The sequence below is a fragment of the Artemia franciscana genome, chromosome 14 (genome assembly GCF_032884065.1).
Source record: "Artemia franciscana chromosome 14, ASM3288406v1, whole genome shotgun sequence".
NCBI lineage: Eukaryota > Metazoa > Arthropoda > Branchiopoda > Anostraca > Artemiidae > Artemia > Artemia franciscana.
Genome location: NC_088876.1, coordinates 33529989 through 33818346, shown reverse-complemented (window position 1 = coordinate 33818346; position 288358 = coordinate 33529989). Strand labels below are relative to the sequence as shown.

Sequence of the window (288358 nt, the reverse complement as noted above, 5' to 3'; positions counted from 1 at the left end):
GGACACAGGGACACAACTACATCAGGGACGCCGGGGGGCTCAGGGGGATATATAAATGACGATGGCGACACAGGGAATCGTCGATTAGCAATCACCATCAACAAAGCTCAAGGGCAATCATTAGAATAATGAGGTATAGATCTGAATACGGATTGTTTTCCCATGGACCATTATATGTTGCATGTTCAAGAGTCGTTAAACCTGACATTCTATTTGTATGCACAGACAATGGAACAGCAAAGAATGTTGTATATTCGCAAGTTTTACGTTGTTAAAAACATATATATATATATATATATATATATATATATATATATATATATATATATATATATATATATATATATATATATATATATATATATATATATATATATATATATATATATATATATATATATATAGTTGTCTGTCTGTGGATCTGTATGTCAGGTGACGTCATATTTCTGTGTCGACTGACGTCATGTTTTCGACTGACGAAATTACAGACCGGGACATCGGGACACAAATGACGACCGGGACACCGGCACATAGGGAATATAAATGACGACCGGGACACAAGGAATGTTCGATTAGCAATCACCATCAACAAAGCACCGGGACACAAATGACGACCGGGACACAGGGAGTATAAATGACGACCAGGACATAAGTAAAAAAAATAAAAACTAAGAAAAAGGTAAAAACTACAAAAAACTAAAAAGAAAGAAAAACTAAAATCTAATAAAAAACTAAAAAAGCTAAAAAGCTAAAAAAACACTAAAAATGAAAATAAAATGAAAACGGAAAAAAAAACGAAAATAAAGGAGAAAACAAAACTTAAAAAAAGAAAAAAAACTAAAAAAAGGTAAAAAACCAAAACCTAAAAAAAGACCAATTCAAAAGCGAATGTATATACAGACCGGGACACAAATGACGATCGGGACACCAGGACATGACGACCGGGACACAGGGACACAACTACAACAGGGACGCCGGGGGGCTCAGGGGGATATACAAATGACGATGGCGACTCAGGGAATCGTAGATTAGCAATCACCATCAACAAAGCTCAAGGGCAATCATTAGAATCATGAGGTATAGATCTGAATGCGGATTGTTTTCCCATGGACCATTATATTTTGCATGTTCAAGAGTCGTTAAACCTGACTTTCTATTTATATGCACAGACAAGGGGACAGCAAAGAATGTTGTATATTCGCAAGTTTTACGTAGTTAAAAACATATATATATATATATATATATATATATATATATATATATATATATATATATATATATATATATATATATATATAGCGTGCCGAGGAATCAAAAGAACAGCAAGGAAACAGGCTTGAGGCTAAAGAACGCAAAACTGCGCAGTTAGATGAAGATCCACCTGGACAGCGAGAGTCAAAACATATCAAAACTGAAAATGATAGCGATGATGATTGGGTTTGGGATCTTGACTTGGATAAGGTCATCAATGCCTACCAGATTTTAGTTAAAAAAACAAAGGTTCGGCGATATGTATTTCATAGTGAAGCTGAAAAATAAAGTAGAAAAAGAAAACTGAAAAAAGAAAAAATGTAAAAAACTAAAAAATACTAAAAAGAAAAAAACACTTAAAGAGAAATTACAGACCGGGACACAAATGACGACCGTGACAGAGGGAATATAAATAACGACCGGGACACTCAAGGAGAAATTACAGACTGGGATACCGGGACACAAATGACGACCGGGACACAGGCAATATAAATGACGACCAGGACACAGGTATTTAAGAATATCGTTCAAAGACAAATTTTTAATTGTAAGAAGACCGTTGAAAGAGAAATTTCTAATTGTAAAATGACTGAAGAACCTACAATGGCAAAACCCGAGGAAGCTGCTCAAAACGAATGTATTCACGCCGAAGTAGCTGAGTAGGTAAAGCGTTATGTTTCAGGTTCTAGGTCCGAGAGGCTCCAGGTATGAACCTTGGCTTTAGCATTAATACAAGAGAAGAAAAAAACTAAAAAAGGTAAAAACTACAAAAAAACTAAAAAGAAAATATATATATATATATATATATTTATATATATCATCTTTTCCACAAAAATAATAATCTAGTGCTTCTGCTTAAAAACAGCAATCGAATTGATGCCTCCTGATACGCAACTATCAACGAAGTGGCAATCGTTGTGGTCGGTGATCAGTTCTTACCTCGAGATAATATTCTTTATAGGCGAAACAATCAGTTGACAAGAATTGCTTAAACTCATCGATGCTACGATGCCCTACAATATCCTGACGTATATAAATGACGCCCGGAACACTCAAATAAAAATCACAGACTGGAACACCGGGACACAAATGACGACGGGGACACAGGGAATATAAATGACGACCCGGACACAGGGACACAACTACGACGGGTACGCCGGGGGGCACAGGGGGATATATAAATGACGACGGCAACAAAGGAAATGGTCGATTAGCAATCACCATCAACAAAGCTCAAGGGCAATCAATAGAATCATGAGGTATAGATCTGAATACGGATTGTTTTCCCATGGACCATTATGCGTTGCATGTTCAAGAGTCGGTAAACCTGACAATCTATTTATATGCACAGACGATGGGACAGCAAAGAATGTTGTATATTCGCAAGTTTTACGTAGTTAAAAACATATGTATATATATATATATATATATATATATATATATATATATATATATATATATATATATATATATATATGGCGCGTAACTAATATGGCGCGTAACGACTTACGCGCGCGGGGGGGCTTGGGGGGGGGGGGCGCGAAGCGCCCCCACCAACTAGGTGTTGGGGTGGCGCGAAGCGCCACCCCAACAGCTGGTATATATATATATATATATATATATATATATATATATATATATATATATATATATATATATATATATATATATATATATATATATATACTTACAGGTGGGACATAGGGACACAACTACAATGGCGCGTAACTAATATGGCGCGTAACGACTTACGCGCGCGGGGGGCTTGGGGGGGGCGCGAAGCGCCCCCTCCAACTAGGTATTGGGGTGGCGCGAAGCGCCATCCCAACAGCTAGTATATATATATAAAAATAAGTTGTCTGTGTGTGTGTGTGTGTCTGTCGAGTGACGTCATGTTTGTGAGTTGACTGACGTCATGAAGTTAGTTGTCGTCATTTTTGTTATGACGGTGACGTCACTAAGACATGCGTTCACGGAGAAATCTATTAATGTTTAACTGTAAAATGACTGATGAACTTACAATGGCAACAGCCGAGGAAAATGCTCAAAGAGTCTATGCCAAAAAACTTGCTGCTGATAGAGAAAGTAAGAAAAGAAAGCTTGCCGAGGAATCACAAGAACAGCAAGAAAACAGGCTTGAGGCTGATAGAGAAAGAAAGAACAGAAAGCGTGCCGAGGAACTACCAGAGCAATGCGAAACCAGACTTGCTGCTAAAAGAGAAAGTGAAAAAAGAAGGCGTGCCGAGGAACTACCAGAGCAACATGAAACCAGACTTGCTGCTAAAAGAGAAAGTGAAAAAAGAAGGCATGCCAAGGAACTACCAGAGCAACATGAAACCAGACTTGCTGCTAAAAGAGAAAGTGAAAAAAGAAGGTGTGCCGAGGAATCACAAGAACAGCAAGAAATCAGGCTTGCTGCTGATAGAGAAAGTAAGAAAAGAAAGCGTGCCGAGGAATCAGAGCAACCTGAAAGTTATCGCCTGGCATTCAGGTACAGCCCAGTCGATGATTATAGCTTGAGTAGATGTGTTCAAATCGGGACAATGTCTAAAATTTGTCCCTATTGCAAGGCCTTGAAATTCAATGGTGAAACAATGGGAATGTGTTGCGCCTCAGGAAAAGTTAAACTTCCTCTATTGGCTGCACCACCAGAGCCATTGAAGACTTTACTTACTGGAACTACGTCAGAATCTAAACGTTTTTTGTCAAAAATCAGAAAATACAACTCATCTTTCCAAATGACGTCGTTTGGAGCCCAAATCGAAAATCCAGATCAATTTATGTCTACCTTCAAAGTAAAAGGGCAAATTTATCATAGAGCAGGGTCCCTTCAACCATTCTCAGGCGAGAATCATAAATTTTTACAATTGTACTTCATCAGTGATAGACATTCTGAATTGAATGCACGTTGCGAAATTCCTCCCAACGTTGAAAGGACAATCGTTTCCCAATTACAACATCTTTTCCACGAAAATAATAATTTAGTGCGTAGTTAAAAAAGCCATCGATTTGATGCCTACTGATACGCATAAAATTGTTATTTCTGCTGACAAAACGCCTCCTTATGATTAAATAATGAAACAAATTTTTTCAAGCGGTAGTAAGAGGCAGCATTAAAACTCAAAATGAACGGAATCATTACGTATATGAGGGGGTTGCCCTCTCCTCGATACGTTGCTCTTCACAATAAAGTTTTTTATCAATTTGAAAAAGTCCCTTATTCTAGTTATCGGTCCTTGTGTTTCAGGATTCATTATTAGAAAATTGGGACAAACAATACAACTTTAGTGTAAGGAGCAAGTTCTCGTGGAGGGGTAAACATCTTATACAGAATAATTTCTGTTTGTTTTGACCTTTAATATCGCTCCCTACTCTCAGTTGAAACAAATTAATCTAAATTCTGATCATTTTTTTTAATAATGCTGTTAAATGAAAAATTCACTCCTCCCACTGAAAATTCGTCCTTGGAAAGTTCGTCCCTAGTAAAAAAATTCCCCTGTAAAATTCAATCCCTGCTGAAAATCCCCCCCCCTCCATAAAATTTCTTGCTGATGATTCCTCGTGAAAATTCTTCTTAGCATACTTTCATTTGAAAATGACTTTAAATCCTAATCGTTTTTAATCGGTCCAAAAATTCCGCTTCTGTTTCGACTTCTAAGTCTAAATTCCACTTCTAAGTTAAAATTCTCCCATGGAAATACTTTTGAACTATTTGTTTGTATTAATGTTTGTAAAAAGAAATCTGTATTTTGAAATTATTTTCAAATGATGTAATTATTTTCAATGATCATCTCAAATGATGTAGACATTTTGTGAAACTCTTTAAATCCTTTTTTATGATTTATTTCATATTTTATGATTTATTTCATATCTTTTAAATCATATTCGAAAATTTTTCAAAAGGTAGAAAGTTTTTTGAATAGTTTTGGCGAGAAAAAAAGTTCAACAAATTTTTATGATCAACAAATTTTTGTGGGAAAAAGATGTGGTGTACACTTTCAAGATTAGTAAGTAAGCAAATATGACGGCACTTGACCCTCGAGGTCCAAACCGGTGGTTATGATCTCCACATTGTGGCCCTTCAGCAAGGAATTGCAATGAGGGCTGGGGGCCAGCCGTCCTATTCAATCGCACACCATTCCTGCTTACTCTTCCAAGATTTTTCCACGTACCCATGTATAACTGGGTCGACTTTGGCTGAGATTACAGAGTCAAGCCGCTGGCTACTTTCCCCAACTAAATAGGTGGCCACGCTAGGGATTGAGCCGGTGCCCCTCAGACGAGGGATTCCAAGCCCAACATACTAACCACTTAGGGTTTACATTTTCAAGGGCTTATAAATAAAGTACTGACGACCAATGATTTCTTTTTCTTGAACCATTATTTTATAAAAGTTAAACTTCTATTAAAAGAGTTTTGTGACTCTTTTAAATTTAGTTACTATAGTGACTCTTAACAAACTGATTGTATTTACAAAAAAAAAGCTTCTGTGCAAGTAACCGAACGGTAAAACAAAATTAGATTTTAAATGCACGTAATTTGATTCATATTGAATCTAAAGCAAAATGGTACAATTGCAAAACTTTATAATTAATATTTGCAAAATATTAACTGTATAAAATATACAAAGTTATAAATTGCTGCAAATTGTACCTACTGAACTGTTAGAAAAGAAGTTAGCTTTTTAGTTTTAGAAAGAAAACTGAAATTTACAGACTACAAAAATATAAACAATGTAGCCATCTAGTTTTATGCCAAATTGTTTAGCTAAAAACAACAATTTTAAAGACTGATTTTTCTTTTCATTTTTGGCAAATAAATCCTCCTATTATTTCTAAAAGAAAACTATTAGATTGAAAACCCTAGAAACCTCATTATCCACCTTATAATGAAAAAGAAATCATAAATGCAACAGCACAAACACAGAAACAAACACATACCAACCAAACATAAGAAATATAAACTGTAAAAATAATAATAAATATTAAATAATAAATGATATATAATAAATAATATATAAAACACATAATTTTTTTTTCAAATAAAAAATGAAAACAGAAGGAGAAAGACTGCCCGACAACCGATTATCCACCCTCTAGTGCCCCTCGATATTCGTTGTAACACTATGACTAGCTGGTACCAACGAAGTACCATTTAAATGGATATCATATGCTATAAATATAAATGTTCGCAAAATTTGATTCTGAAGGGCGACCGGCGAACCTTAAAAAAAACGGTAAAAATAGCCATGTTAGAGATAAATTACGAGATTACAGAAATATCCCAAAAACTTGCAGATTCGAAGACGGGAAACACGCCACCTCCCCGACAAAGGCCTGACTGCAAAGCATATTGTAAACATGTAGTTAGGCAGCTAGAATTGTACCTTCAAAAACTGAACCTGTCTGAGGATTTTTCCCGGGAAGCAAGATAAAATATGAAAAGCTTATTTTCAGGCAATTTTTGATCTTTTAGGTTTTCCTGTTGAAGGGAGGGGGCATTGTGTTCTGATGTCAAAATAAACGGGTATTATCTAGTCAAAAACATTATCATAACAAAGTACTTTTCAGACCAGTTATTTGATCAACTAAAGACCGAATACTCAAGTCATGACCTTACCATCAACGTAGCCATGTCGAAGATAATTCGTTTCAACCCTCTTAAGCGGAATATAGATATGCCTCTATTCCCTTTCTCAATTCTGAACGAAATGAAAATCTTAGGAGTAACTTTAAATGGTGACTATAATTTCAGTGCCCATATTAATTCAACCGTCCACAAGGCTAATGCATGCCTTCAGACACTTACAAAATTAGGCATTTTTGGTGTGATACTGACAGCCTTCTCAATACCTACAGGTGTTATGTTCGCCCGTTGCTCGAGTACGTGTACCCGGTGTGAGGCTCATTTGCTATCCGCACGGCGTACCAATTACGTGACGTAGAGTCCGTCAAGAAAAGAGCAACAAGGATTATACTCTAAAGCCGCGACATACCGTATGATCAAGCCCTCGCAAAACTGGATTTATCTCCACTTAAAGTTCAGCTTAAACCAGTCAAATCGACGATAGTGCTCTCTGATCATTTCCTTGAGAAAGATGGAATACTGTATAAGAAAATATTTTAAAAGCATCTACTCATGGACTCTACATATTCTCTCCAATCAACAGCAAAGTAATCTTTAGCAAAATACTTTCGATAATTTTCGAAAAGCCACTTTACTAATAATTAAGAGACTGATGCCCATTCGGAGGAGTTTTCCATAAGCAATTATCCATAACAAAAAGAGAAAAAAAACAAGAAAAAATACAAAAATAAAACAAGGAGGATATCCGAAAGCAGAGGAACTATGAACCAGGAATCTTAATGATAGATGAAGTGATGTAGAAACAGTAACTTTATTTAACATTCTTACAGCATTGATTAAACAGCAAAAATTCACTTGAGAGCTATACTAAACGGAAGAAACTGAAGCTCTCAGCCTATTAGCAAATTAGATCTGACTTTTTATTCTAGCAATAGTTATTTCCAAAATTCCATTCTGTCTATATAGCAAGTGTAGACATACTGACGAATAGGAGGAACGGGGCTTGAACATAATCATATTTATACAGTGGGAGAGCATTTGTGAAAATGTCAAAATGGAATTGAAAAAGAGTTCAATGACTGGGACACCAATGATTGTGGAGGGAGCTATAAGTTTATTTCAGAGACAATCTCATGCATCAGTGGCTAAGTCATTGCTCAACTGGTGCCAACAATTTTTTTTTGCTTTGTTTGAATTAGTATTTTTAGATTGTCTCTTAATTCCAAACCAAAGTTTTACGATCTACATCGTCTTGACGTAGCGTATGATGACTTCACATATTCTTAGGAATTACCACGTTGCGTAAGTGATACCGGGTTGTGTCCGGATCTTCAAAATAACGAGACTCTGTATGTCAGATAATGAGCTAGTCTCCGGATTATGTGGTCCAAATTTAGAGCTGTTCACCTCAGTGTGGAAAACCCTCCACTACCCCTTTGAAAATGGCTTAGATAGTTGTGTATTGTATTCTTTCTTTTTTAATTTTTTTTCACCATTTCAGAGTTTTCATTCTTTATGAGTGGATTCAAATATAATATTGCATAGTATTCATACTGTCTACACTTATAGTTTTATACAGTTGCAAAAGTTTGGTAAAACCAAACACAGGGTCTTTGTGTCTAATATTACCATGGAAGCCGTTTCCGGAGAGAGCGGCATCAACTGTGCATGATATAGCCCAGGAATTGTTTAACCCCTTTCTAATGCTTCTTCCCATATTTATTTTAATACAGGCTTGTCAAGAGCCTATCTGCCCATAGCCTGTAACAGTTTCCCTGCACGCAATCACTTTACCATTTACAAATACAAAATTTACCTGACGCAAAGATTCATCGAAGCATTCTGCTAACGTCCTTTCAGTAATTTCTGTTTGGTAGTTCAGGTTTAGCCGTGAGTTTCTGTATTGCTGAAAGGCTGTCAGAACAGTCCTTTTCTTGGGTCCTTCTTCACCTTGCCGTGACTGCTTCGTTCCAGATCCTACAATTTCCGAAAAAAAATTAAATAAAATAAAAAAAATTACAAACAAAAAAATTACAGAAAATTTTCAAATTTGTAAAAAACAATTCACAAAAAAAAAATATTAACTACGGATGAAAAAGTTAATGAATAGAAATAATTAAAAGTTTTTTATTAATCAAAAATAAATTCTCATATATTTCATAACATATAGATTCTCCGAGAATTTCTTCGTGAATGCAGATTATAGTGCCTGGATAAACCGATCAACTTGAACTGCCAGCGATTATGGTGTCTTGGGAAATCAATCAATTTTAATTGATTGATTTAAAGAGGGAGACAGAGGTACAGTGTAAAGCACATATTAAGGGACGTGGCAGTTCAAATCCGGGACACTCAAAGAGAAAGCGACCGGGACACAAGGAATGTTCGATTAGCAATCACCATCAACAAAGCACCGCGACACAAATGACGACCGGGACACACGGAATATAAATGACGACCGAGACACTGAAAGAGAAATTACAGACCGGAACACAAATGACGACCGGGACAAAAATGACGACCGGGACACCGGAAAGCTAAAAAACTAAAAAAGGTAAAAAACTAAAAACTAAAAAAGAAAAAAAAACTAAAAAAACTAAATTTTATTAAGTTTATTTTGTAAAAACTGCAAAATAAACTAAAAAGAAAAGAAAACTAAAAACTAATAAAAAAAACTAAAAAAAAATAAAAACTGAAAAAGAAAAAAAACTAAAAAAAGGAAAAAAACTGAAAAATAAAGGAGAAAAAGAAAACTAAAAGCAGGGAATATAAATGACGACCGGGACACTCAAAGAGAAATTACAGACCAGGACAGCGGGACACAAATGACGACCGGGACACAGGGAATACAAATGACGACCGGGACGCTCAAAGAGAAATTACAGACTGGGACACTGGGACACAAAAGACGACCGGGATACTGGGAATATAAATGACGACCGGGACACAACTACAACGGGGATGCCGGGGGCACAGGGGGATATATAAATGACGACGGGGACACAGGGAATGTTCGATTAGCAATCACCATCAACAAAGCTCAAGGGCAATCATTAGAATAATGAGGTATAGATCTGAATACGGATTGTTTTTCCCATGGACAATTTTATGTTGCATGTTCAAGAGTCGGTAAACCTGACAATCTATTTGTATGCAGAGCCAATGGGACATCGAAGAATGTTGTATATTCGCAAGTTTTACGTAGTTAAAAACATATATATATATATATCTTTTTTCTTGTATCTATATTCACAGGTGGGACACAGGGACACAACTACAATGGCGCGTAACTAATATGGCGCGTAACGACTTACGAGAGCGGGGGGGCTTAGGAGGGGGGGGGGGGGGGCGCGAAGCCCCCCCCCCCCCCTACTAGGTGTTGGGGTGGCGCGAAGCGCCACTCCAACAGCTAGTTTTTATATATATAAGATAGATAAGTTGTCTGTCTGTCTGTCTGTCGAGTGACGTCATTATATGACGTCTGAATTATTTCATCATATACCAATTCAAAAACCACCAATTTGTACCATTTTGCTTTAGATTCAATATGAATCAAATTACGTGTATTTAAAATCTAATTTTGTTTTACCGTTCGGTTACTTGCACAGAAGCTTTTTTTTTGTAAATACAATCAGTTTGTTAAGAGTCACTATAGTAACTAAATTTAAAAGAGTCACAAAACTCTTTTAATAGAAGTTTAACTTTTATAAAATAATGGTTCAAGAAAAAGAAATCATTGGTCGTCAGTACTTTATTTATAAGCCCTTGAAAATGTAAACCCTAAGTGGTTAGTATGTTGGGCTTGGAATCCCTCGTCTGAGGGGCACCGGCTCAATCCCTAGCGTGGCCACCTATTTAGTTGGGGAAAGTAGCCAGCGGCTTGACTCTGTAATCTCAGCCAAAGTCGACCCAGTTATACATGGGTACGTGGAAAAATCTTGGAAGAGTAAGCAGGAATGGTGTGCGATTGAATAGGACGGCTGGCCCCCAGCCCTCATTGCAATTCCTTGCTGAAGGGCCACAATGTGGAGATCATAACCACCGGTTTGGACCTCGAGGGTCAAGTGCCGTCATATTTGCTTACTTACTAATCTTGAAAGTGTACACCACATCTTTTTCCCACAAAAATTTGTTGATCATAAAAATTTGTTGAACTTTTTTTCTCGCCAAAACTATTCAAAAAACTTTCTACCTTTTGAAAAATTTTCGAATATGATTTAAAAGATATGAAATAAATCATAAAATATGAAATAAATCATAAAAAAGGATTTAAAGAGTTTCACAAAATGTCTACATCATTTGAGATGATCATTGAAAATAATTACATCATTTGAAAATAATTTCAAAATACAGATTTCTTTTTACAAACATTAATACAAACAAATAGTTCAAAAGTATTTCCATGGGAGAATTTTAACTTAGAAGTGGAATTTAGACTCAGAAGTCGAAACAGAAGCGGAATTTTTGGACCGATTAAAAACGATTAGGATTTAAAGTCATTTTCAAATGAAAGTATGCTAAGAAGAATTTTCACGAGGAATCATCAGCAAGAAATTTTATGGAGGGGGGGGATTTTCAGCAGGGATTGAATTTTACAGGGGAATTTTTTTACTAGGGACGAACTTTTAGAAAACATCCAGCAGGATGTTTAGTTTTAGTATTCACTTCCATAGAGGAGCATAGATTTCACATTGCTATTCATGCTTCAAAGCTTTAAGCACAAGATCACAATATGCAGCATATTTCTATTAATTGGATTGTATGGCTTCCTTCTGTCGTTATATATATTTATAAGTATTTTTTAAAGTAGTATTTTCATCTACAACTGGCGTTTACAATACTTAGGCAGAGTGGGTTTCACAGGCCAGACAAGCATCAAACAGGAGCTTCTGTTCATGGTGACAAAAGATACTTTTAAATCAAAGTATTTTTCCTGGATTAAAGTATCATTTTAGTTGTTGGCCAATTTCAAAGGAAACATGCTAACAAAACAAAATAGTACACTTTTATTCCTCATAGTATGCTTTTTTTGAATAATAAGCTTGTTTTTTTTTATAAGGCACCCACCCCTATGACTGTCCTAAATATTCTACTACTACTACTACTACTACTACTACTAACAACAACTCACTGCAGCAACAAGCCAATTTAGGCAAACATAGCCACAGCAATAAACACCCCTTGTCCATCCCAGTTTGTTCAATCTTCCCAGTTTGTCCCTATTTACATAGTACAAACCAGTTTGTCCCTATTTATATCTTCCCAATAAGTTCTAATGTCATCTCAACCTATCCCTCATCGTAGCCCTAGATAGCAGGATAAAACCTTAGCTTTTGTACAGCTTTCTCACTGAAATTTGGTCAGTCAAATGGGTACCCAAACGAGTTCATAGACAAATCCTCTGGAAAACATCTAAACAAATACTGGTCCATTTTTTGGACTACCCATGTTTCAAAATCATACTTGATCACACTGAGCAAAGGTAAGAGACCAAAAGTGCTTTTCTTGTGCTTCATTTCAGCAGAAGACCTATTTTGCAAGGATTAATTTGTGTAATATGCAATTTGTTATTTGTCATCAAAGGTCAGTGACCTCAAGAGGTTGGGAAAGAGGATCAAGAGGCTTCAAAACATCATCTCAAGAGATCATTAAGGCTCTGGATGCTTTCATGGGACTTTTATTCACCTAACTCAACCACTTTCAAAGATGGCAAGATGGCCCTAAAATAGCATTTTACCTATTCTAATTCTTACATATTCCTAGGACTATATCTGCCACCATCGGGTAGGTTGGGATGTATAGTCAGAGATGCCCCCATATTTGGACAGATCATGAAATAAGGAACCTAATGGTAATAGACCTTCATTCTACATCTATTTCATTAGCACATTTCCTTTAGAAGTGACTTCACACTAAACTGACATTAAGGTTAGGGACTAACCAGGTGCTGGGCAGTGCTTCCACTTTTTGATTTCAATTTTTCTGATTTTTATATCAATTGTCCCTAAAATTCCCTATATATATAACATCTTTTGCACTGCCAAGACAACATAAAACACTTTAATTAAGTTTCATCTCCAGCACAAGCGTTTGTCTTCTTCTTGAAGCCAGCAATAGCTTTTTGTATGCTGACAGTTGATGAAGTTTTATCTTTGTTTTTCAACCAGTAATTGGCTTGAATAAGTGAAACTAGTGTAATATTCTCAATTCTATTTCAGATGTCTGTTTTGATTAGTTTCAGGAGACTAAACAATGGCTCAGCTGATACATTGCTAAAAGGTAAACAGAAGATCAGCAATATTCACTTCCACAATTCTGGTTACTTGATTTTGCCACTACAAGTCTTCAGACTAAATATCTTTATCCAATAATAATCAACTGACAGGTCTTCAACCTGGGCATCTCTCAAATGAAACCCTAAAGTTCTAAAGAACTGAATCAACTGGTGGTGTGGTGCCAAAGAAGATTTAGTTGCAAAATGTTTGTATTTTTCTGTTTACCCAGAGTGATGCCTGCTAGGGCCTGGTCTTTTAGAAACAATTTTCTTAGGAGAGGGACTAAACTGTGTGCTATACTTAATGGCATATTATACTCTGCCAAAAATATGCAGATGTGCATTCAATTTCTTTGGAATAACTGCCCACACAGTCAGAAGTTTTCAATGCTGCCACTGCCAACCTTTGCCTCAATTTCATTGCTTGCTTTTATATGCTGCTTGGTCAGAGCATGCCAAGTCAACTCTGATTTCCCACAGTATTTATACTTCATACTGAGCCTATTATGCAGGACATAATTATTTTTCTTTGACTGTTTGACACTCTTTTCTCAATCCAATTTTCCAATATTGGTAACTGAAGCCACTTTTCAACAGACTACGTTTTGTGTTCTTAAAATCCTTACTGTACCCAATACTTCCCTAAAAATAAGTGTCCATAAAAGAAGTGATTTCTCCCTAAAACAGGGTAATCTCCCTAGAAGTGGAGGCCCTGGTGCTGAGGTAGTTTATTATCCAAGAAATATACTGCATAATTACAAAGTAGACAATAAGTTTTCACTACATTAGTTGAATAGCTAAGACACTGATATATCTTTGGAACCAGAATTTTATTCAGAATCAAAAAATAATTTCCATTTGTGTCTGAGAAATTATCTTATTACAAAATTTACCAAACAGCCATGGCATGTCTAAGCATTTAATTATTTTTGTAAGTTTTGTATAGATCACAAGACTAGATTAGCCAAGTGGTTAGCACACTAGACCAGAAATCATGTATCAAGAAGAACAGGGTTTTGAGCCCTGACATTGCTGATTATTTGATTTGGAGCAGGGGGCAGCAGTTTGATCCAGCCAGAATCAACATAGCTCCAAATGGGCATATAAAGAAATCTAAAAGGGGAGGGGGGAAATGGGTGAATTTGTAGCTGAAAAAACAATTTAGCTAGGATGATAGCAAATACATCATTTCATGAGTTTTTATATACTCTTCCACAATACAATAATTACTTCTGAGCGAAATTATATTTGACTTCTTAAAAGGCCCAAAATGCCCTATAGCAGCCAATATTACAAAAATGCTAGGCTAATAAGTAATTTTCATTGGTCTTAATAGTCATATAGTGAAAAAAATTGAAGGATTCATTAAAGAGCTAGAAACCCTCAAAATTATATCAATTTTGCAGTGAAGTAATTTGCTATATTGTTTCCAACCATGTATAGCACTCCTAGCTGAACGAAGAGAATAAGGGGATTTGCACTTGTGCTATACAGACAGTTGGTCAGCATGCAATTTTTTTATATTTCATATATCTGAGAGCGTTTTTAGTTTTCTACAACTATTTTAAAACTACTAAAGTTTTCTTTAGTAGTGTCACTAATGTAAAATACTACTTGTAATTACAATAGTAGTGATTATCACAGTTTAAAAGACCAGTGAATTGGGAACTGAATAAAACAGACTTGTTTCTCCTTTTTTCCTGGCCTAAGGTATGGAATAATTTCTGGTAGGCTACTATCATTCAAGTAGCTCAACTAATTTCTAAGATAAAAAGAGCCTCTTAATCTGGATTTTTACGAATTTCTTTGATAAAGTAAAAATTTAATACTTTTTCTTGCTAATTTGAGGACATTCTCTTAGTCATGTATACTGTTTTTAAATTTTATTTCGGATCATTGCCATCTATACTTTGATTTTAAAGTTATGTATTGGTAGCATGACTGCTTCCCTGGCTAGAAAAATACTAGATTTCTGTAATTTCTTGATTAATTTAGATATTTGTTTCAATAATCTAGTGATTTAGGTGCTGATTTACAGATTTTTTGTCTGGGAAATTTGAAAAATCGCTAGAAATATTGATCAGTGATGGGCTGCGTAAGCCAAAGAGAATGGGAAACTTGTCCGTTAGCATTACAGCTTTTGAAAAGCAGATGCAGCATCATGTCAGTCAAGCATAAAATGGCTGCTTAAGACAATAATTTCAGGCTTTTAGAGAAAAAAAACTTAAAAGTTGTTTTAAATATTCACAGAACATCTAGCAGAAATAGCAACGATAATGTATTGCATATCCAGTTGGTTAGAACAGCGGTCTAGCTTTAGAAGAAAAAGATTCAAGTAAATAGTTCTCAAAATCGTTTCTTCTACTTTGCTACATAGCACTTAATCTTTACTATTCCCTAAATTCGAGCAAATCCACTTATTGCATAAATTACCCTTCCCCTTCCATTCAGTCTGATGAATTTCTAATTTATGCAAGGGGAAACTTATATAAATGTAAACATAACGGGATATCAACATACCTGTCTTCACACCTTGTTCGATTAGTCACTGGTATGATCAGAATCGCCTTTTTGGAACCCGTTTGAATACAAATTTTTTTTTTGGACATTTAGCTTCAATTCGAGATGCTAAAACAATCCATGTGCAAAATTTAGAGTTTCAGTTTTCTAGGTCTAAAATAAACACAAAGTTTGGCTAATTCATGTTTATTTTTAAGATTAAATTTAGTTTTGTAAACTTTCTATGCTTGCCGTTGCAAACTAGCTCTAGGAGAAATGATCAAAATTTGCTGTTGCTCTCAAAAACATATTGGAAAAGATATAGATAAAAACAAGAAAATATTCCAAAACTTCAAACATCTTGACGGACGTAATTATATGTATTGCTTAGGCGTTTTCATTTATTTTGGTCCCACAAGAATTGTATTCTACAATTCTTATGCAATTATTGTATTATGTATTCTTTTTTCGGGTGGGAGGTAGTTTATAGTTTTGAGTTGAGGAGCAGAACTTTTAAGGTGTATCACACATATCTACTGAAGTGGATTTAGAGGGTGGATAAATTAGTTTATATTAGATTGCTACTGAAATTTTGCATTTTTTAGATGAAGATCACAGACGCGTCTTTATTTTTTTGCTTTGTCTTTTTCTCGAGGGAATGGGGGATGGGGTTGCTTTGAACAAATATTCCCAGAAATCTGGAAGACGTATCATTAAAAAATTTATTTTTTTTAGTGCCCTTTAAATAAAAAAAAAAGAACAAAATTGCCATAGCAATGTGACTTTTCTGGCCATTTCATGACGAAACACTGCAGTTTTGACTGAAATACGGCCAAGTTACAATCAAGTTTAAATTCCAAAATATCAAATATGTTTAAAATTATCGAGTAGCTACATACTTTGAATGTCAGCCATATGAACTCCCACACATATAAGCACATAAGCACTTTCAACAGCCCATCAACAGCTAATTGAAAACTACTCGTTCGAATGGAAATTGAAAGGGCTAGTGCGCATTTTAATAGTCAATAGTGATTCAAGGGCAACATACCCTCTCTCACGCCTACCATATCCCCAAACATATGCAGTCAAAGCTTTAGAAGGCCATTTTGTTCAATGTATCTGAAAGGTCCGGAAATTATGTATTTGAGGATGATATCCCCCCCCCCACAGCCCTCGGGGTAAGTATTGTAAGTTATGCCCTGGGGAATATAAAGTTTCTATAGAAAGGGTGTTCGTAGGAACTTCGAAAAGGGCTTATTAGATTGGTATTCAGAAGCTCTAGTGCCCTTTTCAAGGTTCAAAGTGATTGGGGGGGGGAATGAATCTCCCCTTCCCCCATCTTGTATTTTCCCACAATACATCTGAGAGGAATTATGCGATGACCATTTTGTCGTATTAACTTCAAATAGGGCTAATTCAATTGGGAATTAAAAGGGCTAGTGCCATTTCCAATAGGAAGAAGTGATTTGACGGTAGATTACTCCCCTCCCATGCCTGCCATATCCTCACACACATCCAATCAAAATTTTGAGATAGCCATTTTTTTCAGCGTAGTTAAATGGCCCAGAAATTATGTCCTTCAGGATGAACCCCTCCCCCAAACCCTTAGAGCAAGGGTCGTAAGTTACACCCTCGGGACATATATGGTTTATTAGAAGGATGGTCATATAAACTTCGGAGGGGACTCATAGAATTGGAAATCTGAAGTTCTAGTGCGTAAGGGAAGTCAGCTTAAGGAAACGTCTTTATCCCTGAAAGGGAAATTCTGTATTTTTGGCAGCATAGTGGTTCCTGGAAAAGATTTAAATAACAAACGTCTCAATTCCTACAAAAGGGGAACTCTGCCTTTGTGGTGGCATAGTGGCGCCCGGAAAAGATTCGAATAACAAATATATCTATCCCTGAAACTGGAATTCTGCCTTTGTAGCAGCATAATGGCGCCTTGAAAAGAACAAACGTCTCTATCCCTGACAGGGGATTTCTTTGTTTGTGGAAGCATAGTGGTGCCTGGGAAAGATTTGAATAACAAACGTCTCACTCCCTGTATGGGGATCTCTGCCTGTGTGGCAGCTTAGTGGTGGCTGGAATAGATTCGAATAATGAACGTCTCTAAAACCTGAAAGGGGAACTTTGCCTTTGTGGCGGCAAAGTGGCGCCTGGAAAAGATTCGACTAACAAAAATATTTATCCCTGAAAGGGGAATTCTACCTCTGAGGCAGCATAGTGGCGGCTGGAATAGACTCGAATAACAAAAGTATCTATCCCTGAAAGCTGAACTCTGCCTTTGTGGTGGCATAGTGGTGCCTCAAAAAGATTTGAATAACAAACGTCTCACTCCCTGAGAAGGGAGCTCTGTCTTTGTGGAAGCATATTCGCGCCTGGAAAAGATTCGACTAGCAAACAGATCTATCCCTGAGAGGGGATATCTGCCATTTTGGCAGCACAGTGGCGCCTTGAAAAGATTCGAATAACAAACGTCTCACTCCCTGAAAGGGGAACTCTGCCTTTGTAGCGGCATAGTGGCACCTGGAAAAGATTCAAATAACAAACATCTATCCCTGAAAGGGGAATTCTGCCTTTGTAGCAGCATGATGGCGACTTGAAAAGAACAAACGTCTCTATCCCTGAAAGGGGCATTCTTTCTTTGTGGAAGCATAGTGTTACCTGGAAAGGATTTAAATAACAAACGTCTCACTTCCTGAAAGGGGAACTCTTCCTCTGTAGCAGCAGAGTGGCGCCTGGAAAAGATTCGAATAAAAACTTCTCTATCCCTGAAAGGGGAAGTCCGTCTTTGCGGCAGCATAGGTGTGCCTGGAAAGGATTTGAATAACAAACGTCTCACTCCCTGAAAGGGGAACTCTGCCTGTGTGGCAGCATAGTGGTTGTCTGGAATAGATTCGACTATCAAAAACATTTATCCCTAAAAGGGGAAATCTGCCACTGTGGTAGCATAGTGGCGCCTTGAAGAAATTCGAATGACAAACGTCTCAATCCCTGAAAAAGGAATTCCGTCTTTATGGCAGCATAGTTGTTCCTGGAAAAGATTTGAATAACAAACGTCTCACTCCCTGAAAGGGGAACTCTGCCTGTGTGGCAGTATAATGGCGCCTTGAAAAAATTCGAATAACAAACATATCTATCCCTGAAAGGGAAATTCAGCATTTGTGACAGCGTTGTGGTGCTTGGAAATGATTTGAATCACAAACGTCTCCCTCCCTGAAAGGGGAACTCTGCCTTTGTGGCCGCATAGTGGCGCATGGAAAAGATTCGAATAACGAATGTCTTTATCCCTGAAAAGGGAATTCTGTCTTTGTGGCAACCTAGTGGTGATTGGAAAAGATTTGAATAATAAACGTCTCACTCCCTGAAAGGGTAACTCTGCCTGTGTGGCAGCATAGTGGTGCCTGGAAAAGATTCGTATAAAAACTTCTCTATCTCTGAAAGGGAAAATCTGTCTTTGTGGCAGCATAGATGTGCCTAGAAAAGATTTGAATAGCAAATGTCTCTTTCCCTGAAAGGGGAACTCTGCCTGTGTGGCAGCATAGTGTTAGCCTGGGATAGATTCGACTAACAAAATTATTTATACCTGAGAGGGGAATTCTGCCACTGTGGTAGCATAGTGGCGCCTTGAAGAGATTCGAATGACAAACGTCTCAATCCCTGAAAGATGAATTCCGTCTTTGTGGCAGCATAGTTGTTCCTGGAAAAGATTTGAATAACAAACGTCTCACTCCCTGAAAGGGAAACTCTGCCTGTGTGACAGCATAGTGGCGGCTGGAATAGATTCGAATAACAAACGTCTCTATCCCTGAAAGGGAAACTCTGCCTTTGTGGTGGCATAGTGGCGCCTGGAAAAGATTCGACCAACAAAAATATCTATTGCTGAACGGGGAATTCTGCCTCTGTGGCAGTATAGTGGCGTCTTGAAAAGCTTCGAATAAAAAACGCCTATATCCCTGAAACAGGAATTCCGTCTTTGTGGCAGCATAGTTGTGCCTGTTAAGTATTTGAATAACAAACGTTTCCCTCCCTGAAAGGGGGACTCTGCCTGTGTGGCAGCATAGTGGTGCCTGGAAAAGATTCGAATAACAAACGTCTCTATCCCTGAAAGGGAAACTCTGTCTTTGTGGCAGCAAAGTGGTGCCTGGAAAAGATTTGAATAGCAAACGTCTCTTTCCCTGAAAGGGGAACTCTGCCTGTGTGGCAGCATAGTGGTGGCTGGAATAGATTCGACCAATAATAATATTTTTCCCTGAAAGGGGAATTCTGCCTCTGTGGCAGCATAGTGGTGTCTTGAAAAGATTCGAATTACAAACGTCTCTATCCCTGTAAAGGGAATTCTACCTTTGTGGCGGCATAGTGGCACCTGGAAAAGATTTGAATAACAAACGTCTCACTCCCTGAAAGGGGAAATCTGCCTGCGTGGCAGCAATGTGGCGCCTGAAAAAGATTTGAATAACAAATGTCTCCATTCCTGAAAGGGGAACTCTGCCTGTGTGACAGCCTAGTGGCGGCTGGAATAGATTCGAATAACAAACGTCTCTATCCCTGAAAGGGAAACTCTGCCTTTGTGGTGGCATAGTGGCACCTGGAAAAGATTCGACCAACTGAAATATCTATCGCTGAAAGGGGAATTCTGCCTCTGTGGCAGCATACTGGTGCCTTGAAAAGATTCGAATTAAAAACGCCTATATCCCTGAAAGGGGAATTCCGTCTTTGTGGCAGCAAAGTTGTCCCTGGAAAGTTTTTGAATAACAAACGTTTCTCTCCCTGAAAGGAGAACTCTGCCTGTATGGCAGCATAGTGGTGGATGGAATAGATTCGACTAATAAAAATATTTATCCCTGAAAGGGGAATTCTGCCTCTGTGGCAGCATAGTGGTGTCTTGAAAAGATTCGAATAACAAACGTCTCTATCCCTGAAAAGGGAATTCTGCCTTTGTGGCGGCATAGTGGCAACTGGAAAAGATTTAAATAACAAACGTCTCACTTCCTGAAAGGGGAACTCTGCCTGCGTGGCAGCATTGAGGCGCCTGAAAAAGATTTGAATAACAAACGTCTCTATCCCTGAAAGGGGAATTCTGCCTTTGTGGCGGCATAGTGGCACCTGGAAAAGATTCGAATAACAAACATCTATCCCTGAAAGAGGAATTCTGCCTTTGTAGCAGCATAATGGCGCCTTGAAAAGAACAAACGTCTTTATCCCTGAAAGGGGAATTCTTTCTTTGTGGCAGCAGAGTGGTGCTTGGAAAAGATTTGAATAATAAAAGCCTCATTCCCTGAAAGGGGAACCCTGCCTTTGTGGCGGCATAGTGGTGCCTGGAAAAGATTTGAATGATAAACGTCTCACTTCCTGAAAGGGGAACTCTGCCTGCGTGGCAGCATTGTGGCGCCTAAAAAAGATTTGAATAACAAAGGTCTCTATCCCTGAAAGGGGAATTCTGCCTTTGTGGCGGCATAGTGGCACCTGGAAAAGATTCGAATAACAAACATTTATCCCTGAAAGAGGAATTCTGCCTTTATAGCAGCATAATGGCGCCTTGAAAAGAACAAACGTCTTTATCCCTGAAAAGGGAATTCTTTTTTTGTGGCAGCAGAGTGGTGCTTGGAAAAGATTTGAATAATAAAAGTCTCATTCCCTGAAAGGGGAACCCTGTCTTTGTGACGGCATAGTGGTTCCTGGAAAAGATTTGAATAATAAACGTATCACTCCCTGAAAGAGTAACTCTGCCAGTGTGGCAGCATAGTGGCGCCTGGAAAAGATTCGTATAAAAACTTCTCTATCCCTGAAAGGGAAAATTGGTAGTCAAATAGATTCGTTAGTCGAATAGATTCGACTAACAAAAATATTTATCCCTGAAAGGGGAACTCTGCCTTTGTGGTAGCATAGTGGCGCCTGGAATAGATTCGAATAAAAAACGTCTCTATCCCTGAAAAAAGAACCTTGTCTTTGTGGCGGCATAGTGGTGCCTGGAAAAGATTTGAATAATAAACGTTATCACTCCCTGAAAGAGTAACTCTGCCAGTGTGGCAGCATAGTTGCGCCTGGAAAAGATTCGTATAAAAACTTCTCTATCCCTGAAAGGGAAAATCGGTAGTCGAATAGATTCGACTAACAAAAATATTTATCCCTGAAAGGGGAACTCTGCCTTTGTGGTAGCACAGTGGCGCCTGGAATAGATTCGAATAAAAAATGTCTCTATCCCTGAAAAGGGAATTCAGTTTTTGTGGCAGCCTTGTGATGCTTGGAAAAGATTTGAATAATAAACATCTCACTCCCTGAAAGGGTAACTCTGCCTGCGTGGCAGCATAGTGGCGCCTGGAAAATATTCTTATAACAACCTTCTCACTCCCTGAAAGGGGAACTCTGCATATGTCATATTCGGAGAAACAAACACACATATGCGGACAAACACAAAACATGGACAAACAACTTATTTTTATATTTCTTTTTCTTCTTTATTTTTCAGACGTCATATTTGGACAAACAAACATACATTTGCAGACAAATACAAAATATGGACAAAAAACTTACTTTTATTCCTTTTTTTTATTTTTTTTTGTTTTATTTTTCAGACGTCTTAGTCGGACAAACAAACACACATATGCGGACAAAAACCAAATATGGACAAAAAATTTATTTTTATGAATTTCCAAGGGAAGGAGCTTGGTCGCCCTGCTTGCAGCCATGTCAAGCTTTAAACCTACAAGAAAAAATGAACTAATTCATAAACAAAGCAATATTCTTTGAATTAATACAACCTCTTAAAATAATGACATCATTTACCCTGGTAGTGGTGTAGTGGATGAAGTTGCCCGATGAATTCGTCGGTGCTCAGGTTCAATCCCGCACCATGCTAGGGAAGTGCCATAGAAAAATTTTCTTTATCAATTTTTTTTTTCGTCTACTTCGACCAGTAATAGAAACTGGTAAATTCTACCTATAAAATAGGCAAGATGCTGATTACTGATAATTTTATCAGCATTAGCATCGCCAAGTTTTATATTTGTTGCGCCTTTTTTCTCCGTTTGTGCTTGAGCTGGAAGTAATAGAATATTTAAACCTACAACAGTTAGGAAAGCCTTATGAGATCCATCTTGTGGGTCTACCTATGATTTCTGGTCGTTGCAAGTTTTAATTATAAAGCAATTTATATCTGCTGAATTTATTTTTGGGTTGTTATATGTTCTTTGGACTATTTTAAACGAAATGGGTATTCCACAATTTTGATAAGAGATGATAAGATTTATTTCCAAAAGGCTATGAAAAGCTCTGATAGAGCCGAATTTGCTTCATATGTCCAAAAACAAATAGTAAAACAACAAAACAAATAACACAGTAAGACAAAAGCAAAAATAACACCAAACAAGCATAAATTATAGTCCAAGAACTAAAAGAACTTAATCCACATAATGGCAAAAACAGAAAAGGTGGAGAATAAAGAAAATATCTCATTCTAAAAGAAAAAACAATTCCAAACTTGTATTCTAAGTGATTTACAGTAAAATCAAATCAAACAGTTCGTGGTAACGAACTCGTAAAGAGCGACTCGGCTAAATAGTAACCGGAACTCTCAAAATAAAATTTTGGTCCAAATACTAATAAATAAATCAAATAGATACCTCAAAAGAATTTGATTTTTATGCTGGTTTTAAATATATAAGTTTCATCGAGTTTAGTCTTACCCATCAAAAGTTACGAACCTGAAAAAATTTGCCTTATTTTAGAAAATAGGGAGAAACACACCTTAAAAGTCATAGAATATCATCGAAAATGACACCATCAGATTCAGCCTATCAGAAAACACTTCTCTGTAGAAGTTTCAAACTCCTATCTACAAGTACGAATTAAGGTAAGGAAAGAGCTGCCTGTTCAGTCCCATGTGAGCAAAATTAAAAAAAAATCAACTTTGTTTAAAACAGTCAAAAGGTCTGGTGACAGTTCTCTGGGGGTCTAATACCTCAATCGTAAGACTTTCTTGGAAGAACAAGCTGAAGAGAAGAAAAAGAAAAGTGGTAACACGGTAATGCAATCCAGTGCTCCACAGGAAAAACAAGGTTGGTCGAACCATTTGTTATTTGAAGTATGTGCTCCCCCTAAAGAAGATCCTGGGTCTACCCCTGCCCCAGGAAAACTTTCCTCCCCATTAAAAATTTCCGTGTGGGAAATCCCCCATCAAAAAATTCACCGTACCCCCCCCCCCAAAAAAAAAGAAAGACCCCTATACCCCAAGGCAACAATTTTAAATTTTAGAATTTAAAAATCATCTAGGAAGGAAGGTATAACTGATTCTGCGTGTGATGGGAAAGACTGAGCGTATTAAGGTGAAACTTCGGGGAATGTTGAGGGATATGTTAAACAAAATCAAAATATACGATGTGCATCCAGTTTAACAAAATGGCGAATCTCGAGAATGCCTGGGGGCACTAAGTTTAAAGTTTAGAGTCTAGTTTGAAATATTTTCAAAAGTGATCAGAGGGAAACCAGTCCCCCTTCCATTCTCTTTTTAGCTGTCCTCCTTCCAAATATATCTGATTAAAAATTTGGAATAGCTGTCTTCCTAAGAAAAGATAAATAATTATGCCTCTAGGGTAAACATGAATTTCTTCATGAATGCAGATTATGGTGCCTGGATAAACCGATCAACTTGAACTGCCAGCGATTATGGTGTCTTTGGAAATCAATCAATTTTAATTGATTGATTGAAAGAGAGAGACAGAGGTACAGTATAAAGCACATATTAAGGAATGTGGCAGTTCAAATTTTTCTTCAAATGGCCCTATTTAAGGTCTCCGTTATTTTATATTACCAGAGTGAGACTTTAGCCTTTGAAATTACGAACCGTAATAATTATAAAATTATAACCAAAAACCAAACTTTCTATACTATCATGCTAGTTGGCAGTCAAACAGACAAAGCATAGTACTGGCAAATCCTCTCTACACTGTACATTGTAAGCCCCCCTCATCATATCGATCATATGTATCCAACTGTGCCTATCTTATCTACAGTATTTAGCCTACTTGTTTAGGGGATAAGTTACTTTACAGACTAGAACTATAGATTGTAAAAGAGACTGAAGATCCATCTCAAGGAGCTGACCTGTAAGGGGTTCATAGTCAACCCTTTACTCAGGGTTGTCACCAATCCCTATAAAGTAGGGGTTGGTGATAGATTATAGGCTATACTCAGGGTAGACTCACTAAACTAAAGTTACTTTACACAGCAAAATTGCATATTGTTAAAAATAAATGAATAAAGATGCTAAATTAATCGCATGTTTTTTCACCGCATATCTATATATATAAAAATAAGTTGTCTGTCTGTCTGTCGAGTGACGTCATTATATGACGTCTAAATTATTTCATCGTATACCAATTCAGAAACGAATGTATTCAAGGCGAAGTAGCTGAGTTGGTAAAGCGTTATGTACCAGGTTCCAGGTCCGAGAGGTTCCAGGTTCGAACCTTGTCTTTAGCATTAATACAAAAGAAGAAAAAAAACTAAAAAAGGTAAAAACTACAAAACAAAACTAAAAAGAAAATACTATAAAAACTAAAAAAGCTAAAAAACTAAAAAACATAAAAAAGGTAATAAACTAATAACTAAAAAAGAAAAATAACTAAAAAAAAGGGAAAAACTAAAAAAAAAAAAAAAACTAAAAACGAATAAAAAAAACTAAAAAAACTAAAAAGTGAAAAAGAAAAAAAAACTAAAAAAAGGAAAAAAACTGAGAAATAAAGGAGAAAAAGAAAACTAAAAACGCGGACACAGGGAATATAAATGACGACCAGGACACTCAAAGAGAAATTACAGACTGGGACACTGGGACACAAATAACGACCGGGAGATATAAATGACGACCGGAACACTCAAAGATAAATTACAGACCAGGACACCGGGACACAAAATGACGACCGAGACACCGAGAATATAAATGACGACCGTGACGCTCAAAGAGAAATTACAGACTGGGACACAACTACAAGGGGGATGCCAGGGGCACAGGGGGATATATAAATGACGACGGGGCACAGGGAATGTTCGATTAGCAATCACCATCAACAAAATTCCCTTTTCAGGGATAGAGACGTTTTTTATTCGAATCTATTCCAGGCGCCACTGTGCTACCACAAAGGCAGAGTTCCCCTTTCAGGGATAAATATTTTTGTTAGTCGAATCTATTCGACTACCGATTTTCCCTTTCAGGGATAGAGAAGTTTTTATACGAATCTTTTCCAGGCGCAACTATGCTGCCACACTGGCAGAGTTACTCTTTCAGGGAGTGATACGTTTATTATTCAAATCTTTTCCAGGCACCACTATGCCGCCACAAAGACAAGGTTCTTTTTTCAGGGATAGAGACGTTTTTTATTCGAATCTATTCCAGGCGCCACTATGCTACCACAAAGGCAGAGTTCCCCTTTCAGGGATAAATATTTTTGTTAGTCGAATCTATTCGACTAACGAATCTATTCGACTACCAATTTACCCTTTCAGGGATAGAGAAGTTTTTATACGAATCTTTTCCAGGCGCCACTATGCTGCCACACTGGCAGAGTTACTCTTTCAGGGAGTGATACGTTTATTATTCAAATCTTTTCCAGGAACCACTATGCCGCCACAAAGACAGGGTTCCCCTTTCAGGGAATGAGACTTTTATTATTCAAATCTTTTCCAAGCACCACTCTGCTGCCACAAAAAAAGAATTCCCTTTTCAGGGATAAAGACGTTTGTTCTTTTCAAGGCGCCATTATGCTGCTACAAAGGCAGAATTCCTCTTTCAGGGATAAATGTTTGTTATTCGAATCTTTTCCAGGTGCCACTATGCCGCCACAAAGGCAGAATTCCCCTTTCAGGGATAGAGACCTTTGTTATTCAAATCTTTTTTAGGCGCCACAATGCTGCCACGCAGGCAGAGTTCCCCTTTCAGGAAGTGAGACGTTTATCATTCAAATCTTTTCCAGGCACCACTATGCCGCCACAAAGGCAGGGTTCCCCTTTCAGGGAATGAGGCTTTTATTATTCAAATCTTTTCCAAGCACCACTCTGCTGCCACAAAGAAAGAATTCCCCTTTCAGGGATAAAGACGTTTGTTCTTTTCAAGGCGCCATTATGCTGCTACAAAGGCAGAATTCCTCTTTCAGGGATAGATGTTTGTTATTCGAATCTTTTCCAGGTGCCACTATGCCGCCACAAAGGCAGAATTCCCCTTTCAGGGATAGAGACGTTTGTTATTCAAATCTTTTTCAGGCGCCTCAATGCTGCCACGCAGGCAGAGTTCCCCTTTCAGGAAGTGAGACGTTTGTTATTTAAATCTTTTCCAGTTGCCACTATGCCGCCACAAAGGCAGAATTCCCTTTTCAGGGATAGAGACGTTTGTTATTCGAATCTTTTCAAGACACCACTATGCTGCCACAGAGGCAGAATTCCCCTTTCAGGGATAAATATTTTTATTAGTCGAATCTATTCCATCCACCACTATGCTGCCATACAGGCAGAGTTCTCCTTTCAGGGAGAGAAACGTTTGTTATTCAAAAACTTTCCAGGCACAACTTTGCTGCCACAAAGACGGAATTCCCCTTTCAGGGATATAGGCGTTTTTAATTCGAATCTTTTCAAGGCACCAGTATGCTGCCACAGAGGCAGAATTCCCCATTCAGCGATAGATATTTCTGTTGGTCGAATCTTTTCCAGGTGCCACTATGCCACCACAAAGGCAGAGTTTCCCTTTCAGGGATAGAGACGTTTGTTATTCGAATCTATTCCAGCCGCCACTAGGCTGTCACACAGGCAGAGTTCCCCTTTCAGGAATGGAGACATTTGTTATTCAAATCTTTTTCAGGCGCCACATTGCTGCCACGCAGGCAGATTTCCCCTTTCAGGGAGTGAGACGTTTGTTATTCAAATCTTTTCCAGGTGCCACTATGCCGCCACAAAGGTAGAATTCCCTTTACAGGGATAGAGACGTTTGTAATTCGAATCTTTTCAAGACACCACTATGCTGCCACAGAGGCAGAATTCCCCTTTCAGGGAAAAATATTTTTATTGGTCGAATCTATTCCAGCCACCACTATGCTGCCACACAGGCAGAGTTCACCTTTCAGGGAAAGAGACGTTTGCTATTCAAATCTTTTCCAGGCACCACTTTGCTGCCACAAAGACAGAGTTTCCCTTTCAGGGATAGAGACGTTTGTTATTCGAATCTTTTCCAGGCACCACTATGCTGCCACACAGGCAGAGTCCCCCTTTCAGGGAGGGAAACGTTTGTTATTCAAATACTTAACAGGCACAACTATGCTGCCACAAAGACGGAATTCCTGTTTCAGGGATATAGGCGTTTTTTATTCGAAGCTTTTCAAGACGCCACTATACTGCCACAGAGGCAGAATTCCCCGTTCAGCAATAGATATTTGTGTTGGTCGAATCTTTTCCAGGCGCCACTATGCCACCACAAAGGCAGAGTTTCCCTTTCAGGGATAGAGACGTTTGTTATTCGAATCTATTCCAGCCGCCACTATGCTGTCACACAGGCAGAGTTTCCCTTTCAGGGAGTGAGACGTTTGTTATTCAAATCTTTTCCAGGAACAACTATGCTGCCACAAAGACGGAATTCATCTTTCAGGGATTGAGACGTTTGTCATTCGAATCTCTTCAAGGCGCCACTATGCTACCACAGTGGCAGAATTCCCCTCTCAGGTATAAATAATTTTGTTAGTCGAATCTATTCCAGGCTAACACTATGCTGCCACACAGGCAGAGTTCCCCTTTCAGGGAAAGAGACATTTGCTATTCAAATCTTTTCTAGGCACATCTATGCTGCCACAAAGACAGATTTTCCCTTTCAGAGATAGAGAAGTTTTTATACGAATCTTTTCCAGGCACCACTATGCTGCCACACAGGCAGAGTTACCCTTTCAGGGAGTGAGACGTTTATTATTCAAATCTTTTCCAATCACCACTAGGTTGCCACAAAGACAGAATTCCCTTTTCAGGGATAAAGACATTCGTTATTCGAATCTTTTCCATGCGCCACTATGCGGCCACAAAGGCAGAGTTCCCCTTTCAGGGAGGGAGACGTTTGTGATTCAAATCATTTCCAAGCACCACAACGCTGTCACAAATGCTGAATTTCCCTTTCAGGGATAGATATGTTTGTTATTCGAATTTTTTCAAGGCGCCATTATACTGCCACACAGGCAGAGTTCCCCTTTCAGGGAGTGAGACGTTTGTTATTCAAATCTTTTCCAGGAACAACTATGCTGCCATAAAGACGGAATTCCTTTTTCAGGGATTGAGACGTTTGTCATTCGAATTTCTTCAAGGCGCCACTATGCTACCACAGTGGCAGATTTCCCCTTTTAGGGATAAATGTTTTTGATAGTCGAATCTATTCCAGACAACCACTATGCTGCCACACAGGCAGAGTTCCCCTTTCAGGGAGTGAGACGTTTGTTATTCAAATCCTTTCCAGGCACACCTATGCTGCCGCAAAGACGGACTTCCCCTTTCAGGGATAGAGAAGTTTTTATTCGAATCTTTTCCAGGCGCCACTCTGCTGCTACAGAGGAAGAGTTCCCCTTTCAGGAAGTGAGACGTTTGTTATTTAAATCCTTTCCAGGTAACACTATGCTTCCACAAAGAAAGAATGCCCCTTTCAGGGATAGAGACGTTTGTTCTTTTCAAGTCGCCATCATGCTGCTACAAAGGCAGAATTCCCCTTTCAGGGATAGATGTTTGTTATTTGAATCTTTTCCAGGTGCCACTATGCCGCTACAAAGGCAGAGTTCCCCTTTCAGGGAGTGAGACGTTTGTTATTCGAATCTTTTCAAGGCGCCACTGTGCTGCCAAAATGGCAGATATCCCCTCTCAGGGATAGATCTGTTTGCTAGTCGAATCTTTTCCAGGCGCGAATATGCTTCCACAAAGACAGAGCTCCCTTCTCAGGGAGTGAGACGTTTGTTATTCAAATCTTTTTGAGGCACCACTATGCCACCACAAAGGCAGAGTTCAGCTTTCAGGGATAGATACTTTTGTTATTCGAGTCTATTCCAGCCGCCACTATGCTGCCTCAGAGGTAGAATTCCCCTTTCAGGGATAAATATTTTTGTTAGTCGAATCTTTTCCAGGCGCCACTTTGCCGCCACAAAGGCAAAGTTCCCCTTTCAGGTTTTAGAGACGTTCATTATTCGAATCTATTCCAGCCACCACTAAGCTGCCACACAGGCAGAGATCCCCATACAGGGAGTGAGACGTTTGTTATTCAAATCTTTCCCAGGCACCACTATGCTTCCACAAACAAAGAAATCCCCTGTCAGGGATAGAGACGTTTGTTCTTTTCAAGGCGCCATTATGCTGCTACAAAGGCAGAATTCCAGTTTCAGGGATAGATATATTTGTTATTCGAATCTTTTCCGGGCGCCACTATGCCACCACAAAGGCAGAGTTCCCCTTTTGTAGGAATTGAGACGTTTGTTATTTAAATCTTTTCCAGGAACCACTATGCTGCCAAAAATACAGAATTTCCCTTTCAGGGATAAAGACGTTTCCTTAAGCTGACTTCCCTTACGCACTAGAACTTCAGATTTCCAATTCTATGAGTCCCCTCCGAAGTTTATATGACCATCCTTCTAATAAACCATATATGTCCCGAGGGTGTAACTTACGACCCTTGCTCTAAGGGTTGGGGGGAGGGGTTCATCCTGAAGGACATAATTTCTGGGCCATTTAACTACGCTGAAAAAAATGGCTATCTCAAAATTTTGATTGGATGTGTGTGAGGATATGGCAGGCATGGGAGGGGAGTAATCTACCGTCAAATCACTTCTTCCTATTGGAAATGGCACTAGCCCTTTTAATTCCCAATTGAATGAGCCCTATTTGAAGTTAATACGACAAAATGGTCATCGCATAATTCCTCTCAGATGTATTGTGGGAAAATACAAGATGGGGGAAGGGGAGATTCATTCCCCCCCCCCAATCACTTTGAACCTTGAAAAGGGCACTAGAGCTTCTGAATACCAATCTAATAAGCCCTTTTCGAAGTTCCTACGAACACCCTTTCTATAGAAACTTTATATTCCCCAGGGCATAACTTACAATACTTACCCCGAGGGCTGTGGGGGGGGGGATATCATCCTCAAAGACATAATTTCCGGACCTTTCAGATACATTGAACAAAATGGCCTTCTAAAGCTTTGACTGCATATGTTTGGGGATATGGTAGGCGTGAGAGAGGGTTTGTTGCCCTTGAATCACTATTGACTATTAAAATGCGCACTAGCCCTTTCAATTTCCATTCGAACGAGTAGTTTTCAATTAGCTGTTGATTGGCTGTTGAAAGTGCTTATGTGCTTATATGTGTGGGAGTTCATATGGCTGACATTCAAAGTATGTAGCTACTCGATAATTTTAAACATATTTGATATTTTGGAATTTAAACTTGATTGTAACTTGGCCGTATTTCAGTCAAAACTGTAGTGTTTCGTCATGAAATGGCCAGAAAAGTCACATTGCTATGGCAATTTTGTTCTTTTTTTTTATTTAAAGGGCACTAAAAAAAAAAAAATTTTTTAATGATACGTCTTCCAGATTTCTGGGAATATTTGTTCAAAGCAACCCCATCCCCCATTCCCTCGAGAAAAAGACAAAGCAAAAAAATAAAGACGCGTCTGTGATCTTCATCTAAAAAATGCAAAATTTCAGTAGCAATCTAATATAAACTAATTTATCCACCCTCTAAATCCACTTCAGTAGATATGTGTGATACACCTTAAAAGTTCTGCTCCTCAACTCAAAACTATAAACTACCTCCCACCCGAAAAAAGAATACATAATACAATAATTGCATAAGAATTGTAGAATACAATTCTTGTGGGACCAAAATAAATGAAAACGCCTAAGCAATACATATAATTACGTCCGTCAAGATGTTTGAAGTTTTGGAATATTTTCTTGTTTTTATCTATATCTTTTCCAATATGTTTTTGAGAGCAACAGCAAATTTTGATCATTTCTCCTAGAGCTAGCTTGCAACGGCAAGCATAGAAAGTTTACAAAACTGAATTTAATCTTAAAAATAAACATGAATTAGCCAAACTTTGTGTTTATTTTAGACCTAGAAAACTGAAACTCTAAATTTTGCACATGGATTGTTTTAGCATCTCGAATTGAAGCTAAATGTCCAAAAAAAAAATTTGTATTCAAACGGGTTCCAAAAAGGCGATTCTGATCATACCAGTGACTAATCGAACAAGGTGTGAAGACAGGTATGTTGATATCCCGTTATGTTTACATTTATATAAGTTTCCCCTTGCATAAATTAGAAATTCATCAGACTGAATGGAAGGGGAAGGGTAATTTATGCAATAAGTGGATTTGCTCGAATTTAGGGAATAGTAAAGATTAAGTGCTATGTAACAAAGTAGAAGAAACGATTTTGAGAACTATTTACTTGAATCTTTTTCTTCTAAAGCTAGACCGCTGTTCTAACCAACTGGATATGCAATACATTATCGTTGCTATTTCTGCTAGATGTTCTGTGAATATTTAAAACAACTTTTAAGTTTTTTTTCTCTAAAAGCCTGAAATTATTGTCTTAAGCAGCCATTTTATGCTTGACTGACATGATGCTGCATCTGCTTTTCAAAAGCTGTAATGCTAACGGACAAGTTTCCCATTCTCTTTGGCTTACGCAGCCCATCACTGATCAATATTTCTAGCGATTTTTCAAATTTCCCAGACAAAAAATCTGTAAATCAGCACCTAAATCACTAGATTATTGAAACAAATATCTAAATTAATCAAGAAATTACAGAAATCTAGTATTTTTCTAGCCAGGGAAGCAGTCATGCTACCAATACATAACTTTAAAATCAAAGTATAGATGGCAATGATCCGAAATAAAATTTAAAAACAGTATACATGACTAAGAGAATGTCCTCAAATTAGCAAGAAAAAGTATTAAATTTTTACTTTATCAAAGAAATTCGTAAAAATCCAGATTAAGAGGCTCTTTTTATCTTAGAAATTAGTTGAGCTACTTGAATGATAGTAGCCTACCAGAAATTATTCCATACCTTAGGCCAGGAAAAAAGGAGAAACAAGTCTGTTTTATTCAGTTCCCAATTCACTGGTCTTTTAAACTGTGATAATCACTACTATTGTAATTACAAGTAGTATTTTACATTAGTGACACTACTAAAGAAAACTTTAGTAGTTTTAAAATAGTTGTAGAAAACTAAAAACGCTCTCAGATATATGAAATATAAAAAAATTGCATGCTGACCAACTGTCTGTATAGCACAAGTGCAAATCCCCTTATTCTCTTCGTTCAGCTAGGAGTGCTATACATGGTTGGAAACAATATAGCAAATTACTTCACTGCAAAATTGATATAATTTTGAGGGTTTCTAGCTCTTTAATGAATCCTTCAATTTTTTTCACTATATGACTATTAAGACCAATGAAAATTACTTATTAGCCTAGCATTTTTGTAATATTGGCTGCTATAGGGCATTTTGGGCCTTTTAAGAAGTCAAATATAATTTCGCTCAGAAGTAATTATTGAATTGTGGAAGAGTATATAAAAACTCATGAAATGATGTATTTGCTATCATCCTAGCTAAATTGTTTTTTCAGCTACAAATTCACCCATATCCCCCCTCCCCTTTTAGATTTCTTTATATGCCCATTTGGAGCTATGTTGATTCTGGCTGGATCAAACTGCTGCCCCCTGCTCCAAATCAAATAATCAGCAATGTCAGGGCTCAAAACCCTGTTCTTCTTGATACATGATTTCTGGTCTAGTGTGCTAACCACTTGGCTAATCTAGTCTTGTGATCTATACAAAACTTACAAAAATAATTAAATGCTTAGACATGCCATGGCTGTTTGGTAAATTTTGTAATAAGATAATTTCTCAGACACAAATGGAAATTATTTTTTGATTCTGAATAAAATTCTGGTTCCAAAGATATATCAGTGTCTTAGCTATTCAACTAATGTAGTGACTTAATCTGAAAACTTATTGTCTACTTTGTAATTATGCAGTATATTTCTTGGATAATAAACTACCTCAGCACCAGGGCCTCCACTTCTAGGGAGATTACCCTGTTTTAGGGAGAAATCACTTCTTTTATGGACACTTATTTTTAGGGAAGTATAGGGTACAGTAAGGATTTTAAGAACACAAAACGTAGTCTGTTGAAAAGTGGCTTCAGTTACCAATATTGAAAAATTGGATTGAGAAAAGAGTGTCAAACAGTCAAAGAAAAATAATTATGTCCTGCATAGTAGGCTCAGTATGAAGTATAAATACTGTGGGAAATCAGAGTTGACTTGGCATGCTCTGACCAAGCAGCATATAAAAGCAAGCAATGAAATTGAGGCAAAGGTTGGCAGTGGCAGCATTGAAAACTTCTGACTGTGTGGGCAGTTATTCCAAAGAAATTGAATGCACATCTGCATATTTTTGGCAGAGTATAATATGCCATTAAGTATAGCACACAGTTTAGTCCCTCTCCTAAGAAAATTGTTTCTAAAAGACCAGGCCCTAGCAGGCATCACTCTGGGTAAACAGAAAAATACAAACATTTTGCAACTAAATCTTCTTTGGCACCACACCACCAGTTGATTCAGTTCTTTAGAACTTTAGGGTTTCATTTGAGAGATGCCCAGGCTGAAGACCTGTCAGTTGATTATTATTGGATAAAGATATTTAGTCTGAAGACTTGTAGTGGCAAAATCAAGTAACCAGAATTGTGGAAGTGAATATTGCTGATCTTCTGTTTACCTTTTAGCAATGTATCAGCTGAGCCATTGTTTAGTCTCCTGAAACTAATCAAAACAGACATCTGAAATAGAATTGAGAATATTACACTAGTTTCACTTATTCAAGCCAATTACTGGTTGAAAAACAAAGATAAAACTTCATCAACTGTCAGCATACAAAAAGCTGTTGCTGGCTTCAAGAAGAAGACAAACGCTTGTGCTGGAGATGAAACTTAATTAAAGTGTTTTATGTTGTCTTGGCAGTGCAAAAGATGTTATATATATAGGGAATTTTAGGGACAATTGATATAAAAATCAGAAAAATTGAAATCAAAAAGTGGAAGCACTGCCCAGCACCTGGTTAGTCCCTAACCTTAATGTCAGTTTAGTGTGAAGTCACTTCTAAAGGAAATGTGCTAATGAAATAGATGTAGAATGAAGGTCTATTACCATTAGGTTCCTTATTTCATGATCTGTCCAAATATGGGGGCATCTCTGACTATACATCCCAACCTACCTGATGGTGGCAGATATAGTCCTAGGAATATGTAAGAATTAGAATAGGTAAAATGCTATTTTAGGGCCATCTTGCCATCTTTGAAAGTGGTTGAGTTAGGTGAATAAAAGTCCCATGAAAGCATCCAGAGCCTTAATGATCTCTTGAGATGATGTTTTGAAGCCTCTTGATCCTCTTTCCCAACCTCTTGAGGTCACTGACCTTTGATGACAAATAACAAATTGCATATTACACAAATTAATCCTTGCAAAATAGGTCTTCTGCTGAAATGAAGCACAAGAAAAGCACTTTTGGTCTCTTACCTTTGCTCAGTGTGATCAAGTATGATTTTGAAACATGGGTAGTCCAAAAAATGGACCAGTATTTGTTTAGATGTTTTCCAGAGGATTTGTCTATGAACTCTTTTGGGTACCCATTTGACTGACCAAATTTCAGTGAGAAAGCTGTACAAAAGCTAAGGTTTTATCCTGCTATCTAGGGCTATGATGAGGGATAGGTTGAGATGACATTAGAACTTATTGGGAAGATATAAATAGGGACAAACTGGTTTGTACTATGTAAATAGGGACAAACTGGGAAGATTGAACAAACTGGGATGGACAAGGGGTGTTTATTGCTGTGGCTATGTTTGCCTAAATTGGCTTGTTGCTGCAGTGAGTTGTTGTTAGTAGTAGTAGTAGTAGTAGTAGTAGTAGAATATTTAGGACAGTCATAGGGGTGGGTGCCTTATAAAAAAAAACAAGCTTATTATTCAAAAAAAGCATACTATGAGGAATAAAAGTGTACTATTTTGTTTTGTTAGCATGTTTCCTTTGAAATTGGCCAACAACTAAAATGATACTTTAATCCAGGAAAAATACTTTGATTTAAAAGTATCTTTTGTCACCATGAACAGAAGCTCCTGTTTGATGCTTGTCTGGCCTGTGAAACCCACTCTGCCTAAGTATTGTAAACGCCAGTTGTAGATAAAAATACTACTTTAAAAAATACTTATAAATATATATAACGACAGAAGGAAGCCATACAATCCAATTAATAGAAATATGCTGCATATTGTGATCTTGTGCTTAAAGCTTTGAAGCATGAATAGCAATGTGAAATCTATGCTCCTCTATGGAAGTGAATACTAAAACTAAACATCCTGCTGGATGTTTTCTAGCCTTTGAAAACACATACTTCAAAGAATCCTGACCATATTGTGGCAGTTCACAAGTGAAATCATCAGCCATTGGTTATTGACCTGCTGAAACAAAGGAGATTTTTATTCCTTTACCATATTCTTACTCCAAGAAGCCTTTCTGGAAAAGGAAAAACTCACTCAAGGAGCCTTTATAGGAGAGAAAAAACTAGCAAAATATGGCTTTTCACTACATTGTTAAAAGAATTCTCCCTTTCCACATGTTTAAGAATCCTTTTTATTTTCTAAAGTTTGTAACTTTACAAAGGGTAGCTTCTTAGCCTATGGTCATTTACATGGGTTAAACTTGCTTTGTTTTGTATACCCCCAGCATTTTATGTAGACTTTGCTTATCATTTAAGCAGCTGTCTTGGAGTCAGTCTTAAAAAATACATAAACAATAGTTTTTATTAATCTTGTTTGGGTCAGTAATTTTTCTATTCTTCCAGAAATGCATTTTAATTCTTGAAAATGCAGGTCCTAAGAACGCACCCTAGCTCTCAAATAGGATAAATTCTTCTAATCAGATTTTATATTCACTCTGATATTGAAATAGTGATCAATAAGGCTTTGCTACTGCGCCCAAACTCCTTAACATCAGTGTCCATGTTCTCAATAATACAATACTGGTGTAGCCATTTGCAATTCATTCTCCTGGAAATTTTCTATTAGCTGTTGACTCTGCTGATGATGTAGCACCAGTCATCACTTTTGAAAATATGCCACAATAGGCTCTAAACTTTAAACTTAGTGCCCTCAGGCATTCTCGAGATTCGCTTTTTGTTAAATTGGATGCACATCGTATATTTTGATTTAGTTTAACATATCCCTCAACATTCCCCGAAGTTTCACCTTAATACGCTCAGACTTTCCCATCACACGCAGAATCAGTTATACCTTCCTTCCTAGATGATTTTAAATTCTAAAATTTAAAATTGTTGCCTTGGGGCATAGAGGGTATTAGAGCCCCAGAGAATTGTCACCAGACCGTTTGACTGATTTAAACGTAATTGATTTTTTTTTTTTAATTTTGCTGACATGGGACTGAACAGGCAGCTCTTACCTTACCTTAATTTGTACTTGTAGATAGGAGTTTGAAACTTCTACAGTAGTCTTCTCTGATAGGCTGAATCTAATGGTGTGATTTTTGTTAAGATTCTATGACTTTTAAGGTGTGTTTCTCCCTATTTTCTAAAATAAGGCAAATTTTCTCAGGTTCGTACTTTTGATGGGTAAGACTAAACTCGATGAAACTTATATATTTAAAACCAGCATAAAAATCAAATTCTTTTGAGGTATCTATTACATTTATTTATTTGTATTTGGATCAAAATTCCATTTTGAGAGTTCTGGTTACTTTTGAGCCGAGTCGCTCTTTACGAGTTCGTTACCGCGAACTGTTTGATTTGATTTTACCATAACTCACTTAGAATACAAGTTTGGAATTGTTTTTTTCTTTTAGCATTTGATATTTTCTTTATTCTCCACCTTTTCTGTTTTTGCCATTATTTGGATCAAGTTCTTTCCGTCCTTGGACCATAATTTATGCTTGTTTGGTGTTATTTTTGCTTTTGTCTTACTTGTGTTATTTGTTTTGTTGTTTTACTATCTCTTTTGGGACATATGAAGCAAACTCGGCTCTATTAGAGCTTTTCATAGCCTTTTGAAAATAAATCTTATCTTCTCTTATCAAAATTGTGGAATAGCCATTTCGTTTAAAATAGTCCAAAGAACATATAACAACCCAAAACTAAATTCAGCAGATATAAATTCCTTTATAATTAAAACTTGCAACGACCAGAAATCATAGGTAGACCCACAAGATGGATCTCATAAGGCTTTCCTCACTGTTGCAGGTTTAAATATTCCATTACTTCCAGCTCAAGCGCAAATGGAGAAAAAAGGCGGAACAAATATAAAACTTGGCGATGCTATTGCTGATAAAATTATCAGTAATCAGTATCTTGCCTATTTAATAGGTAGGATTTACCAGTTTCTATTACTGGTCGGCGTAGACGAAATGCTGCCACAAAAACAGAATTCCCTTAACAGGAAGAATAGAAAATTTTTCACTTTGCCATTAACAAGGATATCATTTTAATTTGATGTTAATGTCTCAAAGGCAGCATATTTGGAAAAATATTAATGTGGAACGTATTATGAAATTTAATAAAAAATATTTTTGTCGTTTTCTTTATGTTAAAAAGAGCATTTGGATCAATTTAAAAAAATTATTTGCTCAAAGTAAAGACCGAATTTGACACTTAAAATTAGCAACAGTTTTAAAGCTGCTGAATAAATTATAGTTATTTTTTCAAATCATTGGGGGGGGGGGGCAACTGCCCCCTCCCCCTTTTAGCAACGTCACTATTTAGGAACGTCAACGTCTGTAACTTTTCTTTCAGCGTCCCGGTCGTCATTTATATTCCCGGTGTCCCGGTCGTCATTTGTGTCCCAGTGTTCCGGTCTGTAATTTATCTTTGAGTGTCCTGGTCGTCATTTATATCTCCCGGTCGTTATTTGTGTCCCAGTGTCCCAGTTTGTAATTTCTCTTTGAGTGTCCTGGTCGTCATTTATATTCCCTGTGTCCCGGTTTCTAGTTTTCTTTTTCTCCTTTATTTTTCAGTTTTTTCCTTTTTTTTTAGTTTTTTTTTCTTTTTCAGTTTTTAGTTTTTTTTTATTAGTTTTAGTTTTTTTTTCTTTTTAGTTTATTTTGTAGTTTTTACAAAATAAACTTAATAAAATTTAGTTTTTTTAGTTTTTTTTTTCTTTTTTAGTTTTTAATTTTTTACCTTTTTTAGTGTTTTACCTTTCATTTGTGTTCCGGTTTCCCGGTCTGTAATTTCTCTTTCAGTGTCTCGGTCGTCATTTATATTCCGTGTGTCCCGGTCGTCATTTGTGTCCCGGTGCTTTGTTGATGGTGATTGCTAATCGAAAATTCCTTGTGTCCCGGTCGCTTTCTCTTTGAGTGTCCCGGTCGTCATTTATATTGCCTATGTCCCGGTGTCCCGGTCGTCATTTGTGTCCCAATGTCCCGGTCTGTAATTTCGTCAGTCGACAAACCTGACGTCAGTCGACACACAAACAAGACGTCACTCGACAGACACACAAACAAGACGTCACTCGACAGATACACACACACAGACAACTTATTTTTATATATATACTAGCTGTTGGGGTGGCGCTTCGCGCCACCCCAACACCTAGTTGGTGGGGGCGCTTCGCGCCCCCCCCCCCCAAGCCCCCCCGCGCGCGTAAGTCGTTACGCGCCATAATAGTTACGCGCCATTGTAGTTGTGTCCCTATGTCCCACCTGTGAATATAGATAGATATATATATATCTATATATATCTATATATATAAAAATAAGTTGTCTGTCTGTGGATGTGTGGATGGATGTGTGGATGGATGTGTCAGGTGACGTCACCTGAAAAAACTGGATTAGGTGACGTCAAAACTGAAAAAACTAAAAAAAGGCAAAAACTACAAAAAAAACTAAAAACTAATAAAAAAAATAAAAAAGCTAAAAAACTAAAAAAACTATAAAGGTAAAAACCAATAAAAAACTAAAAAAAAAACTGAAAAAACTAAAAAAAGGCAAAAACTACAAAAAAAAACTAAAAACTAATAAAAAAAAGTAAAAAAGCTAAAAAACTAAAAAAACTAAAAAAACTAAAAAAAGGTAAAAAACTAAAAAAAATAAAAAATAAAAAAAAACTAAAAAAAAGGAAAAAACTGAAAAATAAGCTAAAATAAAGGTAAAAACCAATAAAAAACTAAAAAAAAGGAAAAAACTAATAAATGACGACACTCAAAGAGAAAGCGACCAGGACAAAAAACTAAAAAAAAAGGCAAAAACTACAAAAAAACTAAAAACTAATAAAAAAATAAAAAAGCTAAAAAACTAAAAAAACTAAAAAAAGGTAAAAAACTAAAAAAACTAAAAACTAAAAAAAAACTAAAAAAGGTAAAAACTAAAAGAACTAAAAAAGAAAAAAATAAATGACGACACTCAAAGAGAAAGCGACCAGGACAAAAGGAATGTTCGATTAGCAATCAACAAAGCACCGGGACACAGGGAGTATAAATGACGACCAGGACACAAGTAAAAAAAAAAATTAACAAAACTAAAAAGAAGGTAAAAACTACAAAAAAACTAAAAAGAAAAAAAAACTAAAAACTAATAAAAAAACTAAAAAATCTAAAAATCTAAATAAACTAAAAAAGAAAAAAAAGGAAAAAAATAAAGGAGAAAAACAAAACTAAAAAACGAATGTATATACAGACCGGTACACCGGGATACAAATGACGACCGGGACACAGGGATTATAAATAACGACCGGGACACAGGGACACAACTACAACGGGGACACCGGGGGAAACAGGGGGATATAAATGACGACCGGGACAAAAAAACTAAAAAGAAATAAAAACTAAAAACTAATAAAAAAAACTAAAAAATCTAAAAATCTAAATAAGCTAAAAAAGAAAAAAAAAGGAAAAAAATAAAGGAGAAAAACAAAACTAAAAAACGAATGTATATACAGACCGGGACACCGGGATACAAATGATGACCGGGACCCGGGACACAGGGAATATAAATGACGACCGGGACACAGGGACACAACTACAACGGGGACACCGGGGGAAACAGGGGGATAACCTGACAATCTATTTATATGCAAAGACAATGGGACAGCAAAGAATGTTGTATATTCGCAAGTTTTACGTAGTTAAAACCATATATATATATATATATCTATATTCACAGGTGGGACATAGGGACACAACTACAATGGCGCGTAACTATTATGGCGCGTAACGACTTACGCGCGCGGGGGGGCTTGGGGGGGGCGCGAAGCGCCCCCACCAACTAGGTGTTGGGGTGAAGCGCCCACCCCAACAGCTAGTATATATATAAAAATAAGTTGTCTGTCTGTGGATGTGTGGATGGATGTGTCAGGTGACGTCATGTTTCGGCTGACGTCATGAAATTAGTTGCCGTCATTTTTGCTTTGAAGGTGACGTCATTCAAGTTATATAAGACATATGTTCGCCGTCATGTTTCGGCTGACGTCATGAAATTAGCTGCCATCATTTTTGCTTTGAAGGCATCATTTTTGCTTTGAAGGCGTGACGTCATTCAAGTTATATAAGACGGATGTTCGTGTAGAATTCTATTAATGCTTAAGTTTATAATGACTGATGAAGATGCTCAAAGAGTCTATGCCAGAAAACTTGCTGGTGATAGAGAAAGTCAGAAAAGAAAGCGTGCCGAGGAACTACCAGAGCAACGCGAAAGCAGACTTGCTGCTAAAAGAGAAAGTGAAAAAAGAAAGCATGCCGAGGAACTACCAGAGCAACGCAGAAGCAGACTTGCTGCTAAAAGAGAATGTGAAAAAAGAAAGCATGCCGAGGAACTACCAGAGCAACGCAGAAGCAGACTTGCTGCTAAAAGAGAATGTGAAAAAAGAAAGCATGCCGAGGAACTACCAGAGCAACGCGAAAGCAGACTTGCTGCTAAAAGAGAAAGTGAAAAAAGAAAGCATGCCGAGGAACTACCAGAGCAACGCAGAAGCAGACTTGCTGCTAAAAGAGAATGTGAAAAAAGAAGGCGGGCCGAGGAATTACAAGAACAGCAAGAAATCAGGCTTGCTGCTGATAGAGAAAGTAAGAAAAGAAAGCGTGCCGAGGAATCAAAAGACCAGCAGGAAATCAGGCTTGCTGCTGATAGAGAAAGTAAGAAAAGAAAGCGTGCCGAGGAATCAGAGCAATCTGAAAGTTATCGCCTGGCATTCAGGTACAACCCAGTCGATGATTATAGCTTGAGTAGCTGTGTTCAAATCGGGACAATGTCTAAAATTTGTCCCTATTGCAAGGCCTTGAAATTCAATGGTGAAACAATGGGAATGTGTTGCGCCTCAGGAAAAGTTAAACTTCCTCTATTGGCTGCACCACCAGAGCCATTGAAGACTTTCCTTACTGGAACTACGTCAGAATCTAAGCGTTTTTTGTCAAAAATCAGACAATACAACTCATGTTTCCAAATGACGTCGTTTGGAGCCCAAATCGAAAATCCAGATCAATTTATGTCTACTTTCAAAGTAAAAGGGCAAATTTATCATAAAGCAGGGTCCCTTCTACCATTATTAGGCGAGAATCATAAATTTTTACAATTGTACTTCATCAGTGATAGAAATTCTGAATTGAATGCACGTTGCGAAATTTCTCCCAACGTTGAAAGGACAATCGTTTCCCAATTGCAACATCTTTTCCACGAAAATAATAATTTAGTGCGTCTGTTCAAAACAGCCATCGATTTGATGCCTACTGATACTCATAAAATTGTTATTTCCGCTGACAAAACGCCTCCTGGCCAACATGTGCGTAGATACAATGCTCCGACTATCGACGAAGTGGCAATCGTTATGGTCGGTGATCAGTTTTTACCTCGAGATATTATTCTACATAAGCGAAACGCCCAGTTGTTAAGAATTGCTGAAACTCATCGATGCTACGATGCCCTACAATATCCTATCATTTTTTGGGATGGAGCCGACGGCTATCACTTTAATATTAAATTGATGAATCCAGCCACTAACAAAGAAATGAATAAGAAATGCAGTGCAATGCATTATTATTCCTATAGACTAATGATTCGGCAGGATGAAGAAAATTATATTTTAAAATGCCGTGAATTGTTTCACCAATTTGTCGTGGATATGTATGCAAAAATTGAATCAGAACGTTTGCTATATATCCGCCTGAATCAGACCAAGCTCCGCTCTGAACAATACATTCATTTGCGAGATGCAGTTATAAATGACGGTAATACCACAAACGTTGGAAGATTAACAATTTTACCTTCGTCATATGCTGGCAGTCCACGTCATATGCATGAATATGCTCAAGATGCTATTGCGTATGTTCGTCTCTATGGTCGTCCAGATTTATTTATTACATTTACATGTAATCAATCTTGGGACGAGATACTGCAGCTTTTACTTCAAGGACAATCGGCGGTTCATAGGCATGACATTACGGCACGTGTCTTCCGGCAAAAGTTGAAATCACTGATAAACTACCTTGTAAAACATGAAGTGTTTGGGTCAGTGCGATGCTGGATGTACTCAGTGGAATGGCAAAAACGAGGTTTGCCACACGCACATATACTAATCTGGCTACATAAAAAAATTACTTCAAACGAAATTGATGATGTGATTTCCGCTGAAATACCTGATAAAAATGTCGATAAGGGGTTACATGATATTATTGTAAAAAATATGATACATGGACCTTGCGGTGCACTGAACGAAAATTCACCATGCATGGCCAAAGGAAGGTGCACAAAGCAATATCCTCGACTTTTAGTACCCACAACAATTACTGGCAATGATGGTTACCCACAATATAGAAGAAGATCTACTGAAGATGGCGGTAAAACAGCAATAATAAAGAAGCGTAACGGTACCACCATCGAAGTAGATAACCAGTGGGTTGTTCCATATTCCCCTTTATTATCCAAAACATTTAATGCACATATAAACGTTGAATACTGTAACTCCGTAAAGGCAATAAAATATATATGTAAATACGTCAACAAAGGCAGTGACATGGCAGTTTTTGGCTTGCAGTCCGAAATCAAAGATTTCGATGAAATCGTAGAATATCAGGCTGGAAGATACATAAGCAGTAATGAAGCTGTTTGGCGAATTCTTTCATTTCCGATACATGAACGTAGTCCAGCTGTTGTTCACTTAGCGGTACATTTACAGAATGGTCAACGTGTTTATTTCACGGAAACCAACGTGCAACAAAGAGTCCTGAATCCACCGGATACAACATTAACAGCTTTTTTTTCGCTTTGCAAAAATGATTCTTTTGCGAAAAAACTGCTGTATACTGAAGTGCCTTCGTATTACACGTGGAATACTAAAAATAAAGTATTTGAACGTCGAAAACAGGGTAAGTCAGTCGACGGCCAACCTACCATCTTCAAAGATACCACGATAGGAAGACTCTACACCGTTCACCCCAATCAACATGAATGCTTCTTTCTACGCCTGCTTTTGGTGAATGTACCCGGTCCGACATCCTTTGAGTATTTGAGGACTGTAAATGGTACTATACATGACACTTACCGTAGTGCATGCCAAGCTCTGAATTTATTGGAGAATGACCAACACTGGGATAACTGCATCAATGACGCGTGCGAAACGTCAACCCCAAGTCAAATTCGTGCATTGTTTGGCATCATTTTAACAACTTGCTCTCCATCAGCTCCTACAGAGTTATGGGAAAAATATAAGTCAAAAATGTCCGAAGATATACTTCATCGAAAACAGTTAGAGACGTCAGACATGACTTTTGATTTTACACCAGAAATTTATAACTACACTTTAGTTGTTATAGAAGATATTTGCATAAGTATGGCAAACAAACCTCTTCAGGGTTTGGGAATGCCTTCACCTAACCGTATCGCTGCTGTTTCGACATGTGTAGAATTGGATCGTGAACAAAGTTACAGTACGAGTGATCTATTGTCGTATGTACAAAATAACATTTCCAAGTTAACGTCGGAACAAAAAGACAATACAATACAAATTAACTACGTAAAACTTGTGAATATACAACAGTCTTCGCTGTCCCATTGTCTGTGCGTATAAATAGATTGTCAGGTTTACCGACCCTCAAAGATGCAACATACAATTGTACATTGGTAAAGCAATCTGTATTAAGATCTATACCGCATTTTTCTAGTGATTGCCCTTGAGCTTTGTTGATGGTGGTTGCAAATGCTAATCGAATTGGGAATTGCAATCTTTTAAATTGAAAAAGCAGATCCGTTGGAATCATGGGAATGCGAGGAATAAGAACAGCCTCACCCTCATAAGGCCCTGTCAAGATTGTGGCATCTATTAGGTTTTCCATTGTTTTTTTTTACGGCAAGTCGCGTGCCATTGCAAAGCTTTGGTGGGTTGATATTTCTTAAAAGTATTATTGGTACACCTATTTTTAGTTGTAGCAGGTGTGGTGGACACCCTGAAGGATCTATGGAATTTAAAAATTCAGATGGATAATTAACCGCTTCATTTGGTTCCGAAATACAACTAACTTCGTAAAACTTGAGAATATACAACATTCTTCGCTGTCCAATTCTCGCTGCATATAAATAGATTGTCAGGTTTACCGACCCTCGAACATGCAACGTACAATTGTCCATGGGAAAAACAATCAGTATTAAGATCAATACCACATTTTTCTAATGATTGACCTTGAGCTTTGTTAATGGTGATTGCAAATGCTAATCGAATTGGGAATTGCAATCTTTTAAATTGAAAAGGCAGATCTGTTGGAATCATGGGAATGCGAGGAATAAGAACAGCCTCACCCTCAAAAGGCCCTGTCAGGATTGTGGCCTCTATTAGGTTTTCCATTGTTTTTTTTTACGGCAAGTCGAGTGCCATTGCAAAGCTTTGGTGGGTTTATGTTACGTAACAATATTATTGGTACGCCTATTTTTAGTTGTAGCACGTGTGGTGGAAACCCTGAAAGATCTATGGAATTTAAAAATTCAGATGGATAATTAACCGCTTCATTTGGTTCCAAAACTGTGTCGACTGACTTGTAAAGGACTGCCTGGTCTTGAATCTTGGTCAAAACAATATTGTTGATTTCGTGGACGTCTATATTCTTGGGTGCGAGAATCGCTCTTTCACTTAGCCATTTATTATTTTTATAATTTTTTAGAATATTCGGAAATATATTTTCAATCAATTCATTTTTGGACGTCACTAAATTACAGAAATCAGCAGGTAGTTGTATACGTCCTGAAATTGAGTCTACTGGGAGCTTTCCGTTTCCCATTGCTAGCAATTGATCTGAAAATGTGACAGAGGGAATATAAATAACGACCGGGACACTCAAGGAGAAATTACAGACTGGGATACCGGGACACAAATGACGACCGGGACACAGGCAATATAAATGACGACCAGGACACAGGTATTTAAGAATATCGTTCAAAGACAAATTTTTAATTGTAAGAAGACCGTTGAAAGAGAAATTTCTAATTGTAAAATGACTGAAGAACCTACAATGGCAAAACCCGAGGAAGATGCTCAAAACGAATGTATTCACGCCGAAGTAGCTGAGTAGGTAAAGCGTTATGTTTCAGGTTCTAGGTCCGAGAGGCTCCAGGTATGAACCTTGGCTTTAGCATTAATACAAAAGAAGAAAAAAACTAAAAAAGGTAAAAACTACAAAAAAACTAAAAAGAAAATATATATATATATATATTTATATATATCATCTTTTCCACAAAAATAATAATTTAGTGCTTCTGCTTAAAAACAGCAATCGAATTGATGCCTCCTGATACACAACAATCAACGAAGTGGCAATCGTTGTGGTCGGTGATCAGTTCTTACCTCGAGATAATATTCTTTATAGGCGAAACAATCAGTTGACAAGAATTGCTTAAACTCATCGATGCTAAGATGCCCTACAATATCCTGACGTATATAAATGACGCCCGGGACACTCAAATAAAAATCACAGACTGGGACACCGGGACACAAATGACGACGGGGACACAGGGAATATAAATGACGACCCGGACACAGGGACACAACTACGACGGGTACGCCGGGGGGCACAGGGGGATATATAAATGACGACGGCAACAAAGGAAATGGTCGATTAGCAATCACCATCAACAAAGCTCAAGGGCAATCAATAGAATCATGAGGTATAGATCTGAATACGGATTGTTTTCCCATGGACCATTATGCGTTGCATGTTCAAGAGTCGGTAAACCTGACAATCTATTTATATGCACAGACGATGGGACAGCAAAGAATGTTGTATATTCGCAAGTTTTACGTAGTTAAAAACATATGTATATATATATATATATATATATATATATATATATATATATATATATATATATATATATATATATATATATATATTCACAGGTGGGACATAGGGACACAACTACAATGGCGCGTAACTAATATGGCGCGTAACGACTTACGCGCGCGGGGGGGCTTGGGGGGGGGGGCGCGAAGCGCCCCCACCAACTAGGTGTTGGGGTGGCGCGAAGCGCCACCTCAACAGCTGGTATATATATATATATATATATATATATATATATATATATATATATATATATATATATATATATATACTTACAGGTGGGACATAGGGACACAACTACAATGACGCGTAACTAATATGGCGCGTAACGACTTACGCGCGCGGGGGAGCTTGGGGGGGGGCGAAGCGCCCCCACCAACTAGGTGTTGGGGTGGCGCGAAGCGCCACCCCAACACCTAGTATATATATATATATGTTATATATGGTGTATATATATATATATACACCATATATATATATATGGTATATATATATATATATATATATATATATATATATATATATATATATATATATATATATATATATATATATATATATATATATATATATATATATATATATATATATATATATATATATATATACTTACAGGTGGGACATAGGGACACAACTACAATGGCGCGTAACTAATATGGCGCGTAACGACTTACGCGCGCGGGGGGCTTGGGGGGGGGGCGCGAAGCGCCCCCTCCAACTAGGTATTGGGGTGGCGCGAAGCGCCACCCCAACAGCTAGTATCTATATATAAAATTAAGTTGTCTGTGTGTGTGTGTGTGTCTGTCGAGTGACGTCATGTTTGTGAGTTGACTGACGTCATGAAGTTAGTTGTCGTCATTTTTGTTATGACGGTGACGTCACTAAGACATGCGTTCACGGAGAAATCTATTAATGTTTAACTGTAAAATGACTGATGAACTTACAATGGCAACAGCCGAGGAAAATGCTCAAAGAGTCTATGCCAAAAAACTTGCTGCTGATAGAGAAAGTAAGAAAAGAAAGCTTGCCGAGGAATCACAAGAACAGCAAGAAAACAGGCTTGAGGCTGATAGAGAAAGAAAGAACAGAAAGCGTGCCGAGGAACTACCAGAGCAATGCGAAACCAGACTTGCTGCTAAAAGAGAAAGTGAAAAAAGAAGGCGTGCCGAGGAACTACCAGAGCAACATAAACCAGACTTGCTGCTAAAAGAGAAAGTGAAAAAAGAAGGCATGCCAAGGAACTACCAGAGCAACATGAAACCAGACTTGCTGCTAAAAGAGAAAGTGTAAAAAGAAGGTGTGCCGAGGAATCACAAGAACAGCAAGAAATCAGGCTTGCTGCTGATAGAGAAAGTAAGAAAAGAAAGCGTGCCGAGGAATCAGAGCAACCTGAAAGTTATCGCCTGGCATTCAGGTACAGCCCAGTCGATGATTATAGCTTGAGTAGATGTGTTCAAATCGGGACAATGTCTAAAATTTGTCCCTATTGCAAGGCCTTGAAATTCAATGGTGAAACAATGGGAATGTGTTGCGCCTCAGGAAAAGTTAAACTTCCTCTATTGGCTGCACCACCAGAGCCATTGAAGACTTTACTTACTGGAACTACGTCAGAATCTAAACGTTTTTTGTCAAAAATCAGAAAATACAACTCATCTTTCCAAATGACGTCGTTTGGAGCCCAAATCGAAAATCCAGATCAATTTATGTCTACCTTCAAAGTAAAAGGGCAAATTTATCATAGAGCAGGGTCCCTTCAACCATTCTCAGGCGAGAATCATAAATTTTTACAATTGTACTTCATCAGTGATAGACATTCTGAATTGAATGCACGTTGCGAAATTCCTCCCAACGTTGAAAGGACAATCGTTTCCCAATTACAACATCTTTCCCACGAAAATAATAATTTAGTGCGTAGTTAAAAAAAGCCATCGATTTGATGCCTACTGATACGCATAAAATTGTTATTTCTGCTGACAAAACGCCTCCTTATGATTAAATAATGAGACAAATTTTTTCAAGCGGTAGTAAGAGGCAGCATTAAAACTCAAAATGAACGGAATCATTACGTATATGAGGGGGTTGCCCTCTCCTCGATACGTTGCTCTTCACAATAAAGTTTTTTATCAATTTGAAAAAGTCCCTTATTCTAGTTATCGGTCCTTGTGTTTCAGGATTCATTATTAGAAAATTGGGACAAACAATACAACTTTAGTGTAAGGAGCAAGTTCTCGTGGAGGGGTAAACATCTTATACAGAATAATTTCTGTTTGTTTTGACCTTTAATATCGCTCCCTACTCTCAGTTGAAACAAATTAATCTAAATTCTGATCATTTTTTTTAATAATGCTGTTAAATGAAAAATTCACTCCTCCCACTGAAAATTCGTCCTTGGAAAGTTCGTCCCTAGTAAAAAAATTCCCCTGTAAAATTCAATCCCTGCTGAAAATCCCCCCCCCTCCATAAAATTTCTTGCTGATGATTCCTCGTGAAAATTCTTCTTAGCATACTTTCATTTGAAAATGACTTTAAATCCTAATCGTTTTTAATCGGTCCAAAAATTCCGCTTCTGTTTCGACTTCTAAGTCTAAATTCCACTTCTAAGTTAAAATTCTCCCATGGAAATACTTTTGAACTATTTGTTTGTATTAATGTTTGTAAAAACAAATCTGTATTTTGAAATTATTTTCAAATGATGTAATTATTTTCAATGATCATCTCAAATGATGTAGACATTTTGTGAAACTCTTTAAATCCTTTTTTATGATTTATTTCATATCTTTTAAATCATATTCGAAAATTTTTCAAAAGGTAGAAAGTTTTTTGAATAGTTTTGGCGAGAAAAAAAGTTCAACAAATTTTTATGATCAACAAATTTTTGTGGGAAAAAGATGTGGTGTACACTTTCAAGATTAGTAAGTAAGCAAATATGACGGCACTTGACCCTCGAGGTCCAAACCGGTGGTTATGATCTCCACATTGTGGCCCTTCAGCAAGGAATTGCAATGAGGGCTGGGGGCCAGCCGTCCTATTCAATCGCACACCATTCCTGCTTACTCTTCCAAGATTTTTCCACGTACCCATGTATAACTGGGTCGACTTTGGCTGAGATTACAGAGTCACGCCGCTGGCTACTTTCCCCTACTAAATAGGTGGCCGCGCTAGGGATTGAGCCGGTGCCCCTCAGACGAGGGATTCCAAGCCCAACATACTAACCACTTAGGGTTTACATTTTCAAGGGCTTATAAATAAAGTACTGACGACCAATGATTTCTTTTTCTTGAACCATTATTTTATAAAAGTTAAACTTCTATTAAAGGAGTTTTGTGACTCTTTTAAATTTAGTTACTATAGTGACTCTTAACAAACTGTTTGTATTTACAAAAAAAAGCTTCTGTGCAAGTAACCGAACGGTAAAACAAAATTAGATTTTAAATACACGTAATTTGATTCATATTGAATCTAAAGCAAAATGGTACAATTGCAAAACTTTATAATTAATATTTGCAAAATATTAACTGTATAAAATATACAAAGTTATAAATTGCTGCAAATTGTACCTACTGAACTGTTAGAAAAGAAGTTAGCTTTTTAGTTTTAGAAAGAAAACTGAAATTTACAGACTACAAAAATATAAACAATGTAGCCATCTAGTTTTATGCCAAATTGTATAGCTAAAAACAACAATTTTAAAGACTGATTTTTCTTTTCATTTTTGGCAAATAAATCCTCCTATTATTTCTAAAAGAAAACTATTAGATTGAAAACCCTAGAAACCTCATTATCCACCTTATAATGAAAAAGAAATCATAAATGCAATAGCACAAACACAGAAACAAACACATACCAACCAAACATAAGAAATATAAACTGTAAAAATAATAATAAATATTAAATAATAAATGATATATAATAAATAATATATAAAACACATAATTTTTTTTCAAATAAAAAATGAAAACAGAAGGAGAAAGACTGCCCGAGAAGACTGCCGGAGAAAGAAACAATTTTTTTTTGCAATATAATCAATATATCAATTAATATTGCATCTCCCCCATAAGGCTCCATGGCCGGGAAAGAACAGGGGAGAAAAAAATACCAACAACAAAAAAATATAAACAAAAACCAAAAAACAAAATTGAGTCGCCCACCATAATAGTCTCCAAAAAATGACAAGCTAGGCAGGGGGTAGCACATGATTTCACCAACTCAATTAAATATCCAACTCAATCCAGAGACATCAACTCTAAGGGAAACCGGAATAAAAAATAAAGAGACAAAAAAAACAACAAACAAACAAAATTATTTACTAGCTAGAAAATCTCTAACATAATTTTTGCAGTGTCGTACGAACTCTGGGAGCGTGTTCCAGATCCTGTTGCAAGCTGTCAGAGGGTTGAAGTGAGACCTCACTGACGGTGTGTGAAGAACCAGTAAATTGTTGGAAGTGCGGAGATGATAAGTCGATTGATCAGAAACAAAAGATATATTATTACATAGGACAGCAGGAAGATGGCTGTGCAACTGTAAAAAAACGAAAGAAGAACAAGAAAGAAAATAGAGAGATTTCAAATCAAGCAAGGGTTTAAGTGAAAAACGGTTAGTTTCCTGAATAAGAGTCCTTGCTTTATCATAAAGTTTTGAAAGTGGCTTCAGAGACGAGGGAAAAGTTGACATCCAAATAACAGAACAATATGAAACATAAGACTGAACTAGGCTGCAGAACAAGAGTCTAAGAATCGACTCTGGAAATATATATTTGAGCTTTCTAAGGATTCCGAGACTCCTGGAGACTTTCATTTTAATCAGGTCAATATGATGCTTGAACGAAAGATTTTCGTCAAGCAAGATGCCTAGGAATCGAACATAACGATCCTTAGGTCTACTTAGAGAACCTCTTGATAAATTTATTTCATTTAAATCAGGGCAAGCCTTTGAGACTCTGGAGAAAATGAGAAAACATGACTTTTCGACATTTAAGGCAAGATAATTTACATCAAACCACTGGATAACTCTTTCAAAAAGGGCTATCATCCTTGAACGAAGATCAGACTCAGTTCTACCAGTTGTGCCAAGAGTACTGTCATCAGCAAAAGCAATAAGTGTATCCGGTAAGGAGAAACTCTTGTCACAGCTAGTGACAGATACTGGTTGACAAAGACGACAGCAAATGGTAGGTTTTAAATTTTTAACCGCATTAATAAGGTCATTGACGTAGATTAAAAAGAGTATCGGCCCAATGACAGATCCTTGTGGACCACCAGACTCTATTCCAGAAGGATTAGAAAAGTCCGGATGAACCGAGATGACTCGACCAGATAAATATGATAGAAACCATGAATAAGCATTCCCTCTTATACCAATATGGGACATTTCAGAAGAAGAATCTTGTGTGTTAATGAGTCAAACGCTTTTCGAACATCAAGAAAAAGAGCAGCAGGTATCAAACCAGAGTCAAGAGCTGAATTTAAATAATTCAAGAGAGTTGCACATGCATGCTCAGTTGAATGTTTCGCCCTAAGACCAAACTGAAAATCATGAAAAAAGTGTTTAAAATTAAGAAAATCAAGAAGTCGAGAAAGCATAGCTTTTTCAAAAATTTTACTAAACACTGATAAAAGAGATATGGGACGATAATTTGCAGGATCATTCCTTGATCCACCTTTAAAAAGGATGATAACACGAGCACGCTTTAGAGCACTTGGGAAGACACCATTTTCAAAAGAAAGATTGACAAGTCTCGTGAGGGCACAAACAATGACAGGAAGAATGAACTTGACAACCTTAGTCGGAATACGGTCTGGGCCAGAAGATGAAGAACCCCTCAAACAATTGACAATTCTGGCTATTTCAGCTTCAGAGACAGGTTCCAATGCCATTGATTTAGGACAAGGTGGTCCTAGATAAGACCTAAAATCAGGTAGAAAAGAAGAAGGACTTACAGAAGAGGCTGTAGTTTTGCCAATATTAGCAAAATAGGAAGTAAACGCATCTTGAACTTTTAGCTCACCCTCTACATTTTTCCCGTCAATCACAACACTTGAAGGGGCAGAAGGAGGCAGAAAAGATGGCCTGATAACAGAATTGAGTACTTGCCATGTCTTCCTAATGTCTTTACCGCACGCAGAGAACTTTCTATGATAAAATAACGATTTAGCCCTTCGGCAAAGCGAATTGTAAACTCTTCTATAAGCTTTGAAAAGTTGAAGCCGAGAATCACGCGAAAATGGCTTAGAGCATCTGTAAGCCTTCCAAAGATAATTTTTCTTCCTCCAACTTTTAAGGAGTCCAGGGGTCATCCAAGGATTCAAAGGGGTTGTTCTTTTCGATGCTGGATTCGACTGGGGTGCATTACATGTATCAAAGATAACTTCTTTCAAAGAATCATAAAACGAATTAAACAAAGAATCTATGTCAGACCCATTTTCAGAAATACTCCACGAACGACCTGCCAACCGTGACCTAAGAATATGCAAGTCCTGATCATTAAATTTTAAAGAGGAAAAATTTTAAATTTTAAAGGTTGTGTCCGGATCTTAAAAATAACGAGACTCTGTATGTCAGATAATGAGCTAGTCTCCGGATTATGTGGTCCAATTTTAGAGCTGTTCACCTCAGTGTGGAAAACCCTCCACTACCCCTTTGAAAATGGCTTAGATAGTTGTGTATTGTATTCTTTCTTTTTTAATTTTTTTTCACTATTTCAGAGTTTTCATTCTTTATGAGTGGATTCAAATATAATATATCATATTATTCATACTGTCTACACTTATAGTTTTATACAGTTGCAAAAGTTTGGTAAAACCAAACACAGGGTCTTTGTGTCTAATATTACCATGGAAGCCGTTACCGGAGAGAGCGGCATCAACTGTGCATGATATAGCCCAGGAATTGTTTAACCCCTTTCTAATGCTTCTTCCCATATTTATTTTAATACAGGCTTTTCAAGAGCCTATCTGCCAATAGCCTGTAACAGTTTCCCTGCACGCAATCACTTTACCATTTACAAATAACAAATTTACCTGACGCAAACATTCATCGAAGCATTCTGCTAACGTCCTTTCAGTAATTTCTGTTTGGTAGTCCAGGTTTAGCCGTGAGTTTCTGTATTGCTGAAAGGCTGTCAGAACAGTCCTTTTCTTGGGTCCTTCTTCACCTTGCCGTGACTGCTTCGTTCCAGATCCTACAATTTCCAAAAAAAAATAAATAAAATAAAAAAAAAATTACAAATAAAAAAATTACAGAAAATTTTCAAATTTGTAAAAAACAATTCACAAAAAAAAATATTAACTACGGATGAAAAAGTTAATGAATAGAAATAATTAAAAGTTTTTTATTAGTAAAGTTGGCTATCCACGGAAATCAAAAATAAATTCTCATATATTTCATAACATATAGATTCTCCGAGAATTTCTTCGTGAATGCAGATTATGGTGCCTGGATAAACCGATCAACTTGAACTGCCAGCGATTATGGTGTCTTGGGAAATCAATCAATTTTAATTGATTGATTTAAAGAGGGAGACAGAGGTACAGTGTAAAGCACATATTAAGGGACGTGGCAGTTCAAATCGGGGACACTCAAAGAGAAAGCGACCGGGACACAAGGAATGTTCGATTAGCAATCACCATCAACAAAGCACCGGGACACAAATGACGACCGGGACACACGGAATATAAATGACGACCGAGACACTGAAAGAGAAATTACAGACCGGGACACCGGAACACAAATGACGACCGGGACACCGGAAAGCTAAAAAACTAGAAAAAAACTAAAAACTAAAAAAGAAAAAAAAACTAAATTTTATTAAGTTTATTTTGTAAAAACTGCAAAACAAACTAAAAAGAAAAGAAAACTAAAAACTAATAAAAAAAAACTAAAAAAAAAATAAAAACTGAAAAAGAAAAAAAAACTAAAAAAAGGAAAAAAACTGAAAAATAAAGGAGAAAAAGAAAACTAAAAGCAGGGAATATAAATGACGACCGGGACACTCAAAGAGAAATTACAGACCAGGACACCGGGACACAAATGACGACCGGGACACAGGGAATATAAATGACGACCGGGACGCTCAAAGAGAAATTACAGACTGGGACACTGGGACACAAATGACGACCGGGATACTGGGAATATAAATGACGACCGGGACACAACTACAACGGGGATGCCGGGGGCACAGGGGGATATATAAATGACGACGGGGACACAGGGAATGCTCGATTAGCAATCACCATCAACAAAGCTCAAGGGCAATCATTAGAATAATGAGGTATAGATCTGAATACGAATTGTTTTTCCCATGGACAATTTTATGTTGCATGTTCAAGAGTCGGTAAACCTGACAATCTATTTGTATGCAGAGCCAATGGGACATCGAAGAATGTTGTATATTCGCAAGTTTTACGTAGTTAAAAACATATATATATATATATATACTAGCTGTTGGGGTTGCAAGCTGTTGGGGTGGCGCGAAGCGCCACCCCAACAGCTAGTATATATATATATATCTATCTATCTATCTATATATATAAAAATAAGTTGTCTGTCTGTGGATGGATGGATGGATGGGTCAGGTGACGTCACCTGAAAAAACTGGATCAGGTGACGTCAAAACTGAAAAAACTAAAAAAAGGCAAAAACTACAAAAAAAACTAAAAACTAATAAAAAAATAAAAAAGCTAAAAAACTAAAAAAACTATAAAGGTAAAAACCAATAAAAAACTAAAAAAAAAACTGAAAAAACTAAAAAAAGGCAAAAACTACAAAAAAAAACTAAAAACTAATAAAAAAAGTAAAAAAGCTAAAAAACTAAAAAAACTAAAAAAACTAAAAAAGGTAAAAAACTAAAAAAAATAAAAAATAAAAAAAAACTAAAAAAAAGGAAAAAACCGAAAAATAAGCTAAAATAAAGGTAAAAACCAATAAAAAACTAAAAAGAAAAAAAGGAAAAAACTAATAAATGACGACACTCAAAGAGAAAGCGACCAGGACAAAAGGAATGTTCGATTAGCAATCAACAAAGCACCGGGACACAGGGAATATAAATGACGACCGGGACACAGGGACACAACTACAACGGGGACACCGGGGGAAACAGGGGGATGTAAATGACGACCGGGACACCGGGACAGGGAATGGTCGATTAGCAATCACCATCAACAAAGCTCAAGGGCAATCATTAGAATCATGAGGTATAGATCTGAATACAGATTGTTTTCCCATGGACCATTATATGTTGCATGTTCAAGAGTCGGTAAACCTGACAATCTATTTATATGCAAAGACAATGGGACAGTTAAAACCATATATATATATCTATCTATATTCACAGGTGGGACATAGGGACACAACTACAATGGCGCGTAACTATTATGGCGCGTAACGACTTACGCGCGCGGGGGGGGCTTGGGGGGGGGGGCGCGAAGCGCCCCCACCAACTAGGTGTTGGGGTGGCGCGAAGCGCCACCCCAACAGCTAGTCTATATATATAAAAATAAGTTGTCTGTGGATGGATGTGTCAGGTGACGTCACCTGAAAAAACTGGATCAGGTGACGTCAAAACTGAAAAAACTAAAAAAAAGCAAAAACTACAAAAAAAACTAAAAACTAATGAAAAAAATAAAAAAGCTAAAAAACTAAAAAAACTAAAAAAAGGCAAAAACTATAAAAAAAACTAAAAACTAATAAAAAAGCTAAAAAACTAAAAAACTAAAAAAAGGCAAAAACTACAAAAAAAACTAAAAACTAATAAAAAAAATAAAAAAGCTAAAAAACTAAAAAAAACTAAAAAAACTAAAAAAAAGGTAAAAAACTAAAAAAACTAAAAACTAAAAAAAACTAAAAAAAAAGGAAAAAACTGAAAAATAAGCTAAAATAAAGGTAAAAACCAATAAAAAACTAAAAAAAAACTGAAAAAACTAAAAAAAGGCAAAAACTACAAAAAAAACTAAAAACTAATAAAAAAAAGTAAAAAAGCTAAAAAACTAAAAAAACTAAAAAAACTAAAAAAAGGTAAAAAACTAAAAAAAATAAAAAATAAAAAAAAACTAAAAAAAGGAAAAAACTGAAAAATAAGCTAAAATAAAGGTAATAACCAATAAAAAACTAAAAAGAAAAAAAGGAAAAAACTAAAAAAAATTTTCATCTAAAAAACTAAAAAAAACTAAAAAAGGTAAAAACTAAAAGAACTAAAAAAGAAAAAAATAAATGACGAAACTCAAAGAGAAAGCGACCAGGACAAAAGGAATGTTCGATTAGCAATCAACAAAGCACCGGGACACAGGGAGTATAAATGACGACCAGGACATAAGTAAAAAAAAAAACTATCTATATATATTAAAATAAGTTGTCTGTGGATCTGTGGATCGTGGATCAGGTGACGTCACCTGAAAAAACTGGATCAGGTGACGTCAAAACTGAAAAAACTAAAAAAAGGCAAAAACGAGGTATAGGTCTGAATATGGATTGTTTTTCCCATGGACAATTATATGTTGCATGTTCAAGAGTCGGTAAACCTGACAATCTAAATAAATGACGACACTCAAAGAGAAAGCGACCGGGACAAAAGGAATGTTCGATTAGCAATCAATAAAGCACCGGGACACAGGGAGTATAAATGACGACCAGGACATAAGTAAAAAAAAAATAAAAAAACTAAAAAAAAGGTAAAAACTACAAAAAAACTAAAAAGAAAAAATATATAAAATAGTTATATATATAAGATAGATAAGTTGTCTGTCTGTCTGTCTGTCGAGTGACGTCATTATATGACGTCTGAATTATTTCATCATATACCAATTCAAAAACGAATGTATTCAAGCCGAAGTAGCTGAGTTGGTAAAGCGTTATGTTCCAGGTTCTAGGTCCGAGAGGTTCCAGGTTTGAACCTTGGCTTTAGCATTAATACAAAAGAAGAAAAAAAACTAAAAAAGGTAAAAACTACAGAAAAAACTAAAAAGAAAATACTAAAAACTAAAAAAGCTAAAAAAATAAAAAACATAAAAAAAATTAAAAAAATAAAAACTAAAAAAGAAAAAAACTAAAAAAAGGTAAAAACTTCAAAAAAACTAAAAAGAAAAAAAACTAAAAACTAACAATAAAAAAACAAAAAAAAACTAAAAACTGAAAAAGAAAAAAAACTAAAAGAGGAGAAAAATTAAAAGATAAAGAAGAAAAAGAAAACTAAAAACCGGGACACAGGGAATATAAATGTCGACCGGGACACTCAAAGAGAAATTACAGACTGGGACACTGGGACACAAATAACGACCGGGACGCTTAAAGAGAAATTACAGACTGGGACACAACTAATGACCGGGATACTGGGGATATAAATGACGACCGGGACACAGGGAGACAACTGCAAGGGGGATTCCGGGGGCACAGGGGGATATATAAATGACGACGGGGACACAGGGAATGTTCGATCAGCAATCACTATCAAAAAAGCTCAAGGGCAATCATTAGAATAATCAGGTATAGATCTGAATACGGATTGTTTTTCCCATGGACAATTTTATGTCGCATGTTCAAGAGTCGGTAAACCTGACAATCTATTTATATGCAGAGACAATGGGACATCGAAGAATGTTGTATATTCGTAAGTTTTACGTAATTAAAAACATATATATATATATATATATATATATATATATATATATATATATATATATATATATATATATATATATATATATTTCTATATTCACAGGTGGGACACAGGGACACAACTACAAGGGCGCGTAACTAATATGGTGCGTAACGACTTACGTGCGCGGGGGGGCGCGAAACACCCCCACCAACTAGGTGTTGGGGTGGCCCGAAGCGCCACCCCAGCAGCTAGTATGTGACAAAAAATGCATACTAGAATTTAGTCTCTTTGATAATACGATATCTTTGAATAAGGATACTACCTAGCCTGGTTAAAATTGACTATTACATGGAATGTAACATTGAAATATGAAACATTACCAATAAACATTAAAATTGACTAATGTTCTTGTTCATATGCACAGAGGCAACATCAAAATGATCAAGAAATCATAAAAAAATGACAACGGAAATGAATACTCAAGATAAATATCTTAAAAGACAACAGGAATCAATACCTAAAATCAAAACTGAAATAACACAAAAGCAATTTTTTAATGATACAGAAACTCATTTAAATTATTCAAAGAAAATAGTGGGATAATTTTGTACTGTGAAAAATTAGGGCGATACTAAATATTTGAGGTAACTGTACGACCAAGTTAAAAAGTCTATGAATAAACATTGCAAACAAAGTTATGGATGTTAATTAATTACTGTCTTTTAAATAAACAAAAGTTATATACCAAAAGAGAAGAAGAGCGCATCCGACGACAGACACAGGAAAACCATTACGCATACTCTCAGAAAACAACCAAGTAAAAAAAAACAACTGAAAATATAACTAATCTGTTTCAAAAGTATACCTACCGAGCAATTCCACACGTAAACCAGATTTAAACTGGTTGAAATTAACATTATCCTTAATATCTTTACTAAGTTATTTCCAAGGCTTGGAAGCTCTATAAACAAGAAAAAAAAGAAGACCTACTTAAAGCAAGTCGAGGAACCTCAATATTTCCTCGCGTCCGAGTATCATGTTGGTGAACATATGACCTCTCACAAAATATGCCTGCAAAACAATCTGGAATGCCCTCATTACGATACTTACATAAAAAATCAAAGTATAAAAATCACCCAATCCGACTGCAGGCACTATATTTATTTCACTATATACCGACCTCATGGATGCCACCTTTAAGACACCAGTTTTTCCTTTTTAGCTGAATTTTATGACACCTCCCATAAATTACAACTCAAGGTTTTAGCTAAAATCATAATGAACCCTGAGGATGTGTACCTATACAGTAAATATGGATGCTAAAAACAGTAGAAACATAATTAGATCTTCAAGAATATTAGATCTTTACTTCCAGCTCAAGCGCAAATGGAGAAAAAAGGCGCAACAAATATAAAACTTGGCGATGCTATTGCTGATAAAATTATCAGTAATCAGCATCTTGCCTATTTTATAGGTACGATTTACCAGTTCCTATTACTGGTCGGTGTAGACAAAAAAAAATCGATTCAGGCAACACAGGTTGACGATTTCCCTGGGATGGTGCGGGATTGAACCTGAGCACCGACCAATTCATCGTGCAAGTTCATCCACACACCACTACCAGGGTAAATGATATCATTATTTTAAGAGGTTGTGGTAATTCAAAGAATATTGCTTTGTTTATGAATTAGTTCTTTTTTTCTTGTAGGTTTAAAGCTTTACATGGCTGCAAGTAGGGCGATTTTGTGTTTGTCCGTATATGTGTGTTTGTTTGTCCGAATATGACGTCTGAAAAATAAAGAAGAAAAATAAAACTAAAAATAGAAAAAAAAGGAATAAAAATAAGTTGTTTGTCCATGTTTTGTGTTTATCTGCAAATGTGTGTTAGTTTGTCCGAACATGACGTCTGAAAAATAAAGAAGAAAAAGAAATATAAAAATAAGTTGTTTGTCCATGTTTTGTGTTTTTTTCCGAATATGTGTGTTTGTTTGTCCGAATATGACATATGCAGTTCCCCTTTCAGGGAGTGAGAAGTTTGTTATTCGAATATTTTCTAGGCGCCACTATGCTGCCACGCAGGCAGAATTACCCTTTCAGGGAGTGAGACGTTTATTATTCAAATCTTTTCCAAGCACCACAAGGCTCCCATAAAAACAGAATTCCCTTTTCAGGGATAGAGAAGTTTGTTATTCGAATATTTTCCAGGCGCCACTATGCTACCACAAAGGCAGAGTTCCCCTTTAAGGGATAAATATTTTTGTTAGTCGAATCTAATACAGCCACAACTATGCTGCCACAAAGGCAGAGTTCCCCTTTCAGGGAGTGAAACGTATGTTATTCAAATACTTTCCAGGCACAACTATGCTGCCACAAAGGCAGAATTCCCTTTTCAGGGATAGAGACGTTTGTTATTCGAATATTTTCCAAGCACCACTATGCTGCCACAAAGACAGAGTTCCCCTTTAAGGGATAAATATTTTTGTTAGTCGAATCTAATACAGCCACCACTATGCTGCCACATAGGCAGAGTTCCCCTTTCAAGGAAAGAGACGTTTGTTATTCGAATCTTTTCCAAGCACCACTATGCTGCCACAAAGGCAGAGTTCCCCTTTCAGGGAGTGAGACATTTGAAATTAAAATATTTTCCAAGCACCACAATACTGTCACAAATACTGAATTTCCCTTTCAGGGATAGATATGTTAGTTATTCGAATCTTTTGAAGGCACCACTATACTGCCACACATTCAGAGTTTCCCTTTTAGGGAGTGAGACGTTTGTTATTCAAATCTTTTCCCGGCACCACTATGTTGCCACAAAGAGAGAATTGCCCTTTCAGGGATAGAGATGTTTGTTATTCGAATCTTTTCCAGGCGCCACTATGCTGCCACACAGGCAGAGTTCTCTTTCAGGGAGTGAGACGTTTGTTATTCAAATCCTTTCCAGGTACCACTATGCTGCCAAAAAGAAAGAATTCCCCTTTCAGGGATAGAGACGTTTGTTCTTTTCAAGGCGCCATTCTGCTCCTGCAAAGGCAGAATTCCCCTTTCAGGGATGGATGTTTGTTATTCGAATCTTTTTCAAGTGCCACTATACCACCAAAAAGGCAGATTTCCTTTTTCAGGGAGTGAGACGTTTTTTATTCAAATCTTTTCCAGGCACCACTATGCTGCCACAAAGAAAGAATTCCCCTTTCAGGGATAGAGACGTTTGTTCTTTTCAAGGCGCCATTATGCTGCTACAAAGGCAGAATTCCCCTTTCAGGGATAGATGTTTGTTATTCTAATCTTTTTCAGGTGCCACTATGCCACCACAAAGGCAGAATCCCCCTTTCAGGGATAGAGACGTTTGTTATTCAAATCTTTTTCAGGTGCCACAATGCTGCCACACAGGCAGAGTTCCTCTTTCAGGGAGTGAGACGTTTGTTATTCGAATCTTTTCAAGACACCACTATGCTGAATTCCCCTTTCAGGGATAAATATTTTTGTTAGTCGAATCTATTCAAGCCACCACTATGCCACCACACAGGCAGAGTTCCCCTTTCAGGGAAAGAGACGTTTGTTATTCAAATCTTTTCCAGGCACCACTATGCTGCCACAAAGACAGATTTTCCCTTTCAGGGATAGAGACGTTTGTTATTCGAATCTTTTCCAAGCACCACAATGCTGCCACACAGGCAGAGTCCCCCTTTCAGGGAGTGAAACGTATGTTATTCAAATACTTTCCAGGCACAACTATGCTGCCACAAAGAAGGAAATCCCCTTTCAGGGATATAGGCGTTTTTTATTCGAATCTTTTCAAGGCGCCACTATGCTCCCACAGAGGCAGAATTCCCCTTTCAGCGATAGATATTTTTGTTGGTCGAACCTTTTCCAGGCGCCATTATGCCACCACAAAGGCAGATTTTCCCTTTCAGGGATAGAGACGTTTTTTATTCGAATCTATTCCAACCGCCACTATGCTGTCACACAGGCAGAGTTCCCCTTCCAGGGAGTGAGACGTTTGTTATTCAAATCTTTTCCAGGCACCACTATGCTGCCACAAACACAGAATTCCCCTTTGAGGGATAAAGACGTTTGTTATTCGAATCTTTTCAAGGCGTCACTATGCTGCCACAACGGCAGAATTCCCCTATCAGGGATAGCTATGTTTGTTATTCGAATCTTTTGCAGGCGCCACTATGCCACCACAAAGGCAGAGTTCCCCTTTCAGGGGGTTTGAAGTTTGTTATTTAAATCTTTTCCAGGCGCCACTATGCTGCCACAAAGACAGAATTCCCCTTTCAGGGATAGAGACGTTTGTTATTCAAATCTTTTTCAGGCGCCACTTGGCTGCCACAAAGGCAGAATTTCCCTGTCAGGGATAGATATGTTTGTTAGTCGAATCTTTTCCAGGCGCCACTATGCTGCCACAGAGGCAGAATTCTTCTTTCAGGGATAAATATTTTTCTTGGTCGAATCTTTTCCAGGCGCAACTATGCCACCACAAAGGCAGTGCTCCCCTTTCAGGGATCGACACGTTTGTTATTTGAATCTATTCCAGCTGCCACTATGCTGTCACACAGGCAGAGTTTCCCTTTCAGGGAGCGAGACCTTTCAGGGATAGAGACGTTTGTTATTCAAATCTATTCCAGCCGCCACTATGCTGTCACAAAGGCAGAGTTCCCCTTTCAGGGATAGAGAAGTTTGTTATTCAAATCGTTTGTTATTTGTCCCTTTCAGGGACGTTTGTTATTCGAATCTTTTCCAGGCACCACTATGCTGCCACAGAGGCAGAATTCTTCTTTCAGGGATAGATATTTTTGTTGGTCGAATCTTTTCCAGGCGCAACTATGCCGCCACAAAGGCGTTGGAGACGTTTGTTATTCGCATCTATTCCAGCCGCCACTATGCAGTCACACAGGAAGAGTTCCCCTTTCATGGAATGAAACGTTTGTTATTCAAATCTTTTCCAGGAACAACTATGCTGCCACAAAGACGGAATTCCTCTTTCAGGGATAGAAACGTTTGTCATTCGAATCTCTTCAAGGCGCCACTATGCTACCACAGTGGCAGAATTCCCCTTTCAGGGATAAATATTTTTGTTAGTCAAATCTATTCCAGCCACCACTATGCTGCCACACAGGCAGAGTTCCCCTTTCAGGGAAAGAGATGTTTGTTATTCAAATCTTTTCCAAACACCACTAGGGTGCCACAAAGACAGAATTCCCTTTTTATGGATAGAGACGTTTGTTATTCGAATCTTTTCCAGGCACCACTATGCCGCCACAAAGGCAGAGTTCCCACTTCAGGGAGTGAGACGTTTGTAATTCAAATCATTTCCAAGCACCACAATTCTGTCAGAAATATTGAATTTCCCTTTCAGGGATAGATATGTTTGTTATTCGAATCTTTCCCAGGTACCACTATGCCGCTACAAAGGCAGAGTTCCCCTCTCAGGTAATGAGACGTTTGTTATTCAAATCTTTTCCAGCCACCACTATGCTGCCACACAGGCAGAGTTCCCCGTTCAGGGAGTGAGATGTTTGCTATTAAAATATTTTCAGGCACCACTATGCAGCCACAAAGACAGAATTCCCCTTTCAGAGATAGAGACATTTGTTATTCGATGCTGCCACACAGGCAGAGTTCCCTCTTCAAGGAGTGAAATGTTTATTATTCAAATCTTTTCCAGGCACCACTATGCTGCCACAAAGACAGAGTTCCCCATTCAGGGATAGAGACGTTTGCTATTCGAATTTTTTCAAGGCACCACTGTGCTGCCGAAAAGGCAGATATCCCCTCTCAGGGATAGATCTGTTTGTTAGTCGAATCTTTTCCAGGTGCGAATATGCTCCCACACAGGCAGAGTTCCTCTTTCAGGGAGTGAGACGGTTGTTATTCAAATATTTTCGAGGCACCACTATGCCACCATAAAGGCAGAGTTCTTCTTTCAGGGATATATACTTTTGTTAATCGAGTCTATTCCAGCCGCCACTATGCTGCCACAGAGGTAGAATTCCCCTTTCAGGGATAAATTTTTTCAGGGATAAAACGACAAAACCATAGCGTTGGTCTCGCAACACAATTAAAAAGTGGAACTGAACCCTTGTGCAACTGAATCCTACGCTGCTTAACTTTATTTAACTGAACCCCTGTGTAACTGAACCCATGTAATCAGTTATTTGATATTCAACAAATACGAGGCAATATCAAGGGGTAAAACACAAGCTAGATTTTTTGCAAGTTCAACCTTTTTAAAATTGTTTGTTTTGTAAAGTCAATTCAATCGAACATATCACTAAAAGGTTTTACGACTTAAAGAAGAAAAAAGCTTTTAAAATTAGTGTAAAGCTGTAATGCCTTCAGATGTTTTCCAAATATCTCCGAATTTCGTGAATAGGTGCTACTGATTTTAGGATGCTGTTAATTAATCAGTAGCAACCCAGGTCCAATCGTATTTGACGAAATAGGACAATTTGTTGCCTGATGATGAGAATTTTGTTCATTTTTCTATATAAAAACTTATCCTCGACCGCAACTAGTAGAACAACTATGACTGTGTCTAATATGTATGCATTAATCTTTCAATCAAAAGCAATTATTAGTTTTTTTAATTAAACAGGCGCAACCTTTACTTTGTATTATATCCTAATAACAATAGCAAGTAAATTTGTAAAGAGAACATTATTATGCTCAGACAAAGCTCTGGTAACTCTTATAAAACATAGCTCCTAACATAATAAATTTCATATCAGACGTGGTTGCAGCATTACCCAACAAGCAACTATTTGGAAAGCAAATCAAATCGTAATAAGTATACACCTTTGGAATCTTTTGCATACACATAAAAGATAAAAATAAATAAAAAATAAACTTTCGGAATATTTTGCATACATCATGACAGTAACGTCAGAGTGACGTCATCTTAATTATGAAACCATAGTTATGTATTTAGCTACGTCCTTTTAGGCGTAACCTTTATTTTGTATTATATCCTAGTAACAAAAGCAAGTATCTTTGTAAAGACAACATTATTCTGCTCTACAAAAAGCCATGGTAACTCCTCTAAAACATGGTTCCTAACATAATAAATTTGATGTAAGGCATGGTTGCAACATTACCCCACGAGTAATTATTTTGAAAGCAAATCAGATTGAAATAATTATACACTTTTGAATTCTTTTCCATAAATATAAAAGATGAAAATAAATCAAAATACACTTTTGGAATCTTTTATATACATCATGGTAGAACCTTGATGTATAGTAAGGTTTGAACCTTGGCTTTAGCATTAATACAAAAGAAGAAAAAAACTAAAAAAGGTAAAAACTACAAAAAAAAACTAAAAAGAAAATATATATATATATATATATATATATATATATATATATATATATATATATATATATATATATATATATATATATATATATATATATATATATATATATATATATATATATATATATATATATATATATATATATATCTTCTATATATATAAAAATAAGTTGTCTGTCTGTGTAACGATGACTCTGGTCAAACATTTTCAGATCAATTGCTGGCAATTGGAAACGGAAAGCTCCCAGTAGTGGGAAAGCCAAGAATGTTGTATATTCGCAAATTTTACGTAGTTTGAAACACATATATAAATCTATCTATATTCACAGATGGGACACAGGGACACAACTACAATGGCGCGTAACTAATATGGCGCGTAACGACTTACGCGCGCGGGAGGGCTTGGGGGGGCGCGAAGCGCCCCACAATACATCACGGTAGTAACGTACGAGTGACGTCATCATAATTATAAAACCATAGCCACGTCCTTCAGTTAGCAACCTATCAAGTATCCAAAGCAACTCAATTTTTATATAAACGTCATGGCTGGGCAAGGATCTTGACGTCATTCTGTTAATAAAGAGGCATGAATCAGACAATGAAAATCATTTCAAAATGTTCAGCAAAACTAAAAGTGTGCCTATCATAATAGGCACTTCTGTTGCATTTGCATTTGTAGGAGCATCCATTTGGATATTTAAACAATTAAGTCCTGCAGATAAAGATTTGAGTACAAGTCACAAACTTGTTAACGATGATTTAGCGATTAAGAATACCGAAGTGGAAGAAAAAGAGCCCTCTAGGCATATCCGAAATCGATTGGATAATCTCGTCAGGCGAAAATTTTTCTACTGCAATTCTGCCGAAATCTACGGAGGTATAGCAGGCGTATTGGACTATGGCCCGATCGGTTGCGAAATAAAAGAAAACATAATTTCTTTGTTTCGCAAACACTTCATTCAAAAAGAAAAAATGGTCCAGGTGGAATGCGCTGCTCTAACACCAGAAAAAGTTTTGGTGGAGTCGGGTCACGTCGAAAAATTTTGTGACCTAATGGTCAAAGATAAAACTCAATACAAGAAAGTTGAGACAACGAAGGATCAAGGAGAATATAAAAAATTTAATCTCCTGTTTTCGACTTATGTTGGACCCGATCCAACATGCCAAACTAAGGCATATCTCCGGCCAGAGACAGCGCAAGGCATTTTCCTCAATTTTGCGCGCCTGTACGACTACGTACACAGGCAACTGCCTTTTGCCGCTGTTCAAATTGGACCTGCCTACAGAAATGAGATCTCTCCAAGAAATGGGCTTCTGCGAGCCAGGGAATTTCTCTTGGCTGAAATTCAACACTTTTATGACCCACAGGAGGGATGTCATAAATGTTTTTCCACAGTCGCAGGATTAAGCATTCCCTTGCTTCCAGCTCAGGCGCAAATGGAGAAAAAAGATGCAAAAAATATAAAACTTGGTGACGCTGTTGCTGATCATATTATCAGTAATCAGCATCTTGCCTATTTTATAGGCAAGATATACCAGTTTTTACTAATGGTCGGTGTAGACCAAAAAAAAATTCGATTTAGGCAACACCTGCCGAATGAAATGGCCTTCTATGCCCAAGATTGCTGGGATGCCGAATGCCATACCTCATATGGATGGATTGAATGCGTTGGTTGTGCTGATAGGTCAACCTATGATCTGACACGGCATTCGGAGGCAACTGGTGCTGATATGAGAGCTGATAGAAAGCTTTCTGAAGCTAAAATAAAGGAAATAACCCTTGCTCCTGTTTCATCTGCAATCATCCAAAAATATGGAAAAGAAGCAGCAAAAGCTCTGATCAAAGAGCTAAAAAAACATGAAAAAATCATAGCTGAAAAAATTGAAAAAGAAGATCAAGTTGAGTTGCCAGTAAATGGCACCAACTTCACCATCACTTCAAAGATGGTAAAAGTAAAAAAATGCACAAAACGAGTGGAAGAAGAAAAATTTGTGCCAGCTGTCATTGAGCCCTCCTTTGGGGTTGGGCGCATAATGTACGTTTTGTTGGAGCATAATTTTAAAATAAGAGAAGGAAGTTCCGATCGAACTTTCTTCTCATTTCCACCGATGGTTGCTCCATACAAGTGTTGTGTTCTTCCAATACGTAAAGATCCCGAAATCATGAATATGGTTGGTCGAATATGTGAAGATTTGGAGGCAGAAAATATAACGTTTACGACAGATGCTTCAGCTGCGTCAATTGGAAGACGCTATGCCCGTCAAGATGAACTTGGTGTACCGTTCATCTTGACAGTGGACGATATAACCCTAAGAAAACCTCATTCGGTGACTCTTAGGGACCGGGACTCTATGCTGCAGTATAGAGTTCCGGTCAGCAATGTCGTAAATATATTAAACGATTTGACTTCTGGAAAAGTTAAATGGGCTACTGCAAGATCCAAATATTCAAAAAACAAATTTTGGGAAATTTTAAGGGGCTGGTGGCCCTTTTGAATTTTAGCTTTTTACGTAAAATCAATTATCGTTTAGCATTTGACATGTGAGCATTGATATAATTTTGAATCAAGATTTAACTTTGGAATAAATTACATTTGGAATACAGTGACAGTCAGTGATTATTGAAGTTTCGCAATAAGTGAAATATATACGCAATAATGAAGGCTTGAAAATTACGGAACGACTTTTTCTGTTTGCGAATGATTGTGAAATTACACAGGCCGAGAAAATTGCTGGCAACGCTCTGAAAACCACTTTTGCAGAAAGCAATCAAAGAGGACCGTGAGGTGAAATTCAGGGGCCCTCGTTTATCTGTGGAAGGTGAATTGTTCAAGTACGAACATAAATCAGGAAAAGTTAGTAAAAAATGGAAGAAATAAAACAAAACTATTAGCACGATCTTAAGTGCAAGAATACGAACCAAAGTTAAACCAAGTATCTGTACTTGACATTACTGAGGGGTCTAGCAAAGAACCCGGAGGCAAGTCTTCTCTTCTTTACTCAATAGCGGTAAAAAATCCAACTGAGACATCATCTATGCCAGGAGTAAGAAAAAACATAATTGACTTCGTATTTGATGCAACTCAAGATAAGACTATCACCGAGGTCAGATGAATTAGATCTTATTTTCAGGTACTCTTAGACAACAAGCCTGTAGCTAAAAAGATCCTTGAAGGCAACCGACCAAGAAGCAGCTGTATGTATTAAGTTAAAAATACATGTTGGAATAATCAAGCACATCTGAAGTATAAAGAAATAGAGGGAGATGTGGACACTATACAGAGTAGTATAAGCAACTCTTTCAGTGATGATGGAAAGGAAGTTTTTAAACATAAAAAGAGACACAAAGACCAGGGTCTCTAATAAATATTAGAACTTTGATCCATGAAAGAAAAAGCCTGAAATAAAATTTAGTTTCAGCAGGGTTCCAGAACGATGCAGCAATAAAGCTGCGGGCATATAGAGATAAGGACAAATTCGTAAAGAAAAGTGCGAGATCTGACAAAAGGACCTTCCTGGAGAGCAAGGCACTGAAAGGAGAGACGGCATGAAAAAAAAGAGATTCCAAGACAGTCTAAAGGATCACTATAGAGGTGATCGGCAAGCGGTAAAAAATAATGGTCCTGTTAAAGACAAAAATGGAACAATAGCTACAGAAGAGAGGGAGATGGAAGAAGTTTGGGCCAACCACTGCGAAAGTTTTTTAAACCATCCAGAAGCGATAAATCCCCCAATATACCGGTCACTCCTTTGCTTATTCTTGAAATCAACACCGATACTCATAAAGAAACTCATATAGTTTCTGTATCAAACAAGCTGAAGAACGGAAGAGTTCGCATCGGACAAGCTAGTGGCTCGTTTACCAGGCTTCAGTGCCAATACTCCCAAAAAAATTCACATAGTTTCTGTGTCAAACAACCTTAAGAACGGAAGAACCAGGCTTAAACATGCGATGTCTTCGACATATAAAGGAGGAGGACAATGCTATTGAAATAGAAAAAATGTTGGCAAGATGTACGAAGGGCTGGAAAATCTTTCCAAAGTGTGTGATTTACGATCTTTAAGAAGTTCCAACTCCCTCAGAATTAGCTGGAGTGTATTTTGTGTAAAAAATTCAAGAAGTGTGTATGTAGTTGATAAGACCCTGGGTGAGTTAAACAAAGTGGCTGTACTTGGTATCCCTGAGGGATCTAGCAAAGGACCTGGAGGCAAGTCTGATCTTCTATGCTCAGTAGTGGTAAAAAAAAATCCAACTAAGACATTATCTATGACAGCGCCAATCAAAACATATTTGACTCCGTATGTGGTGCACCTTAGGATAAGAATACGACCGAGGTCAGATGAAATGGATCTGATTTTAAGGTATTCTTAAACAACAACCCCATAGCTGAAAAGATTATTCAAGGCATCCGATCAAGAAACAGATGTAAATATTAAGTCAAAACAAGATGTTTCAAGTCATCCGATCAAAAAGATGTTATAATAATTAAGCACATCAGAATTATAGAAATGAGAGGGCGATGTGGACACTATACAGAGTAGCATAAGCAACACTTTTAATGATGATGCAAAGGAAGTAATTGGAACTAAAAAGAGACACAAAGACTGATGGATCTGTGATAAAGCTTGGAACTTTGATCCATTTAATGATGATGCAAAGGAAGTAACTGGAACTAAAAGAGACACAAAGACTGATGGATCTGTGATAAAGCTTGGAACTTTGATCCATTTAATGACGATGCAAAGGAAGTAATTGGAACTAAAAGAGACACAAAGACTGATGGATCTGTGATAAAGCTTGGAACTTTGATCCATTTAATGATGATGCAAAGGAAGTAATTGGAACTAAAAGAGACACAAAGACTGATGGATCTGTGATAAAGCTTGGAACGTTCATCCATTTAATGATGATGCAAAGGAAGTAATTGGAACTAAAAGAGACACAAAGACTGATGGATCAGTGATAAAGCTTGGAACTTTGATCCATTTAATGATGATGCAAAGGAAGTAATTGGAACTAAAAGAGACACAAAGACTGATGGATCTGTGATAAAGCTTGGAACTTTCATCCATTTAATGATGATGCAAAGGAAGTAATTGGAACTAAAAGAGACACAAAGACTGATGGATCTGTGATAAAGCTTGGAGCTTTGATCCATTTAATGATGATGCAAAGGAAGTAATTGGAACTAAAAGAGACACAAAGACTGATGGATCTGTGATAAAGCTTGGAACTTTTATCCATTTAATGATGATGCAAAGGAAGTAATTGGAACTAAAAAGAGACACAAAGACTGATGGATCTGTGATAAAGCTTGGAACTTTGATACATGAAAGAAAAACTCTGGAACAACATGTAGTTTCAGCAGGGTTCCAGAAAGAATTAGTAATAAAGCTGCAGGCATATAGAGATAAAAAGAAGTTCGTAAAGAAAAGTGCGAGATCTGACAAAAGGACTTTTCTGGAGAGCAAAGTAGTGAATGAAGAAACGGCATAAAAAAAGGAGATTCCAAGACGGTCTAAAGGGTCACTATCGAGATGATCGGCAAGCGGTAAAAAACTGATTGACCTGTTAAAGACAAAAATAGAAAATAGTTACAGAAGAGATAGAAAGAAAAAGTCTTGGCCAACCACTGCGTAAGTTTTTTAAACCGTCCGGAACCAATAAATCCCCCAATATACCGCACACTCCTTTGTTTATTCTTGAAGTTAAAGCTTTTCCTCTTAAAGAAACTCAAACAGTTTCTGTGACAAAGAAGCTGACGAATGGAAGAGCTCAGGGAAACAACAGAATATCTGATGAAGTGCTAAAGATGTCTGTTAGATCCTGTGTTAAAGCCTAGATTATACTATTTAGCACAAAGTGGGTTGCCAAGGCTGTCCCGAAAGAGTGGATGCGAAGTACTTTTATAAAATCATTCGAAAAACTTGAGATCATACTGCACAACAACTGGAGAGGAATCAGTTTGTTCTCTATTCTGGGAAAGCTTCTTACCCTCACATCTCTGCACCGGATCCAGCCAATGATTGATAAGCATTAAGAGACAAACAACACGGTTTCTGCCCAAGCCGCTGCTGAGTGGATCTCATTTTTGTACTACAAATGATGTTTGAAGAGACAAACGAATGGAGACCAAAACCATATCTGATTTTTATAGACTTCAAGAGAGCATTCGGTTCTGTCAATTGAGATACACTCTGAAAAATCCTCAAGGACTATTTCGTCCCTGACAAACTCTTAAAGCTATTTTTGGCTCTATACGAGAGTACAGATATTTAGGTAAATCAAGATATTGCAGGATAATCTCCAGAATTAAACAAGGATGTGTCCTGTCCCATTTTCTCTTCATACTAGGGATAGACTACATCCTGCATCGATGCATAAATTACGGAATCCCAATCAAAAAAGAAAAGAGAATTGCAGATATAGAATTCACATACAACATCAGTCTATTCAAATCCGAGAAGCGGAAACTCACACAGTGATTAGATGTTGTGGGAGAAAAAGCACTGCGGTTTGGTCTGAAGATAAATGACTCAAAAACTAAAAGTGTATCTGTCACGGGATCTCCCCTCGGATATAGAATAGGTTTTTAAGTTTAAATATCTAGATAGCACAGTAAAGAAAACAGGGGTAATATACAAAGAGATCCATAGTCGGATCAGACAAGCTGGTGGCTCGTTTACCAGGCTTAAACATATTTGGCACTACAGAAGTTCTCAAACCAGCTAAAACTTCGAGTCTTCAATCAGTAGCAGGAGAAGAGACTTTAATTCTTAGAGAGCAATTGCAAAGAATCCTCAACATAAAATATTAATAACTAATTATTAATACTAATATTAACACTAATTAATACATACGAATATCAATCTAAGTGAAAATTAAATAAGGTTGCAACTAAACCTATACTCTGGACAAATAATATATGCACTGAAATGTTTTGATAAGGTGGTGATTCCAGCGAGGCGTATATGTTACAAAGAGTGAGGAATACAAATGGTCTAGTAGCCCTTTTCTAGTGCTGGCCTGTGCTGCAGCGAAGTTGATGTTGCGGCTCTGGAACGATTGCGAGACGTCAAGGACTAGGGTTGTGAATGTGATTGGGATTTATTCTATATTCTAAAGAAGCATCTAGTGGCAGTTAAGCTGGTTGCAGCCAAAAAGATTGTAAGTGCCGCAATTTACTTTGGGAGGTCTCATCCTCTTTCTGGGAAGCAGAACCATGAGGGAATTGATATCATCCCAGAGTCTGAGTGGGTTTCCCATTTCAAAATTCAGATTGTAAAACCCAAAATCAGTGTAGAAGATTCGATACTGAGATAGCTTCGCTGCTTAATTCTATTCAGAAACCAAATTCCATTGTGACAACACATTCTTAGAAAGAAGAAATTATTGACTGGAACTGAAAGCATTTGAGCTGAGTGCTTTATCACCACATGTTACCTCTTCTCCTTGCATTACTTTTCAAATGGTTTTCAACATTGGTGTGGTTCTGGACAATTTGTGCAAGCGAATGGTTGGCCCAATTCTGAAAAAGAGTAAATAAAAATTATCATGTTCATCATATGTGTGTCAAGCATTTTGCAAAGATGTTTGATCTTCTGATTATTCACCACTTAAAAGAAAAGTGTACTATGTCACCATTCCAGTTTGGGTTCCGGTCATTTTTAGGTTGCTTCCATACAAAGCACAACCTAACCTAATTTACTATTCAAAATAAGATCAGTTAGCCGGGTACCTAGAACAATCCGTAGGCAATTTCTATGGAAATCATAAAGCAAATCTTCGTCCGTTTTTCGGAGCACCCACACTTCAGAGCCATATTAGCCCACTGTCAACACTGTAGCTTCCTATATTTTATTCTTGTCTCGCAGAACTACCTTTCTATTCCTGGTAGATTTGAATTGTCTTTCCAAAAATGAAAAGACGGAAAGATTTCTGTAACGCCAATTTATGGGCTGGTTCCAATCACACAAGCATATTTAGTTCAGAGAATGGGGCAAGTTACATGCGGTCCATGGGGCATCTTGGTGGGCAATCTATGGAGCATCTTGGTGGGCAATTGTATGGTGCAAAAACCATTCAGTACCTCTTGCTCAAAGATTATTGAGCAGTATTTACAAAAAGCTTAGCAAATGGAGATTTTACCAAATGGAAAATTTGAAAATATCGTCTTACAAAACTTTTTATTTGTCCCATTTTCCAGAAGTAGTATAATGATATTGAAGTTGAAATGCTAGTTTTGGAAATAACTTTAAGGTATTTATGCCATATTTAGTTTTTCCAAAGTTAAAAAGATTCAGAAGCTTCATTTTTAAGCACTATCAGACGATCACACTAATTGAGTCCCTTTGAAGCATTTTAAGGGTTAAATATCGCAAACAATTTCAGAAACCTCCCCAAAATTAACAAATTGAAACAAGAGCCAAGAGTTCATATGGCACTTGTGACGAGGTCGGAAGAGCCAAGAGCTCATATGGCATGAGCTCTAGCAAAATCTTAAGAATCAATAGATTGCTTTAAAGGGAAAATCAGAGGCTTAATGCCGATCGGGATTAAAATAAGAGCTCTGAGTCACGAGATCCTTCTAAATGTCAAAAACCTTTAAGATCCGATCATCCACTCGTAAGTTAAAAATACCTCAAGTTTTCCTCTCCCTTCAGCCCTCCAGATGGTCGAATCAGGGAAAACGACTTTATCAAGTCAATTTGTGCAGCTCCCTGACAACCTACCAATTTTCATCGTCTTAGCACGTCCAGAAGCACCAAACTCGCCAAAGCGAAATAAGAGCTCTGAGACATGAGTTCCTTCTAAATATCAAATTTCATTAAGATCCAGTCACCCGTTCTTAAGTTAAAAATACCTCAATTTTTCTAATTTTTCCAAGTTAATAACCCGTAGTTCTCCCAAAGAGAACGGATCCGTTCCAATTATGTTAATCAAGTATCTATAACTTGTGCTTATTTTTCCCATCAAGTTTCATCCCAATTTCTCCACTCTAAGCGTTTTCCGAGATTTCCGGTTTCCCCCTCCAACTCCCCCCAATGTTGGGATTTGAAGTGAGAGTTCTAAAGCACAAGATCCTTCTAAATATCAAATTTCATAAGATCTGATCACCTTTTGGTAAGTTACAAATACCTCATTTTTTTCTAATTTTTTCGAATCACTCCCCCCCCCCCAAAAAAAGAGCAGATACGGCCCGGTTATGTCAGTCACTTACCTTGGACTTGTGCTTTTGTCTTCCCACTGAGTTTCATCCTGATCTCTCCGCTTTAAGCGTTTTCCAAGATTTCCGGTCACCCTCCCCCAATGGCACTGGATGCAGTCAGGATTTAAAATAAGAGATCTGAATTACGAGGTCCTTCTAAATATGAAATTTCATAAAGATCCGATCATTTCTTCGTAAGTTAAAATCCTCATTTTTTTACGTTTTAGAATTAACCCTTCTCCCCCCCCCCAATTCCCCCAAAGAGAGCGGATCCGTTCCGATTATTTCAATCACGTATCTAGGAGTTGTGCTTATTTTTCCCACCCTGTTCCATTCCGATCCCTCCACTCTAAGCGTTTTCCAAAATTTTAGGTCTACCCCCCAACTCCTCCAATGTCACCAGATCCAGTCGGGATTTAAAATAAGAGCTCTGCGACACGATTTCCTTCCAAACATCAAATTTCATTAAAATCTAATTACTCCTTCGTTGGTTAAAAACCTCTGTTTTTCTAATTTTTCAGAATTAACCCTCCCCCAAAGAGAGCAGATCTGTTCCAGTTATGTCAATCACATATCTAGGACTTGTGATCATTTTTCCCACCAAGTTTCATCCCAATCCCTTCACTCTAAGCGTTTTCAAAGATTTTAGCCCCCCCTCCCCCACCAACTCCCCGCAATGTCACTAGATCGAGTCGGGATTTAAAATAAGAGCTTTGGAACACGATATCCTTCCAAACATCAAACTTCATTACGATCCAATCACTCCTTCGTAAGTTAAAAATACCTTATTTTTCAAATTTTTCAGAATTAACAACCCCCCCCCCAACTACCTCAAAGAGAGCAGATCCGGTTATGTCAGTCATGTATTTAGGACTTGTGATTATTTTTCCCACCAAGTTTCATCCCCACTAATCCACTCTAAGCGTTTTCCAAGTTTTTAGGTCCCCCCCCAAATCCCTGCAATATCACCGGATCTGGTCGACATTTAAAATAAGAGCTCTGAGATACGACATCCTTCCAAACATCAAATTTCATCAAGATCCGATCACCCGTTAGTAAGTTAAAAATACCTCCTTTTTTCCTAATTTTCCGATTAAACCGTCCCCCACTCCCCCCCTCAGATGATAAAATCAGGAAACGACAATTTATAATTTAATCTGGTCTGGTTCCTGATGCGCCTGCCAAATTTCATCGTCCTAGTCTACCTGGAAGTGCCTAAAGTAGCAAAACCGGGACAGACCGACCGACAGAATTTGCAATCGCTATATGTCTACCAGGTGCCATAAAATAGAAATCTGATCTCTGGATAAAATGTTGGAAAGCCACAATTTACGATCTATATTGTTATGTTTTATGCATTCAGCCTAAAGCAAAGTTCCTCGTTCTTAGTCTTTGCTCCGCTGTAATTCCAAAGTTTAAATAATAACAGAAGCATTGAGGCATGCACAGGGGGTACAGGGTCTCCCCGTTAGCCTGCGAGTCCAGGGGACTTGTTGGTCATGTGTCGTCAATCCTAAAACATGGTAGCCTACTTGGTCAGGCTAGTCTGCCAGACACTTTAAGCAGGCGAGCCTATTAGGCTTAGGTCACTTGTCCACCTGTGAGACCAAGCAAATTTGGTCTGCCCCCCCACCTTTTGCAAACAGGTTCAGTCAACATTACCTGTCATTAAACAACCCAAAATGACATCATTTGCCAATTTCCAAGCGAATTTGATTTTGAGTCCATGCAAATTCAGTCCCTCCCCCTTTTTGCATACAAGCCCAGTTAATATTGTCCGTCTTGAATCAACCCAAAAATCCCGGTCTGTCCTAAGTTGTGTCTCAAGATGGATAGACAGATGATAGACTATCTATCGACAAGGAAAACTGACATTATTGCTATACAATCCTCAAAAGGGCTTACGCCAGCTATGCCTCTCACTCAGACTATCATGTGCCCTGCCTTTTCCTCCATTAAACCATGGATTGATGGTAACTTGATTTTAATTCAAAAATTACGAAAGATTTTCAAAGTTGTACAAAGATTTTTTTTTGGGGGGGGGGTCTACCAAAAAAAACTAAAAAGGCATCAAAAATTTATTTATATTCATTTTTGTTACATTTTTACGAGTCGGACGAACATTTCGGAGGTTCAAACCCCCTGCTCCTCCTCCCTCGGATGCGGCTTGGGTATCCATAAACAAGTTTGTCAAATCACAGAGAACCAAAGAGATGACTTCGTCATAATATAGTAGCAAAATATACTTTAATTTCCTCGGCTAGACTTTCCCCACATATACTCAAAAGCTGGTACGCCCGACGGGGGAAGGGATGTGTGGCCTTGCCCCACCCACTTCCGAAATCATACATTTCGTTGAATTTCTTGCCACCTCTTATTCAAATTACAAAAAAAAGATTTGTACTACCTCCCCTTCCCTCAAACAAAACCTAGGGACATTTGCCCCCCCCCCCAAAAAAAAGAATTAAGGTCATTTGTCCCTTCACCCCTCGAAAAAAAACCTAAGCACCTTCCTGTTCGAAAGCCTATCACTTTTTTGGGTGGAACGTATCAGCAGGGAAAGTAATCGACGTTTTTAACATTTGAAGAGATTTGATAAGCCCTGTAACCTGATTGACATGCTCAAGTGAAACTTAGAACAGTTAAAAGTTTTGCAAGTTTCGACTCAAAAATTTTGAAGTGGTGTTGTGTGGCAGTGGGTGGAATGACTCTATGGGAGTAAAGATTCTCCAGAGCATTAACGGCTTATGTGGAGTCAATAATTGCCACTGTTTCAGTTTTCAGGTATTTTTTGTAGGGACAAGTACCAAACCAGTAACCCAACTTTGCAATACCTAGAATTAAACCCTTTTGGACCCAAAAATGCCAAGCAGAGATTAATCCACTGTACTACCACAGAATACTGACTGAAAAGACCATCATAAACATCTACTCTTTATTAGCACACTTATTCTATGCACGGCGGCATCTTTTATCCCTGTTTGCATCATCACCAATATATAGCGTTAATTTGAGCCAATCAGAAAATCTGTGAAAAGTCTCATTGTGAATCGGCCTTAAACGCGACCTGGCCAATCCCAGGGGCAAAGGTATTTTCCTGGATATTAGGCTGCTAAATCTTTCCAATCACTTTCTAAGTACACCCAAGATCACATATGTCACAAACACTGGTTTACTAAAATGAAAAAGTCTGACATAAAATACACTTACAGTTATTTAATCCAAAACGAAAAATTGTTCAAAATTAAAATGTTATCTGCCATAAGGTAAGAAACAAAAAATAATCAAGAAAAAAAACAAAAAATATCTGAAGAGCTTAGAACCCCTAATGTGCTGTCCTCCTAATCGGCAAATAGCGGTAATAGATTCTTGTTTTGGGATCAAACCATGAATAAGATTAACAGCCCTTATAATGCTAGAGCAGACTCCTGTTGTATTTTTCCTTATCCATTTTAATATTAAAAAACCTGTTGTAGTAGAGTGGATTGATACTTTGCTTTGTAATACGGGGCATCCGGGTTCGATCCCCGCTGCAGCAAGGTTGGGCGACAAGCTTGCTAATTCTCCCTGTAAAAAAAAAAAAAAAAAAAAAAAAAAACACTCACCAACTGAAACGTCGACTCGATGCCCTATGCACCAGCAATGGCTCAGGAGGATCTTTATCCTTTTTTTTTTAGTATTGAAACAGTACTCTGTTACTGATTTAGAATTACTATTTGTCACAAAGACAAGTAAAGCATAGCCTCTTATGATCCTAATTATATCAACCAATAACAAGACTAAAAGAGGAAAGAAAGGAGTGGCCTCTTCTAATCGTTTTGTGAAATCTGCTCTTCAGGGTTGGTGTATAAGCTTTCTAAGGCTCACTGCACCGATTAAGACGCTTAACAGACACGGTTTATTAGCCAGCAGATAAGTGAGAGCATAAGAAACGCTGAATTTGGTGCAATTAACTGAAGGACCTAACTTAATATTTTAAGTTAAGACTTGCTTATGAAAAACCTATTCAACCACGGTACTCGAGCTGAATTAATGAAATCGGTTACTGAATAAATTACCTATTGAAAATTGCCAAATTCTTTTCAATTGCTATTAATTGTATATTTTAGTTCAATGTATCTATTTGCTAACTATTAGCCGTTATTCTTAAGCCTCGTTTTTATTGTAATCACTAGTTTTAATTGGCAAATAACAGCAATTAACATTCTTAATTTTACGAGAATCAAACCGAATAGCGCTAATAAGAATTCTTATTGGCGTATAAAGTAGTAAGAATTCACAATTCTTAGAAAGTTAAGATGAAAAACAATTGAATAGATACCGTTATTTTTTATTCATATTAGTTTGAATGAATACCCAGCAACAAGTTCCAGAATGAAAAGAGGGTGTGGTCTCTTCCAATCCTCTTATGTAGGAATTAAATTATTAGAATTAAGGAAAATATGAAATTATGTTTAATTTTAAAAATGGCTTGAAATCCTTAGGAAATGCCACGGAATTGAAATGAAACCATGAATGTGGTAAAAAAAAACATGAACCAACAGTTTCCAGTTCTCCGTTTGGAAGAACCGAGAATATCCTATTTTAGCCATTGTAGCGCTACTGAGGGTCATAAAAGGCAACGCTCAAATTTTCTTGATTTCCAGTAGTTTTTCCAAATTAGCTAGCGAGTATCCAGAATTTTTTTCGGGAAGAGGGTTTATTTTTTTCAAGGGAGGATTAGGGCCGAATATCAAGCTTCAACACTTCTAGGCCGAAGCATTTTTGTCGCTCTGATTTCGCATAATTTTCGAGGAAATTCCTGAAAATTTAGGGATAGTTGAAGCATTGAACAGACCCCAACTGACGAGCCGAAAGTAATGAAATACAGGGGTGATACTGAACTCTTAACTACCATTCTTGGGAGACCTATGACAGTTTATAAGTGGCCATGGAATTCCTGTGTTGTTTTAAATTTACTTTCAACTGCGCTGTTAAAATTCATTTCAACGATAAGTCATATCAGTAAATTTTTGGTAAAAAATAAAACTACCGTGGTAGCTTATTGCGCCTCTAGCCCCAAGCCTATTGGTAAATTTCGGCCTGAAGAGGGTTACAAAAAAAAATTAGAACGCATATGAAAAATTTATTTCTATGGATTTTTGTCACGTTTTTACGAGTTAGAAAATTTTTTTTGACGGTTAAGTACGCTAGCCTCTCCCGCTTGATACTGCCTTGCTAATGAGTAATGGAAACTTAATTCAAAACTAAAATGAACAGGGCTATTAGCCTTATTCATGTTATAGCCAAAAAAAACAAGAATCAATATTACCGTTTTCTGCCAATTATGACAAGCCACTACATTGATTAAGTGGAGTTTGTGAAGATTCAAAAAATAAAAAATCGAGTCCCTTCAATCCTCACCAATGCGCTCATTTACAAGTCTTCTGTACTTCTATATTGATAATGCAATACTCACACTTTTCCCTAGTCTTGAATTAAAAATAGACCGATCCACTTTCCATAATTTGAGGATATGGTTCTTAGGGTAGTGAATAATACCCTACCCGAAAAAAAAAATCGAGTCCCATAAATCCTCACCAATGCGCTCATTTACAAGTCTACTTTACCTCTATATTGATAATGCGATACTCACAGTTTTCCCTTGTGTTGAATGAAAAGTAGACCGATCCACTTTTCATAATATAAGTTTACGGGTCTTAGGGTGGTGAATTCTACCCGAAAAAAAAATCGAGTCCCATAAATCCTTATCAATTCACTCATTTACAAGTCTACTATATTGATAATGCGATACTCACAGTTTTCCCTAGTCTTGAACTAAAAGTAGACCGATCCGCTTTCCATAATTTAAGGATAAGGCTCTTAGGGTAGTGAATGCTTATGACCATTTTTAAACTAATTAGGACAAGGCTTAAGAGAATAAAAGCATACTAAATTTAAAATCAAGCGCTTTGACAGTTAAAGCTGACAAAAATTAAAAAGGGGTAATTGATTTGGCTCAAGAAGTGACCAATTATGATGTTCATCTCAATCCTCGATGCCAAGATTTTCATACAGATAAGCAATATGCGTAACTATTAACACCAGCTGTTCCCCAATTTGTTTTTATTTTTGCTTTAGAGCCCCTCATCAGTAATTTTGTTAAAAAGTAATTTTATTTTAATTTTAATAAAATTGAAACTAATGAAGGGTGTAGAATTTAAGCTTTCTCTGTGTAAGCAACAAAAGCAGATCCGTATCCACTGGGAAGGCCCCTTTTCAGTTTCTTAATTTTTGCCGAATTTCTTGACACTCCTTATTATAAATATCAAATAAAGAAACTATTGTCCCCCCGAAAATTTTCCTTCCCATGTATCTGAACAAAGACATATTTACAACAATTATTTTTCCCAATTTATACGAGTTTCTTTTTTCTATTTAAATAAAATAAAAATATTACACATACTCATAACAAAATCAAACGATGATGACAGGATGGAGGTAGCCAAAGGACCGACAAAACCACATAAAATTCCCTTTTAAACTTCGTCTGAAGATATTTTTTGCACATTATTTGACTGCAATGCCCATACACATATATAGTTTACATCGCATATGTTCCTGAATATACAAGGAAAGAAAATTTCCCGAGTACACGGTTTATCTTCACCAAATTTTTCTTGTTTAATTTACACTAAGAACAACAGGGGTAAAGGGCTTTCGAGTGGTAGTTAACGACGTTCGAATTATTTATAGCCTGAAGTTTGTTTTAATCATTCATCATTGGCTGAAGTCCAAAAAAGTCTAAGGCAGTGACGAAGCTTGGTTTAAAATCACCCTTCTTCTCCTAAAGTACCAGGAGTGGGTATTAAAGAACCTCGTAATTCCTCATCCAACTCACAGTGATTATATTTTAAATGTGTTGTTTGAAAGTAAACTGAATTTGGCTTCCTACAACGCCCAATCTGAAAAGTTTGAAAACATATTTTTCAAAATACAGGAGGAGGAGGATTTTGCCACAATTTTTTTTTTTTATAAAAAAAAGTACAAAAATATCTTTAGATGAAAAACCCCAAAATTTTTTTTTTCAAAATCTGGGGGAGGCCGAGTGGGCAAATTCCTCTTTGACGTTAAGTTTTCCGCAATGTTAGCTTTTGTTGTTCAAACACACACACACAACCAAGTATTAGTTGAAATGTTTTTGATAGCTAGGAGGTTAATTATGGTTGAACAATCATTATTGTGAATTTCATTAAAGAGACTGGCGGGCCCGGAAAATAGATTTGCAACTAAAACAAGAAGCCTAAGAACGCTGCAAAGTGCGAAATGTTCAGTCACTCGAAACAAAATTCTGGATATTCTAGTCAGTTCATAGCCACTTTGTTTCTTCAACATATCAGATCCTATGAAGCCTAATTACCGGAAAATATACTAAGTTAAGTTTCATTCACATAAATAAAACAGAAATTCAGTCCTGCAAAATCTGTAGAGAGCCATCTTCAGTATACCGATAAGAATCAGCGGGTATTATAGTATAGGTATCACTGCCCTCAAGCATAACTGTCAGTGAACCATCTGGATTTATTATTGTTGAATTGGCCATAAGAACCGTGCTATTTTCTTCTGAGTCTTCAACAACTGACTGCATAATTCCTTCCTAAAAGCAAGAGAGAAATACATTCAACTTAAATATAACTCAGTTCTTTTCTGGGGGACGAGTATTGATAATACAACTAGAGACAATGGCCTTCTATTAGGCAGGGATAACTCAAAGTCTTAGGAAACAGGCGGTGATAATTGGGAGAGAAATGACACTCCTAGACTTTAAAATACATTTCACGCATCTTCATTAAAAAATGAACGATAAATCCTTGCCCCCCCTCACATTATCTTGAGTTGTTCCCGCTGTTAGGTTGAATAGTAGCATCTTTTTATGGCATTTGCCCGTCAGCCAAGTGCCTTATAGCGATCACAATTTCTTTCGGTCCTGGTTTTACTAGTTCAGGCACTTCCAGATAAGCTAGGACGATGAAAGTTGGCAGGCGTATTAGGGACCAGACCAGATTAAAATAGAAATAGTCACTTCCCCGATTCAACCATCTGGAAGGCAGCGAGCGAAAGTTATTTGAAAAGGATTTTTATTTGCGATAAGACAAATTATTGTTGTTTTAAGAGTGTTGGTCGCTGATCTAGGGGTAAGATTCTCGCTAATTGTGTGAGGGGTCCCGACTTCGAATCCCGATGATCCCAATTTTTACATGAAGGATTTCTAGTGCTTTAGCGCGTTCAGTGCTTCTGGACGTGCTGGGACGATGAAAATTGGTAGGTATGTCAGGAACCTGTACAAATTATCAATATAACCGAGTCTGCTTTTAGGTTCCGACCTCGTCACAAGTGCCATATGAGCTCTTGGCTCTTGTTTTATAATTAATCACTGGTTAAGTTTTGCTGTATTTTTTTGTTATGTCTCCATTTTAGAATATTTTTCTGAAATTAGTAAAAGAAAGATGCGTTTAGATTTTGAAAGCTGCGTTAAGCGGTCTAAATTTAAGCTTAATTTATGAGGGTGGGCTATAAAACCGTCAGTGTCACACCGGTTCGGCATTATCGACCCCATTGTAGCTCTTAATAAACCTCTCACAAAAATTTTAAAGTCAGTCGAAGCCAATAGCTTTGCCATTGAAACTCGTCAATGTTTGTACGTTCGGCAACGTACGTCAAACTCGTCAATGTGCATTTGGGCAATGTGTTTTACATTTGGACAAAATTAATGATTTTCGGGCAAAATTTGTTATGTTTAGGCGAAACATATTACGTTTGGTCAAAACTTATGAAATTTGGGCAAGATTTAGTTTGGGAATGTGCATCTTTATTTTACTTTAACTCAGACTACTTAACAAATTTTGAGATTATATATATATATATATATATATATATATATATATATATATATATATATATATATATATATATATATATATATATATATATATATATATATATATATATATATATATATATATATATATATATATATATATATATATATATATATATATATATATATATATATATACATATATATATATATATATACATATATATATATATATATATATTTATGTATATATATATATTTATGTATATATATATGTATATATATATATATATGTATATATATATATATATATATATATATATATATATATATATATATATATATATATATATATATATATATACATAATATATATATATATATATATATATATATATATATATATATATATATATATATATATATATATATATATATATATATATATATATATATATATATATATAGACATGGCGATGGATTATCAAAAGAAGAAAAAGAAAGACACATTCAAAAATAGGAACAAATTAATACAAAACAAAAACACGAATAAACTAGATTTTTCAAAAAAGTGAAACACTTCAAGGGTGGCAAACCTCCTTTGGCGACAGTTTTACACATCAATTATCCAGCTGTACGACCGGGTCGAGAACTCCGTAATTTTGTAAGTATGGGGTGTTACGGGACCATACGGGAACACTCAGAAGAAACTTTGTATAACGAAAAAATAGCTTTCTAATCTACTTCTTTTCACTTTCATTCAGAATAATCCCAAAACATGGGGAAGAACAACAGCAATATACATTTTCGCAAGAAGCTTTTTTGTCATATTTAATTGCGACAGCAGTAAAGAAGCATAAGCAGCCCGGATTTTCTTTTCAGTTCTAGCCACCAATAACTTTCTTGTTGAAGGTATTGAATCTTCAAGAGGTGGACCTAAATAATAAGTTCTTGAGAGATGGGGCAACGGGTACTCCACCAAGATTCACTGAAGTGAGATTCACTGTGATTTCCCAGCGTTAAGATTCAAACCAATCTTTCTAAATTCGCTCGAAATCACATTAAAACTCTCCTCTAGAGTAGACAATGACCGGCTCAAGTTTAGCAAGTCATATGGATAACATAATACTGACGCGTTAGTAGCTTTTACAACACACGAAATCGGTATGCTATCCTGAGCTGGCAGTGTTGCATTATTATACACCATCGGTGACGTAATTACGCCCTGTTTAATACCTATATTCACAGGGATATCAACCGTGATGATTGACCCCTCAATTTTCAGGCCACCTTTAGATGGCGATACATATAAAACAGTGGACCGACGAAATCAATTACAACCCCACGCCTAATCAGCTCCAACATCGCCTGTGAATGAATCAATGACCCAAATGTATTAGTAATACAGCACCCAAGCCCCCGATGTCAACCACAAAATGAAGTTAAAAACATTCCACCAAACCACATTTGTCTTAGAAAATTAGGAAGATTTGAAATTTCAGCATTTAATAAACAGAAAAAACTCATGCAATTATGTAGCTTGTGGTAGTAGCGGGGATAAAATTTTAGAATAAGAAAAACAGGTGAAAAATCAACCACAAAATTAAGTTAAAAACAATCCACCAAACCACATTAGTCTTAGAAAATTAAGAAGAATGGAAATTTCAGCATTTAATAAAGGGAAAAACCTCATGCAATTATATAGCTTGTGGTAGTAGCGGGGATAAACTTTAAGAATAAGAAAAACAGGTGAAAAATCAACCACAAAATCAAACAGTTCGTGGTAACCCGGCTTCGTGGTAAGGTTCGTGGTAAGGAGCGACCCGGCTCAATAGTAAACGAAACTCTAAAAAACGGAATTTTGATGCTAAGAGATACATCAAAAGAATTGGATTTTTATGCTGATTTTAAATATATAAGTTTAATCAAATTTAGACTTTGTCATCAAGAGTTACGGGCCTGAGAAAAATCGTCTTATTTTGGAAAATAGGGGGAAACACCCCCTAAAAGTCATAGAATCTTAACGAAAATCACACTATCGCATTCAGGGTATCAGAGAACCCTGTAGCAAAAATTTCAAGCTCCTATCTACAAAAATGTGGAATTTCGTATTTTTTGCCAGAAGACAGATCACGGGTGCGCGTTTTTTTTTTTTTTTTTTTCCACGGGTCATCGTATCGACCAAGTGGTCCTAGAATGTCGCACGAGGGCTCATTCTAACGTAAATAAAAATTTCTAGTGCCATATTTAAGTCCCCTCCGCAATCCCTCGCTCTTTACGCTAAGGTTTGACTGTTTGCAACAATTCTACTTTTTAAAACAATTAAAAACTTTAGCGTAAAGAGCGAGGGATTGCGGAGGGGACAACCCATTTCATATACGGAGTAATTTCTGTTCGTTTTAAGTTTTAATATCGCTCCTTACTTTCAGTTAAAAAAACTAGTTTTTTTTGTTTTTTTTTATTAAGTTAAAAACAATCCACCAAACCACATTTGTCTTAGAAAATTAGGAAGAATTGAAATTTCAGCATTTAATAAAGAGAAAACATCATGCAATTATATAGCTTGTGGTAGTAGTGGGGATAAAATTTAAGAATAAGAAAAACAGGTGAAAAATCAACCACAAAAATAAGTTAAAAACAATCCACCAAACCACATTTGTCTTAGAAAATTAGGAAGAATTGAAATTTTAGCATTTAATAAAGAGAAAAACATCATGCAATTATATAGCTTGTGGTAGTAGTGGGGATAAAATTTAAGAATAAGAAAAACAGGTGAAAAATCAACCACAAAAATAAGTTAAAAACAATCCACCAAACCCCATTTGTCTTAAAAAATTAGGAAGAATTGAAACTTCAGCATTTAATAAAGAGAAAAACATCATGCAATTATATAGCTTGTGGTAGTAGCGGGGATAAACTTTAAGAGAAAGAAAAACAGGTGAAAAATCAACCACAAAAATAAGTTAAAAACAATCCACCAAACCATATTAGCCTTAGAAAATTAAGAAGAATGGAAATTTCAGCATTTAATAAAGGGGATCATGTAATTATATAGCTTGTGGTAGTAGTGGGGATAAAATTTAAGAATAAGAAAAACAGGTGAAAAATCAACCACAAAAAGAAGTTAAAAACAATCCACCAAACCACATTTGTCTTAGAAAATTAGGAAGAATTTAAATTTCAGCATTTAATAAAGAGAAAAACATCATTCAATTATATAGCTTGTGGTAGTAGTGGGGATAAAATTTAAGAATAAGAAAAACAGGTGAAAAATCAACCACAAAATCAAACAGTTCGTGGTAACCCGGCTTCGTGGTAAGGTTCGTGGTAAGGAGCGACCCGGCTCAATAGTAAACGAAACTCTAAAAAACGGAATTTTGATGCTAAGAGATACATCAAAAGAATTGGATTTTTATGCTGATTTTAAATATATAAGTTTAATCAAATTTAGACTTTGTCATCAAGAGTTACGGGCCTGAGAAAAATCGTCTTATTTTGGAAAATAGGGGGAAACACCCCCTAAAAGTCATAGAATCTTAACGAAAATCACACTATCGCATTCAGGGTATCAGAGAACCCTGTAGCAAAAATTTCAAGCTCCTATCTACAAAAATGTGGAATTTCGTATTTTTTGCCAGAAGACAGATCACGGGTGCGCGTTTTTTTTTTTTTTTTTTCCACGGGTCATCGTATCGACCAAGTGGTCCTAGAATGTCGCACGAGGGCTCATTCTAACGTAAATAAAAATTTCTAGTGCCATATTTAAGTCCCCTCCGCAATCCCTCGCTCTTTACGCTAAGGTTTGACTGTTTGCAACAATTCTACTTTTTAAAACAATTAAAAACTTTAGCGTAAAGAGCGAGGGATTGCGGAGGGGACAACCCATTTCATATACGGAGTAATTTCTGTTCGTTTTAAGTTTTAATATCGCTCCTTACTTTCAGTTAAAAAAACTAGTTTTTTTTGTTTTTTTTTATTAAGTTAAAAACAATCCACCAAACCACATTTGTCTTAGAAAATTAGGAAGAATTGAAATTTAAGCATTTAATAAAGAGAAAACATCATGCAATTATATAGCTTGTGGTAGTAGTGGGGATAAAATTTAAGAATAAGAAAAACAGGCGAAAAATCAACCACAAAAATAAGTTAAAAACAATCCACCAAACCACATTTGTCTTAGAAAATTAGGAAGAATTGAAATTTTAGCATTTAATAAAGAGAAAAACATCATGCAATTATATAGCTTGTGGTAGTAGTGGGGATAAAATTTAAGAATAAGAAAAACAGGTGAAAAATCAACCACAAAAATAAGTTAAAAACAATCCACCAAACCCCATTTGTCTTAAAAAATTAGGAAGAATTGAAACTTCAGCATTTAATAAAGAGAAAAACATCATGCAATTATATAGCTTGTGGTAGTAGCGGGGATAAACTTTAAGAGAAAGAAAAACAGGTGAAAAATCAACCACAAAAATAAGTTAAAAACAATCCACCAAACCACATTAGCCTTAGAAAATTAAGAAGAATGGAAATTTCAGCATTTAATAAAGGGGATCATGTAATTATATAGCTTGTGGTAGTAGTGGGGATAAAATTTAAGAATAAGAAAAACAGGTGAAAAATCAACCACAAAAAGAAGTTAAAAACAATCCACCAAACCACATTTGTCTTAGAAAATTAGGAAGAATTTAAATTTCAGCATTTAATAAAGAGAAAAACATCATTCAATTATATAGCTTGTGGTAGTAGTGGGGATAAAATTTAAGAATAAGAAAAACAGGTGAAAAATCAACCACAAAAAGTTATATTTCTCATGAAAGAACTTTTTTGGGGGAGGGGGATTTGCCGTTGTATAAACAAGTTGGAACATCAAGGTTTTAAACATTTAATTTCACTATACAATATTACAGACATGGCTTTTACAAAAATTATATGGAGAGAGGGGGAAGAGTATATTAATCTTAAGCTACTATTAAAGAGATATATTTACTTTACAGGATTTAGAGATTGTTAGCACTGGGTCACATAAAAGATCCCACGTTGTGAGAACCCACTGACTATGCATGACATAAGATAAAATGATTGAAAAAACAAAGACAAAACCTGATAATTATAAAAAAAGACAAGGATAATTTTCAATTCTCATAATTTTAATTACGATTTAATATTTTAATTTTAATTATAATTGAATAATTTTAATTAATAATTTTCAATTCTCATAATCAGTCATAATTTTTAATTATAAGACGACAAAAAAAAAATGGTGATTTTCAGCCAGTGCTACGACGAAATGAGAGAGCAGATATTTCGGCAAAATCACACACTATGTAACATTAGCCTAGTCACTTTATTCCAGTCGTTTTTTTTAAACTTTTACAGAACACAAACTTTTAATTGAAGTGGTAGAGAAAAAGGACTTACCTGATTTCCAGTTGAAATGTCCGAACCAGCAGGCAAATCGGATGGCAGCCCAACTGCTGAAATAAAATAATGTTTCAACCTTATAATTTTTTCTTATGGATCCTTATACTGGAAGAGAGATATCCTTCTGAACCTCCGTTCAACTATACCCACATTTAAATCAACTTTTACCATTAAGATGAGTTTAAATAATATCTATCATTCCTGAATCAGCATTAATGTCAAATTATCTTACAAGAGAGTAAGTTTTTTAACGTGTTTTTAAGCTCTTGGCCACTATGGACGTTGGTCCATAGTGGACCAACGTCCACTTGGACCTTGTCTAATTCTACTGTACTAAATTTACAGTTCTCTGTACTAATTTACAGCAAGTGCTGTAACCATGAGATTCAAGAGGTTTTGGGCCTTGGGCACGACAATTTTCGCATATTTTCATATATGGAAAACAAAAAGATGGAAACAGAAAGATAATTGTTTTTATATGAGGGTAGAATAATTTTCCATTGAAGCGACTTAAAAAAAAGCCCAGTAGGGTTGGACTGAACGGGGGTTAAGTCAAATAAGATTGGAAAAATGGGGGTTCAGTTGCATGAAGATTGAATAAAATGATGGTTGAATTGCGGTTGATTTGAATGGCGGTTCACTTGAATGGGGGTCGAGTTGCACGAAAATTCAGTTACATAGGGGTCCAGTTAAACAAGAGTTTTGTTGCACAGGAACCACTGAAAATTAGTATACATGGGAGCAAACTCATCTGGCGTTTTAGCCTAAATGGAATAGAGCCTTGGTTTTAGGCGACGTGTAGGTTATATAACCTATACAAGGGGATATCCAGGTATTTTGTTCGGTTGAGGTATTTTTTCCTTACTGGGAGGGAAGGGGGTTGTTTCACAAAAATAATTAAAACATACCATTATATACGTTTTTCCTATGTTTTTACGAGTCAGATAAAAATTTCGGGGGAGGGGTGGGGGGATAGGATAAGTAACTTACGGCCACCTAACTCAGGTAGGGAACAGGGAACAGTATATACGGGGAAAAGGCAACGGGGAGAGAGCACAGATCTCATTATGGCAAGGGAAAATAGTTTCCACAAAGAAAACACGTTCAATAAAACCTAATTTCAACAATTCAAACAATTAGTTTTCCTATCTACTCCATTCAGGAAGATGAACTACACAGCTGTTGCTTTGAGTAAGAAGAAAATACAAACAAGCTTTTATCAAATGAAAGTACAAAAGCGATGTCAAAACTTAAAAGAAACATATATTGGTCTATATATTAGGTCTGAATGCCGACTCCCAAGGACCCCCTTCCTTTCTAGATACTTTCCATCAGATAATAAATTTTAACTATGCTCTTAATGGAGCATTAGCCAAACCTAAGAGGGAAGATTATAGGGCAGAACCCTTTCCGTCAGTATACACGCTAAATGCCAAATTGTGCATAATAATTCTTCCCAAACAGCAGTTATCCCTTGATCTGACAAACCTCTTAAAAAAACTAAAAACTGTTTGCCTAAAACTGCACTTTCTGAGGCTTCAGGTGCCCCCTCCCGTGCTAAAATATCCACTTGCGCATCCAATAGTTGGTACACAGACATAGAACATGTGTACTGTATGCAGACTGTTCTCTATGTGAAGTATAAACATAAAACAAACACAACTTAGAAATAATAGGGAAATTTTCTCAAGACAGTGGAACTCAATTCAGTGAATATTTCGGCCGTATATCCAAGGGTCGTCTTCAGCACAACAACAGAACATATATATATATATATATATATATATATATATATATATATATATATATATATATATATATATATATATATATATATATATATATATATATATATATATATATATATATATATATATATATATATATATATATATATATATATATATATATATATATATATATATATATATATATATATATATATATATGTCTCAATATTTATTGTACTGAAATTTGTCACGCTCTCCTTCATGCTGAGAGGTTAGCGGTACCTAAAGTAAAAGTTCGTAAAGGGATGGTGCAAAAATGAACCGAAAATCATTCGCTGGTAGCCGCTTGTCATCGAGCAAAATTCTGGTTTTCGGTATGGAAAGACTGTGGGCGCCCAAGATCTGGTATCATTAATAGCATCAGACTGACTACGAAGCGTAGATTCTCGAAGGAGCTCTCCCTCCACCGCAAATCTCTCGTTGATAGCTATTCCACCCGTGCAAAACAGGATCGAAATTTTCTTTTCAAGTCTGTATCTTTGGCAAAGCCTACCCCTCTGTTGTCGCCGTCTGAAATCCCTGTCGAGGACTGGTATTCTTATTATGCGAGTGAATTTGCTGCTCCTAACCCCCAGCTTGAAGACGTGTACGAGAGAGAATTGGATGAGTTCCTTGATAAGCTTCCGCACGGTGATTTTATTGTCAGTTTAGAGTCGGTTATTCAAGCAATTCGTCGGTTGAAAAATAAGTCTTCTTGCGGAAATGACCGTGTTAGCGCTATCCATATTAAACATGGTGGTTCGGTTCTCGCTATGCATCTTTCGGTTTTTATGGAGATGATCTTCACGCAAGGTGTTGTTCCCTCCTCCTTCTGCGTAGGGGATCTTACCCCCATTCCGAAGAAAGGGGAAAATGACATCAAATGCTCGTCTTTCCGCCCCATTACAGTCGCCACATCTTTATATAAACTATTCGAGCTTCTATTCATTAATGAACTGGAAACTAAATGCTACACCCCGCCACATCAATTCGGATTTAAGCGCCGCACTGGTTGTGCCGATGCCTTGACGGCTGTAGTGAGTGTGCTACTCGATGCGGATTTTTCTGGAGAGAGCATAGCCTTAGCTAGTCATGACATCAGCCGTGCATTCGATTCACTCATACACGCTGCAATGTTATTAAAAGCTTCACAACGAGGTCTGAATCCCTGCATAGTTCGATCCCTACATGATATGTACTCGAGGCTGTCCATTGGCCTAAAGCTTCCTCCCGACAAAAATTTGCCTCCCCGGCCTCATAAAAAATTAGTCCCCGTTTTGAAAGGTGCCCGCCAGGGAGCTGTCTCCTCCCCTCATTTTTTCAATAGTTATGTTCTTCAAGCACAAGATAAATGCCCAACCTCATGCATTCTTTCCTCTATAGACACCTCCTTAGTATGCTACGCCGACGACGTCTTGAACTTAAGTAGAACATTACAAAAAGCTTCTGACATTTTTGAAACGCTTAAAACCGAATATCTAAAACTTGGCCTCAGTTTTAACACTTAGAAAACCGAGAGTTCTCTTCAATTGGCAAAAAACCACACACGTGCCTTCACTGCTTTTTGGTGAAAATCTCGTGAATACTGCTGACCACATAAATTACCTCGGAGTCCCTATTGGCTCGTCTCTAAGGCATACACGTCTTCTACTGATCAAACACCTCAATCGACGAATCTCCGGCTCGTATGCTTCCATAGTCTCAATTAAATTCCGTTTTAGCCGGCCCCTCCTTGCCAGCCTATACAACGCTACTGTTTTACTTCATATTCAGTACCTGGCACCATTTTGGAAATTATTCTCGAAGGCTGAACCGTCTAAAATCCATGCGCTTTTCTTCCGTTTTGCTAAATACCTCCTACGTTTTCCTCCCTGGTACAGAAACTCAATCCTCATTAAAAAGTATCACATAACCGACCCTCATGTTGCAGTTGAAAATTCAATCAAAAGACACAATATTAAAATAGTAGATCATGACTGGTATAATCTCCTTTTACAATAGATCTGTTTTCGTTTTATTCATTTTAGTGCTATTTTGTTTGCCCTTTTATTAGTTAAGTCTCTTTCTAGTTATGTCTCTTCTGGTATGTTCTTATATATTTTCTAATATTTATATGTTCGTGCTCCGTCTTTTTCATTTCGTATGATTGACGGGTTTTCAAATAAATAAATAAATAAATAAATAATTATATATATATATATATATATATATATATATATATATATATATATATATATATATATATATATATATATATATATATATATACACATTAAATTCAAAAATTAAAACTAAAATTGCTTTAATAAAAAATTTTAAAACAGCCCTAGCATCCTTACTTTAACGAATTTCAACCAGGACTTATAAGATGATAAATTCATTCAAACAAAACAGGACAAAATAACAAAAAAAATTAGAATCCCGCAGAAATGAAAATCTTATTCCGAAGTCTTTAAGATATAAATTACATTTTAATGCCCCAAAAAGAAGTAAAATTCGCTCATATACTACAATTAAAAACCTTATTTCAAATTATTAAGGACAAACAGGTCTTTTCTTTTACAATGATACAAAAGTATCATTTCTTCAGAAAGAAAATCTTTGGAAATTTTATTTAAAAGCTGTCCACTGTTGATTTTTCTCAAGCTGTTAGAATAGACACGAATTAGTTCAGCCATGATTTTCAATTATCAAAAGAATGACTTTATAAAAAATTGAAAAAAATGAGAAATGGGTCTTCGATGAGAAACTGTAATTATTCTCCAAGATTCACTCCTGGAGCCGCTATTGTTTACCTCTCTTCTAGAACGTTGAAACCCAAGGAAATAGAAACACTGGAATGAGGTTCGGAATATTCTTTTTATCAAAAAATTCTCCTATCTTATTATCGTTTTTAGCTTCTCGTGAGGTAGCATGCAGTATTTGAAGAAATGATTCGAATCATGTACCGCAGTTGGATTAATATTTTGAAACATTTTTGAAAACTAAGCCAAAAACTAGGTATATACTAATAAATAGGGCAAATTACTAAGTTACACACCAAATTCAGTGGATGCATTTCCTCCAAAACCACCATTTTCACTCGTTTGTTGACCTTCTTCGAGTTTAACAGCATCAGTGTTTCTTATAACCGAATCAAATGATGGGAAAGGATGGCCTAAACCAACTGGAAATCCTAACTCTTCTGCTAACTTAGCAGCATAGTTCTGAAACAAAGAAAAATCAATTAAACTAAAAACAGAGTTTACAGCAAGTTACAAATCTCCCATAAGCAGACATATACACATGATTTTTTTTCTGAGGGGGAGTGGTCTTGGTCCCAGTAACACCTCTACCTACCCTCTTATACACCCCCTTACCAATTCCCTAGGGAACATCTGATTGATTTCGCAATTCTTCATAATCGGACAAACATGTTTCAGTCAGTAGGATCAGACCACCTTTCTAGAATAAACCTCATTAAGGAAAAGGGTTATGAAGGACAAACCCCAGAAAGTTGCCACCCTTCGTAATTTTTTTTAGGAATAGAGGTAGAGCCGAAGTAAAAAACAAACCAGGAGGTAGTTTCAAAACTTTGATCTCCCCCCCCCCCCTGATACAATTTCGAAGCACAGAATTTTCATAAAGAATATTCACATTATCTTCTAGGTTTCCAAATAGGGAAGGGGTGGATATCTTATTCTTGTTGTTGTTGTCTTGGGATTATTAGGGTAGTTAGGTTAGGGTAGATTAGGTAGTGTTTAGTATTAGGTAGTGATTAGGGTAGATTACATTAGGGTAGTTAGATTAGGGCAGTTAGGGGATTATTAGGGCAGTTAGGGGATTATTAGGGTAGTTAGATAGGATAGTTAGGGGATTAGTAGGGTAGGGGATTATTTACCTGCAACAACTGCCTGCGTTGAAAAACAGGAATCAAGATAATGCAACTATACTTTGTCATACAACAATTAAAATACATATATAATAGAATTATAATATATAATACATTTCTACACATTGTTACCTATTACATACTTCCAGATACAAAAACTTAACCAGATAAAATAAGGATAATAACTAAAAATAAAGTAGAAAATAGTATAACTCTAAAATCAACTATTATAAAGGCAAACAAAAAAATCTTATAGGGAATGAATCAAACCAGTAGTTTTGACAAATTAACCTAAAAGGTTCATGCTTAGTCGTCCAGCCCAAAGAAGAGAGATGTGGTGTCCCAGAACAAAACTTATTGTTAATCTTTTAAAGGCCTTCTCAGAGCAATTCCTTAGTATTCCCCTCTCTCTAGCCCAAAAGGTGGTAGCCCAAAAGTCGTCTAGCCCAAAGAGGAGAGGTGTGGTGTCCCAGAACAAAACACATTGTTAATCTTTTAAAGGCCTTCTCAGAGCAATTCCTTAGTATTTCCCTCTCTCTAGCCCAAAAGGTCATAGACCAAAAGTCGTCTAGCCCAAAGAGGAGAGGTGTGGTGTCCCAGAACAAAACGCATTGTTAATCTTTTAAAGGTCTTCTCAGAGCAATTCCTTAGTATTTCCCTCTCTCTGGCCCAAAAGGTCGTAGCCCAAAAGTCGTCTAGCCCAAAGAGGAGAGGTGTGGTGTCCCAGAACAAAACGCATTGTTAATCTTTTAAAGGCTTTCTCAGAGCAATTCCTTAGTATTCCCCTCTCTCTTTCATATTTTGTGCAATTGGGGATGATATTACGCATGTCGTCATAAACTCCACATGGATTGCAGTTGGGGGATGGGGCCATTTTCAAAAGAATAATATTGATTTTGTCTTTGCATGGACACACCTAAGACGAAAGAGGCAAGTCGAAAAGATGCGAGACGTGGGATATATTTCTTTTAATGGCTGCTTATAATCATAGAGATCCATGAACTGGGTTCCTATTCTTCCTCCAAAAAAAAGCCTCTTTTTCCTCAAACATTTTTGAACTTATTCAAAACAGGAACTTAGGATCAGTAATAGGGTGTGGGTGACTAGACCCAGTTGGGAGGCTTGTTTTGCAGCCTGGTCTGCTATTTCATTTCCTGTTATACCACAGTGCTGGAACCATTATAAATAGAACTGATATACCACTTCTTGCAAGTTGTGTACCCGAATTTTCAATCTCAATGGTAACATTTCCTGTTTGGTGTTGCTGGTGTGAAAGGTAATAAGGAGCTGACAATGAATCTGTGCAGCCAGTATATTCCTGATGTTGGATTTCTGTTTGGCTTGATATGGCAAAGGAATCTCTGGCAAGAGGGCATCTCTGTTGGTTTAAAGGGGACATCAGGGTTGTGGTAGCTAATGCTTCCTTTCTAGATAATGCGGATCTTAAGTCTTACCTTCTTTGCAAAATATATTTTGAGATATTTTCTTCTGAAGTGAAGAGACTGGATCCTCACTTCACAGTACATAGCTGCAATAATAGATTTTAGGCTACCAAGGGCACTTTGGAAGATTACATGGAGGATAATGTCAAGTTTCTTCGGGAGATATTTCTTAGCAGATCCATATGTAAATGATCCATAGTCTATCTTGTTATTACCACTGACTTGACAATAGTTGAAGCAAAGCTGTGGGGGGCTCCCCATCTTCCAAAGCAGAGAGCATGAATGAAACGGGTGGATATGGTGACTAGAAAATACCTTCCTGGGTCTATTTTAGGCGTAATATCCCAAAGATTTTATTAATGTGGTACAAAAGCTTATTAATTCAGCAAAAATCTACTTGACAATTTTGTGTGATAGCCCTCTGAATTGCCACTAACTACATTTTTAATTTCCATTTAACCCTTTTGCTTCAAATCGAAGAAGGAATTTTTCTTTAATGGTCCTTCAAAGAAAGTAAAAAAAAAGAAAGACCAAATAGTCGGCCTGGGTATGGAGTGAAATCCTATACAGGAAGTTTACTTCACCTGGGTCGGATTTAACCTTTTGTGTAGTTTTTAACAATTTTTGACGAAATATATAAATAGTTATCAAAGACAAATAAAAGTTTTTTTAATGATGAATTTTATGAGAGAAATTCAAATTTAATATAAATCCACACAACCTAACGATTTTTTAGGTATAAAGAGGGTATTTCAAAACTCAGAACTATTCCCATCTCCTCGAAGCTCTGACCTCTCCCAAGAAGTCTTCATTCAGTCTTCCAGCCTTACAAGCTGGAAACGGGCAGATGTGGTGGCTAGAAACCATCTTACCGGGCCTAATTTAAGCACAGAGTCCTGAAAATATTATTGAGGTAGCAAAAAAACTTCTTAATTTAGTGAAAATCTATTTGGAACCTTTGTCCAGTAGCTATTTGAATTGCCACAAAAGTAGTGTGCTATGCAATACTCCCATGACCACATCATTCGAAAAACCAGTTGGTATGGTTCTATCAGGTTCCATTAGCACAAAATTTCCATTTACTCTAAACCTCGTTTGCATATTACAGTCGGCACCTCATTTACATATTCCTTTCAGAACTTGATTAACATCCATTCAAACTTCACTAAATAAGAGGATTGACCAGTTAAGTAAACCGGTTTCTTTGAATTAAACAGAGTATGCAATACTCCCATGAGCACATCATTCGCAAAACCGGTTGGTATGGTTCTATCAGGTTCCATTAGCACAAAATTTCCATATACTCTAAACCTCGTTTGCATATTACAGCCGGCACCACATTTACATATTCCTTTCAGAACATGATTAACATTTATTCAACCCTCACTAAATAAGAGGAATGACCCGTTAAGTAAACCGGTTTCTTTTAATTAAAATGGTCTAGCAGAATCATCTTAATCAGAGGAATGACAGGGTTGAATGAAACAGGTTTATTTGAATAATCTTAAATTTAACCTTGATGTCTCAGAAATCCTATACTGTAATGTACGTACTTAATATTCTGTCTTCAAATGACAAATCTATAAATAGATCTTTTATCTGGGTTGAAAGAAATCGATTTATATTATCAAAAGCTTACTTCATAGAGTGAACACAAAACGGGAATTCAGAGGTACTATATTAAAAGGCGCCGACTATTAATGTAGGGATAATGATGATAGAAAAAATAGGGAAAATAAAAAAAATTAAAAACTAAAAAAAAATATCAAAAGAAAAATGAAAATGAAAAAAAAATACAAAAAACAATATCTAATCTAAAATGAAAAAAGGCCCTGTAGCCATTTGAAATGCCATAAACTACGGTTTTGCTTCAATTTTATCCCTTTACTTCACATGAGAGAAGGGATTTTTCCTGTAATAGGCGTATGGCCTTTCAAACAGAGTATAAAGAATAAAATCAGGCTCATATTCAATCTGAACTCCATTGAAGAATTTTAACTTCTTAATTTTACCCCTTTACTTCACATGAGAAGGGATTTTTCCTGTAATAGACCAATGGCCCTTCAAACAGATTGTAAAAAATAAAATCAGGCTCGACGTTCAATCTAAATCCCATCGAAGAGTTTTCCTGCAACTGGCTCAACTTAAACTTTTTAATTTTCTAATATTAAAATCATTACATCCAAAACCATACAAATAGTTAGCAATGACAAGCAGTGATGTTTAATCTATAAGCAAATTTTCTATTTAATCAAAAATCTGCCAAGACTAACTAATTTAAGGCCAATCTTTTCTCAAAATACTTCTATTAAAATACTCATTCTACGGCAATCATGATATAAAAAAAAATTTTAAGTACAAAATTAAAAACTAAATACGTTATGGATAATGTCGATGAAGTTATGTGGTTCCAAACATTAAAAAAAAAACTGTAAAAAGAAAAGAAGAGATTAATATTACTAAGCAAACACACCGTACAACCAATAGTTATTAAAATAAACAGTGAAATAAAACTTAGAACGAACATAGATTAAGACAAATAAGAGAAGAGTATGGGAGACGATAAGAGTCAAAACCCTATAGGTAAAAAATACAAACAATCAACACCATCCAGCGTAACCAAGCATAATCATAAGCATGGTTTATTCTTTTTCCTTTTTACTATGTACTTATAATAAAGTGACAGTTTTACAGACTTTTATTAACAGGATTTTTAGTTTTTACAGTGTATCAATGGCATAACCACTGCCTCTTGTCACATGCAATATAAACATAACTGGTGGATCCAGGGGGGATCCCACCCCTCCCCTCCCCAAGATTTTTCTGATGCCCTCTTTTCCTGCTTTATTTTACTCTTTTTTTAAAAATAAATTTGTCAATTTGGTCAATTATTGGCAACTTTGCCAATTTGCCCCCTCTCCAGATTTTTCTCTTGATTTGCCCCATGTTAAGTATTGTATATATTTATTCTAATCCACTGAGAAAGAGAGGAAATGCTTGTGAATATACGGAATGCACTTTTCTATCTATATTAGATAAGTGTATATAGATAAGTGTATATGGAAATACACTTAACTGTCTATCAATGATTTCGTGATTCAAAAAACATTCCTTCTAACTACTGGCTTAAATTCACAGAACACCAAACCAATCAGGAGGAGTTTAGCTCATCGTTCTTTTGACTAGCTAAAGATTTCACACTAGAGGTTTTGAAACCGGTCATGTTTTAAGAAAGCGGGGTTATTTGCCTTTCCAGAAATAAAAGGCCATGTGACTAGCTTACGCCAATGCTGCTAGCCTAGCTTGAGCCAATGAAATTAAGACACTCTTTTGCCATATATGAAAATAATTTCTCTTTTTCTCAATGACTGAACTGTATGTGTGATCGATATTCTTTTATAGCTACTAAAGTCTCAAAGATTCGCTTCAATGCAATTTCCTTGTTGGCTCTATCTACCCTGATCCTCGATCTGTAGATCCTTAATCTTGGCCAGATCTGAGGATGAAATATTATAGGCCATTTATTGCACGTGTTTCTGACACCGTGTAGATAGTAATCCAAACAAAGCGACACTACAACATTAATAATGAAAAGGTATTATAGAAGAACTTTGCGTACTAGGTCACCAAAAAAATAGTAAGACAACAAATTGTATAGGAATTTTGTATGGGAAAAATCAATTCCCTTATCCCGTATAAAAATTTCCCCTGGAAAGTTCACCCCCAGAAAATCTTTTTGCCAGAAGATTTGATTCAATCCAATTTCCTTGATGGTTCAATCTTACCTTGAATACTAGTGTGGTACTAGGTTAATCTAACATTGATTAAAAATCCCTAATCTTTTGAGAAATTTAATTTAGAAAACAGATGAAAAGCTTCTAAAAAAAATTAATTAAGAAATTAAAACATGAAAAGTGCAGAAATGGAATTACATAATATGTGAAATGTACAGAAATTACAATGAACAACTAAATAAAAATGAATCGAAATTAAAACAAACAATAGTCAAACTTGAAAGAAACAAAAGTTAATTTAAAATTAAATTAATTAATATTAGCGAGTAACTGAAGTGTAAACTGATATAAATTAAAACAAATAATGAAACCAAACGTGAAATGAACATAAAATAATACAAAAAAGAATGGGGCCACGCCCCCTTAAAGGTTTTGGTTCAAACAAGGTACGCCATACCACTAGTGGATCCAGTGGGGGGAGGGGCTAAGAGAACCTACCCGAAAAGATTTCTCTGGCACCCTCTTATCCTGTTTTTCTTCTTCTTATTTTAGAATAAATTTGTTGATTTAGTCAGTTATTGCCACCTTTGTCACATTGGTCCTTCCAAGATTTTCCTCACTACCGCCCTTGACATATTGGACCTCCCCCAAGATTTTTCTCTTTAACCGCTCCTGCAACATGCCCACCTTTCTACTAAAACTTTGGCGGCTGGAAGGGGTGTCAGACGGACTAAAGGCTCAATTTGACACTCTAAATATTTATATTTAAAACATCTGCGTGATTCGTGTTAAAATAAGGTGAAACATGCCTTTTCTGCTAAAATTTTTTGAGGAGAAGGGTCATGGGCTTAATTTGTCCCCCAAATAATGATTATGTGAATACTTTGATTGATTCCAGTGTTAAAAAGGCGTACAGTGTTAAACGGGCACATAGGTGTACAGGTGGAAAAGGGGCACCAAAAGACGGTTCCCTCAATCACATTGGCACATAAAAGGGGATTTAGAACAGCCATTTTCGATCAAAGTTCCCTTATCTGGCAATTATCTGGGGAGAAAAATAATACAGGCGCACTGGGGTAACCGGGTTTGAATCCCCGGAATTTAGTGCCGCTTGTAGACGTAAATAGCGACGAAGACCACACTGTCTTTCCATCACAAACACCAAAAACAAGAAGAACAATAGGGAATTTCTCCAGACAGTGAGAAACAAATTAGACTGGATTTTTCGGCCCTGTGTCCAAAGGCCGTCCTCAGCAATACAAAAACATACAAGAAGAAAAAACCCAACAGGATAAAATCAATAAAACTAAAATGAAAAAATTTTCAAAACAATTCCAGCATCCTTACCTCAGCGGTAAGTTCAGCCAGGACCCTGGTTCTATTGTTTAAGTTAATTATAATTAATGATGATCATAATATGATTTTTTAAGTGATAATTAAATTTTATTAAATGATAGTTAAAATAATAATTAAGTTGATAATTAAAATAAAAGAAGCCGACTTACACACCTTATGCTCATGATCTATGTGCTCCTTTAATGTACTATCGGTATCAAATTGAAAATTACAAACTGGACATAAATAACCCGTCCCATATTTTGTATGTCTTGTCTCTTCAATGTGCAGTCTTAAATCTTCTGGTGAAGCGAATGTACATGAACATGTTCTGCACAAACTTAATCCAGCCGAATGGACTGAAAGATGGCGCTTCATAGCTGCTGTATTGACTCCAATATAATCACACTGGCAACAGTGAGCGAAGTAGATACTATCGTCCGTGGGAACATGGTGAACAACGTATTGATGATAGACCATGAAAATTCGCTTTAAAGCTTTAAATCCACAAAATTCACAGACATTTGGGTCAGCGGTAAACCTAGAATTTTAAAATATTAAATTAAATAATCTCTTATTAATACTTATGATATTAAAAAATATTTTTAATCTTGTTATTTCATATTCTTTTGTGCTTTTAATTAATCTAACTAATTAAAATAATCAATTTCAATTAATACTGTATTAATTAATCTAATATATTAAATTTTTATTTATCATATTAGTTCGAAAAAATTAATTATTCAATCTAATTTTACTTTTCAATTTAACATTAGTTTTTTGATTTAATGAATATTAGTTATTTAATTGACTTAACAAAAAAAGATTAACTTAATAACTTAATTTAATATCTGTCCAAGTGCTAAAGGAAAATTAAGTGAAATACTAATTTTTGATTAAAAAACTATTAACTATTTGATTAATTTAATAAAAATAGATTAACTTGAATAACTTATTTAATATTTCTAACTTAAATTCAAAAATATTAGATACAAAAAAAAAACCATAATAGGTGTTTATTTATCAGATGGCTTTACAACCAAACGTTATGCTGCCCAAGTGCTAAAGAAAAATTAAATGAAATACAAATTGAAATTAATAACTACAACAAACATAAAAAGAATAAGACACAAGTATTTTCTGTTTATTAAAGTTTGCTTTAACAGCATTGACTTTGTTAGAAAATTAAAGTTCATGGTCAAGTTTGTTCCAAACATTTAGGCCAGTGGGTGGAAGAGATAGACCTGCTAATGTTGTTGAATGGTAGCCAATCAGGGTCTGTCCCTTATTAGAACTAGTAGGTTAATTGTGGTAATAAGATGGACAATGAAGGGCGATAAGATGGACAGATGAACTGGACAAATTTGGAACAGAACCGTCAGCTTCTAACTATAAAGAAGAGAAGATGAGGACAGCATAAGGCTATTCCCCCCTTCTAGATTAATTTTTTTTTTTTGCATGTCCATTTTTAAAATCAGAAAAAGTACTCTCCCTGCCCTAAATTCTCCTGGATTAGTACCACTGGCAAAACAATTTAACTCTATACTAGATTATAAGAGATTATAGTCCTAAATGTACTAGTAAATGCAAGTCATAATTACATCAAGTCAAGATCCTTCCATCTTTGACTACCCTTGAGGTGACCATTTCTTATTGAACAAGTAAAGTTGATGAAGATACACAGATACTGATCTAATCCAGAAAAAATTTTGATAAAAATATGGACTTGTTCTGGTTTTTTGTCTTTTCGGAATTTAGGATTAGCAAAATCAATTGATAAAGTTGATAGGATTAGCCTAAAATTTTTGATACGTTTGTTATTCGAATCTTTTCTAGGCGCCACTATGTTGCAACAAAGGGAGAATTCCCCTTTCAGGGATAAATATGTTTGTTATTCGAATCTTTTCCAGGCGCCACTATGCTGCCACACAGGCAGAGTTCTCCTTTCAGGGAGTGAGACGTTTGTTATTCAAATGTTTTCCAGGCACCACTATGCTGCCACAAAGACAGAATTCCCCTTTCAGGGATAGAGACCTTTGTTATTCGAATCTTTTCAAAGGCACTACTATGCTGCCACAAAGGCAGAATTCCCATTTCAGGGATAAATATGTTTGTTATTCGAATCTTTTCCAGGCGCCACTATGCTACCACACAGGCGGAGTTCCCCTTTCAGGGAGTGAGACGTCTGTTATTCAAATCTTTTCCAGGCGCTACTATGCTGCCACAAAGACAGAATTCCCCTTTCAGGGATACATATGTTGTTATTTAAATTTTTTCTCGGCGCCACTGTGCTGTCACAAAGGCAGAGTTCCCCTTTCAGGGATAGAGACGTTTGTTATTCAAATCTTTTCCAGACACCACTATGCTGCCACAAAGACAGAATTCCCCTTTCAGGGATAGAGACGTTTGTTATTCGAATCTTTTCCAGGCGCCACTATGCTGCCACACAGGCAGAGATCCCCTTTCAGGGAGTGAGACATTTGTTATTCAAATCTTTTCCAGGCGCTACTATGCTGCCACAAAGACAGAATTCCCCTTTCAGGGATAGAGACCTTTGTTATTCAAATCTTTTCCAGGCGCCACTATGCTGCCACAAAGACAGAATTCCCCTTTCAGGGATAGAGACCTTTGTTATTCAAATCTTTTCCAGGCGCCACTATGCTGCCACAAAGACAGAATTCCCCTTTCAGGGATAGAGACCTTTGTTATTCGAATCTTTTCAAAGGCACTACTATGCTGCCACAAAGGCAGAATTCCCATTTCAGGGATAGATATGTTTGTTATTCGAATCTTTTCAAGGCGCTACTATGCTGCCACAAAGGCAGAATTCCCATTTCAGGGATAGATATGTTTGTTATTCGAATCTTTTCAAGGCGCCACTATGCTGCCACAAAGACCGAATTCCCCTTTCAGGGATAGATATGTTTGTTATTCGAATCTTTTCATGGCGCCACTATGCTGCCACAGAGACATAATTCCCCTTTGAGGGATAGATATGTTTGTTATTCGAATCTTTTCAAGGCGCCACTATGCTGCGCCAAAGACAGAATTCCCCTTTCAGGGATAGAGACGTTTGTTATTCGAATCTTTTCAAGGCACCACTATGCTGCCACAAAGGCAGAATTCCCCTTTGAGGGATAGATATGTTTGTTATTCGAATCTTTTCCAGGCGCCACTATGCCGCCACAAAGGCAGTGTTTCCCTTTCAGGGATAGATAGGTTTGTTATTCGAATCTTTTCAAGGCGCCACTATGCCGCCACAAAGGCAGAGTTCCCCTTTCAGGGATAGATATGTTTGTTATTCGAATCTTTTCCAGGCGCCACTATGCCGCCACAAAGGCAGAATTCCCCTTTCAGGGATAGATATGTTTGTTATTCGAATCTTTTCCAGGCGCCACTATGCTGCCACAAAGACAGAACTCCTCTTCCAGGGATAGAGACGTTTGTTATTCGAATCTTTTCCAGGCGCCACTATGCTGCCACACAGGCAGAGATCCCCTTTCAGGGAGTGAGACATTTGTTATTCAAATGTTTTCCAGGCACCACTATGCTGCCACAAAGACAGAATTCCCATTTCAGGGATAGATATGTTTGTTATTTAAATTTTTTCTCGGCGCCACTATGCTGTCACAAAGGCAGAGTTCCCCTTTCAGGGAGTGAGACGTTTGCTATTCAAATGTTTTCCAGACACCACTACGCTGCCACAAAGACAGAACTCCCCTTCCAGGGATAGAGACGTTTGTTATTCGAATCTTTTCCAGGCGCCACTATGCTGCCACACAGGCAGAGATCCCCTTTCAGGGAGTGAGACATTTGTTATTCAAATGTTTTCCAGGCACCACTATGCTGCCACAAAGACAGAATTCCCCTTTCAGGGATAGATATGTTTGTTATTCGAATCTTTTCCAGGCGCCACTATGCCGCCACAAAGGCAGAATTCCCCTTTCAGGGATAGATATGTTTGTTATTCGAATCTTTTCCAGGCGCCACTATGCCGCCACAAAGGCAGAGTTCCCCTTTCAGGGAGTGAGACGTTTGTTATTCAAATCTTTTCCAGGCACCACTATGCTGCCACAAAGACAGAACTCCCCTTCCAGGGATAGAGACGTTTGTTATTCGAATCTTTTCGAATCTTTTCAAAAACATCCTGGATACGGTCCAGATATTAAATCTTTTGTAATTTATAGAACCATCAACTTTTGAAAAAATGTATATTGAATAAGTAATGGTTGACATCACAATAATATTACCGTAGCCTTTTTCGCAATTCACATGACAAATTAACAAGAAAGCAGTAATAACAAAATTAGCTTAGCAGAATGAACAAAACAGAAGATACTGCAAGTACTTACAGCTCAAAACGGCACAAAGTTGCTTCAAGACAAAGCAGCAGCGTAAGTTCCCCCCATCACCACCCCAATTTTACAGAGTTGCTTTAGTTCTTCCCATAAAGTTATTACAGTCAAAAACAAACATTTTGAGATAGTTCTCATTTAGGAATAGCCCTAATCCCCTTCCATGAGGTTCCCGTGTCCACGTCTCACATCATAAAATACACAAAAAATATATAAAGAAATAACAATAACATGATAAACAATAATTTATCTAATAAATCAGGTAATTATTAAATAATAATTAAATTACATCAAAAAAATAATGATGTAAATAATAATCGAACCAAACAATAATTAAACAAATTCTTTGTAATAATAAACAAGCAAAACTTTGCTTACCCGTGAATATCAATCAGATGTTCTCGCCAATCATAGTATAAGGTCATCCGGCAATCTGATCCAGCTTGATCGGTACATGTCTGACAAATCCAAGGTCCATTTCTAATTTCGAAAGGTGAAACTTTAAGGTCACCAACCATAGCTTTTTGTTCCGTCTCTGGCTCTGGTGGAGGCAATGTTGACTGCCAAACAAAATAATCAGGGTTAGCAGTATAATACTAATTTTATTTCCCAAATCTAACAGTTCTACATTCAGTTTATCAAATACTTCTATTTACATTATTTTGACAACTTTGAAATCCAAGTTTTTGTTTCATTATATCTACCATCACCAAGAACCTTACTATTATAATATAATGGTAAAAGCTCGTAAGAGTATTATAAAAGAGTAGCTCTTCATGAGTAACTTACAAAAGTGAGAACTGGCACTAGTGTCGGTGTAAAAGACCTTCAACACCATGTGACATTTGATGACACTTGGCATTGAGATTCGATATTTTTAGTAATGCTTTTATTACATATATATATATATATATATATATATATATATATATATATATATATATATATATATATATATATATATATATATATACATATATATATATATATATATATATATATATATATATATATGTATATATATATATATATATATATATATATATATATATATATATATATATATATCTATATATATAAAAATAAGTTGTCTGTCTGTGTGTCTGTCTGTCTGTCAGGTGACGTCATGTTTCTGTATCGACTGACGTCATGAAGTTAGTTGTCGTCATTTTTGCTATCACGGTGACGTCATTAAAAATATTTAAGACATATATGTTCACGTAGAAATCTATTAATGTTTAAGTTTAAAATGACTGATGAACTTACAATGGCAAAAGCCGATGAAGATGCTCAAAGAGTCTATGCCAAAAAACTTGCTGCTGATAGAGAAAGTCAGAAAAGAAAGCGTGCCGAGGAATCAAAAGAACAGCAAGGAAACAGGCTTGAGGCTAAAGAACGCAAAACCGCGCAGTTAGGTGAAGATCCACCTGGACAGCAAGAGTCAAAACATATCAAAACTGAAAATGATAGCGATGATGATTGGGTTTGGGATTTTGACTTGGATAAGGTCATCAATGCCTACCAGATTTTAGTTAAAAAACAAAGGTTCGGCGATATGTATTTCATAGTGAAGCTGAAAAATAAAGAAGAAAAAGAAAACTGAAAAAAGAAAAAATGTAAAAAACTAAAAAATACTAAAAAGAAAAAAACACTCAAAGAGAAATTACAGACCGGGACACAAATGACGACCGGGACAGAGGGAATATAAATAACGACCGGGACACTCAAAGAGAAATTACAGACTGGGATACCGGGACACAAATGACGACCGGGACACAGGGAATATAAATGACGACCAGGACACAGGTATTTAAGAATATCGTTCAAAGACAAATTTTTAATTGTAAGAAGACCGTTGAAAGAGAAATTTCTAATTGTAAAATGACTGAAGAACCTACAATGGCAATACCCGAGGAAGCTGCTCAAAACGAATGTATTCAAGCCGAAGTAGCTGAGTTGGTAAAGCGTTATGTTTCAGGTTCTAGGTCCGAGAGGCTCCAGGTTCGAACCTTGGCTTTAGCATTAATACAAAAGAAGAAAAAAAATAAAAAAGGTAAAAACTATAAAAAAACTAAAAAGAAAATATATATATATATATATATTTATATATCTATCTATATATATAAAAATAAGTTGTCTGTCTGTGGATCTGTCAGGTGACGTAATGTTTCTGTGTCGACTGACGTCATGTTTTCGACTGACGAAATTACAGACCGGGACATCGGGACACAAATGACGACCGGGACACCGGCACATAGGGAATATAAATGACGACCGGGACACAAGGAATGTTCGATTAGCAATCACCATCAACAAAGCACCGGGATACAAATGACGACGGGGACACAGGGAGTATAAATGACGACCAGGACATAAGTAAAAAAAATTAAAAACTAAAAAAAAGGTAAAAACTACAAAAAACTAAAAAGAAAAAAAAACTAAAAACTAATAAAAAACTAAAAAAGCTAAAAAGCTAAAAAAATACTAAAAAAGAAAATAAAATGAAAAAGAAAAATAAATGAAAAATAAAGGAGAAAAACAAAACTAAAAAAAAGAAAAAAAACTAAAACCTAAAAAAAGACCAATTCAAAAACGAATGTATATACAGACTGGGACACAAATGACGACCGGGACACCGGGACATGACGACCGGGACACAGGGACACAACTACAACAGGGACGCCGGGGGGCTCAGGGGGATACATAAATGACGATGGCGACACAGGGAATCGTCGATTAGCAATCATCATCAACAAAGCTCAAGGGCAATCATTAGAATCATGAGGTATAGATCTGAATACGGATTGTTTTCCCATGGACCATTATATGTTGCATGTTCAAGAGTCGTTAAACCTGACATTCTATTTATATGCACAGACAATGGGACAGCAAAGAATGTTGTACATTCGCAAGTTTTACGTAGTTAAAAACATAGTATATATATATATATATATATATATATATATATATATATATATATATATATATATATATATATATATATATATATATATATATAGCTCGTATATATATGTATATATATGCATATGTAATATATATGTATATATATATATATATATATATATATATATATATATATATATATATATATATATATATATATATATATATATATATAAATATATATGTATATATATATACACATATATATATATATGTATGTATATATATATATATATATATATATATATATATATATATATATATATATATATATATATATATATATATATATATATATATATATATATATATATATATATATATATATATATATATATATATATATATATATAGCTCGAAAATGTCGTGTGTCAATCTTGTGCATAAAATTCTTTATTCTACAACGACAGTTCTTTTTCCAATCTCTTGAACCAATTTTTTATTGAAATGCTTTTTTTATTCATATAGGTGGTTCTAGCACTTATACTTTCATTATTTTTTCATCATATTTTTAATGTTTATTATGTATTTTCTATTAAAGCAATTTCGGAATTAGTTTAAAGTAACATAAACTAAATTAACTAACTAAATTAAAGTAAAGTTAATTTGTTAAGTAAATTAAGAATAATAAAGTTAACTAATTAAAAATATGATTAAGTAACCGAACGTTAACTAACTTAATGTAACATGGCATAAGTTTCTTTCAGAATAATTCTGCAGGGATGTCATTGTACATGGCAACAGGACGTTAAACTTTCAACACTTACAAGCAAGCCAGCATTATAACAACTAAATCTAATCAGCTTAAAATTACGAGGGTTGAGTTTTGACAGCTCCTCCCAGGGCACAGTCGCCCTAGAGGTGCACTATGCTGAGACGTCCTCATCTGCAAGCTAGCGCCCTCGTAAAACACATGTCATTAGATGGGGCTAGAGGGCTTCGCCGCCTGGCCCACAAGATTTAAAGGCTTGCAAAGATTAAAAAAAAAGACTTTGCAAAGGTTTCGCGGCCTTGCAAAGATTTAAAGGACTTTGAATCATGAGGAGATTTTCGGAGGCACAGTCGGAGATGAGATAGGGCTGCTAAAATTAGTGTAAAAAAAATCTACATGCATCCGGCTCATAGCTAGTTAAAGAACTGGATAGTACTCGTGGTGTTGAAAAAGAAAATCTAAACTTTTTTTTGTCAATAAAGTCAACAAAATCGATCGGCAGTTGAAGTGGCTTATCCTAAATCTTTAAGCAGATAAAGCCTGGAATTCTGAAGCAAAATAATTAATCACATCTTCGATCAAAGAAATGTGAAACACCCCATACCACACCATTTAGTTTCGAAGATACTCACTGAGGAACTTCTATTTAATAAGACGGAAAACAACTTTTTCTCCTTTTTTTTACTCTTATCAAATTGAACAATAAAATCAAGTTGTCACCGAAGTTTTGGGTACCAATCTGAACTAATTGCTTCCGTTAATAGCGCTACCAATTTGATATTGATTGTTTCCTTTACAGCTTTGGGTAAAGAAATTTATAAATAGAACTCAAGACGCTAAGAAGGGGCATTTAGAAAGAGAGGTTACCCAAAGTCTGCCTAAGGCAACAACTAGACGCAGTTTCTGGCCCCAGAAACAGCTTTGGGTGAAGAAATTTGTAAATAGAAATCAAGACGTTAAGAAGGAAAGTTTACCAAGTGAGGTTACCCAAAGTCTGCCTAAGGCAACAACTAGACGCAGTTTCTGGCCCCAGAAACAGCTTTGGGTTAAGAAATTTGTAATTAGAAATCAAGACGCTAAGAAGGGGCATTTAGAAAGAGAGGTTACCCAAAGTCTGCCTAAGGCAACAACTAGACGCAGTTTCTGGCCCCAGAAACAGCTTTGGGTGAAGAAATTTGTAAATAGAAATCAAGACGTTAAGAAGGAAAGTTTAGAAAGTGAGGTTACCCAAAGTCTCCCTAAGGCAACAACTAGACGCAGTTTCTGGCCCCAGAAACAGCTTTGGGTAAAGAAATTTATAAATAGAAATCAAGACGTTAAGAAGAGAAGTTTAGAAAGTGAGGTTACCCAAAGTCTCCCTAAGGCGACAACTAGACGCAGTTTCTGGCCCCAGAAACAGCTTTGGGTAAAGAAATTTATAAATAGAAATCAAGACGTTAAGAAGGGAAGTTTAGAAAGTGAGGTTACCCAAAGTCTGCCTAAGGCAACAACTAGACGCAGTTTCTGGCCCCAGAAACAGCTTTAGGTGAAGAAATTTGTAAATAGAAATCAAGACGTTAAGAAGGGAAGTTTAGAAAGTGAGGTTACCCAAAGTCTGCCTAAGGCAACAACTAGACGCAGTTTCTGGCCCCAGAAACAGCTTTGGGTGAAGAAATTTATAAATAGAAATCAAGACGTTAAGAAGGGAAGTTTAGAAAGTGAGGTTACCCAAAGTCTGCCTAAGGCAACAACTAGACGCAGTTTCTGGCCCCAGAAACAGCTTTGGGTGAAGAAATTTATAAATAGAAATCAAGACGTTAAGAAGGGTAGTTTAGAAAGAGAGGTTACCCAAAATCTCCCTAAGGCAACAACTAGACGCAGTTTCTGGCCCTAGAAAGAGGGCAATATTAGACCTCTCGAATATTCTTGCATTAGTTTTTATTACTTTTAAACATAGCACTAGCACTAGGAAGATTTTAGAAGGATGAAATTCATTGAAAATAAAGAATTATACTATTATTGAAGAGGAAAGACAGTTCATACAATATTTAAAAAAAAGAGGCCAAAAAATAATTAGAAACAAAGGAATTGTCGTTCTATTCAGATTCTAAATATTCATAATTCACTAAGTTGAAAGTTGCCAATAAAAACTATCAGCTTGAGGAAAATGGGGGGGGGGGGGAACTACACTAAAAAAAAGCTATCTTTTTGAAAATCACATCAACAAGATTCAACATATCAGAGAACCATAATAAAAAGATTTAACCTACTAACCACAACAATGTGGATTTTTTTCAGGAAGTTTGGTTGATAATCTTTTTGTTTTCTTTTTTTTTGAGGTCTATTGATTGACTTCAATTGTCATCTATTGAGTTTCCCGCTTCTATGTATAGGTATATGTATATAGACTGAATCATGGAGTGCGAAACCCGAGAAGGTGAAATCCTCCTTAATATTTAGGAGGTATGATCTAATTTCGATAATCATACTTTATTTCGGAAATCAAAAGGCGTCCTCACATTTGGGTTAGGACTATGAAAAATACGAAGCTAGATACGGCACGAAAAATGAGCAGAAACTACATTTAAAACATGTTTTCTCAAATGAAAGTTAAGAGCGACAATAAAAATCAAAACGACCGGAAAATATTCCATATGCAAGGGGGCTTCCCCCTCCTCAACCCTCCAGCTATTTACACTGAAGTTTTATAGTGCCTTTAAAATACTTCTCATTCCAATTTAAAGGCTCCTGTGTATCGGCAGTCATTCCTAAAGAGTTAAAATAGCGACGAAGACCACACTGCCTTTCCATAACAAACAAATATAAAGTTGAATTAATAGGGAAAATCTTTTCAAGACAGTGGAAATCAATTCTGTGAATATTTCGGTTCTATGTCCAAGGGCCGTCTTCAGCACAATACGAGAAAGAGAGAGAAAATATATATATATATATATATATATATATATATATATATATATATATATATATATATATATATTACATATTATATGATAAAAACATTCAGTGAAGGTGTATGTTTTACTACATACCTTAAAGTGATTAGTGCGACATGTGAGAATGAAACTTCTGTCGTTAATGAAACAAGGCTAGCAGCTGATTTCATTTCACAAATGAAAAAAGCTTGGAAGAATCGGAAGATAAGTCCGCGGACGAAGACTAGAATATTGGAAGCTACAATGATGACAGTGGTCGAGTATGGTTGTGACAAAAGGGCGCTTTGGGAGATGAAGGACGATTTGTTAGATAAAGTGGAATATATAAAAGGTAAAATTTCTTGGCAGCAGACTTGCGTAGTGCTGACCCTTTGGTATGTTGTGCTGAAGCATCCAGCAGTAGTCAGCCAATTTTGCTGCATCTTATCGACCATCATGGTAGAACATCTCAAAACACCTCATGGACACCACAAGAACTCACCTTTCCGAGTCCTTGACTACGACACGCAACATTCTACACCTCATAGCGTGACTCCACCATTGAGAAGTCCTGACGAAAACGTTCAGCGTGTTCATCATTGACAGAGCCAAAGTTCTTGGGAAAGAAGTCGAGATATGAGTCGGGGATAAGAATCTTGAGGGACATGTTGCAATCCATCATGCTACAAGCACAACACACTTCTGCACAGTTTTTACATAGTCAGGAGATTTATTACTTCCAAACCTACTAAAACTGACTTGAATACCAACAATATATTTTTTCTAGCATTGCTGATCAAGTCTTTGGCGTGACTGTCTGCAATGATCTTACTTGTTTGAGAACCTATAAGCATGCTTTGTTTCACTTTCGCATAATTCACCTCTAGAAACTTACTGATTAGGTGCCAAAAAGTATCTAAGTTATTGTCTGTTGACTTTACGAAGTTCTCAACGAGTCCCAGCTTTATATGACATGGGGGCATAATACGGCTTTATAAGAAGTGGAGCCATTTTTAAATTTCAATTTGAGGCGAAAAATATCCTAGCAGCGATACTGTTATTTATCAGTTAGAGCTTGTCCTATCCCTCGAGATGAAAGAAACACTTTGTTCTTTTCAGGATCGTTTGGCATTTTCGTTAGTTAAACTTTTTCTACTTTAGTTCCATAGAGAATACTGCCAATTAGCGATGCTGTTTGACACATCTCGAAGCTTACCTATTTTCTATTTATTTCCTTACCTTCTTCATTAATTATAAATGCCCTTCTTTTCAATTAAGATCCAATATATTAGAGAAAGGCTAAACTTTTAATTTTCAAGGAATAATCAGTGTTACATGCAACAGACAAGGGAGTGTGCACTTGGTTACTTCACATACACCAAAGACGCTAGAGAGGGGTGGGAGCGTCGGAAGCAAAGTTAAGGCCACGTTTTGTCTGCACTGCGGGTGTCACTAAGAAATCACTTTGGATAAAACAGATGATTGGCTCGGCACTTACGCTTTCTGATTTCTTAGAAATTGTTTGAGGAGAAATTGTTTTAAAGCAAAAATGTCCTTGCTTAAAAATTACTGGCTTGTCTAGTGCCTTTACGAAGTTCTTAATGAGTCCCAGCTTTATATGACATGGGGGCATAGTACAGCTTTATAGGAAGTGAAGCCAATTATATGAATTAAGAAGCTGAATTTCACCTGTTCAAATGTGTTACCATAATCCAGTTTGTTTGTTTTTTTGTTTTTTTTTTCACAAGAAGTTAAATTTTGCTCATTTTTTCATGCAAAGACCCTCATTAGTGACAATCAAGGCTTTACCTTCATTCTTTACCTTTACCAAAGCTTTACCTTTGCTCTTTATTTTATCCAGAATTTCATCCTGTGTAAAAGGAACCTTAAAGAATTATTACAGGATTATATAATCCTATATTAAATAAATTAAATATTAAAATAAACTAAAATAAATTAGAATATTAAAATAATTACATTAAACTATATTAAAATAAAATATATTTAATAATATATTTAATATTACAGGATTATATTTAGCATGTACTTCATTCCCCTAGCTTTACTCATGCTATTTAAATATTTTTAGACACTGTACATTTGTATTCCAAGATAGTATTTTTTTTTTGTTAGACACAGGAAGAAAACTCATTTTTACTACGCTTTTGAAACTTTCGCCAAAAGAACCAGCACAATTAAAAACTTGTCAGTATATATGGCACTATTTTCTTTCGATAAATTAAATTTCAATAAAGCTCCTACATTTCTGAATCACAAAGCAATCATTGCCACGGGGAGCAGTGGTCCTAATTTGAAAAAAAAAAGTTTATATTGCGAAATAGCAGACTTCGTATCTTAATTAAATATGGTCTTTAGGTACTATTATAAAAACAGAAAAGTAGAGAAAAGGGTAAAGTTGAATTGAAAACTTACTGGTGGCTCTGTCTTCACAGGTGGTTTGTCTGTCGTGCTGGCACGCAACGCCACCTTTGATATTCTTGTCTTCATTTTTCTATTAGTCTGATCCATATATTTCCTGACAATTTTCAGTTGAACACTCGAGTGCTCTAACACTAGCTCTGGAACTGACTTTAGTATTTCACCAATGAGTTTGTTAGGAATATTAATTTCCAAAGGAGCTTCTGCCAATTCTTTTGACATCAATATCTCGTGGTTCTCGTTATAAAGTGTAATGACAGAGGAGGTTGGAGTGCTTCCCTGAATAATTGTTACTTCCAATTCTTTGACAGTTTTAGGTATATCTCTCCCTTCGGCGTTTTCAGCCTAAACAAAAATACAGATTCTTCAAGGGCACGGTTAGAATACTACTACTAATAAAAACCCTACAGCAACAAGCCACCTGAGGCCAACGCAGCTACGAACACTCTTCCTCCATTCCAATCTGTTCAAAGCCTCCCTCTTGACCAGAAACTTTTATTTTTAAAATTAACCTTCCTTTTTAAATACAGGGCCGAACCAGAACACCTTAGGTTGCAAGGCCCGGTTGCAACCACTGCACTGTAACAAGGTATGATGTTAAACAATTTTTCTAGGTACCTGTTCAGAAGCTTTTGATAGAATAATCATGATAACAATTTTTTTAACTTAATAGCTCATATGCACTTAAGAAAATATTACTACAAATAATGTTGAACAATAGTGTGAAAGCCGTCCTGGCTGAGTGGTTGGCGTGCTGGCGTGGAAATTCTATGTCCAAGGGGCACGGGTTCAATCCCAGATGTGGCCAGTTATTTAGTTAGGGATGGGGGTCAGTGGTGTGACTCTGTAAGCTCAGCCAGAGTCGACCCAGCTCTAAATGGGTACCTGAAGAAACCTGGGGAAGGTAAGCAGGAAGGGTGTGTGAAAAAACAGGACGGTTGCCCCCCCATTGCACTTCCTGGCTGAAGGGCCATGAAACGGAGATCAGCACCGCCAGTTTGGACCTTAGGGGTGTAGTGCCGTCTTACTTACTTTACTTAGTTATAGTGTAAAAGAAGTAATTTAATAAGATACGGGTACAATTTGCAGAAAATTGTAACTTCACGAGAGGAAAGATGCAGGCTTTGGGTACAAGGGTGGAGGAAGAGCATGTACAGATTTGTGGACGCTAGGGTGCTTGGTTAATGGTAGCAATAGCAAACCTTTAATTTGGAACTGGTATAGAATTCATTCATTTTCCAGCAATTTTTGCGGTTTAAATTATATTTGACGGAAATAAAAAGCGAAAAATCTCTAATTACATGTTTTTTTCATTTCATTGCCAATCAGCAGTGTTTCAATTGTGAAAACCACAAATAAGGACAAAAAGGTTATTCTGAAAACAGCATGGTTAAAAAGATTATTGAATCGATCTTAAAACAACAAAATTCTTTGAAAAGAGATGTGGGAAGAGAGGGTATAAGGGTAAATACCATATGGGGATGAGTGGACCGGTAAAATAGGACAGAGGAAATTTCTAACAGAACCAGTCCATTTAGGGATGGTTGGATTATTTTAAAAGTTCAGTATCAACAGTTTTTACAAAATTGGTACAACATCAAACACAATTCGTACAAGGAATTAAAACAAACGACCAAAAACGAATAAACTAATTTACGAATAAATTTGCGAATAAACTAATAATGCAAATAAGACATTTGCCAATTTGCTTACAACTGAGAGTACTTGTATGATATAGCCCCGACCTTATATTCTTCATCTAAGTAGAACCTCTTCCTCTGACGCTCAATTCTCATTGAATATACTTCAGTATGAAAAAAAAACAGTATACTTTAGAAACAAATTTGAATTTTTCGGGGGTGGGGGTAAAGTATACCGGGTCGGCAAGCTTACGACATTACGACATCCTACCAGCCGATTCTGGGAAAACCTGCTTTTTGTTTTGGTCCTGGAAGCCCTAGAGAGTTGATGCTAGGCCTTAACAAGACAAACAAGTCGTAGAAATGTTACAGCATTATGCAGTGGCAGTTACAACAATTATACAAACAAATTTTTGGCGGATTTCTTGGTATTTAACGCTTGTTTTGTGACGATTGAAAGATCTTGAAATATACAGAACCGTTTGTTTCTATCACCCACCTTTTTTAGATTAAGCTTAGCAGATTTTTGACTAAGGAAAGCTATGACGTTTGTTTTATGACGTCATAAAATTGTCCTAAAGCAAGCGTTTTATGACGATTGAAAGATATTGAAATATGCAGAACGTTTGTTTCTATCACCTACCATTTTTTAGATTAAGCAAAGCAGATTGTTAACTAGTTAATAATAAACCACATACTATGAATCAAATGTCCCCAGCTTTGCAGATGACACTCATTTAACTGTGACTGCACAATCAAGAATTCAGCTGTTGAGTCAAATTAGTTCTTGTCTGGAGTTGTGAATGAAGCTTTATAAGTTAAATTTGAATTACACTAAATCTTGCTTTTTATTGTGTAGTAGGAGCTCAAATTATTACCCTTAGATGGATTTCGCTGATATAAGTATTTTAAGAAAAAATTGTACAAAATATCTAGGAGTTTTAATATATGAATGTCTTTGTTTTAGAGAACATATAAATTATATTAGTCTTAGACTCGCTAGGAATGTTGGCATTTTAAAAAAGTTGAAATACATTTTCCCAAAAGATATTTTAAGAACACTGTATTATTCCTTAATTCATCCTTATCTGCTATATTGTTGTACTGTTTAGGGTAGTACATTTCCTTCTCATCTCCATCATATTCGAGCTTTGCAAAATAAAGCGCTTCGAGTGTTGTGCGGAGTTAGTTTTAAAGACATTGTACAAAAGAGGACTTATTACTTTTTATCGAAGCCTGTTTATATATAAATATTTTCAAAACTGTTTACCAATATGTTTTAAAAGTATTTTTGAATTAGGAAGTGATATTCATACACATTTTACGAGACAGTGCAATATAATTCGTCGACGGCTTGCTATTACCCGTAGATCTCAATTTTCTATTCGGCATCTGGGACCCCATGCATGGAACTGTTTACCTATGACTTTAAGAAATATGGATAATTTTCGTGAATTTCGGCGGGAAGCTATTTTGCCCTAATTTTTATGGTTTTGATAGTTGAGTGAACCTCAAGTGGAGCCAAGATGTTGGTTTTGTTTTAGGCGATACTGGTCAAATAGTTTTAGTTTCCTTTTGTTTTGTCTTTTTATGGCACTTGGTATTAACCAAGTGACATATAACAATCGCCAATTCTGTCGATCTGTCTGTCTGTCGGTCCGGGTTTTGCTACTTTAGGCACTTCCAGGTAAGCTAGGACGATGAAATTTGGCAAGCGTATCAGGGACGGGACCAGCTTAAATTAGAAATAGTCGTTTTCCCAATTTGACCATCTGGGGAGGGAGTGGGGGGCCGGTTAATTCGGAAAAAATAGAAAAAATGAAGTATTTTTAACTTATGAATGGGTGATGGGATCTTAATGAAATTTGATGTTTGGAATGATATTGTGTCTCAGAGCTCTTATTTTAAATCCCGACCGGATCTGATGACATTGGGAAGAGTTGGAGGGGGGAAACCTAAAATCTTGGAAAACACTTAGAGTGGAGGGATCGGGATAAAACTTGATGGGAAAAATAAGCACAAGTCCCAGATACATGATTGGCCTAATCGGAACGGATCCGCTCTCTTTGGGGTAGTTGGGGGGGGGGGGGGGTAATTCTGAAAAATTAGAAAAAATGAGGTATTTTTAACTTACGAACGGGTGATCGGATCTCAATGAAATTTGATGTTTAGAAGGATATCGTGTCTTAGAGCTCTTATTTTAAATCCCGACAGGATCTGGTGACATTGGGAGGGGGGAGGAGTTGGGAGGGGGAAACCTAAAACTTGGAAAACACTTAGAGTGGAGGGATCGGGATGAAACTAGGTGGGAAAAATAAGCACAAGTCCTAGATACATGATTGACATAAACGGAACGGATCCACTCTCTTTGGGATAGTTGGGGGGGGGGGGTTATTTCTGAAAAATTAGAAAAAATTAGGTATTTTTAACGTACGAACGGGTTATTGGATCTCAATGAAATTTGATATTTAGAAGGATATCGTGTCTCAAAGCTCTTATTTTAAATCCTGACTGGATCTGGTGACGTTGGGGGAAGTTTGGGGTGGGGGAGCCTAAAATCATGGTAAACGCTTAGATTGGAGGGATCGGGATGAAACTTGGTGGGAAAAATAAGCAGAAGTCTTACATACGTGATTTACATAATTGGAACGGATCCGATCTATTGGGGGGGGGGTTAATTCTGAAAAATAAGAAAAAATTACGTATTTTTAACTTGTGAAGGAGTGATCGGATCTTCATGAAACTTCATATTTAGAAGGACCTCGTAACTCAGATCTCTTATTTTAAATCTCAACCGGATCAAGCGTAATTAGTGGGGGGGCAGTTGGGGGGGGCAGCAATCTTAGAAATTACTTAAAGCGGTGAGAAATAAAATATAATGTAAAACATAAAAAAAATTATTTTATTAATAAATAAATATAACAAATAATATTATATATCCAACTACTAACAACAATTGCAACACGAAGCTGCGTGTCATTTGGCTCTCTATTGCGCAACAGCTTTCAGAGGATGGTAGGAATATTATATCCTTCTTGAGGTTTTGGTGATAGCTACAGGCACTGTAGCTAATTCTAATCAATTTTTGGGATAAATTTATAATATAGGACCACGATGAAATAGCTAGATAACTGGTCCTCATCTTGAATACTTATTGTATCAAATTAACGACGCTTCTTGACTACTAAGGTCCCTGCGTCAGCCCTGCAGTGCATTGCTGCAGCATGATTCGATCTCTGGGTCCCGTATTACCAAGCTAAGGTCAAACCCACTGCACCACCACAGGACTCTTGAATATTTAGGTCACGCTGATACATTTATTTGAAAACTTTGCCTCAAAATGTGGCATTTTCTATGCCACCGTTCGAAAAGATACGGACAGATTTTCACAAGGATTTCCGCAACGTGTAAATGAAGCATTAACCTACTTCAAGGTTGACGGTAAAGTCTGTCCATGAGACTTTGTAAAATCTGACCTATCTTACCTTCCTATCTCTATGCGCTGGACAAGGCTTTCAGCTAACAGCCACCATTTTAATTCAGCGAAGGTATATTCTTTTTTTCTAGATTAAGGCTCATTTAAAGCATTTAAGCCTCGGAGCAAAATACGGATTTGACCAAATAAGGTTTGATCCCAATGCTCGATTTATTTTAAGGTCCGGTTACTTGATCAAACCAAGCTAAATCCTGGATCTGCACTTAAACTCCGCTTAATACTCGATCTATTTTCAACAGAGTTATTTCTAATTCAGTCTCAACCTGCACATTGATAGCTTGATAAATCGAAGAATTAACGACCCTTCTTGACTACTAAGGTCCCTGCGTCGGCCCTGCAGTACATTCCTGCAGCGTGATTCGATCTCTGGGTCCCGTATTACCAAGCTAAGGTCAAATCCACTGCGCCACCACAGGACTTCTTTTTATAAACGTCTGATACTCTACAAATTCGAAATATTTGCCCCGAAAATGTTGTATTTTTGGCAAAAAGGCAACCTGTCATTAACAAGCTTACGCTCTTAAAAACACTGGAATAAAAACATCTGAACTAACCTCCTTTTTATACAATCCTAGTAAGGGGGGAATTACTGCTAGGTTTGCTGCTAACTCAATTTGACTATCTGTCTTGGCTTTTTCTACAATTAGCCATGACTTGATGCCCACAACTATTCCATTTTAATTCATTATGTTAATAGAAGAGCATGCTAATTAGTTTTCCGCTTTATAGGTTATTGCCAAATTTTTCTCCTCTTAATTTCTCCTCAGCAAAAGAATTTTTAGCAGTTATTTCACGAAAAAAAAAATATGGCAGCAGGCAACAAATACGCTCATCCACATGAGAGGCAATTTCTCTTCAGTAGAAAGAAAATGAGGAGGAGAATATTTTACAAATAAAAAATTAAGAAGTCCAAAAAAAATAAAAGTCTAAAATGTTTAAAGAAAACACCGCCCAAAGAAAAATTTTTAAAAGTCTTTCAAAGCAATGTATTAGATTGAAATCAAAGATATTTGTAATTAAATCAAAATTATATTTTCACTGTCATGAGGGACTGTTCATAACAATTTTTCTTAGTTCCACTCCCTTTTCATTTACAATTGAAACAAAATCCCTGAAATTTTTGCGACCCAAGAAAACTTCTACTGTCACCTTTCATTTAAATAATTTTTAAATATCAAAATAATAATACAAGTCCAAATGTATCGTGTTTATATCAGAAGTTTTTAGCAATGGGGGAACAAATTTAAACAAAAGATCGCAACTTTGAGAAAACATGAATAAACGAAGAAAACACACAAACGTTACAAAAGGAAACACGCAAAAGGAAACATAAAATACACAAAAGGAAACAGAAGAAAAACGCAAAACACACAAAAGTAAACGCTATAAATGAAAAACAAAAGGAAACACACACTTGTGCAAAATGCTTTTGGAGGTAAAATTTGCTCTTTGCAGAGTATTTTGATAATTCTAGCATAAGGCACCCTCAGAATCTGAGCCCAACATTATTTTTGCAGGCCAGGTAAACTCATTATTTCATTCTTCCCAAAACTATCTTTTATCCTCTGTTACCATACCTGCAAACAAAGAATTGGGGGGGGGGGTCTGGTTCGAAGATTGGTCGAGACACACACCAGATGAATTAAAATAATGGCATGAAAAGGTATTTTGAACTCTCACTCCTCCACTTCCCTTATGGGTTGGACCTGTATGCTTTTATATATAAATACGATTTTAAAAATTCAGACCGTCAAATTCAAGCTACATTTATCCAAGACCCAAAAATTCAAGATACATATATTGGTGTAATAATTCCCTTCATTGGACAGGAGGCCCGCCATAATCTCAATCCAACATTGGGTGCTGAATCTCACCAAACTTATTTTAAAATGTCACTGTATCTTTTGTTCCCATAATTTCCAGGCTAGAAAAGAATCAATCTACATCTACAGCGATTGGAGCTAAATCTAGTACTAGACTAATTTCATTCGTTGGACACGAGAACCACCACAATCTGAATCCAACATTGTTTTTTTCAATATCCAACAATATCAGCAATATCCAACAAAATCCAACAAAAGCAATATCAAATTTCCAGGCTATAAATGAATCTATCTACATGTACAGCAATTGGAGCTAAATCTAGTGCTAGACTAATTTCATTCGTTGGACTCGAGAACCACCACAATCTGAATCCAACCTTGTTTTTTCGAGCTCAGCAACATTGTTTCAAAGCGTCATATTTGAAAAAATAAAAAATCCTAAAATCATTTAGGTACAAGACGATATCTGATGTATATCTGATCATGGAGTTACATTATGCTGATGATTTAAGCTTCCTAGATGAAAGTGTGAGCAAAATGAGTGAGCTTTTAGAGGTTTTGTGCCTCCAGGGTGCTACAATAGGTTTGAAGAAGACTAGGCCGCTACGGCTCGGAACAAATGAAGATGAAAAAGTGACGTTGGGTAATAAAAAGATAGATCAAGTGATCACTTACCTTGGTAGTATTATTAATTAAGTCGGTGGGAGCAATGAAAAAAAATGCTCAGGGTATTTTTCACAGTTGAAAAAAAAACTTTAGAAAAATAGTAAGATAAGTCTGGAAACGAAAATAAAAATATTGGAAACTACAGTAATGACGGTGGTCAAATATGGTTCTGAAACATGGGCACACTGAAAAACAGATGAAGATTTGCTAGATATTTTCCATACAAAAAAGGCTATGGATTGTCTTGGGTGCCCGGCTGACTGACTATATTTCATACAGTAGGCTGTACGAAAAGTGTGGTTCAATCCTGCTTTCAAGGACTATACTGAATGAAAGGTTAAGATGGCTAGGGCACGTTGTAAGCATGAAGGATGACAGACTACCGAAGATTGTCCTTTTTAGTCAACCGTTTAGGGTTAAACAGAAAGCAGGGTGTACACAGTTGAGGTAGGAAGATGTCGAAAAAAATTTGAAACAAATGGGAACTTCCTGGGAGAGTGTGAAGAGGGAGGCTTTGGATAGATTAGGATGAAGGAACAGCGTGCATGGTTCTGTTGGCCTCAGGCGGCTTTGTGCTGCGGTGAGTTTTAGTAGTAGTAGTAGTAGTACATTTCGAGTCAATAACGGCTAAGTATCTCTAATCTTACCCGAGTGAACTGAGAAGAAGGCTTCTGTACCACATCATCATCATCTTCAAAATGGTGGAAATCATCTTCTGATTCAGCGTGATGGTCATCTTCGTCTAAGAGTTGCTCTTTACGAAGTCTTTGCTCTTGGGAAAATTCCCTCATTTCTAGAGAGCAAAACAGAAAGTCAATTCTCTACGATAACAATTCGTACTCTTGACTTTATAACAAACATCATAATGAAAATATTATGCAACAAAATATAAATCATTAAATACATCTTGTGTCAGCACAAGTAAAAAAGATAATAAATGTAAAAAAAAAAAAAATGTAGCTCGTTTTCAAAATAGACTTGAAGCACAAAAGCATTCTTATTTCTCGAGAATATATAAATAAAAGCGTAAACAAGAAGTGCAAAACGGATAAGGCTTTACAAAACATAGAGATTGAATTGATCTAAAGTTATAAATTCCACAATAAAAAAAGTGAGCTGGGTAAATGAGTTAAAAAGATCAAGTTGTGCAAGGTCTAATCCATTTCTTTTCATAGATTCTACGTATGTATAAATGTAGGTCTTTTAATGTGGTCTTTTAATGTGGTCTTTTCAGTCTAAAGGAAATGGTAAGAGTTTTTCGCTTTTAGAATTATATGTACTCATTTGGGCATCATTGGAACAATAAAACTGCTCATATGGCAGGAAAATGAACTATAAAGGGATGAAAAATGCCCACTTGAACATTTTTTTTTTCAAATCTGCTCTGGGAGTTTTGGCTCTGGAACTTACTTTAATTTAAATTAGAGGCAACGCTACAGCGTTGCCTCTAGTAAAGGCCACACGGCTCCAATGTTTTATTATTCTCTTTCCAGAGGCACTTCGGGTCGTCGCATAAACTTCTCGTTCGATTGGAAATCAAAAGTTCTAAAGCTCTTTTTAAGAAGTCAAAAGTGATCGGAGGGCAACTAGCCACTCCCCATGCTCTTTTTTCTATAATACTTCCTATATAAATCTTCAGATTTCCTTTTTGTTAAAAATAGTTTTAAAATTATACAAAAGAAACTTCAGTTTCAGCAATCCCCCCCCCCCGGGACCAAATGTACGCATTGTAAGTTATGTTCTGGGGGCATATATGGTTTTCATGGAAGGGATGCTCGTATAAGTTCCAGAGGGGGCTTATTTGATTGAAAATTGAAAGTTGTAGTTCACTTTTTAAGAGTTTAAAAGAGATCGGGGGGCAACTAGCCCCCCCCCCCCCTCTCTTCAGGCCTTTTTTCCTCAAATCCATTCGGTAAGAACTATGAGATAGCCATTTTTTAAAATAAAGTTCAAAGATCATATAACGACAATTCCGGAGTATAGAGACAACCCCCCCCCCCCGGGGTCCAGGGGCAAGCTTTCTAAGTTATGCCCTGGGGTTATATATGTTTCTTATGGAAGGGGTGCTCGTATAAACTTGAGAGAAGGTTCATTTGATTAAAAGTTGAAAGTTCTAGTTCAGTTTTTGAGAGTCAAAAGAGATTGGAGGGTAAACTATTCCTCCACGCCCCTTTTATTGCAAATGCATCCGACAAAAATTTTGAGATAGCCATTTTATTAAAATAGTTCGAACATCAGATAAAAAAACATCAAAAACAAGAAGAACAATAGGGCCACACGGCTTTTCGCAAGACAGTAGAAATCTAATTAAGAGTGAATATTTCGGCCCTATGTCCAATAATTTGACTGGAAGTTGAAAGCTCTAATTCACTTTTTAAGAGTCAAAAGAGATTGCAGGGCAACTAGCCCCCCCTCCCACTGACTTTTTTCCCCATACTCATCCGATACAAATTTTGAAATAGACATTTGTTTTAAATAGTTCAAAAATTAGATAACAAAAACTTCGGTGTCGACAATACCCTCCAGGGCTCGGGAGGCAAGCGTTGCAAGTTATGTCCTAGGAGGGCCTATACGGTTCTTATGAAAGGGACGCTCGTATAAACTTCAGTGAGGGCTCATTTGATTGAAAATTGTAAGCTTTAGTTCACTTTTTACGTTTCAAAAAAATTCGAGGGCAACTAGCCCTTCCATCCTTTTTTTCCAAAACTCTCCGACAATAATTTTGAGAGAGTCTTTTTTTTATAATTCATAGATCATATGGCGAAAACTCCGGGGTCGACACAATCCCTCAGGGCCCAGGGGTAGGCGTTGTAATTCATGCACTGGGGCATATATGGTTGTTATGGAAGGAAGGGTCGTATAAACTTTAAAGAGGGCTCATTTGTTTGAAAAATTGAAAGTTCTAGTTCAGTGTTTGAGAGTCAAAAGAGAATGGAGGGCAACGGGCCCGCCACATCCCCTTTTCTCCAAATACATCCAATAAAAATTTTGAAATACCCATTTTGTTAAATATAGTATAAAAGTTAGACAACAAAACTCAGGTGTCAACACAAATCCCCAAAGCCCTGGGGCATGACCTGCTTCCAGGGCCTGGAAGTAGGCGTTTAAAGTTACGCCCTGGGGGCATACATGGTTCTTATGAAAGGGATTACTCGTATAAATTTTAGAGAAGGTTCGAATAATGGGAAACTGAAAGTTCTAGTTCATTTTGTAAGAGACAAAGGAGATCCAGGGCAACTAACCCCTCATACCTTTTTCCCCAAACCCATCAGGTAAAAAAATTTGAGATAGCCATTTTGTTGAAAATAGTTCAAAGGTCTGATAAGGAAAATTACGGTGTAGATACAACCCCACAGATCCCGGTGGCAGGTGTTCTAAGATATGCCCTCGGGGCAAATATGGTTCTTATGGAAGATACTCGGGTAAACTTCATAGAGGGCTCATTTGACTGAAAATTGAAAATTATAATTCACTTTTTGAGAGTAAAACATATCGGAGGGCACCTAACACTCACCATCTCCCAACGCACTTTTTTCTCAAACCCGTTCTATACAGATTTCGAAGTAGCCATTAAAAAAAATACTTCAAAAATTAAATAACAAAAACCCCGGTGTAAACAGCCCCTCCCCCCCGGGCCCGGGGCAGGCGTTGTAAGTTATGTCCATGGGGCACAAAAGTTTATATGAAAGGGATTCTCAGAGAGGGCTCATTTGATTAGAAACTGAAATTTCTAATTTACTTTTCTAGAGTCAAAAGACATCCGAGGGCAACTAGCCCCCCTATGCTCTTATTTCCAAAAAAAAAAACATCCGATAAAAATTTCGAGATAACCGTTTTGTTGAAAATAGTTCAAAGGTTACATAAGAAAAACTTCGATGACGACACAACCTCTGGGGGATAATATGGTTACGCTCTGGGGGATAATATAGTTCTCATGGAAGCGATGTTCTTATAAAATTCAGGACTAGGGGGCAGATTTTGTAAGTCATGCCATAGGGGGAGGGAAACTACCCCCTCCCCCACACCGTTTCCCCAAAATGCATCCAATAAGAATTTTGAGATCGAAGGGCAACTAGCCGCCCCAGGCACTTTTTCCCCAAATCCATCCAATAAAATTTTTTAGATAACCGTTTTATTTAAAATAATTCAACTTAAAAAACTTCAATGTCGACAAAAGCGCCAGGGATCTGGGGCAGGCGTTGTAAGTTATACCTTTGGGGCATATAGGGTTATTATGGAAAGGAGTCTCGTATAAACTTCAGAGAGAACTCATTTGATTGGAAATTGAAAGTTCTAAATAACTTTTAGGAGTCAAAAGAGATCCGATGACAACTAGCCCCTCCCCCACGCCCTTTTACCCCCAAACCCATCCTTTAAAAATTTTGAGATAGCTATTTTGTTAAAAATATTTCTAAGGTCAGATACAAAAAAATCCAGGGTAGTTAGATTCACCCGGAGCCTGGAGAGTTGTAAATTATGCCCTGGGGCATATATGGTCGTTATGGAAGAGATCCTCGTATAAACTTCAGAGGTAGCTCATTTGAAAGGAAATTGAAAGTTCTAGTTCACTTTTTAAGAGTTAAATGAGATCGAAGTAAAACTAGTCCCCTCCCACGCCTTTTTTCCCAAACCCATTCGATAAGATTTTGATATAGCCATTTTTTAAAGTAATTCAAAGGTCAGATAACAAAAACTATGGTATTGACATAACCTCCTAGGGCCTGGGGGCAGGCATTGTAAGTTATGTCCATGAGGCATACATGGTTTTTTGTGAAAGGGATGATCGTTTCAACTTCAGAGAGGACTCATTTCATTGGAAACTGAAAGTTCTAATTCATTTTCTAAGAGTCAAAAGAGATCCGAAGGCAACTAGACTCTCTACGCTCTTTTTCCCGAAACCCATGCGATAAAAAATTTTAGATAGCTATTTTGTCAAAAATAGTTCGAAGGTCAGATAAGAAAAACTTCGGTGTGGACACAACCTCCCAGGTCTCGGGGGCAGGCGCTCTAAGTCAAGCTCTGGGGGCATATATAGTTCTTATGGAAGGATGCTCGTATAAACTTTGGAGAGGGCTCATTTGATTGGAAATTGAAAGTTCTAGTTCATTTTAAGAGTCAAAAGAGATCCGAGGGGCACCTAGCCCCTCTCCTTCGTCTTTTCCCCAAGGATGGGCTTTTTCCCCAAGCCCATCGGATATATTTTTTGATGTAACCATTTTTTTAAATAGTTCAAACATCAGATAGTAGAAACTCCGGGATAGACGCAACCCCCCAGAGCCTGGGGGCAAGTGTTTTAAGTTATGCGTCTAAGGTTTTTATTTCAGGGGGGGGGGGGTCTTATAAGCTTATAAGGTGGCTCATTTGATTAGAAATTGAAAGTTCTAGTTCACTTTTTCATTGTAAAAAGAGAATTTAGCGCAACTGAGAGTTCAGAGTTCTAGAGAGTTGAGAGTTCTAATTACCTTTTCATGAGTCAATAGTTTACAGAGGGGTTTCCCCCACCCCCGACACAAACATCCTCTTGTCCCTAAATAAATCCAATGATAGCCAGTTTGTTTGAAATAGTCCAACGATAAGATAACAAAAACTTCATTGTCAATGTATACCCCCCCCCCCAGAGCAAGGGAAAGGGCTTTGACTTATGCCACGGGGGCATATAAGATTGTTATGGAAGAGGTGATTGTATAAACTTTTGAGGGGAATCAAATGATTAAAAATTGAAAGTTCGAATTCACCTTTTTGGACTCAAAAGCGATACGATGGTGACTAGGCCCCCTCTCACTCTCAGCCTCCTTTTTCCCAACTACGTTCAATCGAATTTTTTATTTAGCCATTTTCTTCAAAATAAACCAAAGACAATTTAAAAAAAAACTCCAAGGATAAAATAGTCCCCCAGAATCCGGAGGCAAGTCTGATAAAATGTGCTCCAGAGGCATATAAGGTTTTTATGGAAAGGATGGTCGTAAAAACCTCAAAAGGGGCTTATTCGATTACATATCCGAATTTCTAGTGCACTTCTTAAGAGTCAAAAGTGATCGGACGGCAAGCAGCCTCTCCCCCCAAGGCCCTTTTTCCCCTTAGGCGTCCAATCAAAATTTTGAGTTAGTTATTTTTTTTTCAAGATAGTTTAAAGATCAAGTAGCATTATGCTTTTTGGCTACCCATCAGGAGAAAAAAAACCCTGGGGATCATGAATCTTTCTTTTTTTCCATTTGGGTTGTCCCTGAATGGGTGGAAGGAGGTCATAAAAAAGGATTGAGAAGGAACTGAATAAATATATATATATATATAGATATATATATATATATATATATATATATATATATATATATATATATATACATCATCAATATTGAATCTATCGGAAGACCTAACATCTTATTTAAGCATTGTTTCTTAAAATTGTGCAAACTAAAGCAATACAAAGGACTAGAATTGAAAATTCTTCCATCCTCTCTTTAAAATTCAGGTATAAGACTCAACCATAAAAAGGAATTAGACTTATTTATCTCATCTAAATCGGGCAGCATAGAAAAAACTTAGCCAACCATTCAAATCCTCCTTACCATTTCTTCTTGGAGACTGGCCCCTTCTACAGACCACAAATTTCTTTGTCTTTGCAACCAACCACCATTTACCAACCATTGAAATCCAACCAACCATTGCTTAACCTAAACTTAACCAAAACTCAACCAACCATTCAAATCCTCTTTGCCAATTCGTCTCGGAGTACTGGCCCCTTCTAAAGACCCAAATTTCCTTGTCTTTGCAGCCGAAGCTTTTAATTCATCAAATAGCGTATCACTATTTTTCCGCCTTAAAGCGGGACTTGATCTAAAGGAAGTTATGGATGGTGACGGTGAGGACATCTGAGTTTCTAATGTCAGGGCATTGTAGGTCATTTCACCACTAACATCAGTTGGATTTAGGGAGAAAGCTGGACCAGAAAATCGAGTTGGACGAGGTGCTTCATCAACTTTTCTATAAAAAAAATGGCAATTAGAAAAAAACGCCATGCCACACATGATTTTAACCTTTTGGTATTAATTATGCAAAAGAATATTAAGATGAAATTCCAAATACAAACTATTCTAATATATGATTAGCGAAGCCTCATTAATGCTGAGGTCCTTGGATCAGCACTTTTATAGTTTAGCCGCTGAACTAGGTATGATGATAGTTGTTGATTTACATCATGGAACCGGGCCTTCCTCTTTAACGAAACACCTGGGTCCAGTCCATCTGCATGGAATGCGTTACCAGTGTTACCAGTTACCAGCGTTACCAGTGACTATCAGAGCGACAAAACGCAAACCTCGGCTTAGAAAAAATGTAAATATTATTTTTTATTTTTTGGGTTTTTAATTTTTTATATTTGATTATTTTTTGGGAGCATGATTGTTGGATTTTATAACGAATGGTAGGGGAAGAAGGTTGGCTACGGGAGGTAAGGCTGGTTGGGACGCAGGGTGGGGAAGGTGACTATTGATGAGTGATTGAGATTTGATCTGTAATTAATATTTTGGTAAGATTTATCCCATTATTTCATTTACCTAACTATTTGATTTATTACTCAGGCAGATATGTGGACTTTCGTGCGACTGAAAACCTTCATTGGTTTTTCTCCAGCGTGAAAGTGGTATTTTTATTTTTCGTCATTGTTAAAAATTGGCCCCACAGTAGCTGGGATTGAACCCCAGGCCTCGTGCTGCCAAACAACGATCAATTCACAGTGCCACCACTGTCACAGGAAGATTATAACGCACTGGTTTAATCTGTGGTTTTTAGATCTTAAGTACTAGAGACTATCACCACAGTACTGTGGTCATTTTCAAGGATTAACTGTAAAATGCAGAAGACAATTCAAAATAAATTGTTAATTACTACTTTTTCCATTTGTATTTCTTATGTTTCTACAAGCTACTTGACTGGTAGCTGTTAAAAGCTATTCATAATTTTTTATTTGCATATTTTTTAAGCAAGTTTAGGTAATTCCCAAGAAAAATTCGAAGGAGTATTATAATTCTGGCTCAGTGTGTAGACAAATATGAAACTAATAAATTAAATGTAAGCATTCCAGTGGAATAGCAAGGGTAAGGGGCATAAGAAAAACAGCCCTGGGCAACATACAAAAAGGGAAGGCGGCAAGCATCACGCTATTTAGATGAGTGACGGTTGGATTTGGCAGCAGCAACAGTCAGGCAAGTTAGTGTCGACAGGCTCCCTGTTATAACGCAATAATAATGAGATCAGATCAGTAGATAGACCGATTAGATCTCAGAAGTCAGACCGATATAACGTGAACACGGTGCGCACGCAATCACCTTTACTACGTTACACTTTGGCGATACTGACGACTTGCAACCTTTGTTGACAGTCCCTGCTTGTCAAATTCAAATGCTTCGGATGTGAATGCCTTATTAACGTTACTGAAACAAGATATTGATTTCAACAATATCTGGAAATGGCTTGAAAGTATAGATTCAAAAATAAAATGACTTTTGATGCGGAGAGGCCCTGAATTTGTTTTACAGATTTCTCTGAAGGTTCGATAGCAGCACGCAAGATTCAGGCAGACATGGACTCTACAACATTAAAGGTATTATCGACAACACAGAGAAGGCTGACTAGAGATTCTTTTTGCTGTATTGCCAAATGGTGACTTAAATGCTCTGAGCGTTTTGTGAACTTGTGCAAAAATGGTGATTTTTGTGCACTTGGATGGTAAATCCTCTTCCGACAGCTTCATCGTTCTACTTCTGTTGTCTTTCCCGAAAAAGATCGATTCCTCTAAGCACCGAAACTGAAATCCACCGATGGATTTAATGCCTGGTGGAAATAGGATCCCAGCGGTGCCGAACACAAAATAGCTCAAAATCAATTTTTTTGCAAATGGAAGAATATAGAAAAGACTTCGGAATGGACAAAAAATTGATTAAAAAAAGAAAGAATTATCGCTTAAATAAACTACAAACTGGCATTAATTTCTGATAAGAATCCTTAATATTATACAGAGTCTGGCAAAACGATATTTCGCGTTGCGTGGTAACAAGGAAGATGACATCAGTACTAGTTTCACCCGGTCTCCCAGGCGAAAGTGTCTCCGTATTAATCCAGACAAGAAGAAGAATAAGAAGGGTTTAGAAACTGCACTCTTCAAAAGAGTGCAGACGGTCTGGTTTTATAATTTACTGCTGATGACGAATTTACTGCTAGTATATGTTCGAAATATCTAGTTAAAAATTTTATGTCTGTTCACTGTCGATCAAAATGTTCCATTCCTATTTTGAACTGTTATACTTTCGTCATGGAAAGGCAGTGTGGTCTTCGAAGTTATCTTTGTATTAGCTCATTTAACCTATTTTCTAACAGTGAACTTACATTTCACTGAAATACTAAGATGCACTGCTTTGTTGCTTTAGTTTTCATATAACTGTGTGTCAATGTTTAGCTTTGCTAGGAGTAAAGCAAGATCCTTTTTTGCTTGAATAGGCAGGTGATTGGGTAGGCCGAGGCTCGCCAATTCATTTATGATTTTTGCTTTCTGTGGCTGTTGTAGGTACATGGACACAACTGCATTAGAGTTTAGTGTGAAGAGACATATATAAGGTGTTAGCTTGTTACATTGTTCATCCAGCTTGTCGTTAATTATGGGTATTATGGGGTATTATTATGGTATTATTATGGGTAATTATTGTAATTCCTGGTAATGCTTCTGATTCATTTCTGCTTGAGAGGGGTGGCCATGCAAACCTCTTCTCATTGGATGTGGGGGCTAGTTGACCTCAGCCAGTAGGTACATGGACAGAACTGCATTTGAGTTTAGTGTGAAGAGACATATATAAGGTGTTAGCTTGTTTGGTTGTTCATCCAGCTTGTTATTAACTATGGTATTACGGGGTATTATTATGGGTAATTCGGGTAATTCCTGGTAATGCTTCTGATTCATTCCTGCTTAAGAGAGGTGGCCAGGCAAACCTCTTCTTATTGGATGCGGGGGGCTAGTCGATTCAGCCTTGGCGATTTTCCCCGATAGGAATGTGAGCTGAGGTGTTTTGAGAAATGAGTCTTGTGGAGGGGTGCCTGTTGATTTGGGTGGGTTAGGGTTAGGTGTTCTGTGAGTGAAAATGATGGATGGTTTCATAAAGGATTTAGTTTGGTGATATTAGGCTGCATTTACTTCCAAAGCTCTAAATGGGTAAGGTTTGGCTTTCTTTGTTGCAATTTGGAGCGTTAGTGCTCGTTTTTTATTTGCAGGGCATAGTGTTTTATTGGAAGAATTATAGGCTGATCATTTTTGCAATTTACCATTCCTTTGGGATGGAAACTCTTACATTTACTGAAAGTTTGTAAGATTTCACTGCATTTGTTTGTTGCGTTTCATAGTTATAGGCATTTTTGGCGCTGGATTGGTTTTGCCTTGTAAGGTTTCATTTGTCCCAAGAAGAACATCTGGCCTGGAAAATTGTTATTTTTCTCAAAGAGTGAATAAGAAAGGCATGCTAGACTTTTGACCACTAGCATTTGGTTTTCCCAGTTGGGTGACATCTCCAACTGGGATTGGGCTACCAGTTCTATCAGAGAGCCCCTCCTTTAGCTCCTCAATATGTTGTTCTGGGGGAGGGGGATGCTGTACACAAATATTGGTTTGGGGTCCATAGAGCAGACTTTATTAGGATGTTAAGAAGGGTTTTCAAGTTAAGTAGTATTTCTGCTGATTTAAAGTCATGGTGAGCTGTTAGCATAGATCCATCACGGTTAATGTTTTAAAAAAATATTGATTTTAACAATTTAAAAATTGCAACCCTTATTAGAGTTATCTTCTTTATATCAAAGAAGATATAGAGATAAATTATTAAGTATATTCCAATGTTTTGTGAAGGAGGAGTTGAAACAAGAGAAGGGGAATTAATTTAACTGGGGAGATTTTTTTTCTTTTTTTGGGAGCTCCTAGAAAGGACCCCTTTATAAGTCATTTTCATTTTCATCATGGATGGTGACAAAAGCCACCACCTGCACCATTGCGTTATCTATTGAGCTTGACCCATCATGGGAGCTTAGAAATAGTGAGCTTGACCAGCCAAAATGAGGCCTATGTGGAGCATTTTTCTGTAGTATTTAGCATAGGGTCCGGGGGACTTTTATGGGGGAAGGGGGAGGGGTTGATCCACGAATTGCCTAATGGAATAAGCATTAATATTAACAAGAGGAAATTATAGACCATACCGTTTGTACTCTTTTGAAGGGAGGATTTCACCATCCACAAAAAAACACCACAATGTGGTCCAGAAGAAAGTTTGTTGGTAGGGTTAACAGCTGGTAAATAGAGATAAATATTCACAAGAAAGGCAAGCAAAATTCTTATGAATTTCTTCATAATACTAATGATACATCATGTTTCCAAACCCTTCTTCTTCTTCTTCTTGTCTGGATTAATAAGGAGACACTTTCGCCTGGGAGACCACGGCATCAAATAGGGAGGAAAAACACTCATGGACTTGGATTATACTGATGATTTAAGCATATTAGATGAAAGTGTGAGCAAAGTTTGGAAAAATAGGAAGAAAAGGCTGTACACCAAGATTAGAATATTAGAAGCTACAGTAATGACAGTGGTCAAATATGGCTCTGAAGCATGGGCATTCCGAAAAGCGGATGAAGATTTGCTAGCTGTTTTCTGGAGAAATTGCCTCCAGACTGTTCTGGGTGCTCAGCTGACTGACTGTATTTCAAACAGTAGGCTGTGCGAAAAATGCGGTTCAATCCCTCTTTCTACGGCTATAGAGGAAGAAAGGTTGAGGTGGCCAAGGCACGTTGTGCGGAGGAAGGATGACAGATTGCCGAAGATTGTCCTTTTCATTAAACTGTCTAAGCAGATCGTCCTCGTCTGGGGTGGGAGGCGTCATAAAGAAAGATTCAAAGGAAATGTAAACTTCCTGAGAAGGTGTAAAGAGGGGGACTATAAATAGATTGGGATGGATGAGGAGCGTGTGTAGCTGTGTTGGCCTCTAGTGGCTTCCTGCAGACAGCAAGTCCCTCTGACAAGTCCCTCCCCTGGAAACATCCCTCCCCATGGAAAGTTCCCCCATGAAAAAAACAGCAGAAAATTCGTCTTCCCACTTAAAATGTATGCATCCTTCCCAACAACAAATACTATGCGTAAGCAATGGGAAATTTTGTAAATTAAAGACCTTTCCCCTGGGGCTGCGGGGGGGGGGGGGGGTTATGCTACATCCGAAGGCATAGTCACTGGGCCTTTTAACTATGATGAACAAAATCACTATCTCAGAATTTCAATCGGACGATTTTTGGGGAAAGGGGGAAGGGGCCCAGTTACCCTCCAATTTTTTCGGCTGCTCAAAAAGGGCACTTAGACACTCTCACGATATTCTAGGATCACTTGATCGATACGATCACCCCCCGGAAAAAAAAAACAAATAAACTTGCATCCGTGATCTTTCTTCTGGCAAAAACAAATACATAGTTCCACATTTTTGCAGACAGAAGCTTGAAACCTCTACAGTAAGGTTCTTTGATACCCTGAATCTGATGGTGTGATTTTCATTAAGATTCCATGACTTTTGGGGGTGTTTCTCCTTTTTTCAAAAATAAGGCAAATTTTTGCAGGCTGCAAATGTGATGAGTAAACTTAATGAAACTGATATATTTGAAATAAGCATAAAAATCTGATTCTTTTAATTTGTCTATTGGTATCAAAACACCGTCTTTAAGAGTTTTGGTTACTATTGTTCCGGGTTGTTCCTTACTAGGAGTTCGTTACCAAGAAATATTTGATTTTCAAAACTAAGTATCATGGACACCTACAGTAAACTGCAGTTAATCAATAGTTCCATGATTGATTTCAACTTAGGTCATTTGACTTACCCGTTGAAGAGAAGGAAACGACTGAGGATTGAAACACCTCATGAACAACACTTTTTGAACATTTTTTAATGATTCTTGTAAATCTGTTCATTTCATTCAGTACCATTTCAATCAGTGTCATTTTTGTAAATCGGCACCGACAACAAAAAAAAACTTCCAAGCTTGACTTGCTGCCTTTTTCTTTGCAAAAACCTACGGGAGTCTTGTCCTAAAGGGAAATTATCTATGGAATAAAAGGACTGAAATTTACCTGTTCAAAAATCTAAGGCTTGCAATCTGAGGCTTTTCTCTGATAGCAACTTCCGGTTTTAGGGTAATACCTCTTCTAAGTTCTTGTGGGGATCCTGTATAAGACATTAACAGCTTCTCTAGATCAGGAATGTCAAAGAGCTGAACTGCACCTAATATTTCACCCATCATTTCTTCACGGACATCCAATCGGCCAGAATACATGAATCTAAATATAAAGAAACGACGATAATCCACAATAATTGTAAAAACGGAGATTTCCCAATGGAAAGGTGGCGGTTTTTACAAAGAAAGAAGAAAAAACTAAGGCAGATTCAAAAAACCTCTTGGAAGTATTTTGAATCTTAAAGTGTTTTGAGGAACAAAAAAATGCGGGAAAAATAGAAATATTTTGAAATCGAAACACCAGCTGAATCTTTGCCCAGGTCATCTTCGGCCTCAAGAATACAAAAGCAAATTAAAAAAAAAATATCGGAAAAAAGTTGAAAAAATATTTTTGAAAAGCTAAAAAGTAAAGAAAAAGAAAGTTCGAAAAAAAAGAAAGACCTAAAAAAAGGCTAAGTATAAAACTAAAGACCATAATAAACAGTGACGAATAAAAACAGGAATACAAAATGCAGAAATGCAGAAAATACAGAATTTGTTTCTAATTTAAAATACGGAAAAAAAATGTTCCGAACCATTATCTACGGGTAAAATATGTCTACAACTATCCTTACAGATTATTATTGGCTAGAGATCTCCTCACGGTTCCAGAAGTTCGAAAAGTGATTCTATACGATTAAGTAACTGTACGGTCCCGTTACTCTATACCTATCTACCTTAGTTCTACTCTACGAAGGATGGTGTCTTTGATCACTTCCACCAATTTAATAATCCAAAAATCAGCAGACTCGATAAGGGTAAAAAAATGCACATTTTAAAATTAGAAAAAATGTTCTGACCCTTTAGGCTAAAGATATCCTTACAGCTCAAGAAGGTAGAAAAGAGATTCTGTATGGTAAACTTCTTCAGATGTCGTAAAGTAATATATCCTTTATTACAAAGATATTATAAACGTAAAATTATAAAAGATATTATAAAACCTAACCTCTAACCTCTACCTCTACCTCTAATCATAAAACCTAACCTCTAATCAGAAAAGCTTACTTTGACTCTAAAATTCAAAAGGCTATTTTTAGCCTTTATACTTTTAAGCACTCCTACTGACCAATTTTCTGGGAGATTTGTCCAGCTCTGTCCATGAAAAGGCCCTCCCAAAGGACCAGATAAATAATAGCGCTAAATAAATAGATAAATGAATAAGCGCAATAGCGCTGCCTAAGTAAAGAGCGATGTGGGTACAATGTATTATTTATTTATTTATGTTTTTTTTTTTTGTTTTTTTACCCGGGCACTTGGTATCGAAGGAGTTGTCGTAGATCTTTTGAATAGTCAGAAGAGATTGGAGGGCAACTAACCCCCTCCCGCGCCCACCATTTCACCAAACACATTTAATCAAAATTTTGAATAGCCATTTGTTCAACACAGTTGAAAGATCCGGAAATCATCTCTTTGAGGATGACAACCTTCCCCTTCCCAACGGCCTCAGGGCAGGGGTTTCAAGTTATGCCCTGGGGGTATTTAAGGTTTATATAGAAAGGGCGATCGTATAAACGTCGGAAGGGGTTCATTAGATCAGTAATCAAAAGTTGTAGTGCCCTCTTTAAGATTCAGTGTGACCAGAGGGTAGAAACCACCCCCAAACCGCTAGTTTTCCCAAAATGCAATTGATACCAATTTTGAGATGGTCGTTTGTTGTCGCAGAAACTTCTAACAGGGTTTATTTGAAATTAAGTGGGTAGTACCCCTTTTACTAGTCGCAATTGAGTAGAAAGCAACCAACCCCCCACTTACGCCCATGATTTCCTCAAATACATCCAATAAAAATTTTGGGATAGCCTTTTTGTTCAACGTAGTTTAAAAAAATCCAGAAATTAGTCTTTGAGGATAACGACCCACCAGAGCCCACAGGGCAGGGGTTGTAAGTTATGCCCTGGGGGCATATAAAGTTTGTATGGAAAGGAGGGTCGTAGAGACTTCGGAATGCACTCATTGGATTTGAAATCAGATGTTCAAGCGCCCTTTTAAGATTCAGACTGAAGAGAGGGTGGATACCCCTCATCTCGTATTTTCCCAAAACATGTCTGATAGAAATTTTGAGATTGCCATTTGTTATCGCAGAAACTCTAAAAAGTAAATATGCTTACTGAAAACAAAATACGCTTGAAATGTTTTCACCCTTCTTTTTCTCATAAATGAAAAATTATCAAAACCTTAACGAAGAAATGTCAGTATATGTCAATTAACTGACAGTCTATGGCCATTTGTTTGTTCTTTTTTTATAGTAAAGCGCAAATTGTCTTCTGGTCTTGAGAAGATATAGGGGTTATCACCCCTACTCATGTTAATTTTGCTCGTTTTGAGTTTTACTCGGCTATTTATTGTAATTTGGGTTCGTTTTGAGTTTCATTTATTTATAGATAGTGATTTGTGGTAGGTTTACTCTTGGAAAATTATTTGACATTATTTTTGCTCATTCTTGGTTTAATGGAGCTCTTTACTTTACTATGAAAAACTTTTCTGGTAGAAAAAGTTTTTTAAATTATAAAATCAATAAAAGATGAACAAGGCAGCTCTCGCCTTGAAGACCTTGTAGATACGGTTCTACAGAAAGACAGACTATATCTCATGTTTTTTAACGCTTTACGAGAGCAGAGAATTATGTTTTTAACATTTAAACCGGAATGGTTCTTTTGTAATCAATTAGAGTCCATATAATTATAAAAAGGTAAAAGATACGGCACTATACCCTTAAAAGTCCGAACCAGTGGTGCTGATAGCTGTCTAAAAGGCTCATCAGCCAGAAAGTGCAATGGGGGGGGGGGGGGTAGCCATCATCTTCTTTCGCAAACCCTTCGTGCTTACCTTCCCCATATTTCTCCAGGTACCCATTTAAAGCCAGGTCGCCAGTCACGCCACTGACCCAGTCCCAAACCAAATAACTGACCACACCAGGAGTCAAACCCTCACCTTCGCTTAAATTCTACACATAATACAGGAACTTATGTTGGGTAATCATTGAACAAGATATGTCGAAATATTTTTGCCCGAATCACAGAGAATTATGTCTTTCCTACTTCCAATAAAGCAAACATCTCTACAAAAACAACTAGAGGATATAGACAGGCCAGGATTTACACATAGGTCAGTAGGCTCAGGGCACATAATTTTGAGGGACGCAAAAAATACTGATTGATTTCTTTGTCTTAACAAACACTGGACTGATGTGATTTATAGTCAAAGTGCTGGGTGCACTTTGCTGCTGCACTCAAGAAAAGTGATTTTTACTCAAAGAAACTCAAAGAAAAGTGATTTTCTGAAGTTTTGGGATTAAAAATTCGAAGGAATCCCCTAATTTTCGAGGATTTCCCCAAAAACCTTGTAAAAACGGAGCAGCAAAAGCGCTTGGGCCTAGGGGTGCCATAGATTTAAATCCTGCCCTGGATATAGACCAGCAGAAGAAATATTTCCAACTTTCAAGCATATGCATGGAAAATTGAGAATTTTGAAATATTCTCACTTTTCCATGCATATAATATAAATATAAGTTTTAAATATAAATATAACAAAAGGCACATTTCAAATATGAGTTCTTCAAGTTATACACGGTACACATTTTGTTTTCTACCAAAAATCAAATGGTAGAAACATTTGGTAGAAAACAATCTAAAAAAAATTGTTTTCTACCAAAAGTGCTGGGTGCACTTTGCTGTATTGCCTACTCAAAGAAAAGTGATTTTCTAAAAGTTTGGGGATTCAAAATTCGAAGGAATCCCCTAATCTTTGGGAATTTCCCCAAAAAAACTTGTAAAAACGGAGCAGCAAAAATACTCAGGCCTAGGGGTACCAAAGATTTAAATCATGCCCTGGATATAGACCAGCAGAAGAAATCTTTCTAACTTTCAAGCATATGCATGGAAAAGTAAGAATTTTGAAATATAACAGAAAAATATAAATATAAGTTTTAAATATAAATGTAACAAAAGGCACATTTCCAATATGAGTTCTTCAAGTTATATACGGTACACATTTTGTTTTCTACCAAAAATCAAATGGTAGAAAACAATCTAGGGTTTTTTGTTACAACATGACAATTTGTCCACTTGGTAAAGAGAAAGATAATTCTCTGGTAAAATAGAAAATATGATGGAAAACTGAAATATATCAAACGCTTGGCAGTTGAATTTCCTTCTCTGCAATGGTGCGTCTATAAGTATTCCAAGTATCCCTCTTAATTTTAAAGTTCTGTTCTCTATATTTTGAAATCTTGTTTTCACATAAAACGACTACAACGGAGCTTAATTCCTGCCTAACTCAAAGTTTCAGAATACCAGATACATAGAATTCAAATTGGATTTTGAACCAGTTTTTTTTTTGTTTTTTTTTTAAATAAAAGCTTTTTGTAGAATTTGGACATTTCTAGGACATGTATATTTTGTATTTTCTTTAATGAAGACACAAAAAAATTACTAAAGTAACTCTGATAAATCAATCAAAAATTTTATGCTTGACATTGTTGGCATTGAATATGGTAAATAGTTTCCTTATTTTGCAGGGTATAGCCTATAGAACATATTATTTATGACACCAATCAACATCCAGTTAAATTATTCGTGTTTATTGTCTTTATTTATTTACAGTACAGTTTTTTGTTTTTGTTTTTTATTGCTATCAGAAGTAATGTCTTTATTTTTAAATTTGAAATGTGAGAGGTTTATGGGACCAGAGCTATTCCAGGAGTAGGTGATGCCTAGGGAAAAATTATGTACAGCACCCCCCTCCCAAATCAAATATAAGCAAAAAAAGCCTAATCAAAGTGAGAACTTAGACCAAAGTGGGCAATCCCCCAGCAATGGAACCCCTATTCAAGCTACAGCCCCTGGGACAGCAGTCCCCCTTTGAACAGATTTGTATATGAAAATAAACATTTACATTTTATCTCTGCATCTTTCAATCATTTTAGTGATGAGAAAAGCGTATAATTCAAATCTATTTTTGTTTAAAATAAATAAAACAATGTGGCCTCAGCACAACAGAGGATGGTCAAACAACCATTGGGTATAATCTTAATCTAAAGAAATGTAGATAATTCACTTCTTAAAGGATCTCAAACTTAGAGAGGAGCAGAATTATAGTATTCTAGTAAATATTGCTTTAAACCCCACCTGGGAGCAACAAAAGAAATGGCAATCTTATAAACACTGGTTGTTCATAATGTATTTTAATTTGTTATTGAAGTGTTTTATCAATGTCAATATACTCTAATTGCATGTAACCAATGTATATTAAACTTACTGTATTATAGCCATACTTGCATTGGACTGAAATTCTGGTGGCAACATAATTGCATTTCTCTTTGGATTTTTCTCCAGATATTCACCAAAAAAACCAGAAGCAGCAGCAAGGATCACTTTATGTGCCTAAAAAAAACGATTCATCATTAGGTATAAGTGATGTGAGGGGGCTGAATCTGGCAATCTTCAAAAACGTATATTTTAAGATACAAGCACCTGGTCTTTACTGTGTTTTCAAGATCTTTCACCAAATCCTCATCGAATGGGATTCTATTAGGGGAGGTTAATTACAAATGCTAAAAAAAGCTCCCATGCAACTGAACCTGAGTCCAACTCAACAACCCATTAACTCAACCCCTGTGCAACTAGATCCTCTTTTAACTCAGCCCTTAATTAGTTTTAAGAACCATTCAAGTAAACCCCCCCCCCCTTAACTCAGCCTTTATTCAACTCAACTCCTGTGCAATTCAACCCTCATTCAATTCAACCCAGGTTAACTCAACCTTACTGCAAATCAACCCCTTTTGAAATGAACCCCCGCGCAATTTAACCCTCATTTAACCCAGCCCTATTTTACTCAACCCCCATTCAGCTCACCACTACTTACATCAACAATATATATCAAAATATAATTCAGCTGCTTTTGCTGGAAATGATAAAAAGTCGACTGAAGGGAAATGATCTTTATTCATAGGTTAATCATTTGTTTAAGTTTTTTTTTATTCATTTGTTCTTATTTCAGTATTTTTTTATTCTCTGGTTAAGTTCTTTTTTTATTCATTTGTTCTTATTTCAGTTTTTATTAATTTGTTAAGTTTTTTTATACTGCTTTAATGCAAAACTATTGTCCCTCATCCCTCTATAAAAAAAAAAGAAAAAAATTACTTTAGCATTAGACATTTCAAATTATCAAGGGTTTTCATAGCCCAGGCCCAAAATTTCATAGGTGCAGCAATAGCTGTGACCTAGTACAGATAAAACCATTCAGATCCACTCCCGAAATCTTAGCTGCTACCTTACAAATTACATCCCAGCCCCCCTACCCCCTATACTTTGATTATTCTGTTGGTTTTCATTATTTATAGAGCTTACTTATCATTAGCAGTTGGTTCATAGCCCCAAATAATACCAGTTAAAAAAAAAACAAAATATATCAACAACATTCAGCTTTGATAACTAAAAGGGCAACATACGTCATTTTTGTAACCAGAGAAACCTAAAAAAAGGCTGACTTCACCTAAGTCTTGAACACTGTAAAATTATTAGAACATCAGATCCCAGCTTAAGCCTAGGACATTGTAACATAAGTTGCAAACTACAAGCAAAGCAAGAAATATTTTGAGCTTATAATCAGCAATAGTTCAAACTTATTTGTAGACCAATTTTAATGAGTGTGAGTCACACAGGGGTTGAATTAAATGGTTTCAATTTGCATGGGGTTTGAGTTAAGTGAGCGCAAAATTAGAGAGGGGTTGATTTTAATAAGGTTAAGATTAACAGGGGGTAAGTTAAATGGGGTTTGAGTTGAATAAAGTTTCAGCTTTCTACTGCTATGACTAATTTCTATTGCTATGATTGAAACATCAGATTCTTCCCCTAGCTCCTTTACTAAATTAAATTAAAAAAAAACTAGTTTTTTTAACTGAAAGTAAGGAGTGACATTAAAACTTAAAACGCACAGAAATTACTTTGTGTATGAAAGGGGCTGTTCCCTTCTCAGAGCCCGACTCTTTGTGCTGAAGTTTGACTCTTTCTCTCAATTCTACTTTATTAAACAGTAAAAAACTTTAGGGTAAATAGTGGGGCGTTGAGAAGGGAACAGACCCTTTCATACACGGAGTAATTTCTGTTCGTTTTAAGTTTTAATGTCACTCCTTAATTTCAGTTAAAAAAAACTAGTTTTCTTTTTTTTATTTAATTTCTGAACGTTTTTAAATTAATGCATGTTTGATTTTGGCTCTCTGCACATAATTTATTAAAATAAAATTTGCATATCAATTCTTTTTTTTTTGGCTAAATAGGTTTTTCTTTGTTTTGATCTGACGATCTTGAGAAATAAGGGGTGGGGAAGGAGGCCTAGTTGTCCTCCAATTTTTTGGCTACTGAAAAGGCCAATTAGAACTTTTAATTTTTGACAAATGTTTTTATTAGTAAAAAATACAAATAACTTACAAATTAGCTTACATAACAAACTTCTATATTCTTATATTTTTATTATGTATATGAGGGCTTTGTCCCCTCGTTAATACCTCGCTATTTACACTGAAGCTTAACTTTTGTCCCAATTCTTTAAGAATTACCCCTCAATCAGAAAGGTTGTAGAATAAATAGTTGAAATTACTAAAAATACTTTGGCATAAAGAGCAAGGTATTTAGGAGGAGAAAAACCCCTCATATGCGCAATAATCTTTGTTCGTTTTAAGTTTTAATGCTACTCCTTACTTTCAATTCAAAAAAACTTTTTCATGTTTATTTTTTCATTGTTTTTTGTTAAAGTAATGCTAGAAAATCCTGCGCCTTTTTCATTGAATTTCTCTGTCCTCATGACATATTTCTCCAAGGAAAGATCCTCCCACATAGCCCCTCCCCAACCAATAAATCCCGCTGAAAACGTCTGCACACTTCCCAATAACCATTACTGTATGTAAACAATGGTCAAAGTTTGTAACTTGCAGCCCCTCCCCCAGGAACTGTGGGGGAGTAAGTCATCCCCAAAGACATAGTTATTATGGTCTACAACTATGCAGAACAAAATGGCTATCTCAAAATTTTGATCCGTTGACTTTGGGAAATAAATGAGCATGGGAGGGGGCCTAGGTGCCCTCTAATTTTTTTGGTCACTTAAAAAGGGCACTAGAACTTTGCAATTCTGTTAGAATGAGCCATCTTGCGACATTCTAGGACCACTTGGTCAATATGATGACCCCTGGGAAAAAAAACAAACAAATAAACACCCACTCATGATCTGTCTTCTGCCAAAAAATATGAAATTCCACATCTTTGTCAATAGGAGCTTGAGATTTTTGCTATAGGGTTCTCTGATACACTGAATGCGATGGTGTGATTTTCGTTTAGATTCTATGACTTTTAGGGGGTGTTTCCCCCTATTTTCCAAAATAAGGCAAATTTTCTCAGGCTTGTAACTTTTGATGACAAAGACTATATTTGACAAAACTTATATATTTAAAATAAGCATTAAAATCCGATTCTTTTGATGTATCTTTTAGCATCAAAATTCCGTTTTTTAGAGTTTTGTTTATTAATGAGCAGGGTTGCTCCTTACTACAATTCCTTACCACAAACTGTTTGATACCTTTTAGCATAGAGATATGCAAATTGTTACTTTTTTGAAATGAAGTTATGCAGTATTTTTAATCTTAATTAGCAGATGTAAAACTCTTCACATCATAGCAGAAAACATTTATGCAAGGTGACTAAAATCTTTGGAAATAGATCTTCAGCTCAAAAATGGATTTAGAAAGATTTTACCAAATATCTCAACTTTTTTTACTCCCTGAAACATTTGAAAAATTCTCTGAAAATCAGTCTTAACACAGAGTTGAGCAAAATTAAATTCTTTTCAGAATCCAGCTCAAATACTAAACACCTCTTGCAAAGACCTTCAATTCAACAGATGCAGACTGTACACCAAACCTGAATCTTTTTCAAAGTTAGAAAATTTGATAAAAAATCTGGTTGCAGATTTACATATAAATTTTCTATCCTCCTAGTACACAAATGTGTCAAGAAAATAAATCCTAGTAGGTGGAAGAGGTGAATGTGTGCAATTAAAAAGAAATTACAGGTCTTACTGTAAATCCCTTCCTGAACATTTTGTAGACCAAGCTCTACAGCCTCCTAAGTTACCAGATAGCACCAAACTACAATCTTATTAAGCATATTTACATTCTTTCTGTTTGAAAGAACATTCCTGAGCTGTACTTAAGGTAATAAATTGGCTCCTGATGCTTTTATCCATTTAGTTATTTTACTAAATAATGTCCTCCAAAATTAGCAGCTTACCACTGTTTTACAGGTAGCAAAACTAGAAGTGTTTTTTTCTGAGAAACAGCTGGTCTTAATTTGCCCCAAGAAGCTTTGTGCTTTCTGTTTCTTCTTCTTACTTACTTAAAGTTGTTCAGCACCATCTGACAGTTGCCCAGCCTGTTTGATGCCCTCTGTTTGCTTGATGGGTTTGTAGTTGGTTGATCTTTAAGTTATGTTGACCACTCAGCAAATGCATTGAATTTGTTGTTGTGTTTCTCCCAGGACTTGTCAACTCTGTTTTTGAAGATATTGATACTTTTCAACTTCAGTTAGATGTTAAATGGGGTTTTCAATCAAGATCATTCAGCCCTTTTCCTATTGTCTCTTTATATTTAATGCATTGGACCATTGTTAGTGGTTGCTTGTTGTTTTGCTTGAGATGACCTGGCTTTGATTATATGTCTTACAGTAGCTCTTTTGATTCCAGGAACTAGATGATAAGGGTATTTGTTTTGAATTCAGTACTCTTTGCACAGGCCAGCCCAGCCATGCTATTGACTGATGATGGAATTTTGTGGTGTTTCAAGCACTTTAATAATTTACCATGAATAATAGTTCACTTTTCTTAAAAACATTTCTTGGGGTTCATATTTCTTCTTCTTCTCAATGAAACTTTAAGGAATGAATTTAGAGATCAAAGTGGGGCCTTGGAGGCATTTTCAAGCTCCTAAATCCATTATTCCCTACTTTTAAGGCTCTAAGAAAAACCCCTAAAATGTCTTTCAAGGTAGACTGATGTGGTATTATAACACACATTCTAATCTTTCTCAACTTTTGACTTCTATTTAAGTTTGCCTGGGCAGAATTATTAGCAAAGATGCTGGATGCACTGGGGTTGTGAGGAGCAAAATAGGCTTATAAAATTCCAATGTATTTCTACTGTTGAAAAAATTGTCCTTTGTCAGCAGTAGTCAACTCTCTATGTAGACAGCCTGAAGCTTCTTGGACCAGCCTTGTCCTTTGAAGATTATGCCCTTGTATAAAATAATCTTTGACTGCTTGGTCAATGGGCTGAGGCTTGGCTTCTTGAATTGAATGTTGTGAAGTGCCAATTCACTTGGGCAAATTGAATCCTTGTTGCTCTTATTTTTTCTAGGGCCACCCACTCTCCTCTGTAAATAATGGGCAAGATCTTGGTGTCACTATTGACAATGAACTAAAATTGAGCACTCATGCTAAGAGGTCTGCTGCTAGTGGGATTGAATAAGCATACTCTTTCCACACATTCCCTAAAGCCATCAGTCTTCTATATAAGAGACTTGTGTGTCCTACACTTGAAGTTAAAATGTATCTTGCCTCCCTATGTTTTAAAAAAGACACAAAAATTCTTGAAGATGTGCTGATATCTGGCATGTGGGAGCTTTCCTACCCTACAAGACTACCAAAGCTAAATCTCTCTACACTTGTTTACAGGAGAAATAGAGGGGATGTCATTTTAACCTATAATTTAACAAGGGCTAATACTCTCCCAGCATTATTCCCTAGTGTTGGTCCCAACTTAAGAACTATAAGTCATATTTGAAACTGGTCAATCAGTCTATCATATCTATAGTCCCTACTCAATTTTTTTCATGTAACTGCACCTGGTCACTAAAAACTTAGAAAACAACTCAAGTTGTCATTCTGGAGTTCTACAAGGAGAAATCCTTAGATTGTTTGTAGTTGCAATATAAGGTAATTGGCTATCAATGACAAAATCAATTACAATAGCTTTATTGAACATGGAATAAGATTAGAATATTGGAAGTCATTGTCATGACTGTGGGTGGTTAGGTAATAAGGCATGGATACACCAATGGTTAGGAAATGGTTTATGGAATTAAGATGATAGATTGCCAAACAATTGAGCATTTTGGTCATCTACCTGAGGCTAAACAAAAAAAGATAATCCTTCAATACAATGGGATGAGGTTAGGGAAATTATTTCTTTACAGATTATTGAGATAGGTGAGAAATAGGATAACCTACAAATACAGAATTTTATCCCGAGTCCAAATTTATAATCTATGTCTGTCATAAATTTAGAGTAAGACCACTAGTTGGACAGCTAATCACCACTTCAGCAGTTATATAACTGCATACTCTCTATCATATCATGAAGAAATCAAATTTTTCTGCCCCAAAATTTGATTTTCTTTTTTTTAGAATGTGATTACCTTAAATCACACTTGCTAGCAATAAGGACAAGTTCTGTAAATATAGGCAATGATGATTATTCCTTGACTTGACTAGTAGACCCCATACTGTGAGTCAAGGTTTCCTCCACTAATCTTTGTCAACTATAGGTTTGAAGGCTTCAAAGTATGTCCTGGGAAGGTATTTTGAAGTGCCTACCTTCACTCCTTCTCCTTCTAGAGGGCCCTGACCTTTGATGACCTTTAAAAATATGTGTGTTATAAAAGTAAAACCTTGCAAAATAGATCTTCTACTAAATTGAAGTACAACAAAATTGTTTTCAGCTTCATAGCTTTCCTCAATCCCATTTTATAAGGTTTTAAAGATATACAAATACATTTCCTAAATTTTGAAAAAACAAACATTGATATGGCTCAAAATTCTACTCAATTAATAGGAATTGCATTTTCAAAACTAAGGCAGAGAAAAAGAAACTAGTAACTGAAAATTAAGGTAAAATGTTGCTTTGTCAAAATTTCAATAGGTATAGACCTGTCATGTAGGCAAATTTCAGGGCCCTCTAGAGGAGAACAAGTGGAGGTGGGTACTTTAAAATACCTTCCTGTGACATACTTTAGCCTGTAGACCCATCCCTGAAAGTTTCATTTTCCTAACCTAAACCCTTTTTCTGAATTAGAAAGAAGTAAATTAACTAGAATTTTACCGAAGTTTCATTTTCCTAAGCTAACCCCTATCTGAGATAGCTAGAAGTCAATCAACTAGAATTTTACCAAAAATTCAGCTAATGAAATATATTTCATTAGACTTTCATGTTTCCTTAAATTACTAGGCTATTCACGTTGTTGTAGCTAAAGTAAATTTGCAATGAAAACAAATGTTATATGTCTATATGGATTAAGGATAATTTAGGATAAACGTTGGTAAATTTTTCAGTTATCTTAGTAATATATGAATTAAAAAATTACCAGAGGTTGAAAGTTAGGATGGAACTTGGGCCTAAAAGAAATTGGAATTTCATGAGGAGTGGAGATTGAAGCCTTTAGAGGTAGGGGTAAAGGAGAAGAATGGATTGTTATGTTAGCATCAGGCAACAAGTCACTACAATGATTTAATGGTAGTACAATAGGCCCAGGACTGGAAGTGACCAGCAATCAAGGTGACTCCAATTAACCTCACCTTTATTTGGCTTCTGTCAGAGAACATGATTGTTATATCACATTCCACTTCTTGGAGAAATAACTGGGTTAGCTTGCTTAACATAAATGCACCCCAGTTATTTATCTTGATGTTAGAAGTCATTTTTGTTAGATCAGGATATAATCTATTTTGTTTAGGTTTCAACGCGACCTTAGCGCCTCTTTCATAAAAACCTTTCTATACAATAATACTTGGAAATATAAAATTTCAAAGATAGACTTAACGTATAACTTTAACATTTCTTACTAATTTTAGAAATTTGATTGAAACAATAATAAAAATTGAGATTTTTGTGTACCTCGATTAAACTTCTGTCTTATGTATTTGGTAGTATTTTAGGCCCCTTTTTATTGGGTGTTTTAAAAGAAAGCGAAACGTTAATCAACTAATGAAAGGAGAAACAAAAAGATTTTGACCGAAAAGTCTTTTTATTTGCTTTAGGTTTATTTCTTTTTCACATTGGCTACAAAACTCTAAGAAAAAGATATGTGCACAATAGCATCGGTTTATTCATAAAAATAATACCATTAAAACATTCATCAAATAAAGCTTAAGTAAAACAGGTATTTCATTTTGCTATTCCGTAGTGTCAACTATTTCACGTAAGAATGGAAAATGCTCTTTAATTGGTCAGCTAACGAAATCATTTAATCAGAAAACTCTACATTTTCATAGAGCCTAAAATCACCAATGTGATTTCTTAATGTGAAACACAGCCTATATAGTGTCTACATAGGCTAAGATGTGAAACCTTTGAAGCTTAAAAAGAAAGGCTCATTAGATTGATATTTGAAAGGGATAGTGCCATTTTTAATATTCAAAAGTGATTGTACGCCCATCATTTTTCCCAAAGAAATATAATCGACATTTTTAGAAAGCCTTTTTGTGGAATTGAAAGGTCCAGAAATCACTAATTGAGTCTTGGGCGTCATTGGCTATGGGGAAGTGGGGGCCAACTTTCCCCTCCAGACCCCAATTTTTCCCACCCTTTTCCAAGCTGAAATGTAGCTTCTTTAAAAAACTTGTCAAAACCAAGATAAGGCTGCATAATTCAGAGAAACGGGTCAGTTTTCCTTGGTGTTTCTTTGCACTTATGGTAATATAAGACTTTTATTTCTTACTAATATTTTCACATGATTTGGGCAAGTTGGGTCCACCTCTGCCACCCCTAAGTTTCTGACAAAATTACGCCCCTGCTTTGAACGTTTATTTGTTCGTCAAAGAAAGGTAGTGTGATCTTGGTAATAAGTGCATAATTTAAGGTATTGTGTCGAAAATATGTCGTATATGTGGGGAGATGTGACCAATCAAGTATACAAATACTTTTCCCCATTTGAATGTTTATTTTTTGGTATTTTTGGAAATAAATACCGAATTTAAGGCATTACGTAAAAAAAAACAATATTGTCTCAAGACCCGTAGTTTTTAAGTAAAATCTTCCAAAGGCATAGTTAATACCTTTGAGTATGTACCCCCTTAAAGCATTTGCCCCTGGCCCAATTGTACCTGGGTACCTTACAAAACATAACTTAACTGTAAGAGGTAGCTTTTTTCGTAGTCTCTTAAACTTACTTCGTGAATTGGGTTGCATGAATTAAACAAAATAAAGTAAGTTGTTCTAAAAGTAGAATTAAAAACTGACGTTCAACATCAAATATACTGAAAATTAATTGTGAATTATATGCCTTACCCCCCTCCCCCTCCCGACTCTGATTTTTATGCCAAAGGTTACCTGTGCTTTTCTGAAAGTATTTTAAAATGTAACAAATTAGCGATTCGGAGTTGGCGAATCCATTGGAATCACATACGCAGTAAGTGTATTTGCTTTATACCAAACCAACAGAATTCTTCTAGATACGAGGGACTCTTCTAATCTCATCAGACCTGCTTGCTACGCTAAAGCTCAGCTTTTTATCACTGCGCATTGATATTTAAAACTATAATTTTCTTCAATAAAGGAATAACTATCATCCCATAAAAGCTGATATAGTAAGTTCAATTTTGAAGTGAGGAAATACCAATTGGTAAATATCCTGACATCCCCTCTCACTGTTTTTTTATAAGAATGAACCTTCATGAAGGGTTTATTTGAAAAATGTGTCCCTAAAAACGCAAAATTTAATCTGCGTTTCATGCTGTATTTTTATAAATACAAGAATTTATCCTACTTTCAAGAAAGCAAAGAATTTATTTTGCGTTTATAAAAATATAATATTAGCCATCAACCGCAGGTTATCCACGGTTAGGATATGAGGACGCCATAAAGAAAGATTTCAGGGAAGCGGGAACTTTCTTGGAGGTCGTAAAGAGGGAGACTGAATATATTGGGATGGAGGAGGAGCATGCGTAGCTGTGTTGGCCTCAGGTGGCCTGGTGCTGCGGTGGGTTGTTAGTAGTAGTAGTTTGTATAAATATAAATGCAATATTTGTCCTTATACAAATACAAGCCATATATTGCCTTGTTGTTGTTGTTATTTTCAACTAAAACACCAATAATAATTTTTCTTTCCTTATTGTAATATGTGGACGGCAAAATGGTCACTAAAATTTGAATCTTATGTGGAAAAATTATTGTTGACGCCAATTCATTAGCTATCTCGGGATATCAGTGCATCTAGTCCCTGTTCTGGCCAAACTCTTGTTTGGGGCAAAAATTACAGAACTCAATTCTTTGCTACTTAAGAAGGTCATAAAAAGAAATTTTTTTCTTGAGCTCTAGAGCTTTAAATCATCGTTCAGTTTAGCCCTCTCCTATATTTCAGAGTCTTGCGTTGACCAAGATTAGTCGCAGAAAAAGAGCAACAGGGCCTGCATTCGTGACCACCCTAACCGAGAATTGTACCACTAGACCAGCAAGCCACACTTAAGCACAACAATCATTTGTTTATCGGCTGATAAATTCTTCTCAACTATCTCGTTCCCCCCCCCCCAGATGATTGAATCGAGGAAGCTACTATTTCTAATTTAATTTTGTCTGGTCCCTGATACGCCTGCCAACTTCCTTCGTTCTAGCTTATCTGAGAGTGCCCAAACTAGCAAAACCGGGACCGACAGAGTGTCGGACAGAAATTGTGATCGCTATATGTAACTTGATAAATACCAAGTGCCATAAAAACTGAAAGCCTGGTTTTGTAGGCTTTTGTCCTATTACTCTTATTCCTATTTTCTGGTAACGTTATGAAGGATTCCTCAAATTGACTAAAGAGAAAAATCTTACTTCTTACTGACCTGAAGTGATTCGGGAACCTAAAATCTACTTCTACTTCCTGCTAACTTGTTTGTCTTTTCGACCACAACGGGAAAATCCTCGAAAGTCTACTTCCTTCATAATTTGATTTTTATTGACCTTCAGAAACCTTTCACCCTCGCTAACCACAATTTTTTATTTGTGAAACTTGTGTGCGAATAAAAGATTGATTACTTACTGGTAAAATTGTTTGCCTCTTTCTTAAAAAATGGATCGCAGATTGTTAAATACCAGATCCATTATTTAAGTTTTTTCCCAGTTGACAATGGCATGCCCCAAACTACTATCCTAGGTCTTCTTCTTATTTTAATCATGATTAACAGCCTTGTGAAAGAATTTCCTGACCGATGGAAATATATTGATGACATAACGGTTGTTGAAACTTGCTTCAGAAATTAAATAAACGACCCTGTGAGTATCCTCAATAAAATTAGTGATGAGACTTTGGACTTGGATATGACAGTAAGCCCCTTTAAGTCCTTGATAATGGTAATTTGTTTCCTCAAATCCTCGCCCTGTTTTCTCAATCCTAACCCTCTGAAGATTTCAATGTCCTCCTTTAAATTATCTGCGTCACTATTTCTTCAAATTTAAGGGGGGATATCCAATTTAAAGACATCATTCATAAAGCTAATGTGTCTATCGCCTTTCTTAAGCTCCTAATCAATTTAGTGTCCCGCTTCCCATTCTTAAAGGATTTACATGTCTTTTGATTGTCCATATCTCAATGTACTTGTCCCGTTTGGCAACCCCAGCACCTCTCGCGAAGAATCGGAAAAAATTGAATCAATCCAAAAAAGATCCTTGCCAATAATTTTCAAAGAAGGCAAGGTGCCATACACTCTGCTCCTAAGAAAAGCTAGTTCGGAAACCTTTGAGCACAAGAGTGTTTTTGTGTTTCTCTGTTGTTTAAGTTTAGTTCGAACAGTGTTTATCTTTTTAACTTTCTAGTTGACTTTTCAGAGTTAGATTATTGATTCACAAATGATTATTCATTATATTTTTATTTTTCGTTGTTTTTTTGGCCAATTCCCTGTAATTATATGATTTGTCGACCCCGACATCCAAATTTGGCCCTTTGTGGGATTGTGACATTGATTTTTTTTTAATAAATGTCTCATATCTCCCGAGCTATGCTCCTGGTGGGACTGTGTCATAAGGACAGATTTACAGAAAATATAGACTTCCTGGGAGGGTCCAAAGAGGGAATCTTTGAATAGACTGGTGCGCAGCTGTGTTGGCCTCAGACAGCTTGATGCTACATTTATGCTGAGTTTACACGGAGAGGAAAACTTGACGGGAGTCCTGTCTCGGAGACAGGATTTATGTTTACACACAGAGGGAAAAGTGGGAAAAGATTCTTTTCCCACAAAACATCATTTTACCATAATTTTCAGTTACTAGTTCCTTTTTCACTGCCTTTAGTTCTGAAAATGCAATTCCTGTTATTTGAGTAGAATTTGAAGCCGTATCAATGTTTTTTTGTTTTTTTTTCAAAATTTAGGAAGTGTATTTGCATATCTTTAAAACCTTATAAAATGAAATTGAGCAAAGTTATGAAGCTGAAAGCAATTTTTCTCAGCCTTGGGCTGAGATTTCAGAACAGCTGAATCTGAAATCTCATTCAGCTGTTCTGAAATCTCAGCCCAAAGCAAGTCTTTTAGCTTTGTTTTCTTGTAGTCTTGGTGAGCAGTGTCATAAATACAAGGCTTGTCCTGCACCAAACAGATTAAATCAGTAATTTTGTGATGATTCTTTACTGACATGTTATTTGTTTGTCGGCCAAAATCAACAAAACTGTAAATATTCTCGTTCTTCTTGCCTACACATCAAGCAGAATTGGTCAAAAACGGTCTCGGTGAAAGGAATCCTTGCTGGTCGCTAGACTTTTTTTCTACCCGGATTCACGAACGGAATCCTTTCAAGTGGACCAGAATTCCTTTGTCCGCGACGGGAATTCTCGTCCGTGTAAACGCGCTATTAGTTGTTAGCAAAAGTAGCAAGTTCGACATATTTTTGTGTTTCGATTTCGTTGAAAAGCTCGTATCGAAGAATAGGCAATACTGACATTTCTCATTTACAGTACAGCAGCAGCAAACTAGAAAAAACAGGGAATAGTTTTATGCTCAAGATTTATCTAAAAATATGAAGGTAATCGCGTGTCTTTTCACAAATATGATTCCGATTCATTGCTCCTAGACATCATTTTTCCATATTTTTAGAATCCTAGTTATCATGGCCTAAAAACGTCATTGGACTTCTAATTTTGCAATCCACGAGTAAATTTACAATTTGTTTTTCTGCATCCTATCAAGGTAGAAAGTGAACACACAGCAGATTGTCTCATGCGTCAGTTTAATTTTTCTAGCACTTTCCAAGATAGTCAAAAGTAGCTAAATTAGAATTATACACATTCATATTCTACCTAGCAACATCTGATAGGCCTGGCCTATAAAACAATTCAAATGTATTAACCTATAACCTTGTAAATCCTACACTTCTTTAGTTTGATTTTAAAATACTATTATCATCCCTCAAAGCACTTCAAACTGCCTCTCCTTTGTAATAGCTCAACTACATATTTCCACAAATTTTTCATCTGAGACTTGTTTTTAACTATTTGAATGGCAAACAAAGCAATGTTGACATAAGTTTGGCAAGCAAACAATAGTAAGATTCATGAACAATGTATGATCTGTGCTTTAGCTTTTATTTGACTATTAGGAATGACTTAAACAAATAGGCTATTATAAGTTAATCATGGTAGTTTTCACAATTTTAGTATTTCCCTGTAAAGAGTTAATCCATTAAAATAGTAACACAGATGTTTTTATAGGAAATAGATCAAATAAAAAAACAAATATTTTCTGAAATTGACACTTATGATATCAAAAGTATGTTATTATCCAATATTACATTCAAATTTTTTAGATGTAAGCTTCCCTGCCATGGTAAGTGTACCTCTTTTCCAATTAACTTGCTAATGAGGTAAGCTAGCTAAGAAATAGGGTAAAAGCCAGTATCCTATTGAGTAAATTTTTGTAAAACAAAAACCCTCACATCTTGTTTCTAAACAGACATTGAGAAATATCATCTATATCAATAAATGGCTAAAAACCTAAGCTATGCATCAATTTGGTTATCATTAAAATTATTTTAGATCAAACAATTGTGATTATTGGTCTAGTATATCAGCTTACCTAGAAGGATCTCTTTTTTGGAAATATCAATTATCTTATTTTGATGTATATATCCTCTCAGTGTTTCTGTTTTATTCAAATATTAACAGAAGCTGATTTTCTTATGATTCTAAAAATGTAACTTTTATAGCTTGATGTATACTCTATAAATTGCAAATATTAAATATATTTTTCTTCTAAATTGCTTGTCAAAACAAACCAAATTTTTAATTTATGCTGACAAATTATTAATGAAAGTTTCACCAAGAAGGCAGGGCTCTTGATACTACCCTCATATTGGGTAAAATTCTAGTTAATTGACTTCCTGCAATCTCAGTAAGGGTTTAGGTTAGGAAAATGAAACTTTCAGAAATGAATCTACAGACTAAAGTATGTCCTGGGAAGGTATTTTGAAGCAACTACCTCCACTCCTTCTCTTTCTAGAGGGCCCTGACCTTTGATGACCTTTAAAAATATGTGTGTTATAAAAGTGAAACCTTGCAAAGTAGATCTTCTGCTTAATTAAAGTACAATAAAATTGTTTTCAGCTTTGTAACTTTGCTCAATTCCGTTTTATAAGGTTTTAAAGATATGCAAATACATTTCCTGAATTTTGAAGAAAAACATTGATATGGCTCAAAATTCTACTCAAATAAAAGAAATTGCATTTTCATAACTAAAGGCAGAGAAAAAGCAACTAGTAACTGAAAATTAAGGTAAAATGTTGTTTTGTCAAAACTTCAATAGGTATAGACCTGTCATGTAGGCAAATTTCAGGGCCCTCTAGAGGCAGAAAGGAATGGAGGTGGGTACTTTAGAATACCTTCTTGGGACATACTTTGGCCTTTAGACCTATCCCTGAAAGTTTCATTTTCCTAACCTAAACCCTTTCTGAGATAGCAAAAAGTCAATTAACTAGAATTTTACCTCATATTGCATCAAGCTGTAGTTAAAAAGGGGTGGTCCTAAAACCTGTCTCTAATTTTCAAAAATGTCAAAGAAAGGGGGTCCATCCCAAAAAGAGTTCTTTTACCATATGTTCTAATATATACCCTAAGTTGTATACATGCACTGAATTCTCTGTAAGTCATTTTTTAGTAAAATTTCAGACATACTGCTTTTTGCTATCTTGGAAGGTTTTGGGTTAGGAAAATGAAACCCAGCAATGACTACAGGGCCAAAAAAAGGGTCCAGGAAGATATTGCCAAGCTTCTAAGTTAACCCTCTTCTGATTTCTTAAAAATTGCCTTTTGTAACATCATGAATTTTGGAGGTTAGTGCCCTCTGAAGAGAGAAAGAGGGAGATGTAGGTACTTCACCTTAAATATACTTCCTAATACTTAAAAATAACTTTGCAGGACATACTTTAGTCTGTAAATACATCCCCTGAAGGTCTCATTTTTCTAACTTAACCCTCTTTCCAAGACAGTAAAAAGCAGCTTGTCTAGAATTTTACTCTCTTTTCTTCAAACTGATTTAACAGTTGGTAAAATAAAAAGAAGATTCATTGCATATATACAATTCAGAACATACATTTGCACTTTAGAGGAGGTAGTTCAGTTCTTTTCCAATGCAAATGAATGTTCTGTTTTGATTCAGAATCAAATTTGATAGTTGGGGTATCTATTTCTTGGTGATCTCATTAGTGAGTTTATTAAAAGATTTGCTTTCTGTAGTAATAAATCTTGCTAATATACAGAAAGGTTTGTATTGAGTTTATTTTGGAATACACTCTACTTTTAGTTCTTGGCTTTTTCATTTTATTCTCCAACTATCTAAAATAATATCGTGTTTTTGAATGTTGCTGTACTTGAAATGTTTATGTCATAGTTTTATAGTAATTTTACATCAGGGTCTTCTTGAAAATTTTCAAATCTTTCTACTACATTGTTAGAGTAAACCCACATTCAAAGAGGATTTTGCATTTAATTTTGGTAATATTGGGAAATTGAATCATTTTCAAAAGTAGTTATTGAAACATAATCTACTGCAATTAACTATTTGCTTGTTGTGCATGAGAGCTGATTAAGCTGTAATTCTTCCTTTTCTGGATAGAAAAATCAATAGTTTACTTATTATTCATATAGAATTTAGTATATGTTTATGTTCTATATATACCTTAAATTGCAGCTTGGAGCAATCTAAGGATTTTTCCTTGTAGAAACTCCATAGTTGATAATACATGACACCTAGTTGAATGCATACACTTGACTAGTGGTTTGATGTTGCTGATTTGAGAACTTCTCAGTTATACTTCCATTCTTTTGTTGACCATTTCTTGTCAATATGGTTCTTAAAGCTGTCTGTGGTTGGGCAGTATTGGTATCTGGTAGTAATTTGTTCCAGAGGTTGGCAACATGGTTGGTAATAAAATGGACATGTTTCTGCTTTGAGGAGAAATGCATAGATAACTGCAAGTTATGTCCCCTTGTACAAGAGTCCTGAGATGCCAGAGTAAGAAGATCAGGAAATGCCTTTGAATTAATAAGTTTATGAGCCAGAATGGCATCACCCCATCTTCTTCTATTAACCAGAGTTGGAAATTTCAGCTTGTATGGCCTTGTAGGGTAAGGGAGCTCAACTTGTAGGGTCATATATATTTATAATAAAGTCAGAGAAGGTACTTAGGACTTCCTTGAAATTTGAAAAATTGTGACCTTCTTATGAACTGTATTTGGATCAGAACCTTTTCTGGTCTTTCATAAGGGTTGGATCTTAAACTATTGCTACATAGTCTAATTTATAGTAAAGATTAGGATACAGTTTTGCTTACCAAAGTAAGTAGAACCTAAGAATACCAAAAGTAGATTAGAAGATACACATATTTAATTGCTTAGTTACCAAATCATCTCAAACCTCTCATCAAAAGACTACAAGCATAGAGTCCTAGCTTATATAAAAGCAGCATATATTGTACAGGAACTTTAAATAGAATCTAGCTTGCCATCCATGGAGACCATTTGGTTTGATAACATAGACCAAGGCCAAAACCTATATCAAACCAATATTGGATGTTTACTGTAGTCCCACAGCTCCCTCTTTCATTGATACTGAGTAGCACTCTCAAATATGTTCTGTAAGCCACAGAGAATTTCCAAGAGGATTTTTTTTGGAGATTAATTCAATTTTTGTAATCTCTTGTGGAAGGAAGGTTATTAGGGTCGCATTAAGGCAGATTAAGTGGGAGTTGACCTTCCAGAGTGGGATCAACCAGTGGTGGGAAAAATTTTGGGCTACTCAGAAACTTAGCTACAGATACTTCTATCATAAGATGACAAAGAAACTTAAAAAAAACTACATTTGAGGAAAAAGGATAAGCCAGACAACTATGAAAAATACGCCAACCTGAAATAAATTCAGGAATCTCACCAAACAGCTGTGCCATAATTTTGAGACAAGATTTGCCAACCAAAGTAAGTTGAGCCTTAAGAAATTCTAGAACTATGTATCAAGTAGAGATCACAACCTGAGATCCATAAAACACATAACAACAAGTGACAGAAATAAAGTCATTAGCACCCAAAACATAGCTTATCTTCTAAATGAGCAATTTGCATCAGCCTTCAAATACAAAACTTGATAATGTTCTCATTCCCAACTTACAAGTACAACATCCAGAAGCAAATGAGTCACATTACAGTTACTGCTTCTATGGTTGAAAAAACTCAAAAACTTGGATATAAAAAAATGACTGGTATTGATAACATTCATCCTTGTCTCCTAAAAGAAGCTGCTATTGAAATTGCCCCTGCACTATCTATTTTTTTCAGCATTTCCTGATCTTTCCTCCCAATGGAAACTAGCCTATATCACACCTATCTTTGGAAAGAGGGACAGATCCAAAGCTGGAAATTATAGACCTATCAGCCTCACATTTGCTGTTGCAAAAGTTCTTGAGAGGATTGTTAATGATGCACTTCTTCAACACCTTGTTACTAATGAAATTATCTCCAACAGGCAGCATAGCTTTCTCCCAGGACAATCTGTGAAACTAACCATCTAGACACTTACAAACAGGTTACTTGGCTACTGGACAAAGGCCTTCCTGTTGGTTTGATTCTTCTTGACCTAGCCAAAACATTTGACAAGGTCCCTCATAATTGGCTTTGTTTTAAGTTTATAGCAGCAGGAATCCACCATGAATTAGTAGGCTGGCTAATGGAGTTCCTGGCTGGTAGATCTCAGACTGTATGGCTCTCCACAACAGATAGTAAATTTACCTACTCCCAACCCTGTAATATTCTAAGCAGTGTTCCCTAGGAAACAGTTTTTTTTACCCACATTGTTTCTTCTTTATGTAAATGATATGATTACCAAAGTCAGCAACCACTTAACCCTGTATACTGATGACTCAAAACTTTTTTGTACCTGATCAATTATTAATACATTCTGACATTGACCACATTCAGGCATGGACAGATAGGTGGCTTCTCTATTTCAACATATCAAAATGTATCACCATTCATTTTGGTCACAATCCTATGCACCAATACATTAAATGAGAACAAGACATCATCCCCCATTCCTGTCCAAACTTGTACCAGTGGCAAAGACCTGGGAGTTACTATGGATATCTTCTAAAGTTCCATGATGTCACTCTGCACAAGCTGTTTCCAAAGCAAATTCTAGCCTTGAACTTATTAAAAGAACAAAAGAACATAGTCAATCACATGGAATCTTCTTGAAGCTATGCCAGGTGATTGTGAGACCAGTTCTTGACTTATGACATCTGCCTTGCTGGTCCTGTTTACAAAAGTGATATACAGTTGTTGAAGGTATAAAAAGGAGGACCAACAAATACATCTGTGGACTATGTGAGATACCAAATAATGAAAGGCTATTTAATGTATAACTCCCATCTTTGACCTTCAAATGCAATTGGAGTGACATACTACTCACATATAAATCTGTCAACCAACCCCAAAATAAGCTTTTTACCCAGGTATCCAACAAACAGCAAACACAAGGTCACTAAGAAGCTTCATAAACCTAGAGCTAAAAGTAGAATAAGACAAAACTTATTTAGCCAAAGGGTCATCAATGATTGGAACTGTTTGAGCAAGGAGGTAGTGTCTTCAACATCAGCTGACGTTTTTAAAAGGAGACTCAACAGAATGGGAAGCCAAAATTTCAAGGCACAACTAGAGCTGGCCCTCATCTGCATATCATAAATAGTGACTCATATATAGATTTATATATATGACAGAGTTGTGCTAGTATACTGATGTTGTCTACTCTAAACTACAGAAGAATGGTCCCCTTGATCTTATCTATCTGTGGTTGCTGTTACCTAGTGGGCTTAAATTGCATATATCCTAGCACACTCCTAGTCAGAAGGTATGTCACTAGGCTATAAACTTAGTGACAACCCTTTTCTTTTATATTTTGTGTAGAATGTTTTTAACTGCCTTCTCAACAATGGAGCCAAACAGATCTAACACTAGATCTTATTTTGCACCAAAGTGTGAATTAAGGTAATAATTGTTATTGGTTGTGCTATACATATACCATAAACAGTCCATGAATTCTATTGAGACTCACATGTGACTAATGTGTCTCATTATTCATATGGACTAAAATTATCTCATTTGGAAGATTTGGGATTTCTTCATTGTGAAGTTGTCTCAGTGTACCACTGAAACATGAATTTAAGACAAATTAGCCACTTGTTCACACTATCTTACCAGCCTGCAGTATATTATCCACCTACACACTTTGGGAGGTGTATGTTTAATGTTTCAGCTAGCAAGTCTCTTCAGCCTCCATCTTTCATTAGAATTAAGGAGATTTTTTCAACTGAAGAAATTAACCTTCTTGATTTACTGTTTTCTCATCTCCCTTTATACTACATATTATCTAATATAAAAGATTTTGTGTTTTCTGGATGATTAGGATTTAATGGATATATTTTAAAGGACAATTTATATCCGCTCCTACACATGGAGGGAGGGTTAGCTACCCTTGGGGAGATGTTCTTACCCTTATGTAAAGTCATTCATTTGAACCTTGTTTATTGCCTTAAATTGCAACTTGGAGCCATCTAAGGATTTCTCCTTATGGAGCTCCAGAGTTGACAATTCGAGTTGTATTCAGGATTCTTTGGTGACCAGATGTACTGTGCTGATCCATAGCTTCCCAGTTGAGTTTACACTTCCTGGAGGACCACTTGGCATCCAGTCTTTGTTTGAAGGGGTCCACAGATTCAGCAGTAACAGTTTTTTTCAGAGTTTATTCCAACTGTTCATGATGTTTGAAGAAATGAAATGAACATTGTATCTGGATAGGGTAGTTTTTTTTTTAACAAGTTTCAACTGATGAATTCTTGTTCTTGAGTTAGGATTGACAGTGGTAAATAATGCTGTGAGTGTATTAGCCCTCATTAACTTATAGATCAAATGGCATCACTTCTTTATTGGGGTTAGTGAAAACACAGTTGCAGTCATCTATGCTCTAAATAGCTAGTCCATCTATGTATAAGCTATTGACTTGGTTACATTTGCATTGATTCTGACTAGTATTGAATTTTAAATACCTTATACCTATACAATTATGTTTGGATTTAGTTGTAGCATAATCAGCCCATGAATTACATTGAGCTCTGCTTTAAAATGCAGTGTTTCATTATTTCTATGGGCTCAAATTATTCCATTTGGAAGATTTGGGATTTCTGCCTTGTGCAGGTGTCTCAGTGTACCACTGGAACAGTGACATTGGTATAAGCAAGACAGGTTAAATTGTTAAAGTCCCCTTTGCCAAAAACAGTTCACATTTAAATTCAAGCTGTGTTTGAGCAGTCTTTATTAAAAAATTGTGACAAAAAATTAAAATTTGAGTAGAGAGTGAGGGTTAAGGAGGGGGTGCCCTTTCACATACAGAATAATTTCTGTTTGTTTAAAATTTTTGCTTTTTACTTTCAGTTATAAAAACTTGTTTTTATTTAGTTTTGGATTGTTTTCCAAATCTTGTTGGGAAATTCCAATCCCCTCTTCTTAAAGAATCCCCCCCCCCAAAAAAAAACTGTAAATTTCACAATAAAAAATACTATACCTAAACATCAGGCAAAATGCATAACCTACTGCCCCTTCCCCAGGGACAATAAAATAGGTCATGCCATCCCCAGGGGCATAGTTATTGGACCATTCAAATATACTGAATGAAGTGGCTATCTTAAAATTGTGATTGGATGTCTTTTGGCCTTGAGTCATTTTGAAAGGACTTTGGAGCATTGAATATCCACTCATATGAGCTCTGTAACAATCTTCCAGAACCATTGGTTTAATGCCATCACCATTGGGAGAGAAACAATATATGAACATGCATCTTTATCTGCCATTCTTAAAAAAAAAACACAAAATTAGATAGTTTTCCAAATGGGAGCTTTGCCACAGGATTTCCCTGATATGCTGAATCTGATGGTGCAATTTTGATTTAGATAATTGGGGTCTTTCTGGGTGTTCTCCCCTGCCCTTAATAAAAGATCTGGCACATGTTCTCTGGCTTGTAGCTTTTGATGGGTAAAATTAATTTTGTGTATTTATATATTTGAAATGCTGATCTTGAATATATTTATATATCAATATATTTATATATATATATATATATTAAAATAATTTATATAGTTTAAATGAGCATAACAAATCAATTCTTATGATGTACTTTCATTTGTTGGTATAGTTTGTTGCTATGAACTGTGATAGAAAAAACAAGTGACAGAATACCTGCACTCAAGAGGGGAAGTTATAGCTAGGGTCTTCCCAATATTTCCAACATGAATGATTTGTTTGAATACCCCCCACATTTTGACAAATAAATACCAGTCGCTTTATATTGTTGTGGCTACTGCCCAAAAGGATTAGACCTGTGGTATTTTGCCTTGTTGAAAAAGTGAAAATTGTCAGAATTTTGCCCAAAGAAAAATATTATGGTTTATTATTTCCATGTCAGTAAAAGAACATGTGAAGTTTTTTGACAATTTTTTTTCTGACTTCTATGGAATTAGTAATTATTTAATACCTTTGGTGTCAAAGTGCTTTTTATTTTTATTATTTTTGCAGAATGTTTTAATGGGTAAGGTTAAATGTTGCATTTGTGGTACAATTGTACAAGATCCAGTATATTTTCTCCCAGATTTTACATCTGTACAACTTTTTCTTCAAGGTGGAAATTCTGTGCAATTTTGCCAAACTGGTACAAGCTCAATACAATTGCTCCAAAATTCATCAATTTTTATGATGGTTGGGATTAGGACCCTCAAAATTGTTTTAAAAATACCAAAGTCTCTTGACTTTCTGTATTCTTATCTGGTCTGAAGGGACTTGATGGGTCTTGTGCAAGTATTCATTTTTAACTGTTCATTTCAGAAATGTTGGCATTAAATGTTGCACTCTAAAAATAATGCTTATTTTGTTCCATTGCTAAGGTAGGCCTGTTGGAGTATTGACTGGTGATACTTAAATATGTAGTGGTATACTCAGCTAATTTATATTTATATTATTTATATACTGCTTTGGTCAGGTCAGCAATATTCCATAGGTTAGGTAGGCTTATAGGGATCAATTGCAACAATAACTATGCAACATTAAATATTTTAATATAAATTTGTGCAGGTAGCTTTGTGGTAAATATTTATATTTTCACATAATTTAGCTACTATGAAAGTGAATACTTAACTTAATGCCTTTTATATGCTCTTCCCATATTCAATGATTGCTGCCAGGAAAACTACATTTCGAGCCTGTGGACTTTTGGTCCAAAATAGCAAGACCCATGTCTTCCATTTTAAAAACTAACATGATCTAGTGGACAGCACCTGACCCCTACTCTCAGAGGTTACTGTGTGAAGACAGCTGCAAGTGTTGCATGAAGTGCAACATGCACCAAAAGTCTTGGTGTCTGGCACATTTTATCTGGAAAGTACATTTTAGAGTTTTGTTTGGTACAAATCAAAATTTCAACATTGCAACGCTGTTAAGGGTTATTGTTTGGCCCTTTGAGTCCTGTCTGTAAATGCAGTGTGAAATAAAAAGCAGATTAAATAATGTTCGTAATAAAAATTAATTCATATATTGCAACTCATTGAATAAGTGCAAAAATATGTATCAAATTTTGTTCCTTATTTGAAGTACTTGTCTTATGAGTGTTGACTAAGATGTTGCAGTTTGGGAAGGATAGATTGAACTTAGTTAACACATTTTGAATCATTAAAGGTGTTTATAATTTGTCTTTTGGTAATTTCTTTCAGTTTAGCCATTATTTGCCCACATGGCAGAACTAATTGAAATTGTACCAGAAAAGGGTTTTAAGAAAGGTTGGCAAGATTTCTTTTGTAAATCAGTCCAATATATTATGGGGCATGTGATGTGACCGTGTCATGTCAAGAAATAATGTTACAGCTTTTGTTGAAACCAATCTTTATGAAGGGCAGCATTGTTTAACTAATAGTAATTTAGTAAGCAATTTACTTACTAAAGTAAATTACTTTAGTACTTATTAATTTACTATTTACTACTATTTACTAATTTGCTATTTATTAATTTACCAAAAGTAATTTACTTTAGTAAATTACTAAAGTATTTACTTACTAAATTACATAGTAATTTAGTAAGGGCAGTATTATGAAGAGCAATATTTGCATGATTTATTTAACTCAGTGTTTCTAAAATGAATTTCATGAATATGTCTCTTTGTTCATTCTGGTGTAAATGCTTATTTTTGTAATGCTTTCAGCCTAAGGAGTTTATTTGTTATTGTGGTACCAATCAATACCCAGTGGCTCAATTTTTTTTTGTTTATTTGTTGTGATTCTGTAATGAGACCAGCCTGTGGCCTACTCCGTTTTTCGTTTTAAAAATAAGTAATATGAATTCTAGAATTATATTTTTTTTTCAGTGTGTAAATAGTTCAAACAAACACAAAGTGGAAACAATAGGGAAATTTTCTTTCCAAGACAGTGGGATTCAATTCAATGGATATTTCGGCCCTATATATATATATATATATATATATATATATATATATATATATATATATATATAAATATATAAATTTACATTAAAATGTGAGAATTAAACTAACATTGTTTTTAAATACTTTTTAAAACAGCCCTAGCATCATTACTTCAACAAAAACTTCAAGTTTGAAAACTTGCCTTTAATCATTTTGTTCTGTTTTGTATGAATGAATATATCATGTCATATCATTTTATTTATCAGTCCTGGTTGAAATTTGTTTGAGTAAGGGTGCTGGGGCTGTTTTAAAAAGTTATTAAAAACACCTTTAGCTTTAATTCTCATATTTTAATCTAAGTTTTTATGGCACTTGGTATTTGCCAAGTCACATATAGCAATTCCAACCTCTATGTGTCTATTTGTCTGGGTTTTGCTAGTTTGGGCACTTCCAGATAAGCTAGGACAATGAAAGTTGGGAGGTGTATCAATGACCAGACCGGATTAAATTAAAAATAGTAGCTTCCCAAATTTGACCATATAGGGGAGAGTGGAAGGACAATTAATTTGGAAAAATTAGAAAAAATGAAGTCTTTTTAATTACGAATGGGTGATCGAATCTTAATGAAATTTGATATTTAGAAGGGCCTCGTGTCTCAGAGCTCTTATTTTAAAACCTGACCGGATACGATGACATTGAGGGGAGTTGGACGGGGAAACTGGAAATTTGGGAAAACGCTTAGAGTGGAGAGATGAGGATGAAACTTGGTGGGAAGAATAAGCGCAAGCCCTAGATACATGATTGGCATAACTGGACCGGATCTGCTCTCTTTGGGGGAGTTGGGGGAATTTCCAATCTTTGGTGAGTTCAGTGCTTCTAGACATGCTCAGACAATGAAAATTGGTTAGCATGTTGGGGACCTGCACAAATTAACTTGATAACAGTCGCTTCCCTGACACGGTCATCTGGGGGCGGGGGGCTGGAGAAGGGGAAAATCGAGAAAAATGAGGTGTGTTAATCTCATGAATGGGTGATTGGATCTTAATGAAACTTGATAAATAGAAAGATGTCATGTCTCAGATGCTCCATTTTCTACTCGGATCGGAATCAGGGACATTTAGGGGTGGAGGGGGGAAACAGAAACCTTGAAAACTAGAGTACAGAGTCTAATTTTAGGTTCTGACCTTGTCACAAGTGCCATATGAGCTCTTGGTTCTTCTGATCTCGTCACAAGTACCATATGAGTTCTTAGCCCTTGATATATATATATATATATATATATATATATATATATATATATATATATATATATATATATATATATGTATGTATCTATGTATATGTCTAGTGTTTTGCTGAAGACAGCCCTTGAACATAGGGCTGAAATATCCACTGAATTGAATTTCACTGTCTTGGAAAGAAAATCTCTATTCCAAGAAAAACTATTTGGTAAAATCTATTTACCAAATAGTTTGAGAGGTGCACTAAAACTACTACCAAATATCTCAAGATCTTAAGCATAAAGCTATAAAATGTTTCTCTTTACATTTGATTGGTAATTATCCATAACAGTAGCAGGAATTTAGACCTGGAATGCACTCTTTTTTACCCCCCCCCTCCCACAACTTCCCTCTTGTCTCCATCTTCCCTCAAATCAATTTTTGCTTATATGGATTCTTGTTGTGTCGAAGTTTTTTTTCTCCTTTAAGAGCCATCACGTCTTAAATGACCCTTTCTTCTTTAGAAAAAAAGCACTTGGACTCGAACCATTTGGGGTTCTTGTGGTTTACAACTTGATCAATATTCCTTTGTGCTATTAATTTTAAAAGTAGGCTACATTATTCAAATTTAAAGGAGATGAATTTTGAACATCTTAGGTGTGCTTCAGCCACAGTGTTAGTTTAAAATTCATTTTATAAATATATTTTAAAAAACTACAATTATTCAAAATAATTGTAAAAAACAACACTTAGGCCTAATTTTCCAACAAGTTTGATTTTAAACTTTGTTTTTATCTTTACACTCTGGGCAGAATTTTTTTCAAAGTGAACCTCTTTTGGTAATATCTGTTTCAAACTCCTAGTAGTCATGAAGTTTAATGAGAAACTCAGATGTTAAGAGAAAGTCCCAAAATAAAATTGATATTTCGATCTGTAGCCTTTAATCACAGCTTAGTTACCAATACAGTTATGAAAACTCGATCTATTTTTGGGGCACAGTGCGCGGTAGCGATGCTAGCGGTTGGAGACCGGAAACTGGCAGTCTGAATCTAAAAGTCGGAGCAATTGGACTGACGTCGTGAATAGAATCGTATGCAACAAAACAAAATTGTGTTCCCACCTATGGTGTTATAGTAAGATCTATAATACTGCGCGTCGGAGCGCGGGCTTGGAGGAGGTGCCAAGTTCAGAGCTCTGTGCCAAAAGCTTCTCATGGGCAAGATAGGAGTTTTCATAGCTGTATTGGTATCTAAGCTGTGTTTTTAATCCCTAACAACAAATCCCAGGCACTAGAAACATAGAGAAAAATATTTTCAATAAATTGGGTAAGTTTACAATATAAAAACAAATACTGCAAAGCTCATATATATCCCAGTGTGTTTTACTGCTTTTGATGGAATAATTACTGATATAGCTTTCTCCCTCAACGGTTTTGGTAGAGTCGACCCAGCTCTAAATGGGTACCTGGAGAAATCTGGGGAAGGTAAGCAGGAAGGGTGTGTGAAAGCACAGGATGGTTGGCCCCCAACCCCCCATTGCACTTCCTGGCTGAAGGGCCATGAAACCGAGATCGGCACCGGCGGTTTGGACCTTCAGGGTCTAGTGCCGTCTTACTTATTTACTTCAATGGTTTTGACCCGTGTGTATATATAGCTACTAACAGATTTATTGAAAGCAGTTTAATAGGTGCATTGTCATTGTCTTATTTATTATTGGAACTGAATTGCACAGCTAGTATAGAAGGCTCCTTTGTTCTGACATTGCTTGTCTGCCATTAAGACAAAGGAGCATTTTATGAGAAACTGCTAACTACTGCTAATAATAACTCACTGTAGCACCAAGCCGCCTTAGACCAACACAGCTACACACGCTCCTCCTCCAACGTAATCTACACTATTAATTATCTTAACTAAGGAATTACAATCTCGATTAGTAGCCGCCAAGACATTTCTTTGCTGTTAGAGACAAGGGGGAGCATTCTTTTTTTGAATGACTTTTTTTTTGCTTTCTTTAAGGCAGTCTGTTACTCTATGACCAATTAAATCGTCATGAGTAAGATAGTCAGAAATGCACTCCTCAGAAAATAGTCTAATGTAGAATAATTAACTTACACAGCATTATGATATGAAGTCAAAGAGATATTGGTATAAAGTTAATGAAGTAAAGGATGATCCTTAGGAAGTTTTGATCTTGATGAAACTACTACTAACAACTCATTGCTGCACCGAGCTGCTTAAGGCCAACACAGCTAAACAAAACCCTTTTCTATCTCAATCTATTCAGTCCCTCCCTCACCCTCCCAGGAACTTCCTACTTACCTTAAGTCTTTCTTTACAACATCATCCCGCCCAATCAAGGATGACCTGCTTTCTGTTTAGTCCTTGATGGTTGGCAAAAAAGGACAATCTTTGGCAATCTGGCATCCTTTATCTGCAGAACGTGCCCTAGCCATCTCAACTTTTTTCTCATTACAGCCCTAGAAAGTAGTATTGAACCTCACTTTTCATACAGCCTACTGTTTGAAATATGGTCAGTTAGTTGGGTACCCAAAACAATCTGTAGGCGATTTCTCTGGAGAAAATCTAGCAAATATTCATCTGCTTTTTGAGTGCCCATGCTTCAGAGCCATGTTTGACCATGTGATTATTTTAGCTTTCAATATTCTAATCTTGGCTCATGCACTTATCCTCCTATTCTTCTAAACTTTTTTCAACCTTGAATAAACACCCTGGGCCTTGGCTATTGCACTTAGAACATATTCACTATGCCCACTGTCTTTGCTAACAACGTTACCAAGGTAAGTGGAACTGTCCACTTGCTTTATGTTTTATTACCCTTTAAAATACATTTCCGTGTTTCAACTACTTTCTCTTTCAATGGGAAATCATCCTTCCTGCCTTCTTGTAGGTTCAATCTATCTGCACATGTACTTATGACACGGAAGAAAACATACCTGGGAAGAGGGGGTGACTTTGACCCATCTCAAGGCAGATATTTTCCTTGACAGGGAATGTTTAAAGATTAATTGAAATCTTCTTAAATTCTTGAACCTGTTTTTTTTTAATCTTTTTTATTGATTGAACCTGTACCCAAGCCAAGGGGCTTTCCTGTCCTGATATTGTTTGAACAGGATTTGTTTAATATTTTAAATGGCCCTATTTTAGCTGAATATAAGCTACCCTGCCATAAGCCCCAATTTTTTTGGGCGGGGATTCCCCAGATTAGGGGGGGTGTTTGACCCATCTCAAGGCTGAAATTTTTAACCAATTGGGGATTTTTAAAATAAATATATATATAACTTATGCCATTCCTGCCCTGGTGTTGCTTGAACAGGATTTGTTTCACTTTTCAAATAACATTTTATTTTTAGCTGAATGTAAGCTACCCTGCCACTGGGGCTCAAAAAGTTTTTGAAATAGATGATGAGAAGAAGCTTAGAATTTTCTATGATAAGCGTATGGGCCAAGAAGTGGAAGCTGATAGCCTTGGTGATGAATGGAAAGGATATATCCTCAAAGTGTCTGGAGGAAATGACAAACAAGGATTCCCTATGAAACAGGGTGTACTCACCAATGGTAACATTTTGTATTTTTATTTTAATCTAAATGAACCTAAATTTTGATCTAAAAATTCTTATTATAATTTTATTACCAATCTTAATTTTCACTAAGTTAAATTTTAAGTAAAAATTATAGATTAAACTGTGAGAAACTAAATTTTATTAATTAATCCAAATTAGTCAAGCATTTTAAGATAAGTAAATGTACATAGCCACGTAATTTGAAAGGAATTGTACTGATAAGTACTTCAATCTTATGCTTGAGCATCGAATGCTTCCAAGTGTTAATAAGTACTGATTGTTAAATACCTAGATGAAAATGCACTTGATCACATGAAGAATTTTTCCTATCTTTAAGGGATTATTTGGTAAATACTTGTTTTATTAATACATATTTTGGTCCCACAAGAGAAGTCAGATTTATCTACTTGTGAACCATAGACCAAGCATTCCTAGTTGGGCCCCCCTTTAATGCAATATAGTGGTTTTAACATTTAAACCTTTGTGCATAGGGATTCCCTATCTCCTGGATTGATTACAAGCACTCATTATAAACATTATGGCCTAAAAGGGAATTTTCATTGTTTTGAGGCCCCCCTCTCCAAGACTTGGACATGTACATATCTATACTTATATACTAGTGTGTTTGCTTTTGGCACAAAAAAATAATGGTTAGTTACATGAAAAGTAGAATTCCATCACACCACTTAAATTTTTGGCAATGCAAGGTTTTTGGATTTTAATTGTAAATACATTGGTAAATTAAATAAAATGAGTGAGAAAAGGTCAAAGGTCAATAAGGGGTGTGACAGGATTTTAATCCTAGTTGGCAGACTGCCATTTTCAAAAATCTAAATATGGACTGTTAGGAGATAAGGAATAAGGGATTTGAATGTTACTATCAAAATAGCCCTGAAAAAATAGACTTGCAAATAAACTTAATTAATTTTATCTGTAATGACAAAGCAACTGTTCTATAATTACAATGCAGAGCTGGTGCAGGGGCTTAATTTGCTATGAGGCAGGGGGGGGGGCACTGTCCCTCTAAGACCTCAGCTTGCCGCTCTCCCAGCTGAAATTTAGTTTCTTCCAAAATCTTATCAAAACTAAGATAAACATGCATAATTAAAGTATCAACAGAAACATCTTATTTTTTTAGTTTTTACTGTCATTTTCACTTGATTTGTGAAAATTGGCTACAACTGCCCCCTCCCATGATTTTAACACAATTACACCCCTAAGCTTGAGTTGGGTTTGTCTTGAAGGTGGGGGGGGGGCATGTAGACTTTACTGCATCAATATTGTAAATATAACAATTTAAGCATGTTTTCTCTCACCCCCTCTCTCTCTGGGGCGCTTGCCCCCTCAAGCTTACCTCCCCCTAGATCCAGCCCTCTTACAATGTTGATAAAAGGTGTAGTGCAAGAGGGGGGACCAAAGTGATCGACAGGCCTGCTATGTGCCATAGCAAACCAGCTGTAGTGAAGCCTCATATACCATTGGGCCCTAGAATAATGGCTTATTTGGGCTATGGGTAAATTGGGTTTGTTCTACAAGATCGACAGGTGTATAACCAAAAATTTATTTCAAAGGGTATTCCAAGGGGACTAAAAACCTTAGAGTGTAGGGACTAAATCTTCTTATTTTTCTAAATTAAGGGTGTCAATTGCCCCCTCCCCTGCTAATTGACTTGTAGGAGGAGGAGTGTTCATACCAACCCCTCTATATTTTGTATTTAACTACTCGTCTTGCTTGTAAATTTTATAGCTGCACGTAATGATACTGACAAAATGCTTTCAAAATTTCATAATTTTGAAACACCAAAGATTTTTTGAAAATCTTGGTTTTAGGTATAATTAAAATTAAGATGGAACTAGGGCCCAAAAATTGTTTCAATTTTTTCCTTATGTGTTTTTAAATTATTTTGAAGGATGACATTAATTTAGCAGCAAAAAGTCTTGCTTGGATTTTTGTAATAAACTTACTATGCCTGATATGGAATGTCCACCTTATGCTCTTGCAAGCTAGATATTGTCAAAGTGAGATGTATTCACGAATTAGTAATTATGTAAATCAAAAGGCAATGCATGCACCATGGTTGCCAAAATAGCGTATCAGTCCCAGCAGTGCCCTTTAATGGGTCTTTAGCCAAAAGCTTAATAGTAATTTTTTTTGCCGAGAATATGCGTCTTAAGCAAGGGCATACCCGGGATTTTTTTTTTTTTTTTTTAGGAGGGAGGGGCTACCAAAAAACGCACCAAAGATTTATATGTATTTTGTTACTTTTTTACGAGTCGGTAAAATATTAGGAGGGAAGAGAGTCAAACTCACCCCCCCTCCTGGATGTAGCCTTGACTTTAAGGGGTAACCTGTTATTTGTTTGGCCGCAAATAGATGGCCAAAACCCATAATATGTATAAATTCAATATTGTGTCCTTTAATGGGTCATGTGCTCAAAATTTAATACTGCTCTGTTTTCAGCAATTCTATAACGTTTACGCAAAGTAATGCAGTGTTCATATATCCAAGAGCTGGAAATATAAGCAATTTTTTTGTTTGTCAGTTCCAAGTTGTGAAAGCCATTCAGCCGTTTTTCTTGCGTTTTTCAGGATGGTTTGTGTGGAAAATCGCTACGATTTGCTTAATTTTTCAAACGTTTTGATTTTAAATATTCAAATGATGTATTGATTAGATACATTTGCATATTTAGATATGTAATATATAAAGTCTATATGTAAATATATATATATATATATATATATATATATAATTTTTAGTGAACAATTATTATGTATGAATTTAATTGCTTTTTTTCGAAAAAATTGGCCCCCTGAGATATTCTGGCCTTAAAAAAAAAGATCTAGATAGTTCAGAAGTTTGGGAAAATTCATTAAGAGCTTTGATTTTAGAATAAAAATTATGTGAGTGACGTCATGCTTATTTACATCAGTATTGCAATGAGGTTGTCATACTTGTCACAATTATGTGGAAAATTTTAAGATTTTGATGTATGGAGAAGTTTATAAAAAAATTACTTAAAGTGCAAAAAACTGGTAATTGCAAAAAATGAATATGTTTTGACAAGAGAATACAACATTTCAAAACCTTAAAAAAGAAAATAAAAATTTTAAAGCCTAGTAAAAATCGCACTTGTGGTAATAATAAAATATTGTTGAATGAACTTGGGTATGAAAATACATTATGTTGCACAAAGAACAAAAAACTGGTAATTGCAAAAATATTTGCATATATTTGAACAAGAGACTACCACAATTCGAAAATCGTGAAAAAATCTAAAGTTTGAAGTTTAGTTGAAATTGCTGCTAGAAAAACATCACTGCCGAATTTATTTCTTATAAGTTTAAGCAATGTCTTTAAGACATGAAAAAAAAAGTAGAAAATTTGTTAAGTTCAGTTCAGATTTGCTAAAGCTATAATGTAAACTGTGGAAAATATTTAGGGTGCCTGAGGAATTATTTTAATGTTTTAATCCAAATAAATTTAATCCAATAAGAATATTTGAAAATTTTAAAATTAGTTTGATTTTGTCTTAGATAAAATCGACTCGCTACGCGATTAAACTTATAGGTTTGACCGCAATCAGTGTAATAATGTTAGTAGGAGGGCCCAGTAAACGAAAATTTGCAATTGTTGCAAATGGTGATTCTCTATTTTGATAAGGGATTACGACAATTAAAAAACCTTAAAAAAGAATACCAAAAGTTTCAAGCTTAGTACATATCGTTGTTAGAAATTGGACTACTTTCAATTTTCAAATATTTCTGAAAAGACCTAAGTATGAAATGACATTAAATTGTCTAAAAAGTAGAAAACTGGTAATTGCAAAAATATTTGTATGTATTTCAACAAGGGATTAAAACAATTCAAAAACTTCAAAAAATAAAACATTTATGAACGCAACCAGTTATATAATGTCAATAGGAAGGCCCAAAAAACGAAAATTTGCAATTATTAAAAATGGAATTACAGCAATTCAAAAACCTTATTGAAGCTTAGTATATATTATTGTTAGAGATCGGACTAGCTTTAATAATCAAATATCTTTGAACAGTTTTTAGTATGAAAAGACATTAAATTAAAGAGCAAAAAACTAGTAATTACAAAAATATTTGTATATATTTTAACAAGGGATTACAACAATTCAAAGGCCTTCGAAAAAGAACCAAAATTGTGAAGCTTAATAGAAATCATTGTTCGGCAGCAAATTATCTGCGGTTAAAAGAGAGCAACAATGAGAATCCACATATAGAAGCCTGCTCAGTGCCGGGGCGAAGTCGCCGGGTTCCTGTTATTGCCCGAAAATTCACATGGAATTAAAACGGAGTATAGAAAAACAAAAGTTTTGGCGCACAAGCAGCGTCCCGATGGAGAGGAGGCTTCTCTGCATTGAAAAACAGGACGACAGATTTTGACACATTAAACGACAAACCTACGTTATTGTATTCCCTATTCAACACATCAAAATTCTTCGATAGTGATCAGCGGACCTGTTCAAATTAAGCAAGTCGTCAGCATACGTCATCAACGAAACATAAATCTCTGTTGAAACACAGGAAGTAGCTACTTGGGCTTCCGCTGGCAAACATTATTGTTGTACAAACTTGGAGACACAACCGAACCTTGTCTGACTCTACGTACTGGTACAACAGCGGATTTGAGGGTATTTGATTTGATGAGGTTATTGTACATATAGTATAATACTCTGAACAATATACAAATTTAGCCCTTGTTTATATGCTTCTAGAAGGATCTGCGCGTGCACTGAGTCAAATGTATACAGAAACAAATCAGACGGTTAATTTTTTTAGTGCCCTTCGCCAATGACTTCCCTGGATTTCAGTAACAATAAACCTGGTGTTAGTAGAACAGTAATAGTTTAAATATAGTGACACATTATTGAAGTGTTTTGCTGTAAGAAAGGAAAAATGATTCAGTTCTAAGTTACTAAAGCCAATTATCCTTATCTTAATGTTTTCTTGACTTTTTCACATATTTGGTTTTAGGCCGTGTTCGTCTTCTTTTATCAAAAGGGCACTCCTGCTACAGGCCAAGACGAACTGGAGAACGTAGAAGAAAGTCAGTAAGAGGTTGCATTGTTGATGCTAATCTAAGTGCTTTGGCATTAGTTGTTGTCAGAAAAGGAGAACAGGTAAGAGTTCATGTGTGGCAAACACTTTTATAAAGCATATTGCATAACCCAGAAGACATGATTGATTCATTACACGTGTATGTTATGTTTACACAGGCTAATGTGTTGCAGAATGTATTTGACAGATATCATTATAAGAGAAATCTTCAGTTTAAGTGGCACGTAGACATATTTGACATTTATTTGAATGTATTTCGCAATATTTATTTTTGGATTAAATTGACCTGGCCTAGATTCAGGCTATCAATTTGCTGTTTGGTAATATTTTAGTTTCTTGTTGGACTGACCGTCTCATGAGTCTGATTTTCATTACAATTCAAACTGGAATCAAGTACGTGTTAATTTAAGCTTAATTATAGACCTTTTTAAAAAAATATAATTAAGCACACTAAGCAAATTACCAGCATTTCACCAAAATAACCAAAATTGGTGCTTAATTATAGTGTGCAAGTTGACAACCCTGCTTTGAACTGCAAATACACCATTTACACCATATAAGCCTATTGGATCATTTAAAAAAAAAAAAAATCATTTACACTTTACTCAAATATTTTTACTCTTATATCTTTACTAATGTAAAGATATAAGCCTATTGGATCATTTACACTTTGCTAAAAACAAGCTATGGATAATTGCAAATATGTGCACTGCCCTGTAACGAACTTTCTGCAAGAGAACTGGGAAGAAGGAATTCAAGACGATATTTCTATTCGACACGCAATAGACTTTTTTCAATGAGGTGTTGTTGCTAATGCAAAAAATGAATTTTGGGCGAAAGTTGCGCCTGATGATGATTGTGCACGGCGCATCAGTGCGAAAGCTTCTACAAGTATTGCAAAAGATATTCTTGACCTTTTTAAAAAATTGGACTCTGAGCAGGTATCGAATCCAATTGATGTTATCAAGTCTCCTACTGAGGTTCCCATTCTGCTCGCTGTGGCTTACTCTAGGCTTTCTGCACAGGTTAATCGTGTGGAAAAACTACTCGAGGTCTTTGCGACAAAGCCGGATGCTTATGAATTGAATTACCCGCAGCTGCCAAAGTCTACCCGACTCGCATGGTCCTAATGTTGCTTTGAACCTTCCCCCTACTCTCTCAGACCCAATAAAACAAAAAGTTGCCATAGATCAGATAAATGGTCATAAATCAATCAGTTATATACGCCCTGCACGTGACAAACTGATTATCAATATAGATAAGTCAGTTGCCAAAGATTTCTGTTTGTCAGTAACTGGAGCGATAACTGGCTCTTCTGCGAAAGTTCAAACCAAGAAGTTTTACGGCTTCTTAAAGGGAATTCCAAGTGATCTTGAATTATCTCACCCGATATCCTACCCTGGTGCTTCTGACGCCTCTAGGCTAGGGAAATCCACTGCGGTATAAATTGAATTCTCTGATGCAATATTAAGAGCCGGAGCATTCAGATACGGTCGTAAAGTAGGATTGAAAACCTACGTGTTTGCGAGTTCAAGGCGATTCTCCGTTGTTGTAACATTAGCCGGTCCCCTGAACATCTCCAGTCGTATTTTTCCAGTGTAACACCAAAATGTGTGCGATGTGTCGGTCCCCATGTCTCAGATTGACTCGCCTCACAATTTGTCACCTGAGTGTGCAAAGTGTGGAGGCAATCATGTTTCGTTTAGCTTCCCATGTCCTAAACTGAAAGCAATTGCTAGTCTCAATTTTCCAAAAACTAAATTATGTCTGTATCAATATCAATCGTGTCTCTTTATATCTATGAGACAAAAAACAGGGATCTGGCCATTGATTAACTGTACAGTAAGTTTGAAATTGCATGCATTTTGAAAAATGTCAAAATGGCATTTTTTGATAGGGACGAGTGTTAATTTCCTACGCTGCCGCGCCTTTTGGAAAGCCTTCCGGGGGCTTAGCATGTATTTATAAAACAAAAGATCATCTTTTTGTCTCCGTCATTTTATGACATTTTCATAAAAATGTTTGAAAACCACGAACTGTTCGAAAGTTTTTTATTGTTTTAAAAGTAGATTTGTGAGAAAGTGTAAACTTTACCGTAAAGAGGGGGACGTTGAGGAGAGGAAATCATTCTGTATATGAAGGGTTGCCCCTCTCAATACCTTACTCTTTAAGCTGTAGCTGTTAGAACTTTTAATAAAGTTTCCTATTCTAATTATACGGCCCTTGTATTTCAGTAGCCTTTCTTAAAAAATCGGACAAACAGTCAAAATATAGCGTAAACAGTAAGGTATTGAAGAGGGGGTGACCCTTCATATACGGAATAATTTCTATTCGGTTTGAGTAACATGAATTATTACGTATATGAGGGGGCTCGCCCCTCGTCAATACCTCGCTCTTGACGCTAAATTCAAAAAGGTGGTTCAATTAGAATAAAAAGCTCTTCTAAAAGTACTAAAAAAAAACTTCAGCGGAAGGGCGAGGTATTGACGGCAGGGCGAGCCCCCTCATATACGCAATAATTCTTGTTCGTTTTAAGTTTTGATGATGCTCCTTACTTTCTGCTGAATTTTTTTTTTCGTTTAAATTTAATTTCCGATCGTTTTTTAAATAATGTCAGGAAATCTGGCACCCCCTTCATGAACAATTTCCTTCCTCTATGGAAAGATTCTCTCATTTAACCCCCAACCTTGGCCCACCAGAATAGATCCCCCTGAAAATGTCTTAATACTTCGCAATAACCTATACCATATGTGAACAATGGACAAAGTTCACAACTTGCTACCCTCAACCTGGGGACTGTGGGAAATTAAATTATCCTCGAAGACATAGTTATTAGATTTTTCAACTATGCTGAACCAAATAGTCATCTCAAAATTTTATCGGGTGACTTCGGGAAAAAGTGAGCACGGGAGGGGGCCTAGTTACCCTCAAATTCTTTTATCACTTAAAAAGGGCACTAGAGCTTATACTTTCTGTTTGAATAAGCCCTCTCACGATATTCTAGCGCCTTTGTGTCATCCCTGGGGAAAAAACGCATCCGTGATCTTTCGCCAAAAAACATGCCGTAGCGCCATACGATCACCCCTGGGGAAAAAAAAGCACGCATCTGTGATCTTTCTTCTGGCAAAAAATACAAAATTCCAAATTTTTGCTGATAGGATCTTGAAATTTCTACAGGAGGGTTTTCTGATACGCTGAATCTGATGGTGTTATTTTCATAAAGATTCTATTACTTTTATGGAGTTTTCTTTTTTTTGAAAATAAGGCAAATTTTCTTAGGCCCGCAACTTTTGATGAAGAAGACTAAATTTGATAATTTATTTGGAATCGGCATATAAATCCAATTCTTTTGATGTATCTATTGGTATCAAATTCAGTTTTTTAGAGTTTTGGTTACTATTGAGCCATGTTGCTCCCTACTTACAGTTCGTTATCACGAACTGTTTTTTACAATGCTCAGACAAGCGTGTCAATAAGACTATCCAATGACGGAAAGAAAAATAATGATAGAGTAATGACACCGTTACTGATGACGGAAAAAGAACAAGTGTGACAAAAAAGTCTGTGTCAAACAATTGTTGCCTATATAGCCTATTTGAATCCTAAAGTCAAAGTTTTTTTTACCACATAATTTAATTAAAAGCTATATAATTTAATAAAATACCACATAATTTAATTAAATTTATGTTGATTGTGAGTATCCAGATTGCCCTTGAGGACGCTTAGGAAATCTAGAAAAATTTGAACTCGAAGCTATTTATTTGTCTTTTCACATTGATTCGTGAAGGAGAGGGGCAGGGGGTAGAATATAGAACAGAGCTTTATTGAGGCAAAAATGTACTCATATTTGGTAAATCTATCTTGAGGAATGGGGCCGTTGCGTCGGTTTCAAGGACAAATAAACTGGCAACAAAGACAACGTTTTACTGCTAAATAAATCTTTATGTTGAAATTCGGGAATTGCAGTAGTCTCCCTGTGATCTTCTGGTTGCAGATATTCTAGTTCAGTATCCTCATATTTCGAGAAATCTCTTCGTTTTTGAGCTTAAATAGCTATCTCAGTTTTTAAGGTTATTTGTCAGTTGAGATGGTGGTTAGCTATCTTACTACTGGGCATCTTACCCTACTCATTTCTTAGTATTTCACCATACATGCCTATACAGGAAAATCAAAATTTTTATTCTCAAAGATCGTAGTAAAATCTGAATAAAATTAGACTGATGAATATTCGGTGTGGGTTTAGGCCTGAATATTTCACAAAGTTTTTATTTTGACAAAGTTAACTATAACGTTTTAAAATTTTCAATTCCGTATAATTAATTTTAATGTTGGAACTAAGAAGGATTTTCATAAGTCCCCATTCGTTCTTCTAGTTGCAGATATTCAAATCTATGATACTTCTATTTTGAGAAATTCCTTTGTTTTTAAACACAAATATCTATCTTAAATTTGATATTAAAAACTTTTTATTTTATCATTATAATTGATAGTAGTACAGGAAAAACGAAAAAAAAAATTGTAAAAGGGCCAAAGAAAGTAGGCCCAGAATGTCGGATATCTGGTCCTATAGGTTAAAATGTTCATGATGTTTGGTGCTATTCTCAGGTTTAGCTTAAAATTGCCACCAAAATATTAATTGTAATTAACTAATATATATATATATATATATATATATACATATTAATGCATATTATATAATTAATCATAATTACCACCCTGGCATAATCATATCTTCTAAAACAAACCGATTTGTTTACTTACTTTGGGTGCTCACATCAAACCGGTGGTCAAAGTATATTATAAGGGGCTTTAATACAGCAAATTGAAAGTATTGGCACTTTTAAATAACAAGGGAAAGGGAAATTGTTCCACAACTAAGCATCAATTTCGGCCGTTATCTGCTGTCAAAAAACAATCCCGGTCCAAATAGAACTTAAAAAGGTCATTGAACAAAAATCTAGGGTAAAAACCAGCTGAGCGTTTTCAAAATGTTAAATATTCTTTGACTCCACCTTTCTATGTTTGCAAGCCCAAATGGGGCTTAAAAAGCCATTGCACAAAAATATAGGGTAACAAATCAGCTGAGCATTTTCTACATGTTAAATATTCTTTGACTCCATCTTTCTATGTTTGCAAGCCCAAATGGGGTTTAAAAAGCCATTGAACAAAAGTATAGGGTGACAAATCAGCTGAGTACTTTCTAAGATTTAAATGCTCTGGCTCCACTTCTCTTTGATATTAAGTCAAAGGGTCTGCTACTCTTTTAATGTTTTCCAGGACATCCCGGGTATCACTGACGTAACTGTTCCAAAACGTCTTGGTCCAAAGAGAGCTTCCAGAATCAGGAAGCTGTTCAATCTAACTAAGGATGATGATGTACAGCAATACGTGATAAGGCGGGCATTACCTGTCAAGGAAGGCAAAAAACAAAAGTACAAGACCCCCAAAATCCAACGACTTGTTACCCCAGTTGTTCTTCAGGTAGAGTGTGGCTATATTTTGTATTTTTAGAAGGCTTGGAATAAGTGTTCATTAGCAAGATTTAATGAAAGCTAACACAAGATAACACCCCCCCCCCCAAAGAAAATAACTGTTTCTTATCTTTATCTGTTTCATATGCTAGTAAGGTTGCAATCGTGGTTCCTATTTAAAAATTTCAAAAGCAGATTTCAGTCGTTAGTTAAAAGATCACAGATTACCGAAAAAAAACAGTTCGAGATATTACTCCTAAAGACAATTCAAATTATCTATTATAGCCACTTATCTTTCTTTTTGACTTATTTCTTCAAATCACAGCTGTGGGTTAGAAAATCTTCAAATTACCCACAAAATTTCTAAATTAAAAGTCCTAAACGAAAATCCGAGCCATCTATTGCAACAACTTAACTTACTTTTCAGCTTATCTTTTTCAAATCACAGCTGCAAATTAAAAAAAAAAAAATAGATAACTTCGAAGACCACACTGCCTTTCCATGACGTAAGTAAAACAGTTCAAAATAGGGATGATACCTTTTTATTGACAGTGAATAGACATAAAATTATTTAACTGGATATTTCGAACACGTATAGTGTTCATCATCAGCAGTAAAACTAAAAAAAAAAAGAACTGTTTTACTTTCGTTAAAAAAATAGCTAAATAACCCAAATATGTAGGCTATCCCAAAATATCCCAATTTTAAGGAAATTACAACTGAAATGATTACCTTTTACCATAGATAATTCAATTATCGATTATCTTGTATGATTATTGTTTTATCTATGCATTATCATATTATTATCTATTGTATTTTTATTATCGTTTTTCTTTTTCATTAGACTGATAATCTGATTGAACGTTTAAGACTTGAAATAATATAGAAAATATTTATAACTGAAAAGACTAGTCTAAAAGCCACATATTTGATAGGAGTAAAATTATTACATCTTTTAATTAATTAATTTTTATAAAACCTATTCATTTAAACCAATTTCAGAAACAGGACAAGTGTTTGTAATCTGCTGTTTCGAATGTTTTTGTTCACTCTGTAATGGCACAATTTTGATTGTTTTATTTTTTATGTTCCCAAAATTTTTATTATTTTTAAAAGTAATACTTTATTATACATTATCTTACGTAGCATATTATTATTTCCCAGCCTATATTATTATATTTTATTATTCCCAGTCTATATTTTAAGATTACTCCAAACTAGCATTTAAAACTATCTGTTAAAACAGCCTATATTTTTATTACTCCAGCCTATATCTACTATTGTATTATTATTTTCCATCCTATATTATTATATTTTATTATTTCTAGCCTATATTTTAAGATTAATCCAAACTAGCATTTAAAACTATCTGTTAAAACAGCCTATATTTTTATTACTCCAGCCTATATTTATTATTTTATTATTGTTTTCCAGCCTATATTTTAAGATTACTCCAAACTGGCATTTAAAACTATCTGTTAAAACAGCCTATGCTTTCTCGATGTTATTTCTCAATATTGTAACTTCAAATAACTGTTAAAATTGTTCTTCAGTTTTTTTTCTACTAACACGTGCAGTTTCTATACTGTAAACTATGCTTGACATTATTTGAGCATTTAATTTTTTTTAACTTGTAGCATACTTCTGTAATACTTGTTAAATCCTAATATTTATTAATGCTTGAATAAAAACCTGTCTGTTAGAAAAATTCTACTAGGCACATCAGTTGGAACAATCAAGATGACACAAATCTTTTTTAAAATCAACCGTCGACACGAAAGTAACAGATACTCTGCAGTCCTAGCTTTGTAATGATTTTTTCACCACATGTCCAAGTAAATACAATCCAGTTTAAAGGGAAAATGTAAAACAAACATCCTTTAATTTATTTGTTTGATCAAAAGTGGCATAATTCGACAATCAAATCTATTAAGCTGTAAAAAAAAATGCTTTTTAAAGTCGTGTTGACTGATTTTTCAATCAATTATTTTTTTTTTTTCTATTCTTTGTGCCTTCCCGGCCAGAGATTACATAGTGGGGTGTATATGACGATGAATATTGTTGAATTTACTCATGTTTTCATTATCAAATGAATCATTTTCGTTTAATATGTCAAATGAATTTGTTCGTTGAAATTTAATTTCTGATCGTTTTTTAAATAATGTCAGGAACATATTTAAAATCCCTTCCTCCATGGAAAGATCCTTCCATTTAACCCCCAACCTTCCCCCACCAGGGGGAAATGCAATGAATCATCCGAAATGCAGAAATATCTTCAGCAAGAATACCTGACGATAGTGACACCAAGGGTGAACTGTTCACCTTTAATTCCATTATGCACGCATAGGAGGATGGCTCCTTATACCCCTGACAGTCTTGAATTCAAAGTAACGTTAAGGATTGAGGCACCCCAGTGCACACGTCACATTTTCCGCTCCTAGTCCTTGTCAACGCCTTGCTTGAATGATATCATGGTTTGAGATTGGATTATTTGATTTCTTAAAGAGTTGCAAAGCGGAGCAACTTAGTTGGGGTAGGAGTGATAGCGTTTTATGTGGTTAGTAGTTAGTTGGGAAATTTTCTGAGAAGTTTCCTGGAAGCTCTGGTTGGGGCTGATTGCGCGGAGGCTTGAAGCGGAATTAGGTCGTAGATGTTTGAATGCAATGATGACATGACCCCTTTTCTACGGCTGGTAAGAGTTGGAATTTTAACGCTGCTGTGGAATTGTGAATTTTCGAAATCTGGTTAATGTCGACATGCATCGGTGAAAGCCCAGAATTCCCCTTTTCTCTCCTTGGTTTCAATTAGCTTTGTGAATCAGCTTTTTCAGTCTTATGCAAGCTTTGAAGGTAAAAGTTAAAGTTAGGTTAAGTTGGGTTAGGTTGAACTATGTTATAAATCTCAGAAATGACTTAAAAACCTAACCTGTCACCATCAAACCTTGCATAAAACTGATAAATTGACTGGCAGCGGTGACTAAATCCGAGAAAACAAAAAAAAAGGTATTTCGGACATCCACAATACCACTGCAAGCCTCTCGCGGCAAGTGAGGGTTCTTGGGATGTATATTATTTTAGTGGTACACCACTGGACATATTCAAGGAGTTGTTTAACTTCCTTGAATTGAGGGAAGGGCCGGTGCCAGACCAAACTCAAGTGTTGGGCGCACCATACAGATGTTTACTTTTTACTATACTCGGGTTTTGGCTGACGAATGCTCTTTTCGTGGTGCTAAGACGTCTTCCCGCATTTGGTAAAGCAGAGGGAATATGGTGCTGGAGCTTCAGCCAGGAGTCTAAACTGATTCTGGTCCAGCTCCTCTGTTGGTGTCAGCAAGGAGTACTGTTTGCAGATGTTAAGGTCAAGGTGGGGCACCCTGTATCTTTCAGCATTGGGCTTTTGCAGCCACTTTTCTAACCAGTTTGGCTGAACCAAATTACAAAGAAAAAAAGAAAAAGACAGAAAAGATTAAAAAAGAAAAGACAGAAAAGAAAACGGAAGATCAACTGCATTTACTTTTATTCAAGTGTCTTTTTCTTTATTAAAATAGAGAAATGGGGGTACTAGCTCATTTAAGCATAAGTAATTTTCCAAAGAAGATGCAGATGCATTCTGCCACATCATAGTGATGCATCCTGTTGGAATTCCACTCCTTATTTTACAAATATTTCTCCTCAGTCGTAATTTGAGAACTGAAATCAAAACGAGCTTGGAATCTTACTTTTAGTTATATCTATACTTGTATTTGAATTACAGTCATATTTTTTTTTCGAAAATTGCATACATATTTTTTTCTGAAAATTGCTGTGTAGCTAGCAAATTTGGGCAATTGTAGCACGTTAAGAACAGCCTGTGGTGGCAGCATTGGCAATCTGCCCCAGAATTTTTTTAGTGCTGGTTTTAATGTAGTGGTCGTTAATTTGCACAGGCTAAAGGTGTTCCATTTGAAAAATTTGGGGCTTCTAAATTGTGTAGTTGTCTCAATCAACCAATTTGTGTTAGCCCTGAACTGTTACCATAAATTATTTTACTTTTAGTTTAGTATACAGGTTTGCCACCTGTAGTATAGAAGTGCTAAACTGACACGAAAGTGCTATTTTAGTACTGTTTCCGGTATTTTTTTTACTAGCACCGAAAATCGTTGTGTAGCACGCTTTTTGGGTAATTGTAGCACTTTAGGAACTGCCTGTGGTGGCAACACTGGCAATCTGCCCAAGATTTTTTTTTTCAGTACTGGTTTTAATGTAGTTGCTGTTAATTTGTACCGGCTACAAGTATGCTATTTGAAAGACTTGGGGCTTCTAAATTGTGCAGTTGTCTCAGCGTATTAATTGTGTTGCGAGAGCAACACTTTGGTTTTGTCCCGGTTTTTTTTGTTTTTTTTTCTATGCCGCCGATCTCAGCTTATTCCTGGAAACTGGTAAGGGTCTAACCTGTGCGGTTTTTACGGAAAGTGTGGACCTCAGGCCGGATTGATGAATATGACATTACATTTTGGAAAGCTCCGTAGAACTCTTGCCTGGGGCCAAAAAGGATGGTTTTTGCTTGTCCTCGAGCCAGAGCCTATGGTGTGCGAAGTGAAGTGGAGTTATATAGCCTATGTCAGAGAGGAGTATCTGAAGTTGTGCAGCCAAGCTTTCGTTTCATCAAACCATGTTTCTGCTTTCGAGTGGAAAGCTCCGTTCTAGCAGGCAGGCACCAGTTTCAAATTGAAGATGGACTAAAATCTATAAGTGTTAAATATATGCGGTAGTTCCCCGGCCCCACAGCCAATATATCTTCTTTGAGTGATAAATAGAAAAATTTACAGAAACAAAAAAGTGCGATTTTCCCACGGGTCCGAAAGTGCTGCCATCTATTGTTTCTAGCCATTTCTGTTCGTGATTTCAGCTGACTTTACCATTCTTTTTTTTCTACTTGGGATTGCAATAGAGAAATGGTATCAGATATACCTCTTAAACTTTAAAAGTTCTCTCATTGCTAAAGAAATTAGAGCTTATCCTTTGCTCCTTTCTAAGTGGTGGTGTTAGAAAGTTGGCCTCCGGCAAAAAAGTCAACTTTTGAACTAAGACAGATAGAATTTTTTTTTCAATGACAATCGATAGACCTTGATGAGCTGATCAAAGTATATGTCATCCATTTTTTGTTACAAAAATTCCTTCATGACATACACCCGTTTGAAATTTTCAAGGGGTTGACAACTTCAGTGGTAAGGTACACACTTGAACCAAAAATAGGCCGATACCAATTGTGAGATATGTAGGGGACTTCCAAGCAACAGTCGATTATTAGCTTATAATCATCTTTGGCAATGAGGGGTTTGCAACTTTTGCTGATTGGTGTACCTATTATCTGTTTCTGGTGTAATTGATGGTAAGAACAACTTGGTTCCCGATTGTAAGACATGTAGGGGAGTTGTAAGTAATAATCGGCTGTTAGGCTACAATGACTTCAGCGACAAGGGGTTTGCAACTTTTGCTAGTTGGTGTACCCATTATTTGTTTCCGGTGAACTTGGATGTATATCACGGGAGAGGGACTTGTAAGTAAGAATCGGTTGCTAGAGGAGGTTCATCAGAGGCTAAAAATTTGTGCAAATTGGTGCACATCTATGGTATTTGATCCTGAAAAGTCACGAATAGCTTTATAATACCAACTAGATTATATAAGATAATGTTCCAAGTTTCCATCGGTCACGATGTCTACGATTGAAAAGGATAAAGTTCAACTGGCTGCAAACTCAATTTAGTCCCTTCTTCCGATATTCTTTTGCTGTTGTTTTTTCAACGCTGAAGAACTTGATCATGTGATTACTGATTGTGTTCTGCTTTGAATATGCCGTTTTGAATGCTTTGATAGTTTTGACAACTTCAGAATTTAACCGATAGCGAAGAAACAAAACCAAAGTGTTGCTCTCGCAACACTTTTATCGGCGAAGCCGGACAAAGGTTGCCGCAACACTTCACGTTGCCCAGGCAACGTAGGTCTAGTTGAACATTAAATCAGAGATTTTTACAAAAATCAAAACCGTTACTACAATGACATCAAGAATAAAGTTAATGGAGCAATGGATCATAGCCTAGAATATCCTTGTAAACCCCATAGAATATCCTTATAAATAAAAGTACATATTTGAGTTGGGATGGAGCTTGGGAACGTTCCCCCTTCCCCCGAAATATCGCAGATCTTACGATTCTTCCAATATTTTTTTTCGCGTATTGCGAATGATTCCTCCGGAACTGTAAATCAAATTCTAGAAATGTAATATAAAACTGCACAAAGGCTAAAAAAAGAGAGAACAATGGATAATAGCCTAGAATATCAGCTTAGTATAGTTGTGCTTAATAATCAACTTTCTCTTCTTCTTTGAAAAAATTAGTTTTCTTTGTAACACAAAAAAAATGGAAAGAATGAAAGGGAATACAAATGAAAAAGAAAATACAAGGAAAAGGGGAAAGTACAGAGAACATATATACCAAACAACCAATTCTAGCTACCGTTGGAAAAACTACGCCAAAAGAAAAATCATCATTGGTAAATGATCTAGTTCGTTTTCACCCGCAAATTATGGCTTTCCCTAACTTATATTACTTATATTTTGTAAATAATTTATATCATTTTTATGACAAGTTATTTATGATTTATTTATTTAATGACCTTTACCTATGTTTAGTGCTTTTCTCAGAGGAAGACAGTTATAACCAAAACTTTGCGAAATTTCAACATTAAAAAATTTTTGTGCTGATTATTTTAGTTTTTACTTTCCAAAAACTATCTTACAGCATAAATAATTACTTAACTTCTATCATTGTTTATTTGATCAGTAAAATCATTTAAATGTATATCATCAATAATGAAAAAGGAATAATAGGATTGTTAGTTTTTTTTGAATTCACCAGTTATTTGGCGAGACACATTGACCCAACAATGTGTTGGGTTTGTTTATGTACTTAAAGTATGAAAAACGTTTTAATTTTGCTGGCAATAAGATTTTGCTATTTTTGGCTAATAATCCTCGTTGTTAAGAAATATACTTCTAATAATGCAAAATTAAAAGCCGATCCGATAGTTTTTGCAAAAACCTTAAAAAATTGGATGTGTTCAGACAGGGTCTTGAATGGCTCGTTTCGTCATTTTCTGTACAATAATAGTAAACCAGACTTAATGTTATACAAAAAAGGAAGTTTTTTTTTCTTATAAGTACATTTTTTTTTTACTTCAAAGTAGAAAAAAGGCTTATAAAAATTAAAAATTGTTCTTTTCCAGAGGAAGAGACATCGTATGGCACTTAAACGCAGGAGGTGGGCCAAGCAGAAGGAGGATTCTGCAGATTATGCACGTCTTCTTGCTCTGCGTACCAAGGAAGCTCGTGCTGCAAGACAACAAGAACTCGAACGCCGTCGTTCAGCTTCTGTTAGATCAGCAGGACATTAAATCATTTTGAATAAAAGTGGTTAACCAATTATTTTCCTTCTTATTTGTTTCATATATCACTGTAGAGCTTTGGCGTGCTGAACAAGTTTTCATGGAAGGTAGAATATATATATATATATATATATATATATATATATATATATATATATATATATATATATATATATATACCTAGGTATATATACATATACCTAGGTATATATATATATATACCTAGGTATATATATATATATATACCTAGGACCAAGAGTATGTGTAACTTATAAGAGCGGGAACTCATGTTAATGTCGACGAAGAACAACTATGAATGCCACCTAGCATTTGGCATTTTTCTAGTGTAATAATTAGAATAACTAATTTAACCAGTTTGATTGGTAAAATTAGGGTAGTAATAAGTGTCTGATCTCAGATCCTGACAAAAAACGATTACACAATTTGAAAAATGCTAAGTGCCTCCATATGCTACATAATGCTGACATTTTTTTTGCCCCAACAATAACATCAGTTCCCACTGTTTGTCAAAAGTCACCCTCTTTGCCTAGGACCTTAGCCAGAATTAGTTGTTTTTTTTTAAGTCTTTTTGATCAGATAAGTAACTCAAATGAAAACCGCGCAAAAGCTAAGATTGGTGATCTTCATGAATCTGCCATAGGGTCTGAAAATTTTGGACAAGGGACATGATAGATCAAGACATGCAAGTATGCAGGGGAAGAACTATTGATCCCCGCCCTGTCGTCAGAAATTCCCTGACAAACGCTTTTCTGAATATATTTTGTATCTTTTTGCCTATTTTTAATCAATATTTTTCCTCCAAAAATTTCACCACCCCCCCCCCCATCGGAAGAATATATGCTCATTTATATTGTAAACCATGTACATTTCAAAATAGCCATGATTTTCTTTGTTTCTTATGTAATTAGCTTGTTTAACTCCCTCCCCACGCTGTCCTCTCAATGTGAGCCCTTCAAAATAGGTGAGGGATACAAACAGCAGTTAAAATCCACGTTTGATATTGGCAGTATTGTCAGACTAACCACTCCCAAGAAATGCAAAAAAAAAAAATTTCAGCTTCTTTTTTTGCTTTTTGCAAGATTTTGCTTTTTTTGAGAAATGCAAAATTTTAGAGCTTCTCTCTAAAAAAAATCTTCTGTAGATTTTTGCTACAAGACTATTTCTGTATATATAATCTAGAGAGTAGAAAATCAACATTCATGGTTACAAAAATTGTGATCTAGACCTTCAAGCATTGAAAGTGAAAGGTTTCTGGAATTGAATATTTACATCTTCTCAGGATTTCTATACATAAATAATTTAATTAGTTCTTTTGATGGAAGTTTATGAAAAATTGCCTGCTTTGACCAGTGGTATAGTATTTAGCTTTTCCACATGATTAAAAAAAGAGATTAAAACTCGATTATCTTCTTTTGGACAATATTTTGAGACTGAAGAGCCTTCTAATTATGAAACTGTAAGTATTCATCAATACTATGCTTTTTCCCTTAAATGAAATAGTCCGTTAATTAAGTGCTGTAAAGCTTTTTTAAACTAAGTGTTGGCTTTCTTGCACACAGAGCTCATTTGGGTCCAAGCTCCCTCAATAAGTCTACTAGACAATATCTTACAATTTCCTACTTAATTTTAATTTTGTTCAACTTCATTCTTTCCTATTTATTATGTTTTTTAGCTAAGTTTATTTTCGTTAAAGATTTCCTTTCTGAATGATTAATTGCCTTTTCTTACCCCAGTAGTAGTTCATTGTGTTGCTAGAGCAACAGCTTCGTTTTGTTCTATTTTTTGTTTGTTTTTCTTAGTTCCATTACATGTTAGACAGATAGATTTTGATCAGCAGTCCTTGATGGGTTGGTGAAAATATATCTAAGTATGACGACACTTAACCCTCAAGGTCCAAACTGGCCATGCTGATCTGTGTTTCGTGACCATCATGGGATGTTGGGGGCCAGCCCCTCAGGATTCTTTTGAAAAAAGGAATTCTGATTAAAAGTAAAACAATTAGAGACTTCAAAATAGAATTTAGCTGTTAGACCATGCTCATCTTGTCGATTACGGGCTACCAAAATTTTTCTCGTTGGTGTACTTATTTTTTTTTTATATGTATTATAGGAATTCAACGCGGTTACGCAGCGATTATAAATAAAAATGCATCGCAATGATGCGGTTTCATAATTATTAGGCCTATAATAAAGATATTTATATGGCCTATAATATGATATTTTAGGTATTGATCTATAATGATGCTGACAATTGAAAAGGATAAAATTCAAGTGGCTATAAAGTCAGTGTATATTTGTTTTCAACCTCTTATACCATAGTTATCTTAGGCCATTAAGGATTGGCATATTTTGCTAATGGATTCCATAGCATGTGCAAAAACATGCAATAACACAGAAGGACGTGCAAGTATGAATAGGTTGTTAGAGGGCGAGCATCAACAAAAAATGAGGGGTCAGCTTTTGCAATTACCTTTTATTTCTTCTTCTTTCAAATAACAGCACCTATAATCTATAATAATCCTTTTGGCTTCTAGGAGGTTTCTTCTTAATACACAATATAATCATCAAATAAACAAAAAAAAATTTGGCCTTTAACATCAACACAATCTTTATATAACTTTTGTTTGATATATAACTGTTAATGAATTTAATACGCTTGGTTAAGATATAACAAACGCCATAGCATATAACGAAAAAAAATAATTAAGAAACTAGGGAATTGGATGGCTTCTGGTAAGTACGAGTACTCGAACTGCCTGTCCTAGTAATTTAAGGCTTATTGGCTAGCGGGTACAAATACGGCTCCTTCTACTCGTTCTCTTTAATCAAAAGAATTTCAAGACAAGTGGGAGATGGTTATACAGCAATTATGAACTTAAAAGCTTCACAATGAAACGGTTTCTTAATTACAGTAAAAAGTGGTAGCACAATTGTTCTGAAAAGTTAAGAATAGATTTATAGTACTAATTTGGCTCTGTAAGATGATATTTATTAAGTTCCCTACACAGATTCTAGATTAAGAGTTGGATTTGAAACAATTTGGTTGGCAAAGTCGACAAAGAGCTTGTGCTATGCTTCTTATTGCCTTTACTAACTTTGCAAGGCTATGTATATTTAATTTCCAAATATATTTGGCACAACCATGACAATGATCCCCTTGTACCTCAATGCCTGAATATGAACTTCGGCTATATACATAAGTGCTGTTTCTATTAGTTTGGATTATTTTGTTTCTCATTAAAAGATAGAATGAAGTGCCAATTAAAAAGAAACAGCTACAAAAATAGATAAATCGTTTGTAATTAGCCCAGGGATACATCCTGACATTAGGGGTGTGGTGGGGGCGTGACGCAATTGTCATGTTATCGTGTTTTATATTTGGAAATAATGTTGGATTGGGCATCAAATGGTGTTTCTCATTTGTTGTTGTAGTCTATAGTTCAAAAAAGGAATCTTGTACTAAACATCACCTACAGTTTACCAAAAAACAGAAAAAAAAACTTAATAGAAGATATAAACACTTTGATTGCCCCCCACCCTACATACACACATTGAGTGACTCGAGCAGCCCTGTGGATAATCAAAGGAAACATCCTCGAGAAGTTTCATTTTTGACACCCAATGAATTTCAATAGATTTTTGAAGCTCCAGAGGAAATGACACGCCTAATATTACAACTTCCCTGACAGAATATATACACATTTCTTCTAGAAAAATTAAATATCAACAGCTGATTCTTTCAATTAGTAATTTAGTCATTTAGGCAGGTATAGGATCATACGCTTGTGGGATATGGCCAATAAAAACTAAATATAAATAGGTCTATTTCCAATATTGGTCAAAACAATTTTTCTCTGATTTGTTTCTGAATTATTATCTTTTGCCCCTTCCCCCTTGTTGTTATGTTATTTAAGAAGAGCAACCATTTTAGATTACTTTCACAGTCTAATTCCACATTTTATACATTCAAAGTGTGTATTCACAATATCTGGTGTGAATACACAGAAGTGACCATCTCTGAAGTCACTTTGTTCCTTAACAAGAACAGCCACTTTATACTATTTTTAACAGGATCCGTTTTTATGTAGATAAACAAGAGTGTTTACTTAAAGTAGCAGTAGTTTACTGTATTTGAAAAGTACATGGGACAGCTTAATGCTAGAATCATTCTGTAGTAGATGAAAATACATTTCTATTAGAATTAGAGACTAAAAGCCTGAAACAGTGCTAAGACTTCATAGACTAAGATTGCCTTTGTTCAAGTTGGAATAAACACTAACAAATAAGCATCATTTTGTTAAAATCAGTGACAACACTTTCAAAACAAGATCAAGTAATTTGAATAAACTAAAAATTACAATTGAATGCAAGTTTTCGGAAAACAGTGATGAATTAAACAATTAAAATTGGTACACCAGAAACTCCATTTATTCCAGGCTATGTTTTAGCAAGCAGGATAGAAAAGTATTTGCAAGGTTTTCTTAACCGTCTATTCTAGATGAAAAGCAAAATTTTGACTCCTAGTAAGCCTTCATTCCCACTGCCTTCATGCAGCAAACTGCATGTTTCTAATATTCATCAGGTACATATCTTATGAGTATTAAGGGGCAGGGGTATGAGGAAGTTTTCTACAAGTGGAGAAGGACAATCAAAGTGTTTAGGCCCCAAGTTACCTTTCTAGGGCAACATTAGCTTAGCCAAAACAAAACCACCTGGCAAAAACTAAAATAGTGGCTTTGAAATATATTAGACTGATTGCCCTCCCAGGGAGGTAATTTTGTCAAAACCCTGGAGGGAGGTAAAGTTGGAGCCAATTTTACAAAATCAAGGAAAATGAAAGTGAAAAATGAAAAACGAGCCATATAGTACCATATCATAAAGTTTTACTAAAGAAAATTGACCTGTTTCTCTGAATCCTTGAATTATGCAGGTTTATTTTAATTTCAACAAAAAATCTGAAAAACAAGGTTCAACAGGGAGGGGAAAACAGGGGATCGGAGGGGGCAGTTGCCTCCCTACTCCATAGCAAATTACACCCATGTCCTCTCCCCATTCTAGGAAGGATTTTCTAACCCTTTATCCATTTGGTTGAACTTGTGTGTTACAATTGGTCTAAGATCTTACTGTTGAAGTTATTTCTTGGGGATGGGGGGGAAGGTCACAAATAAAAATGCACATCTTTAAGGCAATATATTTCGAAAGGATAGTTTCCCTTCTCTAATATTTGCCTCTGCTGTACCAATCTCTGAGAGGACCCCTCTCAGATTCACTTCATTGGTTTCAATACATTCCAGGAATATTTACTTTCAGTTATGGATCCAGAGGTGGCACCCCCCACGATTTTTCTGTCACCCTCCTTTTTTATACTCTTCTTTAGATAAACTTGTCAATTTGGTAAATTATTAGCACCCATGCCACATTGCACCTCCTCCAAACATTTTGCTCTGGACCCCCCTCCTTTTGTTTACTGACACCCTTCATTAAATGCTGAGCATGAGAGTGCCATGTTTCCTACTAACGAAATTCTATATGTTAGCTGAGTTATGGAAGGCATTACTGTACATGTTTTTTTTTCAAGCAAGACTACTTTTACTTTCAGTAGGACCTGTCATATGAAATTCAAATACTTTGTGGGAATTTGTTTAATTATGAGCTCCACAGACTACAACTAAGCCACTTTTAACACTTTGTGATTGATTTGTCTAATAAATATCAAACAAAAAGAAGTCTTTTGGTTTAACTTAACAAATCAGATGGATTCCAGTATTTAGTTTGATAATTGTCTTTATTTTCTAATAGCATAATTTTCTTGTTATACATGGCTAATCTAACCAGGGAATTTGAACTTCAAATGGCATGAAAACAATAGTTACCAGAATATGTGCAGTGGGATACAGGGTGTATTGACTTGGCAAAGGTACTATACATTCAAAAAGTCTCTAGGTCATCACTGTATAATATAAATGCCTTGATTGACATGTATTATTAAACCATCCTAAAACATTCTTATCATAGGTGAATTAGAGATCAAAACATTGGGGGAAGGGCAAAACAACAAATAGAGCACAAATCCATGGTTGGGCCACAATTTTTCTGAGAAGCAATGATCTCTGAATTAATCTCATAGAGGATATTTCCTATCTCTTAGTGGGCGAGGATTTTGTATTTCTTATATCCACTGGGTAAGAATGCTCCCTGTTCTGTTTTAGCACATGCATTTTAAAACTTATAAAAAAAAGGATGTTGCTTACTGTCATCATGTTTGATATAATTAATAAACATAATGCAATTTATATTTTTATTAGTAATATGGTAAGAAAAATTATTTCAAAGAGAATAATGATAGCCAGCCTACTGAAAAAGTAGTAAAAATACTATCCTTTCCTAGTAGGCTTTTTAGTTCTTCTTTTGTACTAATGCATTTATTCTAAACATTTTGTCTATTTTTCAGATTCCTACCTACCAGATTTTTCTTTCATACTCAAATTGTTCAGACAGAAGAAAACACTGATCACAGAAAAAAAAATAGCTTTTCTAAATTATTCTCATTTGGAATATATGGAAAACATAAGTTAACTTGGACAAAACAGAACTTTTCTTCTATTTTGCTGAATACTATGAATCACTTTAAATCACACTTCCCAGCAATAGAATGTTTTCCCCCACTTGAAATTCTGGTCAACACAAATATTTTCTTTTACAATGTACAATAATTAAAATTTAGTCATCCTCAAGCTCTAATACTAATCCAATTGCTCTGTTTTTTTCTTCCAACTTCATATGAAGCAATTATATTTGATCAGTATTAACCTTTTTCTTCATATGTGTTTATTATTGGGAGTTGAGCATTTTTTTTTTCCTTATATTCTGCTATCTTTTATTTTGTACAAGTTCTCAAAAAATAATGATAATAATTTGTAGTCCTTCAAACATTTGTATACCTTAACTACAGTTCAAACAAGATGGCTTCTCTGCAAGATGAAGAGGTTGTAAACCATTAATTGCATTCAATAATGGTTCTAAGCAAAACTCCCAATTGAAACACATCAAGTGTAGTTCTCAAGAAGTCAAAAGCCAATGGAATTAATTTCCATAATATAATATATATATATATATATATATATATATATATATATATATATATATATATATATATATATATACTGCATAAAAAAATTATTGGAAAGTATGAAAAGTTCAACTTCTTCACCAATCATGTTGTTCCACTGTGGAATTGACTCAGCAAATCTATCATGTTAGCTAGATCAGTTGACAGCTTCAAGATTGGTGTTGACTGTGATTGGAGCAGCAAGTCATTGAAGACTCAGTAGAAGCTTCCAACAGGGTCTATTAGCTGCTAGCCGCCCTTTTTAGCCCTCAAACATGCCTGGCCTGCAAAACATCTAATAACATTGAATGATGAAACCAAACTGTCCAGTATATATGTAAATAGGGATGATCCACTCATGAACTGTGACATGAATATCAAATCAACATTACCTGGCAACATCTAAAGGTTCTTCAACCTTAGTCACTAGAAGATTTAATTTAAGATATATATATATATATATATATATATATATATATATATATATATATACATATATATATATATATATATATATATATATATATATATATATATATATATATATATATATATATAATCATAAAATAAACAAAAATATACATTGATCCTCACAAAGACCCCTGGCCTGTAAAGGGAAAATGAAGCACAGGCAGTGAAGGTGCAACTGCAAGTCATCAGCTCCAAGTTATCCAACTGGGAGCTATCAAATAAAGTGGGAAGAACTTGAAGCTTTTGTGAAGGATTAAGGTGAAATTACATAATCTTCTGAGGCATAATTTATCAGAATTTTCCCTCAAAAAACCTCAACAATTTGCAATTATTATAAAAAGAAATGTGTTTAAAGAAAACCAATACAGGTACTTAAGACAAAAAATGAGCGAAATGCCATATAATCAGCCAAACTTAAAAAAAGGAATTAGTTATGAATGAATAAATAAGATCTAAAAAACATAATCTGAGACAAATGATCAAGTGAAATTTAAAATAAACAAAACTTACAACAAATAAGGGTTATATAATCATTCACTCAAATCACCTAAAGATAGAATCCTGTTATTCTTTACTGAAAATAATCTACAAATAGAAGTGTTCTTATATAATGCCATAAAAAATGAATTAAACCAAGATCTTAGTCAAGAGTATATGGAAAAAACAAACTATATTTTAGAATAACTGCATTTGTGGCTTTCAATTTTTTAAAGGATGCTTTTGATTACTTTTGTCTCTTTGATTTCATATTATTCAGGAAAATAGCACGCTAGTCCCTAAGTAAACTATTATAATGTCAATTGGCAATTTCTTAAGCAATATGCATAGTTTGATATAACAATTTGCAAATCATTAAATAGCTTCTCAGATATTTTTCATGTGTGTTCAAAAGAACAGATTTAAAAAGAAGAGACAATTTGTGAATTCATATTACATATTAAAGTAAAAACATTAAATTGATTGTTTCAAATGTAGCAATTTATATACACAAAAAGAATTCTTAAAAGTTGGAGCATCATTTAACTTTTTAATGCTATAATGAAAAAAACTATTCAAGTTGTATTTTTTTTCAGAGAAGTATGATAACAAAAAAACTCCTTATCCTCCACAAAATCTCAGAGAAAGAAGAGGTGGTCTTGCACAATTTAGAGGTAATCTATTTGGCTAAAAGTTTGACTTGACAATTAATTTTATATCTATTATTTTGTTTATTATGTTTCATTTTTATATCCAAAGTTAAAAAGTTTAGGTTTAAGATAAACTATAATCTTCCTATTGATGTGATTATAACCTTTAGGTAGAGATGATCTATATGTTCCTACTAATTTAAGAATGGTTTAGATACATTGATTGTAGCCAGATAAATGCTAGCATTTTAAATGTACTGACAGTTAATAGTGAAGCCTGATTTGGGACACACATTTAAAGCTTGAGTCTAATTTTGGAAAACTTAATCTAATGCTGGACAATGAATTTGAATGATAGGGAAAAGTATCAAAACATAGACAAACTTAGTCTTGAACAGATTTAATCTAAGACAAATGTTGTGAAGTAGAACAATTGTATTTAAATAGCCTAAACTCTAGTGGTAACTTTTTTTTCTAAATTACAAAGTTGAAAGACACAGTTTTTCAAGATTGCAGTCATCTAATTATTAGTCAATATATGTTACACAATTCTAACTGTCTATAGTATAGGTTAGACTATCCTAATTATCCATAGCTTAGTTAGTTTAGCAAGGGGAAATCCTAAATGTCTAAATCTAAGTACACCATGCCCAAGATTCAAACCGTATTGTCCTTTTTTTAAAGATACATTTTAATCATAATATATTTCTGAGACTAAGGAAACCATAAGTAATGGGGGTCTAATGTAAGCATAATTTTATCTCAACCCCCAAATGAGGTTTAGGCATAGATCAGGGATTTATTTGCAGAAGTAATAATTATTATATTTGGAAAAAGCATTGAGGAGTAGCCTAAGCTACATTGATTTTTTTTTAATCTAGTTCCCACCTTATAATTCAGATTTACCTTGTTTTGTCTAACCATGTCACAACCCTAATAAAGACACAATAGCCTACAAATGAATAGAACATCAACTTATATTTATTATTAGAATTATTTTCAGAACAACAAAAGCCAAATTAATAAACATTAGGATAGTTAAACAAGTTAAATGAAAGCAGAACATTTGAACAATAAAATAAAGATTTCACACAGAAAAATTATTGTTTTCTTTGTTGTCTTGTAAGGTTGTTGGAGTTTTCAGATGCAGTTAAGTGTCTATTATATACAGTTTTGTAGGTTTCACTTTTCAGGTATTCAAAGACATGAGTTATCCCAACAGCTAACTGGTCAGCAATGGGTGTAACCCATGGGTTATTATCCATTCTAATGAATGATCTACTACCTGTCAAGTCTAAATTGCCAATTTCAGGTGGCAGCACTGTGAGATTATTGCCTTGAATGTGGAGCTCTCTAAGCCTTTGAAGGTCACCAATTTCTCTAGGTAGCTCAGTCAGATCATTATTTCTAAGGACCAAAATTTGAAGATTTTTTAATTGTTTAATTTCACTTGGGATTGTAAGAAAATCATTGTCACCCAAATATAAGGCCCTGAGAGTATCTAGCATGAAAAAATTTCCAGGAAGACTTTCTTGATTAAGATCATTATAAGTAAGATCTAATACTTCCAAAGCTGGGAATGCACCAAAACCTCTTGGGAGAGTTTTAAGCTTATTCATTCCAAGGTTAAGAATTCTCAGTTTTGGCATGGATGATATTGATGTTGGCAATTCTTCAACATTATTGTTGAACAAATTCAAAATTTCCAAATTCAGTAAGTTGGCTATGGCAGCAGGGACAGATGTGATTTTGTTATGAGTCAAAGTCAACCTGGTGATATTATTTATGTTGAAAACATCTCCAAGTTCGTCAAAACAGGATACTCCACGATCAATTATATCAATCTCTGCATACTCTTTGCCTTTTGCTTCTTCCAGAAGTTTTTTAAATTTCGACATGTCTATTTGATTTAAAGATTGACGCCCTTTATTGATGAATAAGATAAATTTATAAATTACATTAGTAAAAAAAATATTTTTTTAAACTGATGCATACCCAATGGTTGAAATTGAAACTTTTTGTTTTACTTTTAATAATTTTTAAAAACTTTGCTATGGTTTATTTATTAAGCGGGAATTTCTTTTGAAATTTCTTATTTTTTGAAGAAAAGACGCCCTATCGCGGAGAAAGCAAACTATTGATGGCGAGGTTTTGCAATTCAAAAACTTTTTGAATTTAAATTTTGTATTGCCATTGCTAAAGGTAACTATTTTTACATGGTACATAATTATAAACGATTTTGATTACTTTTTTATTCAAAATCTTAGTGTAGCCTATGATCTTGTTGCCATTGGACTCTTCTGCAAATGTTGGTTTTAGCCCAGGTTTTGGGCAATTTTTTCTAGTCTACTTAATTGACAAATAAGCTAATTTAGGTTTAGAACTTTTTTGTTAAAATTATATTCTATCTACAGGAACAAAGGCCCTTGGCTCCTATTATTGAGTGATAGAGATAATTTAGAAAGCTCAGATTGTCTGATGGTTATGACTAGGCTTATTTGGATTAACTGGATGGTAAAGTTAACTGGGGAAACAATCCCAAAATGCTCATTTGTATTAACCTATTAGGGTAGTAAAAGTATTCACTTTACTTTACACCCCCCCCCCCATTTTGCAAATATGTAGCCCAAGTTATGTGTTCATGGGTGGATCCAGGGGGTCCTGCTCCCCCTAGCCCAAGATCTTTAGCCCTTCTTTTCCTGTTTTGCTTTTTTTAACTCTTTTTCTTTTAGAATAAATTTGTTGATTTGGTCTATTATTTGGTAACTTTGCCACATTGCCCACCCTCCCCCCAAATTTTGCTTTAGATCTGCCCCTGTGTATGTTCCATTCTTTTCCCTAGATTGAACTGGAAATCAGCAATACTGAGAAAATTTGCATATTAGGGGAAGAGAAGGGCTGTAAAATGAAGTGCTTACAAGAATGACAGTAAGATTTTAGGATTTTAAAAAGTTGGTTTCTTAATTCGGTAAATTTTGTTATTGTTCATATTTTAGACTCAAAAATAAAGTGAACATACCACTTGATGCTTTTTCATCTGTTCTTTACAAATATAATAATTGCTTCTATTGTAAATTCAAATTTAAGAACTTTTTGATCTAACTAACCTAATCATAAATATTTTTAGCCCTGAGAAGACATAATATATTATTTTGTCAAAACACATACTTTGATTGAAAATTTACTGTCAAGGAAGAAGAAAATGGCCTAAACAGCAAAATAAAATTTATTTTTCATACTTAATCATGGAAAATCAGTACTTGTGGATCATATAACATTAAAAAAATAGATTTGTAATGAAACAGTAAGTTTGAGACCAATGTTTTAAGCCTTTTTTGTATCCAAAAGCTAAAAATATTTTGGTAATTTTCAAGTGCTTAAATTTGGGTTTGCAATAGAAGCAATTATTATATTTGTAAAGAACATAAAAAAACATCTAGCAGTATGTTCAAATTTATTTGTAAGTCAACAATATGAACAACAAAAAATTTACCCAAAATTTTATATTTTTCATAATTGCACACTAATGCTCAAAGAACATTGAGATGAAAATATATTTTTTCCCTTGCTACATTTTGTTTCTATTCTTTCTAGAAAACCAAGATTTTCTATCGTTTCTCTTTTGGTTCTTATAAAATTAATAAAGATTACAAGCCATGAATAAAGTTTCATCATTTTTGCCATGCTGAACCATGAAAAAAATGTGTATATACTAATTTGGTAAACTTGATAATGCTTTTTGTTCATATAAATTCACTGTTTTTATTCCCAGTGCATTAACTGACATCATCTTCTGTTTATGTTACATATAGATCAAACTCCCCATTGTATTACCTTAAATTGCATTGACCAGTAAGATCAGGTAGTGTTGAGCCTCCTTTAGAGACTCTTGCTAGAGATGTGAGCTTCTCAAGGTTTGGCATCATCCTAATTCAGCTTTCATTCCCCATATGGCTGGTCATGATTGATACTCTTCTTGAATATGACATCTGAGAGACTATTTCATAGTGACAAAGCAAACAGCATTGAAATTCTGAGATGTCATTGACTTCTGGGGATCTTTAGTTTCTGGTTATGTTCCCTGGTGACACTGGAGAGAAAACTAAACTTAGACTTGTATTTTTGTGTAACCTGTAAGTCATGGAGACACTTCTCTTTTTTTCTTATACCATTTTTATCAGTTTTATGAACCTAAGATGCTCTTCATAACATTATTCTTGCAAATGTAGTAGGAACTTACTGGCTTGGGACTGAACATTCTTAAGTGTCTTGAAGCCATTTGATTCAAATGGTGCCAAAATCATACCAAACAATGAATGGGCCAATTAATGCCATCTAGGGTTTCTTTGCCTCACTCTTCTTCCTGGTGGTAAAAGTTCTCTTGACAAGTAAAAGGGTCCAGTTTCCTTTTGTTGCTTAAGCTTTTGTATAGCTATGGAACTTAATTTCTCTGTCAATAATAACACCCAAGTCTTTTTCTTCAGTTACCACCTTCAGTTGGTTGTTCTCAATGGCATATGATTGGCTGGGGTTGTCTTGGACTAAATGAGGAACTTCACATTTGGGTACATTATCAAGGGATAGAGTCAAACAGAGTTAATGCCTCAAAGTTAGCATTTATCTTTTGATAAATGCTATTATGAGTCTGACTCTGAAAGTACATCTGTTATGATTTGGCTCCACTTACAGAATGGTCTGGAGCAACCATGCAAAAAGTGGGGTAGCAAAGTAGCAATGCTACTCGGCAGTTTTAAAATTTGTTTGCAGGTTTTGTCTGATACATTTGTGTATTTTCCTTTGGTATTCTGTTTAATTTTTAAAGGTCTGAAAATATAAGAGAGTTAGATTAAAAAATTATTCTAAGATAAAAAAGGGAAAACATTGTACCTATGCCGAGAGAGGGGGATTTTGGGATAAATTAGGAGATATGTTTGACCATTAGTTGGGTTTTTGAAGTGGTGTAGGGGTTTACATGCAATATTTCTAGAAATATTGGAACACCATCATAACTTTAAAAAACAACTTTTTGTGTGTGGAGTTGATATTTCAAAAGCATTTGATAGTATATTGCATAATCATGCCTTTTTTTATCATTGTTGTGTAGTGGAGTGAACCCATTTATAAGCTGGTGTTTGAAAGGCTGGTATGGTATTTCATCTATGCCATTTTTTTCAAGAGGGAGACTTCCAGACCAATTTTCTCAACATTTTGGTGTAAAACAAGGGTCAGTTCTTAGCCCCATCATATTTAATAACACAATTAGAACAGCCACAGGGTACCTACCCCCATATGTGATTGATGGTGTTGACATTAGCCACTTGTTGTGTGCTGATGCTATTTTGCTATTTTCTGACAATTTAATATCAGTAAAGAATGCAATTAATATAGTACATTCACATCTACAGGGGATAGGATTAGAGATGGAACCTACTAAAACAGAATTCCTAGTGACAAACAATACTAGTCATTTGTAGTATCATTCAATTAGGGTGGGATCTGTAATGTTTCCTCTCTTTTCTATTCCAATAGTTTATTGGAGACCCAAACACCTATAAGCAAAAGTAACAATAAGCATAAACAAGCAAAGCACTATAACAAGCAAAGCTGGGTGCAAACATAATTAAATTAAGCAAAACATTTCATCTTCTTTCTTTTCATGATTTATTTTCGTTTTGACTTCAAACGCTTGCCATACTGATTTGGATGATCAATGCTGAGGTTCAACCAGATGACTGGCTTCACAACGCGACCTGAGGTGGTGGTCCGGGTCTGTGATGTGCTGGTGAGGGGCTGTGTGCTGCCGCCTGTTGCAGTGGTGTCCTGTTCCACTTGCTGATTTGTTATAGTTACTGGATTACTGCCTGGTTGGCTGTAAAGACTGGAATCGCCAGTCAAAGTTGGCAAGGGGTTTAGGAGTAAAACCCTTGTGGTTGGGGTAGGTCGAGTAGGAGCTTGAACTTGCAGCAGTGCACTACTCCTGTCACCTTCTGTGACAAACTTAGTTGAGGTTTGTTTATCTGGTGTAAACGCTCAAAATGATTGCCCCATGGGTGGTATGGTGTCAGCAGTGCCTATTTGTTGCCCATTGTAAGTTGTGGGTGAGGCAAATTCATACTGAGGTCTTATATCCCTCCTGTTTTGTCTGAAGGTGCCTCCACTTTCGAGGGAGAGGTTGTAGGATTGAGGGGCTTTATTGTATTTCTTCTTGATGGTTGCTTTTTCCCATTTTGAGTCCTCAGAAGGTTTTGCCCATACTTTCTGGTTTGGGTTGAGCTCTGTTGCTGTCCTTGTTCCTTGATTGTATGCAGTTTTCTGCTTCAGCTGAGCTTTCCTTCTGGATTCCAGAAATGTTGAGCTTTTTACCAGTTTGGAGTGTAGGGCTTGTGGTAGAACTGGTAATACTGAGCGCAGCTGTCTGCTCATCAAAAGTTGAGCTGGTGAGTATGCTCTGTCAACCAGGGTGTTCTGGAATTCTAGCAACATCATGTATTGGTCCGTCCTGCTATCCAATGCCTTTGCCATGATGCGCTTGGCTGTTTGGACAGCCTTCTTGCTGAGGCCATTTGCCTGAGGGTATTGTGGACTTGATGTTACATTTTCAATATTCCAGTTTGATATAAACGTTTTAAATTCTTGTGACGAAAACTGCAGTTCGTTCAAACCATTAGCTGTAGTAGTCTGTGGTGATAAGGTATTCTTGACCTCTAAATGTGAACAGATCCACTCCAACATGCTGGAAAGGGTATGAGGGTATTTCCATGTTAATTAGGTGATCTTTTTGTCGCCTGTTTTAGAACTTGCAGCAAGTATCACAGGCGTTGATCATTTTCTCAATATCTCCAGTGATATTTGGCCAAAACATGACAGTTCTGGCTCTCTCCTTTGTTTTTACAATTCGCAAGTGTGACAGGTGGAGTTGCCTCAACATTTCCGGCCTCAGTGCTTTGGGAATGACAACCCTTTCCCCTTTGAGAATGAGCCCATTGTTCACAACCAACTCATCTCTGTAATTCCAATAAGGGGTAGTTGAAATGGGGGCATCTTTTCGGTTTTCAGGCCACCCATTTTCTATGATTTGCATCAATATGCTCAGTTCCTCATCTTGGAGCAACTCCTGTCATATATGCTCCATCCTCTTTTCTGTGATTGGTATCTGTTTGAAGAAGGTGTGTATGGCTAGTTTTCCCTTGCTCTCAGCTTCCTTATCCACATTGGGGAGGTGCAATCAGGAGAGTGTATCTGCCACAGGTATTTCTTTTCCTGGTCTGTAGTGGAATGTCAGGTCATAAGGCTGGATGGCCAACATCATACACTGTAATCTTGGTGGGGTGCAGTTTATTGCCTTGCTAAGGATAGCTTCCAGGGGTTTGTAGTCTGTTGTAACATAGACTTTTTGACCAAACAAGTACTGATGAAAGTGCTTGCAGGCAAACGTTATGGCCAACAAATCTTTCTCCATCTGAGAGTATCATCTCTCAGTCTCACTGAGCAACCTTGAGGCAAAGGCTACTGTGGCTCCATCCATTACAAGCTGGGCACCAACTCCATGCTGGGAGGCATCAGTTACTACTTCAGTTAATTTGGCATGCTGACTGAAGTAGGCCAGGTTCTTACAAATTGAGTCCTGGATTGTTTTCCGGGCAGCTTCATGTATACCATACCATTTCCAAACCTTAGCTTTCATCAAATCACGAAGTGGCTGGTTTGATGTGGACAAGTTAGGTATGTATTGGGATAGGTAGTTGTACATTCCCAATAATGTATGTAGCTCCTCTTTGCTTTTAGGGGCTGGCATGTCTCATATAGCTCTCGTTTTATTGGGATCTGGCTTTACTCCTTCTTCTGTCAAGATATGTCCAAAGTAGGGTATGCTTGTAGCATCAAATATGCACTTATCTCTGTTAAATTTCACGCCTTTTTCTTTGGCTCTTAGAAGGACCTCTGCTAACTTCCTGTCATGCTCCTCGTCTGTGGCACCCATGCCAGCAATGTCGTCAATAATTAGCCCTATATTGATTCCTTCAAATGCTTCTTCCATTTTCTTTTGATACTCGTCTTGGGCTGAAACAAGACCAAAGGGATATCGCTTCCAGCGATATCGGCCAAATACAGTGTTAAATGTGGTCAACTCAGACGACTTGTCATCCAAGACCATTAACCAATAACCACTCCTTGCATCCACTTTGAAAAATTTCTGGGCCCCTTCACATTTTGCTGCTATGTCTTCAAAAAGTGGAACTGGATGATGGGGTCTCTTGATCCAGCGATTTAGATCTACTGGATCCAGACATATTCTTAGGGAGCCATCACCCTTTTTGACCAATACAATAGAATTTACCCACTCTGTGGGCTTAGTGGTTTTTTCTATTACCCCTAGTGCTTCTAGGCGTTCCAGTTCCTGTTTAAGTTTGGCTGCAGTGCAAACGGCACACGTTTTGATGGCTGGACAGTTGGTACTGCCCCTTCCTTAAGGTGTATGTGGCAGGTACCTGGGAGCCATCCAATACCATCAAACACGTCTGAGAATTCTTCCAGCAATCTATCAACTTTGATACGCCTTTGTTGTGGAGCTGCTGGTATTTCTGGAGAGATACTCATAAGGAACTTTATGAGGTTCAGTTTCTTGCTTGTTTGTCTGCTTAGGATAGGTCCTTTATCTGTTTCTACATTATAGAAAACATGATTCTGAGGACGCTGCTTTTTATTCTGTAGCATTAGATTAATGGTTCCAACAACCTTCAACTGTCCTCCACTATAGCTTGTCAGAATGTCCTTAGTCTTGGTCAGTCGCGGAGAGGCCCCCTTGAGATTGAGAAAATCTGCAGTAGGCAACACATTCACCTCTGCTCCCGTGTCGATCTTGAACTTAATGTCAGTGTTGTACTGGGTAAGCCTTATTGCTACGAAGGGTTTCTCTGGAGCTTCTGCAGACCAACTGTCAATAGCTTCAATGTGGAATTCTTCTCCTTCATCATCTTCTGCAGTCTCTACTTCATGTAAGTTCTTGCTCCTATGCACTTTTGCAAAATGGTTAGGCTTTTTGTGCATGTCTTTCCCTTTGCTGGGCATTTGTGCTCACGTGAGTATAAACCACCACACGAATAGCACAGTGGTGTTTTACTCTTTACTCTCCTCACTGCTTCTATTTCTTGTTTCATGCATGGTGGCTTCCCTGCTAAGTTCATTTGTGCCTGGGTCTCCTGAACTGTTTTGATAGCTCTACTGATCTGGATGGCTTGTGCTAATGTCCCACCTTCACTCAAGAGCTTTTATCTTATCTGGTCATTCTTTACTCCAAACACTAGTCTGTCGCAAATCATGTCATCTGTAGTGTCACTGAACTCGCAGTCAAGTGCTAGTAACTTTAGTTCTGTGGTGTATCCCTCCACGGTTTCACCTTCATTTTGATTCCTTTTGTGGAATATAAATCTTCCAAAAATCGGATTCACACTTGGTTGAACATGCTCATTGAACTTGTCCATATACACTCGGATTTTACTGTTTTCTTCAGCTGTCAGATTCCAAGTGTTAAAGATATCGCGACCTTTCTCGCCAACCCAAATGAGCAGGTACAAACATTTGACAGATTCCATCTTTCCACTCAGTGGTCCAGAGAACATGAGTTCGCAATGCTGCTTGAACCTCTTCCATGCTGCCTTCAGGTTTGGTGAAGACCAGTCTATTGTTGGGTGTGGTGTGCTGTCCATGATCCCACTTCTGACACCATGTAATGTTTCCTCTCTTTTCTATTTCAATAGTTTATTGGAGACCCAAACACCTATAAGCAAAAGTAACAATAAGCATAAGCAAGCAAAGCACTATAACAAGCAAAACTGGGTGCAAACATAATTAAAATAAGCAAAACATTTCAGGATCACTGAATATTTTTATTAAAGAAACCATTAAATATGTTAGGTTGCCTTATGGCCCTACAATTAAAGCTATGCATGTGTTATTGTCTGTGCTGGGAGCACTTAGAAAAATGTACAGCCTGCTAGTCAGAGTGAAAGGTTGTTCTGATAGCTAAACACTTGCTATAATTTACAGTCCAATGTTTGCAGCTAATGTATTTTTCATTGTTCCATTTTGGAAGTTTTTACATAAAAATGATAAAAAGTATATCCATATGTACTTTGTAGCTTTGTAAATATTTTTTTAGAATTCTACTATGGTTCAAAATAGGTATATTATGCAGAATTTTGGAATATTTGATATTACTGTTTAAATGGATCAACAATACAACCAATTTCTTAGACAATCTAGAGAAGACAGAATAAATTTTCCCTTAATTGTATTGTTTAATGGAAAAATAGTTTTGTTGCCATAACTTTAGCTATTTATGCATTATGTATTATGAGTGTTTATGCAATTTGTTTTATGAGTGTTTTTAGTATTATGCAATAATGATCTATCATAAGCTTTTTATTATATATTATGGGTTATTATGAGCTTTTGTCCTTTTTGTTAGAAGTGTAATTTTATATTTTTTCAGTTTTATTTTTCATTTATTTCCTATACTCCTGTGTACATTCATGTATGTTTGGAGAGAATAAATACATTATTATTATTATAATATAATGTATAATGAAGAAGTAAAGTATACATAGGACAAGAGGTATAGTCAAGTAGTTGGGAGCTGTCATGGGGCTGATAAGGATTATAGGGGCAATTTAGCTCTGATATAAACATAAAATTAAGATAAACACCAGTTTTACAAAATGAATAATTTATTTAACAACTGTATATTTACAGATAGATATATATCCCAAAATTTCACATGAAACTGAACTCTAATACTTCTGCTGTTTTTGAACAGAGCACTACAAAAGTTAATAAAAGCTATGTTCAAAGTCCCACAAACAAAACCTCTCAAAACAACTGAAGACTACAGAACACTGCAGGAAAAAAAAAAATAGAGTTTTTTTTATATATATTACATTACATGTTGAGTCTGTGAGTTTTTCATATTGGCATCTGAATAATATAAATCTAATATTTGTACTTAACCTAATAAAATTTGAGCAGTAAAAGGTATATTTTTGGAATCTAAAAGGGATATTTTTGGAAACTGAGTCTTTAATACAAAATTTTAGAAGATAGGGCCTACAGCATACACAAGGGCCAGGAAAGCATTTTGAACCTCATAACTTTGACATATCCTGATCTATAAGGCTCTGAAGAATTTGCAAAACTTAAATGTAAATTTGAAAAAAAAACTTATTAAAAAAAGAACTTTTATTTCTGTCTTATATCTATCTCCTTTTTTTATTGAAGAAAGGATATCTTCTATTTTAATTCTTGTTGTTTTTAAAGTCTTTTTTTGCTATCTAGCAGACATTTACCTAATTTTTTTTATTCTTATTTCTGCACAGCAGATGAGAGCTTTCAACCAAATTTGCATTTCTCTTTTTTCACTGGCCATGATTTTTCATGTTTATTCTTTGTTTTCCTCTCTTTTCTTATTTTGTCATGCCTAGCTAGTGGGTCTGAGAAATCAATTATAACTATAGTAGCTTACACAATCAATAGTTGTACAAATATTTTTCCTAACTCTTCAGACATATAATAACCCTTAATTTGTAAAGTTTTATGTGTGAATATGAATCTAAATTATTTGTTTAAGCATTGCTATATAAGATTATTCATGACTGCTTGGATTAATTTTTTTATGTTTAGAAGTTTATTTTTAATTTGTTTTCCATTTTCTTTCTTTATTCCTTTCTCTGCTTCTTATCTGTATGTTTTTTGCATTATCTGTTAATGTTATTTATACATTGTCTGTATCTTTTTCAATGTGGACAAGACATAAAACTGTCAGAATAGCAACCACATTCAAAGTCACGTCATATTTAGAGTTAAGTTCTAGATGAGAGGCTTTTTGGTATCTTGGAAAATGGCTGTGAATAAAACCTCCAGAATGAACTCAGGACCTAAATTATTCCTGGGAAGGTGTCTTTAAGCTTCCATCTCTATTTTTAAGGCTAACAATATCACATAGAAGACAGACGGGCAGAAAACATGGTAACTGTCTTTGTATTGAAAACAATTGTCATTCTTTAATTTTGGTTTGAAGCTGCTTTTCCTTGACTCTGGATTTTGAAAAACACAATTCCAAAGGTTTGAGTAGATATCTTAAGATCTTACTTAAAGATCTACTTAAGATCTATTATATTGAAGAAAATGTCTTTCTTTAATTTTGGTTTGAAGCTGCTTTTCCTTGACTCTGGATTTTGAAAAACACAATTCCAAAGGTTTGAGTAGATATCTTAAGATCTACTTAAGATCTGAAGATTATATTAAAGAAAATGTCTTTCTTTAATTTTGGTTTGAAGCTGCTTTTCCTTGACTCTGGATTTTGAAAAACACAATTCCAAAGGTTTGAGTAGATATCTTAAGATCTACTTAAGATCTTAAGATTATATTAAAGAAAATGTCTCTCTTTAATTTTGGTTTGAAGCTGCTTTTCCGTGACTCTGGATTTTGAAAAACACAATTCCAAAGGTTTGAGTAGATATCTTAAGATCTTACTTAAAAGATCTACTTAAGATCTTAAGATTATATTAAAGAAAATGTCTTTCTTTAATTTTGGTTTGAAGCTGCTTTTCCTTGACTCTGGATTTTGAAAAACACAATTCCAAAGGTTTGAGTAGATATCTTAAGATCTACTTAAGATCTTAAGATTATATTAAAGAAAATGTCTCTCTTTAATTTTGGTTTGAAGCTGCTTTTCCTTGACTCTGGATTTTGAAAAACACAATTCCAAAGGTTTGAGTAGATATCTTAAGATCTTACTTAAAGATCTGCTTAAGATCTTAAGATTATATTAAAGAAAATGTCTTTCTTTAATTTTGCTTTGAAGCTGCTTTTCCTTGACTCTGAATTTTGAAAAACACAATTCCAAAGGTTTGAGTAGATATCTTAAGATCTACTTAAGATCTGAAGATTATATTAAAGAAAATGTCTTTCTTTAATTTTGGTTTGAAGCTGCTTTTCCTTGACTCTGGATTTTGAAAAACACAATTCCGAAGATTTGAGTAGATCTTAAGTCTTATTAGTTTTTTTCCAAATTTAAGTCACATTTTTGATATTCTTTAGAACCTTATAAATCACGATTTGTCAAAGTTATGAGGCTCAAAATGCTTTCCTGGCCCTTTTGTATGCTGTAGGTCAGTCTTAAAATTTTTTTATTTAAAGCTCAGTTTGTACAGTTCATTGAGCATTTCACAGATGGAAATGTACATTGCAAATGACGTTTGTTTTGTTTAAATTTAAATATTAAAAAGCAGATTTTCAAAGATTGAGCATCAGTTTAGTGGTTTTAACAAAGTAAAGGCTATAGGCTATCATTTGATTTCTGGTTTTATATTCTTTCCAAACACCATGGTTACTATTTTGATAATGCACCTTACTCTTCCCACTTGATGGTCCTAGATATAGCCCTGGGAATATTTAAAAAGCAGTAAAACAAAATGACCTATACCTTTTTAATATGCAACATGTTTCTATCAATCATATTATCATGTTTTTCCTGTTGTTATTCACTTTTTAAAATTACTTTATGCAATATTTTCGTAAGTATTACAATCAATGTCAGACAAAAGCTGATGTGAGACTGCAGTAAACCTGTTTTAAAGTACCAAAGACAGCAAAAATAATATCTGGAAAGGGAGAGAACATCACCAAGAAGTCAAGACATCTGCATAAAAATCGAAGCATCAGATTAGTGCATCAGAGAACTGTACTGTGGAGATTTAAAAGGTAAAGAATATGGCATTGGACTTTGCAGTCCCTGCTGGTTGTGTTTATCTCTTTTTCTTGGTCCTTCAGACAGGATGTGTAATGGGGGGCTGGGGGCCAACCATCCTTTGCTTTTGCACACCCTTCCTGTTTACCTTCCCCAGATATTTCCAGGTACCCATTTAGAGCTGGGTTGACTCTGACAGAGTCACGCCACTGACCCTGTCCCCAACCAAATAATTGCATACACTAGGATTCGAACCCTTGCCCTCTTGGACAAAGGGTCCTAATTCCAGCACACCAATCCACTTGGCTGGAACTGTGGCGATTTCAAGTGCCTTTTTTAAGTAACCAAAGAGACTGAAGGGTAAATAGACCTCGACCCATCCCCTACTTTCCCCAAATTCATCCAATAAAAATTTGAGATGCTTGGCTCAGGCCATTAGAAGTTAGGACCAGTAGCTGCAGTTTTGAGTTGAACACTATAGTATATATTTCCTTAAATGTTTTGTCTGCAAATTCATATTTTCATTCACTGCATAAAAAAAAACATGAAAAAGTCTAGTGTGAAATTATCTTTGGGTATAAAAACTTATACCAGAAATTGTTATAGCAAAATATGTTTTTTCATCCCATAATATGCATATTACTCCAGTGCTTTCACATGCTTCTTGTTTTGGTTGCCAAAGGCATTTAATGGAGGCAAATTCATGTGAGGAAGGGAGTGGGTCTATAATTCTGGATGAATTCACTGATTCAATACTAATCTTGAAGCACTTGGTTATTCTCAACTGCTGGCAAAGTTTTATAGCATTGAAACATTGTTTACATAATTTTCTAACCTCTAAATCTTTCTATAAAACAGTTTACAAAGATGATTTTTTAGCTTTAATAGCAATCAATGGACAGTTGCTTAAGAATTCAAAAGCACAATGACAGCACACACTCGCCAACACAGGAGGCTGATGGTCATCCAAGCTTCCTTAAATTAAGTGTCCTTCTTCAGGTCATGATTTCTGTAAACTGCTGTCAAAATTTCAGGTTTCTCCCTTGATGTTGTCCCCCCCCCCCTGATGCAAGACTAGTATTATTTGAATTTGTGTCTTTAAATTTTTCTTGTTTCCAATAAAAATACCAAAAAGGCATTTTCAATGAAAAACACATCCCCCCCACCCAAAGATGCTTTTTGAAATCCGGGGGGAAGGCATACCCCTTAAAACACGCCACTAATTGGGGGGGGTCTCAACCATATGACAAGTGGTATAATTTCATAAAAATCCTGGGGGGGGGGTGAAGTTAAAGCCAATGTTAAAAAATCAAGGAAAAATGACAGAGAAAAGAAAAAAATGCACCATATACTATCAAGGCAAAGATATTCAAAATAATATTTACCAGTTTCTTCAGACCTCAGATGCTGGAATTGTGCAGAATTATGTTAGTTTTGACAGCTTTTTTTGTAGAAACTAAATTTCAGCTGGGGGTAAACTGAGGTCTGGAGGGGGGGGGGGGGGGCAAAATGAGGTCTGGAAGAGCCAGTTGCCCCTGCCCCACAACAAATTACTTTCCAGCAAATGACTGCTCTGATTGTTTCAAGTTTCGTTAATTTATTGATAGTAATTTGTGGCAGTTTTATGCTTGAAAAATTTACAGCTCTATGTCTGTTCATCTTTGGTTTAATGTAGCTCTTTAGTTTTCTTTGAAAAATCCTTTTGTAAGAAGTTTTTTAAATTGATTTCTTAAGGTTTTCAATTGACATTAAATTAAAAAAAAACTCCGAAAAAGAATTTTTTCAAAAATCAACAAAAGAAAAAATCTGTTACAATTCAAATTTATAACGACCAGAAATTACTATTCTAGAAGAAATGAAACCCCTATGTTTGATAAGGCCAGCAGCTTGGCCCTTTTGTCTTGGCATGCTTACTATCATGATGTGTGATTCCCCAGTTTCTCTTTCAAGTTTTATGGCCAGTTAGTATTCTTAGTGGAGGAAAAAATACAGTTTGACCTTTGGGAAATTGCAACAGAATTTCTTTACACCAAAATGTTGAAACAAAACCAGCTTAATCACACAAAAATCCCCCCAAATCCCCCTTGCACAACTACCCGAAGCCCCCCCCCCTTTGAAGGAGGGAAAACGAAAATTTCTATTTGGACGTATTTTTGGGTTTAAGTGGTCGTTTTCTATCAAATCAAGCATGATGAATTCGAATCCAACGTCAGAAATAAAGTTTTTCGTACTCCTGTATCAATTTTCACCTTCACGGAACAGGGGGGGGGGGTAAAGTATGCAGGTCATTATTTGCTGGATTTCTACAGCTAAAGGATCATTTTATATCAAATAAAGTATCGTATTGCCAGATATTAGGTCAAAAAGCAAGTTTTTCTTAACTATTTACCTCATTTTCACCTCTAAGAGGCCTGTAATATGAGGGGTTGCTAAGTGTAACATCTTGAAAAACCACTTCTTTAATTGAGACCAAAACTTCAGATCAATCAGTTATAAAAAGGAACATTTAGAACTCAGATATATTAATCACAAGAACATTTTGATTTTAAAGCACAACCCAAGGCTATTTCTTCTTCCTGCTCATCTTTGTTATCATCCTCATACTGTCTTGCTGCAGCATTAGTACATAACGCCCCTTTACACTTCCGAAGGCAAAGCTGCAGGGCAAACCGTTCCGACGGCAGCTGCATCTGAGCAACTTGTTTCTGCTGGTACACTGGTACTGCACCATCTTCAGCAGATTCTCCGGTGCTAGTGAAGCATCCGTCATTATGGGAAGATACATATTCCATGACGAAGAGAGGTGTAAACCCCACTCTTCGGGCTTTAGCAAATCAGACGTGTCTTGCCAATTCATTATTTGTAAATAGCATCTGTAAAAGTGGTACTTTGCTGCAGCCAATGTTGGCGGAAGCCACTCTGCCTGAACAAAAGCAATTGCACTTGCAACCCGCATTGTAAATGCTCGCACCCAAACATCCTTCAGGGTCTTCTCATTGCTTTTCCCTTTGTAGATGTGGAGCAAAGCTTTCTCTCCAGCTTCTGCGATCTCCTGGTGGTTGGATCCTGGTGTCATTAATCTTTAAAAATCCCATCTTTAAGTGACAAGGAAACCACTGCTGGTTTCCCTACACCATGAAGTGTAGATGTTGTATTACAGCCAAACATTGCATTGAAAACGAGTAGATTTTCTGCTGCTTTGGTTCCTAGTTTGTTATTGATCCTTTTTATGTCGTACACTCGTCGTTATTTCCATGTGTGTCTGTCTGCATAAAGATATCACATGCATCAAGCTTGGCATGGTACAGCAGAAGGACAAATAGGTTGGTACCATTCCCAATCGAAGTGGTCGACAAAGTTTTAGCACAACTGACTGCAGTTTGTACAACTAAGACATCGGCATCATTCTGAATGATTTGAACTTTGTGTCCTGAGTTTGCCAGCCTCACAGCAAGTAGGTTGGTGAAGTGTCGTTTGTTTTTGTGATTTCTTAGAAATTCTTCCTTACTTTTAACAATCTTCATGTTAGGAGAGAATTGAATTGTTGGACACAACAAGCCTTTGGTTCTCTCAGTTGTGTGCAGTTTTTCGTCATTGGTGTATCAGTGTAAGAGTCAAAAACTACCGCTGCCTGGTCGAAATGTCTGTGACATAATCTGCGTAAGATCCTGCCACCTCAAGAGTATGTGGATCCGGCAGTCCATTGGATTTTGTGGATTAGCCAGCCACAGTCTTAGACTCTCTGGGAGGTTGGCAATGTCACTGGACCATCGAGCCCCTCAGTTTTCGTCTGTATTTGTTAGAGACTTTGTCGGCTGCCACATAATCTCGAATGAACTAAAGAGCGATGGTGGAAAACTAAAGAGCTCAAACGACAGAACCTCGTCCAAGTCAGAACCACTGGTGCTAGCCACTGCGGCAAGACGTTGGAAGATTAGAGCTGTGTCAACCATTACCCTCTCACTATCTATCACCACGGATGACCTCTCAGCCATAGTTACAGCTTTCTCCTTTCTCCTGAAAACCTAACTGTACAAACTGTAGTTACAGTTTTTCAATGTCTTTCGCTTCCATATCCTTCAGAATGGTTTCTCCCACAGATTTGGCATCATCTGCATTTACAGATGATGAAGCGTGGACACCAGTAAGCACGCTCAACAGCTCTGAATCCTGCCTAAAGAGTTTTAGTGGCTCAATGTATCGAACTATCTTTTTGATGTCCACCAGATCTCTTGCTCTCCTCGAAGATATTGCTTCTGCGTGATTTTCAACAATCAACTCCCCGAGGCCAGTCAGGTTCTGCATGCCAGCCACGCCAATCGTTTTCATACTTCTCATTAACGTCTGTTCAATCACCAAATCAGGAGATAGTGCCGCCTAGCAGTTGTCAGTTCTTTGGATGAACAGGTACTCCTGTAACGTTCTGTACTGCTCTGGGTTGTCTTTCCTCTGATTAGATCTCCTAAAGAATGACACTAAGGAATGGAAACTGCAAACTGGTGGGGGAGTCTAGAATGCTGGTTTGAAATTAGACTGTTCAAGACTCATGTTCTAAGGTGCCATTCCTACCTTGATAGGAAGTGGTGAATCAACCGACAAATGATTAAAATAACTAGTTCACGTAGGTCAACTTTCACAGCCGATTTAGGTAAGATGAGGTACTTGACGTCGTAAAATCAAGTTTTTAACTTCATTTTCGAATTCACCGCCATTGATTCCAAAGAAAATGGCCAAAATAATGCAACAACCTCTTAATTTCGATTTTTGCCCCCCCCCCCCCCGCCCTTTAAGGGTGGAAATGGGCATTAGGGTACAGAAAAAAGGAAAATCTGAATTCATATTTTAATTTGTTATACTTGATTTGATAGGAAAGGAATATTTGAACTCAAAAATATTTATAAACACAAAAGTCGGTTTTTCCCCTCATTTTTCCCTTTCAAGGGCAAATTTTGGGATACTTGTGCAAGGGGGATTCGGGGGGAATTTTTTTTTTGTATGATTAAACTGATTTTTCTGATCATTGTGGTGTAAAAAAAAAAAAATTCTGTTGCAATTTCCCCAAGGTTTGACCATTTTTTTCACGTATGTTTCCTCCACTATCTTGTAATTTTAAAATTATTCTACATAAATTATCATAGTTGTGGCTGAAATAGCTTAGCTTTTATACTTACTACAAAGTGTTGATAAATTCATGTGTGTATCTGTTTTATACTTGTTTTTGTTAAGTTTACAAAGCTGTTATAAATCCTTTTATGGTTCTAAGCCTAATTGTCAAATTTCCTTCCCAATTAAAATGTTTCCACAACTTTTTAGTATAAGATTATTAGCTAAAATTGCAACTGAGGAAGTAAGTCTTCTATGATTGTGTGGAAGAAGAAGATTTTGCCTCCTGACATCTATTTTACTTCTGTTCTTACCTAGAAACTATAATTTGTTATATAGATTGTTATATCTATATATAGATAAACATTATATCTATATTGTATCTATACATATTATATCTATATTATTATATCTATTATATAGAATGTTACAAAACTGTAACTATTACAGCAGTACTGTGTTTTGCTCAGTTCACTTTGAACCATGCCAATAAATGAGCAGAACTAACTAGTAAATTTTATGGTGCTTTTTGCTCATAAAAATCGAACATTAACAATTTATTGATTGCCAAACACAAAAACGTCAAGAAAGTAAAGGTATGTGTTTTTAAGCTGTTTTTTTAGCTTTTCCCCCTTGTTTCTTTTTTCAAATAAATAAAAAAATGAAGTTTTTTTCCACTGAAAGTAAGGAGCAACCTTAAAACGGACATAAATTTTTACGTATATGCCAAGGTTCGCCCCCTTGTCAATACCTCGCTCTTTATGCTAAAGTTTAAATTTTGTTCCAATTCTTTAAGAATGAACCCTGAATAACAAAGACTGTTTAATTAGAATAAATAATTCTTTTGAAAGTACTAAATCACTTAAGTGTAAAGAGCAAGGTATTGACGAGAAGGCGAACCCCTCATATACATAATAATTTCTGTTCTTTTGAAGTTTTAATGTTGCTCTTTACTTTATGTTGGAAAAACTTGTTTTTTTTTTAATTTTGATCGTTTTGAAATAATACTGGGAATTCTGGTGTGCGCCTCATGGAAAATTTCCTTCCCCCATGGAAATTTAATGTTTGGAAGGATATCGTGTCTCAGAGCTTTTATTTTAAATCCTGACCAGATCTGGTGACATTGGGTGGAGTTGAAGGGGGGAACCTGAAATCTTTGAAAACGCTTAGAGTGGAGGGATCGGGATGAAACTTGGTGGGAAAAATAAGCAAAAGTTCTAGATACGTGATTGACACAACCAGAACGGACCTGCTCTGTTTAGGGGAGTTGGGGGGGAAGGGTTAGTTCTGAAAATTTTGAAAAAATGAGGTGTTTTTAACTTACAAAGGAGTGATCGTATCTTAATGAAATTTGAAGTTTGGAAGGATATCGTATCTCAAAGCTCTTATTTTAAGTCCCAACTGGACCCGGTGACATTGGGGGGAATTGAGGGGGGAACCTAAAATCTTGGAAAACGCTTAGAGTGGAGGGATCGGGATGAAACTTGGTGGGAAAAATAAGCAGAAGTCGTAGATATGTGATTGATATAACCGGAACGGATCCGCTTTCTTTGGGGAAGTAGGGGGGGGGGTTAATTATGAAAAATTAGAAAAAATGAGGTATTTTTAACTTACGAAGGAGTGATCGGATCTTAATGAAATTTGAAGTTTGGAAGGATATCGTGTCTCAGAGCTCTAATTTTAAATTCCGACTGGATCCGGTGACATTGGGGGAAAAGGGAGGGCCTAAAATCCTTGAAAACGCTTAGAGTGGAGGGATCGGGATGAAGCTTGGTGGTAAAAATAATCATAAGTCCTAGATACGTGATTGACATAACCGGAACGGATGCGCTCTCTTCGGGGGAGTTGGGGGAGGAGGGTTAATTCTAAAAAATAAAAAATGAGGTATTTTTAACTTATGAAGGGGTTATCGGATCTTAATGAAACTTGATGTTTGGAAGAATATCGTGTCTCAGAGCTCTTAGTTTAAATCCCGACCGGATTCAATGACGTTGGGGGGACCTAAAATCTCGGGAAACGCTTAGAGTAGATGGATCGGGATGAAACTTGATGGGAAAAATAATCATAAGTCTTAGATACGTGATTGACATAATCGGAACGGATCCGCTATCTTTAGGGGAGTTGGGGGGGAGGGTTAATTCTGAAAACTAAACGAAGGAGTGATCGGATCTCAATGAAATTTGATGTTTGGAAGGATATCATGTCTCAGAGCTCTTACTTTAAATCCCGACTGGATCCAGCGAAGGGGAAGTTGGGGGGCATAAAATCTTGGAACACGCTTAGAGTGGAGGGATCTGGATGAAACTTGGTGGGAAAAATAAGCACAAGTCCAAGATATGTGACTGACATAACCGGACCAGATCCGCTCTCTTTGGTGGAGTTGGGGGGGAGCAATTCGGAAAAATTAGAAAAAATGAGGTATTTATAACTTACGAACGGGTGATCAGATTTTAAAGAAATTTGATATCTAGAAGGATCTTGTGCTTTAGATTTCTCATTTTAAATCCTGGCCAGGTCTGGTGACATTGAAGGGAGTCGGAGGAGGAAACCAGAATTCTTGGAAAACGTGAAAATCGAGGTATCTTACGAACGGGTGGTCGGATCTTAATGAAACTCGATATATAGAAGAATCTTATGTCCCAGATGCTCCATTTTCAATTCGAATCGGATCCAGGGACATGGAGGGTTGAAGGGGGAAACAGAAATCTTGGAAAATGCTTAGAGTGGAGAGATTGGGATGAAACTTGATGGATAGAATAAGCACAAGTTATAGATGCGAGATTGACATAATTGGTACGGATCCGTTCTCTTTGGTGGAGCTGGAGGTTGTTAGTTTGGAAAAATTAGAAAAATTGAGGTATTTTTAACTTAGAGTGAGTGATCGGATTTTAATGAATTTTTATATTTAGAGGACCACGTGACTCATAGCTCTTATTTTAAATTTTGACCGGCAATTTTAACCTCTGATTTTCCTTTTGAAGCAATCTATTGATTCTTAGAATTTTTCTAGAGCTCATACCATGTGAGCTCTTGGCTCTTCCGACCTCGTCACAAGTGCCATATGAGCTCTTAGCTCTTGTTTAAAGTTTTGGTTACTATTGAGCCGGGTTGCTCCTCACTTACATTTTTTTACCACAAACTGTTTGATTTGGCCTCTTTTACTGCCTAAAACTGCATAACTGTACATGGAGATCTTCTTTGTTAAACACTGAATCCTCAATTTTCCTATTTCAGTGATATGTATAGAGGTGTAAGTGTCCACTTCATCAATTTAAACAATCTTATTTCATTGTCCTCGGTACTTCATGCTTTTCTAAGATTTTCAAAATTCTATAGTTTTTTTTGCACTAGGCCTTCCACATATTTGCCAATGTTGCCATGTTTAACTGTGAAATTAAATAAGCAAAGCTAATTAGTTAAATTTGGTGAAGTTTTTTGTCCATAAAAATCAAAACATTAACAGTCGGTTGATTCCCATAAATTACTACACCTTCAAAGGAAAGCTCTGCTTCCTTAAGCTGTTATATTTTTTAGCTTAGTTTTTGATGATTTTTCGCTCATGTTTCATTTTTGTTTCGGGTGCCAAGTGCTACCAGAAGCTGCATAACTGTGTATTCAGGTCTGTTTTAATTGAAACTGGAATTCGGGTCCAAGTGCTACCAGAAGCTGCATAACTGTGTATTCAGGTCTGTTTTAATTGAAACTGGAATTCGGGTGCCAAGTGCTACCAGAAGCTGCATAACTGTGTATTCAGGTCTGTTTTAATTGAAACTGGAATTCGGGTCCAAGTGCTACCAGAAGCTGCATAACTGTGTATTCAGGTCTGTTTTAATTGAAACTGGAATTCGGGTCCAAGTGCTACCAGAAGCTGCATAACTGTGTATTCAGGTCTGTTTTAATTGAAACTGGAATTCGCTACCAGAAGCTGCATAACTGTGTATTCAGTTCTGTTTTAATTGAAACTGGAATTCGGGTCCAAGTGCTACCAGAAGCTGCATAACTGTGTATTCAGGTCTATTTTAATTGAAACTGGAATTCGGGTGCCAAGTGCTACCAGAAGCTGCATAACTGTGTATTCAGGTCTGTTTTAATTGAAACTGGAATTCGGGATCTTTTCTAGGTTTTCAAGGTACAAATGGTTGTATAAATTCCTGCTTAACCAACTCAAACAGTCAAATTGCATTTTCACTGTCCTTGCTACTTTAAGTGTAAAAAAAAATGTAAAGATAAATTGACAGATATATGAAATACTTAAGTAAAGCATTAGAATGTGGCTATTCTACTAGGAATTCAGTATTTCTTCCCCCTCCCCCTTGTCTCCAAATCTTAATGACTTTGATCCCTTCCCAATTCATGGCTGACCCTGACTTAGTCTAACTGGTTTTGATGATTTTTTTTTTCCCATGGTTCATTGTTTTTTTGTTTGTTTTTTTTTTTTATTTGGGTGCCAAATGCCAATAAAAGCGGCTTAACTGTGTACAGAGGTCTTTTTAAATAAAACTGTAGTTCCTGATTTTACTTTTTTTATCAAATAGTTCGTGGTAACGAACTGTGGTAAGGAGTGACCCAGCTCAATAGTAAATGAAACTCTAAAAATCGGAGTTTTGATGCTAAAAGATACATTCAAAGAATCGGATTTTCATGCTGATTTTAAATATATAAGTTTTATCAAATTTAGTCTTTGTCATCAAAAGTTACGAGCCTGAGAAAATTTACCTTATTTTGAAAAATAGAGGAAAAGTCATAGAATCTTAACGAAAATCACACCATTGCATTCAGCGTATCAGAGAACCCTGTAGTAAAAATTTCAAACTCTTATCTAGAAAAATGTGGAATTTCGTATTTTTTGCCTGAAGACAGATTTCAGGTGCGTGTTTGTTTGTTGGTTGTTTTTTTTTTGTTTTTTTTTTCAATGGGAAAACAAGGAGGATTGCGGAAGTTGTCCCCTCCGCAATCCCTCGCTCTTTACGCTAAAGTTTGACTCTTTGCCACAATTTTACTTTTTGAAACAATTAAAAACTTTAGCATAAAGAGCGAGGGATTGCGGAGGGGACAACCCATTTCATATACGGAGCAATTTCTGTCGTTTTAAGTTTTAATGTCGCTCCTTACTTTCAGTTAAAAAACTAGTTTTTTCTATTTAATAAATATAAATGGCTGTACAACTCTAAGCTTAAACTTTTTTTTTTGTAATTTCTCCCTAAGAAGAAGTTTTTATGTATAATCTGGAATTGTGAAGAATAGGAAACAGTAATCTGTTGATTCATGTTTTATTTGTTTGTCTTTATAGTGCTGAAATATGGAGAGGGGGGATGCTGCCCTGGAATTTGGTGAGTGCTCATCAAGAACATCACAGTGGGTTATGGAAACTGCAAATATTGAACCTGATTTTGAAACAGAAGTAACTGAAGAATATGTTGTTACTGAAGAGGCCACTGCCATTGAAGACAAACCTATGATAGAAGAAAGAACGGCAATCAAGATACCAAAACAATTGATTGGTAACAGCACCAGTTTCTTAAAACCCAGACCAGTTATAAGATCAGTTAGTGAAAAGTTGGCTCATCAAAATGTAAAGACTGTGAAGACTATGTCATTGACTGAAGCACAGAGACTTGGCATTGTGCCACCAAATAATTCCAAATCACCACATGTTGTTGTTGTCAAACCTGGGACTCCTGGGCCTGGATTTAAAGTGGTTACAGGCCAAGCAGAGATCAGGGTGCTAGCTGGTCCTCCAAACCCAAAGCCTGTTCATCTGGTCAAATTTGATTCCTCATCTGGAAGTCAAGAATTTATTACACCAAAAAGTTGTACTCCTCAAAGTTTTAAATCAATTCATAGGAAAATGGATAATGAGTTTAGGTGAGATTTTCCTTGTAATTGTTTATTTTACTAATTTTATTTATGTTGTAACATTTTTTTAGTACAAGATGAAAAACATAGGTCTGTGTCTTGGCACATGCCTGACTATTATGGGTTTGACCCCAACGTTTATCCAACTTGTCTCCTGTCATGCCCAGCAAGTATGGATTTTGGGTAGTTTAAGTTCTCATTATTCTTCTCTCCTTACTCTGTGCCATCAGGCCTTGGGATATAAATGCTAAACAATGATTGGATTTATTTACTTTTTTAAGACAATATGACTGTATTGGAACAAAGCACAATGTGGTTTGAAAATAGCAATTTTTTCTTTTTTTTTTCCTGCTAGCAGCCTACTGGGCAGTGACGAGAGGGTCACTGGACTGATAGTTTTCTACGGGTTTTTATAGGATTATTGTGGTAGCATCATTTAGCAAGAAAAACTGCTATTTAGGTGCCAACTGCAGCTAGGAGATTGGTTAGAATAACCCCAGAGGGTTTTTGTGAAGTAGATTGACTGGAGGTCTTACCAGATATAATGCTACCATGTAAAACTGAGTGTTAGTATGTAGCCTACTTGTCAGTGAAGCTAAGGGGCTGAAAAATGCTCTAGTAACTATTCAAATGGTGACTAATTGTTGTGATCACTCTAGTCAGCTCACTTGTGTTCCCAGATTAGTGGTGGTAAACACTGCTCTTGGATGTTATCTTTAGAATGGATGAAGCTACACTTCTTTGGCCCCTTGGATGGTTAGACTCCTTCGATTGAACTTTTTAAAGTATTTTTTATGTGAACTACTACTACTAGCCACTCACTGCAGCACCAAGCCCCCTGAAGCCAAAACAGCTACACACACTTTCTCCATCCCAATTCATTCAAAGACTCTTTCTTTACACCCTCCAAAGGAATTGCAATTTCTTTTAAATATTTCTTTGTGACATCCTCCCCTCCCCCCAACTGAGGTCAACCTTTTTTTCATTCAACTATAGAAAGTTGGCTGAAAAGGGAGATCTTTGGCAATCTGTCATCTTTCAGCCCTTTTTTCCCCAAATGCATCCAATAAAGACTTTGAGATAGCTGTTTTGTTAAAATAGTTCAAAGATCAGATAAAAAGAACTCCAGGATCAAAACAATTCCCCAGAGCTTAAGGATAAGTGTTGTAAGTTCTAGTGCCCTTTTTAAGAGTCAAAAGAAATTGCAACTAGCTACCCTCCTCCTCCAAGCCCTTTTTCCCCAAATGCATCCAACAAAAATTTGAGATAGCCATTTTGTTTTAAGAATAGTTGAGACATCAGATAACAAAAACTTTTGGGTTGAAACAACCCTGCCCCAGAGCCTGGGGGCAAGTGTTTTAAGCTATGCCCTGAGGTCAGAGTTGCCAACTTGCACACTTTTTATGAGAAATACTTCTTTTTTTTACTTGACAGGGGATGCAGAAGAGTAAAAATCACTCTTTGGGTGTCAGCATTCATTTGTTTTAAACACCAGTAGTTGGCAGCTTCATCTGAAGCGTACTAGGGGAAGAAAAGGGCTTAGCTCTTTTCCTCAAATGCATTGGATCAAAATTTTGAGACAGCCATTTTGTTCAAAATAGTTCAAAGATCAGATGTAAAAAAAATTGGGGGTAGACACAAATTTCCATTTTGTGGGGGAAAACGCTGTAAGTTAAGCACGGGGGCAAATAAGGTTTTTGTGGAAGGAATGGTTGTGTAAACTTCAGAAGGGGCTTACTTGATTTGAAATTTGAAATTCTAGTGCCCTTTTTAAGAGTCAAAAGTAATTGGAGGGCAACCACCTTCCCAAGCCCCTTTTTTTTATCAAATGCATTCAATCAAAATTTTGAGATAACCATCAAATTAGACCAAAGATCATAGACTCTGGAGTCAACACCCCCCCCCCCCCAGAGTATAGGGACAAGTTTGGTAAGTTTTTTTTTATGGAGGAAGTGGTCATATAGACTTTGGAGGAGGCACATTTGATGAGAATTTGATAGTCTTAGTTCCATTTCAAGAGTCAAGTGACCAGGGGGAAACTAGGCCCCAAACCTTGTTTCCCCATACAAGTTTGGTTGAAATTTTGGGATAGCCATTTTGTTCAAAATAGTTCATATATATATATATATATATATACATATATATATATATATATATATATATATATACATATATATATATATATATATATATATATATATATATATATATATATATATATATATATATATATATATATATATATATATATATATATATATATATATATATATATATATATATATATAACAATACCTCTGGGGTTGACACATCCCCATAAAGCATGGGGTCAAGAGTTTTAGGTTATCCTCCAGGGGCATATTAGGTATTATGGAAGGGTTGGCTGTATAGACTTTGAAGGAGGCTCATTTGATTGGAAATTAGAAGTTCCAGTTCCCCATTTTTGGAGTCAAAAGTGAGGAGGGCAACAGGACCTCTACACGCCCTCTTATCCCCTAATTACATAAAAAAACTAGTTTTTTTAACTGAAAGTAAGGAGCGACATTAAAACTTAAAACGAACAGAAATTACTCCGTATATGAAATGGATTGTCCCCTCCGCAATCCCTCGCTCTTTACGCTAAAGCTTTTAATTGTTTTAAAAAGGAGAGTTGTGGCAAAGAATCAAACTTTAGCGTAAAGAGCGAGTGATTGCGGAGGGGACAACCCATTTCATATACAGAGTAATTTCTGTTCGTTTTAAGTTTTAATGTCGCTCCTTACTTTCAGTTAAAAAAAACTAGTTTTTTTTTTATGTAATTTCAGAACGTTTTTGAATTAATGCATGTTTGGTTTTGGCTCTCCGCACATAAATTATTAAAATGAAATGTGTATATTAATTCTTTTTTGGCTAAATGACTTTCTCTTAGATTTGATCAGACGATTTTGAGAAATAAGGGGTGGAGAAGGAGGCCTAGTTGCCCTCCAATTGTTCGGTTACTTAAAAAGGCAACTAGAACTTTTAATTTTTAACGAACATTTTTATTAGTAAAAAATATACGTAACTTAAGAATTAACTTACGTAACAAACTTTCATAATCTTATATTTTTATTATGTATACGAGGGGGTTTGTACCCTCGTTAATACCTCGCTCTTTACACTAAATCGTATGTTTTTTCCCAATTCTTTAAGAATGACCCCTGAATCAGAAAGGCCGTAGAATAAATAGTTGAAATTACTAAAAATACTTTAGCATAAAGAGCGAGGTATTTATCTCTTCCTAAATGCCTCGCTCTTTATGCTAAAGTATTTTTAGAACCCCTCATATGCGTAATAATCTCTGTTCGTTTTAAGTTTCAATGCTACTCCTTCCTTTCATTTGAAAAAAACGTTTTCATGTTTGTTTTTCATTGTTTTCTTATAGTAATGCTAGAAAATCCTGCGCCCTTTTTCTTTGAATTTTTCTTTCCCCATGACAGATTCATCCAAGGAAAGATCCTCCAACATAGCCCTCTCCCCTCAGCCCCACCCCCAATTAAAATAAAATCCCCCTGAAAACGTCTGTACACTTTCCAATAACCATTACTAATGTAAACACTGGTCAAAGTTTGTAACTTTCAGCCCCTCCCCCAGGGATTGTGGGGGAGTAAGTCATGATACGCTGAATCTGATAGTGTCATTTTCGTTAAGATTCTACGACTTTTAGGGGGTGTTTCCTCCTATTTTCTTAAATGATGCAAATTTTCTCAGGCTCGTAACTTTTGATGGGTAAGACTAAACTTGATGAAACTTATATATTTAAAATCAGCATTGAAATGCGATTCTTTTGATGTAGCTATTGATATCAAAATTCAATTTTTTAGAGTTTTGGTTTCTATTGAGCTGGGTCGCTCCTTACTACAGTTCGTTACCACGAACTGTTTGACAGGTCAAAGTGTGTAACTTGTTGCCCGTCCCACGGGGACTGTGGGGGAGTAAGTCGTCCCCAAAGACATAGTTATAAGGTTTTTCGACTACGCTGAATAAAATGGCTATCTCAGAATTTTGATCCGTTGACTTTGAGAAAATAGTTAGCGGTGGAGGGGGTCTAGGTGCCCTCCAATTTTTTCCGTTAAGCTTTTAATTGTTTTAAAAAGTAGAATTGTGGCAAAGAGTCAAACTTTAGCGTAAAGAGCGAGGGATTGCGGAGGGGACAACCCATTTCATATACAGAGTCATTTCTGTTCGTTTTAAGTTTTAATGTCGCTCCTTACTTTCAGCTAAAAAAATTAGTTTTTTTTTATGTAACTTCTGAACGTTTTTGAATTAATGCGTGTTTGGTTTTGGCTCTCCGCACATAAATTATTAAAATGAAATTTGTATATTAATTCTTTTTTGGCTAAATGGCTTTCTCTTAGTTTTGATCAGACGATTTTGAGAAATAAGGGGTGGAAAAGGAGGTCTAGTTGCCCTCAAATTTTTCAGTTACTAAAAAGGCAACTAGAACTTTTAATTTTTAACGAATGTTTTTATTAGTAAAAATTATACGTAACTTAAGAATTAACTTACGTAACAAACTTTCATAATCTTATATTTTTATTATGTATACTAGGGGGTTTGTACCCTCGTTAATACCTCGCTCTTTACACTAAATCGTAAGTTTTGTCCCAATTCTTTAAGAATGACCCTGAATCAGAAAGGCCGTAGAATAAATAGTTGAAATTACTAAAAATATTTTAGCATAAAGAGCGAGTTATTTATCTCCTCCTAAATACCTCGCTCTTTATGCTAAAGTATTTTTAGAACCCCTCATATGCATAATAATCTCTGTTTGTTTTAAAGTTTCAATGCTACTCCTTCCTTTCATTTGAAAAAACTTTTCATGTTTATTTTTCATTGTTTTCTTATAGTAATGCTAGAAAATCCTGCGCCCTTTTCATTGAATTTTTCTTCCCCCATGACAGTTTCCTCCAAGGAGAGATCCTCCAACATAGCCCCCTCCCCTCAGCCCCACCCCCAAACAAAATAAAATCCCACTGAAAATGTCTGTACACTTCCCAATAACCATTACTGTATGTAAACACTGGTCAAAGTTTGTAACTTGCAGCCCCTCCCCCAGGGATTGTGGGGGAGTAAGTCATCCCCAAAGACATAGTTATTATAGTTTTCGACTATGCTGAACAAAATTTTGATTTGTTGACTTTGGGGAAAAAATGAGCGTGGGAGGGGGCCTAGATGCCCTCCAATTTTTTTGGTCGCTTAAAAAGGGCACTAGAACTTTTCATTTCCGTTAGAATGAGCCCTCTTGCAACATTCTAGGACCAATTGGTCGATACGATGACCCCTGGGAAAAAAAAAAAAACAAACAAACAAATAAACACGCACCCGTGAATTGTCTTCTGGCAAAAAATACAAAATTCCACATTTTTGTAGATAGGAGCTTGAAACTTCTACGGTAGGGTTCTCTGATACGCTGAATCTGATGGTGTCATTTTCGTTAAGACTCTACGTCTTTTAGGGGGTGTTTCCCCCTATTTTCTTAAATAAGGCAAATTTTCTCAGGCTCGTAACTCTTGATGGGTAAGACTAAAATTGATGAAACTTATATATTTAAAATCAGCATTAAAATGCGATTCTTTTGATGTAGCTATTGATATCAAAATTCCATTTTTTAGAGTTGAGAGTGATTAGAGGGTAACCAGCCTCCCCTCTCCACTCTTATGCAGCTATTTTGTTATAAATAGTTCAAAACGCAAAAAACTATAACTTAGGGGGTTGAAAATCTCTCATAGCCCCCGGGCAAGGGTTGTAACTTATAAGTTGTTCATTGTTAACATATATGGTTTTAGTAGAGGACGTGGGCGTATTGGCTTTGGAGGGGCTCATTCGGTTGGAAAATGAAACTTCCTTCTTTTTTTCTAGAATAAAAAGTACCCCCCCCCAGTTCCCAGGGAAAGGGGTGTGAGTTATGCAAGTTGCTTATTGTTACTTTGATACTTTGTCTATTTTAATGCTCGGGTGCACTGATTTATGAGGTAATTTAGATTTACAGGGCATGGGCTGTGAATTATGCAAGTTACTTATTGTTACTTTGGTTTTAGTTTTGATATTTCAATGAAACTTTGATGCTGAAAAAAAATCTGATTTTGAAATAGGGACTTTTGAAAAACTTGAAACTTTGGCAATCAAAAGCAAACAAAAATTAGTTTCTAAAAAATTCCGGAAAAGAAGTTGTTGAAAGAAAAGTAAAGGAGTTTTCAGCAATTAATAGCATCATTTATCCAATATTCAGTTTAATTTTACTAGTTCTTCCCAAACCTGTTCAAGACACATAAAGTTTTTGTTACAAACAAGAGTTTGGCTACTGCCTGTTTCCCTAACTACAAAAGTCTAAAGCCTACTGCATATTTGGTGCTTTGCTAAAATGAATTATATTACACATAATTTTTTGTACTTACTGCAACATTAAAAATTAACTAAGAATTTAAGGAAAACAAAATCTTTAGTTGATCAGTTTTTTGCTATTATATCATTATATATGAAATATTCAGTTTAATTTTATTTGTTCTTTCAAAGACTGTTCAATACACATATAGTTTTCAGTAAAGTGTCAATGATGCACTAAGCTTTATACTTTTAAAGTTACAAAGGGGGGGGGCAGTAGCCAAATTTTTGTTTGCAGTGATTTCTGTTTGTTTTAAGCTTGATATGCATTTTCAATTAAGTTTTACTCATTTTTAGGTTTATTTATTCATTTATATTGGTACCTGTAAATTGTTTGTTTCCTATGATTGTTTATTTAATTTCCGTTCGTTTTGGATTTTATTTATTCTTCCATAGTAAGGGAGTTTTTGTTCATGGATATTCAATTTGAATTTTACTCGTTCTAACATTTATTTATTCATTTATATGGTATATGTTGTGTGTTTAATTGCTATTAATTGTTTATTTAATTTCTGTTCGTTTTGGGTTTTATTTATTCTATAATAGCAAATTCTGGTCGTTATGAGTTTGAATTATTACAGATTTTTATTTCTACTGATCTTAAGTTTAATAAGGCCTTTGATTTTCTTTGAAAAACTTCTTCCTCGGAAAGTATTTATAATTAATGTCAATTAAAAACCTTATAAAATCAATTAAAAAAAACTTTACAAAAGAAGTTTTTCAAAGAAAAGTAAAGAGCTTCATTAAAGCAAAAATGAACAGAAATAAAACTGTTAATTTTCAAGCATAAAACTGCCAGAAATTACTATCAATAAATTAAAGAAATACGAAACAACCAGAGTGGTTACATGTCGGAGCGTAACTTTTTATGGGGCAGGGGCGTAACTTTTTATTGGAACTGGGCCTTCCAGACATCAACCCCCCTCAGGACCTCAATTTGGCCCCCCCAGCTGAAATTTAGTTCCTGCGAAAAACTTGTAAAAACTAACATAAGCCTGCATAATTCAAGCATATGAGGTATGAAAAAACAGGTCAATTTTCTTTAGTATATCTTTAACCTGATTGTACATGGCGCATTTTTTTCCTCTTCATTCTCATTTTCCCTTGATTTTGGAAAAATTGCTCCCACTTTGCCCCCCCCCCCCCAGGATTTTAATGAAATAATGCCATTTGTCATATGGCTGAGACCCCCTCCTCCACTTATTGGCGAGATTTTAGGGGGTAAGACCTCCCCCTGGATTTTGAAAAATATCTTTGGGTGGGGGTTTTTTTTCATTAAAAAAATGCCTTTTTTTGGTATTTTCATTGGAAACGAGAGAATTTGTTTCCCCCAGATTTTGAAAAATATTTTTCCCTCTAAAATTTTCATAAATTAACGCCACTACCCTCAGTCCCCTCCTCCAGGAAAAATATGAATATTCATCTGTGAGATTAGCTTGGCTTAGTTGTGGAACATTGTGCAATTTGACTCTGGCAAATTTCAAATCATGCTTACAAATGCAGGATGGAAAAATTCTTTTCCTAATGCTGGCCCAAAAGCCCGTCAGGAAATTCCGAGTTTTTAATATATTTTTTCCTCTTTAGAATAATTTGCACTGGTAAGTCACCCTAAATGCTCTAACCTCCCATAAGTCGTAGGTCTTGGGACATTGTTTCAAGGGAGCATGTCAAAACATAAAAACATTTATTTTAGGCTCAAGCTTTGAAGATTGTGTGTATGAATTGAGTACCCATTTGATAAATATCTTTGGGGGGAGGGGGAAGTTCCCCTGTGTCCAGATTGATTTATAGCATTTTAGGATACCCCCTTCATAAGAACCATATATAGAGATCGTTTTTCCAAATTGTGCTATTTATTTCAGTAAGAAGCATAAGAGATATTATTAAAACGATTGTTTTTAAAGATTTGTACTTTTCAAGAAAAGTGTCTATTTTGAGATATTTAATATTAAAAGGTTATCTTTTTGGAGTAAGATCAAATTTTTCCTGTGTTAATTAGATTAATGTTCCGGGGCTGTATTTGTTGTGAATCGAATTTGAATAGTTTCAATTAGTGTGTATAGGTTGATTCTTTCTCTATTGAGCTTTTATTGTGATGACTTTTGTGGGAACTCTTAAATTAAATTGATTTAATTTATTAATTAATTTATTTCATTTATTTCAATTTTAATTTATTTATTTATTTCAATTTTCAATTTATTTCAATTTCAATTATTAATTTATTTCAAGTAAATTAGCTTGATGCTGTCTTGGACAGGTAGTGCTGTGTTAGGACATGGCTGTGTTTCTCGGTAAGTTCAATTGTTCAAATGATTAGAGATCATGAGTTATATGAAAAGAACGTCAATTTTGTTGATAAAACTTGGAGAAGTTGTGGTCCCAACACTTCTTCTCCCTGCATACATGCCTAGTGTTGAGAATATTTTAAATATTGGAATTATTTTCGATTTTCTTTTTCAACAATTGGATTAAAGCATATATTGTGTTAATTTATTATTGTCAGCGTTTTTTTTTTTTTTTTTTTTTTTTTTTTTTATGGTAGGCCAGACTTAACCTTGGGTCAAGATTTCCTCTGGTCTGTATTTCCTCTGTGTATTTCCTCTGGTCTGGTGGTATAGAGCTCCATTCATATGTAGGTCCTAATTATATAGAATTTAAAGAATTTACTTATTGCTAATGAATTAGTCAACTTAATTGAATTTATTATTGTATTGGATTTATTAAATAATAAATTAATAAAATATAATTTCTAATTAAATAATTTCAATTATTTACTTTTTTTTAATTTTTAGTTTTTATTTCAGTATACCTGGTCCTAATGATAAAATTTAAATTTTTAGTATGATTACATTGAAATCTAGAGTAAATCTATTGATTAAAAATGGTGGTTAAATTGAAATGTAAATTTAATCGAGTTGAAAGTTGTGTTTCATTATTGTTGTCAGGATGTTTTATTGGTGGATTAAACATTGTCTATTTTTCGGTAGGTCGATATTAAACTGGATGGTTTATTGGATAAATATTTGGATATTTAAACCTATTAATTAAATTTAATTAAATATTTTATTTAATTAATTTCACTTATTTTTATAGAATTTAAGGAATTTACCCAATGATTTATATTTTCTCATTTTTCTCTTAGTACGCCTGCACCTAGTCCTTCTCCTTCTAAATCTACATACGGATCACGTCAAAAGCCCGATGTGGTTTTATTGCCAAATTCTTCATATAGACGATACGGCAGCAGTAGCTATGCCCCCTCAGAATCAGGGCGTGAGTCCCAAATGTCAGGCTTTTCAGACTTGTACTCACGTGCTGACACATTATCCCCAACGCCATCTATGTACGGGAAAAACTACGAAGCAAATGGTTTGAAAACAAGGAAACCATGCAATTGTAACAAATCGCAGTGTCTTAAACTGTATTGTGAGTGTTTTGCCAATGGGGAATTTTGCCATAATTGTAATTGTTTGAATTGTTTTAATAATTTGAAACATGAAGAAGAGAGACAGAAAGCAATTAAAGCTTGTTTAGATCGAAACGCTAATGCATTTAAGCCTAAAATTGGTAAAACTAAAGGGAACAACAACACAACTGAAAGAGCACACAATAAAGGGTGCAATTGTAAGAGATCAGGCTGTTTGAAAAACTATTGTGAATGTTATGAAGCAAAGATAGCCTGCTCTGAGAGGTGCAAATGTATGGGGTGCAAAAACACAGAGGAAGCATTGTGTCCTAACTCAGCAGCCAAGGAAGAGAAACTATCACGAGTTGTGAAAGGGAGTAGAACCAAGTCAGGCGAACCTAAACCCCCCAGATCCTTCAGTTTTATGACACAGGATGTTGTTGAAGCCACATGCCAGTGTTTATTAGCTCAGGCAGAGGAGGCTGTTTTATCTGATAAAGGAGCAGAGGCTATAGAACAACTTGTTTTAGAAGAATATGGAAGGTGTTTAGTACAAATTATTGACTATGCTAACAAAATGAAGAGCTAACTGGGTCTTTTCATTCTACAAAGTGTTGTATAAACCATAAGCCAGCCTCACATTGATATGGAGTTCAAGTTTTTACTGGTTTGAGTGGCACTCTTTTTCTGTAACCTGGTTCGTTTATTACCCCTGTATTTATAATTTCTTACTGAATTTTATGAATTGTCATGTGATATGCTGTTTTTTTCTAGTTAAAAATTCAACTATAATCTCTTTGTTGGATTTAATGTCAAAGACGCCATAATTTTAGTTATGGTTAAAGGAAATGATGTTACAGTCATGCATACATCAGGGTTAATACCCCTAATTCCAGTTTTGGCAATTTTGAGTTTAGTTTTCTTTTGTTTTGTATGCTACTTTGTCAGTTTGTTACAAGACCTGGAAATTTGAGCAAAAGTTTTTTTTCAAAGGAGTAGGAATAAAGAGTTACCAAATATATTTGTCAATCCTTATGTCCTTACAGAACACGAATAGTGTGAGAGCAATGTTATGTAGCATTGTAGGCTATCCATTTTGAGCCCAGTGGCTAGTGGCCCCTGATAGTGGAATCCAGATGTGGATCTGTCAATGACCTCTTTAAAATCAAAACTAATCTTCATAAATATATCTACTACTACTACTACTATTGACAACTCACTGCTGCACAAAGCCGTCTGAGGCCAGGACAGCTAAGCATGCTTCTCCTCCATCCCAGTCTATTCAAAGTCTCCCTCTTCACATCCTCCCAAGGAGTTTCTATTTCCCTTAAAAATTGTCTTATGATATCCATCTACCCCACTCAGTGCTAATAGGCTTATCGTTTGGCCCTAGACGGCTGCCTGACGAGGATTATCTTGGGCAATGCGGCAATCTTCATCCATAGAACATGTCTGAACCATCTTAACCTTTCTCTCATTATAGCCCTAGAAAGCAGGCTTGAACAAAATTTTTGTACAGCTTACTGTTTGAGATACATTGAGTCAGATGGATCGCCAAAACAATTCGTTGGCAATTTCTCTGAAAAATCTCTACCCAATCCTCCTCCGTTTTTCAGAGAACCCAGGTTCCGGAACCATAATTGACTACTGTCATTACTTTAGCTTCCAATAGTCTAATCTTGGTTCACGGACCCAGCCTTTGTAACTGGGAAAAACAAACCTTGCGTGTGGGCTATTCTATTTTTAGTAAATTCAGTGCCCCCACCGTCCCAGCAAATAAGTCAACCTGGGTAAGTGATGGTGTCCATTTGATCGAACTTATCGTTAATCTAACATCATCTCTTCACCTTCACTTATTACTGGTCTAAGCGACTTTGTTTATAAACAATAATTTTCAGGTCTATTCTTGCACCCTGAACTCATAAAGCCTTTAAAAATTTAGTAATTTTGTTAACACTTTCATCTAGGATACATAAATCATCAGCATAATCCAACATAGGAGTTTTACTTCCCCAATGTATTCCGTGTTCTCCCATCACCTTGCTGCACTCCTTAGGATAAAGTCCATCGAAATGGGCCATAAAAATAGGGGTAGGACGCAACTCTGCTTAACTCCTGCGCTGGTTCGAAACCAGCTCCAAACCTCATTTCCTACCTTAACTGCAGCAATGTTACTCTCGTAAATACCACTAATCACTTTGATGTATTTATTTGATATATCATACAAGGATAAAACCGTAGCTAAAGCTCTTCTATCAGCTGAATCAAACGTTTGCTCCTAATCTATAAATCTGAGGACTAAAGGGGTTTGATGACTCTGGCACTTCTCAGTTATTGACCTAAGAGTAAAAAATTGGTAAACACATTTTCTACCTTTTCTAAAACCGCACCGTTCTTCTCTTAAAACTTTATTACTGCGTCTCTAAGTCTAAAAAGTATGATCATAATAAGTCATTTGCTTCCTGCAGAAACTAAGCTTATGCTTCTATAATTATCGCACTCACTCTTATCACCTTTCCTATTGAGGGATATAATTAGTTTTCCGAAGATCGCTAGGTACTTCCCCCTTTTCAAAAATGGTATCAATAATGTTCAGTAGATTGTCTCTAAATTCGTAACCACTGCTTATTTCCTCCAAAATAATCTTCCATAACATCCAACACACCCCAAAATTTGTCATTTCTGTCCATATTTTTCTGTAACTCTGTCACGGTTTAGCATATTCTCGAAATGTTCTGCCCACCTCTCTTTAACTCTTTCCTTATCACTAATTGGGGTGCCGTTTTTATCTTTAACCGGGATAGGTCCAGATTGACTATTTCCTTTCAATATATTAACATGCCAGTTCGATATTTTACTGTTATGCTGTGTGGCTTATCTTCCAGTTCTTCAATAATTTTATCAAGGCCTCTACTTTACACTTCCTAATATCGTGTTTTAATGCTCTCTCTAATTTCTTTAAGTTTGTGATATATCACTCAAATAATTCTCAAAGAAGTCCCTGTCCCTCTCTATTAAGCCTAAATCATCTTCACTTTTGTTTACAACTGATTTTCTATTTTTCTTCCCATAAACACCATCAGCGACTTCACAAACTATTTCCCTAAAATTACTTATCTATCTTCTATATTGCCAAATTTTAGCCTGTTCCCGGAAAGTTCTTTTCAAGATTCTCATCAGTTCCTTCCAATACAGGTACCCTTCCTAAATTTTAGCTTTAAATTAACCCAAGACACTATTAGATCATGATCTCTGTTTTTAACATCAATAACAGCACTCCTATATACCCTAGTGTCTCATATCGATCCTGCCAGCCTGTGGCTTATAAAAACACAATCAATAAGGTTATCTGTCTTGCCATCACATGAATACCTTGTTAACCTATGGGCCATTTATGACTGAAAATTGTACTCATTATAACTAGATTGATTTACCAGTAAAACTGCAAGAGTCTTTCCAGTGTTATTTTCTATTCCTTCACCAAATTTACTTAGGCTTAGATACCATCTATACCTATTTCTACCGACTGGGGTATCAAAATTCCCCAATAAAAACAAAAAAGGATACCAATCCTCCAGAGCCATTAGATTTCAGGTTCTGGGTCTTTTTTATAAAAACTAGTTAGATGCAGAGATTGTGTCTTAAAGATAAAAGGATAAAGATCCTCCAGGGCCATCGCTGGTGCTCAGGGCGTCGAATGAACGTTTCAGTTTTGTTGGGTTTTTTTTTTATATAGACTTAAGATTCATAGATTGTTTCTTAAATATAAAAAGATAGAGATCCTCCAGGGCCATCGCTGGTGTTCAGGGCGTCGAAACAACGTTTCAGCTGTTGGGTCTTTTTTTTTATAGAGACTAGTAAGATCCATAGATTGTATCTTTAAAATAAAAGGATAAAGATTCTTCAGGGCCATCACTGGTGCTTGGGACGTCGAATCAACGTTCCAGTTGCTGGATCATTTTTTTGCAGGGACTAGTAAGATCCATAGAAAGCGCCTTAAAGATAACAGTATAATGATCCTCCAGAGCCATCGCTGGCTCTCAAAAATTTTTTTCTTTTTGTGTTTAACTGGCTAAAATTTCAGGTAATGAAGACATTGCAATCAGAATTTCGCGACCCTCATCCGTAATGAATCTGGTTACAATGACTCTTGATTTCCTTTTTTTTAAACTGCAAAGCAGAACTTTGTTAGTAAGTGATTTCAAAAAGCATTTATTGTAAAAAAAAGGCAGTTACTCGATTTTTTTTAAATACAAATTCCTTTTATTAGCCAAAAAAATACATTTTCTATATAAAACAAATATATATTAATTTTAAAGCTTTTCAAGCTAAAAAAGTTTTAATTAAAAAAAAAGGATTGCTATCAATGAATAAATGAAACCCAGAACGAATAGAAATTACAATGAATAACCAATTCAAACTTAAAACAAACAGAAGAAGGACTAACGCCTCTCAAGCCTTCTAAAGACCAGAGTCCCATTTGCGCTTTACTAAAAAAGAAAACAATTCTTGTAACGTTTCTAGTCTAAAATTATTCTCAATAAAGTGCAAATCACTTCAACCTACAGGGGACTTAGAAGGGGTTATTTCTAGTCCCGTTTGTGCTAGTTTCTGTTCGTTTTAATTTTGACTTATTATCCACTGCATTTTCTGTTCGTATTAGGTCTCATTTATCCATTAGCAGTGATTTCTATTCGTTTCAAGTTTGAAGTATTAATTATATTTATTTCTGCTCGTCTTTGGTTTAATGTTGCTCTTTGACTTGTTATGAAAACCTGTTGTTTTAGCAAGTTTTTAAGTAAAGTTAAAGGGACAAAAACTTTAATATTCATGTCTGATTAAACGCAGTTTGCGACCTCACTACACTTTTCGCTCTATACTGTGTGCATGATGACTTATTTTGTCCATTGTAATAAAGATTATGACAAAAGGACTGGACACACGTTTTTGGCACCGATTTGAGCTTGAAAAATTTCCTAGTTTTCGTTGCCAATTTACAAAAAAAACGAGCTAAATTATAATTAATAATTATATCAATTAAATATTACATAGTAAAAAAAAACTCTTATTAACAATAAAAAAACAATTAAATAATTCATTAAGAACGAATATAAAGATTTTAATTAAGATTTTTTATAATGAAATGAAATTTAAAAATATTAAGTATTTTAATAATAAAAGAATTTGATAATAATAAAAGAACCAAATAACAAGTTGAGATCCACCCTGCGACTATTGATAGCAAACAGCAGACTAATGGTGTCCATGATGTTCAGTTTTGAAATCTCGCGCAAATGGGACTAATGGTGTCAGTTTTGAAATCTCGCGCAAATGGGACTAATGGTGTCCATGATGTTCAGTTTTGAAATCTCGCGCACTTGGGACTAATGGTGTCCATGATGCTCAGTTTTGAAGTCTCGCACAAATGGGACTAATGGTGTCCATGATGTTCAGTTTTGAAATCTCGCGCAAATGGGACTAATGGTGTACATGATGTTCAGTTTTGAAATCTCGCGCAAATGGGACTAATGGTGTCCATTATGTTCAGTTTTGAAATCTCGCGCAAATGGAACTAATGGTGTCCATGATATTCAGTTTTGAAATTTCGTGCAAATGGGACTAATGGTGTCCATGATGTTCAGTTTTGAAATCTCACGCAAATGTGACTAATGGTGTCCATGATGTTCAGTTTTGAAATCTCGCGCAAATGGGACTAATGGTGTCCATGATGTTCAGTTTTGAAATCTCGCGCAATTGGCATTGTTTTTATATTGCTATCGTTTGCCCAATGAGCTTCTGAAATCGGTGCCAGAAAAAAGCTACGTGTGTCCAGCCCTTAAAAATGAAAACTGTCGAAATTGTGAGATAGCTAAAAACAGGTCTGCAGATGAAAGACGACAGATTGCCAAAGATTGTCCTTTTCGGCCGAACAAAAGCATTCTCATACTCCGAATGGAGTATGAGGATGTCGTAACGAAAGATTTATGGGAAACAGAAATTCTCGGGAGGGTGTAAAAATGGAGACTTTGAATAGATTGGGATGGAGAAGGAGCGTGCGGAGCTGTGTTAGTCTCAGGCACCTTGGTGCTGCAGTGAAATGTTATAGTATTAGTAATTAATTTCAAGAGAGAGAAATATGAGCTACTTTAATTAAAAACTATATATCATCAATTGATTTCAGATAAATTGGTCTGGATTTCTTCTTCTTTTGTTCAATTGCGCGCCCTGCTTTCCCTTCTTTCTTTGAGTATGACTTCGGTGGTAGATTCACCGGGCGAGGGTAGGGATTACGATAGTGAAGGGCTAAAAGAGAAATTAGTATTTTATTGTTCAGATTCTTTCGAAGCATAGCTATTTTTAATTAAATACTCCATTATTTCTTTCTATTTGGATTGTACATTTAACAAATAAAGAAACCTTCGGCAAATTTCGATTAATTTTTGGATTGGTTCTAGAGTTTATATTTTTCCAAAAACATTATCAATTAGATTTTAGAAATGCTGAAAATGAAAAGCCTTGAAAATAAAACAAATTAGACTTTAGAAACTATGCACTCAAGTATCATAGTCGTAATGACAACTATAACATAGCGTCAAGCAAAAAACACTCCGTAGTAATCAAAGGTTTAGAAATGCGTTAAAAAATTGTCTAGTGAGATTATAATGCAATTTGTAGCTGATTCAAGAATCGTAACTATTATTTTGATTAGTTTTAATAATAGGAGGTTATTATGAAAACAAATTGACCGGATTTTTAAAAAGAGCCTGAAGCCCCTCAAAACTGGCGTCGGAGCAAAACTAAAAGTAAAACACTGAAATCGCCTGTTGAAAACTCTATACAGCACTGATTTATCTTCTTTTTTTCTGTTTTCTTTTTCGTCGCTAGCCGGACACTGGAACATCGTAAAGAGCTGATCAAGCACTCATTTATAACGCCATCATAAAGTGCCATATGGCACCTTAAAAGGACAATTTGGGTGTCATTTCTGGAACGCGACGGCTAGGTGGACCACTGAAACATCAAAAAGAGCTGTTTAAAGGCTCATTTTAAATCCAATTTTTAAACCTAACCAACTTTTTATAAATTTGATAAAGCCATCTTAAAATACCATATGTAACTAGAAAATTGCACTTTGAGTGCCATTTTCGGAATGGAAAGGCTGGGAAGAATGAAAAGGGTATTATAATAATCTTTATGGTTTAAAATCCTAATTCTGAGGTGCTGAAAACTGAGCTTTCTTCAACTTTTTAGAGAGTTAAAATCGCGCCGTAAAAGTTAGTGATTTCATGGCCGGTAAAAAAAAAAAAAAATCTATTGAGAGCTTTAAAAATGATTCCTTTATTTTCTGAAGGCCGCTTAAGGGTTTATATGTTTCTATTTCTGTTTTGTTACGTCCATTTTGTGATTTCAGTAAAGGGCGACGTAAAGTATCCACGACAATCTTCAGTCAGTCCCTATCCAATCTCTGACCATGGCTTCAAAAACCTCCAGTTTAAAGGTACTCTGAGTTTTTGCTAAAGAATTTTCTTCTGTCCTACCGGCTGCCGTCTCCAGGGAGGTACTGACTCGCAGATGAGGACCTTCTGAAATATCGTGCCTCTGGCGCGACGCAAGGTGTGATCAAACAGCTCGAGGGAACGTCTTTTGATGACAGATAACTCTTCAAACTGACCACAATAGCTTCTTACTTTGCTATTGGGGAAAAAATGAACAAGCCAATAACGAATTTCATATAGCACACCAATAAGAATATTCTGATCTCCGGTCTCTTATAACTCCGATCAACCAAAATCTTTAAAATCACCACATGAAATTGGTGTTATTTTTTTATTATTAACAAACGGGTTACAGGGTATAGTCTGGGGTATCTGTATTAGTTGTTCTAAAAATGGTCCAAAAATTAGCTCAAATACGATGACTAAAATAAGATAAAACAGGTTTGCAAATTTTCTCGGTCTTAGCAGTAGTAAAAGCTAAGTATGAATAGGCCCCAAGATATATCAATTTAAAAAAAGGTTTTGTGATTAAAGTAGAGAGCGAAGTTGCAACTTAAAACGAACCAAAATTACTTCTTCGTGGTTTATGCCACATATTTTTGAAAAACCGCTTTAAAAAATGGATTTAAAATCCATTGGTACCAGGTAAGACAGCTCATCGTCTGGTTCCCGCCTAAAAAATAACAATAATAATTAAAAAAAAATGGTTTGTCCAGCTACCTTCGTTCAAGTTCCGTTGGAATATTGCTTGTTATCTATGAAGAAACAATCAAATTACTTTGTTTACCTCATTGACTTTTAACATAAACTTTTAAGAGATATAGATCATGGTTGTTGACAGGGTAATTTTTTTAAACCGCTGTATTGAATTCCTTCTATGTATTTAAACGCTATCAGTGGCGTCAACTGGAGGGAGGCCTTACACCCCCAGCCCTCCCAATAGTGTGGCATTCGCCACAAATGTGAATGAAAATACATTCGCCGCATTTTTAAATGAAAATACAGCTTTGTTAAACCGTTGGTTTTCATTCATGAATTCGACCTCCTGACACATTCAGATGTCTAATAAAGGAAATAGCCCATTCTCTTTTCAAATATCCAAATAAACAAAGTAAATAAATTTACCCATTTCTATCCTTGCTTCTCCTTCATGTATTAGATCTAATATTTCCTTTTCTCGTTCTTCATTTTTGTTTTTTCTGAATAGCTTTCTAGCTTCATCTCGAATATAATTTTGTTCTTGGGCGGTATCCGCTGGATCCTTAGCAGTCCAACTTTTGCTTAAGCCAATTACTCTTCTGTATAAGCCTAGTACATCCCTTCGAATCGACATTTTACCTATAAGAAAAAATGAATGATATAAAGGTGACTGATCAGATATTTTGATTGACAACAAATTGTCAATTTGATTGACAATTTGACAGACAATAAAAATAATCATTGTCTTTAAATGAAAGTTTTAAGCGAAATTGAAACTTAAAAGAAGAAGATGTTCTGTGGTGACGCTGTAGGTTTCATTTCAGCTTAGTAATACAGGACCCAGGCTTTGAACCCAGTTCAAATCCTATGTTATTATGATAAAAGCAACATACTGCAGGACCAAGGCAAAAGTTGACTGATCAGATTATTTGATTGACATTAAATTGGGACTTTGACTGACAATAATTATAATCATTATTTTTAAATGAAAGTTATGAGCAAAATTGAAACTTAACAGAAGAAGACTTAACAGTACCTTTAAAGTTCCTATTGAAACATTAAGTTTAAAATTTCTGTTGTGTCATGTTACGTCAATAGCAAACCTGGACTTAATCGACTTATTTTTAGTATGATTCTACATTGAGGGGTGATGTCCGACTTTTCCCTCCTAGTACCGCTGCCCTTCCCAAATTAAAGACTCTGATTCCATGCCTTTTTGCAGGAACATGGAATGAGTCAGAGCATGGGATTACTTCTGCAGGATGTCGGCTCTTGTTGGAGCTGATCGCCAAGTGTGGAAAACCATGTCGTGACCAAAATGAGCCCAGGCTTGCGCAAAGGCTGCATTCAACTAAAGGTCCAAAGGACTTCTTGCTGTCTATGTGGGTTTAAGAAATTTGTGTCTTGGCTGACCTAGTGGCAGTATTCTACTATGGATATATATGTTACAAATAATTTCAAAAATTTCAAGCTTTTGATATGCTTTCTCTTGAATGTCAATATGAATTCTAAAGATGAAATTTTTGAAAGGCAATGAAAAATTTACGTTTCTACGACTACTGCGCTAATAAAAACTCATTGCAGCACCAAACCACTTGGGACCAAAATAAATAAACGCGTTTTCTTATTTCAGCCTGTTCAAAGCTTCACTCTACTTCGTCTCGCCTAGTTATGAACTCTTCCCACTCCATTTGGCTTCAAGATTTTTGTATGACTCCAGATGAATTGTCAAAAAGCATAATCATTGGCAGTATGTCATTCATCTGCAATATGTGAACAATCAATCTTCATTTTTTTTTCTTACAGGGCAAGAAAGTAAAATCGAACTATACTTCCTCGTGAAGTTTATTGCATGATATACGGTTGGTCAAAACATCACTGAGGACTATCCTCAGACAATTCCTCTTGTATTACATATTTTTTGTTAATATTACCATTCAGGTAAGTGAATTTTTCACTTACGTAAGTGAATTTATATTCTTGTTACTTGGTATTAGGAATGGATCCAGGGGGTGGTTTTGGGGGAAGGCACCCCCAGGAGGTCAAATAGTGCACTAACTATGGGGTTGGAGGGGCAAAAAACACTGATGGGGGAGCCAGCTTTTCATTGGTGCCCCCCAAACATTAGTTCTGCATCTTACTATGTCTGGATCGTTCTGCATCGTACTATGTACTATATCTTTAACCTTATTTATACGTGAAAAGCTGCTTAGTTTTTTTGACACTAGTTTCAATTTTTTATGTGCAGTCTGAAGTTTACCTTTCCGATTTGATTCTATGTTATACCCATGGTAAGTGGGCAGCTTCACTTACCTTGGCAGTACTATTAGTAAAGATGGTGGGAGCAGTGGAGATGCTAAAAGTAGAATAGCCAAAGCTTAGGGTATTTTTTCACAGTTAAAAAAAGTTTGGAAGAATAGGAAGAAAAGTCTGCAAACCAAGATTAGAATATTGGAAGCTACAGTAATGACAGTGGCCAAATATGGCTCTGAAGCATGAACGCTCCGAAAAGCGGATGAAAACTTACTAGACGCTTTCTGGAGAAATTTCCTATGGATTGTTCTGGGTACCCGGCTAACTGACCGTATTTCAAACAGTAGGTTGTACGAAAAGTGAGGTTTAATCTCACTTTCTAGGACTATAAAAAAGAGAAAGGTTGAGATGGCTAGGCCACGCTCTACGGATGAAAGATGACAGATTGTCCTTTTTAGCCATCCATTTGGGCTAAACAGAAAGCAGGTTGTTCTCGTAAGGGAATGGGAGGATGTTATAAATAAAGATCTAAAGGAAATAGGCACTTCCTAGGAGGATGTAAAGAGGGAGGCCTTGAATAAATTGGGTTGGAGGAGGAGCGTGCGTGGCTGCTTTGGCCTTTGGCGGCTTGGCGCTGTGATGAGTTACTAGTAGTAGTAGTAGTTCTACCACAGCTTTAGCTGCGTTCTTTAGGGCAAAATCCATCAAGATAATAAAGAGGGACAGCAAACAACCCTGCTTCACACCTGGTGTCATACGTCTCCAACTGCTAACCTCACTTCTTACCTTAACCGCATAAATATTATTTACATACGATGCGATCTTATGTGCTTCTCTGGTATCCAATACCAAGACAGAAATTTTAGCTGCCTTTCTGTTGGGTGAATCAAATGTCTATTCATAGCCCTTAGAACTGAGGACTAAAAGGGTCACTTCCCAATCACTAAACTAAGAATTAATCAGCGCATCCCCTTTCTCCTAAAAACAAACTGTTGTTATTTTTAAAATTCGGTCAAGAGTATCTCAGCCTAAAGACTGTCCGTAACTCATTATGCAAAGTAATTTGCTTCCTACAAAGTACGCAACTTAAGCTGGTAAAATGGTGAAACAACCTGGTCAAATAGACCATAAATAAGAAACAATCTTAGAAATTACGGTCACAAGTAAGCCAATTTGACATAACTACTTCGCCAATGTGAAAGCAGCATAATAATTTGCCCGCCATCGCAATTTTCCCAGTAGCCTAGTTTTCAAGAACAGGTAGCGTTCTAAATCCTTCTAGCGAACTAAGTCCAATTTGATTATTTAGATCTATTTAAAGATTTTTTGCTATAACGAATTCAATCAATAATCAAATGATCATACTTACAAATAAATTTATAACACTTATAATTAGAAACAAAAATTTTAATCAAGTATGTAACAGATGCACTCTCGCTCCTAGAAATCCAAGGATTTACTTGTTAGGCGAAAAATTTAAATTACATGAGCGTGCAGAAATTTCGATCCTAGGAATCTTCAACAAGTCTACTACAATAGAAAGTGGACTGACTGTTATCCTCTTCTACTTAGAAGAAATATTTTATTCTTGAAGTGGTGTGAGTCTAAGAGCAGTCAAGTACATCAAAAAACGATTCTTAGTCTAGGCCTACTTCATAATAGCCAATGGAGAATAATCCTAGTAAACATATTTTGCTGGGGGAGAATCTTTATCTTCAATTCCTTTACTGTTTTGCAATTTTTCGTAGCAAAATTCTGAAAAGTAAGTGCCAATTTGATTGCATTTTCCATTTTCAAATAATTTAAGTTCTAGTTAGGCTATGTTCAGCCTAATAGGTCTACCACCTTATCTTGCTGGCAAATGCGATTTCAGGTAATTTAAGGTAAGGTAATAAATGGAATACAATTTTGGCTATATATTTGCACATATGGGGGGGGTAAAATATTTCAACTACTTAAAGGTAGAAAAGAATTTGGTAAATGTTTAGTTTTGTCACAAGTGTTCAAACACTTTTTCTTTTCAAGATTAAATTTGTAGTAAAATTCAAGCTGATTGACTTTTGGCTATCGCCCACTTTATGCATTTTTAGTTTGTTGAAGGGGGATTTCAGAAAGCTACAAAATAGATGCACTTCTAGAATTTGTTATAGAGGGGGGGGGGGTTCTTTGGAAAATAATGTTACAGGGAGTTTATTTAAGGGCAGATTGTTGGGGTTTTATTACTACAAGGTAACTAGAACTTTTCTTGGTCTTTAAGGCTTAATATTTACTTGAGGTATGGGATGTTCAAATCTAAACATGAGAGCAGGGTAGCTAAGGGATATAGACCAAGAGGGCTCTATAAATGACTCCCTATAACCTTGGAGACAGAATCATTACTGTGGTGTTTAGGTCTCCTGAGTTGTGCAGATTCCCTTGGGAATGATCCAATAGACAAGATAAACTTTACCTGATACCTTGACTCATATACAAAGACAATTATTTGACAATAATTTTTATTTTCTTACTCACATACAACTTCAGATAATATGACTTCAATAGTTGCTAGCCATGTGTTATACATCAACAACAGAACTGTACTGAATACTTTCCTGGCTTCCAGGGCTGCTTTATGTCCAAAATAGCTTGTGATGAAAGTAAAGTTTTATCCAAATTTGGGCTGTATATTTGCACATTGGGGGGGAGAGGGGGTTAAAAAATAGCAGGTCTGCATGGCAACTATTCTGCATATTATGTAGACTAGTAGGAATTGTTGGTAAAATACATTATGATAGATTACATTAGATTAGTTAGATGGCATTTGAGTGTTTGTTAGTAAATGATTTTCAAGACTGAGAAAATATGCACAAATATTTGATTGAAAAACAAGAAATGCAAGGAAAATAGTGAAGTTAAAGGCTCTCCCCCTATAAATATGGTAACTAGGATTATTCTATATAGGCTGTTATGAAACAAGAATTGTTTTCTTAATAACTTGCCTGTCACTTTTTTCCCCTTAAAAGATCTTGCTTTTATGTAAGTATGTATGCATGAATAGGACTTGAATGGATAAACAAAAGTCCAGGATAGCTAGCAAATTACATTCTCTCTCTCCCCTCTTTTTGTTCTCTCTCTTTTCCCTGCTTTCTCTTTCTTTATTCCTTTCTTCCTCCCTCTCTCTCTTGCATAGGGTGTTAACCAAATATCAAGCTTACTGGTGGAGTCAGAATATTTGTCTTGGCAGAGAGCTTAGTCACAAAAACTCCATTTTGGGGCCAAAATTTTTTTTACAGATTCTTTGAACAAGCATTGAATGGATTTCTTTCTCCTATATTCACTTTTATGATTGTATGTCTATAGTAATGTGTTCCTTGATTAAAAACAATTGTCAATTTTCACTACAAAATCATACAGCTAAGCTGGCCTCAAGCTCACTTGTTTAGAATAGATAAAGTTTTTTTTACAATTTTGTAAATTTTTTTAAAATATTTTTTAATGTAAGTTAAATACATTTGATTGTAATTAAAATATGTGCAGTATAATAAAATTAGTATCATATTAATATCAAATAATAATAGTTAATGGAAATTAATATAATAACCTTAATATAGGCTACTGAATTAAAATATATTTAATACAAATTAAAACAATTTTTTTAATGAATAGGTTTATCTTCAAATTTAGCACCTTGACATCTAGAGCACAGCTCCCACTTTGTTACTGTACTTTTGAAGTAATTACCCAATTATTTCATAAATATTTTGGAAGAAAGAAGGTCAAGTACTGATTAAGAAATATAAAACAGTTTAGAAACAGTATATTACATTAAGAAATATTAATTAGAAAGGTATGGATACATTTGGAACCTTTAAAAATATTAGTGCTTTAGAAATAAATAAGAATTATCTAGTCAAATAAAGCCCATTTATCCAGTGGTGTCAATTTGGGTGCAAGGGGCCGGGGGGGGGAATATTTTGTTTTTTAAAATTTTGTTTCCCCCCCCCCCACCCCTGTATAGTAATAACAGTCATATTTTTGAACTTGAAAGTATTTGAACAATTGCTCCCAAAAAATCCAACAGTCAACTATTATTTACCTGAAAAGTTCCCTCTGAAAATTCTCTCCCCTTGCAGAAAATCCCCCCCCCTTGTGTGTTAATAATGATTGTATTTTTCAATCCAAAAGAATTACAAAAGTAGGTTAGGATTGTCAAATTCCAAGTTCCTTAATCCCTTTTCTGTCTTCCTTAATCCCTTTTATTGGCAAAACCAAGTATGTCTGGTCTCTGAAGACAAGTATCTGAACTACCTCTTGCCATACCTCACCATTCTGACATATCAGCTGGTAAGTAGGCACTAATTTTTTTTTAATGATATTTTTCTTGGTCTCAGCCATGGCTGTGTCCTTGGAGTAGAGAACTACTTCTTGATTTTTTTCAGCTAATCAAAAAGTAACCTAAATACATATAAACAAATTTTGTTGCATTTTTGAAAGTTGTTCTAGTATCCCCCCCCAAAAAAAAAATAATGGATACAGCCTTAGTTACAGGCCAATCTGGACCTGGGATCTGGTGTGTCACAAGTTAATAATTTGCCTTGGTTTTCTCTCTAGAATTGTGTCTGTTAAAGTTGCCTTGAAGAGGATGGGATACACAGATGGGTTGTCAAGGATAACCTGCCTTTGTTCAGGGGCGCCTATTTGTGAAAGTGTAGGGGAGAATGGAATTTCCTTCATTTTTCTTAATGAAGATACAATTGTTTTTAATCTAGGGGGGCAACTATACTCCCTTTCCCAACTGGTGCTTCTGTCTTTCAGACACCATACCAAGTAGAGAGGTCAATTCAGTGGATATTTCGGCCATTTGTCCAAGGGCCGTCTTCAGCACAACAAGAAAGAATATATATATATATATATATATATATATATATATATATATATATATATATATATATATATATATATATATATATATATATATATATATATATATATATATATATCTGAACTTGCAATAAAATGTGGGAATTAAAACTAATCATATTTTTGAAAAAAACTTTTTTAAAGCAGCCCTAGCATCCTTACTTCAACAAAGTTCAACCAGGACTGACAAATAAAATGAAGTGAGATGATAAATTCACTCAAACAAAACAGAACAAAACAATTAAACGTAAGTTCTCAAAGCCAACATTGTGTTTTGGCAGCCTATTATACCAAGAATAAACCCAGAGTGACAATTCCAAATTGTCACAAAGAATAAGAATGAAGTGAAGAGGGAGACAGAGCTGCTTCACCAAAGTAACGCGATAATATGTTATGCTGATTATTCACGGTTTGATGGAAAATCAGATACAGGTGTAGTAATATGTCAGAATACTCCTGATGTGAACAAGGAGGTAATCTGTTGTCACCTAGGAAAATTTGCTACAGTTTTTCAGGCTGAAATGTTCTGAACAGAGCGGGTAGCTGGAAGACTGTTGGAAATAGGAAATACAAGAAAAGATATATGTATCTTAACTGACAATAAAGCATGCCTAAAGGCTCTCCACAACTTTTAAACCGATTAATAACCAATTAAACCCTCTCAACATCTGGGATCAAGAGGCGTTTAAAAAAGCATTAAAAGACGATTTGAATTGTGGTCACCTGATTTTGTATGCATTTCAGGATGATGAAACTGACTGTTAACAATCTAGACCTACTAGCAATTTGGGCAATATATTGGAGGTAAATACTGAATAGTTTCATAGGTAAGACAATTCCAAGAAATAAGTATCACAAGTCCAAATGGGCTGAGTGCACAACATTTTCAGCACCACAAAAAAAAACGAAAAAAAGATTCAACAAGAAAGACAGATACTCAAGTCACCATGTGAAAAGATTAAAAACAATGAAAGCTAGTGAAATTTATAAATAAAGTAAAGCATTTAGTGAAAATACAAAGAAGGAGTAAACGGCGGAAGTGGTATAAATGACAAGGGAGAGATATTGGCATAGCTTTTAATTTTTCTTTTTGCTTTAGCAAAGGGGCAAAGATTTTTAAGAAATCTCATAATAAAAAGATTATACAAAAAGAATACAAAAATTAGCGAAATAAGCTTTACACAAAGAGTTAAAAAAGGGGAGACGATTTATTTGTTTAATGTGTAAATTATGTAGGGGAAAAACCTTCTATATCTTCCTGTGGTAAATTTTATTTTGGCAAAAATGGGAATTTTTTTGGAACAGTACAAAGCAGGTGAGGTCTATAGCAGAAAAAGTAACTAAGGCAAATGAAGAAATAACTTAGGTACCACTACTGTAATCAATTCATTTTATAACTAATTTAGAGCACGGGAGCAACACAGATGCACATGCTGTTCTTCCATTTACACATGTTCAAATATTTGTCTTTTTCTCTTTCCCATAGAGTTCCAACTTGCTTTAGTTCTTTTACAATCAAGGACAGCATACTTTTTGTTTTGTCTCAGCTAGATTTCCAAACAACGCTATTCGGCTGATAGTCATAGCCTTCTTCTTAGTTCTAGTTATAATGTGTCTTAGCTATCTTCACTTCAAAACGATGGTCATTCATTGAATGACCACCTTGGCCACCATCCGACGATTCCTGTGTCTCCTCTGTAAATCATCCTGCTTCTCTTTCCCAACCTCTCGAAGCGCTGACGTTTCAGAGCCATGCTTAACCATTATCATTACAGTAGCTTCCAAGATTCTAATAATAGTCGGCCATATTGAAGTTTAGATAGGCCATCCAAAATCTAAAACTCAGCCTATTCTTCTGCTAATTCAATGCTCTCATCAGAGTAAGATGCATTTAAGACCTCTGTGTGTAAATTAATGTGAAAATGTTATCTCAAGGATAGTTGGAAATATATCAAATTTATTAGTACATAATGGGACATAAAAGAAAAACCCTAGACAAGAAGGTATAAGTAGTACATTAGACACCTCAGAGGATAGCTCCAGCTCGAAGCCAGAATTATCAATACTAGTTGCAGACTTGAAGCAAATTCTTGATATCGTAAAAGAAAACGGTAGTAAGCTAAATAATATTAACAATAAATTAGGAAGTCTTACAGCAAGGGCTGATAATCTGGAAAAAACCATTCGCTACTTAAAATTAAGATGAATAATACTGAACTGAAAATTGGAAAGCTCGAAAATGATACGTCTTGCCTCAAATCACAGATAAAAACATGTAGTGATGAAATAATGAAGTTAAGAAGAAAAATACAGATTGTATGGGTTGGATTATGAGAATGGAGGTCGCTAAGTTAGAATATTCTCCTGATGACCCCTTGTGTTTGGTGGTCGCCTTGAATTACACGTCATATTTATTGTTTTTAATATTTGGTATATGACGAGTTAAACTTACTTACGACACGACAACCTGTCCATAGATTATTCTTTGCGGTTGAGTGTGTATGTATACGCTGTTTAACCTAAGTAATTAGATGGATTAGTTGGGTGAAGACCTGGTTCAAGAACTGATCTATTTTAATTACTAAAATAGGAAAACAATCATTTTGTCTCCTTCTGTCTTTCTTTTTTGTTTATATGGTTAATTTCTTCTTCTTTTTTGATCATTATCTATTATTTAGTATTCATTATCTATTATATTTTATATATTTTTTAATATTTAATATTATTTTTATAGTTTATATTTTTTATGTTTGGTTTTATGGTGTGTGTTTATTTCTGTGTTTGTGCTGTTGCACTGGCGGTTACTTTTTTCACTATTGATTTAATGAGCCTTGTATCTGCTAAATATAATGAGTATATGATGAGTATATGAGTGTATAAAATAATATAATGAGCCTTCTAATAGAATGGATAGAAACACTGTGCAGTTATTGGAATGGCCATTTGCACATGGATTAAACCCTGTATGTTTTATGTATGTTTTGTATGTTTTAACCCTGTATGCTTTATTCCATCCAGGATAACTGATAGGTCATTTTCACTAATTGATAATATTTTTCACCTTACAGCGCCGATAATACATATGTCATTCCTGATCGTTGCATAATTAGGGCTGATTTTCCGCTTTATTTCCCGTATAATAAAAAAATTCAAACAAAGTTTGGAGACTTTTTGCATAAAATTTGTTAAATATAAAAGAAGAGCTTGGTGACGTTCTGTCGAGTTCAGTAATTAATGAAAGGAATCCAATTCAATCTTTAGGTAAGTATGATGATACGTTGTCTCTAAAGCTTGATAAATTTTGCCCATATGAAATTCCAAAGGGAAAGAGAAATACTCCAAGAATACGTTGGGTAAATGAGTCCCTTCTGAGGTTGATTAATGAAAAATACCGTTTATATAAAATCAAAATGAAGAAACCAAGAGAAGCAAATATAATATGTTTTAAAAATTATAAAAACCCGTTGGTAAGGACTCTTAGAGAAAGCGAAAGAGCTAATTATAAGATTCATTTCAAATTTCGATTCTCCCCGGAAAACTTGGGGTTTGACCAAGGATAAAATTGGACGAAATAAGCAATTATCGCATCCTGAGGTATTATATGACATTAATAGTGAAGATGTTCGAGGACCGCAAGCTGTTGCTAATATGTTTAGTGATTATTTTATTGGCGTTGGGCTATCTATCATTTTTACTGAAATAGATTTTTCTTCTTACAGGATGCATAAACATTATTTCCCTTCCTCTGAAGGAACGAGCATATTTTTGGCCCTAGTTAGTCTTGCAGGATTTCATAAGGCTATTAAAAATATTAAAACTGATAATGCAGTGGGATATAATGGACTATCAAAAAAAAAAATTGAAAAATATTCCTGGAGTTATTTTTGAACCATTTACTCATGTATTTATGTATCAGTTCAGGTATGTTTCCTAGTAGATGGAATATTGTCCGAATAATTCTATTGTACTAAAAAGGTGATAAATCTTATGTAAATGATTATTGTCCCACTGCAATTTTATCGCCTTTATTTAAAGTGTTGAAAATATTTTAAAAGAAAGGGTTTCTAATTATTTGAATATTTTTTTTAACCGAATACTAGTTCGGATTTAGGGCAAGTCATAACACAAAACGCAGTTTCAGCTCTTTTATTAGAAATAAATATTTGTTTTGGGCAAGATTTTCATGTGGCTACTGTTTCCTATGATGTTCAGAAAGCATTTGACGCATTAAACCATGAAACTCTTTCTGCCGAAATGGAAAATGGAGGTATAAGAGGGATAGGACTAGACTTAGTAAAATCATACCTGTTTGGACTTAAAATTCCGATAGATGTCAGTAAAAACTGTCTAATTTAAAAACCTTAATGATATTGGTGAGTCTCAGGATTCAGTATTAGATCCGCTCTTATTTTTGATTTGTATTAAGTTTGCAAGTTTGCAGGGGAATATTAGTCTTGCTAATTTATTTGCAAATGTCACAACTATATCTGTTAAAGTGAGGTATTCAACTACATCAATTTGGTTGTAACTGCTACTTCAGTTAATCGGTGGTTTACTTCCAATAATCTAGTACCAAATTTTACTAAAACTGAATTTAGCGTTTTTGTCTTTCAGAACGTGCCTCTCAATTGATTTCTTGTCTGAAGCTTCAGGTTGGTAAGAATAACATTTGTAGGATTCAGTGTTATTGTTATTAAAGAGTTTTTCTTGATCCATTGCTGTCTTTTCGGGATCACATTGATTATTTAAGGGTTGAACTTTTTCAAAATATTGGGTCAATGCACCCTGTGAAAAATATTTTTTCCATTTTCCATACTAAGAATAATTTACCACTCTTTAATTGCTTCGCATTTGAATTACTTTTCAATCGTTTATGTTAGTGCCTTTCGGACGCATTTAAAATAATTACAAGTGCTACAAAACAGGGTAGTAAGAATACTTGGAATTTTCATATATCGACCATCAAAACTTGAAAATACATCTGAAACAAAAAAATTCTGATTTAAAAATTATTCGTTATTTAAATATTTTCATATGGCATTTTCAAATTCAAAATCCTAAAAATTATTTCTACAATAAATCTTTGTTGATTTTGCCCCCTTGTTTGGCTCGTCGGTGGGCGGAATTATACCGAATTTCTTTTATAAGATATGAAAGGTCAAGGTTTGCACTTAGGCACTTAATGCCATTCATTGCTAATAAATATAAGCTGATGGTAAAACTCAGTTTGATCTATGACGAAAATCTTAGCTGTATTAAAAAAAGCATTATTAAATATTGTTTTTTTAACATTTTTTTATTTACTTTTAATGATGGAAATTTATAAAGTTATAATTTTTTTCTTTACATGTTTTGCTTTGTCTCCGCGATAGGAAGGCCTACCATGGCCCTCCTGCTCAGCATTTCTTTTCTCCCTTCCTTTCTTTTATTCCTCATTTTCTAGGATTTTGTTTTTATTGTTTTTTGTTAATTAAATTGATTTTGCTATTATTACTATTATTGTGACGAGAGGTTTTGTTTTGTGTATGTCCTATTATTTACACACCCAGCCTTACGAGCTCTGCTCTTTGTTGGAGGTATATGTTTTTCATATTTTTATGTATATTAATAAAGTAAAGTTTGGATTATAATTTTTGCGATTTTGAAAAAGCATAAATTTCGACAATTTTGTTACAAATAATACGACGATTACAGTGTCATATATTCAACACCTGATTGAAAAAAAAAATGCAAAGTAAAACATTTTGAATTGTGTAACTTCTAAGATATCAATACTTTTAAGAATTAACATCTAAGAATTAAGAGAATCGTTCTAAGATATCGGGAAAATCAGGAGTGACGTTATGATAAATCGAGCTCAAAATTCTTAGAGCTGTATCATATTCTTAAGATGACTTAAATGTCTCTTTAAGAGTATTCTAAAGGTCTCTTAGTCTGACTTAAGAGTATTCTAAAGGTCTCTAAGGTGACTAAAATATGACTTAAGACTTATTTTCAAACGAGGATGCAAGTGTGTCCCATGTTTGGTAAGATGTCTACCCTTTGCTTTACATTCAGCAAGCATAGCTAAGCCACTACAAACAAATCTGTCATGTGTGTCTGTCGGTTCAGGTGAGTTCTCGGTCTTTTCAGCTGATTCCAGTTATATCACACCCCGATTATAACTAAGCCACTATAAGCAAATCCTTGTGAGCGCTCTTTCAGTTCTGGTTTGGAATGTCTCGCTTGTCAAAAGTGATATTTGGTTCAAATGACATGCGAGCAGTATTCTTTTAAAACAGTTTTGTTTTTTCAGTAACTTATAGCAGAGAACTAACAGATTTTTATGCTTTATTGATATATTGTTGGGGGTTTTGTATTCATTGAAAATTAAAAAGTAGGGATTTGTACATTTGGAGGGGTGGGACGATTAGTTTCAATAACAATTTCTAAACATCAATTATATATCAGTTGAAATGAAAGATCAATTACGTAACAATTAAAACCAATAACGAAATAAAAATTTTCAAATTCTATTTAAAAAATAAATAAAACAAATTAGTTCAAGCAACAATCAGTATTTTCTGTCATGTGAAATAGATTTATATTTTTGTGATTGTATTTATTAGAAATCCATCTATGGTGTTTACAAAAAAAGGCGACATAATATCAAGGTTTTTAACATTAGGTTTCACCTAACCTTCATTAAGGTTTTGCTTGTTTGGAGTATAGCAACCTATTTAACACTATTAAGTACCATTAAGCAAGGAAAATCTCTCCTCATCTCTAAAAACAAAATTGAAAGATAAGAAGAGAAAAAAAGAAAATAAAATCCTGTGCTTAGTCGGCTCGGGGCCACAACTCCTTTTCCTACCAAGTATTCATTCCATTTACTAATACAGTCAAGACCTTCTTACATCTAACAAAAAAGAAACTATTAATTTTATTTCTATTAATGGGTAATATGAAAGCCATTTAGTTCATACGTCTAACGTATTTATTGTGTGCTGATGTATTTTGCAGCAATGTCCCTCCATTCGCTAAAAGTAGAATAGCCAAGGCTCAGGGTGTTTTTTTTTTTTTTATAACAGGGAAATAACTCTGCAAACCAATTTTAGAGTATTGGAAGCTACATCAATAACAGTGGTCACATTGTTCTGAATCATGGACGCTCCAAAAACCGCTTGAAGGTTTGCTAGATGTTTTCCAGAAAAATTGCCTACGAATTGTTCTGGGTACCTGGGTAACTGTCCTTATTTCAAGCAATAGGCTATTCGAAAAGTGTAGTTCAATCCCACTTTCTGAGGCTATGATGAGAGAAAGGTTTAAATGGCCTAAGCATGTTGTTCAGGTGAAGGACGGCAGATTACTGAAGATTGTCCTTTTTGGCTAACCGTCTCGGCCTATATGGAAAACAGGTTTCCTGCAGTCGGGATGAGAGAATGTCATAAAGAAAGATTTAAGGGAACATCCTGGGAGGGTGTAAAGAGAGGGGCCTTAAATAGATTGGGAGGGAAGAAGAACGTGTGTAGCTGTGTTGACCTCAGGCGGCTTGGTGCTGCGATGAGTTGTTAATAGTCTTTGTACCACCCTGCCGGAAATGCCCCAGGCAAAGTGTTGTAAAACTTGTAAAATACGCTAAAATTGGTAAAATAATGTGAAACTGGCTGAAATAAGGTGCTCCCTGGGCGGCATGCAAAAAGTGGAGTAGCATAGCAGCCATGCTATTTGGCAGAGTCCCTGGGAAATATACGGTAAATTGCTATTTTACAGATGCCCTTAAGCTAGATGGCCAGTTGAGCATTTTTCCCTTCATTTTTTCAACTTTTAATAAAAACTAACAATCTAGTTTATTTCTTTGATAATCTTGTTCCTAGTGTGATATCTCAGTGCTTTCACAGTACCTAATTTTGGAGAACTATTTTGCAAAGATAAACCTTAGAACTACATTTTTGTTCTGGTTCTTGTTTCGTCACGGTTGATTCTGTTTATGTGCACACAGGGTCAAATAAGATAGACACATTGGCAGAATACATGAGAAGTATATCATTTGGGCTAGATATTTGGACAGTAGGATTGAGGAAGTCATGGGTGAAGTGTAGTGGAGCTGTATGTAAAATGTGTTCGCAACAATTATTATGCATACTATGAAGTAAGAATTGTTTTCTTGTCAATTTCCCTTCTTAATAGTCTTTAAAAATGCAAAAAGGCCCTTAAATAGCTCTCTTTGTAGTTCCATGGTTCTTCTTGGGTTGAAGAAAAAAAAATAAGGAGGGCACATTAGTGCTACTACCCATGAAAAAAAAAGATTTGCTTTTCCTTAATGACCAAGGTCATTGGCTGTAACTATTTTTTAAGGGGTTTTAGACTATTGTGATTCCAATGGTGTAATTTTCATTTTGATCCAAGCCATTTTTGCGTTTTTTAGGCTAATTTATGAAAAATTCATAACAATTTTTGGCAAAATAAAAAATTAAAATATAGAGAAAATGAACATAAAATTTTTAAACAAAGCAGTGGACCAAAGAAGCAACAAACTTCAAATGATAATGAAGTGTGAATGTTTTGGCCCTACTCCCGGAAGCTTTTGTCGACAGAAAAAAAGATGAGTTATGTAAATCAATATTATCACGCAAATAGCAGAAATACGCACAACAGAATGACAAATTCTATACAAAACTGTAGTTTGGTGTAGCTTTAGTTTGAAAAATCTTCCCAAAACAGAATAAGAAGTTGGGTTGTCTGTTGTACAGTCTGAGTTTGGTAATAATTTTGCCTTCATCAAGCAAATAACACTAATTTGTATAGCTGAATGATAAATTAGGTTGTCTCTGGTACAGCTGTAGCTTAAAAAATCTTAATAGCCTCCAAGATAGAAGTTCTTGACTTCTGTTGTCAATAGACAACAGAAGTTCTGTTGTCTCCTGTACAGTTTGAGTTTGGTAATGAATTCCATGGGAAAGGAAAGTAAAAAGGAACAAAGAAAGAGATAAGGACAGGGCTCCAGATGAACCCGTTTTTGTTTGCGAACGGGAAACCTTTTCCTTTGCCAAAAAGTGATGTTATGTCCCTTTTTTTGCTAAAGCAAATCATGTGCTTTAACTTGAGTGATATTCTTACCTTTTGCAGAGACACGGGACAGCTAACTCAGAAACTTTATTGTTGTTTGCGGCCAGGATTTCTTACCGGTAGAAGAGGAAATGATATTACCAGTGATCCTTATGCTATCCTTGTTAAAGGTTTTACTATCTATCCTAATATTAGAAAGATTTTTACATGTTTGCCTCAAAGTTTTAATCAAATAATGCGCTACACGATGCAGCACATCCAGAAGAAGTATTAACACGTCCAGAGTGTAACGACGATCCATTCTAGCCTAGCCACTCCCCGATTCAGATGGTTGATGCTGCTCATATAATCATTGGGAGGTCTTTGATGCACAAGGAAGTGTCTCCGCTACTAGAATTGACAAACCAGCGCTTTATTGTTCGGTCCTGTTACCCGTTTGCCATTATTAAGAGGGCCAATCAGAAGTTTTTGATCACGCCAGAACAACCAAATGCTTCAAGTATAGCTTAGTGCTATTTTCAAAGGTGAAGTTACTATAGTATAAGCAAGGACTATGCAGAAAGGTGTTTTTACAAAACTTCGTTTTTGGATACTGCACCTTCTCTACCGCTGATTGTACCAGAGGCTAGTCCAAGAGGCCATTGCCCAATCTGCCAACTATGAATGTTGTGGAAAAGTTGCTGCCTCTTATACCTTCTAGTATAGCAGTTGAGTCGGCAAAAGCAAAAATGAAAGATGTAGAATCGCTGTACTGTTTCATGCAAACAGTTGGAGTTGCTCATGTGAAAAGCTTTATTAGAAACAGGGTTGTCACCTATTTCTATGAATATACCCCTTAAGCATACAAAATTGTTTCGTTTTTAGTCAAAATACGTCCATCTTGTCTTTAATATGTTGATCTCGAAGTCTTGGACACAAGAGGTTTTTTCTTACAACTTGTGAAATTGACCAAAAGAAGCTTTAAAGGCCTCTTTCAAAATAGTCAATTAACATCAAATATAATGAAAAAAATCATTTAGTACATCCATAGAGAATTACATATTGTGAAAGCACAAAACACATGAAAACATGTAAACAGTAAAAGCTCCTTGTAGCTTAAGGTTCATCTTCCATTGAGAATTCCTCTTAATGGGTATGGTCAGCATGAGGATTAGCATTTTCATTTCCTTTGGTTGTTAAGAATGACGTTTTTAAATTTCCATCCCCAATACTCAGGATCAAGAGTAGGGTTTTGACGCCCCAACTAATCCTGTACTTGAAAATGGGTTTGGAAGCAGAGGACTTTTGCTGCTGCTGAAATAGGAGGAAGATCTTGGGATGGACGAAAGTTGTTGACGTTGCTACTTGAAAGACTCTGCGTCAGTAACTGTCAAGATTGTCAATAGATTTTTGCATGACAATGTAGAAATTGCAACATCTTCTGCTGCTTTCATCTCTAGTATCAAAGCACCCATTTTGAAAACATTAACGCATTATCCCTTGACTGTTTGTTGTCTCTCAGCTGTTTACGCGCAATTCCTTTCCCAAATATATTATATATATATATACATGGAAAATTGTGTCACAGCTATGAATTCCGTGAGCAAGAGGAAGCAGTTTCAACGTTTCAGTTCTACTGTTCTTAAAAGTGGCTTTGATGTCCCAAGTCGCACCTGAAGTGGCTGGCTTAGGCCTGCTGTGCAGGTAGATCTTGTGTTGCCCAGGAATGCTATAATAAATTAACAACACCTACATATTGGTATTGTCACAGATAACTGCTGTGTCATAATTTTTCGAACACTCAAACACTGTAGGAACAATAAGCAAGTCAGCATTAGCTTTAGCTGACAGGGCTGTCATACCTTTGCTTTGTATATGGTCAAAAAGGACATTGAAAAAAAAATGGTATTTATTCTTTTTGCACGAAAGTAATTCCTCATTTTTTGTGGTCAGTCTTATTTCAGGGCTAAACATTACTTCCTGTTTGGTGGCAATGTTTCGCTTAAGATAAGTTATATCTTTTATCAAAACCGTGATTTCGTAGCCATCAAAGACAATAATGGTGCCTGGATTTTGGGCCAAAACGTAGTTCCAGTATTGATCTGAGATACTGGAACGTTACGCATCTTCTAAGAAGAAGGTGCAATATCTTTACCCCTTTAGTGTCAATTCCTGAAAGTTGGTTGATAGTTTTTGCTAGTTCTGGTTTATTCGACTTTCTGAACGTGCCAGAATCATCAAAAAGTGACGCAGGGTTGGAGCAAAGTTCATGTTTAAATGAAGATTTTTCGTCCATATTCAATCTATGGATATATTTAGAAGACGCTGAAAAAGCAATTAAGGGTCTAAACGGTGGATTTCTCTCCTATTTTTTTCTTCGTAATCATAAGGACTACCTGATCCTTCCGCTTGAACTAGTGCTCCTTCAGAGATTTCCCTATAATCCGTCAAGAATCTTCTTTCCAACTTCCACTGCTTTGTCGCTGTTCATGTTTTCTGCACCAGTCATGCCAGTAGCAAGGCTTCTAAGTGATAGCATATCACACTCGAAAGAAAAAGACTTTCAACAAAGTCAATAGCTATTTGTGTCTTTGCAGTCCCTCTGCTGCCTTGAAATACCAGATTCGTTGTGGCGGTAACTTGGGTGATGCGTAACATTTGTCAGTTCCTGCATCCAAAGATTAACGAAAGTAATGGCTCGACGTTCAATTGCCGCCTGAAGTCTCTGTACATCCGTCATTCCTTTACCTCTATTTTATCTGGTTATCATTTCCAGACTTCTGATAAATTCTTCTTCTATGACCAAATCTGCAGATAAACCGGCCCAAAATCTATTTGATCTTCTCAGAACGTTAAGCCTTTTGAAAAACTGGAAAAATACTGGGCTTGTATGTTTAAGTCTGTTCATCTGCTCTAGGTACAGCCTCGCCAACTTTGTGTGGTTGTTGCGACTTGCTGCTGCGAGGTAAGAGAGCATGTCAGAAATTGTTTGCAAATGAAGTTGTTCAGCACCAGTGTTCAAGGTGCCAGAAAAAAATTGACCTACCAAAAACAGTTATTGCAGTTTAACCTTTAAAAGGATCAATTAACCAAACTATGAATTTTCTTTGTAACATGAAGTCTGGATGGTACTCTTATATAAGACTGAGTTTTATGTGCACTAGAAGCTGATTCCTGTAGAGTATGAATAACATTGATCTCCTCAGATGCTTTTAACAGCTTTACATGGCATTCTTGTCATACCGTACACATAATTATAAAGCTCTGGTTATCCCCAATGCATCTGAATCATTCTAGTAGAGAACCATTATTTATTGACAATAAAATGTATCCTTACTTTTGATGCCTCGTAGTAAAACATACCCATCACATCCTTTCACTATTTAGCTATGCTCTGATTTCAGCCCGGCAAACCTACCTTGTATCTTAAATATAACTAAAACTTAAATTTAACTAAACTAGAAGCCAAAAATGTTCAGTAAGAGTACTGCTTACACATTCTTTCAAACTTTGATGTTGGCAAAATGGTCAGCTTGTTCTTCCACGTCACTGCATCTATTGAATATTTCATTACCAAGAGCGTTGAAGAACATTCCAGATTCGGAACAATTTTGAGATTTGTGCAAAACCATTTCAGATAATTAATAACTCTTCTGTAGATGCAATGCTGGATAATTTTCGAAAAACCAGAGAGAATACAGATAAGGTTGTAGTTCGAAGGTTGCTTGGGATCGTCACCTTTGGGGATGGGTATAGCATCCTCAAAGGTAACCTCTTTCAAAGGTTTTGAAGATGATGCTTCAACGTTGACACCACTCAAGGAATGTGTCAGTCTTATGTATTCTGAGTCACCCCCTGAACTATTTTCAATGCTGAGGTATGTGAATTGCAAGTGTAAGATCTATCAAGTCACGTTCCATTGACTTACAAAACCTGTTTTTGCGGGATTATAAAGATCTCTTGGAGAGGCCAACTAGTAGAAGTGCATCTTCTCTTCAGACCGAAATTAATATTACTTCCTTTAATTAAAATGATGAGACACGCTTTAGTGCAATCCTTCGGAACAATCGACCACGATTTGTTAAACGATGATATAGTATAATTTAGGCAAATATTTTATTAAAAAAAATCTGTCTATAACTCCATGAATGGGAATAGAAAAAGATTACTGATATTAATTCAATACCAGCTGACATAGCCTATTTAAAAAGCAACAAGTCAGTGGCACTAGCGGAAACTTCCTTGTTCACAGAAATCCAAGTATTTCACTCGGTAAGCGTCAAATTTAAACAACGGGAACGTGTAAAATTTTTGAACAAGAAAATTCCCTGAAAATCTACTTCAATGAAAAGTGGACTCACTGTAATTCCCTTTTATTTGAAGAAACATTATACTTTATTCTTGAAGTTTTTTTCTTTGATACTAAATAATTATCAATTTCAATTTAATAAATGCTGATGTTGCTCAGCTTTAAAGATGATGTAACCTGTAGGCCCTAAGGCAAATTTGTGTTTTACACACAGTATTATCATTAAGAACCTTCCACTCTAATACATGGGTTATATGTCCATGGGTCTTCAATTCCTCTTATTTAGGTGGGCCTAAGTTTTTGTTAGCCTGGAGTTAGGCTAGGGCTTGGCTATTTTAAATTTAGTCCAAGCTTACTTAGCCTGTATGGTAAAACTGGAAAGCTCTTCATTTTTGTTAATTTACCAGGAATAAAATGAATAGGCCTACATAACTTGCCTCTGTTTTGCATTCTCCAACTAGCATAATACAGTCACTGGCCAGTATCTAGGCCTTCTCCTAGACAAATATTTTCATCAACACATGTTTTTTGTAGATTAAATTGTTTTTTTTTTGGTTAATTTTAGCAGTTTATATTACTGACTTAGGCTACAAATAAAGTGAATATACTGCTTTATGCCTTTCTTATCTTCTTTACTAGGCTAATATAATAATTTTTTCTATTGCAAAATCAAATTTAAGTTCTTTTTGACTAAATTTAATTATAAATAATTTTGACAGTGAGAAAACATGGTATTATTTTGTCAAAAATGACTAAAAATGTATAATTAAATTGGAAATTTGGCATCAAGGAAGAAGAAAACAGCATAAACAGCAAAATAAAATTTATTTATCCAACTCAATTGTAGAAAATCCATGCTTGTGGATTATATAGCATTAAAAAAAACATATTTATAAAGAAACAGTAAGTTTGAGACCTATGTTTTAAGCCTTTTTTATACCCTATAGTTTGGTCATTTCCAAGACCTCAAAAAGTGCTTAAATTTGAATTAATTGTAGAAGTGCTTATTATATTCATAAAGAACATTTAAAAAGGCATTGAGGGTTATGTTCACTTTATTTGGTAGGCTAATTCAATAACATAAACTGCAAAAATTTACCCTACTTTTTCTGGTGGGGGGGGGATCTCTCCTTTTGTACATAATTTAGCTAGTCTAGAAAGAAAGTGAATGCATCACTTGATGCAATTTCTTATTCTTTTTCCAAATATAATATCCTAGTTGCTTCAAGAGGAAGTTCCTTTTTAAGTCCTTAATGGGGCCCTAAAAGCTAACTTTTTATTTATATTTATAATTTTTAAACTATTATGTAATGTTAAAAAAAACTAGTTAACAACCTAAAATTCTTGCCAATTAGGCTACTTTAAATGTATGATGTACTTCAAAGTAAGATATTCCAAAAGTATTGATTTAATCTAAATGCATACATTTCAATTGCATTCAGTTGAAAAAATTAACTTTTTATTTATATTTATGATTTTTGAAATATTGTGTAAAGTTAAAAAAAGGAAGTTAAAAACTTAAAATTCTTGCAAAGGAGGCTACTTTAAATGTATGACATACTTCAAAGTAATATATTCCATAAGCATTGATTCAATCTAAATATACACACTTCAATTGCATTCAATTTAAAATGTTAACTTTTTATTTATATTTATGATTTTTAAACTATTATGGAAAGTTAAAAAAAAACTAGTTAAAAACTTAAAATTCTTGCAAAGTAGGCTACTTTAAATGTATGATGTACTTCAAAGTAACATATTCCAAAAGTATTGATTCAATCCAAGTACAAACATTTCAATAAGAATTCAATTTTAATTTCAGTCTATTTAATTAGAATTGGAAGTTACAAAAATTATTCTGAAATTCTAACATCTATCTGGCACCTGTATTTAAAGGTGCATTTTCTGTGCAATTTTTATTGGTGCACTGTAACAATAACAAATCAATTAAATAAAAAAAAAAAAAAAAAAAAAAAAAAAACAAAAAAAAAAAAAAACAAAAAAAAAAACCTACTTTTTTCTGGTGGGAGATCTCTCCTTTTTTATGTAATTTAGCTAGCATAGAAAGAAAGTGAATGCATCACTTGATGCCTTTTCTTATTCTTTTTCCAAATATAATATCCTAGTTGCTTCCAGAGGAAGTTCCTTTTTAAGTCCTTAATGGGGCCCTAAAAGCTAACTTTTTATTTATATTTATAATTTTTAAACTATTATGTAATGTTAAAAAAACTAGTCAAAAACATTAAATTCTTGCCAAGTAGGCTACTTTAAATGTATGATGTACTTCAAAGTAAGATATTGCAAAAGCATTGATTCAATCTAAATGTATACATTTCGATTGCATTCAATTGAAAAAATTAAATTTATATTTATGAATTTTAAACTATTATGCAAAGTTAAAAAAACTAGTTAAAAACTTAAAATTCTTGCAAAGTAGGCTACTTTAAATGTATAATGTACTTCAAAGTAACATATTCCAAAAGCAGTGATGCAATCCAAGTACATACATTTCAATAAAAATTTAATTTTAATTCCAGACTATTTAATTAGCATTTGAATTTATAAAAATTATTCTGAAATTCTAACGTCTATCTGGCACCTGTGTTTAAAGGTGCATTTTCTGTGCAATAAATATTGGTGCACTGTAGCAATAGCAAATCAATTCAATTAAAAAACAAAAAACAGTGGCCTTTATTCTGCAAAAATGATTGAAAAGAAGCTAAATTAAATAATATTTCAATTGAGAGAACCTTAAAGCTATAATTTAAAAAAATGACTAGACTAAATGAAAAAAAAATAGGAAACAATGAATAGTATATTTTAACCACTTTTTAACCATTTCTAGTGATGACCACTTTTTTATGTGGTGACAATAATTTGTTACCTTTTTGGGTCCCTCTGAAGGATCAAAGTGGAATTTTCCCTGGAAGCAATTATCATTTTTCAAAAGAGCATCGAAATCAAGTGATGTATTCCCTTTCTTCCTGGCTAAATTATATAAAAAAAAGAAAATTTGCTGCTTTCTTTTATCTTGGCTATTCAGTTGGGTTCAATTGGTTCTTCTACCAAATGACCCTGACTATTGAGAACCTTTTATTATCTTTGTCTTATAAAAGTGAAACCTTGAAAATGGGTCTTCTGTTCAAATTGGGCATTAGAAAAGTGTTTTGTGCCTAATACCTTTGTTTAATCCTTATTGGTAAAGTTTTATAGATCTTATGATTTAAAGTTCTAATGAAACAACAAGAATTGTATTTTCAAAACTTAGGGCAACAAAAAAGATATAGAAAATTCAAAATTAAGGTGAAATGCTTTTAATTAAAATTTCAACATATATAAACTGTCCTGTATGCAATCTTCTAAACCCAGGAAATTTAAAAGGGTAAAGTAGACACAATAGTTTAGCAATATCCTTCTAGACTATTTTAGGCTCTGGACTCATTCCCAAAATTTTTATTCATGTAACTTAACTACTTTTCAAGGTCACAGGGAGGGGAAGCCTTGGCCTGCTTTGCCCCTCCCCCAACCCTAGATTTCAAAATACCTTTTTGGAAAAATTTCATCAAACAGTGTCTTTTTTGGTACAGTATTTTCAATGAAAAAAGAACACCAGACTTGCCCCCCCCCTAATATTGAAAACATATTCCCCTCCCTCTTTCTTTGCCAAGTGAATTGTGTGATCTTTAATGAGGATTTTTATTCTTTGCAATGAAGTCAGTGACAATTAAAATCTTTCTAGACTATTTTAGGCTCTGGACTCATTCCTGAAATTTCTATTCATGTAACTTAACTACTTTTCAAGATCACAGGGAGGGGAAGCCTTGGCCTGCTTTGCCCCTCCCCCAACCCTAGATTGCAAAATACCTTTTTGGAAAAATTTCATCAAACAATGCCTTTTTTGGTACATTCTTTTCAATGAAAAAAGAACAACAGACTTCCCCCCCTAATATTGAAAACATATTCCCCTCCCCCTTTGTTTGCCAAGTAAATTGTGTGATCTTTAAAGAGGATTATAATCCTTGCAATGAAGTCAGTGACAATTAAAACTTAATCTATCAACCTGTTTCCCTCTTCACCCAGGGGTATAATTTGCTGTGGAGCAGGGGGAGTAAATAACCCCCTCCCCCAACCAAATATTTAAGAGACTGGATCCAGGGAACAGGTGTTTGACCCACCCCCAAAATGTTTGTCTGACTTATCAAAACATAATGGAAATATACATAATTTTTTTTATGTTTCTTTTAGTTTTTTTTACCATCCTCCCCCTTGGAAAAATTCTGCATATACTCTTGACTTTACATAATAGATTATAGGGGCATAATAGTCCATCCCCTCTAAGCGTTTTCCAAGATTTTCCCTCCCTGTAATGCAGCCAGACATAGCCCTACTGGGATAAATCACCTAAAACTATGAAAGAAATTAGCCTTCAAGTGTGAGCAGAGCTCATGGAGTTGGTTGTGTAGCCTAACCTAACCCTTGGATTGTGCAAGGTTTTCATGACATATAATTGCTACAAAAAATTACATAACATGTTACTGTATCCTTCAGTGATGAAATGAATGATGATTGTTATTTGAAGACCAGTTATTTGTAAACCCAGGGCTCTGGAAGAAAGAATGAGCTACAATGAAACTACTTCAAATCCAGTGATTTAAATGTTGAATAAATATGGTATACATGGATTTACACCAGGTTTCTATGGAAGGGTAAAAAAAAGGAAAAGAATATGGTATTAGACTTTACAGTCCTTGCTGGTGGGGCTGATCTTTGTTTCTTGGCCCTTCAGCCAGGGAGCTGGGGGCCAACTATCCTGTGCTTTCACACATCCTTCTTGTTCATATTCCTTGGATTTCTTCAGGTACCCATTTAGAGCTGGGTTGACTCTGGCTGAGCTTCAGAGTCACACCACTGACCCCCATCCGAAGCCAAATAATTGGGTATACTAGGATTTGAACCCTTGCTTTCTCAGACAAAGAATCCTAAATCCATTGCACCAATTAACTCGGCTAGGACAGTCTAGGGAATGGGGGGGGGGTAGATTTGAATAGCTCATTTTCTTTTAAATTATGGAGTAAATGGAGAAATTTAGAGCTGGGTAAACCAAATAATTGGGAATGCTCGGATTCCTTTCCCTGGCCTTCTTGGACAAAGGATCCTAAATCCAGCACACTAATCCACTCAGCTAGGGTGGCCTAGGGAAGGGGGGGATGGACTTGAATAGGTCATACTTTTTAGAATTATGGAGAAAATGGAAGGCACCCTAAGATATTTTAGAGGCCGGAAATGAAGCTCACCTCCAAATAATGTGTATTCCTGCATTTCCTGGAACTTTAGGTTATTTGGTAATATAGATTTGCTCAGGAGTAAGGACTTAGGAGTCGGACTTCTCTTTACTTCTCTATAAATTTTTGCTATTCACATGAGAAAATGGAAAGCTGGACAGTTTTTTAAGCAATTATTTACTTTTTTGTGCATAATATATTTTTGACTATCTATCTGGGGTTGAACTAAAAGCACCTTTTTGGGGATTAGTGTTCTGGCCTTAGTATTTAGTGTTTTTAGATTAGTGTTGTTTTGGTTGTCAATCGGGTTCCAATTGAAAAGCATGTTGTCTCTGAATGATGGGGGGGGGGATCATAAGGAATGATATGAAGGCAAATGAAATTTCATGAAAAGTGATAAAGAGTGAAGCTTTGAATATATTGGGTTAGAGAAGTGTGCACATCTATGTTGGCGTCAGGTGGCTTGATACCGGATCAAGTTGTTATTACTAGTTGTAATGTTTTTAAGCTTACAGTACCATTTATTCACTTGAACAAAAATCTAGTCCTCATGCTAAAATGGGAATTTGACAAAAATACTCAGGATAAACAGTTTGTGCTACAATATTCTACCCCAAAAACTAGAATTCTTTAGTACTTTTGAATTCTACAGTAAAAATTATAAAGTTGTTGTCAATAAAACACTAAGCCAATTAATTTATGAATGAGTTGTTGATATTAGATGTGTTTCTCATTAATTATGAATTATTTTATATTATTTAGACAAATTAACTTGATTGTCTCTAAACCAGGGGAAGCCACAGCCGCCCCCTCCCAAATAAAAATCCTCCATGCATGCTTGAATTGCCTAACCATAGTAGAGTACCTAAATTATTTTGCTAAAGAACACAAAAAGTGACATAAGTTTCTAAAAAGGCATATATCCAAGGTCTTAGCCAGGATTTTGCTCAGGGTAGGAGGGGTAATTTTTTTTTAAGCACATTAAAGTTTTGTTTAGTGAAATATCACCCTTCTAATTGTATGAATAGGTGCACCTTCCCTCAACATGCTTCTTAATTTTCATGAGTGAGGTTAGAAACACTTTTTGATGATCAGTTTCAAAAGTAATGTGTAGAAGATTATTTGACACAACCTAACTCAATCTTCAATTTCAGAGAACTTCAACAGTGCTGTTTCATGTTCAGAAAGGTTATAATTTACAATTTATCCAAAGAGCAAGACAGATTCATTTGTCACACCAACAGTATGCTGCTGCTCCTATAAATACTGGAATTTTGTTTGTACCACAGCAAGAGGTAGGCTTTCTTCCTAAGTTTTGAGTTTCATTTTCTATCTCACAGATTTGGGTTTATAATTATGCAAAAGAAAAAAAACAAATTTTTTAGGTAAATATTCTAATGGATTTAACAGCCTAAATCTTGGATTTTAACAATGTAAACAAAATAAAGAGGTATCAGCCAGACTCTTGTGTTTGTCTGACTTATTCTAGGGCTAAAATAGAAGGAAAAATGGTACTGGCTCTTTCTCGATTGGAATTGAATTGGAGAAATGGCAACCTTTCATGCAAGGCTGTTCCTAGAGTTTGCTGTGTCCAGAAAAAAACTAACGTTCCCCTAAAAAAATTGTATTGGAAATAACAAATGACTTATAAAGAAGATAAGTCTTGTTTTTGGCAATGTCAAGCCACGTTGTGTGGCTTGTTCTCCCCCTCCTGTCACTGCCCCTCTCTTCTGTCACTCCCTATCCCTTCTAAATACCTTTCTTGTTTGTAAGTATTTATGCATGAATGGGACTTCGAAATCCATAACAGTCAGGAAGAGCAAGCAAATTAAAAAAAAAAGGCTGAAAATGTTAACTATATTCTCTCTCTCTCTCTCTCTCTCTCTCTCTCTCTCTCTCTCTCTCTTTATCCCTTTTTCCCTCCGTTCCTCTCTTTTGCATGGAATACTAACCAGTTATTGAGCTGTTTGATTGGAGTCAGAAGATTTTTCTTGGCAGAGGGTTTGGTAAAAAAAATAAAATTGCTTTCTGGGGGTAGGTCCTTTGAATAAACATGGAGGGGATTTCTTTCTCCTATACTCATTTTTATGTTCATATGTCTCTAATAATCCATTCTTTGGTTAAACACTATTGTCAATTTTCACTAACTAAACGAGTTTCTTTGATAGTTTTTTTAGTCATTTTCTTAAATATTTTTTTAATAGTAATTAAAATATATCTAGTATAGTAATAATTAATATTATATTAATTTTATATAATAATTGTAACTAAAAATTAACATTGTCTATTTAGTATTATATTCAGTATTGGACTTGACCCTGCATCCTTTGGTAGTATAGGAAATCCATTAGCGCACCTCAATAAGGTGAAGGGGTGAAAACATAGCTTAGCTTCATGTTTAACAAGGTGATGGTTAACGCGCTGCAGAATAACCTTGAGCTGTGTCACCCCTAGAAGAAATTATAGCCTAGTAAACGACGCAGCATTTGCACTGGATTCTGATTACTGCATAATTCTTCTGGTTTTGGATTGTTTTGATGGATGTTTTCAGGATGGAAAACCTTTTCCTAGCTAATTTATCTACTACGGGCTGCTACCCGTAGTAGCATGATATTTTTAGGTATGAATATATAATGATTTCGAGGTAATAGGCTTGAGATTGTGTGTGCCGGATTTCGACTCTTGTTGATAGAAGATCATCGCCAAGTACTGAAAACCATGCTGTGACTAAGATGGGCCCAACATTACTCAAAGCCTCCATTTAACTGGAGGTCTCTGGGGCTTCTTGCTGTCCGGTTCTAAGCCAGCTTAAGGACTTCTTTGTAGACTTGAGAAGATGTGTTTGTTTCCAGCCAAAATAACTTCAATGATTTAAAGAATATGAAAATTGCAACTTGGAATCCTACAACGTTAAAAATGAATATCGTATCGACATTTTGGTTGACAAATTCAGCTTCGTACTGGACTTGTTAGGAGTTGTATGAAACGTATATTCAAGGTGTAGAAAACAGGCTGGTAAATCTTGCTTAGGTTGGAATTGTATTAATAATTGAATGCTAGTTGCTCATATTATGATGAAAAAGTGTAGGGTATCAGTCATAGTTGTATGTGATCTTGTAGAACATACCGATGGAGATAGTAACTGAGATGTATTTTACTTATAGCTAAAGGAACAAATAGACAGGGTCCCAGTTAGAAATATACCTCTGCTTGATGCCCCTCAAGTTCTGATTTCTCGAATTTTGGAAAGTTTAAAGGGTAGTGTGTCATTATCAAGGGATTCTCGGTCTTGATGACTGCCCTAGAATCCCAGCTGTCTCTTGCAATGTTGCTTCTTTCAAAACGTGTCACTTCAAAACTGGATCTTTTTCGAACTATCGAAATTTTATATGACATCACAATCGCCTATCCTGCAGTGGTAAAACTGATGCAGGTAATTGCTACTTTGTCTGTGACCACTGTCAGTACTGAATGATTCTTGGCACTAGGGCGTGCATTGGTGCTTGGCATTGACTCAGTGACTTACTGATGTACCGACTCAGTAGCCTCATGATCATGGCCGTCGAAAAAGAGGAGGCTAAGAAACTGGATTTGGATAGATTAGTTGACAATTTCTCCAAGCACTCGCCGCTCGCCGCTACCCACTGTTTTAATAATGTTTGCCCAACGTTGTTTTTTTTCTATCTTCATTTGAAAAAAAAGGAAAAACATCCTTGCCCCTTTCCCCTACATTTTCTTGAATTGGTGCCACTGGATAGATCCATATAAATGATGGTTAGGTTTATCTGCGTCTTGTTGGAAGAGAAGATGAATTCTTCTATTTTCATAGTTGGCATTGGTCTCTCTCTGTGCAATAAAGAATTAAATGACTGACAATTGCAAATTGTTACTTCTGTCGGGTTATATTTTTATACTAAATAGATTACTGTCATGGAATTCTATTTTCCTCTTTAATTCTACAACTTCAGATGAGAATAACATCAGAATTTCTTAACAATTAAAAAAAGTACACCTTTTTACATGACAGGTAAAAATATCCTTCTTCAAGAAATAGTATTCATTGTTTACTTGAATTGAAATGTAAAGCCGGATTATACCTTATTGATCCCTTGACATTATTGTTTGAACTATGGAACTTTTCTTTTAATGTTGGCTTCTTTTAAGGTGTTCTTTAGCCTTGTGGGCTACAAAATGCAATTATTTTAATTATAATGTGGTCTTTTTATAATGTGATTTTTTACTTATTGTATGATTAAGGTGGTATGGGTGTATGGTAATGGTCGGTGGTAAGGGTGGTAATGGTAAGGCTGGTTATGGTATATGGGATGGATATTGTACAGTTGCACAACAAAATGTTCTTCTTTGACAAAAGATTTTCAGACATTCCTACTTGTTAGAGCATCCTACTTGTTAAACCTACCTGTTAGAGTTGTTAGAGTTGTTTTAGAGTCATTACATTCTAAAAGAAGTATTTATTGTTCAATTTTTCCAATGATTTTTTTTTTTATTTCAAAGTACGTGAAATAGGAATTTATCTTCCTCCATCATTTTGTTTGTTTTATTTTCAAAATCAAACTAAAATTTTTAAGTTTTATATTGTTATGAGATTACCTGTCGCAAGTTGCTATAATCTCAAAATATAGGAAATTAAAGAAAAATCCACCCGACTGTAAATTCTTCCTTTGTCGAAAATTCCCCTGTGCAGGAAACTCGCCCTTTGTGAAAAATTTTCCCACAAAAACTTCGCCTCCGCAGAAATTCTCCCCCCTCCCCCTGCGCATTAGTAATGGTCAAATTTTTAAAATATTAAAAGTACTTGAAAAATTTCTCCTGAAAAATCCCCTTACGACATTTATCTCCCTGGAAAAGTCCCCCCTGTGAAAACTCGGGGATACCTTCCACTATCCGTGGAAAATCCCCTCCCCCCAAGGAAAATAACCCCAGCGTATTAAAAACTATCTTATTTTTCAATTTAAAAGTATTTGAAAAATTAAATTAGGATAATCAACTTCCGCTTTACCACTTAAGTGCCATCTATTCCGAGTATTTGTGTTCAGAGACAGAGATCTCTAGTTTAGTTTCAGTCAGAGTGAAAAGTATTCGAAATATTAAGAGGGCCTTGAGAGAAAATTAATGTACTAAGCCTTCGCAAGAGTTTACTCAATAAATTTTTAAAGTTTCTTGGTGATCGGATGAATAGTGTTAATGCTTACAGGAATCACAGATAGACATTTGATTTTATTTATGTATATTATTTAATAATTTGATCTTGACTTGTAATTCTGTACAGTTTTATAGTTAAAAACTTACTCACGCCAAACATTATAAATAATGAGTTTGTTTTAATTACAGGCATGGGTAGTGGAAAGAATGGGTAAATTCAACCAAATCCTGGACCCTGGGCTAAATTTTTTAATCCCTTTTATTGACAAAATTAAGTATGTCCAGTCTCTGAAGGAAATACCTATTGCCATACCTCACCAATCTGCCATCTCAGCTGGTAAGTAGGTACATAGTTTTTTTTGTTTAATAATATTTCTCTTGATGCCAGGTATGAGCGTATCCCCCCCTACAAAAATATTCCTCCCCAAACAAAAATTCTGGATATGACCTTGGAGGCATGCCTCTTAGAACTCAGGACCTGTTATACCACAAGCGAACAATTTAGCTTGGTTTTCACCCTAGAATTCTGTCTGTTTAAGTTACCTTGAAGGGAATACACAGACAGGTTGTCAAAGATAACCTCCCTTTGTCCAGGGGTGCCAATTCACGATTTTGAAGTAAAGAAAGGATTTTTTTCATTTTTTAAATGAAGATACTTTTCTTTAATCTAGAGGGGGGGAGGCAATTATACCTCCTTTCCCAACTGGTGCCCCTGTCTTCGAGAGACTGTTACAAGTAGGGAGGTAGTTTCTTCCAGAGCGTTTTTTTTTTTTTTTAAGTAATGAAATGGGAATGCCTACATGTGTAGGTAAACAGATAGCACGGTATTTAACCGATGTTGTTAAAATTCTATTTAATTTAAATATTCGTTTTAATTTAATTAATTAATTCATTAAAATTAAGTAATTCATTGAAGTTAGTTAAAATAGAAAAATAAAGTAATTAAATGTCATATATTTAATTAAGTTACAATGTATAAAAATGAAATAATAAAAAAAATTAAGTAAATAAGTAAAAAAAAAATAATTTATTGCTTTAATATTCTACGTTTCTTGGTGTATCAATTACATGGGACCTTAAATTTTGACTGCGTTTTTTTCTTTTTGTTTTTGTTATATTGTATATATATTGTATTATTGTTATATTGGATATATTGTATTGCCAAGCGGACCATGGAGACTGTATAATAGATTTCTAATATTATCTCTCTGATGGGCGATATTTGATGATATATATTTATCTACCAGTCATGTTTGTTTATTTTTATTTATTTACATGCTTTATAAGTTCTGTCATTTAATGTCGTCTTTTACAAGTATTTTAGGAATAATAAAAGCTGTAACAATTTTATGGCAATCAGCATACATGTCTAATACATGGCAATAAAGTGAAAAAGATATAACATCGGTTCTAAAAAATAGTAGCCGCGTGAAGCCAAAATAACTTTTTGCCATAAAATAAATTTTATGGCAATCAACATACATGTTAAATACATGGCAATGAAGTGAAAAAAGATATAACACCGAATTAAAAAAAAAAAACGCGTGAAGCTAAAATACCTTTTTGCCATAAATAAATTTTATGGCAATCAGCATACATGTTAAATAGATGGCAATAAAGTGAAAAAGATATAACACCGGATTTAAAAAAAGGCAGCTACTTGAAGCGAAAATAACTTTTTGCCATAAAATAAATTTTTATGGCAATCAACATACATGTCTAATACATGGCAATAAAGTCAAAAATATATAACATCGGATCTAAAAAAGAGTAGCCGCGTGAAGCCAAAATAACTTTTTGCCATGAAATAAATTTTTATGGCAATCAACTTTGGCAAAATAACTTTTTGCCATAAAATAAATTTTATGGTAATCAACATACATGTTGAATACATGGCAATAAAGTGAAAAAAGATATAACACCGAACTAAAAAAAAAACCGCGTGAAGCTAAAATACCTTTTTGCCATAAAATAAATCTTATATCAGCATACATGTTAAATACATGGCAATAAAGTGGAAAAGATATAACATCGGATTCAAAAAAGTAGCCGGATTTTAAAAGGCAGTATATAAAAGAAAACTTTATTTGGTTATTTGAATAAACTGTGGCCATAAATTTGGGTTTATTTGGGCTTTCAAGGGGGTGCGGGTCCGAGGTCCCGTCCCTCCTCGAGACACCTCCCTCGTGTTGATACATTCTATCCTTTTTTTGTTTTGTTCCGTATCTATACTCCCTTATCACAAACCGCTGCGGTTATTCTTTGGATACATTTTTTTTCTTTATAAAATGAACACTTTTAATTTCTTTAGCAATTAGCTTTTGGCTTCTGGAGCCCTAGATTAAAATACCACTGATTTTCATTTTTATTTAATGCTATTAATTTTGATTAGATCTTTCCTGTTATGCCACCATTCAGTTGCAAGTTGGTACTCTGCATGCATCCCCGAAAAATGCTCCCCCTAAAGTATTTCTAAAAGGGGGGGGGGATCTAAAATATAAAAAAATTAAGGTCATTGTTCTAATGACTTTCAAGGGAAGTTCTTCGAAGAAAGAATTTATCGCCCGATTCCTCCTGAATCCTTGCAGGTAACCCCATCAGTGGAATCCTTGGTTTCTATAAAATGACACCCTATCCAAAAGTATGAGCTTGATGAATTATTTGCGTGATATTGGTATTTAATATTGGTTAGAAAAAAAATAAATTTCATTCATAATCCATTCAAATACTTATAGCTGAATTAAGCTGGAAAAATGTTTTATTTAAACTGAATAATGTTGACATATCTCGTCTAAAATCGTATATTACTAGCTATGTTGCAGATACTGTAATACAATTACTGTAATATATTGTAATATATATGTAGATACTGTAATATATTAGAGTATATAGAGTGTATTTTGTTCAGCCTTTCTTCCCTTGTGAAATTTCTCAAATAAACTACGTATCTGTTACAGCTAGTATTCCATCTCGGGAATAGTTAACTCACGCAGTTGGGGAGGGGGAATTAAATATGAATAGAGTACTTTAACAACTATTTCTATATTATCAAAAATGACGTAATTGGCAATTTTTGTTTTCTCATTTCAGAATTGAGGGGGCGTGACTCATATATAGTTATATATATATATATATATATATATATATATATATATATATATATATATATATATATATATATATATATATATATATATACATATATATATATATATATATATATATATATATATATATATATATATATATATATATATATATATATATATATATATATATATATATATATATATATATATATATATATATATATATATATATATATATATATATATATATATATATATATATATATATTGGAAAGTGTGTTCGAAACTTAATGGATCAAGTTTCGACCGTTGCGAAATAGAGAATTTACTTGTAAAATGTGTTATTACTAAAAAACAAAAACTATCGCTCTTTCTACTTTCTTAAAATTTCATATAAAAGAACCTGCTAGGTTTTATATTGTTCTTACTGCCTCAAAAGTCGACATAGTAGAAATGGATAAATACAAAAAGGGATGGTCTATTTGGCTTCTCTTTTTGAGGGATACAAAAAACTTTTAAAAACGAATACCCCTTCGTCCTTGGAAACGCCTTGCCTTGAGCAGATCCTAGGTGTAAAGCTTGTGTGGAAAAGCATGGGCTGAATTTAGGGATAGTCCTCAATCCTAGGAGACTATATTTCATGGTGTTAAATTTCGTAAACAATGAGTAAAAGTAATAAAATCAACTTGACGACTTTTTTAGGAAATTTTTGCGGTGTGTAAAAAAAAAAAAAAACCGACAAGCAATACCAATAACAAGTTTGAAACAAATCTGGTTTGTTTACAATATTTTATGAGGCGTAGTAGTTTCATAATCTACCCTTTCAGTTATTCACCGCTCATTTGATAAGGCGCACGGACCCAAGGGTGTCACTTAGAGAAGCACGGACCCAAGGGTCTCATTATATGTCCTTCAATTATACAGACTGACAATCTTTGCATGATTTTAACTTCAATAATATGTAAGGTTTATCTGGGGCAAAATGGAAAATATGTTGTACTCGAATGGGACGGGATGAAGTAAAGAATGGATTGAAATCAAACTGGTACTTTTTTTGGGGGGAGGGGGAATGAGACGAGTGAAGCTATATTGAGTAACATGAAAATTAGAAAAGAACTAAGAGTGAAGTAAAGAAGGCGAAGAACGAAGGCGAAGAGCGAAGAACGAAGGAATCATAAAGAGGTATGTGTAAAGTAGAGGGAAGAAATAAAAAAATAAGAGTAACGTAAAGCGGCGTAGTGAAGAAGTAAGAGTAAAATAAATTTAAGAAGTAAAGAAGAGAACAGAGCAAAGAAGAATTGAATGAAGCCAGATGAAGTAAAGATGAAAAGTAGTAAAGAAGTAAGAGTGAAATAGCCGTCCTGGCTGAGTGGTTGGCGCGCTGGTATGGGAATTCTGTGTCCCAAGGGGCAAGGGTTCAATCCCGGTTGTGACCAGCTATTTAGTTTGGGACGGGGGTCAGTGGCGTGACTCTGTAAGCTCAGCCAGAGTCGACCCAGCTCTAAATGGGTACCTGGCGAAATCTGGGGAAGGTAAGCAGGAAGTGTGTGTGAAAGCACAGGATGGTTGACCCCCAACCCCCCATTGCACTTCCTGGCTGAAGGGCCATGAAACGGAGATCAGCACCGCCGGTTGGGACCTTTAAGAGCGAAATAAAGTGACGAAGGAAAGAAGAGCAAAGTAAAGTGAAGAAGTAAAGAAGTAAGACTGTTGTAAAGCGAAGTACTGAAGAAGTAAGAGTAAAGTTAAGAAGTAAAGAAGAGTAAAAAAGAAAAAAGAAGTAAAGAGTGAAGCTAGATGAAATAAAGATGAAAAGTAGTAAAGAAGTAAGAGTCAATTGAAGTGAAGAAGGAAAGAAGAGTAAAATAAAGAGAAGTAGTAAAGAAACTCAAGAAGTAAAAATGAGTAAGAAGTAAAGATGTAACTAGGGGGTAAAGATTGAAGGAGGGTGCAGCTGTTTTGGCCTCTGGCAACTTGGTGGGGCTATAAATTGTTAGTAGTAATAGTAGTAGTAGAAAAACTACTGGTCCATGTTCTTGCACTGTTACTAATGGGTTAAATCTTGTTCCAACAATTGCTCTCATGTTGAATCCTGTTCACTTACACATTTTACAATACACTTAACGGTGTCGAATTACCCCCTCCCGTACCTCTTTAGAAAAATTTATTGGCACCTTTGGGTTTTATACTTGGTCAAAGAAGTATGTTAAAGCACCCTTCACGTTCCAAACACATTTACGTTTGCTGTTTTTCTTGTTACGGTTCTAGCGTCTATCTCCCCTTTTGTAAAAGCCATTCCTTTCATACTGCAAAGCTGCTTTGTTCTGATGTGAGATTTTTTTTTCTAGATTTTTTTAGCTTCGCCCACTACCGTCGGCAGTTCGCCTTTGACCTTTACTTTGCGTTATGTTAGTCTTATGTATATTCATAACTGACGATAACTAAGATTGCTTAGCTATCGATAGCACTAATTACTATAAATCTACTTTGTTTTTATGAAATTCAAATTCCGTTCTTTTATTAAAACAAACAGTTGATTTAATTCATATAATTTTTCCTTCTCAGTAAGGCCTCCCTCAGGCCACTCGGCGCGTCCCCGGTTGGGGGATAGGAGAAGGCCCTACAGATATGTAGGGTACCTCCATTGTGCAGGAAGTGCAGGCAGAGAATGGATCTAGTCCCAGGGGGTCTATAATAGAAGCTGGGGCACCCTACTCTGGGGCCGTATATACAGGCAGAGGTGACACCAAGTTGACTTTTTATCTCATATCGCAATCGTTTGCAGCCCTTGAGACCTGAAATGCTATAAAATGTCTACAAAATATTCAAGTTCCTGGCGTCTGTGGTATTTCTGCAGAACTTCTCGAGTATGGAGGTGTAGCTATGGTCCTGTGACTCCAGCTCACCTTCTCAGTTATATTGACGTCAGAATGCATAACGAATGATTGGTGTGCTGGCATCATATTACCACTTTAGAAATAAAAGGGCAGTCCCCAAATCTACACTGAAAATCGGAGGATTACGCTTCTTTCTGTTCTCGGCAAACGCTTTGCCGCAACACCTTTGGAGAGATGTTCTGCCTTCATACGTAGAAATAGAAGAGCTCAACAAGCTGGGTTTTTGTCTGGCAGGTCGACAACGTTGCAAATTTTCACTATATACCAACTGATTGAGAAGACGCGAGAGTTTCCCTGAAAAAAGTACATCACATTTGTAAACTTCAAAGTAGCTTTTGATTCTGTTGATTACCGTTCGCTCTGGCTGATATGAAGAACCACATGCCTATCCCATAAGCAAGAACGTATCCAGAATTATTTTTTGTCGGGGGGGGGGGAGTACGAAAAAACATTTTTGTTAAGTTTTTACGAGTCGGACAAACATTTAGGGGGAAGGGGTTCAAACCCCCTTTGTTCCCCTGGTTAGGCTTTGCTCATAAGTATTGCTCACTTTTCGAAAAGCTTTATGATGGTACACAGAGCTTTGTGGAAGTCAATGGAAGACGCAGCCCCAGAATTCTCAGTGAAGACAGGCGTCCAGCAAGGTTAAACCACCACTCACGAGCTCTTCAACTGCGTGATTGACTACATCTTGACTTGAACGACAAATTGTTTTCGATTTGGTCTCTATTTTGGAGACCGTGTGCTTGCTGGTGATGACTTCGGTCTCGGGTCCGAAGCTGCGTACCAATCAATGGAAGCCCCACCTTCTCAGTGAAGACAGGCCTCTGGCGAGATTGTGCCGTCACTCCCAAGGTCTTCAACTGCATGATTGACTACATCTTGACTTGCACGACAATTGTCCTCGGTTCGGTATCTATTTTGGAGACCTTGTCCTTACTATCGCGAACTCCACTAGTGATATAGCCTTAGTCGCGGACACCATCGGAAAAGTCACCGAAGCTCTTCACGTGCTTTCAGAAGAAGCCTCTGAAGTTGGTCTACGGATGAACCTAACGGTTTAGGCACTGTTTATGAGATAATTTTCTTAGCGTTATCGAACACATTTTATATTAACGCTTATGTATTTGCGAATATTAATTTCCCGGAATATTTCGTAGAACCCAGTTTTCTTTTAGGAAACTTCGGGGAAAATCCGAAAAATTGTGAATAGTGAAATCATTGCTTGTGAAATAGAATCTTACCATTATGTTTTTTCTGTTTACAGACAATGTGACTTTGACTATAGATGGGGTTCTTTACCTGCGAATTTACGACCCTTACAAGGCATCGTACGGTGTAGAAGATGTTGAATATGCAGTTACACAATTAGCACAAACCACCATGAGGTAATAGTTCTGTTTGATTATTTTTGTGTTTAACTTCTTTTTTTCTACTAAAAATTGGAAACTAAATCTTCCCCAAACATTTTTGCAGGCTTTTTAAACTGATTCCTAACCAATGGGACCCACTCAAAATTGGGGATCAAAAGGGTTTAAAGTGTTAAGGCGGTGTGCTTAAAGCGTTAAATGACGTTTTGAATTGAGATTTTCTTTTTTCGTTGGTACTTTAAGGCAGTGGTTCCCAACCGGTGGTACGCGTACCACAGGGGGTACGCGAAACCCTCGCAGGGGGTACGCGAAGGTCCCAAAATTAATTTAGTCTACATCTTTAAAACTTGTTTCTGAGTCAGTTCCAACATTTCCCTCAAAATCAGATAACATAACCCATTGTACGTAATTTCAGACTCATTTTCAAAACTTTCGCTTTCAGTAACCCGCTAATTTTTCTCCATAGCCGTAAGGTCTCGATGCTAATTTTTTTCCATAGCCGTAAGGTCTCGATTTAAACTCAGCGAGTTCAGTATCTTGTCATCTGTTGAAACACGAAGTTCGTGAATTGTGGTTGCAAACAAAGAGGATAGATTCCTGATCAGGAATAACAAGAAGCCGAATGATGGTACCCAAAACTCTGAACCTGCACCTAAGAAGAAGAAATATGACGAATCATCGGTCAAAGTGCGTCGATATTTGTCAGAATACCTAGGGCTCGGATTTAGTGCGACAAAGTCTGATCCAGTGAATGCACAGTGCGTTCTTTGTGGTCAAGTCTTGGCCAACAGTTCCATGAAACCTGCGCATATGAACCGGCATCTCAGTACTGTGCACCCTTCTCATGTCGGTAAGCCCATAGAGTTTTTCAAGCGTAAACAAGAAGCATTCGCTAGTAACTGTTTGGAAATTGCAAAAGTGGCATCAGTTTCTTCAAAGGCTCTCCGGGCTTCGTATGCTGTTTCATATTTAGTTGCGAAACAGAAAAAACCGCACACCATCGCCGAATGTCTGATATTACCAGCACTAGTGAAAGTCAGTGAAAGAATGTTTGACACGAAAACTGCTACTGCCCTTCAGTCTATACCTGTGTCGAACAATACCATTTCAAGAAGGATAGAAGACATTGCAAGCGATATTGTCATGCAGGTTATTGAGCAAATAAAGTTGACGAAGATGTTTGCGTTACAGCTTGACGAAAGCACGGATGTGTCAGGTGAAGCCCAGGTGATCGTCTTTGTTCGATATCAAGATTGTTCTGACATAAGAGAAAATATTCTGTTTTGTCAAAACCTACAGTCAAGAACAACAGGAGAAGAACTATTCAAGGTGATTGACAAATTCTTCGCAGAAGGGGGCATCTTGTGGGACTGGTGTCTATCAGTTTGCAGTGATGGAGCTGCCGCCCTAACAGGGAAGAATAATGGGCTCATGGCCTGGATAAGGAAGAAAAATCCAAAGGTGAAGTGGTTGCACTGCATCATTCACAGGCAAGCTCTTGCATCGAAAAGGATGAACGCACATCTGCACGAGACCCTCAACGAGGCTGTAAAAGTGATCAACTTCATCAAAGCCCGACCACTGAACTCAAGAATGTTCAAGTTGCTGTGCCAAGAGATGGGTTCAGAACATCAACATTTACTTCTGCACACAGAAGTTCGCTGGTTGTCTCGTGGGAAGATTTTAAACAGACTTTTCGAGCTTCGACAAGAAGTTCATATGTTTCTTCTGGAGCAAAAATCTGCATTCAGTTCACTTTTTGAAAACCAGGACTGGGTCTGCAGGCTGGCCTATCTTGCGGATATTTTCGACAAACTGAATGACTTGAATCTGTCAATGCAAGGTTTCCGGACGGACGAACTCTCCCTGAATTCGAAGATGTGTGCTTTCATCAAGAAATTGGAGTTCTGGCTTAAAAAGGTTCAAAGAAACAGCGTTAGTGTCTTCCCGACCCTTGACAAGTTTGCGGACGATAGTGAAATTGATAACCTCAACACAATCTGTGATTGTATTCGGGAGCATCTGACAAAGTTGCGAGATGAACTTGTGTCATATTTCCCATCGATTATGAACCAAGATAGAACGCAGGATTGGATCCAAAATCCATTTGTTGAAGACGTGACCTCAAGCTCCGGTCTTAGTGACAAGCTTACAGAGAATCTGATCGAACTTGCCAGTGATCGCGCCTTAGAACTGAAATTCCAAAATGTAACTGTTTCCCAGTTTTGGCTGGAGGTGAAAGGAGAATACAAGGAACTAAGTGAAATCGCCATGTCTGCTTTGTTACCATTCGGATCCACTTACCTTTGTGAAGTGTCATTTTTGGCAATGTCATTGATCAAAACCAAACACAGAAACAGACTGAGTGTACAAAATGACCTTATAATTGCCGTTAGTGACATCGAGCCAAGATTTGATAATATTTTAGCAAAAAAGCAGCCTCAAGTTTCTCATTGATTTTGTACGTACATTTAAGCACCGTCATATTGGACAATAAATCTCGTGTTTTTGAAAATCTGATTTTAGTTAAGAAAAAAGTAAAACAATGATTCTCAAGAAAGGGGTACGCAAACTTTTTGGGCCTTGACTAGGGGTACGCGGACCGAAAAAGGTTGGGAATCACTGCTTTAAGGTGATGAAACTGAATGTTAATAATCTAGACCTACTTACAATTTTGGATATCGGGCGAAAATGGGGATTTTCGTTGAAATCGGACGAAGGAGGCGATGTCTACAGTGGGAAAACGTCAAGGAAAGAGTTGAAGTAGTGACGTACGTATCACCGTTACCACTTAATTCATGGAAATACCTAAGGCCAATACAGATGCGCCTGCAGTTCTTCCAGTCACCTGTGTTCATGTGTCCTCCTTTTACTATTTCCCACAGAGTTCCAACTTGCCCTAGTTCTTTTTTCCAGTCAAGGACGACCTTCTTTTCGTTTGCTCCCAGCTGGATGGCCAAATAACGCTATTTGGCTGATAGTCGTAATCCTAGTTTTTCATGTGTCCTAGCCGTCTTCACCTTTGTCATTCAAAACGATGGTCATTCGTTTGAATGAACATGTTGACTTTTCTTTCAGGGGGTTCCCCTGTAAAGCATCCTGCTTTTGTTCCTTAACCTTTTGAAGTGCCGACGTTTCAGAGCCGTACTTATCACCGTTGTCATCACAGTGGCTTCCAATATTCTATTAATAGTTGACCATATCGAAGCTTAGATAGGCCGTTCAAAATCTGAATACTCAGTCTATACTTTCCAAGTTTGCTCAATAATTTTTACGATTTTTCAAATACTGAAATTTTGACAATTTTTGTTTCAAATACCACAACGATTTCAACGCTATAGACTATGTTCAGCACCTGTATGAAAAAAAAAGATATTCCTTAAAAGATGTAACTAATTTTGAGTAAAACATTTTGAATTATGTAAATTAAAATGAGCTTTATTATTTCAATATTTTCACTGTGCAATGCTGTTAGACTTTCATCCTTTCGGTTATATCTTGCAAATTCGCTAGAGTAGGCTTCAAATATGCTAATCTAAATTGGTCATATCTGCTTCTACTACTGCTAAGAAATCGCTGCAGTACCAAGCTGCCTGAGGTGAACCACAGCCTCCCCTCTCCTCTTTACACCACAGCCTCCCCGCTCCTCTTTACACCACAGCCTCCCCTCTTTACACCGTCCCCAGAAGTTCCCATTTTTCTTAAATCTTTCCTTACGAGATTCCCCTACTCCATACGGAGACCACCTGCTTTTCGTTTGGCCCTAGACGGTTGGCCAACAAGGACTATTTGGTGATCTGTCATCCTTCATCCGCAGAACGTGTCCTAGCCATATCAATCTTGCTCTTATTACAACCCTTGAAAGTAGTATTGGGCTGAATTTTTCAATACCTCTGATAAACGTTGTAGTTGCGCAATGATTCTCAGTAACGTTGTGGTGAATTTATCTTCTTGATGTTTTTCTGCAAATTTACACCTCTAACAAATGTTGTAGATGTGCAACGATTCTCGTCAACGTTGTGGCGATAGAACGATGACAACCTGTGATGCAAAGAATTCTTTTAAGATGTTTGGAAATTCGGGAGTGACCTTTTTATAAATCGAACTCAAGATTCTTAGAGTTGTTTCGTAGTATAAAGGGATATGAACTTTAAATCTATTCTCAAACGAGGATACATGTGAGCAATTTAAAAGGACCTTTAAATTTTTGAAAGATCTTCTTGCTATTCGTAGTGCTAAGGAAGATTTTGAGTCAAAAAAGGTCCTTAAGTGTGCCGCATGTGTGGCACTATATCGACCCTTAGCTGTACATTTGGCAAGTATAGCTAAGCCGAGATTACATGTAACGGTATAATGCACCCAGATTATAGCCGAGCCACCATAAGCAAATCTGCCACGTGTGTCTGTTGGTTCAGGATGGATTTTGGTTGATCCAGTTGGTTTTGGACATATCACACCCTGATTATAACTAAGCCACTATAAGGTATAACAAGTCTGTCGGTTTAGGTTGGTTCCAGTTTCTCCAGTTGGTTCTGGATGCATCACATCCAGATAATAACTAGATCTACGTTGCATGGGCAACGTGAGGGGATGCGGCAATCTTTGTTCGGCTTCGCCGAACGAAGGTTTTTTTGGCTCTGTCAACACTTTGGCTTTGTTTCCTCGCTTCGACTAAACGCTGAAGTTGTTAATCTGTAAGGATCTTATAGATAAATTAGGATCTTATAAATAAGGATCTTATAAATAAATAATAGGTACACCAATTCGTAGAAGTTGCAAACCCCTCATTGCAACTAGTAAAAGTTGTAAACCTCCTATCTCTGAAGATGATTGTAGCCTAACAATGATTATTTCTTACAAGTCACCTACATGTCTTACCACTGGAACCAAATTGGTCTTACCATCAAATACACCGGATAAAAATAATAGGTACATCAACTGGCAAAAGTTGCGAACACGTCATTGCCGAATATGATTATGAGCTAACAGCCGACTGTTGCTTAAAACTCCCATATCTGTCTCACAATTTGTATCTGCCTATTTTTGGTTTCAGTGTGTACCTTACTACTGAAGTTGTCAACCCCTTTAAACTTTCAAACTGGTATATCTCATAAAGGAATTTTTTTTACCAAAAAATGAATGACATATACTTTGATCAGCTCATCAAGAGCTATCGACTACCATAAAAAAAATATATCTGTCTAAGTGCAAAAATTCACTTTTTTGCCGTAGGCCCAGTTCCTAACGTCATCACTTAGAAAGGAGCGAAGTATAAACTCTAGTTTCTTTAGCAATGAGAGAACTTTTAAAGTTTAAGAGGCACATCTGATACCATTTCTCTACTGCAATCCCAAGTGCGAAAAACCGAATGATAAACTCAGCTGAAATCGCGAACAGAAATGGATAGAAACAATAGATGGCAGCACTTTCGGACTCGTGGAAAAATGCCACTTTTTTGTGTCTGTAAATTTTTATATTTGTCACTCAAAGAAGATATATTGGTTGTGGGGCCGGGTAACTGCGGCATTTAACACTTATAAATTTTAGTCCATCTTCTAGCAGGCAGCCTGCTTGCCTGCTAGAACGGAGCTTTCCACTCGAAAGCAGAAACATGGTTTGATGAAACAAAGGCTTCACTGCATAACTTCAGATAGTTTTCTCTGACAAAGGCTATTCAACTCCAATTCACTTCACACACTACAGGGTCTGGCTCAAGGACAAGCAAAAACCATCCTTTTTGGCCCCAGGCAAGAGTTCTGCGAAGCAATCCAAAATGCAAAGTCATATTCATCAAATCCAGTCTGAAGTCCACACTTTCCGTAAAAAATGCAGTGGTCAGACCCTTACCACTTTCTAGAAATAAGCGGAAATCGGGCTGATAGGGAAAAAAACATAACAAAACCAAAGTGTTGCTCTCGCAACACAACTAAGCCACTGCAAGCAAATCCGACAATTGTGTCTGTCGGTTCAAGTTAGTTCTGGGTATATCAAACTCAGATTATAACTAAGCCACTACAAGCGTATTATATACTTATTACAAGCGTATTATATACACTTATTACAATTACAATTATATGTATAATTACATATGTATATTACACATTATTGTTTACATTATATATGTATTACATTATATATGTTATATTATATTTTATTTATATTATATTATATTATGTATTATATATATATATATATATATATATATATATATATATATATATTTATATATATACTAGCTGTTGGGGTGGCGCTTCGCGCCACCCCAACACCTAGTTGGTGGGGGCGCTTCGCGCCCCCCCCAAGCCCCCCCGCGCGCGTAAGTCGTTACGCGCCATAATAGTTACGCGCCATTGTAGTTGTGTCCCTATGTCCCACCTGTGAATATAGATATATATATATATATATGGTTTTAACTACGTAAAACTTGCGAATATACAACATTCTTTGCTGTCCCATTGTCTTTGCATATAAATAGATTGTCAGGTTATCCCCCTGTTTCCCCCGGTGTCCCCGTTGTAGTTGTGTCCCTGTGTCCCGGTCGTTATTTATATTCCCTGTGTCCCGGTCGTCATTTGTATCCCGGTGTACCGGTCTGTATATACATTCGTTTTTTAGTTTTGTTTTTCTCCTTTATTTTTTTCCTTTTTTTTTCTTTTTTAGTTTATTTAGATTTTTAGATTTTTTAATTTTTTTATTAGTTTTTAGTTTTTTTTTCTTTTTAGTTTTTTTGTAGTTTTTACCTTCTTTTTAGTTTTGTTAATTTTTTTTTTTACTTGTGTCCTGGTCGTCATTTATACTCCCTGTGTCCCGGTGCTTTGTTGATTGCTAATCGAACATTCCTTTTGTCCTGGTCGCTTTCTCTTTGAGTGTCGTCATTTATTTTTTTCTTTTTTAGTTCTTTTAGTTTTTACCTTTTTTAGTTTTTTTTTAGTTTTTAGTTTTTTTAGTTTTTTACCTTTTTTTAGTTTTTTTAGTTTTTTAGCTTTTTTATTTTTTTTATTAGTTTTTAGTTTTTTTGTAGTTTTTGCCTTTTTTTTTAGTTTTTTGTCCTGGTCGCTTTCTCTTTGAGTGTCGTCATTTATTAGTTTTTTCCTTTTTTTTTTTAGTTTTTTATTGGTTTTTACCTTTATTTTAGCTTATTTTTCAGTTTTTTCCTTTTTTTTAGTTTTTTTTTATTTTTTATTTTTTTTAGTTTTTTACCTTTTTTTAGTTTTTTTAGTTTTTTTAGTTTTTTAGCTTTTTTACTTTTTTTATTAGTTTTTAGTTTTTTTTTGTAGTTTTTGCCTTTTTTTAGTTTTTTCAGTTTTTTTTTTAGTTTTTTATTGGTTTTTACCTTTATAGTTTTTTTAGTTTTTTAGCTTTTTTATTTTTTTTATTAGTTTTTAGTTTTTTTTTGTAGTTTTTGCCTTTTTTTAGTTTTTTCAGTTTTGACGTCACCTAATCCAGTTTTTTCAGGTGACGTCACCTGACACATCCATCCACACATCCATCCACACATCCACAGACAGACAACTTATTTATATATATATAGATATCTATATATATAAAAATAAGTTGTCTGTCTGTCTGTGTGTCAGGTGACGTCATGTTTCTGTGTCGACTGACGTCATGAAGTTAGTTGTCGTCATTTTTGCTATGACGGTTTTTGCTATGGCCTTGACGTCATTAAAGATATTTAAGACATGCGTTCACGGAAAAATGTTTAATTGTAAAATGACTGAAGAACCTACAATGGCAACAGCCGAGGAAGCTGCTCAAAGAGTCTATGCCAAAAAACTTGCTGCTGATAGAGAAAATAAGAAAAGAAAGCGTGCCGAGGAATCACAAGAACAGCAAGAAAACAGGCTTGCAGCTGATAGAGAAAGTAAGAAAAGAAAGCGTGCCGAGGAATCACAAGAACACCAAGAAAACAGGCTTGCGGCTAAAGAACGCAAAACCGCGCAGTTAGATGAAAATCCACCTGGAAAGCGAGAGTCAAAACATATCAAAACTGAAAATGATAGCGATGATGATTGGGTTTGGGATTTTGACTTGGATAAGGTCATCAATGCCTACCAGATTTAAGTTAAAAAACAAAGGTTCGGCGATATGTACTTCATAGTGACGCTGAAAAATAAAGAAGAAAAAAAAACTGAAAAAATGTAAAAAACTAAAAAAAACTAAAAAAAAAAAAACACTCAAAGATAAATTACAGACCGGGACACAAACGACGACCGACACAGAGGGAATATAAATGACGACCGGGAACCTCAAAGAAAAATTACAGACTGGGACACCCGGACACAAATCACGACCGGGAATATAAATGACGACCGGGACACAGGGACACAACTACAACGGGGACGCCGGGGGCACAGGCGGGATATATAATTGACGACTGAGACACAGGGATTGTTTGAATAGAAATTACAGACCGGGACACCGGGACACAAATGACGACCGGGACACTGGGACACAGGGAATATAAATGACGACCAGGACACTCAAAGAGAAATTACAAACTGGGACACCAGGACACAAATGACGACCGGGACACAGGGAATATAAATGCTATTTATATGCACAGACAATGGGACAGCGAAGAATGTTGTATATTCGCATGTTTTACGTAGTTAAAAATATATATTTATATCTATCTCTATTCACAGGTGGGACACAGGGACACAGCTACAATGGCGCGTAACTAATATGGCGCGTAACGACTTACGCGCGCGGGGGGGCTTGGGGGGGCGCGAAGCGCCACCCCAACAGCTAGTAATATATATAAATAATATATTATATTATATTATACTGCGAGTAAATCTGCCAGTGTGTCTGCAGGTTCAGAGTGGTTCTGAGTTGGTTCAGTTGGTTCTGGATACATCATACCCAGATTATAACTAAGCCACTGCAAGCAAATCAGAAAAGCGTGTCCGTCGGTTGAAGTTAGTTCTGGTTGTATCACACTCAGATTATAACTAAGCCACTACAAGCAAATCTCTCATGTGTATGTAGGTTCAGAGTGGTTCTGGGTTGGTTCAGTTGGTTCTGGTTATATCGCATCCAGATTATAACTAAGCCACTGCAAGCAAATCCGACAAGTGTGTCTGTCGGTTCAAGTTGATTCTGGGTGCATCACACCCTGATTATAACCAAGGCACTACAAGCAAATCTGCCGGGTTTGTCTGTAGGTTCAGAATAGTTCCGGGTTGCTCCGGTTGGTTCTGTGCATGTCACACTCAGATTATAACTAGACCATTACAAGCAAATCCGCTAAGTGTGACTGGACCTTTAACATTAAGAAAGAATTTGCTACTTGTGTTACTAGGAAGATTTTTAGCCAAAGACGGTCTTTAAGTGTGTCTCATGTGTTGGAACATGTCCACTCTTAGCTGTACATTTGGCAGGCTTAACTAATGGCATATCATGCTCGGATTATACCTAAGCCACTACAAGAAAATCTGCCAGGTTTTTCTATCGATTCAGGTTAGTTCTGAGTTGACTCCGTTGTTTATGTGTATATCACACCCACATTATAACTAAGCTACTACAAACAAATCCGCCAAATGTTTCTGTTCTTTCAAACTGGTTCGGGGTTGGTTCAGTTGGTTCCGGTTATATCACTTCCAGATTATAACTAAGCCACTGCAAGCAAACCCGACTGATATGTCTGTCGGCTCAAGTTAGTTCTGGGTACATTTAATCCAGATATAACTAGACCACTAAAAGCAAATCTGCTAAGTGTGCCTGGACCTTTAACATTGAGAAAGAATTTGCTACTTGTGGTACTAGGAAGATTTTTTGCCAAAGACGGTCTTTAAGTGTGTCTCATGTGTTTTAACATGTCCATTCTTAGCTGTACATTCGGCAAGCATAACTAATGGCATATCATACTCGGATTATACCTAAGCCACTACAAGCAAATCTTCTAGGTGTTTCTGTCGATTCAGGTTAGTTGTGAGTTGACTCCGTTGGCTCTATGTATATCACACCCACATTGTAACTAAGCTACTCCAGAACAAATCCTACAAGTGTGTTTGTTCATTCACATTGGTTCTGGGTTGGTTAAGTTGGTTCTAATCATATCACATCCAGATTATAACTAAGCCACTATAAGCAAATCTACGTGGTACGTCTGTTCGTTCAGGGTTGAAAGCTCTGGCGAGTCACAAAGAGACATTTGGCTCAAATTACATTCGAGCAGCATTGTATTCTAAATCTGTATTCTTTATTGATATGTTGTTGGGAGTTTTGTATTCATGTAATATTAAAAAGCAAGGACTCAGACTGTTGGAAGGATAGGACGGTTACTTTAAATAAAAAATATTTATAGAGAAATATATTTGTGTAACGGTGCAAAGATTTCTAATTATGTGTTGGTATTTAGAGATTATTTAGGCTCAAATTACATTCGAGCAGCATTGTATTCTAAATCTGTATTCTTTATTGATATGTTGTTGGGAGTTTTGTATTCATGTAATATTAAAAAGCAAGGGCTCAGATTGTTGGAAGGATGGGACGGTTATTTTAAATAAAAAATATTTATAGAAAAATATATTTGTGTAATAGTATATAGATTTCTATTTATGTGTTGATATTTAGAGATCATATACATGATATAATAATAAAAAAAAAAAACATAACAAAAGACTTAAACCTTCTTGGATTATTTCAACCACTTAAACATCTATTATATTACCAAGCAAGAGAGAAAAAGAGAAAAGAAGAAAGAAAAAATTGTGCACTTACTCGTTTCCTGGTCGCAACTTCCCTTCCTACCAATAATTCATTCTATTTACCTTCAGACCCAAAATCTATTCAACAGCAAAAAAATATTTCCTTTTAAAAGGAACTCAAGAGCTATCAAGTTTACACAAATCTAGGGCACATCATATCTCTAGTTTCTTTTTTGATGTGCTAATACATTTTGCGGCAATGCCCCCTCCCCTTGGATTGTTATGGAAATAGATCAGTATCATCAAACGCTTATTCTTTCACAATTTTAAGAAATAATACTGACGGTTTGCTTTCGTAAT

At 35.7% G+C, this 288358-nt stretch overlaps 7 protein-coding genes and 1 long non-coding RNA gene across 11 annotated transcripts in view; 5 read left to right on the top strand and 3 right to left on the bottom strand.

The window, feature by feature from the left end:
* Nucleotides 1–66364: 66364 nt before the first annotated feature.
* Nucleotides 66365–72083, top strand: LOC136035619 (glycine--tRNA ligase-like). The gene has a single exon (XM_065717506.1). The coding sequence runs from the start codon at nucleotides 66527–66529 to the stop codon at nucleotides 68405–68407; it is 1881 nt and encodes a 626-aa protein (XP_065573578.1). The 5' UTR covers nucleotides 66365–66526; the 3' UTR covers nucleotides 68408–72083.
* A 6193-nt stretch (nucleotides 72084–78276) lies between these two features.
* LOC136035618 (centrosome-associated zinc finger protein Cp190-like) lies at nucleotides 78277–148625 on the bottom strand. Of its 2 annotated transcripts, none has more exons than XM_065717504.1 (11): nucleotides 148449–148625; nucleotides 141091–141215; nucleotides 135695–135901; nucleotides 129257–129540; nucleotides 123207–123352; nucleotides 114929–115279; nucleotides 106286–106467; nucleotides 101727–102093; nucleotides 94211–94376; nucleotides 89399–89454; nucleotides 78277–82756 (listed from the first exon to the last, which is right to left on the bottom strand). In XM_065717504.1, the coding sequence occupies exons 1-11, from the start codon at nucleotides 148569–148571 to the stop codon at nucleotides 82568–82570; spliced, it is 2196 nt and encodes a 731-aa protein (XP_065573576.1). In that variant the 5' UTR covers nucleotides 148572–148625; the 3' UTR covers nucleotides 78277–82567. The 2 variants fall into 2 exon arrangements, with proteins under 2 accessions (XP_065573576.1, XP_065573577.1); XM_065717505.1 differs by having other exon boundaries at nucleotides 89399–89451; nucleotides 148449–148620.
* Nucleotides 148626–153715: 5090 nt separating this feature from the next.
* On the top strand, nucleotides 153716–187662 carry LOC136035617 (small ribosomal subunit protein eS6-like). Its single transcript, XM_065717503.1, has 5 exons — nucleotides 153716–153867; nucleotides 169431–169635; nucleotides 174644–174789; nucleotides 180005–180208; nucleotides 187464–187662. The coding sequence occupies exons 1-5, from the start codon at nucleotides 153862–153864 to the stop codon at nucleotides 187629–187631; spliced, it is 729 nt and encodes a 242-aa protein (XP_065573575.1). The 5' UTR covers nucleotides 153716–153861; the 3' UTR covers nucleotides 187632–187662.
* Nucleotides 187663–197311: 9649 nt separating this feature from the next.
* Nucleotides 197312–198284, bottom strand: LOC136035614 (ras suppressor protein 1-like). Its single transcript, XM_065717500.1, has one exon. The coding sequence runs from the start codon at nucleotides 198244–198246 to the stop codon at nucleotides 197449–197451; it is 798 nt and encodes a 265-aa protein (XP_065573572.1). The 5' UTR covers nucleotides 198247–198284; the 3' UTR covers nucleotides 197312–197448.
* A 152-nt stretch (nucleotides 198285–198436) lies between these two features.
* On the top strand, nucleotides 198437–231878 carry LOC136035613 (protein lin-54 homolog). Of its 2 annotated transcripts, XM_065717499.1 has the most exons (4): nucleotides 198464–198550; nucleotides 209925–210106; nucleotides 220486–221060; nucleotides 230596–231878. In XM_065717499.1, the coding sequence occupies exons 3-4, from the start codon at nucleotides 220495–220497 to the stop codon at nucleotides 231446–231448; spliced, it is 1419 nt and encodes a 472-aa protein (XP_065573571.1). In that variant the 5' UTR covers nucleotides 198464–198550; nucleotides 209925–210106; nucleotides 220486–220494; the 3' UTR covers nucleotides 231449–231878. The 2 variants fall into 2 exon arrangements, with proteins under 2 accessions (XP_065573570.1, XP_065573571.1); XM_065717498.1 differs by lacking the exon at nucleotides 209925–210106 and having other exon boundaries at nucleotides 198437–198550.
* Nucleotides 231879–236986: 5108 nt separating this feature from the next.
* On the bottom strand, nucleotides 236987–242797 carry LOC136035615 (LYR motif-containing protein 1-like). Its single transcript, XM_065717502.1, has 3 exons — nucleotides 242677–242797; nucleotides 239481–239693; nucleotides 236987–237162 (listed from the first exon to the last, which is right to left on the bottom strand). The coding sequence occupies exons 2-3, from the start codon at nucleotides 239686–239688 to the stop codon at nucleotides 237017–237019; spliced, it is 354 nt and encodes a 117-aa protein (XP_065573574.1). The 5' UTR covers nucleotides 239689–239693; nucleotides 242677–242797; the 3' UTR covers nucleotides 236987–237016.
* A 1-nt stretch (nucleotide 242798) lies between these two features.
* On the top strand, nucleotides 242799–251699 carry LOC136035616 (uncharacterized). 2 transcript variants are annotated; one of them, XR_010619483.1, is made up of 2 exons: nucleotides 242799–242905; nucleotides 246951–251699. It is a non-coding gene; the product is annotated as an uncharacterized LOC136035616 (long non-coding RNA). The 2 variants fall into 2 exon arrangements; XR_010619482.1 differs by having other exon boundaries at nucleotides 242802–242925.
* A 7787-nt stretch (nucleotides 251700–259486) lies between these two features.
* Nucleotides 259487–288358, top strand: part of LOC136035611 (stomatin-like protein 2, mitochondrial) — a 45691-nt gene continuing 16819 nt past the window's right edge. The window contains exons 1-4 of the mRNA XM_065717497.1: nucleotides 259487–259595; nucleotides 265979–266119; nucleotides 270177–270324; nucleotides 277241–277361. Of these exons, the coding sequence (XP_065573569.1) occupies nucleotides 259578–259595; nucleotides 265979–266119; nucleotides 270177–270324; nucleotides 277241–277361 (428 nt within the window). The 5' untranslated portion in view covers nucleotides 259487–259577. The remainder of the gene's footprint in view (nucleotides 259596–265978; nucleotides 266120–270176; nucleotides 270325–277240; nucleotides 277362–288358) is intronic.

What these genes read in the sequence shown, in the direction of transcription:
- LOC136035617 (XM_065717503.1), top strand. An exon ending in TTGTCAGAAAAGGAGAACAG is followed by an intron (nt 174,790 to 180,004) that starts GTAAGAGTTCAT and finishes AATGTTTTCCAG; the next exon opens with GACATCCCGGGTATCACTGA. An exon ending in TTACCCCAGTTGTTCTTCAG is followed by an intron (nt 180,209 to 187,463) that starts GTAGAGTGTGGC and finishes GTTCTTTTCCAG; the next exon opens with AGGAAGAGACATCGTATGGC.
- LOC136035619 (XM_065717506.1), top strand. Translation starts at nt 66,527, where the DNA reads ATGTTCAGCAAAACTAAAAGTGTGCCTATCATAATAGGCACTTCTGTT.
- LOC136035618 (XM_065717504.1), bottom strand. Translation starts at nt 148,571, where the DNA reads ATGACTTCTAACATCAAGATAAATAACTGGGGTGCATTTATGTTAAGC. An exon ending in CTGACAGAAGCCAAATAAAG is followed by an intron (nt 141,216 to 148,448) that starts GTGAGGTTAATT and finishes CGTTTTTTTTAG; the next exon opens with GCACATAAAGTGATCCTTGC. An exon ending in GCAAGTATGGCTATAATACA is followed by an intron (nt 135,902 to 141,090) that starts GTAAGTTTAATA and finishes CTTTATATTTAG; the next exon opens with ATTCATGTATTCTGGCCGAT.
- LOC136035615 (XM_065717502.1), bottom strand. Translation starts at nt 239,688, where the DNA reads ATGTCGATTCGAAGGGATGTACTAGGCTTATACAGAAGAGTAATTGGC. An exon ending in AGAAGCAAGGATAGAAATGG is followed by an intron (nt 237,163 to 239,480) that starts GTAAATTTATTT and finishes TTTCTCTTTTAG; the next exon opens with CCCTTCACTATCGTAATCCC.
- LOC136035613 (XM_065717498.1), top strand. Translation starts at nt 220,495, where the DNA reads ATGGAGAGGGGGGATGCTGCCCTGGAATTTGGTGAGTGCTCATCAAGA. An exon ending in AAAATGGATAATGAGTTTAG is followed by an intron (nt 221,061 to 230,595) that starts GTGAGATTTTCC and finishes TTTTTCTCTTAG; the next exon opens with TACGCCTGCACCTAGTCCTT.
- LOC136035614 (XM_065717500.1), bottom strand. Translation starts at nt 198,246, where the DNA reads ATGTCGAAATTTAAAAAACTTCTGGAAGAAGCAAAAGGCAAAGAGTAT.